The 269143-nt window shown below is 38.5% G+C and overlaps 3 protein-coding genes and 2 long non-coding RNA genes across 20 annotated transcripts; 3 read left to right on the top strand and 2 right to left on the bottom strand.

Moving 5' to 3' along the window:
• The first annotated feature begins 754 nt into the window (after positions 1-754).
• BCLAF1 (BCL2 associated transcription factor 1) lies at positions 755-25681 on the top strand. Of its 13 annotated transcripts, none has more exons than XM_048935171.1 (14): positions 755-890; positions 6190-6328; positions 7357-7430; positions 10002-10128; positions 10989-11894; positions 13186-13857; positions 13971-14140; positions 16700-16805; positions 17873-17957; positions 18633-18808; positions 19933-20113; positions 23125-23271; positions 24872-25081; positions 25231-25681. In XM_048935171.1, the coding sequence occupies exons 4-14, from the start codon at positions 10025-10027 to the stop codon at positions 25234-25236; spliced, it is 2763 nt and encodes a 920-aa protein (XP_048791128.1). In that variant the 5' UTR covers positions 755-890; positions 6190-6328; positions 7357-7430; positions 10002-10024; the 3' UTR covers positions 25237-25681. The 13 variants fall into 13 exon arrangements, 12 of the variants coding, with proteins under 12 accessions (XP_048791128.1, XP_048791131.1, XP_048791132.1 ...); XM_048935175.1 differs by lacking the exon at positions 755-890 and adding an exon at positions 1168-1313 and having other exon boundaries at positions 10005-10128; XM_048935179.1 differs by lacking the exon at positions 755-890 and adding an exon at positions 1168-1313 and having other exon boundaries at positions 13711-13857.
• Positions 25682-27294: 1613 nt separating this feature from the next.
• MTFR2 (mitochondrial fission regulator 2) lies at positions 27295-40987 on the top strand. Its single transcript, XM_048935180.1, has 8 exons — positions 27295-30446; positions 30618-30743; positions 31103-31207; positions 31434-31558; positions 35232-35449; positions 36576-36876; positions 39216-39402; positions 40161-40987. The coding sequence occupies exons 1-8, from the start codon at positions 30003-30005 to the stop codon at positions 40257-40259; spliced, it is 1605 nt and encodes a 534-aa protein (XP_048791137.1). The 5' UTR covers positions 27295-30002; the 3' UTR covers positions 40260-40987.
• Positions 40988-57039: 16052 nt separating this feature from the next.
• PDE7B (phosphodiesterase 7B) lies at positions 57040-223116 on the bottom strand. Of its 2 annotated transcripts, XM_048934714.1 has the most exons (14): positions 222949-223116; positions 222693-222807; positions 171405-171465; positions 91949-92032; positions 79930-80081; positions 79344-79407; positions 77188-77283; positions 75461-75561; positions 73514-73645; positions 70739-70830; positions 69143-69287; positions 67060-67156; positions 63663-63743; positions 57040-61921 (listed from the first exon to the last, which is right to left on the bottom strand). In XM_048934714.1, the coding sequence occupies exons 2-14, from the start codon at positions 222711-222713 to the stop codon at positions 61704-61706; spliced, it is 1344 nt and encodes a 447-aa protein (XP_048790671.1). In that variant the 5' UTR covers positions 222714-222807; positions 222949-223116; the 3' UTR covers positions 57040-61703. The 2 variants fall into 2 exon arrangements, with proteins under 2 accessions (XP_048790671.1, XP_048790670.1); XM_048934713.1 differs by lacking the exons at positions 171405-171465; positions 222693-222807; positions 222949-223116 and adding an exon at positions 139803-140129.
• LOC125688578 (uncharacterized) lies at positions 109219-117140 on the bottom strand. The gene is made up of 3 exons (XR_007374797.1): positions 117120-117140; positions 114176-114367; positions 109219-112805 (listed from the first exon to the last, which is right to left on the bottom strand). It is a non-coding gene; the product is annotated as an uncharacterized LOC125688578 (long non-coding RNA).
• Positions 136917-145048, top strand: LOC125688577 (uncharacterized). 3 transcript variants are annotated; one of them, XR_007374795.1, is made up of 3 exons: positions 136917-139479; positions 141047-141279; positions 141728-145048. It is a non-coding gene; the product is annotated as an uncharacterized LOC125688577 (long non-coding RNA). The 3 variants fall into 3 exon arrangements; XR_007374796.1 differs by lacking the exon at positions 136917-139479 and adding an exon at positions 140384-140637; XR_007374794.1 differs by lacking the exon at positions 136917-139479 and adding an exon at positions 140386-140608.
• Positions 223117-269143: the final 46027 nt, after the last annotated feature.

Below are 269143 nucleotides of genomic sequence, written 5' to 3'. Positions count from 1 at the left end.
GAAACACATAGATGTGGCACTGAAGGATATGGTTAGTGGGCATGGTGGGGATGGGTTGATGGTTGGACTTGGTGATCTTATGAGTCTTTTTCAACCTTAATAATTCTGTGCTTCTACAACTGAAAATATCTACTGTGTTTATGTTTTGGCACAAAGTCATTTGTTAGTGGCTGCCCCCATAGAAGTTTGTATTTGTAGAACTTAGCTGCCAAAAGTAATCATATTCTGGAACATTAAAACAACACTACAGGTTAGATGGACGTAAGAAGTGTGTTACTTAGCACAGGAAACAGCAAATCAATGTTACAAGGTACGTTAGCTTCCCATGTTCCACTCCTCTTTCCACCCAGTTTTGGCTACTGCCCAGTCATCGTGCCTGAATTGAAAAATTCTGCAAAAAAACTGACCACGTGCATGTTCTCTTTACTTATTTCATACATGTATTTATTTATATATTCTGCCTCATGCGTACTTTGCCTTTTAAAAAATGTATCAGACCAGCGAGATTTGAATAGTGTGAACTGTTATTTGAGGACGCACTCAGCTGAAGTTGGATTATGTTATCCTAGAGGTCCCTTCCAGTCCCCACGATTCTGTGATCTCTGTACACCAGCTAACGCTGCTCACTCGCAGCCCTTTACCGGACTTTTCCGCGGCAGAGTAAGCGCTCAGCTAATCTCCCAAACGTTGCGCTGATGCACTGCAACCAAGCGATATGCAAACATCTGCTGCAAAAGCTGCTGCAGTAAAGCGCTGCTGCTAGGCGAGCTCCTTCCTGCTGCACGGAGTATCGCCAATGCCTCCCGATTGTGATCCGCAGGCCAAACCCCGCTTTGCACTCAGCCCCCTTCGCACTGCGCCCGTGGAAGGACGCGCTCCCTCCCCGACAGGTAACCACGCTGGGGCCCTCACGGGAGGACAACAGGCGACGGTGGGAGGAGACAAAGGCTGTCATCGCCTGACACGACGCTCCCTGGGCCGAGGGAAGGGGCTGGAGGGGACACCAGGGCAGAGCCCCCCCATACCGCCCCCGGGCCTCAGCCTCCCCGGCCGCCCGCCTGCCCACCTCGCGACCGCCATCTTGCTTGCGGCCGGCTACCCACAACCAAGATGGCGCCCGGGCGGTTGGCGGTGCCGGCACCGCCCCGCGCCGAGCGGAAGTGACGCGGCCCGCGGCGGCGGTCGTCCCTCCGCTCTCTATGGTGGTTGATTCTTTTTTCCCCGTGGGCCCCGCGTCTCTTCCTTCGGCGAGACGGGAAATGGCCGACGAGCAGCCATAAGGGAGCGGGGCCGCCGGGAGTTCCGCCCGCCAGGTGAGGAAGGGGCGGAGGGCAAGGGGCCGCGGCGAGGCTTGGCGGGACGCTGTCTGCGTGCTGGCGGCCGTACTCTGCCGCGGGGGAGGGGAGGGAGACTGAGACTGAGGGGCGGCCTCTTCTCCCGCGCGCGCGCGCGCGCGGCCGCCGCTCCGTTCTCCCCTCCCCCCTCCTCCTCCGCCGTGCGGTGCCGTCCCGCCCTTCCCCCGCCGCGTGACCTCCGCGCGCCGCAGCCATTATCCGCCGCGCCGCCCCCGCGCCCCAGGCCCTAAGGCGGCGGCGCCAACTGCCCCGGGGAGGAGGGGAGGGGCCGGGCCGCACCGCAGCCGCCGCTTCCTGCGGGAGTCGGGTCCAGCCGGCGGCGCTCTGCCCCGAGCCTGTACGGCGCCTCGGGAGCTAAGGTAGAGGAGAGGAGGGAGGGCGGCGGCCCGGGGCCGCTCCGGGCTCGTTGGGCCGCCCTAAGCCGGCCTTTCGCGGCGGGCCCGCACACCTTCGGCCGGCTCCGCGGCCTTCTCCGCTTTTCCTGGAGGAGATGAGCCCGAGGGGTCGCCGAGCGGCGTTGGTCACTGGGTGGGCGACCGCTCTGCTGCCTTCGCGGGGTTTAAAGGGTACTGGAGTGAGGTGATGCTGCCCTGCGTGCTGTTGGCGTTGGGCCTGCGGCAGGAACTTCCCCTCGGGCCTGAAAGCTGTTCGGGCCCTTGTGTCTTAATGCTGTGCTGCTGCTGCTCCCTTGCTGGGCCTTCACTGGCCTGCTTAGAAATCTCCCTCCGACCCCTCGCTGCTGGTGTTTGTGCCCCTCCCTAATCGAGGCTGTTATATTCCCAGCCCTATCGCACCGTGGTGTACAACTGCTCCAGGCCTTTATTTATTGTTTGCTTCAGAACCCTTAGTTTTCATAAGGAAATCAGCTTTTTGTTTTGCATGTGGTGATGATCCTGTAAGGCCTTGCTACCACTTGTCACTTCTTTATCACAAAGATCAAAGTTTTGCTCTAACAGTTAAATTTTCCTACAGGAGGGCCCAGGGGCATGCAAAACAAAGGAGTGCTCCACAATACAAACAGTCACTTATGGAGCTATTTAAGATTGAGTAATGGTTGGTTTGTTGTAGGAATATAAAAAACATCTCTCAGAAAAATTGTTCTCAATTTGGAAGGGGTTGATTTAGACCATGGGGTCTCAGGAAAGTACTGTCCAGCTGTTTTCCTTCTTGTGCTTCGTTTTTGTTGCATTAAACAAAGAGGGGATGAGTAAGAAGGGACAGAGATTCTGGCTTAGATTATACTTCGAACATGTAGCTTCTAGTGGCGACAGGGGAAGAGTTGCTTCCTCCTACTTATCCCTTCTGGTGTTGAGTGACAGCAGCGCTGAGTGGCTGGAAAGAGTTCTAATGTGTTACATGTATCAAGTACTTGAGGGTGGCTGGGTCTCTCCTGAGCTGACGGTGGCTGGAGTAAAGCTTCTGAGAGGCTGGCTCCAGCAGTCCACAGGTGAAGGCTGTGTCTGCCTTCCTTGGGAATGTGGCAGGGCATGCATACAGTGGGGAACATTCTGGTGCGGTGGGGCTGCAGAAAACTTAAGGCAGTTTGGGTCAGCAGCAGGGAGCTGTTGTTTGGTGATGGGTTACGCTTCTTGAGGTAGATTCGACTCAGGCTGGTTGTGAAGCAGCAGTTGTGCTTTATGAGCTTGTGGAATGCCAGAGAGCGTTTGGGATTTGTTTAAGTGTAGTGGAAGTAGGTAAGGGAAACCACTGAAGGATGTGAGACACTATTCAGTCTGTTAGGAGAGTTTTTCCCAAACATATTCAGAAGAGGTGCCTTGTTTTCTTGGCCATTGTGCTGGCATTGGCTCTCACCCAGCTGAGTGGTAAGCTGGATCTGGAAGGTAATGTGACTCTGAAGTCAGCTTTGTCTTTCTCCTGATGTTTTTTATTCTGAATCAGTTCAGCTCACTGCGTACCTCTGCATATCAGTCCTTGGAGCGCGGAGGGGGAGGATGGCCCTTTGTGTCAGCAGACTATTGTAAAGAAATTGTAGAAACCACTCTTGAAGGGAGTATGAAAACATCTGATTAAGCAAACAAACAAAATAAAAAAGCAAGCCAAACAAAATAGCAGCAGTTCTCTTGTTTTGTTTTTTGTTTTGACAAAATTCATAGAAATAATCATTTTGATGTTTTTAGTTAGAAGAGAAATGTGGTTATGTTTGCCGCTAGTTTTACATAACAGAACAGCTATCAATCATACGATTATTCTACAGGGCTGCTCTTGCTTCTGTTTGGAGATTGGTTTTTAAATAATTTTACGTATACTTTCTGTAGTCTTGTACTAAAAATGGATAAATTAGGAATTATATTTTTTTCACAAATCTTTATTTGACTGTTTCAGCTGAATTTTCATGCTGTAATTTTTTTATGAGAGTTTGTTCAGTTTTTGTAATCATTCAAGTATTATGAAGATGATAGGGAAGGTAGGAAATGGTTGATGATAGAAATGGTAGGGAAAAAAAATTGAAATAGGAAGAAAATATGTTCCCCAGCTCTTATTTGTACAGCCTGAGGTAGTTTGGTTAAGTTTGTTACTGTATTTCAGTAGTATTTGTAGAATTCTGGGCAGTGATTATCCAGGAGGTTTACAGTTGCTAATGAATTGTGTTCTATTCTCATTTGTGATGTGCTGCTGTTAAACTTGGGGACATTTAAAACAAGAGGAGGTAGAGAATGGATAGAATGCGTGGTTATTTTATGGCAGATACACAAGTACTGAATAGGTACCTTACATTGCTGTCCTAAATAGACCGACTTCTCTTTAATTTAACATATGTATAATGAAAGACTATTAGGAATTCTGTAGCATTTCTTGAGGACAGGCTTATCCCCTGATTCTTGTTGTATAATCCTTTTTCTTTTGAAGCTTGGATCTCTGAATGAAAATGCATTTTTGACAACAGCTTGTGAATTTCTTTAACAAGATTTTTTTAATTAAATCTTATTGATAGCTTTCAAGTAATGCGTAAACAAGGGTAATAACAGCTATTAAATAAGTATGAGATAGCTAAAATAATAGTGAGCTGAGAGCAGTGTTTTGCTAGTATAGATTTGGATAACTAATCTAAAATACCTATTTAAGCTTTCATACGGTGTAGAATTTCTGAATTAGTGTGTTTAGCAGGTATGTAGTGTCTGCAGTATCTGTCAGAAAGCTTTAACATCAGTGTAGTGAGAAAGGCTCATAAAAATATTCAAAAGGAATCGGAGACAGGTTTTTATCTTTAAGAATTTGGCATGTTTGAAAGAAAAATACAGTGACATCTACTTCCTCATCATAGTGTTGCTGATTGTAGGTCATGTCTTGTTTTTGCTTGGTGGCTGAGGCTGATTTAAGGCACCCATACATACTGCTGTTACATTAAGAAACTTGCTGACTGTTTGATCATTAATGTGACTCAGTATCCATTTCTTGAAAGATATGCAGCTGGTTGTGTCAAGGTTTGGTTGTATGCTTTCTTCAACAGCACTCTGCTTGCAGGTACTGTTAAAAAGCTTAAGATGCGAGTTTGTTGCTGCCTTTCGAAGCTAGTTTCAGGGAAGCCTTAGGATTGCACTGCTGCCAAAGGAAGCAATCTTGAGTGGTGGCTATCGCAGCTTACCCGTCATGGTCCAAATGCAGGGCTGTGTCATGAGCCATACTGAAAAATCACTTGTATTGTAACTAATCACGTGATCCGTATGTTTTCTGGTCTGGTTCACAGTGTGGCTGCTCAAATACTTGTGCTGCATAAGGGAGAAAACCATCAGGAATGTGAGTTACTAGACAGCTGGAAGGATGGTACTGTTTCTTTACACGAGTAGTGCCAGGTTGTTCTAACTTAATGTTGTGGAGCTACAGAGGCTTCCTTTGTAATAGCCAGCTTTCTTCTGACCCCGTGATGAAATGCTTGAGAGTTTAGCATCAATTTTCCCACATTTACTGCAGAAAGCAAGGGTAAAAGAAGCTTGAGTTACCAGAACCTTGCAGATAACAGCATTGGTGTTTTAGATGTAGACTGTGTTTCTTGCAGTTGTGATTCCTTCTTTAAATGCTCAGCAGTAGGCATCTTGCATCGCATTTTTCGTGCACAGCTTTGCAACCTCTAGGTCTCTTGAGACTAGTCAAGAGATAAGCTTCATGCAGCCAAGTAAGAGAGGCAGCTGGTCTTTTGATTTGTGGATTAATGTTACTGCTTAGAAATGTGATATGTACAGCATCTCTTTTTCGTTGTGTTGCCTGACATGATGTTGTGACTTCAGATTGTGACAGTGGGGACAAGAGAGTCCCCAGGAAGAGACTGCTGGTGATGTAACTCTGTATGTACCACTGTTTTTCAAATTCTCTGTAATAGAGATCAATCAGCTATTTTAATTCTTGCACACTGTAAAAATATATACATAGGCAAACCTTTATTTAAAAAAGAAGTCTAAACAGTCTTTCCATTTCTGCTCCCGTGTGTGAAAGTTCTTTGGAAAAAGATTTTTTGCATGTCAAGTGTTTGCCTGTAGCAGTTAAATGGAAGCAAAACTAAAAGTAGTTGAGATTTTCTGTTCAGTGTTTAAGGTTTTCTGTTTAACATTCTTTTGTTTTCAAGTCGTTGGCAAAAAGAGTAGCCATGGTACATCCCGTGGGTGATGCGAAAACTTGTCTGTTAGGATTCTGATTTCAGTTAGCAGCTGCCAAATGGTTTTAAAAGTTGGATGTGGAGAAAACATCGAAATGTAGTAAATATTGATTTTAAAATCTAGCACTGAACTTCAACCACTTAGCTGAAGTTTGTATTAATTTTTCTGTGTAAGAATGCTTTAATTAACCTTTGCTAGCTAATGCCATCTCACCTTTTGTCTAGACAAGATCTGAAATGGTCCGATACACTACTGTGCTCCTTCAGAGACTCATGCTTGCTGATGATGAGAAGTAAAAACTTTAACTTGTTAAAGCATATATTTTGTAAAAATTGGAAATATCTTGGTCACTACTAGTGAATGGTAAGTGGAATTTTGATAGCAGGGTTTATCAAAACAAGTGCTACTTTTTTTTTTGTGTTCAGGTGTTCTCAATTTTTCCTTCATCTACAAGTGTGATTAGTTAACATGTTTGGCTTTAATGAGCGTGTTACTGAAATGCAGAATTTCAAGGAGATCCAGCCTGTCTGTATCAAACTGGGACAAAATTCTGAGTCACTTTCATGGCATTTGAAAATTTTCTTAATGTCAAGTCAGATTACAAGCGTGTATTCGTGAATATATATTTGTATATTCTTAAGGCTTTGCAGTAATTAAGGTTGAGGTCAGTGAAAAACTCTTACTTTGGAGAGTGGGTTTGTTATTTCAGTTATATTTTATTTCTGTTTACCTGTAAAAACTTCAATTTTTTTTGAGGAAGAAAATGCTGGTTATTTAAAGTCATGCAAATGTTTCCTATTTAAATAGGAAACTGTAACAGAGCAGTTCTTGTATAAATGTTGCAGAGAAATCTAAAAATCTGCTGTTTTACTGAGCTCATATCCCATATCTTTTTTGGAAAAAAAAAAAAAAAAAGATCATTCCAGTTAAGTCCAAAGCTGTGTATTAGAGTTCAAACTCTTACATGAATTTGCCACCTCATCCTCTTGACTGCATGCTGTCGTCTTTCTTTTAATCTCGATCTGGCATTTGTTTGGGTCTTTGTTAAGTCAGTTAACTTAACCATACAAAAGTGAACACTGAGCGTCTGTCAGAAACCTTTTAATTGAAGGACCTGAAGGGTTTAAGGGCTAGAGGTTATACAGCCCTGGAAGCAGGACTGAAGGACTGATAATGTATGGAAAGGAAGGAGCATTTGCTCTTGGCAGCAGCTAACGCATAAGCTGCTCCAAATCTCAATGTGTGGTTTTGCTAGGCTAGGACTAAATATGCTGTTTATTGTGTTGCCTTTTTGTGATAAACAGTTTAATCTTTGAACCCATTTAAGCAGGAGTTAATGGTCCTTTCATGAAAGTACTTGTCTCTCATGGTCATTTTTTTCTATTCTGTAGGGATTTGTGTTGCTGAAAGCATAAACGGAGAATTATAAAATAACTGATTGATTGACACAGACCTGTGGCTTGAGGTAAGGTGAATTTAATCCTATTTTCAAGTGCTCTGATGGAACCCAACCATTTCAAAAAAATCAATGTTGCTTTTTTTTTTTTCTTAAAGTTTGTTAGTGGTAAACTGAATTATATAAATCTTTCTGAGTTTAATGTATGTTCTGTAAAAGTCAACTGTTGTCTCATATGTAAATGTCAACTGTTGTACCATATATTCACTTGTTACGCATAAGAATGCAAATGTACAAACGCTATTGTTCTATACAGGGAAAATCCAATATTCCTTTTCCTTTAAAACTGAAATTAGGTTGTGTAGACTTCTTGTATATCTAAAGTGTGGTCTGAAATTTTCCTTTTAATAGTAAAACATTTTTTCTCTTGCTCTAGGAAAATTGGTATACTTCATGTATTGTAGCTGTTTAAAGACTTGTCTATGAACTGGATAACATAAGAGATTGTAATCCATCTTCTGGGCATTTAATTGAGCACAAAGAATTAAAACCAATCTTCTGAGTTTATGTTCATTTACTTTCCTTTAAATGGAAGGATCCTTTTACAGGCAGCTTATAATGTATTCTCTGAGTTAAATAGTTTTAGTCAATTGGAAAGCTAGTTTAGGCTAAAACTATATTATATATAATTTAAAAATATATATAGTATCTTTATTGCAATATATATTTTTCCTAGGTTAGTTTCAGATGAGATTAGTCTCTTTGGGGCCACACAGACTCAATGCAACTGATGGGGGAAAGTTAAATGGGGCAAGAGTGACAGTGCTAGGGAAAGGTTGGTCTGTTTTTTTGTTTGAATTTGCTTACATGTATGTAAAATCTCTGTGATTTTGTTAACTTTGAGCTATAATTCAATTTGTCTTCAGTATTTCTTCTCAGATAATATATCAACTATATGCATAAAGTTCAGTGTAACAACAAGTGCTTGTTGTGTTGGGCTTGTATTTTCATTATGATAATGCGGAGATTTTATGCTTGTTTGCAATACAAAAGCTGAAAGTTGATTCTTTTTTTCCTCTATTTGTTTTAGTGGTTATTAATAATTGTGGTTAGCATATTAAGGGCTGAAAATGTGAATATGATTGTCAGCAGTTTATATTCGGTTGTTTTCCTGTGACCCATTATTTTCTAAATGGGGCAATTTCAAAAGAAAAAGTTAATGAGGCAAAATTGTTATTATTAAATGAAATTGGACAGTTTAAACATTGCTTTTTAAGAATATTTTAGACTTCCACTGAAACTTTGTGAAATCATAGGTTACAGAATCGCTGAATATCCTGAGTTGGAAGAGACCCTTAAGGGTCACTGGGTCCAACTCCTGGCTCCACACAGGACCACCCAAAAATTAGAGCATATGTTTGTGTGTGTTGTGTAGGCTTCTTGAACTCCAGCAAGGTCATTGCCATGACCATTTCTCTGGGGAGGCTGTTCCAGTGTCTGACCACCCTTACCATGAAGAACCTTTTCCTGATATTCATTTCAAGCCTCCTTTGTCGCAGCTTCATGCTGTTCCCTTCGGTTCTGTTGCTGGTCACCAGAGAGAGATCAGTACCTGTTCCTGTGCTTATCCTTTTGAGGAAGCCATAGGCTGTTATGAGATCTCCCCTCTTCTCTCCTTTACTCTGGGCTGAGTAAACCAAGGGTCTTCATCTACTCCTCACACCTCTTCCCGTCTGGACCCTTTGCCATCTTTGTAGTGCTCATCTGGATGCTGTCTAATAGTTTTATGTCCTTTTTGTACCGTAGTGCCCAAAACTGCACACGGTACTTGAGGTGAGACTACACCAGTGCAGTGCAGAGTAGCTAGAAATGCAATGCTTGATGGACCTCAGGATACGCTTGGCCTTCCTGGCTGCCTGGGGACATGTTCAACTTGCTGTTGACTAAGACCCCCAGATTTTTTTCCATTTTGTCCAGAAGGATACTGTGTGAAACAAAATAGAATTGTCTCAGGATAGAAATGAACAAATGCTGAGTCAAATTCAAGTATAGGCTTGAATTGTCATGTTGCTTTGGGTAAAAAAATAAAATAAAATAAAATCTTTCTACACAGTGATTTCAGCCGAAGTAGTAGAAATTTCAAAGGTTTCATTTGAAGGAGGGCTGGGAGTACTTGGCAGTTCTGACCAATATTCTATATTCATAACTATAAACCATATAAATGAACGGAATATTTAAATTTAGTTATAGCTTAGTTTTAGTTTAGATCTGGATCACAAATGTATAATGGTCTAGACTTGCGTTATTTCTTGTCCTAATTTGTAGAAATGTTTTTTTCTGTTGCCTACTTAACTCCTTTTACACAGGATCAGTTTGCAATTAAACCTGAGAAACCTGCTATCTTTTCAGACAAATAGCTTGCACTGTAGATGTGTTAAGTCTTATATTGTTTAAAACGTTGTATGTTGAGATTTAAGTTGCTAATAAATGTATTTTCTTCAAAATTCTTCTGTTTAGGTAGTGCTATACATCTTCCTAATATTCTTGTTTTAAAGTATTACAATCTTATATTATTTACGTGGTCTCTTAAATAGTTCCATCCCTCTTTTTCTCCTCCCTTCAACTGTTTTTCCTTCTCAGAAGAAGTTTATCTACTGGGAAAAATGGGTCGATCTAACTCTCGATCACATTCTTCAAGATCAAAGTCCAGATCTCAGTCCAGCTCTAGGTCAAGATCCAGATCACACTCTAGAAAAAAGAGATACAGGTATATTCATGTCATACTATGTGAAAAATTGTTTTTTGTGTATTGAGTTCTGTCTGGAAGTTTTTTTTCACTTGCATGAGGCTGGGATCTTCACTTTATAGACAATAACTAGTTTCTGCTTTGAATAAAACTTCTGTTTGTTTAAAATTTGATTATTCTGCTCTTTTCCTGTATCTTTCCTGTACCTCGGTATAGTTTCAGAATGCTAATGGTTCTTCCTGATATGTTCTTGTTTTGATTCTTGCACCCTCTTTCACATGAGGTTTTCATTGTCCTGCCTCTTTCCCTGATAGTTTTTTCTGCCTTTCTCATGTAGCTTTTCAGGTTTGGAGTAACTTAAGGCTTCAGCAGATAAACTTTACCTTGTCTTCTCAGTTGTCTCCAGTCTTTTCCTTCACTTTCTTACCATTGGACATAGCCACTTCTTTAATAAGAGGTGGCAGAATTCAGTGTTTACTGTCTTATCAGCTGCAGCTGTCTACAGGCTGGTATATTCAGTTAAATTGGAGGTGATCTAATGTCATGTTCCATGGCTGTGAACAGTGATCGATGGAGAACTGAGTGCCATGCTCCAGAGTGGTGGTGATCTCTTAAAACAAACAAAAACAGCAGAGCAAGCCATTGAGGCTGGTAACATCTTAATGATGTGATGCTGAAGTCTAAGTTTCACAATTCCTTGGAAGATCAATGTTTATTAAAATTCCTTATGAGATAGAGATCATATACTGCAAAATTTACTCGAAGGCTGTTATTCTGCCTTTACCATTCTGACTGTACTAGAGAGATCTGGCATTAAGTCTTGAGGCACTTCTTTTTCTCTCTCCAGTTGTCGAATGTTAACGTTTGTTTTTTAATTCTAGTTCTAGGTCTCGATCAAGGACATACTCACGATCTCGCAGCAGGGATCGTGTTTATTCTAGAGATTATCGCAGAGATTACAGAAATAATAGAGGAATGAGACGTCCCTATGGTTACAGAGGAAGAGGTAGAGGGTATTACCAAGGAGGAGGTGGTAGATACCATCGTGGAGGTTATAGGCCTGTCTGGAACCGAAGACACTCCCGAAGCCCTAGGCGTGGCCGTTCCCGTTCCAGAAGTCCAAAGCGAAGGTCTGTGTCTTCACAGAGGTCCCGGAGCAGATCTCGTCGATCTTACAGATCTTCCAGGTCCCCGAGGTCCTCTTCATCTCGTTCTTCATCCCCATACAGCAAATCACCTGTCTCTTCCAAAAGACGTGGGTCTATGGAAAAGCAGGCAAAGAAAACTGAAGGGGCTCCTTTGCAAGATAGCCCTTTGAAAAATAAATCACAAGACGAACAGAAAGATACGTTTGAACATGACCCATCAGAATCTCTTGACGATTTTAATAAATCATCAGCAGCTTCTGGCGACATTTGGCCTGGCCTTTCAGCGTATGATAACAGTCCAAGGTCACCCCACAGTCCTTCTATTGCCACCCCGCCCAGTCAGAGTTCATCTTGCTCTGATGCCCCTTTGCTTAGTACAGCCCACTCAGCAAAGGACACACCTCAACATTCCCATTCCATTCAGCATAGTCCTGAGAGGTCTGGCTCTGGTTCCGTTGGAAATGGTTCTAGCCGTTACAGTCCTTCTCAGAATAGCCCATTGCATCACGTCCCTTCGAGGAGAAGCCCTGCAAAGACAATCCCATCACAGAGTGCTCCCCGTGAGGAGCCTCGAACACGTTCATTTTATCCCGAGACTGGGGAACAGGAAACTGTAAAAGGTGGAAAGTTTCTGAAAAGGTAGGAATTAAATCGTAACATTAACGTTGCAACTAAAAAAAAAACAAACAAACAAAAAAACAACCTGTAACAGTATTTATTTATTTTTACAAGATCGCCGCTGTGCCTTGGAGAAGGGAATATGAAATACTGATGAATATCTTTAAGAATTTTAGTGTGGTTAGAATTGAGCTTTCTCCTCCTTTAGGATGTTTCAAGTTCTTGTTGGGTGATTAGTGGGGACAGAGACCAGTATCCCTATAGCACTCCTTCGTGTTTTTCGTTTGTGGTACATTTTCCTGTATTCCATTTACTGTTCAGAAAAGTATTAATTAATATTTTAATGAGTGATGGATCAGGCTTGCTTGTTTGACACTGACTTCTGTTCAAGCACTTCAATGTTTTAATGTTTTATGTAATTTGAAATGCAAAGTCTGAAAACGGAGATGTATTACGATTGATTTTGTTAACGTAAACAGCATTCACTGCTAACTGTATGGTGCTATGTGACAACTTTTTCTTGACTTGTGTTACTTAAGAAGTGGGGTAGGTCTTAATATTCTTGGGACATAATTCCACTGATGTGAGGAACAATGGAATGCATGCTTTTCTAAATTTGTTCTCAAAATATTTGATATACCTGATACAGCAGCAACTGAAGAAGGAATTTATCTTACATTATTGATGTTAGACTGTTTCTTTCTAATTTACCTTGCACTTTGGTGGATTTATTAGAAAAATGAGTTATAGACAGATATAGATATAATTTTTAAATGAATTTGCCCTGTCAATGATTTTTAGTATATGAAAATATACTGATAGAAAATGAAAAAAAATATATCAGAAAGTCAGACTTGCTTGAGCTGAGACTTACTGCTTCTGGTGGATGTGTTTTGGACCTATGTGAAGATGTACAAGCTGTAGCTAAAACCAATTTGTGAATGTAGTTAGGACATTCTGTTAATTCAGATTTGAGTTATCAGTTTTTATTATTTTAATGGGGAAAAAGGACTGGTGTAAGTGCATGTGAAGCTGTGTGCCAAATTAGAATGAACAAACTAACCACTAGCTCTCTTTACAAACTCTAGTGGAGAATTTCTACGTGTTCTACAGAAAGGCATTATTTTCTTCAGATGTTTCCACTAGTGCGTAGATGACAGTTAGTACAGTATGAACTGTGTGTGAAATTTACTTGAATGGCTCAGTGGAGTATGTTTTTTCTTTTTGGTGTGGGATTGACGCAAAAGAGGAATGCAAGTGAACTGGAATGAATGCAATCCAGAGTTACCAGTCTCTTCTTTGCTATCCACAGGTACACAGATGAAGAGTCTAGAGTATACCTGCTTGATAGGGGTAATACCAGGGAGAAGGAGGCCCAGAAGGAGAGAGGATCAGAAAAAGGGAGGACAGAGGGAGAAAGGGAATGGGAGGATCAGGAAACTTTAGACTTTTTCGTTGATAAAGAGACTGGGAAAGAGAAGTTTAATGACTCTGAAGGGGAGGACACAGAGGAGACAGAGGATTACAGACAGTTCAGAAAGTCTGTCCTGGCAGATCAGGGTAAAAATTTTCCTACTGCATCTCACCGGAATGCTGAGGAGGAAGGAACCAAATACAAATCTAAAGTAACAATGAAGGGCAATAGAGAGAGCGATGGATTTAGAGATGAGAAAAGTTATAAGCCTAAAGAGACTGGCTATATAGCGGAAAGGCCTAGTACAACAAAAGATAAGCACAAGGACGAAGACAAGAGTTCTGAGAGACTAACGATGAAGAAAGAAACTCAGTCACCTGAGCAGGTAAAGTCTGAAAAGCTCAAAGAACTCTTTGATTACAGTCCCCCTCTACACAAGAATCTGGATGCGAGAGAAAAATCCACCTTCAGAGAGGAGAGCCCACTTAGGATCAAAATGATAGCCAGTGACTCCCATCGTCCTGAAGTTAAACTCAAAATGGCACCAGTACCTCTTGACGATTCCAATAGGTAAATTATTCCTCTTGACAAAGTGGTTCTCCACCTGCTTGCACTGTCACTCATCTTTATTTAAACTAGTGGTTTCTTTTTGTGTGTCTTCTCTGTTGTTGATGCATTTTTAGACCTGCTTCCTTGACTAAAGACAGGCTGCTTGCTAGCACACTTGTCCATTCCATCAAGAAGGAGCAAGAGTTCAGATCCATCTTTGACCACATTAAGCTGCCACAGGCCAGCAAAAGCACGTCAGAGTCATTTATTCAGCATATAGTGTCCTTGGTTCATCATGTCAAAGGTATGTGTTCAATTTACTCATTCAGCAATAGCATTTAAGACTTAGCTAAGACTGTTTGCTGTCTGTAGTACAGGAAGATTTCAGCCTTCTTAATGTTGATTTAGTTGAACTTTTCCTTTGAGGTATACATATAATAATTAGAGAAATAATAGCCACCAAAACAAGTGTCAAAAAAGCAAGCATTGTAGAGCATTAGAGTAGTCATACTATGTTTCTTGTTAAATTTTTAAGCCAAAGTAGCACATACTTTGTTAATTTTTTTTAGTAAAGCTTAAGCATACTAAATTGCTTAATCTTTTTACTTCAGTTCTATTTGAATGTCATTTCACCACTTCATATAGCATTGCATCTCCTTTTGGAGCACTTCAGAACTCATCCAAATGTTTATTGGAAAGCTGGTTGCGATCTCAAACTGATAAAGTGTAAGAAGTGGTTCTCTAAATGATCTTAAAATACACTGCTTCGTTTTATTCTTACTTAACAGTATTGTTGGATGTGAGAACCTGAAACTTCTAGAGATTTAAGTAAATCTCCATTAAATTGTTTATATGCTAATTATTTTCCAATATAACAGTTGTGCCTGTTGCTTACTATAATAAAATTAAAGCACTTCCACACTTTTTGGGGAAAAAAAACTGACAAAGTGGGTGTATTTTATTCAAGTCACATACTGGCAAAGTTCATTCAAGAATACATAATTAAAATCCAGTGAGGATATCTAGAGTGTTTTTAATTTTTTTTCTTCTGTAGCATTGACTTAAATTTTACCAGGCTATTGTCTTATTCTTGCATTTAATATACTATGAAAGAATTTGCTGGTGAATGTTACTTACCGTATCATCATATAAAAGGGGAATGTCAAAATGCTAAATGAGGTGAGAAGTTTGGGTGTGTCTATCTGTGTGCATTGGTTTAAATATACTTTAGCTTTTAAAGTAGGAAAGATTTTGGTGCTACAGGTGTATTTTTTCAAGTCTTATTTTGTTTTTGAAGTAACTCTAGGCAGCTAAAGCCAAATGACTGTTTTGAATTGCTTAGAAAAAAAGCAATAGTGGTAGCAGGTTATGTTAACATAGCAGACTCAAAATATTATTGGGACACTTGCTTAGAGTGTAACAGTCATTGCTAGAAAATAATTTTATTGATAAGAGATCAAAGTCTATATCCAATGAAAGCTTGGCTTAAATGGCACGTGTAAACTGAAGGTGAAATATTATTGAAACTGTTATGTATTGATCACAAAATTAAGACTTTTTCTGTAGACTTGTGTTAAACAGATAACTGGTAAATATGACAGCTTAACAGAGTGTCTGGTCAAGTTTTTAGTATATGTAAAGTTATGACTGTTTTTTGAAAGGAGAACTTCTCTATGCGTTTCAAACTTACTGCGGTCTGTGATCAGATTTAGTAACTATTTTGACGATTTGAAGTTATGTTCATTATTGGTGTGATGCGACCAGTCTGAACAGCTCTTGATTAATGTAGAGCTGAAAATGCCCAGTGATGTTTTCTTTTTCATTATAAATAGGTCCTGGAATGTGTTTTGAAATGGCAAAATCCATGTTACAAAAGTAAAATAGCTGTTGAAAGATACAGATGCCAAACAGGCAAAGTTGAACCTTCTGTCTTCCTGGCAAAAATGGCATAAAAACAGAGTTGCTAGCTCAAATTCCTGTGTTTGATGGAATTATGATTGAGGCACTACCCTTGTAGTGGCCGTTTCAAGTTTTAATGGTTGGTTATGAGACAAATACTGGATGCCGGGCGGTAAGTTGATACAGATGTATGTTGACCTGTTAAGCAGATAGCTTGCTTCATATGTAACATTTCATAGCTCATGACTTTATGTATTTCTATATTACATTTAAACACATTTGTTGAGCTGGTTTGAAACCTTGAGTTTTGCTGTTGCTAATTTAACTGTCTCTGAAAGCAAGAGAAAATCTGTCAGAGAAGTTGTCAGGTTTGCCAAGATGCCAGATGCTTAAATGAATTTATTTATTTGGATGTGTTAATTGTCTTGAATTGCTACTGTTAAAACTTCAAATCAAGAAATGGTATTATTTTAAGAAATGACTTGTTATTAGGTCATCCTTGTAGTTATTGAAAAATACATTACTTAAATGTTTTCACTGAATTAACACTAACTTAAAGTCGAAATGAGTTGTAAAATGTACTTCCTGCAAATATTCACGACTTGAAGTAATCTTATGGTTTTTTTTTCTTATGGACAAAGTAGAAAATCACTTAAATTGTTCCTTTATTTCATTAGAGAAAAATGTCACTGAAAATGAACAAATCTAATCCATGTATGATGCTTGAATTACATTTAATACAGCCATGGTGTAGCCATAAGTAGATTTGCAGTGATTCTGTGCACTGTATCTTTGTTTGGATTACAGAATGTGTAAGAATAGGAAAAGCCCACTCTTGCTTGTTGTTTTGATATTTTTACTGAAAATATTGTTTTTTGCCTGCTACTTGCCTTTCTGTCAGGAGTAAAATACCTGTCAGTTGAATTAAACTAATGAAACAGTGTTTTTCTATTGTAACCAACAGAGCAATACTTCAAGTCAGCTGGAATGACCCTAAATGAGAGGTTCACTGCATATCAAAAAGCAACTGAAGAGCACTGCACTCGGCAAAAGAGCCCAGAAATACATAGGTATATGTTAATTGCTTATGTCTTAGATAATATCTGCTAATATTTCTTGTTCAGGAACTCAAAATATTTATTTCTGTTCTATATGTGATACTTCGTTGATTTCTGTGCAAATACAAACGAAAAAAAAACCAATTTGGAATAGCCAAACCAAAACACCAGCAACAAACCCTGGGGAAAAAAACAAAACAAACAAAACCAAACAAAAACGTTTCTGTAGAAGAAAACTCAAATCAACTCTGGCTTCATCTGTGGCTTTATAGCACGTATCTTTTCTACCTCTGCATCTCATTTGGGTTATATTTACTTTTTTCACATATTCTCTCAAATATTGAGAGAGAAATGTCTTGCATGTACAGGGCTTCTTTTTTATCTTCAGCTTTATTCTTTGGTGTCAGATGTTCCATCTTGTATCGCTTTAGTTTTTGTATCTATTAATTCATAGCAGTTTTTTCTCTTTAAATCAGAGAGCCTGGAAGGTAAGAATCATAGAATCATAGAATCACAAGGTTGGAAACGACCTATAAGATCATCTAGTCCAACCGTTTCCTCATCATCATTGCCACCACAAGATGATAGACATGCAGTTGTAATTTCTGATTGTGTGCTTCTGATTACATGATGCAGTGTATATCGTATTTGTGTTGTGTGTGATGTTATCTCAGCTTTCAACTTTGTAAGATCTCTTAACTGAGATCTTTAACTGTACAATAAGCTGTCATTGTTGATGGTGTGTTTTTTTTGTTTTGTTTTGAAGGTTGGATATCAAACTGGCTATATATATACTGATCTTCTGGAGTAATTGCTATCTTGAAATCTCTCTTGGAAATGTGAAAAATCAAACAGCCATTTTAGTGTATTTGTCTTCTAGTATACTTCAAAGAACAAAACCAATGTTTATAATTTTTGGCTTGCTTCTTGCTTCTTTTATATTCAGATGGTGGGACTTCATATGCAAGAGTTTGTTCTGCTGCTAAAGTGCCTTGTTATTCAGACTTCTGTTGATCTGTGTGAGGCCATAAGCAGTTGCATACGCGTATGGCTAGACACTGCTTTTATTTTACATTTAGGAGGATTGACATCTCTCCAAGTGCCCTGAGGAAGCATACCCGTTTAGCAGGTGAAGAGAGGGTCTTTAAAGAAGAAAGTCAAAAAGTAGGTTCTAAGTAAACGTTAAGTATCTATTTCTAAACTTAATGTGATATTTTTTTTTCCCCTTTGAATATGAACTTCTAACTTCATTTGAGTTTGTGGACCTCAGTCTTTTAGAACAACTTATGTTATGTGGAATATTCGCATTCCAGACCTTTTTTCTGTGAGTCTTGCTAAGAAGCCAGTTTGTGTAGCACAATGTGAATATATTGAATTTTACTGAGGCAAAAAGAAAATTCAAAATGCCTCCTAACTTCCTTTCTTTTGGTTGTTTCTTGGCACATTTTGTGTCCAAGGACAATGAATGGGAGGAGAAAAAAGTGCTGATGTGCACAGTAGCGTGGCTGAATGTATAAAGGTACATGTGCTCTGCTAGCAATAATTAACTGGAAAAAATGGATACCAAGATATCCTACCAGAAAATATGTTATAGTCAGTCTGCATCAGATAGTAGATGTCCTGCTGGCTCAATGGAAACGCTTGTTTAAAATGCAAAATCTTAGCTGTACTCAGATTTAGCCTGTAAAGGGCGTTCACCTTAAGCTCAGTTTATGTGCTAAAGAGTTGTTGTAAATTCTGTCTCCTCTTCTTGAAAATTGAGGCACGGTTCACCCCCACAGATTCTCTTCTGGATGTTTTCTTTCAAAATCTTAGTCAGAAACATATTTGTGCTTACAGGGAGATAAAAAATTAAGATGTGATTCTGCTGATCTTCGGCATGACATTGACCGCCGTAGAAAAGAACGAAGTAAAGAGCGAGGAGACTCAAAGGGCTCCAGGGAATCCAGTGGGTCAAGAAAGCAGGAGAAAACTTCAAAAGATTACAAGGATTACAAATCTTATAAAGATGACAGGTAAATGTTTGAAATCTCTACGTTTTTAGTCTCTAATTAACCTTTTGTAATTGTAAGCTTAATTGCTTTCAATTTTCGATGTTTAATGGAACGTTTAAATTTAAACAAATAAAATTATTTGTTTTACAGCAAATATGTATTATCTGTCTTTTACACGGCTTATGGTGGATGAGGACAAAAACTTTGGAATAGCAAGCTAACACTGAAAAAAAAAATGACAAATTAATCTGTCCTATTATCCAGGCTACATCAGGAGGTTGGACTTCAATGCAGTACATTTCTATAAACAATTTGTGTAAGAACTTTGGTTCGTTATGCTTGATTCCGCACTTTTTCAACTCATAACACCCAGAGTATGAGAATCTTACTGATACTTAGATTTAACATGGGTGAGAAGGGGAATCTTTTTATTTTTTTCTCTCCTAAAGCCAGTGGTCTATTTTCTAAGGAAAAAAAGGTTAGCATATTTCAGTGGATACTTTGTAGCAGTGGTAAGAGTTTCATCAGGTATAACCTTCCTTTGAGTAATGTTGTCTTTTAAGTTGGGTCAAATTAGAACTTTAGGGAATTACCAAAAGTCTGTGGGATTTATTATCCTGCTTTGTACTGGGTATACAATGAATACTTACACTTCCTGTTTCCCATATACTTTGACTCTGGTATCCACATTACCTTCCACTGGCAATGCCCACCTTCGTTGGGCAGCCCATACTGTATGCTCTCAACAGTGTGCAAACTGAATTATGTAAAATTTCTGTAAAGCTTTGCCTTGAGGGTTTTCCTCCCTTTGGCTTCTGTTTTTTTCTTTCTGCCTCAGTGAAAGGCAGATCTTAAAAGTAACAGAACCTCTTAATGGCAACCTAGAAAAATTCTGCAGTTTGCAGACTGCTGTTTTCCAACTCACTAGCAGTAGTGTATGTTTAGTCCATTTAAATGGCTAAGAAGAGGCTGGAAAGTGAAACTGTATCTTGCCTTAGCATCTGAAATGCATTACATGTATGTGTGGTTTTATAACCAGACGGGGGATAGCTTTTTTAAATATAAAGAAACCCCTTTTAGTATAGCATGTTACAGTCTATCTCGTGCTTTTAAAATAGCACACAGTGTATCATTTTATTTTTCAGTAAGCAAAAAAGAGAGCAAGACCGTGCTAGATCTTCTCCATCTTCCTCTCCATCTGCTTCTTCATCCAGTTCTCGAGAAGAAAAGGATTGCAAGAAAGAAAGAGATGAAGAGTTCAAAACTCACCACGAACAGAAAGAATACTCTGGTTTTGCAGGAGTCAGCAGGCCAAGAGGCACCTTTGTAAGTTGCATTTCTCCTGTTCTTCCCCCAGATGATGAGGACTGCAACAATAGCGTAACAGATTAAATGAATTGTTGCAGTACTTAATGTTAGTGTAGACCTTATTCATAGTTGTGATTTCTTTTATTCTTTTACATGATGTACCACTTCTGCAGTGCTTTTCTTTCGGCCTTATCCAATAGAAATCTTATTTGGTGTGTAAATATTCAATAGTGCAGTATTAGAGAGCCTAGTGTTAGGATTAGAAAAATGATTTCTGTTTTATTCCTTCCTTGCTGTTTTGTAATTACACTGTATCCTAACAGGATATTAAAATTGACCTTTCTACAAAGATGAAATCTTGTGATCTATTACGATCTATTACCTGCTACTCTCTGCAGTTTTTCTTTTCTCCATAACTTTCAATTTCATTTTTATCTCCTTTGTGTGTGATGTCTGCAAATTATTTAATAGAGAACGGCGCACAATAAAACATGGGCACTAATGTTGAAAAAGAACTATACTGAGGAGAGGAGATGGTATACTTGCTGCTTTCCAGTGTTTCTGTAGCCTGGACTAGCCACAATAAGCATGCAAGCATATTAATGTAGCTCAGGAATGTGTTTTAGCATTGAGATTTGGAAAATACCATGTTGACCTCATGGTCTTCATAGCATTTTTAAGGGTAAAAATTGCACGTTAACGTAACTTACTGGGAAATGTAGCAGCATTAGAAAAGATTAAGAAGTAATAGAAAAGGCCTTGGAAATAAAAACATTATGCAAAAATTAAAAATGCCTTAAAGGTCTGTTTGCGGGTGGACAAAAGACAAGGGCTAGGAGTAATTGCATGCTTTTCCCAATGGTTCCTTTGTGTAGCCTGTATTTAAGACAAAAGGTAAAGAGGCATTGTTTGATATAAACATACCTTATTTGTAGTAGTGCAGAAGTTTTGAACTGCAGAGAAGAGAGTGTCTAAAATGCATGTGAGATGTGCAGCACTTAAGGTTTGAATTTTCAATCTTGAGAGTTATAACTACTTTTAAAAAAAAAATAATAATCCAAATGCCAAATTTCTAATGCTAAAAATTCAACTTTTTCCTCTTTCTTGTTCTTATATGTAATTAACAAAGAGACAGGTGTGTGGTGTAAATGTATCCACACTTGGATGGTGCAAATACTGTGTATGACTACCGCCCAGTTCCGAGGAGCATAAGCTGGTTGCCCATGGTTAAAAATAGAGCTTAAAATCCTCTTCTCTCACGAAGAGAATACAGTTTTTTAATCTCATAATCAGTGCCAGCTTCACTGCTTTATAAAATCAGATTATATGTGTCTTAAAGAGAGATAGTACTTCATGTGAAATTTAAGTAGCTACGAAGTGGAAATGTATTAGTTACCAATAATATGACTAATGGTGACTGCCAGTTATGACTGCATTAATAACTGATTGATGTCCTGTAATGACGTGCGTGGTCATACATATGCTTATCAACCAAACTGAAGTACTTAAATAGGTCAACCTGTTGATTTTAATATTCTATTTCAGGGTACAGAGTGGGTAGTATTGTAAGATACTACTAGGTGACTAATGTAGAAATGTCGTTGTGATTTAGGCTAAAAGTGTCTTAATTCAAAGTAAGTACTTCTTTGGTTTTGGTGTAAAGAAAATGTTTTTGTTGTAAATACTCCCTAAAATAGGAAGCTGTAACACCATGGGGAGAGTGTGGCTGACTGGGTAGAGGAAGTCCTTCTGTAAGCTAAACTGTCAGTTTGCTGTTAAGTTAGTGTTGACTTTTCACTAATGCTTACTGATAGGCTGAAATGCTGAATTCTGTGCTTGTTATGTGTAGCATAAAGCCATAAATGCTCTGAATACTTTTGAAATAGGAAAATAGAACTAAGGATAAGTAGAATGTTTTTAGTTTCTGAAGTATATTGGAAGGTTTTGTAGCCTTCTACTTTTTCAGACTGATTCAAAGCACTTTTAAAGCTATCCAGCATAAATTCTGCATTAGATGTTGGAGCTTACTGGAATTAGGTGTGCATAGAATTTTTTTTCTTCAAGTTAATTACATCTGTCTGTTTATGGGGCATACTTAGTTTTAATAAATGAAATTAATTTCCAGTCCTAGTTCTGTTAGCTCTGAAGACCCAGTTTTGTAATTAATTAATTAGGTTGTATACAGAAAACATGTTCTGTAGTAAGTTTTTAATAATCTTATCTTTCTAACCTCACTGTTCTTCTCCGAAGTGGGGAATGTGTGGATAAATTCGTGCATAAGTCTTTAGCTTGCAGAAAGTACTGGTTGCTGAAGAAACTGGATGTATTACTGCTCAGTGTACTCTGAGTTAAATATTTTCTGTGTTGCAGTGAAACTTTTTAATCTTGTCATCTTAAAGTTCTGTTAGTTTATGATAAAGAACACTAAAGATACTTCAAGATTGTTGCTCTGCACAGTAGAGAGTTGGTTTTTGGGTTAAGGAGCGTTCACTCATTTGAAATGTAATCTGTCTTAAAATGCATAACTGAATCTCAGTTGAGAATGAGTGGCACAAAGCGTACAGTTACTTGCAGAATGCATTATTTGTATGTATTCTAAAATCATTTTCTCATGACAGATATGATTGTCTCCCTAAGTGACTTCACTTTCCCCCCTGGAAGTTTTTTTTTCCCCCCCCTTAAGTCTAGGTTTTTCTGTTTGTTTTGTCTGCAAACAGCTTCAGAAGCTTATTCTGACCTTTGTTGCAGCAGACTGACTTACCAGCAGTCAAAGGAAATTTCACTTTGGTGAATGTAGGTTAATTTATACCAAGAACTCAGATATACTTGCTTTATCTCTTATGTTAAGTAGAATCATTATTTTGAAGTGAATGCTTGAATGTATTACTTAAGGTAGTATGTGACTTTTTAAAAAATAGTTTTATATTTTTAACTGAGAACAGAATGAGCATTTTCAGTACAGAAAGCTTGAGCATTTTGTTGTGGTTTTATGTAAATGGCTTAAATAAAATAACATTTTGGTTAATCAGTTTCGAATTAGGGGCAGAGGAAGAGCCAGAGGAGTCTTTGCTGGAACAAATACTGGTCCCAGCAACTCAAATACTACTTTTCAAAAGAGACCGAAGGAAGAGGAGTGGGATCCTGAATATACCCCAAAAAGCAAGAAATATTTCTTGGTGGGTGTAGAGAATTCTATCTTATGCATGCTTTTGGTTTTTCCGAGTGCGTTTTTATGTCTGGTGTTAAGGAGATTGACAGCTACAAAAGTTGCATGTTGAGAGAGTAACTGCAGTTACGTAATCAAGAAAATACCCGAGTTCTTGCACTACCTAGTTCAGCTTGTCTTTCTGCAGCAGGCTGAAAATAACTGAAGCTTAAGGTAGAATTCTTCTCCAAAGCATATTTTTCAGTGAGATAGGGAAGAAGGCATACTCTGGCAAAAAAATATGAAAAACAAAAGCAAAAAGACTCGTGCTGTGCCTTCGTGGATTTATCTCAGTTTGGCATTCAAGCTTTGTTTTTACATTCATTTAGAAACACACAAAAATGAAAGATCAGGAAAAGCTAACATATTTGTGGATGGATGTGGACCAACTCTGCTATTAGCCTTTCTATTCTTACCTGAATAGTATGATAGGCATAAGTGATCTTAGTTATGCCTTTTTTTTTCCCCATCTGGATTTAATTAATGGAGGACTGTTGATACAACTAATCAGTGAGTAGCTTAGTGTACTGAATATTTAATCTCTGCTGCAGCTGATTTCCCTAACAATGCCAACTTCTAAGGATATTGTTTCACCATTGAAAAACATTAGTTAGCAAAGATAAGACCTTTTCCTATAGTATTTTTTTCCTCACAAATATATTAACAGGTAATCCAATAAATAACACAACTTCAATTTGCATGTGTATACAAAGTTTTCTCCCTGTTTCCACCTGCATATAGTGACATGTGATCAACTGTTCACAAGGAAGTTCCATGATAGCTAGAAAAAAAAATGACTGACTAGAGCTGTTACTTTTTACATATTCAGGAATGTTTGTTTAAAAAAAAAAAAAAGCCACCTTGTAAATACTTGAATGGTATATAATGGTAAGCTACTTATGTTTAACAGTTTAGATTGCTTTCCAAATCACAAGTTAAAAAAGTAGATATTGGAACAGGTGTTCACCATTCTTCCTAGCGTAAACATTTAATATTAAATGATTTTCTATTGTGTCCACATATGGAATGTTTGTCAGACATGCCCAATTCTGTATTTAGCAGCAAGATAGCAAATGTAATGCTGACTAACCATAACTATTGTTAATATCAGATCTCAGTAGTTTAAAAATGATGTGCAATGCCTTGCACAAGCGAAGCAGGGTTTCTGAAAGCTTTCAGTTATTTTTCCTTAAGTATAAAGATTCTCTCTGCCTTAAAGTAAAAAAAATAAAAAATAAAAAGCACATTCCTACAGTTCCTTCCTTTAGTGTTTTTTCCTTGCTGAAAACTAGTGAGTTCTTTTTTCTGATGACTGAAAAAATAAGTGACAGGTTTGGTTTGTTACTTACAGTGGACATACCCACAGCTAATAATGACTCTTAAATCAGGTTTTTCAAGGTACTTTTAGTTATAGCATTATGAATTGCAGGGATATGTTTTTTCATAATATAATGTACAGATTATCTGAATTGTTTTCAATTTTTTTAATTGTTTTTTTTCTATACGTGTAAATTTGGTTCAGAGTACAGCATTTAAGAGATGTTGTAACCTTATTGTTTGGTATATTATAGCATGATGACAGAGATGATGGTGTGGATTATTGGGCCAAACGAGGAAGGGGCCGTGGTACTTTCCAGCGTGGCAGAGGGCGTTTTAACTTCAAAAAGTCAGGTAGCAGTCCGAAGTGGACACATGACAAATACCAAGGGGATGGGATTGTGGAAGATGAAGAAGAAACGATGGAGAACAACGAAGAAAAGGACAGACGCAAGGAGGAAAAGGTAAGCGGTTAGTGAAGTGCAAAATACATAAATGTTCTTACAGAATCTCAGGTGGTTGTTAGAGGGGAGGTGGAAGATCACTTGGAAAAATGTTTTTAGTGTTTGGTTATTAACAGTTTACAAGAAGACTGTTTTCTTTCTTTCTGCAGGAATAACCCTGGAAGAAAGCTGAAAGAGCAGCTTTTGCACCACCCACACAACATTTTTAATATGTTCTTTTTGTTGTCAAATGAATGTAAGCATTTTACTTAAATTTTACTGTTGGAAGTAGTTTAGAAGGATTGTTTTTCTGTTTTAAGCCTTTAGGAAAAAAAATCTTGATATAGTAAACTATGTTAATGATCGTACAGTTAGAAAGTAAAATATTTGTAACAACTTTTAAGAAATTTTACTGTTTGTTATATGCAGTGTAATTCTGCTTTGTCCAAATACATGGTCAAGTACAACTCTTAAAAGTTTTGATTCTCCCCTATGTCTGTGTTTTATTCTGAAGTAAACTTCCAGCTCTGCACACCTGAAATCTTGGAGGAGCATTTTTTATCAGCTGATTACTACTTCTGTGTTGCTTTTTTTTTTTAATTAAAAGCGTTTTTAACTATAGTTATCCAGTCATAATGTGAATACAAAGTCATGTATGAGGTTGATTATACATTAGTTCACAAGAACCACATTTACAGGAGGTCTTGAAATGATAAATTGATTCTTGATTCTTCTTCTCACATTAGAGAGAGAAACTAAAAGATTGTAACTGTTACTGTCCTATAGTAGCCTGAGGAATACATATGCATGTGAATTCTTCAGTGAGTTTCAAGATTATTTCTCTTTTGGAATGTGAATTTTAGAAACCTATTTCCAAACCACTGTTGCTAGAAACTCTGAACAGGTCTGAAAACTGGAGTGCTGTCTGCCATTTCTACAGTTGGTAGAAAACTATCTACAGCTGTCTTAATTCTGTAACTCATGTCCATAACAGGTTAGTCATGTATTATGGATACCTTGTGATGTCTTCCATCATCTAAAGACACTTCTTTTGTCAAGGGTAACATAGTACTATGTTTAAGGTTTTGTAAACCTGTAGTTTAAACTCACTGCAAGATAAAGATGCTGTCTGTAATTAGGGGTGGCATTTTCAGGGTCAACAAAGATTATATTTTCAGCTTTAAGTCAGTAGCTTAGTCTTCCACATTTTAGTTAAGAAATTGATGGCAGTATCAATGCTGCATTTATGTCGGTCTTGGTTTCAATTTGTTAAATTGCCTCTTTACTTTTTTTTTTTTTTAATGTGGAATCCCCTCTTCAGGTAAGTAATCTGGCAAGAGTAAGTCTTTAAGTTTTCTATCACATCAGCAGCCTTAAGTGAGATCTTGGAGGGAAAACAAACAAACACCAACCCAACACATTCCCCTGAAAATACATAAAGCAAGTTACATTAAAATTTGAATCAGTAAAAATACTTGGAACATACTAAATGATTATATGAAGTATTCTGTTCCCATGCCCTGGAAATACATACTCTTAGTATTCCACTTTATCCAGTGTATAAGTCTGAAGTTGTAACTTGATAAAAGCTGTTAGCAGAGGGTGTGAAAAATGAGTTAGTCTTTTACACTGATTTTTTTCTAAATACTTGTGCCCTTTCAGTATTGTAGTTAAAATGTAGGAGTCAGTCTACAGTATTTAAAAAAAAAAAAAAGTGCTTTGATTAAAATGAAAGTGTTATTTGTCTTAAATACATATGCTCTCCTTCTAGCTTTGTTAGTAGTTAACTAGCTGACCTGTCCATGTTAAATAGTAGAAGGCAAAAAACCAGTGTTCTAACTTTGAAGACAGTGGATTTCAGATTGCACTACTGTGCCAGCATCTGTGTAGGAAGGGAAATAGGATTAATATTTGCCCTTCAGTGGTAGGTACTAAAGGATAATTTCTGCCTTACATTTAAAGAAGTTCAGGCAGACTATACCCTTTTTGCAAAACTTGCTTTTGTATATACAGTACATCTTTTAATAACCATTTGAAATGTGAACTGATTATTTTTCTAAGTAAATCTTGCATGTAACTTACGTATGCTGAATTAGAAGCAAAAAAAAAAAGGAGCAGAACAATAAACTGGTATACTGACAGCGTCAGAGCCTATCTTAATGGGACTACTACATCTGTCTGAAACTAATGAGTAGGACCAAACTTTACTATCATAACCTCAGAGCAGATACAGTCTGCGTGGTCTAGCTCAAGTTGAAGCTGGATTGTTGTGATGACCTGTTATGTTATGTTTTTGTTTGTTTGTTTTTGAAAAGTAGTTCTTGCCTAAGTTTTTGGCTTCATTGAATATGCAGGGTAATCTATTGTGGATTGCTTTGATAATGGCATGTGATTGTTACGTAGCCTTACCTTTAGACATATCTGTAGGTTAGATTACGAAAATCCTTTTTTTTTTATTCCACTTAACTTGAGTGCATTTTTTAATAAACATAATTTCTTAATTACAGCAGTGACAGTGACAGCTGTAAGCTTGAGTGCTTCATTTCAGATAATCCAAGATGCAAGTTGCAGTCCTTCAAGGATCTGGAAGAAGTAGAAACTAAATTGGGCTCAGACTTTTTCTTGACTATAAAATTAAGCATTTACCGTACTATCTAGTCCTTCATATATTGAATAGTGAATTTTCACAATTGTGTTGGAATTAATAAGGAAAACGTGGTTTGAAGTTCTCAGATCTGCTGAAATAGTTGTGTGACTGGTAAACTGGAAGTATTAAGTGCATTCTGTATTTCTCTTGCTGAAGGCTAAAGACTGTCAATTGACAGATCCTGGGTAGGAGAAGAAAGATTCAAGCTTCCTTCCTGTATCAGATGTTCAATTACACTTTGAATTAAGTAATTCATTTTAACTTGTTGCTCTCTGGCAATACAAGAGCTCATGAATCTCCTTCATCTCTTCATGGTGCACAGTTCGGAGGAAATCAATTCATTTCAAATTCAATCAAATTCATTTTTATAGGAAAATTGAACTGTAGCAGCTATGTTGCTGGTCTAGACATTATGCAGTTGTTCATTTTCTCAGTTCAGAAATATTTACTTTCCAGAAACAATCAGTAGCGTAACAGTAAAAACAAACACCTGCATAACAGTGCATTTCCCGCATTAGCTTTGCTGTATTGGCACTTAGTGAGTATGCAGAAGAGTTCTTGCTCTGTAGCTTTCATTTGCCTCCAAAAGCATCAATTTGTAAGCCCCACATCACTCCTCATTTATTAAAGCTATCCTTTCATGAAATCCTTTGGTAAGTAGATGAAGCAGGTCACATCTGTGCTCTTTAGAATTGCATAGAAATAAATGATTCAAGTTAGCAAGTACCACTTTCCTGCTGAAACCTGGGAAACCAAAGCAGTTATTGATGATGATGCAGTTAAGCTAAAACCACCTCCATTGTGCAGTTATATTTGAGATACCTGCCTTTTTCCAGCTCTGTGGACATATTCCCTCCTTTAGTAAGGAGATGACGGAGCAGTGGGTGGATGTATTTTCTGAAGGCAAACACTGTTGTACAGTTTTCTAAATACCAACTTGTAAGTCCTATTTCTGCTGTATTTTGTCTCAAGATCAGTTGTATCAGTATTACGAGTTACGAATAATAGCCACAAGAGTAACTGCATGAGAAGGCTATAGCAGTTGCATTCCACCCAAGTGTTGCAGGATAGGTTTACACTTAGGAGCTGTTACTGAGACATACCTGTAAACATGAATAAAGATGATGCCCCTGTGATTAACAATTTATCTCAACTTTTTGACAACTTTGAAGCTAGTGTTATTGACAACAGTGCAAGCTGCTCTTTGACAGTCAGAATTCTGAACAAATATAACAATAACTACACAGCTGGAGAAAAATATCCATGGTTCTTCTGCTGTTGCTCAAGTTCTGGTTTGAAGTAACGAGACAGTGCTGCTCAAATCTTGGTCAGATTAACAAAAAAAAGCTTTGCATATTGTACTGACTTTTAGCAGTCTAGTTTTGTCTGTTGATGTGATAATATCACGTGTCCTTTCTTGAAACTTCCCTTGTTGTATTTCTTTGAACAAATCAAAAGATCAGCTGCATGCAGACCTAAAATGTAGTTTGTTTCTCTGACTCATTATTTCAGCTGCCCAGTGAGAAAACTGCAGGCTTTTTCAACACAGTTAAAATTAATGGACAAATGTAGTTAATTGGACACTTCTTCAGGGTGGCATAGGTATTACTGTGCTGGAGACTCTTCTCAACTGGAGTGCATTAGTTTCTCCCAGTAGGATGCAGCTGTTATGTATGGATGTGGCATACTCCCTGTCATAGTGCTTACCAGCTGAACAGCTGTCGCCCAGTCAAGTCCTGCTGCTGCGAGGAGTTTATTTTGTTCATGAGTACAGTGTACTGTTATTGCACGCGCTCCACGTTCCTTCACTCATAAAATCCCCTACATTACTTTGCTGTACTGAGTTACTTACTGTGTTTTCGGACTGTTTAGTTGAAAGGACCTCTCATGGAAGCTTAAAAGTTTGAGGACTATTGCTTGATTACCTAAGGAGCTGAATGCTTGATGTTCCAGAGTGAGGACAGTCCTTTTTGTGCTTTTCACTTCCTTTGGGTCCTGGGAGAGAGACTACATTGTTTTATGTGGGCCAAAGACAAAGCAACTTTACCTCAACTATCCTGATAATATTTAATGTTTAACGTAAGGTGACTTTCTGTTGATCTCATCATAGGAAGGCATTAATAGAGACTTATTAAAGTTGTTATTTCCTGTTTCAATTTCACTTGAGCACGCAAGAAGACAAGCATTCACGTTGTTCTCTTATATGTTGGATGCTGCTTGCCTGCCTTCAGGAGCAGGGATTAGAGATGCAAAGCAAGCTGGAGGCTTTGTGCACAGGTGCGATGTCCACGGAGGATGTTAAGACCCTCCTTCAGGCCCCGTCCTCCCAAAGCTAAGGCAGACGCGGCTCGCTGCCCACCAGCCGTACACCCCGGACAGGCTTCTGCCGGCGGAGGCGGTTCCTCCTTGGCCGTCGCGGTGGCCGTTCGAGGCGCAAACGATGGCAGCGGCGGCAGGCTCCAACCGCCGTGTCGGCGGCATTCAAACTGCCCCCTCCCGACGCGCCCCGCGGGAGCGGCCCGCCCCCGGCCCTCCATCGGCTGTGCTGAGCGATGCAATCTCTCTATTGGCGAGACTGCCTTTCTGTCCCGCCCCCGTTCGCTGATAGGTGCCGCCAGCCGGGGCTCGAGGCACGCGGGGTGCCGGTCGGGGCCCCCTGCGCCTCGCTGTGCCGCCATGGTGCTGCTGCTGCACCTCCTGCGGCGCCTGCTGGAGTATCTGGGCTGGCCGCCCGAGCAGGTGAGAGCTGGGCGAGGAGGGGGAGCGATGCCCGGGGGGGAGACGGAGGGCGCGTGCCGGCGGGAGGCACCGCTGCGTGTCCCGGGGGGGTCCGCTCCGTTGGTGCGGAGCTGCCTGGGAGCTTGGGCCGTTCCCTGGTTCTCCTGTCTGCATTCGGTGCTTCGCCGACAGGCCGCCTTCCTGGAAACCCGCGTGCTGGGCGGAAGCCGTGCGGTCGGAGCGCGCCTCTCCTCCGTGGTCCTGTCGGGAGGGAGCGTCCAACAGCTGTGTGCAGCGTTACGGAGGTACCAGGCCAAGGTACGGTACGCTTCTTTACTGGGAGGTTTTCCTGAGAGCCGCGTAGATGCGTCTGGTTGCTCAGAAATGCGCTGTTTTTCATTCAGTAGCTCAGAATCCTGCTAGTGATGCGATGTACCTGCCGCGTTCCTCGATGGCCTTTGTGCTTCCCATACGTGCTGGGTCAGGCTGTCTGCGTGTGGTTTTGGAAGCAGGCTGCTAAACCCTCTAGAACCTTCAGCTTGAGGTGTGGGAAGGTTGCCTTAACCTGACTGCATTGCCCTTAATCGCATAGAGTAGTGCACCTTTTAATATCCTTTAATATAAAAACAATGGGCTTCAATTTTTGTTCCTCTATTATAAGGTGTTCTCGTTTTTAGGTCATATCTGTTTGCCAAAGAAAGGAATATGGATCTACTCGAAGTGTTGTTCGTAGACTTGGGACAGTTCTTTCCTTAGAGCCCTACCCAAGACCTTATTTTCAAGTAAGCAATTTATGGTTATAAATAAGCTTCAACTGCTTACATCTTCTAATTCCTAAAGGCAGTGATAGCTTTCTTGATCTTTTTAGTAAGCTTAGCTGATACTTTGCGTCCCCTAAGCTCACTTTCTCAACATGCTTACTATTTAAAGCTATTTAAAACTTTTTTGCTGAGACAAAATTTTTGGTGTGCACTAAGTCCAGTTTTTCTATGCATATTTTTGTCTTAGTTTGTTCACCACCTGAGTCCATTGGATCATGATGAACAAAGCATGGTTCCAACTCCTGTAGCTCCATCACTTGCTGATGTCCTATGGGTAGCGCATGAGGAAGGACAACCATTTGCTAGATTTAGGTAAGTGGAAGTAAAATATGTGCATAGAAAGGAGTAATAGTGTAAATGTTTGGGTTTTTTTCTTGTCATCTTGTCTCCAAGCTTTCTCAGGGTTCCAGTTAAACCAAGCCTGCAAAATTTTTATCCAGAATTTCTTCCTGTGTAGAATATTTTTATCTGAAAGATTTCTAATGCTTAGTACTGCCTTTCCTTCTAATGGCATATCAGATAAATTAGTGGTGTTTTTAACTCACGTTTTTACTCAAGAAGTATTTTGTAGGGGCAGAAGATTGAGAAAAACATGTTGCAACAAAGCATAAGATGTTTCTTATTGATATCTTAGTTCACAAATATTTTGATAAACATTATAAAGGAGAAAATGCAGAAAAAATATTTAAATGTCTCCTTTGAATCTAATTGCTACAGTGCTGCATGTGTGAAGTTTGTTACTTTAACGGACTGAAGAATGTAGAATTGTTTCAGTTGAGAGGGATCTATAAAAATCACTAACTCCAGCTTTAAGACTACTTCAGGACTGACTAGAAGTTAAAGCATATCATTAAGAGCATTATCCAAATGCCCACTAAACAGGAACAGAAACAGAGCATCAATTGCCTCTCTAGGAAGCCTCTTCCAGTGCAAAACTACTCTCTTGGTAATGAGGACTTCCCTAATGGCTAGTCTGAACCTCCAATGACACTTTTTTTAGCTGTTGCCACGTGTCCCATCACTGGTACCAGGGAGAAAGATTTGGTCATTTCTCTCAGCTTTCTCTCTTTGTAAAGTTGTCTGCAGTCTTAACAAACCCAGTGTCTTCAGCCTCTCCTCACCAGACATATCTTCCTGCCCTCTGTTCAGCTTTGTTGCCTTCCTCTGGATACTTTCAAGGGCCTTAATATACCTTTTCAAATTGTGGAGCCCAGAGCTGCACACAATGTTCCAGGTGAGGCTGCTCTACCACTGAAATATAGAGGGAGAATCACCTCTCTTGACTGGCTGGTTGTGTTGTGTTTAATGCATCCCAAAATGTTGTTTGCCCTCTTGTCTGCTGGCTTGTGTTGAGCCTGCTGTCACCAGCATCCCAGGTCCATTTCTGCTCTGTAGCTCTCCAGCCAGCTCTCCCAGTATATATATATCTGTCTGACATTATCTCAGCTGAGGAATCTGGTATTTGTTCTTTTTAAGTTTTGTGCTACTGATGATTGCTCAGTTTATATAGATACCTCATCCATACTTCTTATCCCTTAAGAAAGTGAACAGCACCTCCTACTTCAGTATCATCCACAAGTTCACTAAAGATGTGTTAAACTCCTGTATCCAGATGACTGAAAAATACATTGAATATAGCTGGCCTTAAGATTGAACTGTGGAGAATGGCAAAAGCAACTGACTGCCAGCTAGATGTATTCCCATTGATTGCAACCCTCTGAGGCCTATAGTTCAGGCAGTTCTTCACCCAGTATATTGTGTACCTGTTCATCTCACTGTTGGATGATTTGTACAGAATACTACTGTGGAGCAATATCAACAGTCTCACTAAGATCTAGGAAAATTAAATCCACTGCCTTCTCCTCTTCTACTTAGGGAGGTGATGTTGTAGAAGGATATCAAATTAGTGAGACGGGACTTTTCCTTTGTGGACCCCTATTGGCTGGGCCAGATTATCACATTATCTTTTAAGTGTCTTTCAGCGGTGCTGGGATAATCTCCAAAATTTCTGCAAGCACTGAAGTTAAACTGACATGTCTGTAATTTCCAAGGTTGTTTTTTGTGCCCTTTTTGTGAATTGGGGTATAGTTATCTTGATGCCTGTCAGTAGAGACATCCCTGTATTCCCAAGGTTGCTGACAGAGGGGCCCAGCTGATACATCTCCTAACTTCCTCAATACTTTTGGCTGAATCCCACCAAACTCGATGGGCTTAAAAGCATTTAACTGATATAACTGGTTCCTTAAAATTCTGTGTCAACAAATGGAAATTTGCAGTCATGGTCTTCCAGCTCATAGGACTGGGCAACACAAGGTCTATCATTAATATTAGCCTTTGCATAATCTCTGTCAAATATCTGGCTTCATTCAGTAGCTGTCCAATATTTTCATTAGTCCTCCTCTTGCCTTTAACGTACTTGAAGAAGTCTTTTTTTGCTGAGACATCACTGAACCGTTTTAACTCTGGATGAGCTTTGGCATTTTTTTTCCTGCAAACACAAACTGCAGCTCCATAATCTTTGTGGTTCTATATTTTAAAAATTTACCTTGAATATCACCTATGCAGTTCTTTAATAACATGCTGAAGGAAATTTTGTACATTGAGAAAATGTAAGTACTGTAAGGTGACAGATTATTCTGAAATGTGCAGACAGATGGTATACAAGTCTTCCCCCCATCCCTTCTCTATCCCTCTAGAGAAAAAAATAGGAAGTTGCCTTATTGTTCCTTATATAGGATATGTTCAAAGCCAGAGGAGAAGTCAGAAGCAAGATTTAAAGGTGGATACTTCTGTATCCATCTCTACATTCTAGAGTGTAAATGAGCTTTATACTGCTTTTTCTGACATCTGTTTTTCTGTTATCTTTGTTTACTGCTTGCTGGTATTGAAATTTCAAGATGCTAATAAATTGAAATGACACTTTATACTACAGAAGTTGTGATTTTTTTTTTTTTTTTTTTGTTTTTCATCTTTGGGTTCTTCATCTGTTGCCGTTGAACTACCAAAGTTGTTTTGAAGCACTTGCAAAGTACTAAAAGAGTAAGAGTATTGTGAAAAGGAACTGTGTGTCCTGTTTTATCTTTGCTTGTGCTGCTCTTTAGCTCTTCTAACTCAGATCCAACACACTTCATTTTTCTGTTGTTTCTGTTCTTCCTCCTTCTCTCCTGGCTCTGTGGGATGTTTTTCAAGGTCAGGTACAATGCATATCTCTTCCTTCTGACCTAGTATGAAAAACAACATTTTCTCAAATAAGAAAACAATGTTGCAGGTGTGGTTTTAAGTAAAAAGATAATGGATGTAAGGAGAATGGTCTGTTGTTGTTTCAGTGAATATTGAATGAATTCAGTTAGTTTGAATGCTGTTAGTTTGAGTTTACGCTCATTCTGTATTTGAAGTTATTTCTGCAGGGCCTGGCTTGAAATAACTTTTAAAGTTGAAACACAAGAGCTGTAGCACAATTCTCTAATGCGTTTGTGTTACGTATACAGCTTATAAAAGATAAGGTTCTTATTTGGCAAGTATTAAAATTTATAATTATCCTCTATTGTACTTTCTGAAAGATTACAGGTTCTTTTCTGCTTACAGTGTTGATCTTGCAGAGTTTGATAAATGACTAAAATGCATGAAGTAATTTTGAAGAGATTATTGCTGACTCTCCCTGCCTTCTGTATCTATTGTTTCATGCAGGGAAAAGGGAGAGGCACCACAGTCATGGATAGTAGCAGCTCAGTCCTGCACTGCAGTCTCGTTTAATTTATCCCCAAGTAAACGATCTATTTTGATTATGACTGTTCAAGGATTTGTATCTTACTTTAATTGATGGAAATTTAAAATACTGTTTAAGTTATTTCAGCTTTTTGTTTTCTTAAATAGTTTGCAAATTTTATGTCTTGCAGAATGGTAATAACTTGCTTGGACAGATGTGTAGTCTTGAGATTTCTTTTGCTGGCTGAACCTTTTAAACTGTCTTTTATTCCTTTTTTAGGACTGAATTATGGAGAAAAGAAAAAAGTACAGCTTATCGTGACTTACATCCATCTATAGATTCCATACCAAGTATTTCAAAAACCAGTACACGAAAAGACAGTCTTGTTGATCAAGCAGCACTCCAGAAAATTTCTGCACTCGAAGAAGAGCTAACTTTTCTTCGTACTCAGATCGCCACAATTGTTGCAGCACAGACACTGGGAAGCATACCATCACGTAAGCCTTTCTGTTTTTTTTTTTCTACCTTAGGAGTCTTCTTCATGGATTGCCATGCCTCTGAGATTGATATAGAACATCTCTAATTTCTTCACCTGAAGTTACTTGCACCAACAACACTTACGAATGTAGTATTTGTTTTGTGATGGTTGTGTTGCTGCTGTGGCTTGTTTGTTTATTTTTAAAAATTTTTCTCCCCCAGCCTCTTCACCCTTTGACTTTTTGTGGCTTGCTTGCCAATTTCAAATGCAGTCAATCCTATGTGATGTCTATATTCATTTTCATGTTTGTGAAGGAATTTTGTAACAGAACTAGTAATAAACCACCGGTTACTGTTTAAAAAATAATAATTTTAACTTTAGAGTTACATACAGCTTCTGACAAGTTATCAAATCATCAAATTGTTAAAAACATTCTGAGGAAGTCAGGTTCAGGATTTAAGATAAACAGGTGCTCCAAGTAGGTATGTAACCACCTTTGGAGCATCAAAGATAGTTCATCTCTGGTCCGAGCTTCAGTCTTCTGATTTTTCCCTTAAATGATTTGAGATCCTGCTTTCCTTGTACACTAACTCCACTGTGGCTGTCAAAGCATTGGGACTGATGTGTTTACATTTGTGTAGTGAGTACTGTGCCAAGTGAACTTAAACACTTCTGAGGCCTCTTATCTTTCAGCTTAGCTCTGCTGACACTTCTCCTTAGTGCTCTGCATACAGTTTTGTAATCTGTTTTATGTGTTTTGTAGTTTTCTTTGCTGGTGCTTCATTTGGTTTATTGTAACCTTCGGACCATTGAGAATGAACTGTATGTAGCTGCAGGGTGCTTTCTGCTTCAGGTTCCTGATTAATCTAGTGCAAAGATCAAAGATATAAATGGAGAAAATTGGAGCAGCCCAAACCACCTCAGTACTGTTATTTCATGTATGCTTAATCTATGTGTTTAAAACCAAAATTGATCTTGTCACTTATTTTTTTCTGTGGTATCATGCATGAGTTGTGTAAGGAAGGGTGGGTCGTCTTATCTGGACTTAAGCAATGTCTAGGATGACTCGGGTTTAATGTTAATTGCTAAGGTACTACTGAGTGTTAAAAATAAAATCCCTCTTTTTCTTTTATGACTGCATTCAGAACCCTTTAGAACATTCAGCATTCCAGATGGATCTTACCCAGTGCCAACCATGACTTCTACGCCATTGTCTGTCTCTCACAATCACTTTGCAATTCCTTCTCCTCCCCCACTTCCTTCTGCTGCACCATCTGGTGTTGATGCTAGTAATTCAGCAATTGAACTTATAAAACGGCGTCGTGCTGCAAGAAACAGTGCTTCAACTACGGGTGATAGTGCTGATCCCCAGAGGATGAAGAACATTCCTAGCATGATGGATGTTTTGAAAGATCTAAACAAAGTTCAGTTGCGTGCTATTGAAAGGTAGGTTGAACTGAATGCGTGCCTGAATTATCCAAGGCTGTGCAGTCATCACAGCAGTTAAAGCAGCAGCAGAGAACACCACAATGAAACATCAATTTAACAAGCAGCTATTACTGACAAACTGGAGTTTATAATGTTTAAGTTCTTGGACTAAAGTGTGAGATACTCATGGTGCGGCTTTTAGATCAATTTAAAAATGCTGAATATCACAATTTTTAAAACTACTGTCCTGAGTTAGAATAGAAATCTCAGGTTGTTTGATTTCTGGTGTGTGTGGGTGTCTTTTGTTTCAAGACTGATTCTATTTGAAAATAACTTACAAAGTTGCATACAGGGTTCTGGAAAGTGCTTTGAAGAGTAAACTTTTTACACTGACTGTGAAAGGACGTCTCTTTTGGGAAACACTGGGAACTAACTTAACCAAAATATTCTCTTTCCTTTGAACTGTTAAATGCATTCTGTGACTTATTGAAGATGCTTCATGAATTTAAATAGTGCAGTTGTGTTATAATACTTTTCATGGTCTACTATTTTGATTTTAAGCTCTGTTGACAGGTTACAAAATTTGTTTACTAAAGCTTGTAACGTGTCTTTGTGTCAGTGTTGGTCTGCTTTGTTAGATGTGATAAAGGTTGTTGGGTGTCTTTTCTGAACTTCTGGAGTTTAAAAATAATGGTATGCAAGAACAATAGGATATCTAATGAATAAGAGAATATTGGCAGTAAAGTTCAAGCTCTATTGCCATACTGCCAGCAATCCCCACTGTAGGCCGGTTGCATAAAATAGGAGGCAATTACGTTCAGGGCAGCCCTTGTTTTCTTCTATATAATTTCACATAGCATGAAGGAAGAAAGTGAGAAGTGAAATGTTTATAATTACAGTTTGAATGATCATCATGTTGAGCAGGGGCATAGAGGAACTGATAGTTGTGTATCTGAAGTGCACCTGGATTTAGGCATCTACTTGAATTCTGGAGATAGAACTTAACAAGAAATTTATACCTGCGGTCCTTCCTCCTACCTTTGGGCTTACGTTGTTGTCCAGCCTGTCAGGCAGCAACCTGGCAGCAATTTAGAGGGAAGAGAAGGCCTTTGTTCTCCAGAACTTGAGGGGTCCCTGCTTCTACCACCTGAGCACCACCTTACACAGTGGGCAAGTGCTCCAACAGCTTGATTGTATATGAAGGGTGAACTTTGTCCTTCCATGTTTCATGTTAAATCATATCGTCTGTAACTGTCAGAGTTTGAGCTCATTGCTGTCAGTGTGCTTTAGGAACAATTCATTTATCTGGAAATAACTGATCTCTAGAGGTCCCTTCCAACCCCTACAATTCTGTGATTCTGTGAAATAGCGCTTCACTAGGCAAAAGTGTGAGTTATAGATTTGTTTCAAATATCTCAGTAGTTAGCATGGCCTCTTATGACTTAATTTATTGAACTAGTCACTAATTTCCGTATTTATGTTGACACTGGGGTGCTAGGTGCTCTTTAGATCTGGTGTCTTTTTGCCATCTTTCAATTTTGGATTTGATGAGAACAACTTGTCTGATTTTTCACTATAAACGTTTCATGTTTGGATGCTTAGGTGCTCGCTTATATGGAAAATCTCTTAGAAGCCTTTGTGCCAAATTTGATAAATTTCCTTAGATAATCATAGAATCACCAAGGCTGGAAATGACCTCTAAGATCATCCAGTCCAACCATCCAGCTGTCACCAATATTTTTCACTAAACCATGTCCCTCAATGCAACATCTAAATGTTTCTTGAGCACCTCCTGGGTCAGTGACTCCACCACCTCCCTGGTGGGAGTGGTAATGCTTGAAGTGAGTTCAAGTGTGGTTTATAAATGGGATATAAATATAAATTCATCTGGATGCATATTTACTTGAAGGAGGTGGTGTTTTTCTTTAAATATGATTGCTCTGAGAAATTGTGTAAGTTCTCTCTTTTTTCTCTGTACTTCTTACTGAGGTTTATATCAAAACATTTCGTAACTTTTTTCAACATACTAGGCATTTTCCACTAATATGCTTAAAAATAGCTCTGAAATGTAGCCTGTTATAAAAACCATACTTTTATTTTTTTCTTTTGATCCATTACCTTACCACTTGATTTACTGCCACTTTTCTTTAAGGAGCAGCATTTTTGAGCTAACAGTCTGGCTGACAAGTTCCTAAGTGTACTGTTAGTAGTCTTATTTGGTGAATTGCTGAAAATAATGTGAGCAGCATTATTTGTGCGACCTAGGATAGGACAGGGAGTATATGAAAGTCGTGTCTTGGGATTTTAGATAGCAAAGCACATAATTATGGGCAGGTAATAATACATTTTCTTTATAGGTCACCTGGAGGTACTCCTGTGTCTAAAGCAAAAAAAAGGAGAAGCTCAGATTGGGATCCAGTTGCTCTACTAACTCATGCACTAAAACAGAAATTTGCACATAAGTATGAAGATGAGGATGATTCACTGGACAAAGAAAACAGATCTTTCGATAGCTCCCCATTTTCCAGTCCAGAAATCCCAGTGGTATGTTTTTATATACGTTTTTCATATCTTGAAAGATGTAGCATGTGGCTTATTGAGGTATGGACATTTGCTTGATGGTAATTAGTAGTTATTCGTGTGTAGAAACTGTGTATTTAGTAAGCCTATTAATTAACTAGTTTTACAAGAGGTCTGCCTAAACTTGCTATGTGTTCAAAGATGAATATGAAGGATTTGGGTTTAGCATTTCTCTTGTGGTTCTCTTGTGGTAGCACCATTTCTACAAACGCTGCGTCTTTATTCTGAGTAAAGATTCTGAATGTTGTTGCAGAGCACGTGAAAAAATACAGACAGCTAGAAACTTGTTTAAACAAAACAGCCAGGCTTATATTGCAGACCACTGCATTGCATGGCTAGCATACCTGATTCTAGATGGGAAGACAGAAGTGAGATCCAGGAAGAGCTTATTTATGGATCACCTGTTGCTCCAGATCTAGCAGCTGAATTTATAAAGCCGTGGAAGAGTGACTGGAGTGCTAGCATGTAGATAAAGAAAGACGGGCTCTTTTGGTTAAAGTAGAGGCTTAACTGCAAGATTAGTATGATGAATATGCTTATTTTAATTGTTCACCCATGAGTGTTCTGAAGAATAAACGCGCTTGAAGTAATTTCACAGGTTTACTATCTTATTTTCCTAGGTTAGGAATACAGAACATCTTTAAACTGTCTTTATTGTAAACGTCTTCTCATTTGGTTGTCTTTGGTACAATTTTACCTAATGCTGCCCCTGTTTTTCCTAGATTGGACGTTGCAGCCTGAAGACAAGTGCAAATTCTAGCCTTGTAAGAACTGACAAAGTTAAGCAAGTATCAGTGTGGAAAGTGAGACCTCATATTTAACTGATGGAGGGAGACTTCTGCTGAAACTTGGTACTGTGTGTAAGTGGCAGTGCTGCTTTGTGAAACTGCTGTAATGTGTTCTAGAATGTCTCTGTCTTACGCTGTTGAAGTTTGGATTGTAGGCATATGAAATTGCCTCTTAGTTTCCCAGCAGCTGAACTTGTGAATCTGATGCTTTATGAGAAGCACACAACCAAAAAAAGTATCTTGTTATTGGGGGACGTTGTGTCTTAAATCTGGGAAATAAAGGAAATAAATGTGTGAAAGGAATGTAATTATTGGTGTGGCAGCTGTGGTGTGTGCTGTCTCTGCACCTGAGTGGAAATAATGAAACAGTGTAAACTGATTGGAGTGTATTACATATAGCTGATTCTGTACAGCTGATGGTAGCTAACACTGTAGTATGGTTTCCTCTGGTTTTCTTTGCAGTTTGGTTAATACAACTCCATATTTCATATGCAAATAATATTTCAGTTTATTTTGCATCTGTGGAGAAACTTTTATTTGTGAAGCTTTGTCTTATTCTAAGTACACTGCAGGCTGCCTGTTAGATGCTTGTAATATGAGGGAGTTGTCTTCACAAAAAAAAAAAGGACTTTTTTAGAGGGATATGCTAACGTGTAGTCTAACTTCTGTGTATAAATAAACCCTGTGTTATTTCTGTCACTGGCTTCTCTGTATGAAGTCTTTGTTCAGAGTGCATACAATAAAATTTCCTTTGTATCGTGTATGTGTGTAGTAGTGACATTTCTATCTTGCAGGCTGTTTTGTCTTCTTGTCTTCTATCTTAAGAGCTGACCATATTAGACAACTTCTTAGGTTGTATCATCTAAAATTACTTTAAAGAGTGCTGACACTTTTCTTGCCAGAATACTGGGAGTTCCTAATTTACAGATTTGTTGTGATCTACTGTTTGAAATAGCTGCCTTTGCTTAATCTTTTGGTTTTATGCATCTGGATTATTAGAAGAACTTTATATCAATTGAACTGTGAGTTGTATGCATTGTATGTCCTTGTGCATCTTCTATTTTCTTACCCAACTGCACAGAGTACAGTGCCATTTGGATTCCCTGTTACTGCCCAGTCTGATCTGCTGAGTAGTTAGAATTTGCTGTTCAAATTCCATACTTTGGTTTTAATTTCAGAAGTTAATATTTTGACTAAAATTAGAGCTTATGGAACTATTTGTTTCTTAAATAATGTTTTCAAGATATTTTTACTGACTGTTGAACTTCATCACACTGTCTCATTTCTTTCACAGTCCGTAGCAGACAGACATTCCCTTTCTTTTTGCTTCTAAAATACGTATTTGCTACATTCTCTACATAACTTGCTATGAAATCCACACAGAACAAGCAGCTTGGCCCTCTGCTTAGTAAACTTTACCTCTGCTATCAAAGTTCTAGTTGTCTTTTGTCTGCTGCTCTGATAAAGTAGGGAGCAACAGTGGAAGAAATCCATGAGTGCCTGCAGAAGAGGACATGAGAACAAGTGGGTCCTGTTATGTGTAAACCTTGTGAAAGAGACATGAAAGAGATCTCTTTTGCTTCACCACTTCACGCTTCGGATACTGAGCAAGTTACCCTTTTTTGTTATGTTAGCATTCATAGATCCAGGGGATCTCTGGATTTATGAATGTTCTGTTGAGACTGACAAATGTGGACGTGGAATTCCTTCAGTGAGAAACTGAGTTAATTGGGAAGCTCTGGCTATAACGGTCTTCTAGTTCTATTGCGTTCTGTGGTCAGCAGTTTTTTCTCTTTTTAGGAAGAAATACTGTTTTGGACTCTGAGCTGCTTCTGTTTTCTTCAGATCTTGTCTGGTCAAGAGCAGTTCCCAGTTGGAAGTTTGGATTTGAAAATGGAATCTCTTTGTTTTAGAAAAGACTTTTCTCCACAATTTCTCTTAAACAGCCATCTAGTTTCAGACTTCAGAAGCATCTACAAATATTAGTGAGCTGTTTGGCTCTCCAGACTACTGGGTACTAGCTGTGATTTTTAGGTCAGTGTACTGTGAATTTTGCTATAATGCTATAATAGTTTTTATAGTTGATTTGCTTACTTGGAGGTGGGAGAAAAGTCATGGGCCCTGTGTTTTGTTTTGTTTTTCTTTCCAGCAATGTAACAATTTCACATGTGAACAGATTTGGTTTCTTGTTCCAGTGAATTAGATAAGGCAAAGAACTGCGATATACCTTGAGAACTCTGGGGGAGGCATCTAATAACTTTTGACAGTTTTCAGTAGTAAGTTGCAAAATGTTGGATGTCACAGTCTAAAATGAAATTGTTTGCCCCAGTTGCAGAGGAGATTTTTTTTCCGTTTCAGAATTAGTGAGATTTAGCTTTGTTGTCTTATTTTCTTTTACTGGAACATCTGTATCAACAGCTTTGAAGCAACTCGATCCTCTGTAAGAAGAATCCATGCCCTCTCGACCTATGAAAAACCTTTATTTGCTCAGTATACAACTCCTATATTCCCAGGAGTAGGTGAGAAGACTCAGGAGAATGTTTCAGCAGGCTTCAGCCACATCTGTATTACCTTCTGGGTTTACCATAGTGATCTATGAATTGTGTGTGTGATTATTTAAAGCATGCTTGCGTGAAATTTGAGTAGTTTGCAGAATTGGTTCTAATACTTAACAGAATGCCATCGCTTCTCTAAACAGCAAATAGGAAAAGCTAAGCCTTACTGAAGTTTTCTGGTGAGCAACATGGGCAATATCCCTGTGGGATGAGAAAAATACACGAAAATTTGACATTCTTATGCTAGGTTAGGGGCATGATTTGATTTAGTAACTTGCAATTAAAGAGATGTTTTAAGATGTAAAACCTTATTTTAAAAACTCTTAGGGAGAAAATACAGCTCTTTTTCTTCTGAACAACATTATTCTTCATATTTATAGTTTATATTTTTTTCTCTAAGGCATGTACATTTATGATACTATACAGTTTGGCATGGAGAGTGTACTATTATGTACAGTCTTATGTATGGTTTAAATGCTATTAATGAAAAAAAGCTTTGTTTTACTTGCTTAAATATTGAGATTTTACAAGAAGCACATTCCTTTTGTAACTGAATTTGTTATTAAAAGAAGCATTGTTCAAAATAGCCTATTAGTAACTTTTCACAAAATCACAATTAGAATAAGCTACCCTTTATACAAGATCAGCTAACTTCAGTGGAACGTCTTGACAACTGTGCTAAGGTTTTTGAAAAGAACGGATGTAAACTGAAATATGTTTAGTACTTCAATACAGCCACGAAGGCTTGCTGGTTCTCTTAAAGTTTTAATGACAAACCTCTAAAATGGAAAGCTGACAAGGCCCAGGACTATAAAACTACGCAGTTTTTCACATGCATGTATTTTTTTTAATCTTGTTTTGTATTTTCTTTTTTCCAGTGTTAGTGCCTACCATCTCCCATTTCTGCTCACATGTCAGCCTACAACTCATCCTTTCCCCTTATTTAGGAAAATTACTGCTAGATACAGAAAATACTTGAAGCTTTTGAAGCGTAAGTCTGGGCATTAATTATATGTTTTCAAAATTCATCTAAGGAGAACTTTCATAATCATCTTCATAGACCCTAAGTGGTAATTAAAAATTTATAAGATTATAAGACAAAGTTGTTGATTTGTGTGATTTTGAGCTTTAAACAAACAAACTCATTCTTGTTTCTGAGGATATGATATGGGACATACTATTTTTTCTTTTTTGTGGCCTATACTTTTGTTTCTTTTTAGTTTTGAAATCTGAAAATCTCAAGTTAATGGGTAAAATTTACTCAAGGCAAGTATGTGCTTTTTAGTTGGTTTTACTTTTGCTGTACTTGCATAAGTTAATGTAACTTAGCAACTTTCAGACCACTGTAGTTTCTTCATAAAGGTACTACATTATTCTGCTTTGTTGCCTACTGCTTGTGTTCAGCATCATTACATGTTGTATAGAATATGCATATTGTAACTACATTCCATTCACACAATTGACCTACCTCCTGTCATCTCAGTATTTCTTCCTACGTTATCACAGTCAGACCATCTCCCCTGGTCACTCTCTCCTTCTGTTTCTGAAGTGTAAGACTTGTTAAAAAAGAATGTTAGTCTTCAAGAGATAAAATACATTATATCAAAAGAAAAAAAGATAGATTAATACTTGCATCTCTTTGTATAAATATTTCTGGTTCTCTTTCTTTCACTTTGATTGACAAATGTGAAAAGCATTGTGTAGAAGCGTCCATGAAAGGCCTTTTCCTCTTTTGGTGTTTGTGCTCCCTAATTCTGTCTTGAACCATTTTGTTTAGGACCTCACTGTCTAACTGCTGTAATTTTTATGTTACATGTAAAGACTGGAGTGGACAACTGTCCTTCCAGTTGGGAAATATTTTGTCCCTTTCAGTATTTTTGCCCAGATTATTTACCACTTCTTGTGCTTCAGAAATATTTTCTCATTCTTTAATACCAGTCACTAACAAAAATAATTTCTATTTCTCATCAATTTGCAATGTAATTTTGGTATCTATTTGAGTTATTTTTATATATTTATGTGTATTTATATATATATCCTTGTATATTTGGCAAGGATTGTTTTGCCCATTCGTCCGTGGGCATGCATCACTAAAACAACTGTCTCCTGTAAAATAACACTAATACCACATCTGTGTTCTTTGATTTATACTAGAACATCTCAAAATCCAGTTACAAATTATTGTAATAATTTGGCCTACGTTTGGCAGAATTAGAAATGACTGAAGATCAGAGGACTCAATCTGTCAAGAATAATTTTTAATAAATCAGATTTAATGACCTCATTTTTGAAACCTAGGCACTTAATTGTGTATATGAATCAATTCATAGAATCACAGAATGGTTTGGGGTGGAAGGACCTTTAAGACCAACTAGTTCCAATCCCCTGCTATAGGCAGGGACACCTCGCTCTAGACCAGGTTGCTCAAAGCTCCATCCAGCCTGGCCTTTAATGTTTTAAAGGAGGGGGCATCCATGGCCTCGCTGGGCAACCTGTTCCAGTGTCTCATCACCCTCACAGTAAAGAATCTCTTCCTGATATCTAATCTAAATCTACCCTCTTCCAGTTAAAAATGATTTCCCATCATCCTGTCACTACATGCCCTTATAAAAAGTCCCTCCCTGGCTTTACTATAGGCCCCTTCCAGGTACTGGAAGGCTGCTATAAGGTCCCTCGGAGCCTTCTCTTCTCCAGTCTGAAGAGCCCCAGCTCTCTCAGCCTTTCCTCATAGGGGAGGTGCTTCGTGCCTCTGATCACCTTTGTAGCCCTCCTCTGGACCTGTTCCAGCAACTGCATATCCTTTTTGTGTTGAGGGCCCCAGAACTGTATGTAATACTCCAGGTGGGGTCTCATGAGAGTAGAGTAGAGGGGCAGAATCACCTCCCTTGACCTGCTGGTCATACTTCTCTTGATGCGATCCAGGATACAGTTGGCCTTCTGGCCTGCAAGCACACATTGCTGGTTCATGTTGAATCTTTCATCAACTGACACCCTCAAATCCTTTTCCTCAGGGCTGCTCTCAAGTCATTCTCTGCCCAACCTTCATCTGTGCTTGGAATTATCCCAACCCAGGTTGCAGGACCTTGCACTTGGCCTAGCTTGGTATGGGCCCACCTTTCAGTACTGTCCAGGTCCCTCTGGACAACATCCCTTTCTGCCAGCATGTCAACTGCACCACACATCTGCAAACTTGCTGAGGGTGCTTTTAATCCCACTGTCCATGTTGTCTACAAAAATATTTAACAACTTTGGTCCCAGCACTGATCTTTCATCACTCATTTCCACTTGGTCACTGAGCCATTGGCTGCAACTCTGAGTGTGACCTTCCAGCCAATTCCTTATCTAGTGAGCAGTCCGTGCATGAAATCCATTTTTCTTCAACTTTGCAACTGGGATGTCATGCGAGACAGCGTCGAATGTTTTGCACAAGCCCAAACAGATGACTTCAGTTGCTCTTCCTTTATCCACTGATACTGTAACTCTATCATAAAAGGTCACCAAGTTTATGAGGCATGATGTGCCCTTGGTGATGCCATGTTTGTTACCATTGTTACCACCAGTCACCTTTCATTATTTTCCACATGCCTTAGTAGGGCCTTCAGGAGGATCTGCTCCATGATCTTGCTAGGCACAGAGGTGAAACTGACTGGCCTGGATCTTTTTTTTTTTTTTTTCTGCTTCTTGAAAATGGAGGTTACGTTTCCCCTTTTCCAATCACCAGATTGCCACGACCTTTCAAATATGATAGATAGTGTCTTGGCAACTTCATCTGCCATTTCTCCCTGAACCCATGGACGGGTCTTGAGAGACCTTGCCAGTGAAGACTGAGGCAAACAAGTCACTGAGCACCTCTGCTTTCTACATATCCTTTGTGACCAGGTCTCCAGTTTCATTCTGGAGCGGGCTCACATCTTCCCCGGCCTTCCTTTTTATCACTGATATGCCTGTAGAACTTCTTGTTTTTGAAGAAGTCCCTGGATATGTCTTTATGTCCCTGGATAGATTTAATTCTATGTGGGATTTAGCTTTACTAAGCTGATCTCTGGCTGCTCAGACAACTTCTTTGTAGTCTTCCCAGGTAACTCATTCCTGCTTCCATTCTGCATAGACTTTCTTTTTGTGCTTAGGTAAGTCCAGGAAGGAGTTCCCCATTGATCCACTGAGGCCTCCTGGCATTCTTGCCTGCTTTCCTTTTCTCTTCTGCTTCTGGGCTTGGATACCTGGTCATTGAATACTGATGAGCTTCCTTGGGCCTCTCTTCCCTCCAGGGCTTTATCCCATGTTGCCCTGCCATGCATTTTCCTGAGAAGTTTGAATTCTGCTCTCTTGAAGTCCAGAGTAGTGAGCTGGCTGTACACCTTCTTTTGACACCCTAAGGATCTTGATCTCCATCATTCTGTGGATACTGCGGCCAAAGCTGCACTCGAGCATCACATTACTCAACAGTGCCTCCTTGCTGGTGAAGACAAGCTCCAGAATAGCACCTTTTTTTGTGGGTTCCTGTACCACTTGGAAGAGGTAGTTATCATCAACACATTCAGAAACCTCTTTGAATTGAACCAGCAATCATTCAAGTCTACATGAAAGCATCTAAAATAGATAATGATTTTGATTTGCAATATCTGAACTTCCTTTTACCTGGCTCTTATCTAGCTGTTCAGCTCAAAGACATTTTTTACTGTCCCACAGTAGTTTCCACAGATTTATTTTTTTAGAGAAGTAGTTCTAGCAACTAATTGTAATACTCAAAAGGCCATTCTTTTGATATTCATTATTTTCCCCAATGATTATGTCAACAGGATCTTTCCTCCTGCAGTGGGAATTTGATTTATTTTGCTTGTTGAAAGAAAAACAGTGTGGTACTTTCGTCCCAGCTATGTTTGTAATCTTTTTATTATTATTATTTTTATTCAGGCTATTTGCCTGAAATGCTGAAGAGTACTGTGCGTGCAGTTTATTTAAGTAGGTTGTTCTGAAAGTAATGCCTCCTATTTATTTCCCTGGCAAATACAACAAAGAGCACAATAACATGATTCGACAGAAGAAATTCTCTGCTACAAAACACTGTTTTTCAACACAGTCACCACTTCTAGCCATGCGTTTTTCCCAGCAATGAACAAAACTGTGCATGTCACACTCCTAAAAGTCGTGGCTATCTAGAATGTGGCTTATCTTTTATGTTGCTGTCACCACTGCAGAAACACACCACTCACAGCCTCACTGTACTCACATCCACTGTTTGGTCTCCCTAAACATTCAGCAAGCATCAGTGAATGTCAGTGAGTGCCATTTTTTAACACGTTTGCTTCATAAACACTTCCACGTTAGATGTCATTCTGTAAAGGAGGCATTACTTTTGGAACAGCCTTTGTATGTGTGTGAGTAGAAGCATTCAGCCTTTCTTTTCAATTGATATTGGAATGGAAGCATTCACACCTCCTGTTTAAGGTGAATTGAGGCATTTAACTTCAGTGGATCAGAGAATCAAAAGTGGAAGCCTAAATTTGCCCCTTTTAGGCAACAGATAGGTGGTGCAGTGTGCAGGGATGGAATTGGTGCTGGCTATGGCAAACCTCTAACCAGGAACAAATATCTTAGAATAAAATGCACTTGGAGTTCTTGAAAATAATTGATGAAAGTGATGTGCTCTGTGGCTGAACTGCATGAGTTTAACCACAAGAGAGCAGTGTTACACCAGATCTGTGTTACAAATCTTAAATTTAAAAGTAGTTTTGCTTTGCGAGAGCTAAGTCTAACAGCAAAGTTATAATTTCTTTATATTTCTATGTCTTTGTGGTACTCATTAACTTGTAGAAGTAAATGCTTCTAACTTTACTAGTGCTATGATGAAGTGTATTTATGAGTAATTTGATTAATGAGAAGTCAGCACCAGGCTAAATCATGGAATCATAGAATCACAAGGTTGGAAAGGACCTACAAGATACCTAGTCCAACCGTCCTCCCGTTGCCAGTGCTACCACTAAACCATATGGTTTATTCACCTATCCACAAAACAAACCTGCTACTTTGTTGTCCTAAATGTTTAACCTGCAGGAGAAGAGGCAGAAGATTTTACATGATGAATTAAGGAGCTTCATCTGGCAGAAGGCCTTTCCTGCATAAATATCATCTCATGTCCCATGCAAAACTGCTGCTGGGAAAAAAAATTCTATCTGTGATGCAGTGCATATATAATCAGCATTGCTATTGAACTGTACAAATTTTGTAAATAACATTCAGATTATACTAGTCAAAATACATTGCTTCTTAGCAATTAAATATCAAAGGGACAACCCGGCACTAAAAAAAATCTCATTTTTATTTCAGATAAAAAGATTATGCTCTGCTGCATATCCTTTGCTCTTCACATGTAAATAGTAACTTGAACAAGCCTCGGTCCACTTTTTTTCTGAATCTGTAGAACATGGAACTCTAGAAACAAAGAACAGCTTTTAGCTTGGCTGCTGCTTTTAAGCAAAAGTGTTCCTGCCTTGTTTTTCAGAATCAGAGCTGCCTACTGTAATGTAGAGGGAGCTACTGAGCAACAGCTGCTTGTTAAACGGAGTAGAAACAAAGTTAAAGTGAGCATAGTTTTAATTTCTTCATATTTTGCTGTTGTCTTGCAGCTGTTTGATGCATTGCGACCTTAGGGCTCACAGGCCATGAGTATTTGTCTTGGTGTTTGTTTGTTTGTTTGTTATTTGTGTGTGTGTCTGTTTTGTTTTCACATAGTGAGAGTTGTAGAAGTCTCAGTTGTAAGTTCCCAGACAACCTTATGGATCATGCAGGTTGGTGCTCTGCGCTCCAGCTGGTGAGTTTTACTTTGTCCTTCAGAATGCTGTTAGTTTGTATGAGTATTCATTGCGTGTTACTTATTTTTTCTGGATGGTATTTTGTTCATCTTTTTTCCATTAATCCATTTCTACTGATCGTATTGCTTGCATTATATATTGTATTTGACTGTCATCTGCTGAGGCAGGTTTGACAAGTCAGGCTGTTGTTGTTATGCTCTTTCCTCACTTGCAAGAAAGTGTTCCTGAATAGAGGTCAAGCTCAGTATTCTCTTGTCATTTTGTTAAGTTAGAAGCTGCCATACCAGCATGTGCAGTGGGAAAGCAATCAGAAAATATTTTGTAATAATAAAAATACCTAGTTTGATTTTTACTTTGATTTGACTCTGGTAAAATGTGGGCTTTATCTGCCCTTTTGACCTTTCACATGTTTATGAACTGGTTGTCTTTGCTCCTTATGTCATTGATTCCTCTTGCATGCAATGTCTGGGTTTGTATGGATTATATTAATATTCTGGTTGCTGTATTTCTACAAGGATCCTTATTTTTTTTTTCCCCTAAAATTTCCAGTAAATCTTCACTACTTCTTTTATTTCCCAGTCGTAGTGTACACTTTTTTAAGATTTGAAGAGCATACCTTGTTTGTGTGTGTTAGAACAATGAGGATGTTAGTGAAACCTTATTGGAGATTATTAAGGGGATTACTCATTATGATTGGGGATTATTAAGGTCTCATTGGGGAGACCTTATTTCTCTTTTCCAATATCTGAAAAGTGCTTACAGCGAGAGTGGGGTTGGTCTCTTCTCACTGGTGGCAGGTGACAAGACGAAGGGAAATGGCCTCAAGTTGTGCCAGGGCAAGTTTAGGTTGGATATCAGGAAAAAATTCTTTACCTTTAAAGGGTTGTTAAGCACAGGGAGGTGATTGCATCACCATCCCTGGATGTGTTTAAAAACCGTTTGGATGTGGTGTTCAGGGACATGATTTAGTGGGGGGCTGTTAGTTAGGGTAGTATGGTTAGGTTGTGGTTGGAATCGATGATCTTTAAGGTGTTTTCCAACCTGAGCAATCCTATGGCTATGAAACTGATCTCTACAAATCTGCTGCTTTGTAACCTAGTTTGTCAGTAGTATCACAGTTCTCTAATGTTGAGTTTCTAATTTTGAAGTCACAAATCAGAGAAGGAAAGATTAATGTGTGGCAAGATAAGCAAACAAAGTGAGGAAGATCCTGCTACGTGCTTTGTGAGCTATTGGAGCTGTTGCTAGGATGTTAACAATACCCTGAGCCAACAGTTGCCTGGGGAAATGGCTAGAACTTGTTCCATTCCATTTCTACACATCTGTACAAACTGTAGGCCCCTTGTCTTCCTCTAACATGATAAGAGCCATAGGGGAAGGAGGTTGCATCTTGATCATCAGACCAAGTCTTTCATCATTCTCCAGCATACCTCCATTACAACTAAGATCCAGTGGTACATGGCCAGACCTTGACTGAACATAAAAATCATGAAGAGTTAATCTGTTGTGAATTGAAGGTCATGAACATCACGTGTGGTAATGATCACTTGTGCTTTAATTTGGAAGTTGCTGTTTATCTTGTTGGTTGCTAAGAATAAGTCTCATGAATTGTGTAGATCTTAGAAAAAGTGGAAAGTATTACTTCAAAAAACCAATCACTCCTTACTTCTGAAGTCATTCTTCTCAGAATAAGATAAACCCTGCTTTCTTTGAAAAAAAAATAAAAAATTACACTTCAAATGGAGGATGATTAAGGAATTTGAATCTGCAGTTTCTAAAGAAGTTGGCTGAAGAAGGCCTCTGGCCTTGTATGTTCATTTTGAATAAATCTTGCAAAACTATTGAGGCATCTAGATCTTCTTTTTAAGAAAAGTTGAGTAAACCAGGCAACTACAGGTCAGTTAGCATGTGTCAATTCTAGGCAAAAAGATTGGATGTGTGTGGTGGGATCCTATTACAGCCTTGGAAATACCTAGGTAACTGGAGTAACCTTGTGTAGCTCTATTAGAAAATAGATCTTTGAAATAATCTTTGACAAAAATAGCTGTAATGTAATAGTGTATTGTTAATTAAAATGTAGCATTCATATTATCCCTAGAATATATGTTAAATGGATGTAAAACTGATTAAGTGTCAGATAATAGTAATCACAGAAAGGGAATGTTTCTACAAGGGTTGTGGGGAATCGTTTTGGGTTAATGCAGTTCCAAAATTTTAGTAATGAAACAATGGGTAAAAATTGTGGATAATCAAAAAAAGAAATTATGTTGTGATCACTCATCAAGATGGGAATGATGACACCAAGCCTGATTACAGTACTGTAGTAAGTTAGGTCTTCAGAAACAGTATGTTCTAGTACAGTCAAGTGTAAAGCTATGAAGGAGTTCTGTTCAAATTGTTCAAATTTATAGCTTGTGGTACTACATTTTTAGAATGCAGTTTCTGTTTGCAGTGAGCTGGTATGGTGGTGAATGCACGTAGAGAAATTCAAAACAAAAAGGTGGCAAAGGCTTCTTTCTTTTGTGACAGAGAGAAACATAATACTAAGCAATAGCAGGAAGTGAAGATTGGAGTAATTTAAGTGAGTATTTAAACATTTAAACAGTGAGTATGACATCCGTAATGGGAAGTGATGACTTCTTGTTACTTGTTCTATTGAGTACCCAAAACCCCAAACTAGTTTTATACTGAACCCAGTACAGAGTGAAAAATAAACAGTGCTTCCTGCCAAAAACAAGGCAATACCAAACTAATAACCCTCTGACTTCTGGGCGATCAACACTTACTACATTTTAAAGCTTAGGTCTCAGACTTATGAATCTGTCAGGCAAAATTTCTAAGAGGCTTTTCTTGGTTGAGTCACTTCTAACAATTATGCCTTTTTCTCGTTCAATTAGGAGTTTCTTACACTACCTTCTGCAGAGAACCTTTGAAGTATGTTTATATTCCAGTGTATTTCTCACATGTTGTCTAATAGTCCAGCTTCTAGAAAAGGTGTTTATGTCATTGGCATTTTGCAAGTATTTTCAGAGGGAGGAGCCTGTGTTGCTTTGGAAGGTGCACCTCTGCTGATTTTTAGAGCTTTAAGAAGAGTCCATTTAAGTTTTAGATGTGCCGTGCCAGGTGAAACATGACATCCGCATTGTTATATAAGATGTCCCTGAGAGCAGCATAACTCCCACCGGCAAAACTGTAAGCTGTCAAGTAACTCAAGAGTGGTGATGCAAGTCCCCCCTTTAAATTAATGATACTGAGATGTTGGAAAGAAAGAAATGTAGTTGGACTGATGATGGCTCTCAGGGAGAGACAGGATTTTGCAAAGAAAGCTGAAGTTCAAGCTCACTTCCCCTACTCCTTCCTAAGCAAACATTATTGCTAATATTTTCAATTACTAACTTGTAAATCTGAGAAACTGACATATATGCAATAATCCCTTTTAAAAAAGTAGGCTTCATACTGTTGTGAAAAGTACTTAATAAATTGTGGCAGGAATTGAAGCTGAACCTCAGGAGAATTTTTCTCTTGAGATCAGAAAGCCAGGTTTTATTAGAATAAAATCATTGTGGTTGTAACTAGGGAGATCTCAGGAATGATGATCAAAGAAGGTAGAAAGGAGTTGGAAGGATCTCTGCTTCTGCCTGTTGTGCCCCTGCATGCGAGTCCTTGGTTCCACTTCATTCAGCATCTTTCTGAGTTACAGTGACCCCTCTCATGTCTACATGACAGCAAAAGCTTCACAAGAATTTTAGTTCTGTTTCGCTCTGTTCCTTACCTGAGCTGTGAGCTTCTTGCTATGGCTCTGACAGGAAATACACCCTGTGCTCTCTGACCTTCCTCTCTTCCAGCCCAGTTTGGAGCATCTCAGAGAAGGAAGATCTCCCTTCCCCATCTGGAGCATGTGGGGGAAAGTCACTCAGCTTTTTAAAAGAACATAGCATAGAATTTGGAACATAATAAATACTGTATTTTCTGAAAGTAAATTATTTGTGTTGCGCTTGTGGCTATTTGGTGTCTTTGAGAAGCTGACTGTCATTAGGTGTATGCGAGGTGCAAGAGAACATAAAAATGGGGGCTTGGTAGTAAGTTTTCAGTCAGATCCAGACTGGGCTGCTGATAGAGGGAGCACAGGGGAATTTGGAGAGTCAAGTGCAAAAGGAGAACCCCTCAGCTTCTTCTTCAGGTCTCTTCACTTCAATCCAGTGATAATACCTTCCAGTGATACAGTTTGTACATGTATTATCTTTGTAGCTACAAGGAGTGTAAATATAGGAAGTGCGTTTGCTATGTTAAAACTTTTGTAGACACCTTTAGGCAGCTGAGGGATGCAGTGTCTGTTTTGACTCTGTATAAGCAATTTTGAGTAGCTGAAGTAAGTACGCATCTGCCATCGTGGCTGATTCATCACAGAGATTTTAAAGAAAGTGTTTTAAAGAAAGTAATTCGACTTGTTTTTTGATCGTTCAGCAGATGATACTGAAATCTTTTTTTTTTCTACCTCATTAAAGATTGTGTTGAAATATCCATTGTAAAACATGAAACATGAAGAGAAGTGATATTAGGAAATTGAATGATCTTCCTTGTCGAACCCGAACCTGAATCAATGGTATGTTGTAGTATTTCCTATTTTCTTTGGATTTTGATTGCCCAAAGTGATTAGCCCTGAGTTTGCCCTCATATGGTGGCAGGTCCTCTTAAAGGAGTGATGTGTAAAAAACAAGTGTAGCTGCATCTCTAGATTTACTTACATTTTTGCAGCTATGTGGTGTTTTTGTTTGTTTGTTTGTTTGTTTGTTTTCATGCAGATTCTTAAGCATGAGCTAAACTCATAGGAATCCTCTGCATATACAAATAAAAGCTTTGGATTTGGAATGTAGCAGTTGCTGACCTGTGTGAACAGGTCATGAAAGCTTCATTCTGAACTAAAGGTTGATATAGATCTCAAGGTACAATTTCTCCAAATGTCATAATTTTAGTAATACTTGTGTTCACTTGTGGATTTTCTTTTTGTTTATATAAATGTTCACCCCTTTTTAACCTTTAACCACATTGCCAAATTTAAATGTTTCCTTGTAGCAGTGACTTCCAAATGTATTGTTTTACTTTGTTTTCCCTTGCTTTTACATTTACATTTGGGAGAACAGAAGCCTTCAGTGTGACTGTTCTGTTTTTATTTTTTATTTTAAAAATAGGTGGTGCTAAGGAAGGGTCTTTTTTGCTTGTTTTATTTTTCTTTTTTCCCTCTCTCCCCTTTCTTGAGGTTTTTCATGACTCAAAGCTTTTTGCCACTCCTTTTTGCACTTCCCACTTTGTACTTGCAGCTTCTGCGGATATTGGTTTGTATGAAAATGATAGCGTAGAATTTATCTCTAGGCAGTAGGATAGCTGGAGGTAACAGTGTATCTCCTTTCTAGCCCTGTTGATATGAACACTAACACTCCATCTTAGTTGCATCTTCTTATGATACCCAAGTCCACTTCTAACCTAGTACAATATATTTTAAACTCTGTAAGGTGCAGTATTTATCACTTTTCTCTGTATTCCCATAAAATCATCTGGCATGAATGTGATCTTGTAATATTGAGTTCCTCGTCTTTAGGTCTGCAAGGCACTGTGTATTGGAACCATGAGGTCACAGCCTGAACCAGTGATTGAGTGCCTGGTGAAGGGGCATTACCAGCCCTGGGAGCACAGGTGGAAGCAATTCTGTACGACCAGAAGGGGGTGGACCTGAGTTCTACCTCTCCCTAATCTCATTTAAGGGCTGGTAGCAGGGAGGGAAGGATCTCTACTCAGAGATTGCCTCCTTTGGAGTGCTCAGTGAGTCCTGGTCTTCAGAGAACGGTAAGCAATTCCTTCTTTATTACTGGATTGTGACTACTACATTTCTTGGGGGTAAAGCAACTATATCTGCTGCTGCCTATCCTTACGGGCTGTCTGGCCACTGAAGGGAGCTTTTAGCAAGTGGCACTGTAGGTAACAAAATGTAGTTTTTGTGGATGGAGCTGTTGTGTGATGTTTAGTAAAACTTCTCCTGAGGCTCAAACCAGCCCAGGATATGGTAAAGTGACTCACTGGCTTTAGTCACACGGCCAATTTAAATCCTTTCCTGTCTATGCAGTGGCTCATTTACTTAGGAACAGTCTGACAGAAGCTGTTTTAGACTTACTGCATGCTAGACTGCTGAAAGATCAAGAGGTGTATGAGCAGGAACAGCATATGCCTTTCTTGTTGTTAAAACCTGTGTATTTTAGAACTACGCCTATGTTAATCTAGAGAAGATTGGATTGCATTAGACACTGGAGGGACAATGTCTTCCGGCCCTCTGGGGAGGAGTATCTGTCACCTAAGTAATAATTTGTCATATAGTGTTGTAGTGCTCCTTTTCTTAATTAATATTTTTATTTCTCAGATTCTACATCTGAGCTTTAAATTGCAGTTAGTGCTTTGGCCAGGCCAAGAGGGAAGAAGCCCTATTATAATTTTCCTTTTGCTGCCAAGTTCAGGGATTCATTCATGCTATATTATTTGTACTGAACCATTAAACATCAGCGTCTGTACAGAGTGCTTATGCAGAATAGGAGACTGAATAGACTTAGCTGTTATTGAAAAAAAAACAGTACTAATATCTATTGTGATAGTACTGACAGTGTAAAACTTCTGGGCAAGCAATCAGTCCTGGCAGTGGCAAATGTCTATCTGCAGTGACAGATATTTTTCACTTAAAACCATTTACCACTGCAGAACATCACTACCAATACTTTCAATTAAACTTCACAAGCCTCTGTCTTGTTGATTATAAAATACATAACGTGGTCCACAAATGGGAAATGAGTCTAAAATTAACCAATGATCTTAAAACATAGTAGTTACTGGAACTGAATCAAAGAATCAAGAAATGATTGAGGTTGGAAGAGACCTGTGGGTACATCTGGTCCCAAGCCTTGCACAAGCAGGGACTCCCAGAGCAGGGTGCCCAGCACCATGGTGGCTTCTGAAGATTTCTAAGGAGGAGATTCCATAGCCTCTCTGGGCAACCTGTGCCAGTGCTCCATTGCCTGTACAGCACAGAAATGCTTCCTAATATTCAGAGGGAGCCCCCTGTGTTTCAGTTGGTGTTCGTTGTTCTTGTCTTGTCACTGGGCATCACTGGCCAGTCCATCTCTGTCTTCTCTGCATCCCCCCCTTCAGGTATTTATACACATTGATCAGGTCTCCCCCAAGCCTCGTTTTCTCCAGGCTGAACAGTCCTAGCTTTCTCATCCTCTTGTTGTAGGAGAAATGCTTTATTTCCTTTATCATCTCCATAAGCTCTCCGTTAGACTCTTTCCAGTACACCCATGTCTTTCATGTCATGGGGGCCCTGAACTGGGCACAGGATGCCAGGTGTGGCCTCGCACCTCCCTCTACCAATGAATTTTGGACACTTTTTTTTTTTTTTTTTTTTAAATTTTTATTTTATTAGTTGTCATTCTTTGACATGATGAATACTTACAGCAGTATGTTAAAAAAGATACAATTAAGTCTCTTGGCATCACTGCATAGCAGTCACAGCATTTTCACACAATCTAGTGCTTCCTTTTAGAATGACGCATATGGCAAATATACGCACATATGTGGGCTGATTCTTGGTCCCGGTGAAGTTGGTGGGACCAGTGTTTGGCCCATAGAGTTGTACAAGATATGTGAATATGTATATATAAAATGCTTTACAATAAACATGACATATACAATCTTGATTTCAGAGATAAGCAGAATATATTTTTACATCCAAGTCAAACTTATGCTCTGCACAGAAAGTTTATGTACCTAAAATATTGGATGACTTATAGAAACAATAGAGTAATAGTTTGCACCAATCAAAGTAATTTGGACACGTGTTCATGGCATGAAGCTTGCCTTGTGTTTTTCTTCTGTTTCGTTTAGGTTTTGGCATGGATTTTTTTCTTCGTTTTAGATTTGCGGCATCTTAATTTAAATTTTATTATTGAGTCTGTGGGTGATGGTGTCAGGAGGAGAGCGGGAGAATCTTAAGGAAAGCTTATCTGAGTTCATTAGAATAGAAGGCTATAGATGATGTCTGGTATCTGATACCTGAAAATAAAAGGAGTGTTTCTCCTTTCCAAGAAGAGTCCATATGAAAGGGCTCATAGGAGTCCACCTCTGTTTTGATGGAAACTTCTAATAGAAAGTTCAACCAGAGTTGAGAAAAGCTGTTAAGACAGCTGTGCAGTTTGAGATGTAGATCATTCCATTTGCTGTGGTAGCAACCTTCTCGTTGATCGTTCTGGGAGGGTTTGATTTTCTTACTGAAAACCAATAGTCCACATGAAAAGAATAGATTTATGATTTAGAGATCGTCTGGAGGCGCTACTTAATGTCAGCTACTCATCTGTCTGCTTCTATTTTTCAGAAGTATACATTTGTTATAGTTCTTGTTTTCCCATTTTGGTTGGTTTCCGGAATGTCAGCCCTTAGAAACCCAAAGGCAGGTCAAACCTTTACTTAGTGAAAGTGCATATGTACATATTGTTCTAACCAATGTAAAAATGCCACTTATTACCATTCTTCAGACTTTGCCTCTTTGAAGAAATGATTTAAAGAAACTGGTTTTAATCAATTAAGTGAACTGTATTTGTGTGGCATTGTTAGAGTGTGTTATGCTTGTTCTTAGCAATTATCTGCTTCCTTCATTACATATACGAAAAACCCAACTCAGTTTTAAAACTGGAGAGTCTTTTAACTGTAGTGGCCCAGTAGCAAAGAAAAATGATCTACTAAGTCTTTCTGTAAAGTGGCTAATAGGGCTGCCAGGGTAACGATCCATAGACTTTGTATTGTCTGCACATTTTTTCCATTCTGTTCATACACTGTCCTGTTGGCATCCTTGGGGAGAAATCCCAGCCCCAAAATGTTCTCTAAACTACTAGATAATACCAAGCACTTACAACACCAAGCACTGGTGTTTCTGATTTCGCTGTAGCAGGTACAGTTTGGCTTGTTTTGTGGAGAATCGTATAAGATAGCATTAAAGTCGGAAAAGACCTCTGAGCTCACCTAGTCCAACCACAGATCCCAGTGAATCTAGTTGCCAGACATCTGTTGCCAGAGCCTGATTTTTCAGCTCACTTTTGTCTAGAGCACCTGAGGCAAACTGGTCTAGGCCCAAACTTGTGTAATGGGTTTGCCTTCCAACTACAGATGCATTTCTGGAGCCACCTATTTTGAGCACTGTTTCATTAGATAGGGTGACTGAAATCCAGCAAGAACATTAAGTGCACCCAACCTAAAGCCCGAACAAAACAAACAGCAACAGCAAAAAACCCTGTTTGTTTTAAGAGCAGCTTTTCAAAGTTTATTAGGAAGATTTAACTTGGTAAGAGCAGTCTTGTAATAGGCCCCTTAGGCTCTAATTACAGAAAAAACCTTGGATGCACTGTAGCTGTAACAGAACTTGACATGCACTAAGCTCTCCTGTTGGACCTATTTTCTGGATGCTCCTCAGCAGCACATTTCTGTCAAGAGCTTTTTTTGCTGCTAGGCACCAGGTTTATTTAACTAAACCTCAGAATGCTTTAAAAAAATTCTTTGAACTAGATGGAAAATGGCTTCAATTTCTTAGTATAAAAGACAAAACAAGGGAAATGATATTTTTTTGTATGTACTTAAGTGCTTGTAGGCAGCCCATTATACTGCTTGTATAATGTCCTAATAATTATCCTAGATTTGTCATGAAGAAATATCTATAAAACGCTGTAAAGTGGTAATGCTGCCACCTCCACCATCATGTGGTTAAAAAGGCATTTATGTCCTATAGTTAGAAATAATTTTATTCTACCACAACTCCTTGACTTTGGCTGTTACGGTGCATCTAATATATGAGTTTTGTTTAGAAGAGAGAAGAAGGAGACTAGTGATTTCCACCTTCCTATTTCACTGAGTTTCAGTCCTTTTCTCTGAAGATACATGTCCAATGACTTAGTAGAATAAAGCATCCTTTACTAAACCTTGTGCTTTTCGTTTTCCTTTAAACGTTAGTCACCTTATGATCGTGAAGACTTTGTCTAACAAAGTCAGTGTTCCCTGTAACTAAAAACAAATTCTACTGCATCTACCCTTGCAACTCTCCAAGCAAGCATTATTCCTCTCAGACACCAACTTTAAATAGTGCTTTGTTGGTCTGTCCAAAGACACTTCCTCTGAACGTGGTTATGTGGCCATATCTGCTAGTTCTTTTGGAAAACAGCTGTGCTGATTTGATGTGCTGAGGGTTTACAACAACGCTGCACTTTGCTCAAACACGATTAGCTCCTCTGGGGAGAGAGGGCAATCGCTTTGGTGCAATGCAGTAGTGCTCAAGAATGCAATCTCAGTGAAATCATGGAAGCTTAAGGGAAGCTTCGTATAGAATGAACTGAGGCTGTTTATGACACAAATAGGGCCATGTATCTTTCAGAAAAATGAACACAGCATTCATAGAATTCCTCAACTACTACGACAGTTACAAGGATTTTCCTTACAGGCTGACTTTGAAAGCATTTTTTCCTTCAATGAGTGAGACAGATCTAGCAGTCGGTTGGAGGTTTTTCTTTCTTTCTTTCTTTCTTTCTTTCTTTCTTTTTTTTTTTTTTTTTAATGAAAAGAAAAATACATATGCATTTATATCCTGGCTATCTAAGTAGGAGAATACAGGGGGGATCTCCACTACAAGATCACTTAAGAAAACAGCTGGACACCAGAATTAGTAGGATGTCGTGCTTTTTAGTTCACTATGCTATTTAATAAAAATTCACTCTTGAATAAGTGTTAATTTGATTGAATTGTTGAACTGTGGTTGTAGCTGTGCGCTTCTGGCTTTGCTTGTTTGTTTTGAACTGAAACTTCAGGCTCTGTGAAGCCTTTGCCTATACTGAATGTGCAGGGTGCTATGGTTTTAACAGCACGGATCCATATGGAATGTGTTTGAAGTTTTCAAGAAGTTGTCCTGCCAGGCTTCATTCCTTAATGACCTGTGATATACCTTTGATAGTGGAAAGGCAGTACAGAATTGTATCTTGTAATCATATGATTTTGGCAGCTATCAGAAGATGAAGGATGCTAAAAGTTAAGGCTTTTATCCACAAACAATGGTGAATATTAATAAACTCTATACCATATTTACAAATGGTTTCTCTTGTATTAAAACTAACAGTATTCTGTTCACAGTGCCAATGTTTTTTACAGGTAGCAATCCCACAATACTCCAGTATTTTGGCATGGGAATCAGTAGCGTCTCATATTTACAGAAAATGTACACACATGAATATAAACACATTACTTGAAACAGTACTCAAAAGGTAGATCTGTTCGTGTTTCAAAGGGTTAGACTGTACAACACCTTCCCTTTCATTTGCCAGGGAATACCGTTCCTTGCAATGAGAAGATGCCCGTCTTTCTTTTACCCAAAGTGGCATAAAAATGATTACCAAAATGAGCCTTGTTACACTGGAGTTGTGTACACGGAGTTGTGTAACTTCAGTCCAAAGTTCATACATCTGTTTAGTGCACAGAATACAAAAGTTAAAAAGGCTTTTATTTTAATTACTAAAATAACCGGATTCTCTCTGCCCTCTGTGAGCGCTGTCTCATTCAACCAGTGTCCTCTGGGTTCTGAAGATGCTGGTGGTTTCATGCGCAGCCCAGCTGCCGGACTGGAAAGCGTATGGTGCTCTGGGCCTTTGTACAGATGTCACAGTATGACTCATGGTAAATGAATACATAACCAAGAGTGCCTCTATCCTCCCCGTTCTCTCAGTAATCCTCCCTGCTTCATGGCAGCAGTAACTGGCTCGGCTTCAGCTCTGCTGGCTCGACCTGCATTCAAGCAGTTCATGATCTGAAGTGACGGATGGCATCAGGCATGTGCAGAATGAAGAGAGGGGAGAGAAAGATGGAGATCCAGAAAGGAACCAGCAGAACCATGGGCTTGTTCATAAGGACCCTTAGAGCATCTGCTTTGCTGTTTCCTCCCTTTCCATGGTCTTGACAAGAGGCTCCTAGCTCCTCAGGATTTTGCTTGCTGCTGTGATCAAGACGAAGATAGCAGTGCTATAAGGAAAAGTGCAAAGCTGCCACTAAGGAGTTTCTTCTTCATTTAAAGTCTGTTCCTGGCTGTCAGTTACTTGACCTGAGTGGTCATTGCTCCTACTACTGCTGTGTTGCTTATGGAGCAAACTCCTCCACTTTGCCTTGTTCCTCCTGAGATGGTTTAACATGTTTTCAGATAAGGGCGTATCTCCTGTAAACTGGGCCCACCTCTCAAAGAGTGGCTCTACAATGTACGTCATGAACCCTAGGGAAAGAGAGTACAAGCAGGTGAGGAGCAAATTCATTGCCTGAGTGCATTATCCCCTGTAGCACCTCAGCAGAGTACAGTGCTACAAGTTGTGAAAACTTTGAGGAGAAATGACAATAAACCTTCAAGCAACCATCAGTTCCTCTTGAAACAGGCAGCTTTTGACCAGCACACATCACCAAGATTAGGATCTATCTGTCTGGGGTAAGCTTGGGGAAAAGAAAAAACTGACACTGGTTTTTAGTGTCAAATTTTAGTTATTCTAGAAAAAGGGGAACAGGTTCCCAGCTGCAGCTGTGCATGAGATATGAGAGGAGTTGTAGTGGCATCCAAGCCCCTTAAAGTGCTTGAAGTTATTGCTGCAATAGCAGTAAGTGCTGCTGTGGCTATTCTATTCCAGAACTTTCCAGGCTGCAGTAGCTTGTGGGCTTCTGAATACTGTCCTATATGTCATAAATACCTTTTGTACTGCAGAGTGCAGACAAGGACAGCAGTTGAGATGTCTGTGCTGGCCTTTAATATCACATGGGAAAACTATGCAACAGCTTCTCTAAGTTAGAAATAAGTCTGTTCTGACTGCTGAGGAGTGACCTTAGCATGGGGTTGTACTTATGAATAGGAAAAGCTTGTATTTAAGTTATTGTACTTCTGGCAAAATCGCTGATAGATGAAAGCAAATGGAAATAAAACTTCTAAGTCATAAACTGGAGTTTGATTCCCACAAAATCGAGTTCAGAGAAAAGGATACTTCAAAACCCATTTTAGTGTATGATTGCATCCTTGCTTTTATATGGGGACAGACAAATGGTAGCAGGTTTATCTGCATATGGTATCTGCAGTGTGCTGCAACAATACAGTTGGGTTAAGAGACACATTAAATTACTTTCTGGAAGAGGAAGATAAACACTTCAGAAGCAATCATTCTGGTGTGAGACAGGTAGTATTTAATGGTTATACAGCTGTCTGCTTAACATCCCATGCATATGGTGTGAAACTGCAAATGCATTTATGGAAATGCAAACTACAAAGTAACCACTGGGCTGCTGAGTGTCATCTGCAAACACTGTCATGGAAACTTGCTCACTGCTTGAAATCAATCTGCTGTCCAGCAAGGGGAGGCTGTGGGGATAGCAGTGTGTAGCACAGAGGAGAGAACTGCTCAGTTCTTTGCAGGTAGTGTTAGGCTTTACAGAGGACAGCTCAAATGTTTTTAAAAAGAAGGGAAGATGAAGAATCTGGAGTTGCTGCCCTGACTGGATGCCCTCAGATAATCAGAGAACTACTAAGGCAACAATGCATATGGTCTGAAGGCTCTTAATGAATCTTTCCATGTTCTGGATTCTGCAGGAGCATCATACTGTGGAGTGTTTATGAAGAATCTGTAGGAAACTGGACAGGAAAATAATGTTGTTGCTACTTTAAATGAGAGGTTTTGCAGTGCGCCCAGCAGTTGTGGGGATGCTTTTCCCTCATCATCCCAAACAGCCAAAGTATTCCACAGAAATAAGCTTGCAACTGGCTGATGACGCATTTGAAACAATGTCGTGTGTCAACTGATGAAGACAGCAAGAAGTCAATCCTAGATCAGGTGTTCAGTATTCACAAAGCTGACCTTTGCTGCTGATTCACTGGGTTTATGTTCCAGATGGATTTTATCACGTATCGTGTTTCAGTTTCTGTTTGAGCTTGTGCCACACTGAGATAAACACAGAGGAGACAGAATGAAGCTAATACTTACCAATCTGAATGCTTGGTATTGTATCCTTCTGTTGATTACAAAGTGGGCTTATTTCCAGTTCAAATTTTTGTTCCAGGTCACCTACAACATTAAAAAAAAAATAAGAATTTCTGCTACTTTTGTCTCCATACCTGCGTCAGACTCATACAATGACTGCAGCTGTATGGTTTTGAGCAGCTGGAACCTGGCACCAGTGAGAACCACGTTAAATGTCCAAATATACCTTTTTTTTTTTAATCTTTTTTTTTCTTTTTTCTTCAAGGTATCAAAGCGAGTAAGCATGCAAAGAAGAAAAATCTCTCTAAGGAAAGGTGGCTTTTGAATGAACATTAAATGTAAGCACTTAAGTATTTGAGAATCTTCCTTTTTAAGATAGCTGCTGTGTTGCAGTGTCGGTTGCTACTGTGTGCTTGTGAAAAAAGCTGTTGAAGGATGATGGTGCCTGGCAGCCCACAGCTGTGTCTGCACTAGTAAACTACTACAAACCAGAGTAACAATTCATGTGTTAAAAATCATAGGATTGAGATTATAAACGTGAGAAAAGGATGTAATTCAAGTTTGTCTTACATTTGTGTCACATGTGGTTGGGTATGGGATCTATGTTTATGCTGAACTTGCATCATTAATTCCCTTGGTAGTCCAGAAAATCCTCACACAATCTTCTGCACACAATGGACTTGAAACAAAGTGGTTGACTGACCTCCTTGCCCCTTTCACAACACAGTATGGGATCAAGTGAAGGATGAGTTCCTGGATGTGAACCTGGAACTGTCCTGAAGACTTCTGCAGTGACTAGCCCACACTCTGCTTTAAACTGCTGATGAACAGCTGGGTGAAGGATCTGCTCACCCTTGCTGCCACCCCAACTGCAGCAAAATCGATTAAATTGGGCAATGAGACAATGCTTAAAAACAGTCAGTAGAAACTGCTCCTGCAGGTGCAGAAAGGATCATACAGGACACTCCCATACATAGCTGCATTCCAGCCTGGTCTAGTGGTTGGTGACCCTGCACACAGCAGGAGCGTTGAAACTAGATGATCATTGTACTCCTTTTCAACCCTGGCCATTCCATGATAGCTAAGAACGTTAAAACATTTCTTTTACACCTAAAGGCAATGGATAGCAGTGATCACACAGATGCTGCAGTGGCAGGAGAGGACCACAGGTCAGCTGCATACAGGAGCTCAGCAGCAAAGCAGCTCTGATTGCTCCAGCTGAAGATGCTGTTGCCATGCAGACAGCAACCACCTGTCTTAGAGGGGAGATTTGGTTTCCACATTCAAGCATTAGCCCATTAAATGATTGCAGCAAATCAGTATTTTTTTAAACACTGTGAGTGGAACACTCATCTTTTGTGATTGTTTACACTCTCAGAGACACTACCAGGCTGCAAGTCTTTGGGGTACAGACTCTTGCCCACCTACGGAACAGCTGTGTACAAGCTGTGCTGTTCTGCTTGTCTATTTTATTTACTAATAAGGATACTGCAAGTGCTGTTTAGAAGAAACGTATCCATAAATAACATTATGCTAGAGCAGACAAAACATCATACTCAACCTAAAAGAAACATTCTGCTTCATATCCACTGTTTCTGTTTAAAAACACTTTTATTTTATACCCACTAGCGGACAGTTTTGACTTGAATTTTTTACTGCTGCTCAGCCTCTATAGTCCTGTACATACTATGTGCATTCCTAAGCCTTACCTTTCTCTCTATTACACACACAATTGAGTTTTAAATGTGAGGAGACTGTTTTCATTTTAACTAGGTAGTTAGGAAATACCAGGGAAACATTTTGAGCTTCACAAACAACCAAATGCTATTAAAATGGCATTAAAAATATTTTGTAAAAAAAAAAAAAAAAAAAAAAAAAAAAACGAAAAAAAAACCCCCACACAACCAAAAACAAAAGAGCTCAAACTTCTGTATGCACAACAGAAGGAAAATTAAACAGTGCACTAATTCTAGTATTACCTGCCTCATCTGTAGTTAAAATCAGACCAGAGGAGCAATGGTTTTCAAATGTCACAAAAAATACCTTCTAGACCCAGCATTGTTTTTAAGGAGGTTGAAAGTCCTAAAATAATATATATTATTTTAAGTAATAATGATGTCTTACTGTATGGTATACATTTTTTTTGTTTTGTGCACACTTACCAGGATTACATAGCCACTACTGACAGTCAGACTGGGATTTTTGTACATTCTCCCACATATACTGCTCTTATTTTCCTTGCACAGCTCTAACTGGTCTATGTATAGTGCATATAACTGGTCTCAGAGGTGTATTTTAGAAATTCTGCTGGCATGTTTGGTTTGGAGTCTTGGGGAAAAAGCAAAAGTTTGCAAGAGCTGGGGCTGCTGCCTTTCTTAGCGTGGTCCCTCAAGGCCCTAAAGATGTGGTATGGGACAAGTGGGGCACTGCCCTCATGTCTTGGCTATACATCTGATAACACAAACCCACATCCTGCAAGTTGCTTCTGTTACTGCAAAAGCATTGAAGTCGAAGACATTTCACTGGCTTTAACTGACATTGGCCAAAAATTAACTTGTCCTATTTGTCCTTGCTTGTTAGTGCTAGGACTAGCTGTACCAGGTACCAGCCTAAATGTTGCTTAATAATTTCATACAGCAGAATTTTAACTGAATTGAGTACTTCATTGTGTGCTCTTCCAGAATTTGTACTGCTTGCCTGAGGCTCTCAGGATGCTGCAAACAAAGAATTTAGCAGTGATTAAACTCTGTTGTACCCCGTCCGTGTTGTAGCACAGCATGACCTTGCCTATGCAGATAGAGCCAAATGGTGCAATTACTGTGTTTAAAAAAAGCCCTGCATGACTGAGCTCTCTGCAGGGGTCTGAAGCATTTGCAATAGGTTCTAGCAGAGTACTGGCTTGCCTACTTTGTTCCTGTAAGCCATGTGAGGGGGGGCTTGCCATGCTGGGGAACTGCTTTTGAACTCTCTACATTTGTACGCAGAAGAGTGTGTCATGTTTGGGAAACTCAGAGGGTGAGACTGCTGTAAGAGCTGCAGTGAGAGTCTGAACGTGAGATAAAACACAGCGGCTGGTGGGACGATTCAAGGCCAGGCTGGATGGGGCCCTGGACAGCTTTATCTAGTGCCTGATTTAGAGGATGGCAACCCTGCCTGTGGTGGAACTAGATGATCCCTTCCAAACTAAGCCAGTCTGCGATTTTAGCGTACTGTAGCCCTGACATGGTTTCAGCTTGGAAATGCTAAGTCTGGCTTGAGGGTTCTCAGTGAGGAGGCAAGCTGCGGGTTCCTCTGTGAAATTGAAGAGCTGAAATGCAGCACACTGTGAGAGGATTTGAGGCCTGAGGCAGGCTGCCGCCATGTAGCAGCTCTGTGTCCTGAGCACAGGGCAGGGGCTGACCTTGGCGGTAGAACTCCTCGCAGACCCTCTCGCTCCACTGCTTGCTCAGCTCCCACAGCCGGCAGGGGTTGCAGATGTCAGCACACTTGAGTGCAATCTGAAAGCAAAGGAGAAAAGTGGCAGTGAGAAAACAGATTGTTATCCAGGAGTGCTTCAGTGGTACATCTGCAGTCGTGAAACTCCCAGGCCTCACTAGCAGGAAGGGTTAAGATCACCTGTTGGGTGTTGAGTCTCACCTAAATACTCCTTTTGAGGAAAGAACATTTACTTCAGCTGCTAACAAACCTTTCATTCAGCCCTACGGTTTACTGCAGTGAGAACAAGAGGAGGGCCAAATTCCAAGATGGCAAAATCTTCTGGATATTCCCTGCTAGGAGCAAGCCAAGACAAGCTGCAGGCTGGCTCCTGCTGATTGCCTGGCTCAGCTCCACGTGGGATGCTGAGGGAAGGATGAGCCAAGCCTGTGTGAGACCATTCGGGCGTCTCTTCCCTGTGGTCTGAGCGACCTCTCATCTCACTTTAGTTACACTTCATTTTAATGTCTGTGTGTTTTCCTTTACAACACTCAGCACAGGGCCCTCTGCATTGCCTCTGTCTGGCATTCACTTAGCTAACTAGTGCTATTACGTGCTTTGCAGAGGAATGAGTACAGCATGGCAAGAGATTTTTACAATCAAGTAACTGCTTTGGAAAAGTGAGCTATGTAATGGTCTGTCTATCTTACTGCTTGGAACAAGGTCCTGTGAGCCTCTCATCTTCCCAGATAACCTGAACACAGTTAGTCAGCAGGACAGAGGGCAGAATTCATCTGGCACTCAGAGAGGAAAACAGAAGTGTTTCCTGTATAAATTTGTATCTATTAACCAGAGGAGGGAGGTCTCCAAGCCTCTTCTCTTTCTGGATTAAATTGAATAGGCTTAACATTACTGTATATTACTGTGTATTAAAACAAGATTCTTTCACAGATGAGGATAGGTTAAAACTTCTTGTTTTCTTTTTTTTTTTTTTTTTTTTTTTTTCTTTCTTCCACAAATAATCCTCCAACTAAACAAATATCGCCAGGCCTCTGTCCTAGTTTCTATCTATCTTCAAGGAAGTGCTACAGTTTTTTGCTACAGTGGAGAACTGTAAGCCCTGTGCATTTGCCTAACTGTCTTGCCTAATCTATCCAGAAATATGATAAGCCCATCATCCTGCCCTGCGCGGACTGTGCAGGAACCTGACAGAAAACCATGTTTCATGGAGAACACACTAGCAGATCTCTGCATTTCTCACGCTTCTGGAAGGGGAAGAAGCAACAGATCAGCACTTCCTTGCAGCTGTCACCTTTCCCATAACCTCGACTGAGTGCAAATGTGAAAATGTTTGTTTTGTAAATGACAGTGATTACACTCTTTTATGTATTTAAAAAGAAATTGTCATTTCTGCACAGAATCATGTATATACAGCTACTTTAATCACAATGATGCATTAATAGGTAGAGGTTAATTTTGAAGAGCCTGTTAATGACTGAAGCTTAGCTGAAAGAATCAGTTTGAATCAGTTTGATTTTTAAATAAAACATGGTTTCTTCATTAGCTGGAAAGATCCAGTAGAGAAACACCTGCTGCCATGGCAACAGCTGTTTCCACAGAGACAGCTTATGAACATCAGTCGCAGGAACAGAACTTGAACACCTGATGTCAGGTTGGGGAAGAACACCGAGAAGGGGGCACTCCTGCTCATCACTAGAAAATAACACCAGCAAAGCGATATTTGCCACAAGGAGAACAAAATAGAGGCATTGTCTGAAAGAGATGTGGTGGCCTAGAAATAATTAGTAGCTTATCATCATTTCTAAACATGTGACACTCATGTTTCTGCTGCATTCTCAGCTTTTTAACTCAAGGAGATCACATAAGGTAATAGTAGAGGCATCTTAAGCTTTCCTGACATGCCAGGTGGAGGTAACAGACGAGGTAGTGGTAGGTGAGGTGATACGGTTGGTCAGACATGCTGTCCTACACTATTCTAATGTGTACTAGGAAATACCATTACTTGAGAAATAAGAAAACAATAGTGGTAACAAATTTTTAGAACTTACCTGAAGCATAAAATGTCTGTCTCGTGCATCCTCCAGTCTCAAATCCTGATTGTCAAGGTGAGATTTCAGATGAATCAAAAACTCATTTTGTCTGTTGATGTCTGTTGCCAAGATCAGGGAGCCTAACTGCTGTTCGATGTCTTGTCTGCAATTAAGGAAAATAAGCCCCATCAGTCATGGAACCATTGGACTCTAATAGCTCAAAACAATCTGCTATAAACCACAGCTAGCATAAAGCTCCCACGATCTTTATGGATCCAAACTGATCAGATTGGTCATTTTCTGCTGGGTTGATAGGATACAACTGCTCTAGCTGCCTAAATGGCTTTGGCAGGAAGGGATAATGGGGAAGAAAAACACTTGTTTGTGTAGGTGGATGTGAAAGCTTCCAGAAAGGACTAGGAAAGGCAAAAACAAATAACATGGTGCATCTAGAAAAACACATCTTACTCCAGCTGCTCTGAGCTGGGTGCTGAATAATGCAGCTTTAAAGTAGTACTGAACAGAAGTTGTCAGTTTGATGTGAAGGATTTCTAGAGGGGAACACAGCTTACTGCTTCCAGGTAACTTGTTCATATTCCTGGCAAGGTCACCTGCAATTAAATCTTAGTATTGCAGGGTATTCATTGTCTTGATCTCCATTTCTTGGTGAGAGCAGCAGGACATTCAGCCTACTCCAGACACATCCAACCTGCAGCCCACAGGACGCTTTTCATGAGAAAGTCTCTGATAAACACCTTGAGAGCTCACTGAGAATTGCAGCCACTGCCATCAAACCAAACTGATGCGTTAGTTTCACAGAAAGAAGGCCACATATCCCACTAGCTTTACTACAGTTTACTACAGTTACAGATACAGTTGCTTCTGTATATGTTTTAATAAAAACATTAAAAATTAAAATAAGTTTAGTTACTTTATATACATTCATTATATTTTTTAAGAGGGTTGCTGTGAAAGTTATGTCTCCTGTTTTATTATGCTGCCCCATGGCATCCAGAAGCAGATGGTGGTGGTAGGCAGTAGGGGTTGAACCTTCCCAACAGTTGTGCGACAGATGGCAGCAGAGGGACAGTGACAGAATGGCATGAAGCAGTGCATGTCACGGAGCTCCTCCATAAGGAGACAATGGCACCCACTGGCATTTATTGATACTTGCTGAATATTGATGGTGATCGAGGAGTGAATGTGAGCACAGTGAGGCGGTGGGTGGGTGGTGCATTTCATCAGTAGCAATAGTGATGGTGGGTCACCACTGCTAGTGCAGATTTTTTTATAAGCACAACATGCAGGATCTTATTTACCGCTGGTGAAAAAGCACAGCTAATGGTGGTTACTGTGCTGTAGTTAAGAATTTGCTCCATTAAACATTGTTGTGCTCTTTCTATTCATTCTAGTTTCCATGGAAATAATTAGGAGGCATTACTTTTGGAGCAATCTTTGTAGATGTGGCTCTAGACGACTCAGTGTAGCCCAGGCAAGCCAAAAAGTTGGACAGCCTACTCTGAAGTCTGACCTCTCTGCCCATGCCCCTTTAAAGGAGAGCGATGGAAGCCAAGGATTAGTTTAAGAGATGCATTTTCTCTAGCTGACACTTACGTCACCTCCTTGGGCAGGTGAGCGAGGAGCCGTGATTCTCGAAGCATGCCTATTGTAGACCTCCAGTGATGATTTTCTAACACGGAAACATTCTGGTAGGAACAAAAGGGATACATGCAAGGATTAGGCAGGTACATACGGCACAGTTACATATCTGTCACATCTCGTGATGCCTAGAATTGGTTGAAAATTGTTTGCTGTAACAAAACAAAACTGATCTGAAAATCTGTACTTTAGACGGATTTGAAGAATCTATCTGGATTTCTAGAGTTAAGTTCACTGTGCTTGTAGGTATTCTAGCTAAGATCAACCCTAGTTACTGGGGAGAAACAACAACAAAACAACAACTTTCCAACCATAAGAACTCAAAACAAGCTATGAAGCTAAGAACAAGTCTGATGACTTTTGACAGTAATTCTGTTCATCAGCCAACTTAAATATCCTTCTTCTCTTCTTGCCTAAATACATCAGGATGGGCTTCTGCACCCCTGTAGTCTGACCAAGGAAAAAATAAGGGATGCCCCTGCATGCCTGCTGCAGCTGTTTTGAGCTAAGCTATTGCTACTGGGTTGTCTGCATTTCTCTTCTGTCATACTATCAACATAAACATGGAAAGATTGCTGGGTCAAGAATGCAGAGCAAGCATATCTGTGAAAAGATTACGCTGGGCTTGCTGAATTAAAATATGGCATAAAGTTAATTTCAAATCAAAACACTGTAGATGCACGTGTGAAATACCCATCTTTTCTTGTGTTTATAGGGAGATTTCTCCCTTCTGTTCTCCTGTCTGCTCTCAGCTACAAGCAGAACTCCAACAGAAGTGTTTTGCATTTTGTTTTTGTCTCTGCACCTCTTGGCAGTGGCTGCTCTCAGCCACCTGCACAGAGCAGAGCACACTGGGGGGCCCTCTGCCCACCTTGTCAGACCTCAGTTCTCCCTCTAAAGCACGGCTCATCAAATGCTTTACCTGCATGGAGAGAGGCGCTTGTTTCCTTTTCTCTCTGGCTGGCTCACAGCTGAGTTTGAGAGACTGTCAGCCTCTGCTCTGCCTCTACTTTTACTGTGCTGGCATGGAGCACTCCTGAGCTCTATATGGAAACCTGCTTGCCTGACATTTGGTCACATTGAAGGAGAGCCAAAGCACGACTTAGCATGTAAGGCATCCAAGCACATCCTTGCATCGAACTAATAGTTACCCAAAGGAAAAAAAAAGTCAGGGATTCAATCCAGATTTCCATTTCTGTAAATTCCCGCTCTTTGCCTGCTGCTATTTGAGAACTTAAAGCCAGTACAGCATCCAGTATCCCATATTTAAAGTACATGGAGCAGGGAAAAGGAAAGGTCAAGTTAACAAGTGACAAGTGAGCATGAAGTCATATGACACCCCTGTTAAATGCAGGCAGCCAGAATCCCTGAAGCTGTTGCCAACAATTAGGAGTCAGCTATTCCACCTAGGAACACTCTACTGCCTTATTAAGCCTAATTGCCATTAGTTATCTGATCACTTAGGCTGGAGGGGAGATAATCCAAGCAGGAAGAAAACCCATGTGATGGCTTGCAGGCTGGTGTTTTTAGCTCCGATCTCTATAGGTTACTTTCCCACACTTTTTTTAAAATTATTTTTTGAGGAATTATCAGTAGCAGAGATTTATTTTAGAAGCGGAATGTTAGGAAGTCTCTGTCACAAATACTGCCCAAAAACTAGAGGACTGCCCTAACAAAAACTTCAGGACTATGGCAAAATCTCCAGTCTGTGACAGGGCCAGTCATAAAGGTTGGAGTCTTTCAGCATCAACGTGTTCTAGCTGGGAATCCCAGGGCCCAGCTTCTTTCTGTGTCTCACACAGGACAATTGAACATACCACCAATTTCTTACGTTAAACTCAAATGTTGCTTGGGTAGGGCAAAACAACAGATAACCTCTTGACGTATACAAAGCAAGTCACAGCAAACTCTTGATTTCTATTTTCACAGAAACACAGCTATTAATGAGTCTTCCTCAGTTAGATTAATTTTTAACTTAGAATATTCTATTTCTGATACCTTCTTACAAAGGCTGAAGTCGACTCTTCTGAAGGATAGAAATCCCTACATCCCTACAATCACCATTTAATTACTATGAATTACATTTAGTGAAACCAAAATGATTTATGGCATCGCTCAAGTCTATAAATACAGAGATATACATATACCATACACATGCAAGCAAAGATAGCCTGATCATACATAAATGACAACTGTAGATAAAATGCAGTAACTGACATGGGCCAAAGGTTTAAATATGTTCAGAAAAGACCACAGAAAACAGTGGAGGATGGGTTCATTGATGGTCATTGACCCATCAGTGAGCTGTACTTTCATTTCAGGGAGCCTTCCACTACTGCTTGTTGGAGTAGAGAGGATAACTACCAGGTGAGAGACAACACTGTATTTATCCCAGGCATCTGTTTCTCTCTGGTATCTTTTAGTGGTTGCTCTCAGAAACAGGATACTGGTCTAGACAGTCTGTGGCATGACCTATGGTGGCTGCTTTAAAGTCCTTTCCTTATATCTCTGGGATGTTTGTGTAAATATCTACAACTCTTCCTTTGTTTTTTTTATCTTGTTAAGTTGCTGCATTCATTAGTTGTTCCATTTTCCTAGAGTCATGTGAAGCAAAAGTTCCCTTTAACATGCCAATTTAAGACATCCTTGCTGTTTATGTGCTTGCTCAAGAAAAAAAGAAATACAAACTGACACCATTGTACATATTATCGACCTGGTAAGTATTTTTACCTGGTACAGACTGGCAAGGTGGTGTTTCGTTTTGATCAGAAATGGCTGGTTGACCCCTGGATGATCCACATCGTGAGCTGCAGCAGCCAGCAGTCCAAGCATGATGTCCGATGGGGTGAGGAAGCTGGCAAGCTGAATCACATATTAATCACAACAAGAAAGCAAACAGTAAACACTTCCCCTGGCCTCATCCCTCCCTTTTGGCAGACAAACAAACCAGCTGACTACATGGAACTGCTCAGTTTTGTACACAGACATCAAAAACAAAATAAACTAATAAACTGAGAACAACCTTTTCGAGGTGACTATTGAACAAATATCTACAAAGAATCAGACTATGTTAACGTTACTACAATCTGTATTTCTCATCTTTTTGTTGTTTATAGCAATATATGGATTGTTATACAGGTTTTTGAGAGGTTTTAAACTAAAAGATTCAGTTTAAAATAGTAAGTACACCAGCAGGCCAGTGTGTGTTAGTATCCTTGCTCGTTATTTAACAACACCAACAACACATCATGCTTCACTTTTCTGGAACAGCATTATGCTTAGAATGCAGTGCTTACAAATTTTTGAAATTTCAGAATGGGCCACTAGATTATGTCAGACCAGATGCTGGTATTTTATAGGAGAGTATTATTTAATTTTCCAACTTCAGACATACAAATCTGAAAAAACCACCCAGACTTTTTCTACTGTGTAGTTTATTATTCAGAAGCAAATTGTGTTGTCACTGGGAGAAAAAAAAAAAAAAAAAAAAAAAAAAGAAAACCAAAAGACTTAGTATCTAATGTTTCTGAGAGTGAGTTAGTTATTACTAGCGTGACGAGTGTGTACAGTCTATGATATGAAAGAAGCATGCTGGGATGAGGAATTAACAAGTTTTGTACAGAGATGGATGCTGGCCGCCCTCTGCACTTTTTGTCAGAAGAGACTTGCAGATCTTGCAGGAGATGGAAGTGAAGGAAAACTGAGGCTTCCTCCTGTCCTCACAATTTTTATATTCTGGTCAAAACATTTGCTAATTCTAGCATAATTTTGTTTTGTTTAAGTCAGGTCAGGAAAGATTAGTTATGCTTTTATACTGTGGCTCAGCATTATTTAGGAGGCCTACAGGAAAGCTGGGGATGAACTTTTTATAAGGGCGTGTAGTGACAGGAAAAGGGGAAATCATTTTTAACTGGAAGAGGTTTTTAGACCAGATATTAGGAAGAAATTCTTTACTGTGAGGGTGGTGAGACACTGGAACAGGTTGCCCAGAAAAGTTGTGGATGCCTCTCTCTGGAAGCAATCAATGCCAGGCTGGATGGGGCTGTGAGCAACCTGGTCTAAAGAGAGGTGTCTCTGCCTATAGCCTATGGTCTAGGGGACTAGATGATCTTAAGGGTTCCTTCCAACCTAAACCATTCTATGATTCTATGATTACAGTATTAAAGTGCCTTCCAATAATGCATTAAACAACATCATAATTGTCTAACTCTCATTTTGTGAGGGCTTACTGCAACATTTAAGAAGCTGCTGCTGGCTCATGCAGAGGACACCCTTTCAACAAGACCAGTCAAAGGGACTGTATGCCCATTTTTGGTGTTCCACTGCCAAATTTAGTGTGTTGAAATACTGACATGAGGGCTGATGCCCTGAAGTGACCGAGGCATGGGCGGGCACTGCCTTCTACTGGCACTGCTGGGAGGACTGCCACATCAGGTGGATGGTTGGTGACACTGTCACAGCAAAACTTGCCAGAGCTCATACAACAGCACCTAGACACATAATTCACAGGATGGGAGGTGACTTGAGTAGTTTGTCTGAAATGGTAAGCTGACTTCAAGTTTGCAATAATTCTCTGCTATCTAAAAAATAGTACTTAAGTGTTTGGTTTTTTTAATCCTGGAAAAGCAACTTTGAGCATTATCTGAAAGCAACGTCAATGTGAAAGGCTGTCCTTACCTTAGGCTCCCTTAGATAGCAGTGCATAGCCTGCGTGACGTCAGCAGCGTGGACAGCATTGTGGTAAGGGTTCTGGCTGTGGTAATCTTCTTGAACCATAACTGGAAAACAAAACAGAACACAAAGATCCTTTTGTCTCTGAATTCCATGACCACAACCGGGAACTGGGTTTAAAATACAATTTGAAGTTTTGCCTTCAGCTGCCTAAGGAGTTTCTTCAAATACCTGTAACTTAGACTGGTGCTCTTATTGCGATACCTTCAGAAAAAAAAAAATATGCATGAAAGGATTTGTGAGGCCCATGGGGATACACTCGGTCTAGTTCATAAATCAACTCTTTCTTGCCTTAGTGAAGGCTCTCATTCAGGAGTAAAATAAATAAGGAAGAAAGGCAAACTTATCCACAACGGAGTGTAATTATTTAGGCTGCTGTCACGGGGGAGTAATATGTCATTACGGCAGTACAGTCTGATTTACAGCAGCAGGAGGAGAGGCCCTCACATCCTGGCACTATTTGCTGTTTGAGGACTACAGTCCAAGGCATTCCTACAGAGAATTAAAAGATACTGCATTTGCGTATTTGAAGAAAGATCTCCTGTGACAGCCACATCTGCGCTTCCATTTTAAAATACTAGTCTCTCCTCCTGTTTCAGTTTGTGGAACTGGAAGAGTTCCATCTGAATGCATCCCTGTTAACTCTCATTTGCACTAGCACAGAAGACCACTGAAGTTTGTACTTCATGTTCACCTGCTCTTTGCAGCAATGCCTGCATCATTTTGGGGCAATACAACTCAAATGGTAAAAGTTGCATGCGCCCTCACCCAAAATGCTCTTCTTCACACCATCAAATTGATCAAACAGATAAAATTACCACAGTGCTTGTCTCCAGCCTGGGCTACACCAAAGCAAATCCCAGCCTACACGTTGTTTTCAGTTAATCTGAAGTTATAGTGAGTAACCCTTTATACCCTCCGTGCTTCAGCTCTCATTAACTGAATATTCACCTCATGTCAGGCTACAGCAGCTAGAATAGCCAGGGAGATCTGTCTCCACATCAGAGGAAAGACTTCCAGAAGTAACAGTGGTGCATTTTTTTTTTTTTTTAAGAGATCCTGCCTTTGAAACTCTGACACTCAGAAAAAACAGCATTCAGCTGCATTCAAAACATAATGCAGAAAGCAATTGATTTTGGCCAATTCCTTCCTTTGGTTCGCAAACAGCATGGGGCTAATATTTCTGTTGGCAGTAACAGCAGCAGGGGCTTTCATCAACACTGTTCAGTGTAGACAGCTTGATATAATTTGTTAAATTTTGCACTTAAGCTTTTAACTGCCCTGGGTCTCAGTGGTCTATTAGTGAAATAATGCTGCTGTACCACAATTGTATTGTGCATGGGTAGGTCTTGCAATGCACATCTGTCTGTGTGGGCCTCCTCTGCCTGCCACATCTCTGCATGACATTTTTCTAAATCATCAGTGCAACTGTGGTATTGAGATGCTTAAGTCCAATACAGAGTCTTTTAAGACACTCAACTGACCTAACAAGTATTGAATTGAGACCCCCTACTGCCTGTTAATTGTACCCTAGTAAATATCACAGAAATATTTGAAGTAATTAAAACAACATTCTGATTTTGCACAGATATGCAGAACAAGCGAATGCCTTTTTTGAGGCTCTATTTAAGCTGTAACCTGCATTTAATGATGATTTAAAGGTGAGCACTTACCTAAAAACCTATGCAATGTAACCATATCTAGCTGGAAATGGTGAATAAGTCCATGCACGTTGAAGAGGTGACAAAGCAGTGTTACGAGACTGTTTCCTAAAAGCAGAGAGGAACAGCTTAGATTGCTTTAAACGTGTAGTTATCAACCAAGACTAAAAAAGTTGGTAGTTTCCTTTTACTTGGTTCCTATCACCTTAGTTCCCAACACATTAGCTTAGATGATACTCATATACTCAATACTAGCTTATATATATTACTCTCTTGCACAAACAAGACTTGACAGTTTGTCTGTGTCAGTGAAATGCTATTCTGGTGTCCCACAGCATCTGCTATTTCAGTTAGACACAGAAGGCCAATCGATCCACTGGAAATCTTCTGACAGGATTGTTTGTAAACCACACCATCTTCATAATCCAAGTTCCCTCCAGAAATGACAGGAAAGAGCAAATGGCTTTTTTGCCATTTTGGCTTGCCATACTGTACAAATCGGTTACTTAATGAGAATTCTGTAGCTTGCAAATTGAAGCTTTTGATTTTATACACGACTGTGAAACATGTACATAATGCACATAGCTAGCTCAGCTGCAAGTGCATCTCACAATGATGCGGACATGAAAATGAGTTACTGATTTATGATCTCAAGTCCCACTTGGTAATGTTGGTCTGACTGTGAATTTCATAGCAGGAACACTGACAAAACTGAGCCTAACTATATATCAAACTATATTATATGATCAATTATACGTACACACAGTGTTTAGAAAAGCTTGCGCTGTGTAATTCAATGCCAGCATTTCCAGAACAGTTAGAAAAAAACACCTAACAAACCAACCCATACAAAATAAAAACAATGTCTGAAGGGAGTCATTTCTCATTTAACGTAACTCAGGAAAGAAAACAAACATATGGACATGGAGGCTTACTTGGCCTTGACTACTGAACAGAGGCACAGAAAGGTGATTTGGAAGAAATGTTTTTATTTCCCTTGCCATTTGCAGTTCTTTCCACTCTTCCCTGACAGTTGCTCAGCCAAATTACCCTCTAAACCAGCTTTCCTATGTTTTCTGCCACTGCCAAACTACTTAGACTGAGAGCAAGGACTGGGGGATCTCATTCCTAAAAGCAATACAGAAAGGCCAAAGGTGTGATTGTGACCTCTTCAGCAGCTGCCCGACCCACATTCACTGCACAGATATTACTTGGCACATGCTAGTATAGGCACATATTTAAAATCATACAATCATTAAGGTTGGAAAAGATCTCCAAGATCATCCAGTCCAACTGTCCACCTACCATCAACATTGTCTACTGAACCATGTCCTTTAGTACCACATCTCCTAGATTCTTGAACACCTCCAGAAATGGTGACTCCATCTCCTCTGTAGGCAGCCTGTTTCAGAGCCTGACCACTCTTTCGGAGAAGTTTTTCCTAATATCCAGCCTTTATCTCCCCTGGTGCAAGTTGAGGCCATTCTCTCTAGTGCTATCACTAGTTACATGGGAGAAGAGGCCAACCTCCACCTTGTTACAATGTCCTTTTGGGCCCTTGTAGTAGAGTGCAATAAGATTTCCCCTAAGCCTTCCCTTCTCTAAGACCGAACACCCCCAGTTCCCTCAGCTGCTCCTCACAAGACTTGTGTTCCAGACTCCTCACCAGCTTTGCTGCCCTTCTCTGGACATGCTCCAGTTTCACTGAGTTTTAACGCCTTACATACTTTTCCTATTTTAGTCTATCCAGATTGTTGACCCAAAGTAAAGGTATTTTTGGTTAAAGGCATTATCAACTGATCTACTCATGTATCTAATTGGCCTGTTTTAAAGTTGCTTTGGAGTTTCCTAAATAAAGGAAACTGAAACACTTCCTTGAAACTAATAAATAATTCATAATAAGCAAAACGTGACTATAATAAATATAACAGATTACATTAACACACAAAAAAAACCAACCCACACTTTATATGTTTTCCAGTAGTTATGAACATTCTGGTAAAAGCTTGAAAAGATCAAGGATATGATTTTAAGAGGAGCTAATTGTGTCCAAGTCTCTTCAGTAATCTAAACTGGAAAATTTAGTAAAATATTAGTTGGATGTTTTTAAGATAGCCATATATAACATACCCTAACTAGACACATATTTTTCTTTTTTAAGTACTTACCATTTGTCAAGCGGTCAAACAAGAAAATGTCAAAATCCCATGTTCCCACTTTGGATAGCATATGCTAGAAAAACAAATACAAAAAGAAGAAGTTGGTATGTCAAACTGCAAAGCAGATTGAAATCATTATTCCATATTGAAGTTGCAGGAACCAACTACCCAAATAAAGCTTTGCTCAGGAAAGCTATAGAGATGTATTTTGAAATACCAAAGTTTAAGAACCAAATTTAGCTGTATTATGAGGACTGCTTAGAATGATTCAGACAGAGTCAACAAGGCTGGAAAAGATCTCCAATATTATCCAGTCCAACTGTCCACCTATCACCAACATTTCCCACTGAACCATGTCCCTTAGTACATCTCGTAGTTTCTTCAACACCTCCAGGGATGGTGATTCCACCACCTCGGTGGGCAGCCCGTTCCAGTGCCTGACCACTCCTCTGGAGAAGATTTTTCTAATATCCAATCTGAATCTTCCTTGGTGCAACTTGAGGCCATTCCCACGTTTTCTTATCTGAACAACGAAACAAAACTTACACTCCTTGGAATATTTTAAGATGTGTAGAGATCTGGAGACCCATCTTACCCGTGCTTGCCCAAGGTAGTCCTCATCCAGCAGGTACAGAGAAGCCTGTGGTATGATTCCACGGAGTAACCGGGATGCATGGAAATACCTCTGAAAACTTAACAGTCTTTTCACCTTTTTCTTGGTGCCAATTTCCCCTGAGAGTGTTGTATCTACAAAAAGCAATCAGTACAGAAACCATGAAGACCAAGATCAAGGACAATGTTCTCAATTATTTATTAGAGAGACACAGCAAAAAATTTGCTATAATGATTCGGAAGTGGTAACATTCATGCTTCTTGCCAGCCCTCATGAAGGGGAAACATTCAAATTCCTATACCTCAGCGTAATACATTTGTTTAGTTCAGAAAAGAAATACATCCCAGTAAACAGAGTAGTAATATAGGAGTTGGAAGGTCTGAGTTCAAGACACTGCCACAGGCTTTAACGTGATCCAAGCTAAATCACCATGGGAGGAATATATCATGTAACTGTGGAGGGGTTAATAGGTAGGCAAATGAGACAGGACTGGCACAGCAGCATGATTGGTCTCTTGCAAACAAACAGAAGTAATGTTTCGTGATCCATAGTAAAATGGAAAGCTTCTTGCAGGCAAACAGACAGGGAACTTCTCTCTACAACTGGAGCTCATAAGAAGTTAACAGCAATTCTTTATACTGGGCAGACTCCAAGCAGACACCGGTGGCCTTATGCACAGCATTTGCAATACAGCAACTACTCTCATTGTCAATTTGCAACAAAAGCGTGACACCAAGAGAGAATTCAAAATATGGCCTGAGAGCACAAATGCATGACTCAGTTTTGGAAAAGGGCAGAAAAAAGAAGAAGCAAGAGTAGGTTAACAGCCCCACTGCATTACACTTTCCATATACCACAGCAAACTATAAATGAAGGAAATGTCCTTTTCCCACTTGGGATGTAAACACAGGTAATTCCTTCCCTTTTTAGTTGTACAAAAGAATACGTTCCTCCAAGTCAGCATCCAGATAATTTTAGGAAATGTGTGGCTAAGTATGCCACACACCAAAAAAAAGAAAAAAGAAAAAAGAAAAAAAAGGGTAGCTCTTGTACAGTGATTAAATCTGTCATTAGTGTAATTAAATTACTTTACTGCTAAGAAGAGAGCACCATGCAGGCCTCCTAAAGCTGGCAGTGACCTAAGCCATTCCATCTGAATTTTTAACAGAACCTCATGCACAACTGGAATGTTTGCATTTTGCAGTCAGGTCTAAGTTTTGGAAAAAGAGGCAGTTGTTAGAAGGTAGTAAGAAAGATATGACAGCTTTGTTGATGGGAGGAACCTTGCAAGAAATTGATAGTTAAGCACTCCTTTTAGAAAACAGTAATGCTGGCTCATGTTAAGCTTTTCACCTATCAAGACCCCCAGATCCTTCTCCACAGGACTGCTCATTTGTTCTGTTGCGAAATTAAAATATTATTTGGATATTGCTTTTATGTGTTTTATCATTCCAATAGTTTTTTTTCTGATAAGTTCTGATTAGTTTTTTTTTTTTCCTTTCTTTTTTTTTTTTTTTTTTTAACCTTAGATGGTTCAATATTTGGATTTCTCCAGGAGCAGATGTGAGCACTTACTGTAGCAAATTTCTTCTTTATATAATCCAACAGTTCTCAAACAACATAGTTATGGAATGACAGAAAGTCAGTAATCACCAAATACTTAAAATAACTTAGGAGGTATTTTCTTAGACTTGTAAGTCACAGATTTGTGCCAAACACTCCACTGAGTTTTAATAACAAAAAACCCCACACAAAATAGCTTTATTACAACTTGGAAAAAGCAGGAATGCTAACAGTAACAATGTCACTGCTACCAGCCTGGAGTTAGATTTTCAGGTATGATGTGCCAGTGCCTTCCTGAGCTGTTACACGTTTTAAATGCTGAAACATCATGGCCTACTGAAAGGGTAATTAACATATATACATTGCAGTAGTTACCCAGTCACAACTATATGTCTGGCAGGCTCCTGTCTTTGCATTTTGTTTCACTTACTGCTTCTAAGAAGTTGCTGGCATTGAGTTTATTTCCTAGATAGTAAAACACTCTTAAAATCTTTTTTTTTTTTTTTAATCTGTGTCAGCTGTTTTTTGACTTCCAAATTTCCCTAAGTCTATCTTTGCTGCACACCTGTCACTGTTTAAAATTCAGATGCAGAATTCCTACAGATGGATGATCTTAGAGCTGATGGTCTGGGCAGTCCCAACAAGCAGAAATACACTTGAAGAACTTTGTGTTCTATCCGCTGGATTACCTGGCTGTTTCAGCAGCACAGACAACACTACCGAAACACTCACACATCAGGTAGAAATATAACATTTCTTATTGTGAAAAATTCTCCAGATTGAACCATCAAATTTGTTGCTGATGCTATGTCATACTGTTTCACAGATGTATCATGAGTCTCAACTGAAACACAAGCCACGGAGACAGCCGACAGCACCTCTGAAACAGAACCTGCTTCAGATAAACATTATGTTACAAATACACTAAATTGCAAAATACTATGCAAATAAAGGTCACCTACAACAATCTGTTGCCCTGCACATCTACTCTTATGAGAAAAAATTCACAGAACTCAAATGTATTTTCAAACTGGGCTCTTGACAGAAGTGCCCAAATGCTGCATCGCAGTCTATCAACATGCAGACTTTGGATGCTGTCTTAAAGTATTTAGCATTAAAAGCATGTCTTTTAGGTCATTCCAATAACAACTGATTTGTCTATGAGTCATGGGACTTGTCAAATGATTACTATAGGCTTTACTGGGTTACTGTATCATCCTGAGCAACATGCCTCATTACGATGCAACACTCAACTATTACCATCTCATCAACATTCACTCTTTCTCCTCCTCTCATCAGTGTTAAAAACATAACCACGTGAGGAAAAAAAAAAAAAAAAAGATCAAAAAGAGTCAAAAGCAAAGCAGCTCAGAGCAAACGCTGAGATTTTGCCTTCAGCTCAAAACCAAGCCAGAATCTCCCAACAGCATAGAGCCATTCCTGGCGCATGGGATCCACCACCTGATGCAAAAATCAAGACACAGTTTTAAGATGAAGTGAATGATGTGAATAACAGAGCTGCACATTGAGCATACCATCTCCTAATTGGCAATAGTACATTTCAATTTAAGTTCTAAGCACAAACTTTTGATGATCACACCTGATGTAAGTCATACAATGACTTGAAAAGATAAAAAGTTACTGGCAGATATTTCTAGTTAGATTAAAATGAATTATACATAAATTAATCAAAAATACCTTTCTAGATATCAAAATGACAATTGTAGAATTCAGGGTACTAAAATGCATGCTATAATATCTGTCTAAAGAGAACAAGCTGTAAGGCTCATGTGGGAAGAATTTAGTAATTACATGCAATTTTGAAATTAACATGAAAGGCGAGCAAGAATATCTTTTGTTTATACCCATAAAACTTCCCTCGAGAATTGCGTTTAATCACTGTGGCAACTTCTGAATGTTTTGTTTACATAAAACAGCACAACATGTCTCACTCAGAGATGTGCATTCTCTTCTCCTGTGGAGTTACTGCCTAGCACAGAGACTGGAGAATCCCATTTTTGTATATTGAACAAAATTACTTCAGGGACTGTATTAACATAACTCCACACTTTGAGGACCATCCATGCTTTCCTCACAAATCTTAATGTTTACATTCAAAACCACAGTTCATCTGAGCTCACAGTGCATCTCCTGATGTGTTTTAGCAGGCAGCAAGTTAAGATAAACTCTTCATGAGGTCACTTGACATCCCTATCTTGCGTGCATAATATCAGATCATAGACAATGTCCGGTTGCTACACGTAGCCTTCAAGAGGTTAATAAGCCATAGTGGTTGCCTTTCTGCTAACAGAGCTCCTCCAGTTACACAGATCTGGTCACCTTAACACGACCTATTGGCACACTACAGCCCGACTGCTGTTATTTCAGGGAAAGAGGTTTCCTGCACTAGGAGCTGCTACAAGTTTTCTTCCAGATTTCTTTGCTGAGCAGGAGCGTGCCCGCAGGCAGTGCGAACATAAAAATTACAGAGGTTATGTTAACAATGGTTGAGTTAACATCCAGGAACGATCACATAAATCAAATTTGGACAAGGATGTACTTAACACTACACCAGACATTCATTACACTGTTATTGTTCTTTTCAAGTAAACAAACTTGGTTATGCATTCAAATAATGTCTGTGAGTTCTCCTTCACAGCATCTCCTTTTTTATTTTATTGCAGCTCAGTGCACAATAAAAGCAGGTCACTCAGCAGTATGAATGGGTAACAACAGGCTTATTAATTTTCAAAAGCCCGCTGATTCAGAAGCAGAAAATGTTTTTTCCTTTTCTTTCCTTTTCTAAAGGGATGGAAAACAAAAACAGCATACACAAATCACATTTAAACATCCGCTTTTGACTCATACAATTTACAGTACCCTGTCCCTGTTCTGAGGATGTAAAGACACCGGGTACCTATCCATTGCTCATCAAGCATATGCCTCAAGAATCAGGCAGGATTGATGGAGAAGTGCTGAAATATTCAAAGGATAAAGTGAGAGGATCAGAATTTATTGCCTAGATCATTTGAAAACAGAGAGGACCCTGGGAAGCAATTAGCTTCTGTAATACCAGAGACAATTTCCTGCTTTGACAGCTGACTAGAATGTTTTTATTAAGAGCTCAAGATGCATTCATTTAATTGACTTAATTGACTTAAGAGGAACAGTTGGTATTTATCCACTGTTTATTTTGGTTGTTTTTTGGTCAAATCATGCCAGGCATTTAGGTTACATTTACTGAAATCTTGTTTGGCAAACAGTGCATGACATGGTTACTAATCTTCTCTTACAAAGATGAATACATAGCACTGATGATAAAAAAAACAAAACAAAAAAAAAAAAAAGCTGTGTCTCCTCACTTACATTAAGGATTTTTTACATCAATCAAAAGACAGGAGCAGCATAGGTAAGGACAGTGAACTTACAAAGATAAAGTAAAAATTCATTCCAAAATTCATATTTCAAACTTGAACTTTGGAGAAGGCATTGGTAAATTAGAAGTAGTACAGGTAACCTCTATTCTCTACGCTGTCCGAGCTTTCCCATTACCATGAACAATACAGTCCAAAAACCCTCCACAAAAGAAGCTACAGTTTTGAAGATAGGACTGAGAAAACATACAAAGCACAATAAACCTACAGAAAACTGTCAATTGGCAGCTTTCAACCTAATGTAGAAGGACCAAGATGCCCACGTAAATGTCTCAGCTGCACTTCTGAATCTCAGTTGGTCACCACAACTAAGAAAACGGAGATGAACAACCTACACTAGATACTGTCTACAGATTGCAAAGGGTTGTACTAAAATCTTGCAAATTTAGAAAGTCTCATGAGACTTCTTCAACCTAGAGAGGAATCCAAAAAGTTCTTATGCACATTTTGTTTCCACTTGCTGCTCTAATGTATTTAAAATGACACTGAGGCTAAGTAACAATGGGGTTTTAGGGGCAGGATCATTGTTTGTAATACTTTAAGCCCAAGGTTTTTGGTTTTTTTTTTTTTTTACTATTGCATTTTACTTGCTAATTATACTAAAATCCAAAATTAGGTATTTTGAAATGTGTAACAATCAAGTAAAAATGCTTTATTTCATTCACTGTCTTTTTTATCCTTGTAAGAAATGACTACATAAAATATGATTCCAAAACATTAATAAGTATGAGCAAACTGTGTTCTTTGCTCCTTGACTTTTGATAAAACTCAGTTTTGGAGACCAAGTGCTTTATTTTGTTAGCTGCCACTGTTACAACTGTATTATTTCTCTTTGAATGGGTTAAAAACAGTCTTCCAATGAGGAAGAGGCTATGAGAAAGAAAGTGGGAGTCCAAACACATCAGAGAAAAACCAAATATCAGTAGGAACAAAACTTTTAAAAATGTGAGTTAAGATTAAATCCTTCACCTTACTGCATAACTGCATGAAATCAATGTAGTGCCCTGTTTACAGAAGAGGTGTTTGTATGCTTCTTTGTCTAATATAGTTAATGAAATGTGAGAGGTTCCAGAACACCAATTTTTTAAGTCATGTTGCTATGGGGTTTCCTACTCTTGAAATATTATGCTTCAGGTGATGGTGCTTGTAACAGATCGCTTTCTGAATTACAAAGTTCCTGCACAATTGCTGGCAACTCGAAGAACACCTGTCCTACAACTTTCCAACCACCCCAAAACATATTACTTCTAAGACTGAAAGAACTGGGGTTGCAGATGCCAAAGAAGTAACAGAATATTAGCCTTAACAACAGGAGCAGGAATAGATTATATACAAATCTCAGATGAATTCAGATTTGATTGTCTTCACATTTTACAGCCTTTATTCGGGTCATCCATCATCGTTATGAAAACAAACATCTTGGTAACAATTATTAAGTCTCCTACAAACCCTCGGGAAACAGTATGGTGTGTTGTTTTACCACAAAGCCATTATCATTTCAATATGAGCTTTTGTTCTGCCACATCAGTCTTGGTACAGGAGCACATTCAGAACCCTTCCTCCTCCCCACTAGAACTGCAAATGTTTTATAACCAATTATAGTTTCTCTAACAGGAAACCGAACATCCCCTACCCCCCCCCCCCCATCCCCATCCCCCTTGAAAGAAAAGCAACATAACCTGTAGCAACAGTAAACCCAGCTTTCATTTATCATCTTAATGATCCTTTCTCCTTGTTCTCTCTTTTCCTCTGGTCATTTGGAAAGCATCCCCAGTGTTATCTTCAGTACACCCTTTCCCTTTTCTAATCAGAGAAAAGAAGGTGGGGTAGCAGACTGGGTCACGCAAAATTTGGACGCTTTTAAAGGGACATTCTCAGTTGAATTGAATCCTAAATCTGTATTAAAAATGGCACAAACCTGCATAATCACACCAATGTTCACTAAAACTGTGTGTTTGCAGCACAGCTATTTTTTTTCTGAAGCTACTGTAACCCCAATTACTGCATTTTGCTAGCATACGAAAACACATCAGCAAGTTTTACATTTTGGCTTTCATTTTCTACAAAAGAAAAGCAAAAGCTAAACAAAGAGTAAGAGCAGCAGGAAGTAGAACATAATTTCTACTCTACCTTGGTATTAAATTTTGCAGAAGTTAAGAACTTCCAAAAACAAACATTCAGAACAAACACAAAAATCCACCTCAAACAAACAAAGAAAACTTTCTGTTGTTTGATTGAAGGAGGAGTGCAGGAAGACAAGGATAGACCAGGATAACTTCCAGTGACAAGAGAAATTTTTGAGTGCAGTGTGAAGTGTCCCCAGAAAACAGAACAATCTCTGTGCTGCAACACTATTAAGAGAAACTCGATTCCTCTTTCTTGAAGAGGAAAACTGAAAGCAAGGCCATAAGCTGACTTCAGCGCTGGAAATATTCTTGTCATTCAAACAAGATGCAAGCTAACCTGATTAAGAAGTCTGTGGTGCCTCTACAGTTGATGAGTATCTTTTGGACGTGTTTATCCATGAGGACTAAGGGAGGTATTATGTAGAAATGATGCAGACCTCATGAGATCTCTCCCTTTCTAATTTAATAACCATCTGGAACTTTGGCCTCATCTCCACAGGCTGGGTTGGGATCCGAGTAATCCAATCAGTCCTTTAAACTTCCTCACAAGACTTCTAGTGTCCTAATTTAACCCAGGTCAGAAATATTTAAAAAGGCATCTCTCACTCCCACTTCCTTTTCTAGCCAAAGGCAACAAAACAAGACAGTTAACCAAATTTTTTTTTAACCTCATTCATTTGGATTCAGGATACTTGATGTTTCAGTTTTGGGTTGGTGGCTGTGGTTAAGTTTTATTTTCCCTGGAGAAGGGCCCTACCTGAAAACCTTGGAGTTGTTCAAAATCCAAAACCAAAAATGAATGTAAATTTTGCAAATGGATCTTTCTGTAGACAGGCAGAAACCACAGATTCAAACATCCACAGACTTTGGTTCTTTGAGATAGAGACTTTTTCATGAATTCATATCTTCCTTTACTAACTCTGACAATACTTTTTATTTCTGTGTTACATAATTCATTGCATGCTGGCAAAGCATCACCTTATGCACAAACTGAAAAACGGGACTTTGCTTGACTCCATTCAGACTGCAAATCAGGGAAAGAGACTGAGTAGTAACTATTATCACTATTTATCACCATCTGTTGCTAAAAACATATAATATATACTAATTTATTTGCTAAGCAAAGCTTAAAGTAGTTACTTTTTTTTTATTCAGCTTCTGCCTTAATGCCAGCAAGATCCTAGGCAACATACAGATACAGCCTTGGAATATCAGCAAACATGTTTTGACCTTTTAGATACTCTCAAACCCCACTGTAAGTTTTCGCTGTGCAATGTGTAAGAAAAAAGAAATATTTTAACACCATTTGGGAACAGTGACTCCATCCTTTCAATACCAATTATACAGATGAAAATTCTCAGATACTGGGGTACTGGGATACACAAGATAAGGGAAGCAAAGGGATGATTGATTCTGGGTCAAAAGCCAAGCGTTCCTAATGCAGAATTTCTCAATAAAAAGTAAAAAATGAAAGCAGAAACCATTTTAATAATATTCATCTATTCAGTACAGAGGAAGAACTTAGTGTAAGGAAGATGGAAACTAGAGAATCACTATGCCTCACTTTCTGACAGACTGACAAGCAAATTTGTAAATAAAAAGTTATTAATCACCCATGTATCTTAATGGCAATAAAACAAAGCATCTAATCCAACCATAATATGGTGATGTCTTTTTGGTTGTTGCTGCTTGCCCACCTACAACACTAGATTTATCGCAGGGAATTCCCTGAAACTTTTAATTAATGCAATGAAATGATGTACTACCACAGTTGCATCTCATCAAGGGATAATGAAATATCTCTTAATCAAGGCGTACTAGTCACTGGAGGGATACAGTCCAGTGATTCAGTGAGCAACTTTGTCACCGGAGAACTAAATTACAGGTACCTTAACTCAGGCATGCCTGGCCCATGTGCTGCATGCAACCCAGCATAGCTTGCACTGCAGCTATCCCCTGCCATCATGGCAGGGGCTCTGCCCTAGCACCCACTGGCATTCATCAATACCTGTTGAATGTTGATGGAGACTGAGCAGTGGATGTGAGCACACTGAGGTGTACAGTTCTGAATTCTAGAATTATCTCAGAGTCCCAAAAGCCATAGGTGCAACTACATCTCAAGGAAGGCTTGCAAGTAGGTCCAGAAAAGACAGGAAGATGCTATAAAAACCTTTCATCTCCTCCAATAGGATCTTTCAATATCCTTATGTTCCTGACAGCGTAGCACTGACAAGGTGAAATAATGCTCACTGAGTTTCTGTATATTACAAAAAGCCATTGGAGGAATGTTTAGATGGCATCACAAATGTTAGCTCAAATAGCTGTGCTCCCCCTACTTTAAAACAAGGGTGGTACTCAGAACAATATTTCAGATGATACCAGAAAGTAGCTCTAGTTAAAATTCCATTTGTCTGAATTAGTAAAAAGCTGGAGGAATGTTTATGATACAATTCCCTGCAAGTTGTGAGGATGTTTACCATAATATTTTCTCTGCCTAGTCCCACTTCTCATTACTGCAGCAGCTTTTGTTAGCTGCCTATTGGTTAATGCCCTGCTCTCTTCACCTCCTCAATATAACATGTTGCAAAAAATGTAACCTAAAGATTTAGATACTGTTAAAAAAAAAAAAAAAAGCAGCATTGGCATTTACATGCCTACTGACACTAGGACATGTAGCACCATGCTTTTTGATGCTTACACAGCATGCACCGAAGAAATTCACTGGAAGAAGAAATTGATGGATATAAACAAATAAAATAGAAGTCTGTTTACTTCCTGGCAAAACACATCTGTATGCATCAGTACCGAGCATCTTCCTGTGTCATAAATGTCACTTCAGTCCACTCTTTGGACTGAAAAACTATGCTACACCACTCCCCATGCAGAAAAAAAGTATAGGTAGAACTGAACACAACGAGAAACCCCAGATCAGGATCACTGCTTTTCCTTGCAGAGTCATGATCAGTCTTACTGCCTAATTTCAGATAAAGGAAAAGCAGCAAAAAAAGCAAAAAAGCAAAAAACCAAAACCAGCAAAAAAAAAAAAAAAAAAAAAATTAAAAAAAAACACACAAAAAAAAAAACAACACCAAACCATAAGAGAGCATAAAACCCAGCTGCCCTCCCACGTAGGAGCAGAGGTGCCTGAAGAGAGACAGATCACTTTTAAGCTCAGCAGTAGAGCAGAAAGGTTACAGAGCACCCTGCTCCACACGCAAGTAAAGGCTGTGGCTCTCAGCCTCCCTCCTCACAGCCCTCTCCCCTGACAACCCCTGGGCAGCGCCTGCCCATCCCAGATCTGGAAAGATCTGTCTATAAGGAATAAAAACAAAAGTCCTATTGTCAGTTTCTTTGATTTCTTTAACTGGGGAAGATATACAGTGAGAATTTTAAATAACATGCTTGTATTCAGAATAAAAAGCAAATAAGGAATTCACTTAGTCACACTCAAATGTGAGTGTATATTCTCTTCTAAAACAATTCTCATTCATTAAGTATTTTCTTTTAGTCCTTATGAGGGCATCAACATTTCCAGCTAGCCATATAGAAGTTTTTTCTTCACATTCATCATTGACAATTGGCAGTATGAAATTATCCTGAGCTCTGCACAATCAGTATATGTTATTCCCTGCTTGTCCTGGCAAAATGTCTGGATCTGTACTATCCCTTACACCTTTCTACCGCAGCCACAGCAAGCATTTGGATGGAGTTAAGACCTAGAAAACACCTTCTATGAGCAAAGCTGAGAGCAAGCACTTTGCTAAACTGCAGTACTTCTGCCAGCTCGTGCAAATGCAGCGGATCAGAGCCCAAGTCCTCCCTGCCTATTGGTCTCTTTCCTCCTGACTCCCAGCCAGACCTCTCCCTTTGCAGCTGGTCTTCTCCTTCCTGCCACCTACCTCTCCCCTTCCCAGTTTTTCTGGAAAGCACTTACAAAAAGAAGATTTTAAAGTTTGCTCTGATAATTGCTTTTTAATGAAAACCATAATGGCTGGAAGATTATAAAGCGTAATCGCTAAACAAACGGTTGGAGTTTTGGTCTGTTTTGATGAAGACAGTAAATAACTTTTGTTTCACAGGCTAACTGGAGCAATCTGTGCAGTACACAGGGATGTATCTAATCTGTCTGTGTCCGAACACTGCATTAGCACAACATCGAGACAATCCTACAGGGCTCAAGATGAAGAGCTCTCTGATTTGTATTTTTATTATTTACGTACTGGCTAATTGGCTGTGATCAGTATATAGAATTCACCAGGTGAAAAAAAGCCCAACTTGGTATTTTCTTCTTTTTCCCCCCCTTTTAAATTTACCCTCCTTTATTTACAACAGTGGCAAAATAACTTCAATCAAAATGAGGTTAAGATTATTTTTAACAGATGTTCACTGCTGGCCTGACCCGAAATCTATTGACGTCAATGAGAAGACTCCATGGGGCTTTGGATTGGGTTCTAATTGTTGGAAAAATTAATGTTATTGTAAACCACTGGTCAGTGCTGTCACATGCTCTCTGTCTGTGCCAATTCTATATGACCGGATAACAGACTCACATAAATCTGTTCCAACTGTTGCTAAGAGGCTAAAGGACATCGGGGTTTATCTTTTTAATTCTGAAGCAACCCCAGCTCTTCCCAGCACACCCCATGGCACTACTGTACTTACTTTACATGCTCTGCATTATGGACACTACTCATATATAACCACAACATTTTACAGTCAAATACTACGTGGAAATAATAGGATTATTAATGCTGACTGCGTGAAGATAGCTGGACTACAGATATGTATACGATGAGATACATTGGCTCATTTACTTTCTATGCAGATTAAAAAAAAAAACAAAAACAAATTCAGACCCAAAGGAAGGGTTGCACTTACTGTTAAGAAGACGGAAGTCTATGAACGGGTAGGAGCCACGGCGCTCGGAGAGAACCCCTGTCTGACCTCTCACCCGTGCATCTCCTGCAAAACACAAAATCCCCCGAGACATTAGAAGGGGCAGCTGTCTTTCTCTGCTGTTTAGGACCAGATCTATTTTCTGTTCAATGTGACGTTACACTCCTCCAGAGGGAAAACTAAGGTCCAAAAAAATCATCTCCATGACATCCCTAGGTAACTGGGTAAAGCACTACAGCTGATCCTCTTATCAGAAAAAGGCACAAGAAAAAATGTGTTCTTCCCATTGAGCAGCTTCCTGCTCAGTAAGAACACTCTCAGGAGTATGGTGGAGGTCTTGTTTCTTTTGTCCAAATAAGTGAGTTGAATTCTCACTGTCACAGCATCACACATGAAGGGCTCGGCCTTGGACTGGGCTCACTGTCCAGCAGACCTCCAAAGCTGTGGGACTGGCCTCAAAACCATGAGAGGATGAAAAAAGCCCAAAACCAAAATACGAGGGTTGTTTTTTTGTTTGTCTTGTTTCTCTCACTGCTGCTCTTGACCATTCTGGAAAACGTCAGCTGCCTTCACTTCCTAACACAGAAGCTGCTTTATTTAACTGAAACCTGACATTCTCAAATCAGATTATTCCACAGCTTTAGAATGTATATTTATTTCCACAGCTTTAGGATGCATTACCAAGTGACAATACAATGGTATCCCTATATAACTCACATTGATTTGTACCTGACTTGCTATGCAACATCGATGAAATGGGCAAAACTCATTTGAGATGAAAGATGCTACTCAGCATGTGCAGGGGATACAAAACCTCTTTCAAAGTAGACAGAAAGTAGGTAGCTTTTTTAAATATGGAAATGTAAAAATCATATATTGTACTGTAACTTTCCCAGTTCCACATGGGACAAATCCCAAGAACAAGATCTTAAATATTCTTAAAGAATAAGTTTTGAGAATTTAGAAGCTCAGGTCAGGGTATTCCAGCTCTCTGCAACACCAATTCCTCCTCTGCAGGAGCACAGGCCATCATGCTGAAAACATACTCACTGTACTTGCAGAGACAGCTTGCTAAAGGCCTCTCAGAGTTCACAGTACAATTATGAATTATTAGTTATTTTGAATTGTGCTTCCTCTGGGGACCTGAACACAGCATCTGACTAATCTAAACAAAAGTTGTTGAAGAATTTGGCTGCTAGTTCTAGCTTCTACTGCTTATGTTTAAAAACAAGAAAACATCTTCCAGCATGAAAGAAGGACCTAGTTAGATGCTGTTATTTTTTCTATCTAAAGTTCTCTTAAAATGTGCTTGCAATTGTGTTTAAGGGAAGAAAGCCAAACAGAATGGTTAAGTTGACTATTTGAAGGGGGAAAAAATCTTCTATGTCCTCTAGGGGTCCTTAGGGGCATGAAAGACACAGGAGCATGCACTCAAATTAAGAATATTTCAAACACAGTCACTTCAGATTATAAACACAAATCTTTACTTTCATCTGGCTGTTTTGTTTCCAGCGACAGAACATGTGTTCCCTGTGCCCAGCTGCCAACCCACAGCTCCCTCGCTGGCTCCAAGGATCCAGCCTCAAGCTACCCGAGCTGCCCTTAACCCCACGCACCCTTTTGCATGGCAGAAGAGGTAAACCTCTGCCTGCCCCTCAACTGTGGCAGCTCAGAGGTGTGCAGTTTCAAGCCACGTGCAACTGCAATAACTCAGGCATACAAACCTATTCCCTTCTCTCTGGGTGGAGCGAATAGTTTGTAAAACAGTAAAGCAGGATTCATTGGCATCCATGAGTCAGAGCTCCCCTGTCAGCACCCTCACATAAAAGCACTGCTCACCACCACAGGTGGACCCACTGTGTTGGCTGACTCATGCAGAAAGGTAACAATGGCGAGCACAGGGCACAAGGTACATTAAAAAAAAAAAAAAAAACCCACAACAAAAAAGGCAGGCTTAAGCCTGCCACCCATCAGCTATCAGCAAATAAAGAATGGGTTTAGACTCAAAGCATGCCTTAATTGAGGCCTCTGTTTTTCTGTATGCATCAATGAATTAAAAGGAAACCGCAAATAACCCCCTGCATTAACAGACTGGGAAACATAACTCCTGACTGACTCAACAAATTATTTGAAAGAGACAAAATTCAAACCCCAAAAGTCTAAAAAAACCACCCCAAACCTTAAGATACGCAGTAGTGTAAGAAAGAATGATTTTTCTCTTTGAACTTGATAGAACAGACTTATCAGATCAAGAGGTACACCATAGTACTGGAAAATAACAAAATCATACAGGGTTACAAATGGAAACTCTCATCTTAACACTGTGATCCCAAATTTTGATGGAGAGACTGCTGTAGGTAGGGAGACAACTCAAATACAGAAGAAAGCAGAACATGAGCTCTCCAAAGACAGACCAAAACCAGACAAAGCCTGTCACTGAATTACCTCAAATAAAATAGCTCTTAGGTAGGAAAATAACATTACAGTATATTTCGACCATATGGACTTCATCAAATGTATGAGAGAAGGCAAGAGATGAGTACAAAAATTTTAAATTGGAAAAAGACTAAAGGCAAGAAGATAACAAGATGCGCTGAAAGGAAACTTCTGCTTGTGAGCAATTACTACATGGTCTTTAAAAAATTCATACTGGGAACAGGTGTTTTTTTTTCTTCCTTTCTTTTCTTTTTTAACTAATGACCCTGGCTTAGAAGCAAAGCTAGTGAGATCTAACAATAACGCAAAGCTGGGAATATACAGGTATATACAGCTACAATTATTTTAAATAAACTTCACTGCTACTGTGATCTTTGCCTCTACGGCCCAGATGCCTGCAGCTTCCACTTCCATTTTACTAGCAGCACAACTTCCTCTCACAGTGCTGTCGATATCTCCTATGGAACTAAAGCCTTGCTAACCCAAAAATATATACACAGTTCAGGAAAGCTAATTCCAACAGAGTCAGAGGTGAGGGAGGTGTTGATGCCATCAGACAACACTTAATGGAAGCTCATGTAAAAAAAGAGTGCCTGAGAAAGCTCAGTTCCTCCTGGAAAAAGGACAGAGAGGGACATCTAGAATGGTGATCAGGACACCAGAGAATCATTTCATTTAAGAAAGATCATCCTGCAATAATCTCTGTTGCTGATAAGCAGCAGAATAAAAAAAAATAACCATCTTGGTCATCAGAGGAATTTTTATACTGAAGAAAGAGATAATGCAAGCAACTGGTGGTAAAGTCTTAATGCTGAAACTTTACCTGAAATTGGTAAGGAATATGCATGGTAATGAATAAATTTCAAGTTAAGAACACGTGAATGAATTTTAACAAGCAAACCTGAGGACCTGAAGTCGTAAGAAATTACTGACATGATCAATATCAACTATTTGTATCATTTTACATTTTTACAGACTACAGAAGCTTGGACTATGTCAAGCACTACAGAAATCTATACGCAGAATAAATCTGCATTCCCACTGACAATAAAAACCACTAAAACCCTTACATTCCAGGATTATTAACTCTGCCCTCAGGAAAGGCAAGTTTCTGATGAGTCAAAGATGTTATCCAGTAGCTCTACCTCATCAATCTGTTATTTCAGAATACTTTACCAGGTGCCACCTAGTCTCTCTCTGAGAAGGATTAGTTAGGAAGTGGCGGTGGGCTAAATCAACCACACCTGATTTCCTCCACTCTTGCTTGGTGAACTGATTAGGAAAACTTTTATATTCTTCTCTATTACTTTTAATTACATATAAGTACATTGAACAGAGAATCCCTAAGAATTGGGATTGTGCCAGATTTGCACCATACCACATGATTTTTAATTTCCGTAAGTCAAGGGCCTTTAATGGCAACACATCAGTCTCCTTCCCTTTGACTTGATTTGGCTTTGATGGGACTTTCATCAGCCCCAGAAGATCTTTACATGTCTTTGCTCTCCACCTTAAAATCAAGCTAAACAATTGTTCTGACAATTTATACAATTAGCAGCTTAAGATAAATAATCCTTTTTGGAGCAAAAGGAAGGATTCTGTGGAAGCAGGGCAGGAAATTTTGACAGCTCATTGTGTTCCCAAGTGAAACAAACAGGGTGAAGGGAAACAGCAAGGGTACAGGTCCTCCCTGGCTCCTTCGGGCTGAAGTTGTGTGGCTGGAATGTTCACAGTCAGGCTGAAGTTGCTGCACTCTTGCTTCAGCCAAATCACCACGACAGCTTCCAGCGAAGACCTCTCCTGGTAGTCACTGCACACTTTAATTTTACTTCATCCTCGTTACAACAAGCAGATAAAAAGACAAAGCAAAGAGGTCAAAGAAAGCTGTATTAGGTAACAGGCGCCTGTATGGACATGAGGCAGCTGACAACACATGACTGACAGGCACAGCAGCTTACAGTCATGGAAAAACGTCGAGCATGGCAAGAGCCAATGTGCTATGACAGCAGACAGGGACAGCACAGGTTCAGGGCAGAAGGGTTAAGAGAAGAACGAAGCGCCCTGGGCTGCCTCATATATTTGGAGCAAACAGCCATCTGCACTGAAGAAAACAGCTTCTCCAAGACTTGCCTGAAGTGATGTGGGATTCAATTTCACTGAGTAAACACAACAAATTAGGAGAGAAAACAGGTCTATAGCTGGGACAAAACAACCAAGCAGCCTCATGCAGCAGGAGTCAGGGCGAGCCATCTAATTTTTGATTTTATTTAGTATACAGCTCCATGTGGTAAGTCAGTATACCACAGAGAATCCACAGGACGTTACAAGTATTTATTCTGGTTAGATTTTTCTACAATTTTCATTTAACTTCAAGCGTTAGGACACATCCTGCAGTCTCTGAGTGCTTTCCGTGGAAAACAGAGGGGCACTAACAAGGCCACCTGTACATGGAATTCAGTAATATAAAGGCTTGAGATTTCCTCAGGTGGGGGAAGATGAGTTGATGATGTTTAAAACACCATTATTTTGGGTGAAAGGCAAGCTCAGACTGAAAGATTAAGAACAAGTACAGGATTCCAGGAATTATTTTTGATTTGAAATCAGCTAATGCTTGTTCAGAAAGATTTGTATTTGTACTTGTTTTGATTATTTTCCTCCAGTTCTCCTAGTGTTACAAGGATCACAGCTGTAAATTCCTGCCTGCAGAAAGCACTTCATGCTTATTCCCTCACGTGCGCAAGATCTGAAGTGAACAAGGCTTCCTTTGAGCAGACAAAGATATTGACAATAAGCCTTAGGGAGATGGGATAACTCCTTTCTAGTGGGAGAAACACTCTGGGAGCCACCTCACTTCATCCACTTATGAGCACCAAAGTTTTAAGTACCTGAATGCTCCCAAACATTGTTTTCTGCATCATATGATGGTTCCATCATTTCTGTTAACAGTCCTAACGAGCTCTTAAATAGTGTTTAAACCCAACACATTTGGCAGTTTTGTTTCAGAAGGCTCTGCAGAGGAAGACAACTGTCGGCAGTCCCTTTTAAAAAAGGATAAAATGATAGTGTAGAATCTTAGAGAAGATCACTCAATTCCTCTTGCAGTGTTCTACCCCATGAACATACAACCTTAAGAGAGTAATAATAAAGTAAATAAATGAACAGAATAATTCTTATACCAGTACTGCAGGTAAAGGCTTGAATTACAAGTTTTGCCAGTTTCCTTTTCACAAAGGAGAAATTTAAACTTCTGATCTGAGGAACCAGGAATTCCCTGTGGAGATCTGAATTTTTTGGAAAAAGTTTCTTTCAGTGAGATAACATATTTTGAGCTACAGTTATTTATTTTTACTATTTACTTGAGTTTCAGCTTTCAAAAGTCCATCTCCAAACCAGCAACTCTTGAAGACAAGACATCCCTCACCCCCAGCTTTCTTACGGAACCATATTCAGAGCAAATTGTGGTTGCCAGCTCAACATAAACTACTGGCATTGCCTGACTGTAGAAGGCAAGCATAACTTCTGCTTTCCTTTACTGAACAAAGTCTGTTTAACTGCTGTATCTTAATCTCTTAATATTAGCTCTACTTGTGCCAGTCTGGATACATGATAGATCAGAAGCTGTCAATCTGCTCGTAAAAGCCTCCTCAATACTGATAGTCTCCTGATATAATCACCCGTGTCCTGATGCACAGCTAGGGGAAGACACTAGGATCTGCAGACATGCCTTGAACACTTGTCCACTCTGGCAAATGGACATCTGGAGTAAATGTAACTAAACATTAATTTTACATACACTCTTGTAATCCTTCCTTAAAGCATATTACATCACACCTGGTAACCTGGGAGAAAAGGGTTTGAACTGAAAGATCTTGAGGCAAAACTGTCACAGCATGCAGAATTTGAACTGAAATTCAAGGAGATAAAAGTTGCCACAGAGAGCCAGGTAAGAGCAGTCATTGCCCATACCCATGTCCTCTTCCCACACCTGTTTGTACTTGCACGAGCAAACACAGAACACGCAGAAACAAACAGCTGCATCCAACCAGAACAACAGTCAGAGCTGACTACAACAAATAATCAATCCTACATGTTCTAATGAAGGTAGCTTTTCAAAATGCCAGTCTCTTATATTGCACTGGAAGTGCATTCAGTGGTTTCTGAGCTTCGTAATGCACTGTGAGTTATTGCCTTACGGCCAGATGTATTTCATGTATCCTCAGGTGTAAGCAAGGGGAGAAGAATAGATACCTCCACCCAGTGACTAACACTTAACAGACTGGTTGCCTAACACTGCTGCACGTTTTTGGTTTTTACTGCAGTGAGTCTAAGTCATGCTGCTCCTAAATTAAGCGCCATGGCTACAAACACAGCACGATGTGGGGAAAATCCCAGGCCTTGTTCATGAGGATTGCTTTCAGGCAGTTGGGACCACACCAAACTTATCTGTAAGTACATTTTAAACCTGCAATTAGCCCTGTGACTGATACTACTTAGTTTGTAATAAATACCAATAGACACACGCAACTTCAGCTCCTACCAATGCGTGAGGGCACACCTTCAAGTACGTACGGTGTAGTCTCATCTCTGTAGCATTATCCCACAGCTCCATTAAAGCAAAACACTTGCTATGCAATAGTAATTGCACTACAGTTTCCTATGAAAAGAAACAATTAAATTCTAATTAATAATTACTTAATTCTAGCCCCATATGAAGAAGCTCAGATTCAGAAGTTCACACAAAGTAGCATAGAACACAAAGACAGAAAGGGAGCATAAGAAAATGGGTAAATTACACAGGCTGCTTACTCATATGCAAACTTTTTACTTTCGGAGACATTAAAAACCGAGACATTAGAGTTTGCCAGCAGGAATTTTATAAACTTGCTAATGGACTCTGTATGCAAAGGAATGACAGAGACTGGCAACTGGTAGCAAGAGACAGGGTCACAGAACTAAAAGCAAGAGGTAGGCCTTGGAAAAAAGAATGCAGCAAGAAGGCACAGAGACTTGCATAATTATCGTGTTATAAATGCAGAAGGCATAAAACATCCATCTCCACCCGAAGGAGACAGCATAGACAAACATGGTAAACATTTTGTTTCTGCCATGTAGCATACCTACCTAGAGGGCTAAATGCACTATTGAAAGCTGAAAATAAAAGAGGGAGCTAGGAAGATATATATATATATATATTATATATATATATATATATATATATATATATATATATATATATATATATATATAATAAATATATATACTTTTTTCCCCCCCGAGTGATCCTCTTATAATTCCCATTCTCGCCTGCAGTTCGCAGCACTCACAAGCAGAAACACAGCACTGGAAGCATCTTAAGTCTCAGTGCTGCCATGGTCCCAAATTACAGCAGCACTCTGAGCAGTAGCAGAGGTCCCAGAGCACTTTGCTGGATCAAGAAATTGGACTAGCAGTGGACATGCTCCTTCTAGTGAGCCGAATGCTTCATTTTTAGCTCTAGTGCTAAGTACCACCTGTCTCTGTTTTGAAGTTTTGATACTGTATTATTACTGGGGCTTCAGCACTTCAGCCTTTTTTGCATCCAAACACCAATCACTAACTTCCAAGGGAAAGAGAATATTAGTAGACACAGCACTGAGCTATCTAGATAATTCTCGCCTTTCTGAATAACAATTCAGGCTTGCAAATTACTCCATGGTAAAGGACCTACATTAACAGAATCAAGTACTTCTATTGGTATAATTGCTTCTGCACCAGAGTAGGTCTCTGCTGGAAAGTGACAAAACTTACTGGCCTTCTCACATACAAAATTAAATCTAAAATAACATCTTAAAATCTAAAGGGTACATTCTGAAATGTTAAGAGCTGTAATAAAGGTAATAATGATAGCTACAGCATGTTCTTAGCAACAGGTAGGCTGCACTACCATGGCAACATCAAAGATAATATCTAACTGTCATGGTTCTCTCATCCCTTTCCCAAATAAATTGCAGCAAAAAGAAAAATATTATTAATTGTTTAAATTGTACTTCTTGGACTGCCATCTTCTGCCAAACTCCAAACTACTAAAATAAACATGCAATTAATAACAAACTTCTAAGGCTTGTATACTTTCAATCCTCTGTACACAATTTTAGCACAATAGGTTAAGAAGTATAAATATAATGACTTTCATTCTGTGTAAAGGAAAAATCACAAGGAACTTGTATTTTGTCTAAGAACAATGCCAAAACCAAATCCAGAATTCAAATCTATACCTGAAGTGCCCTAGGTCAAGGTACTTTATTTCCAGTGCCCAACACATATAATTCCCTTCACTCAAAAGTTATACCCAGAGTCTAAGCCATCCAAACTATAAATCATTTTCTTACCTGTAATAATGTTTTAGAGATGGTTGTACTTTCAGAGACCCCTTTGCACTTACCTATGTACCGTAACTTGAAACTCAACTTCCAAGAATCTATCTTCATCTGATTTTACTATATGGATTTCTGATTTGAGTATTATCAATGCTTTAAACTGGAGTCTTTAAATCCACCAAAAATAGTTTTACAATCGAAGAACAGATTTTTTTTTTTCTGCTGAAAATTAAGGTAATTGTCAATCATATGTTCCACCAAGTTTGCTTTATTGGTCTTAATTCTCAGTGTTCACCTATGTATAACATTGATTAAATGATTTTTAATGTGCATTGTTAATGTAATACTTTTTTATTCTACAAGTTCCTCAAGTACAACAGTTTGCAAGTTCCTGCATTTTATGGCTTGCGTTGATGGGTTACTTGAGCTCCAAGGCATTATACTCATTTTCTGTCTGAATGCTATTGGGAAGACAAGCAGAAACTGTTTGGTGCTATAACCCATATGTATCTCTCAAAGCCAACGCTTAAAAATTGATAATTTGATTACTTATATAAAATAATAATAGATATAATGACAAAAATTAATAGGAAAATGCTGATAATACCAAAGCGGAATAGACCACGTAGAACTTGCTTTTGGAAAACATTAAATAATTTCAGATTTCTGAGACAGAAAGAAAGGGGACACTCCTGAACTTTAAACACAGGATGACAATCATAAGCCCTCAGCTTACTTCTTGGTTTCCTTTCCACACCTGAGTTTTCCACTTCTGTGTTCTATTTGTTCTGTGTGCACAACAAGCAGTCCTATGCAGGACATCAGTGGTTCAATAGCATCTTGTACCTGCAGTCCTGATTGTTGTTTTTACATCAGCGTTCTTCAAACACTTTGCTTTCCAAACTAACTGCAGTTCAACGGCATTCAAAGAAAATGAATGCAAAGGTTTTCGTTCACATCATAACAATGAAATTTACATTCAGCTCCAAGAGGACATTTAAGAAAATTTCCCTCTCTTTCCACAGTTTGCGCAACAGATTTCTACACTTTCCCTCTCCAACAAAGCTACAAAATATATGTGCTCAAAACTGTGTGTAGTAATGCAATGACCACCTCTGCAACAACATATTGCCTACTCCTGTAATGCTTAATATCTTATCAACCAAATCTCAACAGCTGTTAACAGTTTTTACACAACACAGCTCTGCCCTTGGAAGAGGTGAGCAGGGATTTGGGATTTACCCCCTTTTCATTCTGTGCTAGCACTGCTTGGCTGACAATCCACTGCACATCAGAGGAAACCCAGTCTATACTGATCTCTCTGTATAGAGCACCTCTCTCTGAAGATCAGATGGAGCTTGCACAACATTTTAAGTCAACTTCAGACATAATCAAGTGAGACACATTGAAGGAAATGTCTCAATCATATGTATTAACCTAACTCATGACTAATAGATTAAATTAGTCACAGCACATTCTTCACGTCCTCTTTCCCATCTCATAAAATGGTTTGAGTTGGAAGGGACCTTTAAGATCATCTAGTTCCAACCCCCTGCTATAGGCAGGGACACCTCTCTGTACACCAGGTTGCTCAAAGCCCCATCCAGCCTGGCCTTGAATGCTTCCGAGGAGGGGGCATTCACAATCTCCTCTCTGCACTATACGTAAATACACTAATTGGTGTATGCATGATGCATTGTCTTCCTCCCTTCCACTGTGACTCGGTGTTATCCCAGCCTCCCCTTACTTGCTGCCTTCTCCTCAGGCTGCAATGCTGTGTGGTTTCACACCAGGATGCCCATCCCCTAAAGCCACACTCAGCCTTGCCCATGAGACTACCCCAGGAGCCTCCAAAGCTGGAAACCAGGAATGGGGAAAGTGGGGCACAATACTGCCTTGAATTGGCAGCACAAGAAGATGCCTGTAAAATCTCACATGAGAAAACCGCTCACAGCCTGAAGCTTTGCTGTGATTTGGAGTCTTTCCCTACACATGAGACTGTAGGAACAAATGTTTGAGATGAATGAAGGTCTTTTGTTTGTCCATCATAATTTGAAATGAATTCTTTTTTGTATTCAAAACCAGTATCTGTGGCCAACAGCTGCAAACCTTCTTTCATTTTGGTTTGAATCTGGTTTAGTTTCTCTGTGGAACATACAAGTAACTCAATAACTCCATGAATTATTGAACAATAAAGGCAAGAGAACTTTGTCCAAAATAAGCACAGGTACCCCTGTATTATTTGCTTATTCAAGATGAGTATTTCCTGAGCTAGACCACATTTTATTATATAATATTCCTTCATCCAAAAATATTATGTTGGTTAAAAAACCCCAGCCTTTTCTTATAAGAATTTTTTTTTCCTGTTTAGAAAACAAATAAAATTGACATATGTAGATAATATAAATATTTGGAGTGGAATATTTTTCATTTTGATGCTTGACACGGGAATAAAGCTGCATAAAGTGAAAGGAGAGCTTGACTGTTCTACAGCTTGGAAAAAGCTTCTGTCTTCCTGCTTTTTTACACTGTATTTTTTAAACATTTTTTAAACCTTGTTTATTATTGACCTGATCTTCAAACCAAAACCAAACCACCAGAACCCTAGCCTGCCTGGAATTTAGCAAATATACTCTCTTGCAAGCATTTCCATTCCTTACATGGATAATCTTGGAATTATCTGCTAAGAGAAAGTTCAGATCGATTACCACAAGCTGCTTTTAACACCCTCTGTTAATAAGATTAGTTTTCCAGATGTTTCTTTTTAAGTAGGAGAAACTAAAACTAATGCTTTCACTCTATTGTTCTGAGTATTCCAGTCCAAAATGAAGCAGAGTACATAAAAATGTATATATAAACCTGTACGTATCCACATTAGCCTGTCTATATGCGAACGTGAAGTACATTTAGAACCGTGTTATCTTATACAAGAAAAAAATTGCCATGCTATTAATCCTATAAGAATGCAAATTTAAATGCCAAACCAATCTTTATACATTTATTGAAAATGACATTTTTAGTAAAAAAAAAAAAAGCAAAAAAAAGCCAATAACTATTTTAATAAACATTGAGATTAAGGTTTTTAAAATTTAAAAAGAAAAGGATTTAGAGGGCCATCTTTCAATAATAATAGCAGTCATTGCAGCTATTCAGACATTTTCAATACTGAACTATTCCATAGCTTGGGGAACACGAGGAAAAGTTTGTATGGCCAGGATATTCCAAGGAAGCCCCCTTTTGCATTTCTCACAGCCTTGTTCCTTTGAGGTAGCTTGCATTAATCAGGGCTGGAAATTGACTGCTGGCCTTAAAGGCGTCACTACTGTGGCCTGTTTATGGTCAGCCCTATGTATAGGAGCATCCAAGTTTAAAACCTTAGAAAAGCTTGCTGGGTGGCAAAAAAAAAAAAAAACAAACAAAAAAACACAACTCTGGATTAGTCTCAAGTTACTTCAGTATCAGCCTACTCTATGTATTCCCTTCACTGTTAAAGTTCAGTTGCATTATTAACTATCTAAAATAAAACTAAATGGCACCATGGCTTAGCTGAGCCAACTCCTTCATCCCGTAACTATACACACCTGATTTAGACTTCAGCTTAACACACTGAAGCAATGAATGGTAGTGTCACATCAGCAACCTGCACCAACTTTTGGGAGGGAAGACCAGGCATCCTGGATGAAGGACAACCTGTTCTGCCCTAGGCACTACACATCAGAAATGCCCGATCCTTCTGCTGGCAGCCACAGAACAGCACCGCCTTTCTCCACGACCACGACTGAGAACAGAAGCTCACACTTTCATCTCCTATGGATTAACATGTTCTTAGGGAATGCAAGTAATTGCTAATGTCTTCCAGAAAGAGGAGGAAAGTGTAATCTGAAACTTATACAACAAACAGGCTTTTTTGAGTGGAGGCAAAAAATACAGGGATGTTTTTATAAACCTTAAAGGAACAATAAACTGCACAAAATATAATTCAATTCTGTTTTGTCTTAGAATTTACCTTGAAATTATGGTTTAACAACCCCAGGGCTCTGTTTTAGATATTCATTGAGCAGATCCCTTTCTGAGCAATCCAACTCCCCATGCTCCTCCTCATCCAGTATTTTAAAGGAAAAAGAAAGAACAAGAGTGTTTCAATATTTGCTTTTCACAAACCTCTGCAAATTCCAATAGAGAATAACTCTGGCAAAGACTTTTTTGGCATATATGTGTGAAGGCATATAAAAAGTATTTCTTGACTCTTCATACTCTTACGCAATTCATACTAAGCAGAGATTTTTTTTTAACATTATTATTCTGGGAATTGCAAGACACAACACAGAAAAAGAAGATTACTGTCTTTTTCTTCAAAACAGATCAGGCTGAATAAACACAGAATATGTCTTAGAGTGACATCCAAAAAACACTTCTGCTTTTTCTAGACTCTACCTTGTTATATTGAATAGCTAACAGTTACCAAAGAAAATTCAAGAACTGCACAAAAAATAACGTCAATTGGTGAGAATCCACTTACAACATATAATGCAAAGGCCCTGCAAATTATATATTGAATTTATTACAGAGGAACAACTCCGTGCTTGCGAGGTTTCTAGCAAAAAGTTTCTTTCTCCCAGGTGTTTGCCTAGGTTTCACCAAACCTGAAACACTGACCTAAGCACTTAAGCATTTCAAAAAAGTTAGATTTTAATTTGGTTTCACACTGACAAGAAAGTCCATAATGATAGGTAAGAATCAGCTCATTATCATCATGTTAGTGAACAGCATAGAATTTTGTCTGTAGCTGTAAAACTTGCAACAGGTTCTAATGGAAGATGGCCATATTCTCTTAGTCCCACACAGCTGTTGCAGTGCACTCAATACATTCATAGATTCTATGTCAATTACACACAGTAAAGTATCGATCAGAAATCTGCCAAGAGGAAGGAAGAAGTGGGTCTGAAATCCTGATGAAGGATGTATATTTTAGTTCACCTTAAACTAAGCTTCCTAAAACCCCATGAATGAGCAAGTCTCTCTCTAGAATTGAACAGGATCTATCACAACACAAAGGGATTGTTACAGGAAACTGAATCACTATTTTTTTTAGCAGCAAGTTATTTTGTATGGAAGAAGACTGCAGCTGTGAGCTTACACTTCAGGTCTGTTGTTTCACTAAAAGATGTTATTATTCTGTTTTAATAAAATAGAACTTAGTAAACTTTTTTTTTTTCCCCCCTTCTTTCTCCCTAGAGCTCAGATACCAAGTATGGGTGCAGAACGAATCAGTCCCTGCACCGGCTCCTACGGTCAGCCCTTCTCCAAGTGCCCCAGCAACTGGCTGCTGGCACAAGGGCCAATTGAAGTACACGTGGTTACTCCCCTCCAGGGAAGTGAACAAACTGTCCAGCTTTTCACCCAAAAAGACACATCTCACGTTCCCAAAGCAATTTTCCATTTGGATATATAAGGGGAAGATATCTTCAACCTCTAGGGCAAGGGGAACGGAGGTCTAGAGGCGACCAAGATCTTGATCTTCTCTGTGACTGTGATTTCCTATCTCAGAAAGTGACATTACTGCTGTGGTCTCTGAAGATGTGAATGTGTTGGTTTGAGGTGGCCTAGGAGCAACAGGAAGGGACAGGTTGTCACGAGCTTTGCACTTAAGGATAAACCCAGCCAGTGATTCCCTATACCCTGGAGAAGTAGCAGCCCTCTCTGTTGCCAAACTTTCTCTTTTGTCTGAAACAGAGTGGTTACATCTGCATTTAGATGTTGTGAAGTCTGACCAATCATCAGTCAGTGAAGGAAAAGAAACAAGTTGGTGGTGGGAGAGAGGGGGAAACCTCAGGCAAAGAGAATCTTATCATAGTTATAAAAACACAGTATTCTGTTTGGATGTTATTGAGGAGTGTTGACTTCAGATCAGAAACTGAGCTGGAAATTACAACTCAAGACTTTGTTTCACCTTGCATTGCCAGGGCAGTCACATCAGGTTGCAAGGACAACTCAGCAGTGACTAAACACTTTCTAACAAATTAGACAAAACAAATATTTGTGGGGTTTTTTTTTTTTGTTTTTTTGTTTTCCCCTTTTTTCTTCCCTTTATCTCCAGTTAGGTAAAGATCTGCAGTGCAACAGGCAGAAATTTCAAGAAATTAAGGTTAATATTATCTTTATGTAATAAAATATACATAACACTAAGAAGTAAGGCTTTTATCCATCAGTATGTTAACATATTCAACAGAAAAAAATATATCATAAAACATCATCTACTGGAATTCAAAAGATTTCGTCTACAGAAAAGTTTATCCCTCAGATATTCAGATAAGTGAAAAATGGATCCCACCCCTTTCTTTTTATTATCAGCCTTACCTGATGAGACCATATGACAAAGAAAGTGAACTATGCTTTATCAAATCACAGGTTTGGTAGGACATGAGATAACTGCTTTGGACAATACCTTGTTTAGCTGTAGCTAGGTAGGATATCAGAAAACCTCTCTAACACAGGTTTCTCAGAGAAAAGCATAGGTAGCTAAAGCAGAATACTGCAAGACAGGAGCTGTTTTTCTAGTTTCTTCCACAACTACTAGGCACCGAAAACAGAATTGCCGTTCTCAGCAACCTCTGCAGCATCATCCACAAACACACATCATCACAAAGGAAACAGTAACAACAGGATACAAATTTTTCTTTACAGTACATCTAGAATGGGACCAAGGGAGAGGAGGCACAAAGGGCAACTATTCTACATCTTTCCTCACTGTTCAGTTTAAACTTCTTTCATTGTTTTGTTTTCTTTGCAATTTTATTTGCTTTTGCCAAGTCTTTGCATATTTTCTGTTAAGATCAAATAATTTTAGCTTTCTTGCAATCATACATCATTTATTCAACAGTGGAGCATGTTGCATTATGAGAACGTTTTATAAATATTAGCATTACATACAGTAACAATAACATAGTAGAAAAAAAGCCCTATTCCACAGGATACCTTCAAATATTTTGAGATTTCATATTCTACTCCTTGCAGGACAATATATTTATTGTAAGCGTAAAACAGGTTCACACATTAGATACAGCCTTAATACTCTGATTTTAACAGAAGTAATAAATAGCCCAGGAGATAGAAGTATATTCATTTTAATAAAAACTATTCTGCACACCCAAGAGGGCACCATCTCTGCCCATTCTTCAAAGGCTTTTATTATTTTATACAGTAAAATACACTTTTAAAAAGACCTTTTTTTTTTTTTTCTGGTATGAATTCTTACACTACTCAATTAATTTGAGGGATTTCCCCACCCAACATAATATTTTCAAAATAGCAGACACTTAGTATCACAGATTTATCATAATTAATTCTATGCCCAAAGACTGCCAAGGGTATGTGTTTACTATTCAATTGATTTTAAGAGGAAAAGTGGGTTTGTATAAACAGCCCTACATCATTCGCCTGGCAAACTACCCACTCTAACTGCAAGTGGCCCTTTAGTTGAGAATCTCCTGCCTAATTGCTGCAGACAGATGTTCCCCTGCTGTAGCTGTAGACACCACAGGCTCCTGCCACGGTAATTAGCAGCTTAAAGACATTCCATCCTCTAATTCAAAAGCATAAAAAGCCTTATATACAGCAGAAACAGGAGCTAGCAACTTAATTCCAAAGCCACGACTTCCTACAAATAGGAACACAAATACAAATACAAAATGTCAATATCCACGCTATCTGCTCAATGGTACTTTCTCTGTCAAGAGACCACCATGTATCTTCAAATGTACTATAGCAAGGAAGATCCAGTCAGTTCCCTCCTTTATTGCCCATTTGGTCATATACTTTAACTTAGGTGTTTATCCTCTTTTTTTTTTTCCGCAATATGTGAAAATCCGCCCTAGCTTGGTGACAGCTAGATGTTTAAACCTTCCCCACCCAAGCTCTTCAGGAGGTTTTGAACAACTTATCTGGGAGACTACCATCTGGATAGGCTTAAAATGTGGCCCACAAGAACCTAATGAAGTTTAACAAGGCAGAGTGCGAAGTGTTACACTTGGGTTGGGGCAATCCTAAATATGAATACAGACTGGGAAACGAACTCCTTGAGAGTACCCCTGCCAAGAAGGACTTAAGGGTCCTGATGGACTAGAAGCTGAACATCAGTCAGCAGCGTGCACTTGCAGCCCAGAAGACCAATTGTATCCTGGGCTGAATCAAAAAAGTGATGGCAAGCAAGGAGAGGGAGGTGATTGCCTCCCTCTACTCTGCCCTCATGAGGCCCCATCTGGAATATGTTATGCTTTGAAATGTGTTTGGTTTTTTTTTTTTTTTTTTTTTTTTTTGCAATCCAATATTACTCTTTTGTCCTTACTATACTACTGTATGACAGATCTGTTGCTTTAAATAAGACAATAAGCTTTTTCATGCTATTCTGGTTTTTTTTTTTTTTTTTGTTTTGTTCAAGCTATTTCTCGCTAGTTGCCTGGAACACTACTTGAAACACTCTGATGCCTTCCTGTTTAAGTTGGAAGACTTCAGCTTTCTTGAATTGATGACACACTGAGGCTGTGCTGTCTCAATCAGAGAAGTCTCAATGAGAAGTTTCTAAGACCATACTAGGTAAAGCCCTGAGTGAACCAGTGTGAGCTGCTGTGAGCAGTTGGTTGGAGTGCAGACCTTTGGAAGGCCCTTCCACCTGCACAGTTCTTGGGTTTTTAACTCAGTGCCATGATTCTGGACTCATCTGAGAGTAGAGCTTGGCAGAGCTGCAGACAGCTTTGTGCAACATCTTACGAATAGAGCTATTCCTCCCGGAAAGGAGAAGGCATCTTGTTCAACAAGCTCTCCCTCTCCACTGTAGGGTAATTTATTGTTTTCCCTCATGGATCTGCATGTTCCCCACATTCTTTGAAATTTCTGCTCCTAACGCAGGAGGCTTATCCTTATTCTCCAGGCCACTGACCCTAGTAAATCATTCATACTGTTCCCACCAAATCTCATTTCCACTGAAGACTTTGAGAGTTCATTTTTTGAGACTAACCAATCAAGTCTATCTCTGGTAGTAAAGCCAATTCATTTTTTTTTCTTTGCTTTGGCAGGAAGTAGAACAAGATCTTGAACTCCACAGACCTCACATGCTGTTCTCCCTCTGAATTTTCTTCAGGGAAACTGCTTTCCAAACGCTCCTCCCTCCTCGCTGTAAAGACATGTCTACAAGCTGCAAATAGTAAAGGCACAGCTAGGTACCATCTAACCCATTTTTCTCTGCATCAAAAAAGTCAATACAACACTTTCTGCCCCATTCATTTTTTTCTTCATTTATATATCCTGTAGCTTCAAATAGTACAGAAAAATGCCCAGAGAGGTTGTGGATGCCCCGTTCCTGGAAGCGTTCAAGGCCAGATTGGATGGGGCCCTGGGCAGCCTGGTATAGCATTAAATGGGAGGTTGGTGGCCCTGCACATGGCAGGGGGGTTGGAGATTCATGATCCTTGAGGTCCCTTCCAACCCTGGCCATTCTGTGATTCTGTAAAATGCCACTGAAATATCAATACAGCTGCATTAGGAATGAAATAGCCAAAATTCTCTAAGAAATGTTATTTAAAGTGCTAACCTCTGTTCAGAGTTGTTAAACTGTTAGGCTGCCAAATTCCTGACAAAAATATGGTTGTTATTAAAACCCTATCTTCTCATGTACAAGACCTCACTTGAAGTTCTGTAATTGCTAGTTTTGGGGACAGACTTTACACCACAGTTTAGCCACGTTTTCAGAGTCAATGAACACTTCTTTCCAGCTTCACAATGTGTTAGGCCTTCAGCAAAGAGCAGGTGGGTGGGTGCTGACATTCCAAATCTAAGCCCCTGTTGCACACTAACTGCTTGGATTTTACTTATATTTTGATTTTGTAATAGCTTTTGCACAGCCTCTTGCCTACACTCTATTAAACCGTTGAGTCAGATGCAAACTCCTGCTATATAAGTTGTTTAAATCTTATTTCCCAGATACTTCTTACCTTAAGGTATCTACACAGCAACTAGTCACCGTAGAACATAGTTTTGGTAAACAGTTTCCCTAATAGACACAATTAATGAAATCTATTACATAAGCTTGCAAAAAATAATTCAAATGTTGTGGGAGAAGTTCCCTGTCTCAACTGCAGGACACTAAAGCAATACTTCATAACTGAAGCTATTCAGTCTTATACTAAGACTTCGAAAAATAAAATTCCCAGCTTCTCTTTGGGCATTTGGCATCTTTCAGATAACACACCATCATAAGACATCACACCATGCTTTGATCTATGAAGTCTCCCATTCATTGTTTTTTGGAACATAATTGCTTTGGAGTGCACATGATCACTTCCCTACCTCCTCAGTTAAAAATACACACTGTAAAACCCTAAAATAGAAAATACATGTGAGCTACTCCAATAGCAAAACCAGTAAAGACAATCATACTTTCATACCACCATAGGTCAACATAATTCAAGGCAGCATCTGGAGACAAAAGTACTGAACGAACAAATATGTTACTCAGCTTGTTTAGGTCATCTCCATGCCTCTTTGTATTATCTGAAAGTTACTGTCCTTGACAATGCTTTCCATATTTCACTGCTGCAAATGTGTGTGTGGCAGCCATGATGAAAACTGACTATTTGAGAAGAAATAAAAGCAGTCCAGTACAAATTCTGTTTTCTCAGCCACATCAGTTCCCCAGTTATTTATTACTTAGTATCAGCACAGCAATGGGAACCAATTACGTGAACACTGCCTGTTAGGAACACTTACTTGGAACTTCTACCCAGGAGCAAAAATCAAGTGCTTTTTTCTCTTTTATTTATTTTTCTAACCACAGAATAGGTCACGCACATTGATTATCCTTATGACTAAATATTAATACACAGCAACAAACCAGGACTCGTCTCAAGGCTATAATACTGGCAGTGAAACAAGTGGCTTAAACTGGCCATGAATTAAGTCAGGCTGCTGTAGCATTAGAGCAGCCAGGTACCGGAGCAACCTTCCAATGAGAATAAAAGCAAAATACAAAGAAAAATGAAATATAAATATATACACACACACTTAAAAGATTTTTAAGATGTGTTGCCTCCCAAAGCAGTGAATTGAGCTCATCAAGACTGTTTCAATGTATGTTCTTTATCAAGGAAAACAAATTCAAACCACAAATATTTCAGGAAAATTTATCTTTTCCAAAATGTTTACGCAGTTATTCTGAGATGAATAACTTTAACAAAGAGACTGGAATCTGGAAAACAAGCCATCCTCTCACTGTCCTGTTTACACTTTTATTCACTGGGAAAACAGACATCTGGGGATAAACTGAAAGACAACACAAAAGCCCTGACCCTGCTGCATCTCCAATAAACACTGAAGATATCTTATGTGACTAGTGAATAAGATTACAAAATATGCAAGACTACAAAGCTTTGTTTAGCTATTATTGTCAAGCCTTCCACAAATGGTCAGATGGATTCTTTCCAGTCCAAAGTAAGAAGGAAGAAACATCCACCTCTTCTAGTCAGTCCAAGCATGGCATGAGTGTAATCTGGGCTCAGTACATATTCCCATAGCTGTTAAATATAAAATGCATTTTATCCACAAATGGAAAACTGATCCTGGAAATTGAAATAGACTTCCGAGAATCTAAAATAGGGAGATAAATGAAAAGATGCTCAAAGCAGACAAAAAAGGGAAAACCATCAAGTTCCTCCAAAGTGATTTGTTCTAAGTAAATTAATGTTAAAATCAAAGTTACTCCTGTATTTATATTTAGGTAACTAAATGATGCTGCAAAATACATTAAATGACACTGTCACATACTGAGCAAGATGCAGGGCTGGACCCAGGTTTTGGGATTCCCCTAATGCAGCTCAAAGATGGAGTGGCTTCTGACTCAGGGCTCCAGGCCACAAACCAACAAGAGTGCATACTGTGTCCTTTTTATCCACTTCCATTTTCCACTTGGATGGCGTAGGCGAGTCTGATTGCAGGTGCAATTGAAGCCTTCTATCTGTCATGTCAGTGCATGCTGCCCTACAGTAATTCTTCATAATCTGCAGGAAGCAAATGGCATTAACCAAAAGACACTCATAACTAAGGGAAGTGCTGATACAGAGTCCTGAAAAATCAGATGAAAATTAACAGAATAGCCAGAAGCAAGCAGCATTATGTCCTTGAAGCAAAAGAACATTCAAATAACATCTATTCCATCTTCATAAGATATGGATGATTATGTCTCACTAAAAGTTTTAACCTCAAATTAATAAATTTCATGAAAACTTCTCAGAACTTAAAATGAATTTCACTGTAAGAACAGGAAGGCTTTAGAGGGGAATACTGGTAACAAGGAGGTCATGTTGCCAAGCAGAACAGGAATCACTCTGAAAAGAACTCACACACTGGTTGAAGCAGGAGAACAGATCCTAAGTGGCTACCGTGGACCCAAGAACAGGCTACCAAACAACTGCACAGAGTTAAAATGGTAACGCAGACACATGCCCAAAATGTGCAGCAGGTATGCAAATGCTGCAGTACAAATGGCTGCTCTGAAAGATGTAAATACAAACAAAACACCTCACTGCCTAGAACATGATGTTCTTCAGTGTGTCATGGCTAGTGTGACACCTTAAAAATATCTCATTCCTTAGGTACAAAAGTGATATGTAATTACTTCTTCACAGTTCTACAGCAGGTCCAACATCCTTCCTCCTTTGTGTGAAAAATCTATTACAATAGTCTCTGAGCACTTCATAATTGCTCTCCATTAGTAATGATTTGCATGATATTATAACTGTCACTGAATATCAAGGCAATTTCCCTGTTTTCTTTTTCTTTGAATTGTTTTAGAAACTCTAGTTTAGAAGCAGAGCTGCTGTAAACATGTTCTAACAGAGGAGACTGCTGAACAGCAAAAACATCTAAAGGACACGAGACAGTAATTTCAAAATATCTTGTCATTACAGAATTGACGTTAATCAGTTCTAGCTATGAAGACTTTTTCCTTCTTTTCATACCCAAGGAGACATCATCAGGAGTGAAGGATTCAGTTTTAAGTTTCTGACAATATCACCAGGACAGGGCAGAACAATCTGCTGCTCTTCTTAGAAAGTCACTAACGTAATGTCTTTAATTCATGAAGTTGCAGTCTCTCTCAAAAAAACCCAACCGACCAACCAAAAATTTCAGAAAATGCTGTTCTGAGGATTATCTATCAGAACTGGCTTTAAGTTCCCCAGGCCTGAAAAAAATGCCAGAATGAATAGGCCATGAGTTGCCTCAAATTTCCAGCTGCATGTCTAGAGAAGAAGCAGATGCTAGACCTGAAATATCCTTGTTGTACGAACCCCTGTTAGGCACTGGACCAAAACGTATGCAGAATAAGCATCCTGTTATTAAATGAGCTTTTCTAGATTACATGACATACCTCTGAGGTGGGTTGAACCCAGACTGCTGAGACAGCCTCAATGGGCACAACTGACGCAGTCTAATTATGGTGATGTCTGCAACCAGATGTACGAGTCTTGTCACCAAGAAATGCAGAGCCTAGGTTGTATCTCTTGAGTTGGACAAGTGTAGTCAAAAATAGTAGTGACTTCTGATCAGAAAGATTAAGATTCTGAAGGGAACATACAGGACACAATGGAATACAGTCATTTATGTTGCCATTCAGATATGAAAACAGAACACTTTGGAAAATAAGTCAAGAAAAACATTGGTTGACAATGAAAATATTGAAAAATATTGGTTGACACGACAGAACTACTGGTCCTAACACTGTTTTCAAAGCAAATTCAGATTGTGGCCTTTTTTTTTTTTTTAAACATTTTAGTATGGGCAGATCTTTAGTTTGCACTTACTGAAGATTATTCAAGTACTACTTAAGAAAACATGAGTCAACTTATAAAGCAGAAAGATCCGTAAGAAAGTTTCATTTTGAATAATCCATCCTGCCTTCAAACCTAAGTCCTATTGATTATTACTATGGAAGAAATGTGGTTTTGTTTTGGAAGTAATTAAAAATAAGTAGGTTTGCATTCATGTCTCTCTAGCCGAGTCTCCATGTCATGAAACACTTGTTGCCATCTATGCTTCCAGGTGAAGTTGTCAAAGAGATTAGCAGGGAGTTTTGAGGGTTCTGCAGACCCAGAGAATGAACCTCTCTGTTATTTCCAAGGATCCCACTGCAGATCAGGACAGAGCCATGCAGAGGGAGCTAAAAAGGATCAGCTGTATTAACCATTAGTCACGTTATGACCAAACAGAGCAATTCACTCTTGATGGCTCCATGCTGTCTGTAACAGCCCATCAAGGACAGAACATCCTACTTGAAAGAAAAAAATATCATGAGGTAGTAATTTTTCAAATAAAGAAAAAGTTCTTGGAGGCCTCAGACTACATGAAACATTATGTCCCTAACAGCCAAAGTAGGTGGAAAAAATAGTGATACTATTTTCTCGCTAAGAAGGGAAACCATGAGAAAGGCAGAAGACCACAACTTTTTAAGGCTATAACTCATTACAGTAACACAGTAGATGTCCTTAACACGAGGAGCACAGAAGGAGAATAACATATGTCTAGAATTCGGAAACCATCAAGAACTGTGGTCTACATTTATACATGTTACGTATTTAGGAAAGACATGAAAAGCATGCTTTAATTGCTAACCCTTACTTCATAAGAAGTTAAGTGACAGGCACCACTCAGGTGAAAGGAAGCTTCTGTGGTTTTTTTCTTTTGTTGTTGTTACTTTCTCCTATTCTGACAGTTTAGCATTACAGCAAAGCAAGAATAGTTGCATAAATGAAGAGCCAAGAGCATTGGCTAAGTAGCAAATCTCAAAATACTGTGAACACAGGCTGAAGGCCAGGCATCTGTGTGTAGGTGAGTGTTTTTCAGGTGCTCCTATTCTGACTGCAAAGGAAAAGGAGAGTGCCTTGGGAAGCAGACAGACTTATGGGCTAAGATGTAAATTCCTCTTGTATATCTGACTCATGCCTTGTAATGCCACCAAAGGGAGAGATACCAGGCAATCACCCCAGCCTTCCAAAAAAATCTCTGAAGAGGGTCGTTAACAGTGACAGAGAAACTCTCATTCACAAACCCTACTTCCCACTGAGCTCCCTCTGCCCATTTTTCCACGTATTCACCAGCTTCTCTTGTACCTTCCATCCCTTTCTATGGCCTGTCAACTTCAACTAGGCTTTCTCAACTTTGTCCCGAATTTCTTTTATCAGTATTACGCTACTGCCATCCAAGGCAAGGACAACATATGAATTCAATTGCCTTTGTTCTTGATGCAAAATCCAGTTCTGCCTTTGACAAACCTTGATATGATATGGCTTTATAGAAAGAAATTAACTATGTTAAATCTCAGCAGTAATTTACAGAACAGTGAAGTTGTTAGACTCAGCTTATAGCTTGAGATGAAATATTTTCAAATGTTACCTGACACAAAACTAACCTGATTTAAAGAGTATCAATAATCCCAGAGGAGGAAAAAAAAAAAAAAAAAAAAAAAAAAAGAAAAAAGAAAGGACATTTAAATAGATTTTTGGTAGAAACCTTTCTTTTTGTTACCCAAGAACATTTCAGCTTGTACTGTGCTATCTTATTATAAGTTACTTTCCCAGCCCTAACTCAGAAAAGCTGTCAGATAAGTTGTTTTTCATAATAAATTATGCTTAAACTTGACTAATTAACCTAAACCATAGCAACCAAATATTGAAAATAAAACAACTATGCTTTTTGAAGTCAAAACTAAGAAACTGGTCATGACCACAACAACTGTGATTGTGGTCAAATTCACTGAACTACATAGTATGACACTCTTATCTGAATATTTATTAACTTAGAGCTTACTGCAATTCATTAACTACACTCTCATACATTCTTGAACAGCAGTTTGCGAGATGCTTTCAGGCTATACAAACTCATTACCAAACAGGAAACTATCCTTTGTCAGCTAGCCTAAATCTATTAATCATTGCTGTCTGAAATGAATGAAAGCTACTAATATAAAGGTTCTTGTTGTCTTTCCCAATTTATTTCCGCAATGTTAATGCTAAAATCAACACTCTCGTGAGTTTTGTAATACTCCTTCTTCACAGCACTTGCACAGAAGCCTTATGCAACATGAAAAGCTGAGAACTTTCAACAATAGGGGAACAAAAAGAATCTTTAAAACATAGTCAGGGATAGAAAAGGAGTGATTTGAGTCAGCATAACAAAGCTAACTGAACAATGTTATGATGGTATAATGCAACGGAAAGTGCAGAAATAATAACTGAGTGGCACAATCCTAGACTATAGCAAATAAAAACAATCTCAAATACAACAGCTGTGGAAAAAAAGGAAGAAAAACTACTTACCTTTGAAAAGCTTCTGGTAGGCAGGGATCTCCAAAGAAGTACCCTTGCCAAAGCCAATCCTTATGAGGTCTGGAAAGGGGTGGATCCTGGCTCCACCTCTACTGGTCGTTCAGGAGCATTGCATACACCTGAGCTCCTCTGGGTTAGCCCTGCCATCCCACCAGGTGCTCAATCACTGTCTCAGATCATGACTTAGCACTTCCCCTACAGATGGCTGGGTGGTGTTCAATGTGTTTTCATTTACAAATATGAAGTTCTGCTTGTATAACTGAATCAGTGTTAGAATGAGTAGTGTCATTTTATAGATTTGGGTGTGCTTTAATTTCTCGCTTTTTGGTTCTTTAATGGAAAGGCAACATTTTTGTTCTTGGTAGAGTCACAAAGAAAAATAAATCACAAGCGGGCAAATACTGAGAGAGTACTCTATCTCACAGCATTTTTGTTCAGCTTCCACTGCTTTTTAGGTAAAGAACTTTAATGGCCTGATAAATTATACATGCTTACAATCTTTAGCACAGCAGTATAATCACTTTAATACATTTCTTTACAAGCACACAAATTAACATCTATGTCTGTGATTATTCCAGATATAACTGGATAACTAAGGCAGACTACTTTTTTTTCATCTGAGTCTAGCCAGGAACCAGGACCACACAAACAGGCCCTGTATTCTCAACAGCCTTCAGAGGACTTCTTTTGTGTTAGCATGCATTGTGGATCAAACCCAGAAACTATAGAGAAAATAAGTCATGGAATCACAAGGTTGCAAACGACCTGCAAGATCATTTAGTCCAACCGTCCTCCCATTACCATTACTACCACAAGCCTCTAAACCATATCTTGTAGCTCCTCATCCAGATGCCTGTTGAACACTGCCAGGGATGGTGACTCAACCACCTCCCCGGGCAGCCATTCCAGTGCCTGACCACTCTCTGAGAGAAAAAGTTCTTCTTATGTCTAACCTAAATCTCCTCTGGCACAACCTCGGCACATTTCCTCGGGTCCTGTTTGTTGCCCGGGAGAAGAGGCCAAACCCCTCCTCATCACAACCTGCTTCAGGAAGTTGTAGAGTGCCATGAGGTCTCCCCTGAGCCTCCTCTTCTCCAGACTGAACAATCCCAGCTCCCTCAGCTGCCCTTCATAAGACCTGTGCTCCAGACCCCTCACCAGTTTCTTTGCCCTTCTCTGGACACACTCCAGGACCTCAATGTCTTTTTTGTAGTGAGGGGCCCAAAACTGAACACAGTGCTCAAGGTGCAGCCTCACCAGTGCTGAGCACAGAGGGATGATCACCTCCCTGCTCCAGCTGGCCACACTATTTCTAATGCAGGCCAGGATGCTGTTGGCCCTCTTGGCCACCTGGGCACACTGTCAGCTCATGTTCAACCGAGCATCAACCAACACCCCAGGTCCCTTTCCTCTTCACAGTCATCCAGGCACTCATCCCCAAGCCTATAATGCTGAATGGGGTTGTTGTGGCCAAAGTGCAGGACTTGGCTCTTGGCCTTGTTGAACTTCATCCCATTCACCTTAGCCCAGTGATCCAGCTTATCAAGATCCCTCTGAAGGGCCTCCCTTCCCTCAGGCAGATTGACACCACCTCCCAGCTTGGTGTCATCTGCAAACTTACTGAAGGTGCACTCAATCCCTCCATCTAGGCTGTCAATAAAGATATTAAACAAAATGGGCCCCAGTACCGAGCCCTGGGGGACACCACTTGCAACGGGTCACCATTGGGCACAGCCCTCTAGTCAGTTCCTTATCAAAGAAGAGTATACCTGTCCAGGCCATGGGCAGCCAGTTTCCCGAGAAGAATACTGTGAGAGACCGTGTCAAAAGCTTTGCTGAAGTCTAGGTAGACTACATCAACAGCCTTTCCTTCGTCTACCAGGCTGGTCACCCAGTTGTAGAAGGAGATGAGGTTGGTCAATCACGACCTGCCTTTCATGACCCATGCTGGCTGGGCCTGATCCCCTGGATGCCATGCATATGCATGTGATCTTACCAAAGATGATTTGCTCCATAACTTTTCCTGGTACTGAGGTCAGGCTGAAAGGCCTGTAGTTCCCCGGATCCTCCTTATGGCCCTTCTTGTATCTGCAAGCCTCCAATCTTCTGGGATCTCTCCAGATAACCAGGAGCACTGGTAGATGGCCAAGAGTGGCTCGGCAATCACCCTGCCAGCTCCCTCAGCACCCTAGGATGAAGTCTGTCTGGTCCCATGGACTTGTGACAGTCCAGATGGAGGAGGAGCTCTCTAACTGTCTCCAACTGAATCACTGGGGGTGTATTCTGCACAGCATTCCAGGCTTCCAGGCGTAAAGTGCCCTGAGGATAACTGATCTGCCTATTAAAGGCAGATGTAAAGGCTGTGTTGAGGACCTCAGCCTTCTCCTTATCCTCAGTGGTCACATTCCCTGCTGCATCAAGTAAAGGATAGAAATTCTCCCTGGTTCTTCTTTTACCACTGATATATTTATAAAAGGCTTATTCTCTTTTACTGCAGTGGCCAATCTGAGTTCAAGTTGGGCTTTTGCCCTCCTAACTTCCTCCCTGCATACCTTAGCAACTTCCTTGTAATCTCCCCAAGTAGCTTGTCCCTTCTTCCAGAGGACATAGACTTTCTTTTTCTTCCAGAGTCTCAACAGTAGTTCCCGGCTCATCCACACATCTTCTTCCCCTACGACTCACCTTATGGCATTCAGGGACAGCCTGTTCTTGACCTTTACAATTTCCATCTTGAGGAGCATCCAGGCTTCCTGGACCTCTTTACCCTTAAGAAGCAACTCCCAAGGAACCCATGCTACAAGAGTCCTGAACAGGTCAAAGTCTGCCCTCTTGAAGTTCTAGATAGCAGTTTTGCTAGTCACCCTTCTAACATTTCCAAGAATAGAGAATTCTGCAGTTTCATGGTTGCTCTGCCCAAGACAGTTCCCAACCTTCACATCTCCCACCAGTCCTCCTCTGTTAGTGAAGAGCATGTCTAGCAGAGCATCACCCCTGGTAGGCTCTCCTACCAGCTGCATAAGGAAGCTATCTTCCACACACTCTAGAAACCTCTTAGACTGCTTCCTCTGCACTGTATTATGTTTCCAACATATATATCAGGGAAATTGAAGTTTTCCACAAGAACAAGTGCTGGTGATTGCACGACTTCTGTAAGCTGCTCATAGAACGCCTCATCCATTTCTTCATCCTGATTAGGTGGTCTATAACAGACCCTAACCAAGATGTCGCCCCTACAGACCTTCCCCCTGATCCTCACCCACAGACACTCAACTTTATCATTCCCAACCCCATGCTCTTTAACATCAGTCTTTAATATAAAGGTCTACACTACCACCTTTCCTTCCTCATCTATCCCTTCTGATGGCTTGCAGCCATCCACCACAGCACTCCAGTCATGGGAATGGTCCCACCATGTTTCAGTAATAGCAACTAGGTCAACTCACTTCAGCCAAGTCATCTGCCTCAACCCCAGCTCAAGAACCATTCCCCTGGGCTTATCTCACGTGAGGTCTGTTTTGTCCCATTCTCCTGTCGTAGCTAGTTTAAAGCTCTTTCGATAAGCCCTGCTAGCTCCTGCACTACAATTCGTCGCCCCCTTTGAGATAGGTGAGTAAACCACTAGCAAACCACTAGCAAAAAAAGCCACAAAAAAAGACCTTCTTCCATGCTTCAGAAGACACTATTCTCAATGTGGTTTATCTGCTTGGTGGGGTCCCTCCTGCAATTTCTAAGAACTGAATCTGAAATAAGAAACACAAGATCACAGTATTTCTGAACCATGGGTGCATCTGCAACAGGAAACTGCATTGTAATAAAAATGTTGCAAATACAGATAACAAACAATTATGTTGGCTCTGCTTTTCCAGATTTTTTTCTGGCATTCTAAGATGAATCAATAGAAGTAGTAGTTTCAAAAAACGTGATGATATACTTGGCATTATACTTGCACAATCTCTAGTTAATTGCAATCGTTATCATCTGCGCTATCTGTAATTCTGCACAGATACATTTCTATGGAAAGAATAAGTGAATGAATAAAAAGTACATTATATCCTAAATATTTTTATTACATATTTAATTCTTAATACTGTCATACCAGGATGACAGAAAATAAGACATAACTGTAAGAAAGAAAAGCTTAAGTTCTTATATGAATATTTTCTGTGATTTCCATCTTAACTTACAAGAACTCAACCTCTCTACGGAGAGGATCATTAGTTTTTCATCTGCTGCAGGGATAGGTGTGTGCTGTGCTTTTCTGGGGAGATGTTTTTTACTATTCTTATTTTTAACCTAAAGTAAATGCTATGCTTTGTAGATATCTGTGAACCCTCTCTTCTTTTTTTTAAAGAAGTTCAGTAGCTCAGTGAGAAAACCTCACAATAAGAGGAATTTTTCCTCTCAACCACTTCTGGCCTTCTGCATTTCCTTTGTCCACCTGTCTCCCTTATCAAGCGAGGTGTACAAGGTTAAGAAAGCACAGCATTGGACACTCTTGTACCTGCTTTGTGCTGCCTGCCTTCTTTGTGCGTGAGCCCCACAGCACAGCAGCAGTGATAAAGTGCAATCTCAGGTCTCCTGCGAGAGGGCATGGGAGGCTTGGATATTCAGCATATTTATCATCTGCATTCTCCATTCAGGCTAAATGAAACATACATTTACTGCGCAGGTGAAAAATTTTCAAAATCATAGACAATTAAAATCTCTGCAATCCTGGAATGTATCTCCATTTAAGCGGAAGGAAAATGGTAGGTAAACAAAACAACAACAACAAAAAATCATGCTTATCATTTAGCAACAGATTCTCTCACTGATTTCAGTTTTTGTAATCTTCCTGTCAAAAACTGTTTATTTCATACACAGGCACTGCTGAACAAAACTCTGCTAATCTGTCCTTGTCGCCTCCTTCTGCGCTTCAGATATAACAAAAGGTAATTTTCTCTCCTTATTTTGGTGTGTAATTGATTAACTTGAAGGATGTGTACCTTTCATTTAAAGCCTTCTTTACAAAAAACCTGAAATACCAAGGCTTCACAAGAAGCATCAGGTATTTATTAGATATAAAGCAAAGTACTGTCAATCCTGACAATCAAAGCAAAAAATTATTTCCCCTACACCTCTCTGTTCTCCAAGCTTGAACATTACTTGCTGTTCCACACTTCTCACCATAAGAGATTGTTCTTCTTGGTAAATGCAACTCATATTTCCAATTCTGTTAGAGTCTGCTTGCCTACAAACTTCCCTTTCTTTATTTAACACAAAATCGCACAGTCAAGTGAAGCAGATTTGGAAATAAATACTGGGGCTTTCAGGCTGAGTACATCACCAAAGCATCATAAGATGCTACAAACACATTTTCAGAATTTCAGGAAAGCAAGTTCATTGGATAGGACTCACTCTCTCGGTGATGAGTGGATGGTTGGACTGGGTGATCCCGTGGCTATTTTCCAACCTTGGTGATTCTATGATACTATGGTTCTCTCATGTAGCCAGCAAGTGACATCACTGATATGGCTTGCAAAAAAAACAAAGGAGACACAGGAGGCTCTGAACAGACCAAGTTCAAAGCAGGATGGTGAAGATGAGAGGAAACAAAAGGAACTAGACTACTGCAAAGACCCCACCTGGATTGCTTGGTGGGCTAAAAACGGAGTTTAAAGGCTGCGAGCGGCTTTTTGGGTGGAACTTTAGTAGAGAGCATTATTTGAGTTCATTTCTTTCTCTCCAGCAATGTTTTAATGCTAGCTTTTTCCTACCTAAGAATCACTACTGCTGTCCTGTCACACCAAGTTACTTGACACTTAGGAAACAACAAAACCAGCTTGCTTGGGCTTACATTTTGAAAATTTGGGGCCATTAAAAGGATTCACAGCTGAGAGTGATCAATGGTTAGAAGGGACAGAAGGAAAAAATGGAATCTAATGCTTTTCTGTGCCAGCCATGTTTCTAACCATTTCTACCCTAAATGACCTGCAGGCCCAAACCCAGAACAGCCTTAAATCAGCCAGGGGGACGCACCTTAGATACACATAAACTCACCAGGTGAACAGCAGACTAAGGTCTGAATTTTGACCAAGCAAGCGCATTGCTCTAATTTCAAAATAAATAAATAATAAGTTCATCCTGCTCCAGTCCCTATAGGGTAAGTCAGATTTACAACAGAGTGTTACAACTTGGAATCTAGACCCTGAGCTATTAGATTTCATAACTTTTTAATTTGCACATCTGTGCATAAGTATCACTCACGCCTGCTCTCAGCAACTTACTGTTATGTTCAGTGACAAAATACATAACCTTGAAAAGCCTCACCAACTCTGCATTTCAAAAGCATTTCATAATTGTTTACCTCTTGGCCTGAACAGTAGTACTGTATGTACAAGGCCCCCTTGAACTTGTGTAACTCAACATTGCTTAGAAAGTTTTCCTCAAATGATTCTAATTTCTTCAGGAAACAAAAACAAACAATTATTATGACATATTCGAACAAAGGATTTTTGTTTGGGCTTTTTGTTAAAAATAAAAAATTCCTTTTTCTCCTATCCCAGAAAAGCAGTTTTCATTCCTATTTATTTCAAAGGAATGTCTGCAATTTTGCGGTATTATGTAAACCCCAATTAACAGTCCACAAGGTGTTTTGAAAAACAGTGCCTAATGTGTTACAGACACACATAGTGGCCAACTTCCAATAGCTTGAAAAAATGCCTTTTTTGAAAGAAAGTTTGGGAATTAAGTCATTTTAATTTTACTGCGAAATTTTGAAAGAAATAATTTTTCCAGCAGTTAATAAAACTTTCTTCTTATTATTAATAGTTGTTGATTTATGTTCTTGTACAGGAACAGAGCAGGATATTTGTGGCAGTCCAGCAATTTGGTTTCCTTCAGTCTTTCTTTAAAATCTAGTTCTACAACTACTTGCTGCTGAGAAGGGCAGTTACTGTTACAAATCATGGCAGTTATTTGAAAACAGTCCGAAACACATCCATTGATTACATCTGTTTATTTAGATTTTCTTCTCAGTTTTCTGGAACCTAAAACTTCTTTATTTTTTATTATTTTTATTTTTTAAATTTCCACCTGCGCAGTGGCTGGCACAGTAGGGCATGGGTATATGACTTGTGCAACAAAACAATATCCACAATTAGGTTTTACAGCAATATGAACTGTATGGGATGAGGAGCACTATTTACTCTAGATATTATCCTTAGCTATAAGATTATCATTGATTCAGATTTTCTGCCTGACACAGTTTATCAACATTTCAGGAACAAGACCCCACTGATTTAAAATACCCAAAAAAACGCTGACACAGAAGTCACAGTGAAGTTCTTGCCTGCCCTAAGTGCTGAGGTTTTCCTTCCTTCTTCACCACACTTGTGGACAAGTTTTATGAGCTCACAAGTCAGAAAGAAGGTAAAAGGTACAGAAGAGGACATTATACATATGTGCATTTCAAATGCTTGTGTCTGTATTATAATGCCTATTTCATATTTCTTTACATCCCTTCCCTACAGAGGAAAAAAAACCCTCATTGTTTTGTTTGTAATCTTTTATAACTAATCTTGCCAAAGCCACCTCCAATAAGAAGTTATATTGCTCAATTAGTTCCTCTTTCTATCGTGCCTAAGAACAGAAGCTAGATGTTCAAAAGTTTAAACCTTTCTTTTTGTTCTGCATACAGTTTCTAAAACTCTCATCTCTTTTCCCTGACACATAAAAGTTCCCAGTCTCTCCTTTTTCCACTTTCTAATCATGCCTTGTTTCCTCATGAAACTCCAAGAGGCCCCAGCAGGCTCTGCTCCTCTCTGTGCCTCATTTGCAAGCACAAGTGGAGCAGAGTGGGCCTTCCTGGATGGAGTGCTAAAAAGGAGAAAGCTTTCAAAGATTTTAATTATCATCAGGATAAACAGAAAGGGAACAATTATCTTAAACTCTGATCATTTTTTTCTGAACTTGTCTTCTAGAATAACGAGCATCTCTAGTAACATCACTGATTCCAGAACAGCAGGCTAGAGGTAATTTAAGTATTCTGTTAATTGAATAAGACATACATATAAATTTGTGCCTATCATTAATTCCTTCACTAACAAGTCAAAGCTGATTTTTGCACTGTATTATCTGAGAACTCAACTTCTGGTCAACTGTCATTTTACTCTTCCTTGTTTTAAAAGTTTGAAAAGGAAAATTAAAAATAAATAAATGAAAGCTATTTGCTTTACTGCTATAAATCAGTAAATTAAGTCTTTAAAAGGAAGGATCAGAGCTTCAGCTGAGTGATTCTTAACCACAAGTTTGGCTTTACTTTAAGATTTACTGGGCCTCAAGCAGCCAAAATGGGGTCAGATATGGTGAAAAACGTTCCCTTCTGTTCGACTTGCCAATCTGGGAAACTGAGGTTTCTGGGTTGAGGCAGCTACAAAATACGAGGCCCAACCTGTTCTGTGACTACAGTCATGCCTGTAGCAGTCTTTCTAACAGGCCATTGCTTTCAATAGCAAGAAGGCAGTCACCAAACTGGGAGTACAAAGCTGTCTTCTGAGGGCAGAAGAAGACGAGGTGATTGCACTCAAAGTGCTTACTACTTTATGACATACCTGCTGTTCTATAGAAGGCCTCATCCCTACAGCTCTGGTACGTTAGGGGAATGTCTCCCTCAACACAAAACAAAACAAACATTTTAGCCAGGCTAATGAACTTGTGGGGCAGTAACTTGAAACAAAGATGGTGGTTTCCAAAGTCATTGTGCATCTGTACCCACATTCCCTGGGATGGTTATAGAAGGGAACTTCATAGGATATGATGGGCCAAACTGTTTTTGCCTCACTAGTAGACTCAGGGAGCACACTGATGGCAGTTGAGAATGAAGGGAGATAGCCTCCATCTTTTCATGAGGATGAAGTCTCTCTAAGTTTCAAAGCTGGAAACTTGGAGACAAGATTATAAGCTTTTTCCTGTTGAATTATAGCACTAAGAACAGCTGCCACCCTGAGCCCAAATAAAGTGCATTTAAGGCTTGGGCCCTAGTTCAAGTTCTTATTAGCTCCTGGCGAGCTGCCACAGCTCAAAATCTCTCCTTCCTGAAGTTGCTTAACTCAGTTGTACAAAGAAATCTGCATTGCCATGGAGAGAAGACTGATCCTTTTGATTCCCTGTTTGCAGCCCTGATCAGCCCTATGCAACCTATCCTAGATGCGCTGTGCAGCTCGAGCCAGAGCTGCAGGTCTGCTTTCAATCTTTCTGTCTTCCTGCAGCCCAGGAGACATAAGCCCTTGCCACATAGCAAAAAAGCTCCACCAGACCACCGATGCACTGATCACCTGTGACATGTCAACACTCCTAGCCCTGAGCAGCTCTTGAGTGCCTCATCCATAATTCATGCTTCCTTAAAGTGGTTTGTGTGTATTTGACGGCAGACGCTCCAAGCATTTCTGATCTGTTGCACACTGGCATCTAAGAGCTGTAAATGCTAGCTGACTTCCCCAGCAAGGCATTAAGTTACACACAGAGTCTTTGTTCTCCACCCCCCAAAAAACCTAGCACCTTTCCTGTAAACCAGTTCATGCCTTCAGCAGCTGAAAAGGAAGTAGAAGTTTCCTCCCCCACTCTGCATCTTATAGCAGAGTAGCAAAGAAAACTGCAGTGGTCACCCACCTACCTCCCTCTTCTCCCAGCCATCTTTTCAAGCACCAGAGGTTGCCTTTTGAAAAAGAGCTCTCTTGATAACAGTTCGTAGGTTGCATTTTCAGGGCCTGTCACTGGTGATTCAGAATAATCGCACTCTGTGGCTCAGCCAGCTTGACTCCTTTCTTCTTGCCTCATGCAGCTGGCCATGCTATCATGTATAGCTTTTCACCCAAAGTAGGTAGGAAGATAAACCTCTCCAGTCTCTGGAACAGAAGCTAGTGGGCAGCTCTTTTTTTTTTTTTTTTTTTTTTTTTTTTTCCCCTTTTTTTCCCCCCTGATTTCCCTGTGTATCTTCATTTGTGAAAACATCCTGTAAACAGAGACAGCAAAATTAAATATTTGCCCAGCAATTCCCTGTTTCCATTGTAACTTCTGTGTTTGCAGATTTTACATTTGATAACAGGAGAGAACCAACAGTAGAAACAGTTTTAATTTTTTTCACCCCCAATTAAAAAGACAGTACTGCTGTCCCCAAAGGACAAAATGTCACCTCTTTTTGCAATGTTGTCTCCAGTACACTGACCATATTCCACCAACCCCCATTTATATCATAAATTTGTCCAAAACAAATTCAGAATATACTGCTCTCCTCCCCCTTCAAAAATCCACAGACCTATTCAACTGTATCAAGCCTTAAACTTCTCTTATGTCATCCTCAAGGATGAGAGCTTAGAGTGGAGGTATACAGCCTTGTTTCCAAAGAATTTTTTTATTTATACAGCACTCAAGTAAAATGGGCTATGTAGATTTGTGATGCCCTTTAGCACCACATAGGTAATACATAAGAAGCCATTCTTTCTTCATCCCAGTGCTGCTTATTTTTGTTTTCTCATCTACCCAGTCTGGTAGCACTGCTGATTTCCCCCTTTAAAAGACTTTAAAACAGCCATCCAACTGTTCTGATTTCCTATGGATCAGCTGCACTCCCCCCAAAAAACATCTGTCTGGCATTTATGTTTTTACACGCTTTTCTCTTTCCTATCATGCTGCTTCATATCATTCAATCTCTGCTCCTTCCACTTCTGCCTCTGCGTGTAGCTGAAACAGCTCTGTGTTACACTATCAGCCTCAAAATGAAAGATCAACACAGGACAGATATAAAGTCTTGCTGTTGTTTCCTACTTGTGCTTGCTCACAAGAGGCTGAGGCTCTTCTCGTGATAAAAAATATGTTTCTGGGAATAGGAGCAGAACTTTTGATCAACAATAAATGAGTTGAAAAAGCTTCTACTGGCAGCACCTCAACAGTTCACTGGGAAAGCTGCTGATTCCTACAGGCCATGTGGTTTTGATGGCTGCAATGTTCAGGATGCATAATATAACACGTTTTTCACAGAAAATTAAGTTTAGGTACCTACTTTCTCCTTTGGGACAAAGGTGAAAGAGGAGCTCCAGGGCAGAAACACACTCCTCCTGGCAGAGACACATAATTGAAACAGTTGCTGGTTGGTAGCATGATTGACTCTGCTTGGTAACAATCATTTCAATAACTTAGTCTGCCCTAACTAGGAGAAGGTGTTGGGTGATACCTGGACAAAAATATGAGTCGTATAGACTTGAGCTAGTGACCAGATATTTCTGGGGCAATTCACAAGCAGCCATTGACATGAAGACAATGAAAGCTGTGTTTGTGAGGGAGATTAGCTGCCTGCAGACTCCAACAGGACAGTCTTCAGCACCATGTGCCACCTTCAGTAAAGGAAAGGAGGAGTAAATAAAATTCTGTCCGTAACAAAGAGGTGGGTGGTAGTGGTGTAAAGGATGTCAGTTCTCTGTTGAAAGGATGATCAGTGAAAATCTTCTGTGCAGAGATAGAAACTGCAGGAGGGGATTTAAGAGGATATCTAAAACAGAAGAGGCAAATAAGACTGTGAGTGTGGGAATCAGTTAAGTTGGAGACAGAGGTGTGCACAGCAACAGAAGAGAACTAATTTGTGGTGAAGTAGTTAGCCTGGTCACAGTAATTTGGAAAGATGCTCAAAGGCACGGCAGCTGAGGAATATGTCAGGGCAGACTTTGCAGTAGGAAAGGAGAACAAATAACTGCAATCCAAAAAGCAGGACTTGACAGTGACAGTGAAAAAGAAATCCTGTAACAAACTGGTGCTGTGCCTTTCCAACATGGAAGAGAACTGGATCATGAAACTGCATTGAGCTGTCTTACATTTTCTCACCCTCATGTTTCCATCTGATTTAGAGTCAGCATGAAATTTGAAATCACTAAGCCAAAATGAGAGTACAGAGAAAAAAAACAAAAATGTAAGCAGATGACCAGGAAAAACAGATTCTCAACAACAATCTAAGTAGCTTCAGTATCCCTGCCTCTACTTTGTAGTGGTGCTCTTAACTCATGCTCTTAACAAGGTCATATGCAAAACACTTTTCTGTCTGTGTGACAAGACAGCTAAGTATAGTGTACTTTCCCCTTATGGTCATTTGATCCTATTCAAAACATATAATCTCCCAGGTCTCCAGTCTGTGCAAAGCCAGACATCAGCACATTTTTGGCTACAGGGCACCTACAAAGAAGATTAGTGACAGTCTTGTGAGGCTTGTGTTGAAGATTTTGTCAAGGGGCCAACATTTAAATAAGGTACCTTGCATTTTCATTATGAGAATTCCAGCTCATTATTAGCGAAGTTAGTTTAACTTTCAGTCTGTTTTGCCAGCTACTAAGTACATGTTTAATGATGTACATTGCTGGCAAAGGAGGAAGGAAAGATCTATTCTAATGCTATTCCACTGGGAAATTAAATGAGTTTGCAGAGTTAAAAGTTATAACTTGGTTCTGAATTACACATTTTTAATATAATTATGATTTAATAGCTACACACCTTCATTATATGATGATATTTTACAGATATCTTCTTACAAATCAGAAAACCAGAACGCTGGATTCTGCAAGTGGCTAAAACATTTGTTTGACATTAATTGGGTGGCTTCTCAGACACTTACAGTCAGACTTGTATCTTAATGAACCAGTACTTCAGACCTAATCATCAGTGAACAACCAAGCAGCCAGGTCCTATCAAAGATCTGTGAAATCTTGTTAAAGGCCACATCTTTCTCCTGAGTACAGCAAGCGGGTAAGCCAGGCAGAAGCACACACAGGGAACCTGCTGCTCAACACATCTCATTCTACTTAAGACAGAAATATCCCTTCCTCCTGATTCTCTTATTTTATCCACAGACAAAAGAGGGTCTTAATGCACACTTCTGTTTTAAGCTACATATATTAAGCTACATATATTATTTATTGCACTTCACCTTGCACACAGTACGTCATCTGCCAGTTAAGTCCTACCATCCCCTTCACTTCTACCATGGTAAGTTAGCTAGCACTGAGGAAGAAACAAGCTATCATACTGAAACTTTCTAATTACTCAGGAAGCTAGGCTACTGTAGTCCTGTAACTCCTCTGCCCACACTAAGCTGTACTGTTTGCAACTTGTCTTCCACATGAGCTCCCACACTTGAGTTGCTATCCTTGCTATTTTCTGTCACTTTGGCTGAGATGCATGAGGCTAGGAAAAGCAGATAATTCACAACTCACAATATGCGCCTTAAAAAAAAATCTCTGAGAGCCAATGCACAACTGCGTCAAGACCAGCTTATCTGTGTCACCATGCCCTTGATCCACAGCTGCTGTTACGGTTTCCCATAAGAGGGCAGGACCACTTGACAGAAAGAGAGTGGGGATAAAATTGTACCAGCACTGATATATAGCAGTGAATACTGCCTTATTCCAAACTGACAAGAAGGAAACTTGGACTGAAACTACAGTGTGACGTCCTACGTACATTGTACAGCACTAAAGAAATACCTCTTTTCTCCTTTCAACTCCTACCCTTTGCGAGTCTTCTGGAAGTGCCCTCTGTTCCTCACTGTTCTGCTTTCTTTAGATCTGTAAGTTTACTGGTTATAAGCAGGATGTTCAAGCTGACCTCACTCAGAAGAGTATGCTGACACTGCCTCACCTAAAAGCCTCCCTCCTCTGCCATTTTAGGACTGCAGTCCTCCCCTGTGCAGTAAATTCTTCTCTGCTTAGTCTCTTTTCCAGTGGTTACAGAAAGCAACACACCTCTTTTACACAGATTGAATTGGAGTTCAAGAAAGGCCCTGAGCTACTGCCAGGATTAATTTATTCAGTTAGCTTTAGTTCCCAAAAGAGAGCATGATATGTATGCTCACTAGAGCTTCCAGGAAGAAGAGAAAGCAAGTGTAAGAGACTAGTTGTGCAGTACATATAAAGTTCATCATCTCTCACAAGCAATTTTCTCAGTTTTTTGCTGTTAATGCATTTGAACATCATCTGAATAGTTAAAGCAATCTGCAAACAATACCTACAGAATTCCCTCTTTCCTCTCTCCTCTTAATGACACAAACCTGCAATGCAAAACCCAAGCTGGATCAAATCACTCTTTTTGGCATTTCACAGAAGCCCAGTCTCTCCTACCCCTTTATTTTCTCAGTTCCATTCGGAATTAGAAATGCAATTGCCAAATTACTGTGAAAGCAGCTGTTCCTGCAGCATATCCACCCAAGTTGGAAGCAGGAAATAAGAAATCTCCCATGAAAGCCTATCATTACGAGATTTCCAGTTTAAGTTTTGCACACAGTAAGTATTTGGAAGAGGTCTGGATAAGCAAAGTTTGAGACTCACAGCTATTTGGATAACCACCTGGGTGCTTCGCTGAAACTTTATTATCTCCTGGTAATAAAGACACAGGCAGACATAACCTCCCAAAACCAACTGCTGCTAACCTTAACTAAAGGAAAGCTTGTCAGAGAAGCACCTCCTATAAGAACTTAGCCAGCAGCTATTATAAACAGACTAGTGATCTGTGTACTTAAGGTGTTTTCTGCACCTGTCAAAGTTTGGATGATTTACAAAATGTTCTCTGCTTTCATTTTCCAATTACTCTGCTTGTTCTCAGTTGAATATTTACCTGGCACATTGTGTAGTGCACTAATTTTCGATGATTTTGGTTAATAGCTCCATCAAGCTTAAAACCAATTCCTCCTACTTAGAGTAACCTGCTTTACAATCTAATGTTCAAGAGCAATGTTCAAACACTACTGTGCTGTACCTAGTTTAGTGTTACTCTGACTGACTCGTAATTCCAGCAGAAGAAAATAAAACATTCCATCTCAAGACAGTGCTTAAGAAACTGGGAATGAAACACTACCTTCCTCAGCACAACGTGTTCTCAAAACCTTCTAGGACGCTGCTTCACCTTTAACTGCACCTGCACAGAGAATCTTTTAAATAAGCCTTAAAGATAATATTTTGCCCTTAACTCAGGTCAGGGGTAGAAGGAGAACACTGAGATAACAATATTTGAAGGGTATTCCCTCCGTACAAGCCAGAGCTGGCTATGGAAACAGGAAAGGATTTTCATACTCTCCTGAGAGAAGCAGAACTTTACGCGCTTCCCCTTCAGGAAGGATCAAAGTTGGGGAAGTTTACAGCAGTTTCTCCAGCCTCCTGTCCTTACAGAGACACTTAAGAAAACACTTTCCACAGTTTCACCTTGATGTGCCAATGACGATCTTGGTACACAAAACAGGACAAAATCATGGGCTTCCATGGAAAGGCCCTCTCTGGTGTCTGTAAAATATGAACCATGTCCTCTGTGCCCTGGGTGGAGAAATACTAACAGCCCCTGCTAACTAATTTCAAAGATTTCATAAGCTAAGAGAACTTTGGAGGATACCTGAATTTCAGGATATTCTTTTGAAAGAACAGTGAAAGGGTTTAGTCCCTTGATTGCTACTGAAAAAATGTACAGAAGTGGCAGCAATAATGTTATCATGAACCTGCTATGCCCTTGTCACATTTGACCTTCCTTCAGGTCATCCTTCAGGTGTATGACAAACATACACCTGAGGCCAACTATGTTTGGCTTCGCAGCATCAGGAATTTTGCAGCATAGCATCTTCTCCTAGCAGATGGCAGGTCAAGACAGAGAACTTATACAATCTTACAGAGATTTAAGGAGGGGAGGGGGAAAAACATAGCTAGCTGCCCATGGAAGAGCAGAAAGAATGCTTTATCCAGGAGGTTAATAAAAAGGATTTAGTCCCTCTGTCATGCAGACTTTGTTTGTAGCTGTAGCAATGAAGAAGAAAGTATATGTTGCAAGCTGAGGTAAAAATGAAGAGATGAGACATTTTTGTCTTGCGTTTGCAAGTTTACACCAAGAAACAGAAAAAGTACTTCAGAAATTACTGTAATGTATCCGATCACTAACCAGGCTTAAAAGTCATTTTTCAAAAAAGGTTAGGAGGACTTGAAGTTTTTTTTAAAAATGCCACGGTGTGTTTCAAGCTGGAAGTCTCAAGAGGGTGTCTTTTAAATATTTGTACTTTCCAGCCCAGACAAAGAGAAGACAAAAGGACCAGCATATTTTACAGCATGCACCCAGAACGCGATGCGTAACTGCTGTGAAGAAACAGCCTGAGGTCAGGAGAGCTTTTTTCAGTCAACCTAAAGCTTACAGTGGGGAGCCTCCTACAATACAACTCCGATTCAACCAAGCTTGCCTATTCATGAAGACACCCCTCAGAAAAGTGATAGCAGTTAAATATCAGTTAGCGATCACAAATAACATGGCTTAGGATATTCTGAGGGCTGAGCTCTGGGAAGTGAGTTGGGACAGACAGCAGTAGAGAAAACACTGAAACAGGCACCTGTTTCCTTGGTTTGCAGGGAGAGCCAAACTTGTACTTCATAGAGCAGGGCTACAGGAAGTTGTTGGGTGCATGTCTCCAAGAAACAGTTTTAAGAACTATGATGGTCCACAAGGCATGAAGGAGCGCGGAAATAACAAATGTTGCATAAAATGCTTTGCTCCCAGAAGCAGTACCAAGCCTCTCACAATGCATTTTACATCTTTCTCTCATAACATGTAAGCAATAAGAAAAATTATCCCCACTAGCCAGGCATGGCTAATATCACTACTGCTTTCTATTGGCAGCCATTTGTCAGTTTAATTCTTCACATAATATCAAGCACTTGAGAGTTAATTTAGCAAAGATAAAAGAGAATCATCAGCTTTAACTCTAATGAAACAAACAAGCATGCAAAATTAAAAAACCCAACTGCATGTTTATATTATAGCTCAGTAGCTTTTCCTTTTGAAACACTGTTTTTATATATAAAGCCACATCTTTGGCTCCTGATACTTAGAACAGCTTCGCTGGGAGCAACAGATCTCTCCACCATTTTACAACTGTCTGGAATTTGCTTTATTTGTGTTTACAGTTTCCAGCAGGCTGCTTCTTTTTTTCCAGTTGACATATCAATAAAACCTCTGTCACTTCGCTAGCACTCCAGCAGCACTACCTTGGGCACACTGGCCAACATCCAACTTGAGCAGTTACATTTTATCTGCTAACTTTATCCCGAAGCCTTAACTATGTATTGTAATCTTTCTGTTGTGGCTGTACTTAGCTGAACAGCTGCTCCAAGAGCTTCTCCAAGTATTTCTGCAAGCAAAATTTGTTTTTGCAACATTCACAACAAAGCAAACAGAAATTGTGCCAACAAGGCCAAACCAAAAAACTACTCAGAAATTGTTGACAATTTTGGATTATTTCTTTTCTACTGTTTATCTCAGGTCAAGCACTTAATTCCAAATATTCCCAAATGCTGCCAAATCCACAACAGAAAATTTACATAAGAATTAAGTAGCAAAGAGACCTCAAAGAGGCTCTAAGAGGTATAGTTCAGTGAAAATTTTCACCACCTAAATAAATCCATAGCTTGGTGGACAAACATCAACTACTTTTGACGTATTACATTGCTATTAAAATGAAAGACTTTTAATATCAGTTCAGCATTTCATTCTAAATGGCAATTTAAGACAATTCTAAATAAAGAGCTCCTTAAATTAGACTAGAATTTAAACAATGACCATGACTTAATGTCTCCAAAAGGTTTTTGTCTTGTTTTGTTTTTGACCTTTGAAGAAAATTCTCCAGCTACCAAAGCATTTTGAAAAAACATAACTCCAAATTACAAATGTTACTAACCTGTGTTCAGTCACTAAACTGCAAAGTTAAGTTGGACAAGGACTACCTATGGATGTGCTCCAACTTCTAAGTATTTTATCACACGGTCTACATACACACAGTGTGACAGCAATACTGCATACAAACTCATTTCACTGTTCTTACTGAGATCACCATGCACAGTTCCACTGATTTAAGCAGCTCTTCATAAGAATACAAAAAAGCATATTTCCTCTTCTAAGGCACTGGAGTTTCAACATAACAGTCAGAGAGCAATCGAGGTTGCCACAGGTAGCCTTGATTCTATCAAAGTCACATTCTTTGTCTCTACTAAGGGTAATGGATTACTCAATGTAAGCCTTTAAAAAGAAAAAGAAGAAAAAAAAAAGAAAAGAAAAAAGAAAACCTAACTTCAGAAAGACATCAGCAAGAAACCTTTCTGCCTGCTGTGCACCTCTCAGCTGGACACAAAGCAAGTTGTTTTCAACCTAAGGAATAACAGAATAAACTGGTCAGATGCCGAGACAATGCCATTTGATAGCTTTTGTGCTTCATTTATTGCTGGGATCTACATCTGTAGCACCTACAAGCTCAACAGCAACCACACAGAATGATGAGATTTCTAAGCAGTTAGCTAGCCCCCATTTGGCATTAAATGATTCAGATCTTAATAATTTTATGCTTATTAATTATTGCAACGGTACTATAAAAACATGCACGAGTTTCAGGACGTCACAATTAAATATGATTCAGCAAGTAATGACGGGAAGGGGAAGCATGAAGTTTATTTTAACAAGCAGAGCATGATTAAGAGCTGTTCACTGCAAAAGAAAAAGGAGTTGGAAGCGCATTTCCTCGGTTATCATGGAAGAACTGAGTCTTAAGAGGTCCTATGAATAACTTTTGGGAAGTGCTTTGAGCAATCACTGAAGACGCACACAGATGATTTAACTCTGACCTCTCCAACGTCTGTCACAGAACTGCTCAGTATACAGCTGTAAGGTCTGAAGGAGCAAGGCCTGGTGTGCAGCACAGCTCAGACAATGTCGAGACGTTTTAATAAACTCTCAAGTAGGAAAGGAGACAGTTGATTGAAGAGGGGAAGTAAGTGGACACACCAATAATTGGAGATTTTTCCAGAAGCAAACTGTAATAGGAGTGATGTTTCGTACTGCTTGTTTTTCCTCCTCAAGGCAAAGGGACTCATCAGTTAAGGATGAGTGTGATGCACGCATGAATCAGAACCTGCATTTCTGAGAAAATATCTACAGACTGAGATAGGTGGAAAAATACATTCAGAGCTATTTCAAAAACCCACAGAGATCGGTGTCGCAGAGGACCTCAAGAATTCTAAGTACCACTGTGCTTTCTCTGAAAGCCTTGGCTGCCTGCACATGTGCAAGACTCAAACAGTACAGAATGCCTCTCTGGAATTATCTGGGATGATAGCTGTAAATCTAAGAGGTTGCAAATGCTCATAAGGAAGAGTCTTGGAGGCAGATGTGTACCTGTTCCCTGATCCGGTCTGTTTAATCTGCTGAACTGTATGAGAAAGTGATAAAGTTAAGGCCAGAAGCAAAACGCACTTCCCTACAAAGCATCAACGTGGTTTCCATACAGAATTACTGCAATAATTCAATTCTAGTAATATCAACACATGCTGTTACTTTATTCAAGCAGATAGCATTGCAATTAATCTTTGAAACACTGTAAAGAGCGACAGTGAATCATAACCCATTTCCCACCCAATGCTCTTCAAACTAATTATGTTCCATTACTGCACTTTCTTACTATCGCATGTCCAGTCTGAATGTGTTAAATGGCTTTTGGCAGAGCTGAAGAGAGTTCTCACCAAACCATGGTTTTGTACTGATTTGGTTGGGGATTGAAACAAGAAAATAAAAGAGTTACTAAGCAACAGCAGGCCAGGAGCAGGAGAAAGGTCTGCAGTCTTAATTGACATCAACTTTAAAAAGCAGTAAGAGAGGGCTCAAGATGTGAATGTTACTGCTTTGGAAAAAAAAAAGAAGAAAAAAAAAAAAGAGAGAGAGAGAAATCCAAGGTAGTCAGTATCTATGAGATCTGGGTTCCAACCGTAAGCTGCATCATGTACGGTAAACACTTTTCTGCAGGGAGATTCAGTGTCTTAATCTAAGTTTTGAACAAGATGAAGGATCCAGATACAGTTCTTTAATTTGAGAGCCCAGAACACAGACAGCTTTGCTCTGTAAAAGCTACCTCAGGAAATAGGAATGCGGTATGATTTACAGTTATATGGGTCACCAGGACATTACCATCCACAGAACTGATATCACACCCAGATATAGCTTTCCTTCCCCTTCACTACCTACAGTTAAGAAGGTTATTCCTTTCTAGAAAGCCAGCCCAAAGGTGGGTGCCATCACTCAGGCTAGGACAAGGGAATTTGCTTTGCTAAGATTGAAAACTCTCTGATAACATGATCAAGCAAGACAGAAATCCTGAGAGTTTCCTTCCAGAATCCATATCTATTTCCTCGTCTTCTACCGTAAGCAAAATAGTTTCATGAGCATGTGATAACTGAACATGAGTTATCACATGAACACTTACAAATTTAAATAAAAAAACCCTTGATGTGGAGAGTGCTCTGAACTCCACTGCTGAACAATCAACCTTTATTTGCCTAACCAGCAATACCTTGGGCAGAAGTTATTTGCTTTAGCTTCACCTGAAAAAAAACCTGATCTCCTACTGAAGTAGTGCCTTTTTATAAGATGCAAGTTACATGTGTGTTTCATTCACACCCACAACATGAACATCAAACCAAGCATCCCACACTACCAATTCCTCCAAATGATTCTCCTTTTCCCCCATTTCTACATTCTTTGCTTTTGCACTTACTTAAGCACACTGGATTTCAGCATTTACTGGTTTTCCCATGTACTCCAGAGTACTTCAAGTGACTAAATTGAAACCACAAGAGGTAAAACTACTAGCATGACTGTTGCTGAGGAGGAAAAACCAGCAACCCAGGTCTGGTTCACTCAAACTCTCTGATGATTCGTATTTAAAACGTTGAGGGCTACAGTCATCATCTGCTCTGATGTATGCTGCTGCAAGTCAACTGAGGTTATGAAATGGGATCTGGCACCACGGAGAGAACTGTCCCTTCACAGGATACGAGTAATAGTCACTTGAGTAAATGCAAGTTATTCATATCCTGCTAGTGGAATAATCTCTCTTTGTACATTCATACACATTTTTAGTTGCCTCCAGGAATCCGAAGGCGAATCTCATTTGTTACCTAATGAAATTAATTCCACCAGATCTAACACAAGCATACTGGAAAACCACTATTACTCATACATGAGGTGTAACCAATGCAGCATTTCTCAAATTCTGTTTGATTAGGGTCCATCTCTGAACCCTCACCATTTACCACACAAACCTCAACCACTCCGGTTGGCTACGGTACATTCCCAGCTGATCTGCTCCAAGTCTTAAAGAGCAATTTGAACATTTGACCTCCCCTTGCTTTATCCACAACAATCTTACTATTCTTTTAAATTGAAGCGATTCTCAAATGGTAGGTTGGCCGGTTGTACAGTTTCCCTGGACTCTGAGTCTTTGAGAACGTATCTTCCCTTTTTCTAAATAGAAGGGAAACATGCATTTCTTAGTTGATCTGCAAATGTGCTAAATAATGCTCATAAAATGATCAACTGGGCCGCACTGGTGGGCATCCAAAAGTGATGCACAGACACGTGTGCTATTCAGGTACAGTTACACACATATACACAAGCACTTTTGAAAGCAGCAAGGTCACGTTGCATGAGAAATTAAATTATTCTGGTAGGAAATGCTGCAAGATAAAGGACTCACTGAAAGGTGCAGGAAAAGGTTAGGATATAATCTTTGAAGACTGAAGGCACCAAAGAGTTCAGTGACTAGGCTGCAGAAATAACAACCCAGGATTCTGAAGAAACACGCTGCAGACTTTCAGTGGTCTGTTGAGTCAAGGTGGTACGGTGACAGGAGAATCAAAAGCCTCATCACAGGGCATTGAGACAAGTGTAGGCAGATGAGTTCAACTTCAGTAGAAGGCTTTGAACTAAGATGTAGCAGGGCATGAGGCAAAACTGAGATCGGCTAATTGGAAGTAAGTGCCATGCTAACATAGCAACTGATTTCTACGTAACAAAAAGGCAAGAAGTCTAATCTGGACTTCAATAATGCATTTGATACGGTGCCATACGACCCCATAACCGAGTTAGGAAAAAATTTGACATACAAGATTTACAGAGTTAGAGAAGAGCACGTGCTCTTCAGCCGGTAACATACCACGCTCCAAGACAGCAGCGGATCGGGGCAGGGTTACTGCAAGATTTAAGGCACGTAAGTCATAAGGGTGTCACGGCGCGCTGCAGATGGCCGCGCTGGAAGCACGGGCAGATCATGTGGAACGCGCCGCGCACACTCAAAGTTCGGGGCGAAGTTTGGCGGCGCGGGAGGCGAGGCCACACGCTCCGCCGGTCGCAGCAAAAGCAGCGGGGAAACCCCGGGCTCGGGGCCGGCTGCAGCACCTCCGGGCCGGCCCGGCGTCCCGCGGAACTCTCGGACAGTCTGCGGGCCGACAGGCTGAGCCGAGCCGGCACCGAGCCCGGCCGCCCGGCGGAGGTCAGCCTCAAAGCCACCGAGCCGCTCGCTCTGTTTTGCCGCCGAGCTTTTCTCACGCCGCTCGTAAAAGCAGGCAACAGATTGCAGGAGAGAGGACCTGGTTCCCAAGCGGGCTCAAACTCTACGTGTGCGCCTTTTCGAGCGGGGAGAGCCGACAGCTGCCAAAAGCACATTTTCAAACCCGGACGCCCTTCGGGCAGCGCTCCCCGGCCCGCGCCTCTCCAGCCCGCCCCTCTCCGGCGGCTCAGCTCCGCCACGGGCCGGGCCGGGCCGACTCCCCGCAGCCCCGGCCCCGCGCGGCGCGCCGATGGAAGCCTACCTACCTGCCGAGCCGCCCAGGGCATCCTCGCTCTCCAGAACCCCTCTGTGCTTCGCCCCGCGAAGCTCGCCCTTGGATTTCCAAACGAGCTTTACCATCTTGATCATCTCGGGCAAGTCCCAGGCCAGGGTCCCCTGCTGATAACCGGGCAGGCTGCCCATGGGAAAGGGCATCGGCTCTTCCCCCGTCCTCCTCCGCCTGCCCGGTTCTGCCGCGGGGAAGAAGCGCTCGAGCACCGGCATCCTGCCCCGCGCCCCCCGCCGGGAAGCCGCAGCCACCCCCCGGCCCGAGCAGCCGCGATCGGCATCCAGAGCGAGGCGGGGGCGCCCGGCCGCCCACCGCCGCCGCCCCGCGCAGGGGGCGCGCCCCGCCGCCGCCCGGTCCCGGCTCCCGCCGCGCTGCTGCGGCCGCCGCTCTCGCCCGCCCTCTGCGCGCTCTCAGCCCGCCGCCAGGCGCCGGCAGCCGGGGCGAAGCGGCAGGCGGGCAGGCGCGGAGCCGCGGCTCATGCCGGCGCCGCGCAGCGCCGAGCCCCTGGGCGGAGGCGGGGGCTCCGGCCGCGGCTGCCGGCAGTAGGGGTGGGGGGGAGAGCCCGGGGCTGGGCGGGCAGTGTCCCTGGCGTGCTCGGGGGCTGGTGCTGCCGAGAGGTTTCCCCCTCGCGCCACCTCCCCCCGGCAGGACTCGCTGCGGTGCTATAGGGGTGTGGGGGCTCGGCCACTGAGCTGAGCCCAGCGGTAGCTCCGGTGGAGGGGCGCGGGTTCGCGAGGCTCCGGCCCGGGGGAAAAAAACGAAAGGAACTCGGCGGGCCAGAGGGTAACGTGCTGCTGAAAGTGGGGTTTTGGGTAAGGGGGATTTGCCCCGTTATTTTGGCTGCAAGCTCCACCTGAATGGGTTCACGTTAGGACACTACCAGGTGGCAGTGATCACTCAAGCTCCAGTGAGAAAATTATTCATCCCATAGCCAAGGCACAGGTGCCTCGGCAAGTGCTCGTCCAGGAGCCGAAGGTGCTTCACTCTGCCCAGAACTTTTGTTTCACTTTTAAACAGGCTGTTGCTGATGGCCTTGAGCCATTAGTTTATAGACCAGTCCTACAGCACGGGACCCGAGGGTGGTCTTCTGTACCAGCACTTAGGCTTCAGTAAGATCACAGAAAACATACTTAATAGGATCTTAGTTGGCATTATAATACTTCCTACCATGCATATATTTGTTTTCTCTGGGTTACAGTTGATGTTCTTTCTTTTCTCCAGGTGGAACAACAAACTTGCGAACAGAGAAGAAAAGAGTCCCAGAAAATGGGTTTAAAATGACCGAATACCCTTCATATAGCAAATTATGCACTTCCTCTTCATGGCAATGGCAGCAAAATCAGCACAGTGTTTCCTCTGTCCTGGGACCCTGCACCACGCTTGTCTGAATGCTCCCACCTCAAACTGGCTGCCCCAGCATTTTACGGAAGCTATCCTCATTCTGACTGCAGTCTGTAAGTCCCCACTACGCTCTCAGGTGGCTCTGTCTTGAAAATGATGAAGTGCTTCCAAAGAATTATAGCATTGTTGTTGTACTGTTATTTTGAAGTGTCCTCAGTGTCAGGATATCCTGACTCGGAACAAAGGGGTTAAGAACAAAGAAAACAAATAGTAATACACAGTACAGTAGCACAACATTAACACGTTCATACAGTGATGTATGGTGTCAAAATTGATTTTTTTTTTCCTCATTTATATAGTTTCTTGTGGGATTTTAGGTTTTTCATATTGGCAGATGTTGTGCAATTGCTTTTTAAAGCAATATAGTTTCTGCTAGAGAGGGATAAACTGAAATACAAATGTAGAAGGTGACAGCATACTACTGAGTGAATTACACCTTAAGCCAAAACTGCTCTATTTTGGCTTTGATGTACAAGAAGTTCCATTAACTTTATTTTTCAGCTACAGTTTTTCATCTTTGCTCACATCTGCACTTCCTGCTCCCAGCTGCAACAGAGATCAGAAGTGATAGAACACCATGAAAGAAAGGCCATCCTGGTAGCATTTCCAGCTTGACTGCATACAACAAATACCAGGAATCTTGGAAGAGAATGTATTTGCAGATGCCCAGCCCCGTGTTCAGATGGATATCTGAACACTTAGGTGCTTAACAACCAGAACTCCTGATAGTAGCAGTAAGCAATCTTCTGAGTTTTCTAAATCGATAACGTTGTTTTATATCATTAAAGCTGTGAAAATTTAATGCCAACAGTAGTTGCGTCACTTGGGTAGGTACCTGCCTTGTGGATACATTCAGGCAGTGAGAAGTGAAGCATTTGTACAGTTGTACTTTATGGTTTACAGTTCTACAGGTGCAAAGCAAGAAGCCAGTCAGAAACCAAAGGGACAATATAGACTTGTTGCATAGTTTTGTCCTTTCAAGAAACCATGTAATAAATAGGTTGCCCAGAGAGCTGGTGGACACCCCATCCCTGGAAACACTCAAGTTCAGGCTGGAGGGGCTCTGAGCATCCTGATCTATCAGTAGCTGTCACTGTTCATTGCAGGGGGGTTGGACCAGATGGCTTTTAAGGGTCCCTTCCAACTCAATCAAATCTATGATTCTGTGATTTTAAATGTAACCAGAAGTATATATATTTTTCCTGTGAATGTCAAATAATTTCAAATAAAATAAATTGCTCTAGATTACTTGCAGTTTCTTCCTGCTTTCTGGTCTGTTTAAGGATCTTTGATCTGTGGGTAAAAGAAATGAATTGTGTAAAAAATGTTTCTGGCATTAATGGTCTAACTGTAAGTTAATACATCTGATTCTTACTGAACTTGTTCTTTGAAATTGTACTAGGTCGAGTGATTACTTATCTTTAACTCATCTGAGGTTTTTGCTGTGATTGATTGACTTTCCTTTTCTCTCTTTTGTCATAATGGAACCAGATAAGCACTGCTCACAAGAAAGCCTGGGAGGTTGGGACACGGTTTAATGATGTGGTGATGATGGTTTGATGGTTGGACTAGTTGATGTTAGAAGTCTTTTCCAATCTAAATGATTCTATGATTCTATAGTCTATATTATGAAGTTTTCCGCCTCAAAAATCAACTGTAGCATCATCTTAAAGACTTTCCAGAGATAAAATCTTCGTCTTTTTTAAGTTCTGGACTTTTCTGACTTGAGTTGTGCAGTGATGGTTCACACAACTTGAAGATGTGACCTCAATATAACACTTCTCATCACATTTGAGGAAAACTATCAGTAATAAAACGTAACATACTCCTACACAGAAATGCACCCAGCCCTTTGTGACAGTTTTTGAAGTAGGTCTTGAGCAAACTCACTTCATCTAAAACTTCTCTTTGGCCTTCTCGACTCCAACCACATTGGAAGGGAATCTTTGCATAGAGATAGAATCTTTGCATGAGACTCCAAATCACAGAAGCACAAGTGATGACAACAGAAATATGAATGTACTGGCTCTGGCCCTCGTCCATACCAAGCAGCAGTGTCAGGGACAGGAAAGTGGAGTTGGAGTTGGGTCTGGAAACCTAACAAGGCAGTATGTATCACAGGTAGACATGAGAACTGGAAAAGACTTGCAGAAAGGAATATTGTGGCTGGAGAAAAGAGAAGGGAGTAAGATGACAGATTAATAGCTAGTGTTGCATAATTGGTGTGTCTTAAAAAGTTTTACTTGTTTGCTTATTCACTCCAAAGTTATGTACCAAGAGCAGCAGCAGCAGAGTTGCAGGCCAGATGGTAGAGGAAGTGTATCTTTCCAGCCCGCTGAAGCCTGCAGGGCCATCATTAACCCAGTGCTCTGGTTTTCATTGCAAATCCCTTTCTTCCCTTTTCTTTTCCTTTCTTCAAAGAAAAAGAAGGGAGGGGAAAAGAGGAAGAAAAAAAAAGAAGAAACGAAAAGCCATGGTTTAAACTGGCAATAACACCATCCTTTTGGCTTTGAGCTATCCCACCCTGTGCCAAATACAGTCTCCAACAGCTCTCCCACAACAAATCAGGCCAAATACACAAAAGCTGTAGAAAAAGAATGGTGAAGAAAGATCCTTGATTCTCTCCCTAGCCCCCCAGCCTTTTCCTTTTGCTTCTCTCCCCAAGCTTCATTCCCCAGCAGCGACATCCTCCTGTCTGCCAGTGCTGTAAATGATGCTGGAACCTCCAGTCTGCAGCTTTGTTGACAGCTGCCTTAGAGTGCAGGCATCTGTGCCTTTATGTATTGAGGGAGCAATGTAAAGGAAAAGTTACATTCCATTATTCCTGGCACTTCTGAGAGCCAATGTTTCAAAAAATGGCACAAATTGTTAGCATAGCAAATTAATCACAAGTAGAAATTGTCTATTCCATCAGTTAACCCATACCACTGCACTGTGTCACAACTTACAGTTAGGCTTTTCCAAGAAGATACCTGAAAAAAATAGTGATATTATCTGTTTATACAGTACATTATTTAAAATTTTTCAAAACTGATTAGCAAACATTAAGTAAGTGGTCCAAATATTAGGCACCAGTTTCAAAGACCGTAAGATAATGATTTTTAGAAAGTACAAAAAATGAGTGTTTAGATGGCACTCATTAGCAGAATCATCTTAAATTAATAATCACTTATGAAAAGTACGTCTTTGCCTCTGTCCTTGGGGTTGTAGATTCATAGACAGACAATAGGAGAGGCATTTGCCTAGGGTCAGAACCGAGTGGTGATAACATCAATGGCATAAACTTATAGAAGGCTGGATGCTGCTGTTATACATCAAGAAGAAAATGTGCTGCATAGTTGTAGGGCAGCATAGAAGGAGCACTGGAGAACACAATAATGTGAACAACTAATGTTTAGAAAGGACAAGGAACTGCTGGAGAGACATGGAGAGTACGACAGAAGAAACATAAGCAGGCAGAGGTGTGCAGAGCTTACAACCTCCTGCTTTAAAGATGACCTGTTCCTGTTCCTCCACTGCTTTAACAATCTTAGTATAATTTTCTTATTCATTACCGCACATTTGTCTTATTTCAGATATCTATTTTAATTTTTTTCTTATTAATAAGAACAGTGACTCTTAGCTAGCAACTGTCTCATTAAATAATTTTGTATTTCTCTGGGGACAATTACTATGTCTTAGCTCTAGACTGCACATACTAAATTCTTTAAGCTCTGCATCATAATTTTTCCCCCAACCCTGACATTGTTTTTAATTTAATATTTTTATTACCAATTCTTAATTTATTTTTATCATTCTTTTAATGTGTACTCAAGGTACACACTAGGAGATTTTTTTTACCTGCTACCATCCTGTGGTACCATGCCAGTATTAAGAGTAGAGAGATGAATTTCTAAAGGAAAGGTAGGATGCACTATTTGTTACTACCTGAGCTGCACACAGCATCACTCCTTGAGAATTTCACCTACTGGGAAATGTTAAAGACAGATAATAGGTTTACAGTAATGCTCTGGTTATTGCGGATACTTCAAAAAACTCCTTTGAAAAAGGTTCTGGAAATGGAAATACGTGGATTGCTTGATTTCTGTAGGGCAAGGAGTGAGTTCTTTTTTTATTCTTAGCACATACGAGATAACACATTTTTATGATTAACAATTTGTACTACTAACTAAGCAAAAATGTTTGTGGTAAAGGAATAAACAGAAGTCCATAACTAATTGGAAACAGTGAGATTGTGTAATTTTTCCATTGCCTGCTTTGGAGAATTAAAAGTTCAGTTTCAAATCTCCCACATCCTATGGGGCTTTATGGGAAATGACAGACATAAGAGATATTAAAGACAGCTCACCTTAATAAACAATGATAACAAAACAATAAAAATAAGATGCTGATCTCTCATTTTTTGCTGAAGGAGGACTAGGGAAGTTGCCACCACTATGATGTCTAACTTTACTGACTGATGTATCTGACTGATTCCTTTATTTTATGTCCTCCCTGAATTCTTACATTTAAGCCTGAGTCAAGGTCAAGCCAAGAGATTTCCTCAAGGAAAGCTCTTGCTCAGTGATCACTGCAACTGTTTTGTGTTGGATGTTTAATAATCAGTGATGGTATTGGAGTGGGAGGTTAACAATGCTACAGCTAATTGAAAATGTAGGCAGAGAATAATAACATATTACATAGGATAATGGAAAGGCTAGTTGTCTTTCTAATAACCTTGTGACAGTAACAACTGCATCATCCGTCAGCATTATTTTTTGGTGAATACGTAAAGAAGACTCAGTAGAGAAAGAAAATAATCAGATGAAATATGCGTATCTGACGTACATTACTCATATTACGTAATTGAGCGTTCTCAATGAATTCCAAAGGGTTACTGCATCTTTAAAGCTGAGGATGTGCGTACATGTTTTCTCAACTGGGACATAAGTACCTAGAAATTATGGCAACAATTTGAAAGAATGCTTTTAGCACATCTTTTCCTTTCAGCTTTTCCATGCTTGCATCTTGCATGACAGTGGTGTGTGCAGTTTGCTGAAGGGATGGACAAGAGATACAGGGAAAGGTCTAACCGATGCACAAACGTACTACTGAATAAACAAGCTCCCTCTGACCTAGATCCTCACAACTGCAAAATCAGGCCATATTTACTAGTAACCAAGCTCATAGAGTTTCCTACGAATGCATCTCTGTAAATGTAGCTCCAGTGGAATTAGCAACAGTGGACTTCTGGTGTCACCCCTGTTCTTGCACTTTATGACTGTGCTGTCAAACAGCATTGATAGTCACAAAAACATGTTGGTTCTTTTCCTGCATTAGAGATTCTACTCCAAATGTAATCTTGATGCTACAGAAAGAAAAGTCTGAGTAGGTAGTCTAGGAGAAAATTCTATCTATAACTCGTTAAAGGCATCCAATGGGTTGCCGATGGAAGGGACATTTTCTGGAAAAACTGAATTATTGGTTATAATATATGCTGCTCTCAATAATGTAGTTCCAGCTGCGGTGCATCTTCCAAGATATCCTGACCATATGTAAACCCATGTGTTTCCTAAGATACCTGTTAGGATTTTTTATTTTTCATTTTAACTAGCCGTTCAATACTTCCAAGCCTTATTTTTCTAAGGCCTGCAATATCATACGTGAAGTCAATTACAAGGCATACCAGTTACTACATCTCCCAGTTTTAAGACATTTTGGTTGTTCAGTCTAGCTTTTCTTCTACTGACAGAGAGCCCATAGCAACAACAACAACAACAAACTTTTCAGTCACCTCTGGGAGAAGAGAGGGCTAAACATGAGAGTGATTGCTCCCACACTCATTTTCAGCCACTTGCTGTTGTGCTCTGAAGATGCTTAATTCAGAAACCAAGATCAGATTCTTAGAATGATAGGTGATATTTTGTCTCTATAAGTACAGACTTGGCAAAATGTCACCTTTTTTGAAGCCTGCAAGGTACTGACCGTACTCAGAGCAATTGACTAAAAGATTGCTGTGTGCCTCTTTTAGCTAAGGAAAGTGCTCGAGGGAGCCAGGGACAACTCTGCTCTCCAGTTCTGTATTCACTTTCTGTGTAGCTCTATTCAGAAACCTCAGCATTTTGAAAAGTGGAGATGTTACAGTCTTTGTTCCTGTGTCCTAAGGTTAGAGCAAAAAAAGTCTAAATGATGGTGTAGTTCATCTTCTTGCTAATATTGGCTTTTTCTTAATGGAATACTCGACATAGATCAAACAAGTGAAACGGTTTCTGTTATTTTTATCAGGATCTTCTTATGCACTTCAATGAAACCCATTACATAGATTTGCTGTTATTTTAAAGTATAATAACAATGTTCAAGTAATACCAGATGAAACTGGTTTCAACCACCATTAACTTTGGCTTTTCAGAAAGGGAAAGAAATCCTCTGGTATTTCCAGCCTCCGTTGGAACGCTGGCACAGGAAAGAATTTACTGGGGCTAGCATGCAAGGAAGTGATGTAACTTTTACCAGATTGTGTGACTATGTGGAAAAAAAATCAAACATCAGTTGGCCTATTACTCTATTAAACCACCAATTTCCTATGCCAGCAAACTGGAAAATGAACTGCATCTCCTTCGTTGACATTTGCCATCTGCATCAGCTGCTTTCTTAAAAGCTAATTCCAACTATGCCATCACATGTGCTTGTACAACTCCAAGAGGAAATACTTATTTAAGTCTCATTTTTTGCATGAACATATACTTCCTTTTCTAGTCACAGAGCAAACAGAAGTGCATGCTCATCTAAGGCTGCTGGTTCCTTAACATTTTCTTTTTACAAAGTTCCGTAGTGCAGAATATAATTGCTAGCATAATAAAAACAGCGTTAGCAGTAGCAATCTGGAAAACAGAATTTGTTTTATGAAAATGCCAGACTTTGGTTTTATTTTTAAGAAATTAGAAGTTAAAACCAAATGTCCATCAAGCAGAATTTTAAAAATTGCAATACATTACTTTGGAGAAGGTTTATTTATTTTTTTTCTTTTGACATAGCTAGTATTCTGTAGAGATAACTTTAAAACATTGCATTAGATCCTATAACCTGATATTTGAGTAACATTTAACCTGGTATTTGAATAACATTTGAAAAAACATTTTAGAATATTAAGGACTAAATAAATTAACAAAACAATAGTGAAGTAAAATTACCAGAAAAGGTCAGAATGTGGTGCTGGTTGTTTTAACAAAATGAGAAGCAACTTCCCCTCACTGAAAGAAACGTTAATAGAAATACATTTTTCGTAAGTAAAAAAAAAAAAAAAGAACAGTCTTTTGTGTTGCTAAATTATTCCACTGAAAAGTTTTCTGCTAACTTTAGCAATCTATTAAACATTTCTATCTGAAAGTACATGCAAGTAAGGGTGAGCACTGGACAATGTGAATGCAGGGATGAGCATGTATGTGGGCACAAAGATCGGTGGTGTGTAGGAATGTTGTACATAGCACAGAAGAGACAGGATGATCTGATAAACATCTATGTAGTGCTTTGAAATACTTTTGAAGCAACAGTAGCAAAAAAACCCCAAACCAAACAGCCTTAACAGGTTCATATTTAATGTCCTTTTCTGCAGATTCGGGATCAATGGATTGGGACGTACCACAGTACGAGGAACTGGTAGATGTTTCTCTGTTGACCCAAATGTAAACTATGGAGAGAGAAATGGTTCAGGATGAAATGTAAGAGAACCAAATACCTGCAAATTTCAGCAATTTGCAGGTATCTACTACAGTTATTCTTATTTCATGAAAAAGACAAAGGAGCAGAAATTAATTAAGTAGGTGATAGTAGGTCCAAATAAGATTAAAAAAAAAATGCTAACTTACTAAATTATGTATTTAAGGCTTAAAGGCAAGTATAAGGTTGTTTTTTTTTTTTTTTTTTTTTTCCCCAGATATACAATAGTTTCAGGTTATTTTTATAATTTCCCAAAATTTAACTATCCTAATTACTTTTTTTTTTTTCCTTTATTACTGAAAGACAATATACCTTGGTATGTACGTGACAGTGCAAATCAGTTTGGATTAGAACAGTTTGGTAATAGATGGCTGTGTGGCCAGAGCCTTCTTTTACTAGATGTTTTAAAAACATGTCCTAAATCTTATTCAGTGCTTAGTGTAAGAAACAGGGAAATTTTTCCAACACTAAACTTAGATACCCAGCTTGGCCAATGACTTAAATTGAAAATGAGATGGTCATCAAGGGCACAATGCAAAATACCAAATTATTCTTCCCCTCTGAATCACTGTATCTCAGAGCCTATATCTTCCCTTTGGCCCTAATAGGACCCATAGGAAAACAGCTGGATAATCAAACCAGACAAGTCTTGTGCTGGTATTTGGGTAGGCTGCTTGCACCCTAAATTACAGTGATGCATATTGGACTAGCACCTGGGGCAAAGTAAATGCACTAAATTATAACACTTGCTCTTCAACAATTGTTTAGTAGATTTTCTCACATCTTTGGCAGAAATTCAAACAACAGAACTTTTATTCTTTTTTTGTTTTGAGGTTTTTGTTTTTTGTTTTGAGGTTCAAAGTGTTTCATTGCTCTCTAAATAAATAAATATTTTTATCAGCTGAGCTTCTCAACTTTTGCAGAAGTGGAAGGATGAGAATAGTCCTGAAAGTGCTACCCTTCAGTAGTTTCCAAGGAAGAGAATCTCATGAGAAAATCCTGATGTTAGGTTTTCCGTCTCACTTCAAAATCCTAAGATAAACTGCCAAAACTGTTCAGAATTTTAAATACTTATTTGAATAAAATGGACTCACCAGACCTTAAACATGTCAGCAAAATTGCTTGAAAAGTATAAATTCTACATATTCAGACTTTAAAGATCTGGAAAACAGCAGTGATAATGTCTGTATGAATATTCATAAGTTAAGAGAATGAAAGACTCTTGTTTTCAGCAGTTGTCACAATATCTACTTTTATTTATGGTGTTTCATTTTATTAATGGCATTCACTCCCTTTCTCCCTCCTTTGGACAGTCTCCATGGGGAAGTAAAGGACAACGAACTGTGCTTTTGTAATGGTCTTACATCTCTACAGATGTCAGAACAAGAGCATCCAAAATATCTGCCGTGCATTACAGACACCCCTAGTAAGCAGTTTGCTTCTTTTCTGAGCAGACATGAATTTAACTCCCTACTCTATCACACGTTACTTTGTGTGATCATAAGAAATTCCTTTATCTGTATCTAAGCTACCTAAACTCAGGAGATCCTCCTGGCTCCGTGGCTGGCCATGTGAGACAACTCAGTGCTGCAATGAGATCTGAAGCCTACTTCTTCTCGCTTGTCCCTGATTTCTCTGGGATGAAGGCCAGAGATGTAAGCTGCAAAATAACCATGCTACACTGGATAATATTGGTTGATTAGGAAACCAGAACTAGTGGCTTTTAGCCTCCTATAATTGCCACATTGGAAAATGATACCTTTTTTCTTATGGCCTGTATGGACTGATATGTTACTTTACCTTATAGGAAGAAAGCAAATATAAATATGCTAGGAATAACAAACCTTTACATAGTATAGTAACAGATGCATTTTTAAGGATCTGGCCTCAAACAGTTTTTCTGGACTATGAAGATTTATAGCAATCTTCTCACCCTTAGAGTTCAAGTGTAACTGGCAAGGAAGGTTGTAAATACAACAAATGCCTGTTGAAATGTAGCAATGCTAGCCAGCTTCATAAATGATGGTGTTTTTTTCAGGGAATTGAGTAGGAGTTTGTCACCTTGCCGTGCCTGTGAGTCATGCCATGTAGCAGTGGCAGCTCTGCATGACCTATGGATGTTCTGTATCCCCAGCTGACCTCCTTGCCTGTCATTTTGCAGGACATGTGCGCAGGCTTCTTCTGGGCCAGGTAAGCACAAAAATTGGACACTTGCAACCACCACCAAAGCCCACAGCAGCAAGCACAATGTTCAAGAGCTGTTAGGGATGCCCAGGTATCTCAGTCCCCTTGCTACTGACAAGTCTCCAGCATCTATAGTTGCTCTTATTCTGAAGAAGTATTTTAAAGACTTTTTTTCCTTCTGCACTTGAACATGTTTTTTTCTTTTATGATTTTGTGTAGTCTTGCCAACAGCATCTGGCCTAGTAGGTGAGGGAACTGTTACACATTAAGGTAATAGCTACAAACTCTGGTGTCCATGCATGGCTGAGGAGTGACCGCTACTAAAAAGGGATGGATACAGAGGCTAGATTTATCCATGTAACTGGACTGTATTATGAGGGAAATTTTAAAATAACACAGTGGCAAAAGAATATTTTGTTCAGAAGAGTAGGCTAAAGACCAATTCTAAGAATCATCTTTAATAGTCACAAGCAATGAAGGTGCAGTGTACTATTTGGGACATGGCTCATCTACTTCATCTTTTATTTCAGCCCCTAATGCAACTGATAGATCAACTGAAGAGTTAGGGATAGCAGCCACAGCCTACACCTGCAGCTCAGCTCGTGTCAGACAAAGACAGGTCCGTCTGGAGGCTGAGATGCTCTGGCAGCCAGACCTGCTCAAATTGCTCACGCTGTCAGAAATTGCCCCACATAGCCTATCACCAGCACTGCGTGCTACAGCACTGAAGTCACCTGCAATAGATCTTTTCCTTTCCAGCTTACTACTAAAAAAATGCTGCTGACGCTGAGGCAAGCCCATTTGCTCTGTGTGCTGAGTGGAGGGGGTGAGGATCTCTAAGAGAAGGTAATGCTTGAACTCTTTTCAACATGGACTAATCAGTATGAAGATCTGCAGAATAACAAGGTAGGGAGACAGAAATACCTGTGTGTGACCATTCTGCTCCAGCTGCATTTGTCCTTGGGTAGGAAGAAGACCTTCCAAACCCATCTAAAAGTAATGATGGGTATTGCCCTGGGCAATACTAATATCTGAAAAATTGTCATCCTTAATACCAAATTTCCACCTTACAGAATATATTTGTTTCATTTTCTTGTTAAATTTTGCTCAGAGTTTACACGGAACTCCTCCAGCTGTGCTACATTAAAAAGCATTTAAATGTATTAAATCCCTTTTCGTTACGAATCAAGAGATTTTAAAATGTAGAAGCATTGAGTTTCCAAGAACACTGACAATTTGGGTGTCCTGATTCCAGGCAATCTAGTTTGAAGCAATCAAAATTAACTGATTTTCAGGAATTAATGAGTAAGTGTTGTTTGACTAAAAAGTATATCTTCTCAAGACTTTGCACATTGGTATCATAAAATCATAGCCCGAGGTTTTAAGTTATCCTGGAAGTGGCATGATATCTAAGTAAAATGCATCATCATTCCTTACAGAGCCAAATTTCATTAAATGTGTAGTATCATGTTTCTTGGCGGGATTAATTCCTCCCACATAATGCAATATTATCAGCATTCAAATAACATTTCTAATTTAATGATTTTTCTTTATCAAACTGTGCAAAATGTCTTTTACATGCAGATAGTATCTTCCATTCACTCAGTACTTCCCTATGAAAACTGCATGTTTTCCAGGAAACATCCAGCCCTACTGTTGCTCATGTATGTACAGTGTGTATATGTACACTAGTAGAAAGACAAGGCAAACACACTCACTCCCATATGTACAGATGTAGGACATGGAGAATTAAGTGAAGCAACAGAAAACCTCCTTTACTGCTCTGGCTGAACTACTTGAGCTCATTTTTAAAAGCTAAGGTTGGAACCAGTTGCAATCAAGTATTTTAAAATTCCTTTTCCCCCTAAGAATAGAACCTGCTGTTCTTAAACATGGCTACTCAGTGGAACGGCATCAGAATATTTAGAAAGGACAAGTAAGAAGTATCTTGGATGTCTGATTCTTCATACACTAGTCCTCTCGAATTCTTAATGCCCTCTTCATTATTCTCATTCCTATTCCTCCTCATAGAAGATGAAACTCTTGAGTTAGTTGTACTTTGCTCCAACAGAACAAACATAAATGGTTCACTGATGCATATGAGGAATTTATGTTGCTATGATATGAACTGAAAAGAGCTCTCAGAATGCTCATGTCCTTCTGTTGGCTGACAGAAGATCTTGGCTACAAGCTTTCTTACAGTGGACATATCAAGGAACAAAAGAAATAAGGAGAGAGCACACTGCTCCCTTCAGGATGCTGTGTCATCAGTAAACACAATTTACCACTGTCACCTTGTGCAATATATTCTTTGCTTAGAGCTGAGACCCCTCATTTGTATTTTTTACTTCACAAATATATTCTGACACCTTTTTATTACTTATTTCCTGCTGCTTTAAAAATCCTTTTGCCTTATTTCCTTCTCCTGGATAAAATTCCTTCTTATGCAATAATATGCTTGAGAGAATGCAATCAACAGCTTCGCAAGTAGGAGATTTTTATCACTAATTTTAATAATTTCTTTCTAAATGTATTTAATATGTTGATCTATGCACAGAAAAAAAAAAACCCAAAACATGAAAATATGCTGGATCTTATGTAATCTTATGTATAAAACATTACTAAACAACCCTAGAACCATACCAGTGTTGATACTAAATGAGTCCTGATATCATATGAGTCTTGAGGCAAAGCTCAATATCAGTATCATAAAAACTTTTTTCCAGCTTCACTCACCAAAAACAATCAAGAACTTCCTGTAGTTATGTGTTTCCGTATGCAGTCAACCAAAAAAGAGCTTAGAAACCTTAACAGCTATTCCATAATGACAGGCCAACAAAATATCTCCAAAGAATTCTGGTTGATTTTTTTCTATACGAGCCTAAGAAATTACACTGAATCTCATTTATATGTCCCCAGTTTCGAGGGACAACTGATGACAGAAACAGTAGTTACAGGAAAGGCTACCTCAAAGAGCCTGAGTTCCACATCAGTAACGAACTGTTACTGATGGACCAAGAAGATAAGGCTACCTTTACGGAAAAACGGGAAAGGGTCTAAAAACAGATATTCCTTTCAACAATGGGAAAATATCTGGAGAAAAGCCAAAGCCTCATTTATTTGTGTAGCCATTAAGGAAGAACATATTATACGCTAAGCATTTGAACAAGAAAATGAACAACCAAGCTGTTCAAACAATATTCTAGCTTTAAAGGTAGTATATAGCATTTACGTTAAGATTTTGTAATGCTTACATGGATGGTTTGCGGATGTTTATAATGAGAAACACAAAAGTGTGTGTTAGCGTATGACAGAGCAAGCACAGCAGGGAATTAGACTTCCTATCACATGATTCAGCAAAGAATTGAATGAGAAGATGTATCAATTTTCTGGTGCCAAGAGGTGTGAGGGAGAAGGGTGTTGGGATTTGCAGCTGGCTCGAGTCTGAGGAATTACTTTGTTTGGTGTAACTTAGTGAGCTTTCATCTGTTTGTTCCCTAGGGGCAGGAGCTAGAACCTGTTGTGATCTGATAGTCCTTTGCTTCCTGGAAGCAGAAGATAGTCCTTCTGACGACCAATTGCCTCAACACGCTGGGCTGGCTGAGCCAGCTATGTCCTAAAATCTCCTGGGTCAGCCAATGCATGGAGTGATTAAAACTTCCATTACAGTCCCTAGGGGCAGATGAGGACTACCGGGAATCAGCTCTAATACAGTATCAGCATAGGGACAGCAATGCAGCTGGACAGCACAAACAGGAGTGAGAGGGAGGTGAGGACAGGAGAGGCAGATTCCCTGAGTCTTGTGAGGTTTCCAGCATTTGGGCAGCCCAGGGCCTGCTGAAGTTGGCAAATTAAGGCACAGTTATCAATTGGCCTCACTTGAATGTCAGCCAGAGTTGTTATTATACTTGTAGGATGAAGTAGGCAGATGTGTAGGCAGAACTTGATGGCCCACACATCAAGTATTTACTAGAGCTACTCTACCTCTGCATCTGCTGGAGGAAGTACATGTTCCTCACTTCTGTCACTTAATAACTTCCCAGACTTCTGTATTAGGAGAGTGTAAGTTTTACTTTGCCATAGCAATGAAATTCCAGGAATACCAAGTCTGTAATATAACAATAATCACCAAGCCAGGAAATCACAGCTTTGTTTAAGCAAGATCTGGTTAGGTCACACCTCATAAAGGTAAATGAATAGGAAAGATGAAAGTGGATTCAGCAGAGAGTGATTATCTTTGACCACATATAATCACCAGATGGCCTTGTGCATTTAAATCTGGGTTAATTATGGTTTTCTCCAACAATATCCAATTACATGACGAATAACCTTGGCGTCTAAGGCAGGAACCTCTGATATGTGTCATTTCTTACCTCAAGAAGATTGTTTATCTGAGTTATCAGAGCCAGCTACTGAAAAGCCAGCCTACTATTGTTGCATTCTCATTCAGAGCACACTGTCTTCCAAAACATCTGAGCAGACCTGACAGTCTGACGGCTGGGAGTACTTTGACATACTCTACCAGAGGGAACTCCTGGGGGGAATAAGCTGACTGCATTCACTGCACTTCTTCCTTTATAGCATATGATAAAGTAGCTGTGGAATGCAGGGTCAAGTTCTCCTCTGAGAGACAAAGCAGAAGATACATATAGGAAGTCTCAGTGCATATTTCTGATTTGCACTGATTTAATTCCAAGTTCTTCCTAATACTATTTGCAAAGTAGTGAAGGCTGAAATGTCTTGCACTGGGATAAAAAAAGTCTTCTATATGCTGGGTTCAGTCACTCTCAAATACAGTGAAATGTTACATTTCTGATTAGTCCTAGATCTCATCAGTAATAAAGACTGAAAATTGTTATTAAAACAGCAGATGTTATCATTAAAATGTTTGAGAAGAATGGACTAGAAGATAACATGAATGAAGTCTGTCCAGTAACATTTTGTACTGTGATAGAGCAGTTTTTATAGTGGAAGAACAAGGCATGAATTTCATGAAAGAAATTTTCAGGATATTCTTCAACAGAAAGAGTAATTCACTGTACTATGCATTTAATTATCTAGCTATATAATGTGCAAATTATAATGGGACTTGCATTTAATATGGTTTAAATTTTGGGTTATTGCATTAAAAACATCTACAACTAGAAATAAAAGTGATCTTTCCATCCATTTAAGTAATGATTAATAACACTTTTACTAATAATTAAAGACTGTTGATGATCTGAAGCAGTCTACAGCTGCTATGCATGCTTATTGCAAATGAGACTTATCTGTTTCTTACTGAATGTAAGAACATGACAGAGGCCATCAAAACATTAAGGACTAGATCAGAAAAATGCTCCTAAAAAGAGATTTAGGAATTCCTGATAGGATTTTGTGCTTAAATCCAAGGGTAAGACCCCGAAAACTCTGACTTAGCTTTGATTTGACATTGAGAATGCTTCAGCATTGTGCCTGCTACAAATTGCTTGTTTGCTTGCACACTTTTAGTCAGAAAATCCAGTAGATGTCTGAAAAATAGGAACATGAGCAGATCTCAGAAACTACTGCTGCTCTTGTATTTGCATCCTACTTGCATCAGACAGGAAACATTCATTCACCTGCTGGAGTCTCCTTATGTTCAGTCCAGTCTGGCTGGTGTATGCCAGGTACAAGGTGCAGCTCATCACTGACTCCAGTGTTGACCAGGAAAAATACAACCAGAAAAAAAGAGGCGCCTTGTCTTCATAAAAATAAGTGCCTTTTCTTAATAAAATAATAAAACTGCATGGAATTTGCAAAGCAGTGCGGCATTTTCATTAGTTATCCATGAAACAAGGGGGGACCAGATTCAATTTTATTGTCTGTCTGAGGGAGTACTCCTATTCCACAACTTGTACTTCCCAGCAGAGTGCCTTACCTGCAGCAGTAGGTGAGTTGAGCAGGAAATCCCTGTCTGCTCCCTGCTGATGTTTTTGCTGACTTTGTGGCATTGAGCAAAAAGGAATTCATAGTTTGTGGCAAATGTGCATGCAAGAGCACAATGGCTTTTTAGCATCATGGTTATTATGCAGGAAAGCAGGGATTTTGTGCAGGCTTCACAGACTGCTCTTGCTTTTGTTACACAACGTTATGGATACTCCTGGTTTGGATACCACAGTGTAGAAATGCTTCTTCAGTAACGTGGGATTTTAATTGAGACAGATTTTGCTGTAATTTTTAAACTTACTTTATTTTTGTCTTTTAAACTAGCTCTTAAAATTTTATTTAGAATGGCCTGGGTTGAAAAGGACCACAGTGATCATCTGGTTTCAACCTCCCTGCTATGTGCACTGGACTAGGCTGCCCAGAGCCACATCCAGCCTGGATGTGACTCATTGCAACTGCTATGCGTGTTAAATAACACCTACAGTAAAATAACCCGTGGGTTACTTTTGTCCAGTGAACTAACTCAGCGGTGTACAAAAACAACCATGAATTTATCAATGCCACCAGAGGAAAAAAAAAAAGTAATTCAAAAAACTGTTTCTGCAAAGTTCATGATTGCTTCAATTAGATATTTAAAATTTAGATTTCTGAAAGTGTTTTGATTTTTCTTTCCCTACCTCTTACACGATGCCTCTCCAAATTTGAAATCAGTAATTTGGCTTCAAATATTTTGTTTACTTGTTTTACTGGGCTGCATTTTTAAAATACTTACTTGAAACCAACCGACCAATTCTGAAAGTTACCATTTATTATTTATTTTTTAAAATTTAAACTAGATTTACAGTGATGCAGGAGTGAACAGGGACTGTTTGTCATTAGTTTGTTCATATGCTTTCCCTAATTGGCTGATCAGCTATATCCTCATGCTTTCCAAGCCCTTCCGGGAGTAGAGTGACGGTTTCAATGCTTAATAACTATAGAAGACAGTGAAGAAGAACCTGCCAATTCCTTATTCCAATGTTTCTAGTTTATGTAATAGGTACATATTTGGGTTCACCCTCTGAATTAACTTCTCCTTTTTCAGACTCAGAGACAAATTTATGTGATATTTACCTTAGGAGAAATTATGAATATATTGCCACAAAGTCTTGCATCGCACATCTGCCAACATTTGAGTGTAGCTTTATGAAGATGGGAGAAAATGGAGACAGATGCAGTGATTTTGATGGCCTGGCTTTGGCAAAGCTTTTGAAAAGCAAACACATTTTTAATTATAATTAAAAGGTAACTGGCAAGTACTTGGGCAGCAGCACTCTCACAGGAATGTGGGAGAAGGTGCCTCATTGACCAATCTGCAAAGGTAGGAAGGACGACTAAAGCCCTCCTTCATTCTTGCCTTTTACCCAATTGAATCTGATTTAGATTGATGTCGCTACGCATTGCACCAACAACTGAAGAGAATAAAAGACCAAGTTACTTATTTTACAATTGAAGTAGTCCTCTTTAAGGATACCATAGTAGTTTATCTCACAAAATGTATGCCACAGCATCATCAGTGAGCACAGGATGTTAAGAGCACAGTTTCATATATTGTCTAGCAACCAGCTCCTGTGCCAGCAGGACACTCACAAGCTACACGATAGCACAGATCTAGCACTGATGTGGGCACTTTGTACACCAACTTCATAATTACTATTACAACATCCCTGCATGTATTAACCCAACTCCATCTTACTTAATGTCAGGGAAGTTATTGCCACAAAGCTAGGTCACTGCACTTATGTGCAAATGACTTATCAAGAAAGAAACATGGTAGAAAACCGAGGTTTGGGCTACAAAATAATTTTGTCAGTTTTTTTTTTTTGTTTTTGTTTTTGTTTTTTTTTTTTTAAATTCTGCAGGGATTATTTCTATTTGTTAGAGCAAATTAGTGATCACTTTTTTCCCAAAACAAAATTGCAGTTTTCACCTTGTAAAAATGTGACTCAGAGATGCCAGAGGAATTCCTCAGGTGAGCTTTAGTGCATCTATCTCATTATCCTGTTTTGCTATGTGACTGACATGATTCAGCCGAACTGTGCCTGCTGTGAGGTGGCACCAAGGACTTCTGTCATGTGCTAGAGTAATTTACATAAAGACAGATGCACACAGACTTCCAGTGACCACATCTGAAAAATGCCCGGGCACTTTTCTGAGTCTAAACCTTGTTACTGGCCAAAGGTTTTCCACTAGACGTTAGTGTGTGTATGAACCAAATTTTCTTTTTCTTTTTTTTTTTTTACTGAAAAGCGAATACACAATTAAATTTCAACAAGACAACTTTTGTCATCTGTTTCTGAAGATACACTTCCTCCAGCCAGCTGGGACATGTTATCTAGAGCAGGCGAGCTTTTGAGTAGAAGAGAAGCGGGCACGGGGGCAGAAGAAATAATGACAGGAACTGAATCATTGTCCCTGCCTATGTGGACCTGTAATTCTTGTGGTGCTCGACTGAGGAAGCAGAATGTGCCCATGATATGAGATCCACAACACATCTCATTACTCTTCAGACAGCTTCAGCAAGAATATAAAAAACAGATGGGCGAAGGTGCAAGCAGTTTTGTAATTCCTACAGATGATCTTTCCATGTTGAGGGAGAAGCTTTCTGGCAGGACAGCATTAGAGGGATTTATGCTGTTCCCTCTTCAGAGTCTGTTTTGCAGAGGGAGAGCTCAAGTCTGCACAGCTGCCAACCTAAAACCTTCCTAGATTTACTACTGGAAATTCACTTAAAATTTGACATCAGCAATGCCTTCTCCAACACAGATTAAGAACAAAAAATGCCAAGTAGAAAGAGAGAATTGCGGTGCTTCTGATTAAAAACAAAATCAAACTCTCCCCCATCCTGTCCTAGGATTTCCAAAAGCTTTCCAGCACACATCTGCCTTTAGTTTCCTCTTTGTTTATTCAGTCATCAATTATCAAGAGACTTTTTGTTTTGTCTCAATGAGCTGCACAATTTGAAGCAACTGCTGTATCTAAGATGGTTCTGCTGAAACCAAACACAGATTCCTTCATGACACAGAGAAATTGGATTAGATTAAAATAAAAATATGCAAAAAGAACAGATTTTTTTTACCAAATTGTTCTGAGAGTTATTATAATGTCATTTCCCCGATGAAACAAATAATACATAGACTTCAAAAGCTCTGAGTGTTATTCTCAAACAACAAAAAATAAATGAGATTAGACATAATGATTTATGACGCTTCCATTCGTTCTTCTTAAGAAAAGAAAAATATGTTAATAATAAAAGTCATATGAACTCAAGATCTTTTGGCTTCTAAAATATTGTGACATGCACTTGCCTAAAAAGCCTTTTAGGACAAATGTACAATGACAGTAATTCCACTTGTGCCTTGGAAGTTGTATCTCCCTGGACATAGTATTACCTCTGATTAAACCAGTGGATTAATGCCTGTGTTACTCTCTCTGGTGATAGAAAGAAGTTACAATGGAGCATCTGCCCATTCATCTTCCTTTCTAGCTGAGGTCTACCAGTAGCTGTGATTGATGCTGCGTCGTATAGTTACTAACCGAGAACTCAAATAATTCATACTACTCCTTAGTTTTGCATCCTCCCAGTTCCTTCCATAGGAGCAGTCACATGACAGTTTTCACTGAACATTTACAGAATGGCTGAGTGTATTGCCCAGCCTTGATAAATACATATCCCAATGATCTAATTGCCAGCACATTCTGGGATTTGATGAAGAGCCCAGCCAGGTACTTTAACTACAAATAGATCTTCCTACTTCCATCAAAACACAAACTGCAGTTCATGGAGTGAAAATGCAGCAGATTACTTTAAAGATGATGTTAATAATTTCAAATAGTATCTAATAAGAACAACAAGAAAAAAAATACTTAAATCTGCAGGACTTGTCTTTAGATACCTTTATACAACCAGCTGAAAGACATCAAAAATAAATCTCTCTTCCTCTGTCCTTCTGGTAGTATATTTCTTGTTATGTTAATGCTGTACGAATTTGATGTTTGTATACTACTCACTTTACTCTTGGTTGGAGAAGTGAATTCAAAGACCATTTATCCTTGCCAACTAGGAAATTTCTACTAATTAAGTGTGTGATGCCAGTATTTCTGAGTTTCTTTCATTAGCACTGCCTGTAATAAACTAAAAAGATACTACAATGTTAATTTACATCTTGTACATGCATGAATAAAATGTGAGAATTTCATCATTTCATGTCAAAACAAAGATCTGGAATATTATTAATTCATCTGAATTAAGTGTTAAATTAAATTTTCTCTGTATTCATCTACAAACTTTGTGTGAAGTCCTGACCTAGAGTTAAAAGACACTTCACCTAAAGTTTCAATAACGATACTATTTCATACAATATTAAATCCCGTTTACCATTCTCTATAAACTTGTCTCCATTTCAGATGAGATGAACACCTGATTAGGTTTCAGATTGCACGAACCCGTTGATGGCATGCATGCTGGAAGCAAGCAAACAATATCTGGGAAAAGAGGTGTTTACCATCTACTTAAATCACAATTTATCTTCTACATTCTCTGGGTTGTCAGTTAAACCTTAACTGATTGGCATGAGTAGTCCTGAAGGCACCATGTGGGTATGTGGAAATTACTATACTGGACCAGCTGATGGGTTGAAGTCACAACTGTTTTTGTTCTCTGGCAAGGTTCGCAGAAGCAAGCAGAACAAACAAGATCAGGCCTGTGGAGTCCAACAGCTGGTGTGAGGACACAGCATTTGCATTGTGTATGCTTTGGAGGATTTAATTTGGACTATTTCTAACATATTCCCATGGACTAAATGTCTAGTAGCAACTAGAATGCACCAGATGCACTTGTAGAGTACGTGGTTTGTACTGATTCACATGAAATGAAACAAATTTGTGTATGCAGAAACTGCTCTGTGATGCAAACCAAAGGCTGCAGTGAACCGGAAAACCATCTAAAACACTAAAGTAGACACACTCTCTACAATGAGAGTCTATGAAGCACTATCCTTAAAAATGTTACCATGCAATAACATTTGTATTTAAAACAGCATGAAAGTTAAAAAAAAAAAAAAAAATTGTAATAATGATCAAATTTAATCTCCAAATCCAAATATTTCATAAACACTACACTAGAAACAACAAAGTTTGTACTTCAGGAGTAAGATTAATTTTCCCTAACTTCATGCATCCAGCTTCATGCAGTTCAGCTTCCTTTGAAGACAGCGGGGATAACCATGCACTTTCTCCAAAGGTTTAACTGAACAAGTTTTAGACATTTGCTTTGCAGTGAGCTGAGTGTTAAGGTACTGAATGAAAGCACAGAAAAGTACCTTTTACTCATTCTTCCTGACAATAGAATTTTAAAGGATTTTAATAGATTTGTCAGATTGCAACTATCTTCAATATCTTTTCATGCGCATTGAGAGGAAAGCCCTATAAGGGAAATACAGTAAGAACCCTCTCTGAATTTTGCTGCAAGAAAGAGAATCATCTCTTGACATAGGCATTTGAGGTTCAGAAATTCCATTTCTTGTTGTTAAATGAAATTTTCATAATATCCAGAGTCACATTCCATGATTTCATGAGCCCAGAGCCTTAAGTGTTTGAATCAGATTGGTGCTAGACACTGTGACCTATCCTGGCACAGGAACATTTTTCAGCCTTTGCATATTTTGGCTTCAGTTAGAGTAAGTAAATATGTGCTTAAGTAGTTTGATAATCAAGGGATTATCTAAGAGATCAACTTAATGCTTTGAGAAATACAACATGCATAAGATGTAGATTAGAAATCATTATTTTTTAAAACAGACAAAGAAAGTTTAATCCATCAAAGAAGGCTAGCTACCTAGACAGCAAGGTCAAAGAACATTAGGTGTTTGATTTTGTAGCTTCTTCTTTATCATATTAAAGGTGAGAGAAAAAGGCTAGTTCTCAGCAAAAAAAATGGTGAAATTATTAACATTTCAGAATTACTTTTTTTAATTCCAAAAGATCATGAGACATCTTGTGCAATATGGAGCAGAGAAGAACAGAGGAAAATGTATCTTAGGCTGATAAGTTTAGAAACATTTACAGCCAGGAACTGACAGTTTACAAGCACAGAAACTTCATGGCTTTCTCAGACACAAATCACAGCTATATAGCAATCTATAGAAAATTGCACAGACTGTGAAATTACAATGTATTACGAAGTAATAATTAAATAAATGAAGATTAATTGCTAGAGATGAGGTCAAACCACAAAATATAAATTTGAACAATTTAAATCAATGTCTGGAAATTCTAGATCTGGGTACATTATCATACTTCTTCAATTGCAATAGCGTGGCTGGCTGCAAAACTGAGGGCGAGTCTGGTCTCAGTAAAATCTTTACTGTTCCTTGCCCCATTCCCATTTTGTGAGACAGCATTAGCACAGCAATATTAGTCACGGCACTTTTCTGGACATCAAGTTCTTTGGGTTGAAAAGATGGGAAAATACATGAATGCAGCCCATGTTTAGGGATGTGATTAGGCATAAGAAAAATTGAACTGTGAGGCAGCAGACTGAATACGCACTTGAAATCTTTTTTCCAACAGGGGATCAGCAATAACTCACGTGACAAATACCATGAAATATGATATGAGATCATCTTCAGTAAATTAGTCAAGCAACTGTTCCTCCACTTTCTCTAAGTAATGCTTAGTTAATATGAAAAAAAGGGAAGGTCTCAGAAACAGAACTTATGATTTCTCTTGCGTTACACACATGTACTTCTCTAGGCAGAATGCAGGTCATAGGCCTATTACCTATCCTCCTGGAGCTATACTCATCATTTTTCCCTGAATTGATTCAGTAAGTGGAACAGACAGTGCTTAACCCAGCCTTTAAGCTGGGTTTAGCTGCCTTTAGCTTGGTGGGTAAGATAGAAAATGGTTTTAGCCACTTAAAGGTGATGAAAGTCCAGAATTCAAAGCTTACATTTCATTGCACTGTTACACAAGCAGGAAGCAGCATGCAATCCCTCTGTCTGCAGCATGCTTTGGATGAAAAGCGATGTATGGCTTGGCTTTATACTGCTCTAAATTTGCTAATGTTTGCTTGAACCAGACTTACAAACCCATGTGTTTACCAACGTGATAGCTGGTGAGATTCTCAGCCAAGTGATTCTCAGTTTTCTTGACAGAAAGAGAAGTGGAAGGGTCAGAAATTTTGAGTGTTTTTAGTTGGAGGGGAGTAAGGTTTTGTAACCATCTCTTGTACTTTAGCATCTCAACTGAATCCTATGGCCCCAGAGAATGGATTCTTTCGATACTATCCATTCTGCAGATGGCCATAATGATATGTTTATATAGTATAATCAGTGTCAATCCTAATACATGATTTCCTTATAATTGTGTTCCCATCAGGTCCCCTGTCACCCCTCAAGCTCAGACATAGAATAAAAGTATTTATAGCTCCAGATAGAATTTGAGTGATAGGAAAAAAAAAATATATTAAACATAGAAAAGAGTTTTCTATGCCTACACAAAATACTAGTGCCAGTTTTTGTCTCCTTCAGTACCCTTGTGAAAACTGTAATACTGTCAGGACAAGTGATTTAAGCCTGATCTGATTTACAGGACAGAATAGGATAAACAGGTGGTCACTGTCACTCAGCAACAAGGCTGCAGAATTACCTAGCATAGAAATTAAGTCAAAATTACTGAAATAATAAGTTGGTACTAGAAAACTTTTTAAAAGTATGTTAAGGATATCTGGATTTTCAGCTTATTTTATTTATGATATTTTTTAATAGGCATGATATTTATGTTCTTTGTGGTTTAGGGAATAAATCTCACAATAACAAAGAGTTGCTACTTGTTTAGCATGAAACCACAACACAGTGATGAAGCAGCACAATGATGGCATGTGTACACTGTCAACTCCTTGACAAAGGAGTCTCTGTTGCAGCCTTGTGCCCACCCATTTGCCACTTTATGTCTCCAAGCTACAAATGTAGGCAGCCTGGCATCTCGACTGGGGCCTTCCAGAGAAAGCATGGGCTGATGCATGGGGCCTCTGGCCTCCTGCGTACCATTATGCTGAACAAATACTGAGTGCTCTTGAAGAGAGCAGGTGAGATATAAGCATGCGCTGCACTTCTGGAATGGACAGTTAACCAAAGGAGAGTATCTTAAGTGGCATGAGGGAGCAACCAGCCTCCATTTTGATAGTCACAAGGTCACAGAGGTATCCCTTTCTGAATGCATATGCTTTACAAGCATAACTGCAAGATCATTAGCTGTTTTATTTGTAAAATGTGTCCATATATTGTAACAATATTTGAAAATTTCTACCTTTTGTCTACTCAACTGAAGAAGAACTGCTGTTCCAGAGACTGCTGGTAGAGAGACTATGTCAGTTACTTTATAAAATACGAGTGAAAAGCTCTTAGCATGGTCTTTTGTGCTTAGATTTGAATTTCTTTTCATTAACAAGACATCAAAAATAGACACTTGTGTTGCAAGCTGCTTATGGAATTGAAACCTTTGGAGCAGAGCGCTTATGTTTCCATACTCCACTGTAAAGTTCTGAATAATCGCTATAGGCAGTACAGCAACAAGTAAAGATTTCTTGTTAACTGCTGAAGATTTAGGCCCTTTCCTGATAACACAGCGAAATTTTACAAAGATAACTTTATGTGCTTATTTTCATTTGCATAGATCACATATGTAGTCTGCATAAGGTCAAGTGCATGTGTAAGTCTTTGAATGACTGGGTTATAAATAGTTGGTACATTTGGCTATTTAGAACACCATTGCTCATGCAGAAGTTTTGTGCATACAAGAGATATAGGGTCACATTTCACACCATGTCAGTAAGAGCTGAAGAGCTTTCAAAGCTGTAGGCTTTCACCACTGCAGAACTATTCCATTAGCTGCCTTGTTTCTCTTCCTCCTTCCTTTTCAGTGAAAACTGACACTAATATTCTTTAATTTTCATTTTTCCCCACTCATTATATGGTTATTTACCTGATTAAGTTTCTCAAGGCAAATTTGAATAGATCTGATTATTTTTCAGCAAAGTTGAGCTCAGTGGTTATGTAATCCAGAGGCCAACCTGCCAGAGCCTTGCCAGTACCCCTCAGTTCTAGCTTTCAACACTGTTGTTATTCCAGTAATGTCTCTCTCTTAAGCTGTAGCTGCCAATTCTGTTCAAGTGTGTGGCAGTTTTCTGCTACGGGCGAAGTGCTGCCACCACTGAAGCTGGATCCATCAAACTCATCTCATGGCCAAATTTTGATTTCTTCACATACCACAGCGATTATTTGTTGGAGGTGAGTTAGGCACCTCTCTGGAATACAAAATTATTTGTGGTACCAAAGAAACTAAGCTATGTTTCAGTAGTCTGGAGAGTAAAAAAGCGTGAAAAGAAAATACCTCAATGTACGCCATGATAAGTTGCGAGGTCTGTTAGGCTTATGTTTTCATCTTAATACCTAGCTCCTTAGGAGAGAAATTCACATTTCCCCTAGAAAAACTGCTGCAGATGGGAGAGTTAACTGATACACAACCTCTTCAAAATCTACCCAGTAAGGAGTAAAGACCAAATCTGACAGTGAGAGTAAGATCTAGTGAGAGACTGCTAACTAGAATAACATACTCATTATGCTTTTATCCTCCTTCCTCTTTTCTCCATTATTATGAGGAAGGCTGAATGGATTAAAACTGATGAGATGATAAAATTTTTGCATGTGTTATGAGTGCACCTATTTACTTTCTATACTGCAAATATAGGGGTAATTGTATCTATGTGATATAAGCTGCTATTTGCTTATACACTCAAGTTTCTCTTCTATTCAGCAGACATTTATGCAAAATGCAAATATGAGTAATAAAAGAAATTACTTACTAAGTCAAGGTAATGCCATATATCAATAACAAATTGACATGAGTGAGGTGACCGCTATGCTTTAGGAGAGCCATGTGGTCAACATTTTTATTTCTTTACCATAATAGATGGATGGAGAAAAAAACCTTCATGCTTTGCAGGAAAATATATTAGCTGACCACTTCTGCAGACTATGAATCCCAAGGTTAGAAAGCCAGGCAACTTAACAGTAACACCTATCTCTCAGATGTTGAATTTCCCTTTTAAGATAATCTTTCCCAAAGATCCTTTCTGGAGTACATGCTGTGTTTCCTATGTTTTCAGACCATATTAAAATAAGTAAGCATTAGAGCAATGCTTAAATGATAGTGTACAATAAGACTCAGAGCAAAACACAAAATTACTATGAGCACTGTAAGTTTCACATAGGCACAGCAATTTAAGTTTTACCATTCTAAATATTTCAGAACTAGCAGTTACCTTCTGTACCAATCCTAGAGAGTGATATAAGAATGTTATTCCTTCCAGGATGAATTCATAAAATTGGATGCTCTGTCATGCAGAGGTTACTGATTTAACTTCAGATGAACTAGTTAAGATGCAAGAACTGGTTAAATTGCCTTAACTTTAGATTCTTCCAAGCTAGGATGAAATTTTTCTCTGCAGAGTTAATTAGCTTAGGCATCAAACCAGCAATTTTCACAAACTGACCCAATTATCTCTGCATGATACAACATTGGATCGTGTCTGAGCCCAGAGTATGTTTGTCTACATAATGGAAAAATTACCCTTAGGTTGTGCCATTGAAAATATCATTGGGCCCTCCAGGATGAGGAATAGTTCTTTTTCTGCTCACCAGAGAATCACAGAATCATTATTGAACTGTTTAGGTTAGAAGGGACCTTTAAAAGTTGTCCAGTCCAACTCCCCTGCAATGTACAGGGACACCTACAGCTAAATCAGGTTGCTCAGAGTCCCCTCCAGCCAGACATTGAATGTTTCCAAGGATGAGGCATCCACCACCTCCCTGGGCAACTGTTCCAGTGCCTCACCACTCTTATTGTAAAGAACTTCTTCCTTATATCCAGTCTAAATTTCCCCTCTTTTAGTTTGAAACCATTTCCCCTTGACTTATCACAACAGATCCCATTGAAGAGTTTGTCCCCTTCTATCTTCTTTCATATTCATAGATAATAAGAACATGGAGAGTACCCTGCTATCCTGCTATTTTCTCACTTTTTTTTTTTAACTACCTCTTTCTTATTTTTATTTTTCTAAATCAGTATCATTATAAGTAAAGGGCATGGAGAGGCCAGGGTTCTCATTTCCAGAATGCAACATAATGCCAAATATTTTTCACATCCAGTTCATTATCTCTCAATTTTGTCATAGTTGAATGCCCTCACTAACTTTGATAACAGCTCCAATTCTGGCAGAATACAGTAGATTTTCTACACTGCATTAGAAATGCCAGTGAGCTACCAGTGACTTCAGATAGATTTGGAGCTTCAAGAAAAATTTCTGATAGCACAGTTGTACTGACAGTGCAATATTCTTATGAACTGGATTACAACAGTACCTCAGCTTCTCACTGTATTCATAAATTTCACAGTATCACAGAATATCCTAAGTTGGAAGGAACCCATCAGAATCATTAAGTCCAAATCCCAGCTACATACAGAACCACCCACAATTTCAAACCCTATGCCTGAGAGCACTGTCCAAATGCTTTTCAAACTCTGCCAGGTTTGATGCTGTGACCATTGCCCTGGGGAACCTATTCTAGTGCCCAACCACCCTCCCACAACTGAAAGATGCACTTCTCTCTTTTTCAAAGGACAGTGAACATATGACAACATTTAAAGATTTAGCCAACGTTACAAGCAAGAAATCTATGTAATCTGTGACAGATTTAGGGTTAGAATATTGGTCTTCAAAAGACTAATGTGGGCCACTGATCAACTTCTGCAACAGTTACAGAAGTTCTATTACTTTAAATAGTGCAACATACAAAATGAAAATAAACAAATGAAATATAAAATGTAAGGTGGAATGCATCATATTCTGTAAAAACTGGAGTACATGAAATTACACTGATAATGAGAATATCCTGGGCAGAAATATAGTCGTTACCTACTATACCCTCAGGAAGCACATTAAAGTAACAAATTTATTTGTTCAAATAATTTTTTACACATGGATAAGAAGTAAAAGAGGAGACAAAGTGATAAGAATCAATAGATCTTAATCTCGGGTGAAGCAATATCAAGTCTGTTCATTGTAAAATCACCTACTTTCACTGTAGCCATTGCAAACATTTCAACATTTCTTTATTGTTTCCTGTTTTGCAGTGGGGAAGATAGGAATAGAATAAGATTTTCACTGCAAACCTCTTTTTCTCAAGCTTTAAGTAAAGAGAACCTCATCCTCATAATCCATGTCAATCCATAATTTCAAGGAATTTGGAATCATAGTAGCCGAGTACATAGTAGCCTAGTGTTGTTCCAAAAATCTTCAAATTTAAAGCAAACCCAGAGCCAGTAGCATAACCCAGATACAGATCTTTTCTGAAAAATTAGCTAGTATCATTCTAGCATGCTGCTTGATACCACGGAGATGCAAGTATGGAGTGGTCTTATGGCTCTGTGGCCCTACCAGAAACACAAGCGTTTCATGGATAAATCAAGACAGTGAAGTTAGTCTCTAGTAGCTGCCCTCAGAGCAAACACGCAATGAAAGTTCTGTTTCCCATACCACTTATAAAGCCAGTTGTACAGTATACTACTGCACTTAGAATAACCCCAGCACTGTACATGATTTGAGATACCCTGGGATGAAACATAAGTATCCTATATAATATAGGGTATAAATCCTTAACTTTTTAGAGACACTGATGCACACTAATGACCGGAGAGATCCTTTAAAACAGAAGAGATACCATCTTTGGAAAAGTCCCTGGACAAGTCACACCTTTGACAAGACACCGTAGAATCATTTTTACATCCCTAGCAGTTTCTTTACAGCAAAGAATAAATTCTTGCATGTGCACATACTAGTCAACATAGATATGAATATAGCTAATGGAAACAACATCTTCTGTTTGCTGCTCCTAAAGAATCATTTGCACTAAGGATGATGCCTAACTACAATATGTGTTGTTATAAAAATGCCAAAACAAATGACAAGAAACTCATGCAGAAAACTTTCACCTTTAGGTAATACAGCTTCTTAATTTCCTCTTTTTTTTCCTTCTTTTTTTTTTTCCTTCTAATGATTAATAACATTTGCATGGATATAACCTCCTTAGAATGTAACCTCCTAGAAACTATTCTGCACTCCACAGTATTTAAGCTGTATATTATAATTGGCACGATAAGGGATCACAAAAGTATCTTTTCTGTCAGCTTGTGCCATTAAGAACCTCTAACCACAGATCATTGTTGTAACAGGTCATTATGGTCCACTGTGTCAGTTCATCTATTGGGATCTGTGCACTATAAGCATGACAGATTTCCTCTGCAGCAATTACAGCCTATTGTGACAATAGGATTTAATGAATATAAGCAACAAACCACATAATCTGTTATTACAGAACACAGCCATGCACCCAGATGGGAATTACATTCCTAGACATTACCAGTTGCAGTTTTTATAATTATGACTATTTCAGTCATTGTGTTTTTAGATGCAATGCTTTAATGTACCACATACATTTATCTCAGCCCTGGCTGGTGAGAGGTCTTCAGAATTTAAAGCCTAATCTTGCAAATATTCCATGATTCTTTTTTTTTTTTTTTTTTCTTAGCAAAAAATATAATAGATTTTTAGACACTTACTGTTGATTTTTGCTGTGATACTGCTGGCTAGCATTGTAGATGAAACAAGCAAATACAATAAAATTAGTCATGGAGATTAATGAAGCATAGCAGAACATTTCTGCATTGTTTTCAAAGAATAGACACTTCTGCTCTGCCCAATACTATCTTTCCCTCCCCCCCCAAATGATGGGCAAAGTGCTACACCAGTGCAAATCCGTAGAATCACAATGATGAGAATTTTGCTTAAGGTCTGTCCCCTGTCTTAGGGGCTTCAGATAAATATTTGTGAAATTAATACTCTTTTTCAAAGCATAAACCTGTCCTTCATATTAAAGATATGCAGTCTACAAAAGTTCACATTTTCCCTAGGGTGATTTCAAAAATCTGGCTCAATTACAGAGATTTTTAGGTTTTTAATTATGAGTTCTGGAATTGAGTACATCAAAGGTTACAATTACAGTGTTGGTACAGCTGTATTTTAATCTCCATAGTTGGGCACTACTGGAATATATGTACTTTAAGTAATGGAAAATTCGCTGTAAAGAATAAATTAATGAGGACCACATACGGATGAGCTGTATAAATGCCAGTGTGAATCACCACAGTACTTATCATGTACCTTTGAGAAGGAATCTCCAATTAAACTTACTTCCACAGAATCCTTATTACCAAAAAGAGAAAAGACTCTTACCTAGCATGCGAACACATTTGGCATTCTGGTCAGGACTATCAAATGAGATTTCTCCGCACCTCTGGAAAAAAAATTCAATCAAAAATTAGTTAATATGTATTTACATTTAATTAAATCCTCTTTGATACTATCCCTGTCTTCATCCTCTTACAGGGGATCTCTGATCCCCTCGTTCTATGTTTAAGTTTGGCACAAGAAATGTTCAGATGAGTGTTGATAAAATGTCAAAATCAGAAGAATTGCAAGTAGCCAAAGCTCAAGGAAAAATAGACGTTATAAGGGTAGGTCAACAACATATTCAGGGCATTCACCATGCCCTATTTATTACCATACCTATGGCTTAAACAACTACCTCATCCATGTTCCTATTTGTTAGTACTGAACCAAGAATACAGGAGGCCTCATTTACTGCCTCATTTATAGTGGCTGATGTTCAGTCACTATACTAATCCAGTGAAAGAACATCAATAGACTTAAGATTCGGATACATAGTGTTTGGTTATTTTCAAGGATGAGGCATCATTTGAGTCGTTTATGCAGACAGTCATATCAGTTTAGCTGCCAGTAGGAACATAATTGGTGTGGCTCAAGGGTCTGATCTAGCTCTGATTAAAGCCAGTGTAGAGATCCCACTCACTACAGGAGTGGTTGCTTCAGGCACTACAAAAAAGATTCATTTTTAATTACTACACTCAAAGCCCTCAGTAAGGAGGCCCTTCTTAAGGATAGCCTCATATTTAATAAGTAAAAATGGTCCATGCTTCATAATCTACGTTTTGTTGTTGTTGTTTCTGTCTATGATCAAGTGGGAATAAAAGCATCATCATGCAAGGCTGGGAAAATCACTGAGAGCTATTAATTTATCCTCCTCTTTCTTCCTCTCCTCTAATTTTTATACAGTTTCTCTTTTTCTTCACCTACATCTTTCTCTTTTACATTAATATCCAAAATGGTTACTCCTGTCATTTTTTTTTTTTTTTTTTTTTTAAAAGAGAAAAAGAAAAAGCAAAACTTAAAGCAAACATTTCAAAACTGCAAATAATCAGGCAAGTAAAAACCTTGGAGCTTCAAAGAAAATAAAACACTGCAACAGTTTTATAAACGAATAACACATTTGGAGCTCACTATTTTTTAAGTTTACCTCCTTCATACTGAAAGGAATACAAACAAATAAACAAAAGCCATCACCCACACACAGTCTCTTCATATATCAGTATCTCTAAAAAGAGTAAACAGATGCCGGTATTAACCTTCCCAGGTGGGAGCACATACTTGTGAAAGACTGTAAAAGGAGAAACAGCATCCAGTATTTTGAAGTTGGTTTACAATTGCTCTTACATAATTTCTCTCTGAGGAAAAAAAAAAAAAAATTGTTTTTTATTCTTCAAGGGAGAATATTAAATCATGGGCTTCTTTTCACACAAATCTCCCACTGTCATCTTCACGACCATCAGTATTTTAGACAAATACAGATTTAAGAAATCACTTTAAAATTCACTGCCCCACTCAGCCCTGAATTTAAGCTGCTCTTTGTAAACTCCTGGTTAGTTTTGATTTAGTTCCTCAGACATATTGAATACATCTGAAACATACACATAAATATCACATTTCAGGCAGGCAAATGGTGTGTTACAATATCTAACAATAGTTATTAGCCCTAGCATTATGAAACTGGGAAAGCAGCTAATGTTTTACAGAGTCCACTATCATCTGACAGGATTCATTATGATAATGGATGAACTGTGAAAATTTTGCAAGTTAAGATTCAGATAACTATACATAAGTTCACAGGCTTATCTGGATTTCCCTAAAATCCCTGAAATCCACAGAACTGTCTGAAGAACAGCCACCCTAGGAGATTTTTCATGTTCACAACAGCTCTATCTGAGCTTTTTCTTCTGCAGCAATTTTACAGAGGTTTTTCTGAAGGTAATGCCTCCTATTTATTTCCATGGAAACTGCAACATACAAAAAAAGCACAATAACACTGCTTGACTGAGCACATTCCCAGCTACAAAGCTTTATTTTTCAACATAGACACCACCATTAAGTATGTATTTTCACCAGTGATGAGCAAGAGCATGCATGCTCATATACGTTTCCATGTCAGATGCCATTCTGTCACACTGTCCCCCTACTGCCATCTGTCACACAGCAACAACATGTAATCGGACATTAGTGGGAAAGTCCAATCTCTACTGCCATACCATCAACATCTGCCTCTGATGTTATCAACCAACATAATCACATTGGAGGCATTACTTTTGGATCAAATGTGTTATTTCTGATGTCAGGGATTGCACAGAAATACATAAACAGGATGAAAAATAGGCTATTTCTGAACTGCTTAGAAGATATGAAAAAGATTTGGTTGGATTCTGGATGTGTAAAGTAGCACAGAATCGCAGTAGGGGCTCATTTTTGGTCTTTCAAATAATAGTTGTTTGGACATTTTTGTTGCTAGCTAATGTTTTCCATGAACAAGAGGTAAGGAATGACTTCAGGATTTAATTTTCAGAATTAAACTGAGACTGTGTTACCACTACTATGAATTCCTGCCAGGGCTGGTTAAGATTCTTCCTGGCCAAGTTCACTTCCCTTTCTGGCTTGGGTTTGTTCCACCTGCTTGGGTTCTGGGGGTTGTACCAAGAGACAATGAGGCAAGAGTTTCTCAGCTCTGTACCCATTTCCAAACTAGGACCTAAGTAGCTGCTCATTCTCTCCTGCAAGTTTCTGAATTTTCTACAGAATCAGTAATGGATACATTTGAGGGTAGGAGCAGGACTTTAACCTCAGCTGCTAGTTATTCTGCTTTTGATTTCCACTGAGACATAAAGGAAGAATCACTCTGGATTTATCTGCTGTACACAGCAGACTTACTGCATGTGTGTAGATCATCTGTATATCTGTTAGGGGAAGCAGAGAGAAACATGATATCCCTTCTAAAGATTGGCTAGTTTTCTGTACCCAATTTGAAGAGGCAAGGTTATCAACGGTGAGATGTTAACAACAAATATGCTACCCACTTGGGAAGAGAAATAACCTCGAACAGGAGAGCAGCCTCTGAAGTTCATTTCTTGAAATCTCTGATGGGGATGGATTCATAGTCCTGACCGTATTTGAACCTTACTTGAATTATAAGATTTCACTCTTTAAAATAGGATTTAAACTTTTAAGCCACAGACAACCAAGTTTGAAAAGCCAGCTTGGTTAGTTAAAAGGTTATCCAAGCAGGAACAAGGTTTATAGGCTTTTTTACTCCACTCTGTTCTTCGTGTCTTGAGTACAGTGTTCAGTATGTCTCTCTTCCTATATTACAATATAATAAAATGAACTATTTAATATACATCATCAGCTGAACATGACAGTAATAGGGGGGTAATCTTTTTGCAAATGATAGGGATTATTATATCTGTAAATAGCAGAGATATTAATCAGACATTGATTTCAAGCTCAATATCTTTCAAGAATCCCTTTGATTTCTTTGTTTTTAAAGTAACCTTAAGTTAATGTGGTTTGTTCTTACAAAGAGTAGAAGTAATAGTCTACAAAACAACATTACTTAGTAAAATAACTTTTCCTTCCTTTTCTGAATACCTTGTATAATTCCTTATTTCTTTAGAAATCAGAATTAAAATGCACAAACACGACTGATTAACAAAAATAAGACAGGGCAAACAGCTTCTATGTTTCTATGAAAAGCTGGATTATCTCAAAGAAAAGAAGAAGAAAGCTACTTCTATATAAATTTGTTTTCTATTGAATTCCTTTCCCCTACACCTTTAAAAAGTACTTGAATAAATTCCTCTAGTATGCAAAAGAATCGTTCTTACTACCCAATGATGTAGAGATGGAACATCTATTAGCGTGGAAAGCCACAGCACTTCTTAAATCTTTGTAATCTTTTATAATAACAACTGTTTGCTGAAATCTAAGGGCAATATGTCATCAGGAGTCAGGCCACACGCTCTTCAGCTTCAGGCTGCCTGGGAGATCTACATTGGATTCATTTTGAGTGCTGATGCACTGTAGGAACTGAAAGAATTCCAATGTCTTATTAAACTTGCAGTATTTTCAGTTCAGTGTCCCCTCTCTGACAGAGGCAAGAGAAAGTATAGAATATACCACAGTAGGCTAACATCTATCCTGCTTGTAGCCTTTCCACAGTTACCTCTCCACAGAATAAAGCCTTGTGATGCTATCTGGTAGAGATTAAAACAATGTTTAAGTATAACAAGGAAATTCCATACCAGTACTCCGCACTTTCCTGACGTGTACTTGAATACTTCTGAATTTTGCTGTATCCTTAAACATTATCTTTTTTGGCCTAAGTCAAAAAGTGAAGTCATGGTTTTTTCTTGTTTAGAAACAAAAAAATAGTTTTCTGTACATCATACCTTTATTAAAATTTACAGGCCTACATTTTATCAATTTTCTCACTATTGGATGATTGCACAAATACACCTTGTTCACACGATCTTGAATTTTCATCTCTGAATTTTTTCAATTAAAATGTGTAAAATGAATACAACTAGAGAATTGCATGGATAGACATTAATATTGGCAGCAAATAACACTAGAACATTTTAGCCGACTAAATTGACCACAATTGATAAAAACGACTATAATTGTTTACATATTACCTCTTTGGGGCTTATTAACAGTTCCCATAATAATTACAGGTGAAATTTTGAATTTACCTGGAAATGTAGACCTGAATTTAGCAAGTCTTACATTAGACTGTGAAAAGAACATTTATAAGTGTGATATAATCACAACATACTGACAATAGCCAGTATGATCTGATTCAAATCAGATCAACAGCCAGAATAGCACATTTGCTGCCCTATGGATTCATCATATTGCTATGTTATTCTTATTAACATACCGTATTTCATGGGTAAAGTTCTAGCTCCCCTACTTTGTATTAGAATTGAGGCACAGCTAAACTGAAAACTCTGGATGTTTTAACACGTGGATGAATTTCTACAGAGTAAAACGGCCATATCAGAGCAAACCTGTTTAGAGAGTTCTTCCCTTTCTATGCTTTCCCAGCCAAAGAGGTTTCACTCACTTTCCTCCAGGAAGTAAAACGGATTGCTTAAATAACCTTTCAGTACTTTCAGTGTCAATCTCCAGCAGCACCTTGGTGATGTATTTTGTTCTGGAGTTTGCCATGATGTAGACCCTCAAGTAGTGCAAAGAGGACAGAGCAAAATAAGTAACTACAATCAAATTGAGCAGTAATTCCCAACCACCCATTGTTGCCAATAGTCAGCAACTTGTTTGTCAGCTAAATAGCCTGAGGTGAGCCCTTAGGCAGTTCATTTTCTCACAAACCTGTGATTTACTATGGTTAGGAGTGGTTTGAAATGGATTAATGGTGCTGGAAAACGGACTAGCAGTTTAACTGCTTTGTTTTCTTTTTTGGTTCAGGGAAAAAGTGTTTAACAGTGTGTGACTTCATTATAGAGGCGCCAGTAGCCCTGACCCTCCTGAGAATCTGTCAGTGTTTCAATATGCCATCCATGTTTCTAAATGTTTATAACACGGGCAATGTGAGCCAAATCCAGAATTATTAACAAATAACAATGCTGGGTTTTAATGAGTAAGACACAGCTGAGTGTGCATTAGCAGGCAAGGCAGAACTTGTGGGCCTCTTGAGGGGGGGGTGCCAACATCCAAGAAACATTAAAGAACAGACTAATTTTTTGCCCTCGTGAGATGATGTTCTATTATTGTTCATTTTTAAGTTTACATTTTAAAGAATGTAGAACATCTGTAGATTATATAATGGATTCTCCCACCACAAAAACCATTTTAAGTGTGTGGGAAGATGAGGTGGAAAATACCAATACTAGGCAAAAGGCGAGTTCGTTGTCTGTATTTATTGTTGCTCTGATGTGAAACATCAAAGTTCTCTATTTCTAAACATTTTCTGGACCACATAATTACCTTTCCTTCTCCTACGAGTTGCAGAGCCAGGCTTGTCTTCTACCTGCTTTTTATGGTCACTGCCCCTTCAGTTTTCAATTTCTACTGAACTATTTAATGGGAAGAAAATATGGAATTAGATTTCTCCAACTCAACCACATGTATTTCTTATATTTTTCCCACTGATTTACTGGAGGAAAGGAAGGGTCAAAGACTCAGAAATACTAACTAAACACTCTTTCCAAGAAGCAATTCAAATGTCTGTGAGAGAATGAGCTGCTCAAAGTTTCTCCTCAGGTTATTCACAGCAACACGGAATAAACTTTACATCTGCTTATTTGCATATGCCCACTGCATGCTATATTCTTTGCACATAAAAGCACAGTCTCAGAAACGGCAACCCAACGTGGGTATCATGTTCCTCCCACCTAACACCTAAATAAGACTGTCTTCCTGAATGCTTGTGAATGGTGCTATGTTTCTCAAGAGCTGTGCCGTCTTGGTTCCCCAGAACCAATGGAATGTGGAAAGTCTACTGGAAGTCTAATTGGAGGAGTTAAAAGGAGTACTTCAAGACAGATAACAATAAAGTATTTCTCCTGGTACCTCACTTGTGTTACTGCACACTGCTTTGGCCTGAAGTAGTACAGTCCATGTGTATCTATGCAAAATTTGTTGTACTTCTGCTATTACTGCACAAAGTGTCTCTTTTCTCTCATCTCTCAAAAAAATTTGGTTATAATAGCTTTCAGACAGGACTGCAGCTGTATCAATTTTTGAGATGGCAAAAGAAAATGACAAAGCTCCTGAAAGGAAGAATCTTCTTTTACTTCTGGTAAGCTCATCATTTGAAGCCTATAATACGATATGCATCTTGATTTCACACACAAAAATTGTAAAGGTATTTCATTCTAAAATAACTTGTTTCAGACTGCAGAAACAACTGTAAAAAACAAACAAACAACAACAAATGACTCCAAAGAAAGAAAATGTTCCCTAGGTCTACTCTAACAGATTTTGTTGAGTTTGGAGAAAATAAAGCCAACATAATTTGTAATTATCTGTGGCTGACATAATTGTGTTTTGTGAAAAAGTATTCAAACAAATCATAGAATCATAATGGCCTGGGTTGAAAAGGACCACAATGATCATCTAGTTTCAACCCACCTGCTACGTGCAGGGTTGCTAACCACTGGACCGGGCTGCCCAGAGCCACATCCAGCCCAGCCTTGAATGCCTCCAGGGATGGGGCATCCACAACCTCCTTGGGCAACTGTTCCAGTGTCACCACCTTCTGATTGAGAAACTTCCTCCTAAAAAAATCTGTAATGGTATTAGGTAGTTTCATTCATGGTATAATCAAGATAAAGTCCTGAGCGTATCGGAGGACAAAATACATCTTGTGTCACCCTACTGCAAACACTTCATCTGCCACACTTTTTTTTTTTTTCTTTTTCTTAAGTTTCCATCACTAAATAACATGAAAATATTTTAGAGTTGATTAGGAAGAACTGTATTTTTACAAAAGATCACATGCCTCACACTTTGAATAATACAATATACAGTAAGGGACACTGTATAAGAAAGACAGTAATTAATGAAAAACAGAGTAGAAGTTAACTTCATAGAATGCCTCTTTGTAATGGTAACAAGGAAAGGGAAACAGTTAGCCTTCTTTCATACACTAAGAGACAACGCCTATTACTTACAGAAGCTAAAGGAGTGTTAGCAAAGGGTTTGACTGAATGCAGTTGTTTCCTTTCATGTGGATTTATCTCCTGAAGATAAATCCCCACAGAGAAATAAGTCATTCTGTTGTATGCTGCAAAAAACATGTATTTTACAGAAGTGGGATGGCTCTATTGCCCATTACTCCTTATTCAAGTAGATTCTGCTTTTCTAGGGGATAACTGAGAAAAGTATTTTGTCTACAGAAGGAAAAAAAAATGGTAACCTGATAATTGCTTGTTGTCATGGGAATAATCTTATGCTTTGGCCTTATTTTGCTCAAACTGTTCACTTTTAGTAGCCAAGGCTGACATAGTGAACAATACTGCTGCAGTTTCTATCATAACATCCCTGTCTGTACAAAACCAGGCAATGCATTTGATTTTTGGTGTTAGCCAATTTTTTTCTGATTACAAGCATGGTATCATTTCTATTTGGTGTCTTATACCAACCTTATCACCCATATGTCTGAATTTGTTGCTGTAGGTGTAATAAGTAATGTGACTAATATCTGCCATATTTGATTTGTTCTCTACCTGGTCCCACCCAGGAGAAAACTCAGAGTGCAATGTAGTTTTCTTATCAAAGGATTTTATTTTTGGATGTGTTTGCTTTTGCCTTTTGCTTTTTAAGTGTGACTGTTATTATGTATTTATGATAAAAGAAGGTGGGCTTGAATAGCAACTCCTCTGAGCTATTTTTTTTTTTTTTTTCCCAAGTTTTTCTGAATTACCAATTTTTACATGATAGCCTTCAAGAAAAAAAAATTCCTCCCCATGTATTTTCAGACAATTGCTAAGATACTGAATGTCTTGTAATGTTATTTCTCTAAATTAACTCTGATTTGGTGGAATGTGCATTCTATAAAACTCCAAAATAATACCTGTATTGTATTTAAAACTATGGTAGACTTCAAGTCTTACGTGAGAGAATTCACCTATGATTTTTAACTTCAGAAAATAAGAGATTGATTCATCCCACTTCATGCCTAGATGCCTAACTTTTAATCAAGTAAAGGCAGAAGGGTGTAGTTGATTTTGTAGACTTTAACATTTGGTACATTTAGACACTAAAATTCATGTTAAGCCTGAATATTAGTAGCTGGATTTGCATAACAGATGAAGCGTTCTCCCAGCTGCTACAAGACAGCAACAGGACTGGCAAATAAGAAGGAAAGATGCAGAGAACTTCAAATGCTCTCACCGTGGGATAGCCAGATAGTTGGGTCATAGAGGGGCTTGTCATGGCGCATGAGGCCAGTCAGGTTTTTTTTTTTTTTTTTTTTTTTTTTTTTTTTTTAAAACTGCTCTAGATTTAGAGAATTTTTGTGAAGGAATGAAAAATATGTTTTCGATACAGCTTTGGTCATAGCTATGATGACTATTTGAGCAGTCGGGAAGAGTACAATGTAAATTGCATGGCGTGACTCTTAAACTCACAAAGAACACAAGCACAGCATGCCAGATTCTCCAACATAAACAGAATACCTTTTTCCTGAAGCTAAACCCTGTTATTTCCTCACAGCTTTAAAGAAATGATAAAGCAGTAGGGAAAATAACGTTTCCACTTTCCATGCGTTACTTTGCTATGCACTTTTGCATATAACTTTAATGAAGTAAAAAATGACAGTTATAATCTGTAGGGGGTAAAGACTGCCAAGTGAGCTCTACTTCATGGAGAACAGTAGTACCTATAAAAACTGTGAAGTGCAGTGATGAGACAAAGGAGCAGAAGCACTTTCAATGCCTGAATCTGAATGCACTGCTCAGTGAGAGTTCTCTTTTAAAAACACCAATACATTATTATTATGTCTGTCACATTTACATAAGACATTTGTCATCCTTCACAAATGAGTCATGGTTTCCAATATACTGCAATATAACTAAGCCACACTCATCTAATAAGAATGCATATATTGCAAATGGTACATTCTTCTCATTTTAGAAAAGAAAGCGTGCACAATGAATTTTTTAGAGTAGAAATTAGACACTTTGTTTAAATGACTTTCCTAGCAATTTCCAAAGTTTCTTTTGCAAGAGATTTTGCATAATGCATAAATAACAAGGTTGTATCTCATTATCATGGCTGACTTTATTTTACTAAAATGTACTACTCACTTTATACCACACAATGCTAATTAATAGCCTAGGTGAAAATGATATTCTGTGGAAGCAAGGTTTTCAGTAGAAATGTGCAGGGTTCCAATTAAAAAGCATTTTAAAGTACCTCCTGTTTATATGAAAACACAAGGTAATTTGCATTTGGATCTAAACTTTTGCAGTTTAAAACATTTGTACTGTGCCTGCAATGCATTTCTATTTTTTGGTCATACAGTGCTAACCTGCTGGCAGAACTTCACAGAATCATAGAATCACCAAGGTTGGAAAAGACCTCAAAGACCATCCAGTCCAACTGTCCACTTATCACAAATATCTCATCCTCAGACAAACAATGAGGTTTAATAGTTTTCTGCAAATGGCACATTTTTTTGTGTCTGTGAATTTTATTTTTATTTTTCACTTCATTTTTAATGTTAATTAATTTTTACTACATTAATTAGCAATCCTTGTGAGGCAGGCTAAGTTTTACAGTTAGATAATCTGCAGGTGGGAAGTGGAGGAAAGGACCGATTACACAAACTTGTTAAAGGTCACCAATTCAAAGAGATTAACATTCCCACTGCCTCTAATTCTGTATACTATTCTTTACATTATGACTACACTTATCTTGTTGAGTAATGGATGAGTAAATACAGGAACTAATCATGTCATGCAATCTGATGAGCACTCTCACCTGAGTCAACTCAGTGTTGAATAATCAGCTCTGAAGAGAGATATTTTAAAAACATTTCACATTAGATGAGGAAAACCATACAGTTTTTATTTCTAAAAGATACCTCATTGACTTAACACTACAATTACTAAATCAGCTCTGTGCTTGTTGGTCATCAAGTTTTCCCTTTTGAACCTGTATGTAAGTCAATTCAGCACGTACATGAAGTGTATTGATGAGTGTCTAAGAGTCTGTTTGTTTCCATCATAGGGAGGATGTAAAAACCCTTGTTGGTGCAAAAGTGGTTCTTCAGCTAAAGCTGGATCACTTCCTCATTACTCCCCATTTCTCCCTTCCCATCTGGAAGCCATTGGATAAATTCCTGGAGTACCAACAAGCACCACATGTTGACAACAACAGGAGCTGTAAGGACACCTGTAAATACACGTGGCTCCGGGCAGCCTCGTCTAGCAGTTGGAAACCCTGCCCACAGCAGAGGGGTTGAAACTAGATGATCTTTAAGGCCCTTCTCAACCCAGGCCATTCCATGATTCTATGAAGAGGGTGTGTATTGCATATCAAGTGGTCAGTTCTGTTTTTGATACAGATACATTCATGTTAAGTGATGCTATCTGGATTTGTAGGAAAGAATGAAAGTGTATGGAAATGAAGTTGCTTTCTCAGTAATTCCATTCAAGGGGAAACAAGGAACTGTTTCACCATACTAAAATGTCAGTTTCTAAATAATCAGAACTTTTTTTTTTTTAAATAAACAACCCAAAGGTTTCTAATATTAAAAATAATCACCAAATTAAAATCTCTTAAGTTAAAAAAAATCTCAATGATTAAGTTATCCAAGAAAAGGATAACAAAGCTATTGTGTGGATTTTTTGGTGTTTTTCTTGTGTGCAGTGTGGAATTTCCCAACTGAGGGCCTCCTTTCTCAGTCCATTGGGAAACACCCATTGCAATATTAGATTTTGTAAATGAAAAAAAAAAAAAAATCTAACTCAAGTAACAAAACAAATCAGCTCTTTGAGTAGCTCAATTTCCAGGCATTGTAAAATTGATCTGCAGATGACAGACAGCCTTCTTTGGCTACTGGGAATGGTACTGCACGTGAACTAGGATGCCCACTGACAGTGAGCTAATGTTGCTTAGAAGCTCTAGCTTCTGTGGTCAGCAATTGCCAAAAGAATTAATACAGACAACACTCAGCATTGCTCAAATGCAGATAGGTCATAGCCATCAGCATAGATCTTAAGTTAGGCCCAACTCTGGCTTCCTAAAGAGAAGAACAGTGATTTTCCTCTCTACTCTTAAATCATCATCATTAAATGAAACTGTCTTTTATTGTTTTAAACACAAACAAGTTAAATAACCAGTAAAACATCATCAATAAACATCCTCTAAAATAAATAAATAAACAAACATTCTCACACTTCAGTGGCATTCAACATAACTATGACAGCCTTTCTTTTAAAGCTGTTCACCTCTACTAGGCATTAGTTGCTTAGCTATTACTTAAGTGCTCTGGCAGTATTCACTGACAGCATTGTCTTTAAATAAGATACCAACCTGCCTGGTTGGTATGACACATATTGTTTTTCCTAATGAGGAAAAAGTTCTACCTTTAGTCTCCTTCCTTCTCAACATGTTGATCCTGCTTGACTATATGTTTATTTTTATCTGTTGACTATATAGAAGGGATTAAAAAAAGCCTACTGTAATAACACAGAAGCTTGGAAAAAGATTAAAAAATGTATTTTTCCCATGGAAAGGATGTTAATCCAGTATCAAGAAGTGTTTAGGCTGTGATATCTTTGGAAGACCACGGATGTCACCTTATAATGGTGTTGGAACTATGAGGGGTCTGACTTGAATCAAAGCTTAAATTCAATGTCATCCTACTTTTCCCTCACACGTTATATCATACTAAAGCAGGGAATTTCAAAACAGTAAATTGCTGTAATCCCAATGGGAAATCAAGGATGAAGAATTTCCTGTCCTTTGATATTTAAAATCAGAAATGCTGATGTTTTCTTTCAACTTGCTTTTATTGGTTTTGCATAATAGTTGAAACAATACATAAAATAAATGTTTTATAATTTTGTTCCTGAACATTTCCATGAAACAAACAAAAAGGTACCACAACCTTGTCTGCTCTGTTGACCTTCACCACAAGCGTCCAGGACATGGGTGCCTCCACCCACCAGAAAGATACATAAAAGATTAACATACCATTTTTAAAAATAAAAAATCAGTAGTGAGCAAGCCACAGCACAGCAGTCTCAAAAGTATCTCCCTCAAGACTTTTATACCTAGGAAAGTTTTGTCCAATGTTTTGAATCCTGGCAACCTACATCTTATATTTGACACCTGGGGCTCTTGAGAACAAAGATCTATCACTTGGCAGAAAGAAATGAACTATCTTAATTCACCTCCTGCAGAGGAAACTAACAAGGAACGCTGATAAGCCTTGTACCAAAACACCAATATTTTAAGGCTGCCAGAAAAACAGTCTTACTCCCAGAGAAAAGAGAGTCAGTAAGTCTTAGAAATATTTCCCATTGACCATTTCATATCAACCAGCTATGGTTCCAGTGCTCTTAAATAATCAGGCATATAGGCCTTCATCCAAATTAGGAAGTGCTAACTTATTTGGGTGAGGTTTGAAAATACACGTAATTTAAACTGAAATTAAAATGTTTTACCCAGTACACAAGAGAACTGCAAACATACATGTGAATATCTGATCAAACTATAGCCTCCATTATTCAGTTCATAACGTTTAAACATCCTTTTGAAGAGTAAATCAAGGAATTGATGGCACCAGCTCTGCCATACAGAAGTGGAGAACAGCCAATTAGACTCAGTCCTCAGAGAGGATTTAGAGTAAACCTAAAAGACCTAAAACAGGAATTTACATTCATGCTTTTGTAGGAAGTACATTCAAACTTCTAATATTCACAAACAATAAATCCTTCCGCATACTGTCATTACACTGGGCTCTAGGAGCTGATTAGTGCTTTCATCTGAGACAAAGTATTAAGAAAATAGCTCTATGCACAAACTATAGTAAAATACCACTATTTTCTAATCTTTCCAGTTCATAGAGAAAAGCTTTTTCTATGCTAGCAAATTAAAGGTATCAGGGAGTGTATGAATTCTTTGGAAAAGGGTTGGCTAGCCCTGGCCAAATTGCAACCAGTCATTGTTAAAGACATAAGAACATAGATGACAAATCCCAGTGATTTTTCCTGGGGCTATTCCATTTATTGGTATGGACACAACCAAAGAGCAGGACTTCTGTGACTAAACCATAGGTGTCAGCGGCTGAGTGGTTACTGCAGCCTGCCTTTATCACAGCTGATGGTAGTTTCATGTGTAGTGCGTGCCTCAGGATCCCATTTAGGGACAAAACTGACCACCCTGAGAGTGTCAGTTAAAAAAAAAAAAAATACTCTCGACAGTTAAAAGCAGATCACAGTGATAAACAGAGTGAGACCAAGCCCACCTAAAGGTTTATTACTGTGAATAAAATCAAGCCCTCACTTCTGCTAAATGAAAAAACAGCCATAAAACAGTGCCTGGAACTGTCTAAAATACTGGATGACTGCTTCTATCTACAAGCCTAGCAAGAAAGCTAACTTCCCCATTTGCAACGTGAGGCTTGTGTGTTTAATTACCTCACAGAGATGTTGTGAGGCCCACCTACAAAATGTTTGCTAAGTACTGTTTGCAGAGCACTGCATGGCACATGAAAAGCAGGAAGGGAGCCAGGCACAGACATGGAGACCAAACAGGCAGTCAAGCTTTTGGGTTCCTGCCCTGTTGTTCACTCCTCTGGCAGTATTTGCACTATGACTGCAGACATTTAGAGAACTCAGCCTTGCAATTAATTAATTTCACAGTATAAACTGTGCTGAGTTCCCTTGTGTAAAACTACTGTTTACAGATAGCTTATGAGTTACTGCTGTTTCTGTTCCATGCTGTGTCCTGGTGTAGACACTATGTTTGTACACAAAGACAGTGCTGTGAATTTTCAGCCCAGTGCCACCTTTGGACAGTTTTAGTTCCCAAGGAGACTGCTTAAGAAATATATGTGAAAACAGTGCTGTTAAAAAAAATAATGCCTGAGTTGTCAAAATCCTTACTGGTGATTTTTAAGTGATACTTCTGCATGTGTGCAGAGGAATTCACCATGAGCTCACAACAGTAGGGGAGAGCCAGGGCATCTAACATGAATGGTAGCTGTTTACCAGGGCACAATATTGCTACTGTTACAGACATTTGGGAGGAAGTCTTAGAGGGACATTATGGTCCACTGACTGCACACTTCTGTCTGACAGCTTTGAAAGAAGCCAGCAAGAGAAATCTGTGCCTTTTAAGATGCAGCAAGTCCTGGAGAACAGTAAGAGCTGGGAGAAAAATAAATAAATAAATAAGATACCTTAAAAATTCCCTCCAGAAAATAATACCATACACTTGAAAACTCCATTTTAACTTCTTTACATAGGCTAAACTGTATTAAAATAGCTGGAAGTGCGGAAAGCTGATCTCTGGCTTTTGAATCCTGAGAGTATAAGTAGGCACATAGTTTTAATCTCTGCATATTTCACACTTAGGCCATTAGACTCTACCAGTCTTTGAATAAGCTAGCCTGTTGCCAGCATTTAACTATTTACAAAATGCTATTAGCTCTGTATCATTTATATTCCAGAGTGGTGCAAGCCACGGTGGTTTTAGCTGGTCGAAAAGTGGTATCCCCAAGCCATCCTTTAAGGTGGAAGACAACATAGAGTTACACTGAGGGTTACAGTAAGGGTAAATGGAGAGAAGCCAAGTCCCACAAAACAATGATTTATAACTCCTCTGACAGTTTAGGATGGTGCTAGCTGTAAATGGCAGCTAACATGGGGGGGGGGGGGGGGGGAAGGCTGAATTCACATCACTTAAGCAAGAGAATTACACAAGTATTATTTCAGTTTGATCCTGTGTATACTGTCCATAAAACCTGCTGTGAACTCCAGCTCCCTTTCTCCTTAGTGTTAATTATCTCACCTGCCACATACACTCCACTTATACACTAAAAAAGAAAAAATAACTGTCATTTGAATACTTATTTTTACTAACTACAGATACTGTTTTTAAAAGTTAAGATGAAAGACTCTTCCTGAAAGCTTTTCTGCAATTAATCAATATTTGTAGTTTGCTCACAACAAAGAAAAGATATAACTGCATGTTACAGAAATAGTATATCGTGACAGTAGTCTGCTGTTAATAAAAATACAGTAACAAAGAAAGTGACCTGCCCATAACTGCTCCCCTTTGAGGTATGTCCTCTATAAGCACATCACATAACTACTGCTTATAAATACAAATAATTCAAAATATGCATAGAGAAAACTACAGTTGATTTGCAGATAATGCAGTGCACCAGCCTTCAACCCTGCCCCTTGCTTCCTTTGAATGCTAACTGTCCCAGAAGAATATGGATTGGTGGGGAAATGAAATAAATAATGGATTGCAAACGTGCACATTGACAAAAACATGAGTAAGTTCCTTTTCTGAGTTCTTACTTTATACATTCAGTTTTCACTGTTGGAGAATGCAGGCAATGTCCTCCATGAATCACCATTTAGGGGAAGGAAGCGTGTGGCATCTCAGGCTGAATAGAGACCACAGTTTCGCTGTTCAAAGGCAGTGTGGTATATGCAGAGCTCAGCAGTGGCATGAAATCTAGTGAAGGTGTGACTGAGGCTCCAGGCACAACTTAGAGTTGAGGATGTTGCTCACTGAATGTCACTGTTTAAGCTCTGGCATTTCACCAGAGTAGTTTAAGAACAGGCTTCACTCAGATTGAACCAAGATGACACTTTCCATTAATACCTTACAGCTTCCAGTTGGAGGCAAACCTAAGAGGTTTCTTTGAATGATTTACCTTTTAAAAAGGAAAAAACATTTACAATTTGAGGAAGCTGCAGCACATCACAAAAGCAAAGAAGTTCCAAGGCAGAACAGTTGACAGGCATTAGAATGCACTATCATCAAAACCCCTGCCTAACTTTTTTTTTTTTTTTTTTGACAGCAACTTTTCCTCTCTACTTAAAAAAGCACTTCTGGGGAAATTTACCTTAGTAAGCCAAGTGCTACCTGCTTCCAAGGGTGCGCTAACAAATGCACTTCAACCTGACATGACCTTGGATCTTCCTCAAAGGAGAGGAGTTTTCTAGGTCTTAACACGGAAAGGAAGGAGGAATTATCTAATGAGCCAGTTTTAAAGATGGAAGTTGCAATGAAGAATGAAATACTGAAAGTAAATTTTTAGAGCTTGCTCACAAGCTAGCTGTGACTTTAGCTGAAGGTCTTACTAGACAAGATGGAATCACCTCCAGAAAAGCTCTGCCTATTTCATCTCATACTTAATATCCTTTCCAGTTCAAGTGACATTCCCTCACATGCTCTGAAAGGCCCATCCATACTTCAGACAGACAATGGTCTGTTGACTGCGAAGGTAAAAGGCATCAGCCTGCTACATGCTGAACCACTGCTCTTAGTGGGAGGCACTTAGTGCATCAGATACCATTGTTCACAATTAAAAAGCAATGTTCTTATGTCTTTCACTGTTTCTACAGAAACACTGCTATTCTGTTTCTCAACAGAGATAGATTCAACTAACAAAGGGATCACGTTGTGACCCTTGGACAGAGGTGAGTAGATACATTAGTCTATGAGAAGGGTGGCACAACATTTTTTTAATATTACATATCCTACTTGCTAACTGGAAGTGCCACATCTCAGTTTATGTAAGTTTAGAAAAAACTGTGTGAAGAGACTCAATTGTTATTGCTAGCATATGGAAATAAGTTCAAATACTTTTCTGCTAATAAGAATACTCTAAGAATACATACTCTGGGAAGATTCAGATGCAGAGTTATTATTTAAGGTAAAGAGAAGGTAGAAGAAGTTATTAGATCTATGAACAGCAGAGACTTATTAGCAACTAGCAACTTTTAAGCTGCCAGGAATTGGTTTAAGGAAGAGTTTGCTGGGACAGATGCATAGTTTAGAGGGAAACAAAAAAAAAAAAAAAAAAGAGGTCACTAGAATATAAAAACCCTGAGTGTTTGCTTATTAATCACGAGAAAGAACTGTTGCACAATAGATGGGTACTCAGTTCCTATAAGCAACACAACATTTATGAAAGCCATTTTGTAAAGAATTACTGTAGGTTAATGATGAATGCTGATATTCAGCAGCTGATTCTATTGGTCAATTCAACTCAGTCTCTGAAAAGATCCTGTAAGGAATTCTCTTTGATAAAACTAAGATGTTATTGCTAAATACTGTTTTGCTTGTGTTTCCCCATACTGTGTATGTGTTTCTTGGTAAAGCATGTGAGGAAGTGTTTGAATGGCAGATGCTCCACAAAATAAAGATGTACTGTATTTTGTTAGCTGCCAACAGCATCTTGGAAGTTTGGAGATATGCCAATAAACATAAGGGACTTATGTTGTTGGGATAAACCACAAACTCTTTGCAAGCTGCTACCACTTTTTTTTTTTTTTTTTGGCAGTTGTAGTTAACAATTTCATTTTCATTGTAATAATTTCTTATTCTCACCATAACAGTTGACCTGATTTATTGGTCAAGAGAAATGAACATAAGTAAGTTAAGTAGAAGATGCTGAGTTCTAAGCAAGTTGCAACTGGTCACCAGTGAAGTTTTACCAAAAATCAAAACTGGCTAAGATCAGTGCTTCTACCCCAACACTTGTTAGCCACTGAAGCTGTAAAAATATTTCTCATGTGGAAGAAACTTTTGCCATGCTCTTTTCATCTGCTCTTAAGCATCAAAGCCTAGAAAAGGAATAGCAGTTTCATGACCTAATTATGTTAACAGCTTTTAGAAAAGACTCTAATCCCGTGACAACTGGCACCACAATTTGTTGATTGGAACATGAAAGTTCTCAGAAATCCCACAGTGATATCATCTCACCAGACTTGCGCTGATGAAGTTTCTTCCCATAACTTTTTATGATACTTCCAAAAACAGGGAAAGAGGTGTTAATCTCAAGGACACATCGTATTTTTTTGAACATGTAGATTTTTCTCCTTATTTAGTGGAAGAGCTTTTCCTTTCCCAAAGGGGAAATCCCACATGCTCAGGTGTAATCTGTTCATACAGCTATCCCACAAAGAGATTATCCAGGTGAAATGAACATATTGAAGAGAACAAGGGAAGAAGCCACATGATTTGTTTCACAATAAAGGGATAAGACAAACAGAGGGAAGACAAAGGTGATAGTTTTCTTTTATATAGACAGTAAAAAAAAAAAAAGTAGGTCAAGAAATGAGAGTCAATCTTGGAAGGCTGAGAACACATAACTTTGAAGCACTGACTTTAAATCTATCCCTAAAATGGATGCAAAATAGCTGTAAAATCTTTGACAAAATATTTCATAAATCTATAACTTTTTTTTTTTGCGTAAATGACCTTAAATTCTCTAGGGCTACCAGTAATCCCATTAAATGACAGCACTTGGTACAGGTTTCAGCCCTGCAGGCAGATGTTACAGATTTTAATTTTGGTTTGAATTTTTGTTTCTTTTATAATAGCTGAAAAAGATGAAGTACATAATAAATTTTGCTAAAAAAAATATCAGAAACTATGTAATGCCATGAAAGCCTGCTTACTAAAATTCTGTGATGGAGTGGCATTAAGGTAAACTTCAACCTTGTTATTTTTTAAGGGAAAATGTCGTTGCTTTCAGGCTTGTCAAGTTTGTCATCGACATCAAGTTTGAATCTTTGCCTTTACAACTTAAATGCCTCTTAACATAGTAAAGAAATAATCTCATGACACATAGGGCAGTTTAAAATCGCAGTAGCAGTATGCACGTCAAAAATACATGTAGAAATACAGATGTCTGTTTTAATTCTAGACTCTGCTGATGGCAATGTTAATTGGAGCTGCAGTACTGCAACTTCTTCTATGTGATCAGAACAGAACGCTGAAATCTGGGAACAAGATTTAAAGAAAATTCTCTTAACTATATTAAGATGTGCAGTTATACCTAACAACTTGATTTTCAGAACATCTTTGTAAGTGGCCAACAAGATCAATGGCATCCTGGCTTGCATCAGAAATAGTGCTGCCAGAAGGAGCAGGGAAGTTATTGTTCCCTGAGTTATTGTACTCAGATTTGGTAGGGATGCACTTTAAGTACCGTGTTCAGTTTTGGGCCCTTCACTACAAGAAAGACATTGATGCCCTGGAGCATATTCAGAGACAGGCAACAAAACTGGTGAGGGGTGTGGAGCACAAGTCTTTAGATATCATACTGAGGGACATGGTTTAGTGGGAAATACTGTAGTAGGTGGATGGTTGGACTGGATAGTTTTAGAGATCTTTTCCAACCTTTGTGATTCTATGAACATTCAATATGTAAACCCAGCATTCCTGTACTGATTCACTGACTTTGCTTTAATCAAAACAACTCGCATCACATACACATAGGGATCTTCAGATCCATATTTTAAGATATCTTAACAGGTAAGTCACCAAAGTTTCTAGAGTCCAATACAGTATAAAACATAGGGCAAACTTTTAATGGGAATATCATGTCTACCAATATCAAGTAATCCTTTTACTTGTTAAGGTTTCATTTATCATGAAATAACTTTTGTCTTTGCACTTTTTCATCCTGACTTTTAAAAATCTTCAGTATTTTACTTTATGAATACCTTCAATAACTAAATTATGATGGAGGAGAAACACAATCTAGAGTAGCAAGTTTTTACCTGAATGCACACAAAAGAATTTTGCTAGGAAGTTATTTCCAACAGCCTAACAAAAAACACATTTTCTAGTCTTGTCCTACAAGTACTGCTCCCACATACAGTCAACGTTCACATTTTCTAATTCTAGTGCTTTCTTATTTCCAAAGGAACACTTTTGGTTTGTCGTAAATTGATCAATGCTGCTCTTTAATTCTCAGTTCTAAAAAACTTCTACACTAAGTATTCACAGAAGAAAGCCTCGCAGAGAACTTCTCCAACATATTCACTCACGAACTAAACATATTAGAACTTGTACATATCCATCTAGTTTCAAATAGAACCAATCACAGCATATAATTCCCAGTTGCTTTTTTTTTTTTTTTTTTTTTTTTTTTTTTTTTTAATACTATGGACTTCAAAATATAATATTTTCTCTTTTTAACAGCAGAAAAGAGACAGAAAGTAGTGCTTTCACAGTAAAAAGGGTACGTGGCAGAGACACACATCTGATGGATGTATGCTAGTACTTCACATACAGAACAGACTGGAAAGTGCAACCTTAACTGAAAAATAAAGCATCGATACAAGATATTTTATACTAATTAAATCAAAGCTTGTAAAATTTCAATTCAATACAAAGTGGAAAAAACAATACAGCCAAGAGCTTCTCAAGCCTCTAAACACAGAAAACTAATGTTACGATCTCATTTACACACCACATTCAGATACACCTTTGTCAACAACTATATTAAACACAGACACTCTTTTCTTATACATACATGCAGCAATTGGACAAATCACTATGATGGGAAAGGCATACAACAAACGTGTGATGACAGAAGAATCAGCACGATAGAAAGGTGCAATAAAGGAAAATTGCTCACCTGTATCAGAAGATTCTAGGTTTGCAGGAGTAAGCTTCACCAAGGAGGAATCTCCAGAAAGAGATCCTTCCCAAGTGGCAGTCAGCCTTAAATGAGGTCTAAGAAAGGTGCAGCCAGGCTCCACCCCTTCCGGTCACACAGCTGAATTGCCTTCACCTGTGCTCCCAGGGCTGACCAGCTCTTTTTCCCCAGGTGATCAATCAGTGGTTCAGACCATGACTCAACAGTTCCCACATACACAACATCTCATTGTGTGTTTTGAATATGACAGTATATTGCGAATGCGCAAAGTAGAACAAAACATGTACAGACTTCTAAAAAATAATACATTTAATATAAAAAAAAATCTGCACTGCTTTTTGTTTCAATATGTAAATTAAGTTCTTTACAGAGAGAGTGGTGAGGCGCTGGAACAGGCTGCCCAGAGAAGTTGTGGATGCCCCGTCCCTGGAGGTGTTCAAGTCCAGGTTGGATGGGGCCCTGGGCAGCCTGGTCTGGTATTAAATGGGGAGGTTGGTGGCCCTGCACGTGGCAGGGGGGCTGGAGATTCATGATCCTTGAGGTCCCTTCCAACCTGAGCTACTCTGTGATTCCTGTAACAAACACTGAATCACAGAGTCATAGGGATTGGAAAGGACTTCTGGAGATCACCCAGCCCAACCCCCCTGCTAAAACAGGTTTCCTTTGGTAGGTTACACAGGAAAGCATTCAGACCTCCAGCCTGGATTTTGATATCCTGGAAATTTTATCAGAAAACACAATGAAATTTGGTAGTTAAATGAGTATTATAAACCAGTATGAGTTTCAATTCTGGATCTCTGACTATCTGGTTCTTCTCCAGTAGCACAAAATGTTACATTTAGTTTCAACACTGTACAAATGTTCTGAATTGTTAAAAACCAAAGTGATTTAAAAAGATATGATATTTCAAAGTTGAAAAAGAAGAAACTGTGTGTTAACAACCTAACATCCTGTCATGGTTTTATGATTTTTGGTCATCAGTATTCCACACCATAACATCATGTAATGCACTGGGGGTGGGGTTTGATATCTGCCGAATGTTCGTCCGTCGGAGAAGAACTACTTTTCCCCAGGAGACTTTGCGGTCAGCAAGGGGATATAACTCCAAGCAAGGTCACCTGATCCTTCTTCTTCGCCTGCTCTTCGCTGTCTGCGCTTCGCTATCTGCGCTTCGCCGCCTGCGCTTCGCCGTCTGTACTTCAGTCACTCAACTGGACTGCACTTCTCACCCCAGCATTGTGGTGAGGTCTATACAATTCAAACAGACTCTCTCTCTCTCTCTCTCTCTCATTGTATTTTACTAATACTATATTTAGTAAAATCATTTGTTTCACCTCAGATCAGTGCTGTTGTTTTCAAGTATTTTGGGGTCCCCTGCTTCCCCTTTCCCAGAGGCGCGGATCCGCAGATCCCTCCGCCCTGCTGGTCACGGAACTGGGCCGGACCAGCCCATAAACCGTTGACACATCCAGAGCTTGTCAAACTATTAAAATCCTTCAATCTATTTCCCCAAGCAAGTTATGAATGAAGATGATCATATGTTAGAATTATTTCAATATCTCCAATGAAACAAAGCTTTTGAAATAACTCATTTCCTGGGAGAAAATAATTTAGTATAATTTAGTATCAAAATATGTTTTGTGGTTTTGGATCTATCACCTGTCCTTTTTGGCTGCTAGATTTAAGTGCTTTCTCAATAAAAATAAAAATAGAAGGATTTTAAGCAGTGTCATTGGTATTTTCTTCACAGATTAAAACAAAGAGGCAAAATTTTTTTTCCTAGTTTCTTCCAGACAGAACAATGCAAAAGAAAAGTGTTTCATGCATTTTTCTTGTTTTAATTACATTTTGCTTTTTTCTCCTGTCTCTTTTAAATTAAAACAGGAAAAGGAGAGAGATTAGAAAAAAAAAAATAAAATAAAGCCTTCAAAATGTAAAAACATGAGTTTAGGAAGTATTCTTTAAAAAAAAATCTTTTTCTAAAATAAATGTTATTAAAAAAGCACTTCAAAATTACAATTTATGAGAGAATTTTGAAAGAAATATTGAAAACATCAGCCATTCTTCATAACATCCCTTACAGCTTTTCTCACTGGAAGAAAAAGAAGAAGGCTATATACTATTTTGTACCTTTTTTTTTTTTTTTTTTTTTTTTTTAGCTATTTCCTTCACGTTAAGTCCAGCAATCAAACAGTTAATCCAGGTTTGGAAGGCATGCCCATAGGCTGTGCTGGAGAGCACTGACCTACTCAAAATCACTGCAAGCAGCTGCAGCTCCATAGAGTTCCAAGGAATTGCAAGCACTTATGCCAGATCTAAATATATCTGCATCTGAGGAATATTAGTTAAATAATCAGGCTTCAGACAAAGGTGCAAGTTGGACATGGATTCTGTATTACTTGATTACACCACTCTTCTGAGCTTTATCCAAAAATAGTCCCAGCCTGTGGTAGAAAACAGCTTTCTGATGAATAAAAATACGGTCTAAGAAAATAGACTCCAATAAAGTTTTTCACTGGAAGAAAACACTGAGCAGTGGTACTGTGTAAAAGTCATATTTCTATTGAAAACTCCTTCAAACTCCTTCAAAAACTTTCGCATTAAGATACAGCTTCACATTTAGCTACAGAAATAACCAACATGAACATTTAGTGATAATCTATAGCACGTCCTGCAATCTAGCCAGTGGTCACTGAGGTTATTTAACTTCTAGACTGAACAGTGAGTACGTTGTTGAGTGGATGGGCCACAGCTGGCATCCCTTGTCTTTTGCTACTTCTTTCCATCTTCATGTAGACTACACAAAGAATAATAAAAGAACAGTTTTAAAGAGTTTGCCTTTTGGTAAAATCCAAAAATGGAAAATTCTTGAGATAGTTTCATGTTTGTTACATGTCAATCCAAACATGTAAATAATCATACAATATTATCACATTCTTTTGGGCTGCCTCTATTAAAAAAAAAAAAAAAAAGTGAAAAAGGCCATAGGAAAGGAAAGTAACTGTTGTTCCTGATATGCTCCCACAGATGCTGGATTCAGCTAAGGCAGAACAGAACTGTATCAGGGCTGCTCTGGACAGAGTACCACTAAGATTTCCTAGGACAGATGTGGTTGGGTATTGCTGGTGTTTGTTGTTGTTCTATAGGGCAGTTCAACCCTGCCTGCCCCTGCTTCTGAAGGTACCAAGGTATCCGAAACAGATTCTGTTCAAAATTAAAAAGAATAAAACCAAGCAGAATCCCATTAGAGATCCTTCTGCTCCAGAAACCATTTTTAGCAGTGACCAGCAGTAGATATTTAGGTAAAAATGATAAGAACCAAAAAACAGACAAAATGATCACTCATGTAAGTAAATGTCCTATTTCAAAAATTTCTGAAATTCAACAGTACTGGGATTTACTGAGCATGTTTCAGTTGGGCCATCTTGTTTAGCAGCATTTAATACGATCTATTCCACACAAATTTGCTTTTAACCTTTTTTGAACTCATTTGTACCTTTGGCCTCCTCAACATGCTGTGGAATTGAGTTTCACAATTTAATTATGCGTTGTGTGATAAAGTACTTCCCTTTTGTTTCTCATTTTGTGTTCCTTAATTCCTGCGTTACAAAAAATGGTGAATTTCCATGCCTAATGAAACTTCTGAATCTCTGCTGAATCCTTCTCTTTTACCTCCCCTTCTCCCACTGTTTTTTTTTCCAAACTGGAATAAAAATCTGTTCACACACTCATGGTCAACAATCCCCACTATAACCAAAGAGGGTTAAAATGATGAACTGGATGCCTGACTGTGTCATGACAATAAGTAATGTGGTTAAAATACATATATTATTTAATATTTTTTCTATGATATATAAGAATGCCAACGCACATTCACCACTTCTCTCAACAAATGAGGATGTGAGGGTGGAGCACACTTTGGTCCTTGAAAATGACTTCACATTTATTTTTACACTACAATAGATAGGAGAAGTCAAGAGTAATATTTCCCTCCCTTTCATTATCATGTTACTAAAATCAAATACAAAGGGGGCAGTCTCTTAAAAAAAAAAAAAAAGTCAAATTTCATTATCTGTTGTACTTTAATAATATCTCTCAATGTGCATGATTCTACAAACTCCTAATCTATTCCTTATTTGGTGTCTGAGGGAAGGAGAGTCTCTTCCCTTTTAATCTAGGGAATAAGTCTTCCTGGTAAATCACAGCTTTAGTTTTGACTCTTAGGAATTACCATGTCATTTCATTCATATAGGCCTGAATTGATCTTCTGTAAGCAATATTAGCCTCTGGATTTACATGACATTTCCGACATCAGCTACACAAGTGCACCATAAAAATAGTTTATTTAGAGAACTTTCACCCCCCATGTCAACACACTCCTGAAACAGAATGGAAGGCAGAGAAAATAGGGACTATTTGTGAGTCTCTTGAGAGAAGTGTATTAATCACAAAGCTAGCCCAATATGAAAAGGTTCAACTAACTTTGTAAGTATGTTCTCTGCTCCAGTCTATGCTTCATTTATATTACTGATATTTCTGAAACACATGTTCTCAGAAAAGAGGGTGAAATTGTCAACAAATACAAATCTCGAAGCCATTTCTTTTTGGTTACACAAAAACTGGTCTGAATTATTATCAACTGTCTCTCTCATCAACTTAAAAGAAACTAACACTGAAGTGCGCATGGATGTGGAAACTGAATATTTTCCTGGAAGAAATCCTAGCACTTCCAAGTGTTGAGGGATGGGCTACCATAACCCTATTTTAAAGAACTTTCAGCTGTGATACCAAAAGTGGCAAAACCTGCAAGAGTTGCAGACAATGAATAAAAGCCCCACACTTGGCTTCAAACATACAGCATTGTTCATGTGTTTTGCAGTGTAATAAGACAATATCATCTTACTGATGCAAAGTACAGAATGTAGAACACAGAAAATGATGAAGAAGAAAATACTGAGGATACTGTTATAACAAAAGAACTGATGCAGGCACAAAAACACATGCTGACTAACAAAGCAGAGAAGGTTGGTATTTGACACAGAAAAAGGGGAAACAAGAATGTGCACAAGTTTGAGGCTGCTGCAGCCTTATCATAAATTCTAAATGAATTTAGAATGAAAAGAAGCAAAAGAACAGCTAGTTGTTAGTAGAGAATTGGAATTAAGAACTCTCTGCATTTCTCAGAAAATTTGAATGGCTGAATCCTAAATCACATTGTGCTTCCTTAAGAATCTGTAAGAGTTAAAGCTAAGGCCAGGATTTTCACGGTTTGTACTCTAGTTAAAATCCATTAGCTAATAATCATAGATCACATGATATGAGACCCTTTCTGCTTGACTAACTTTTTTTCTCTTTATGAAAAGAATTAGTGAATACATACAGCTACCTGCTTTATCCTGCTAGCTGTTTTGTAATTTTTAATCTCTCTTTTTAATCTAGTACAACTGGACTTATTGTTTTGTTATCATTTTCCTCCTTATCAAGCAAAAATTAAATGAACATAAACATTTTGTTTTCACTGTATATACAAAACCTAGTAAGCAATATCTCTAGATGTCCTGAAGAGATAATTAGTTGTGTTAAACAAATTAAATTGAATATTGATTCATAATTCTATGTATTTCTAACAAAAAGTAAGTTTTCCATCAGAAAACAAGAGCCTCAAAATCTCCAAATTTAAATTTCTGTCACAAATTCTGTCACAAATCTGTCACATCTGAAGCAACCTTCAGTAGAAATATTTGTCTCACTGTATGCTGAATCTCACAGTAACTGAGCTACTTCATTTTAGCAGTCTGCCTTTTTGGGAACAAGAGTGTTGGAGTCTCTTACAAAGCCATAAAGAAACAGAAGCAGTTCTCAAGAAACAGCACCACAAAACTGGTCAATATTCAAGACAGAATTTAGTAGCAGAATCCAAATAAAAATCAGAATAGACTGGGGTGCCAGGTCAGCCGCAAAATCTTCTCCCATGGTCGCTGCTAGGACAATTCATTAAGTATTTAAATTGCAATTAGAGTGCAGCACTGATGTGAAAAAATATCAGTCGTAGGGATTAGATGAATGTATTGAGAGAGGCAGTTATAAATACCTTGTCTTTCACAGATGACAAAAGATTACTTTCAATCCATTTCAGTAAGCAAGGACTCAATTCCTCTGATTTATGGACATATTAGTAACAAATGTGCTGCCTGAGTCAGAAAATGTTAGCTTCATCTTATGAGCTGATTCTCTTCTCCATATCCCATACCAACATCACTTCAATCTCAATGAGCCGTGCTTCAGTCAACAAGTTTTCATGAGGACCTTAAGCACCATGCTAAATAGTCAAGATATAAATTGGATAAATACAGTGCTGAATATTGCTCACACATCACATTTTAGACCGCATTTCCACTACATTTTCAAACAGTCCCCTTCATGACCTCAGTATATACTGAACAGAAAATATGACAAGGTGGACATTAAATAACTTTACATTTACTCTTCCTCACAGAAGAAATTATTGTATGAATCTAAAGGTATTTTGGAAAGACGAAGCTTCTTCTCCAATATAGAAAGTGGTCATTATCAAACATATTTAGAACTTCTGTCAAAACAGTTAGGAAAGACTCATTTTTCATCCTCACTAGAAAATTATCTTCTAAATCAATCAGTGCTATTTCAGTTCCAAATATGAGTGCAAAACTCCTGTATGCTATAAGAAGTCAATATTTTAGCCACCAACTCACTTGCATTGTGAAATCTTTGCTGTCTTACTCAATCACAGATTATTTCTAAATGAGAGATGTAAAATTATGTTGAATATGCTCTTTAAGACCCTCATGCCAACAAATTTCCCACCATGTCATTTCAGTTATAAAGTAGGCAAAGATTATTCTATATTATAATTTTTTCTATATTGAAACAACTGAGTGGCATGTAGGACATGATTTCAGTTTGACTAGAGCTTGATTGTTCTCCTGAAACAGTGCATTAGGACCTCAGTGGCTAAATTGAGATGAACAGAGCAGTTAAATAAACAGACTGATTGTGAAAAAGAGAATTACATTTCTGACATGATACTGTGATACTCCAAGCATTTAGAGAAAAAATGTTGAGTATCTACTAATGGCAAAGGCAACAGAGGTTACACTCTAGGGTGGTGTAGATGCTATGTCACTGTGTAGTGACAACATAGTTAATGGCAATCAACTCCAGCATGGCTAAGGTGACAGAACTGTAGCAAGTGTTATATTGCAAGATATTGAGAAACAAAAATCTGATCTCACTAGTGACCAGTAACTGGACTCAAGTGAACAGCACAGAGCTCAGGTGAGGGTGAAGTGGGTCTTAAGAAGAGGTTCTTCACAGAGGGCAGTGAGCATGGAACAGGCTCCCCAGAGCAACGGACACAACCCCAAGCTGACGAAGTTCAAGGAGTGATTGGTCAGCACTCTCAGACTCTCAGATCAGATTTGGATTTTGGGTGGTTGTGGACCCAGGGGTGTGATGTGGTTATTCTTGGGGAGCTCTTCAAACTCAGGGTATTTTACAATTCTGTGATGAAACATTCTGCAGCACCTCTTCCAGTTACATTTGCCTTCTGACTAAGAATATGGTGGAATGTGATTCAGGTCCTTTGTAGAGAAATTTGTTCCCAATTGTCTGGTTGATTTCTAAAGGAAAAGATGTTTTTGTCTCCAGCAGAACAATGAATAATGCATGTGTTCCCAGATTAGGCCACCTTGTTCTGTTTTACTCCTTTCTCCTAAAAGAGCAGAAACTTTTTTTAAGCTAAGTGTATCTCATTACTCAGATTCTTTCTGTCACTTAGAGATGTGCTTTAAAGTGCAGTACCTGACTTTTCATTCCTGTGTCCTAAGTACTGTCTTTTCAGTCTGACACACATGATGAAAGTGACATTTCCTTCAACAGATAAGAGTAAAGTACCTTTAATGTATATTTAAGGTTTCCAGTCACATTGATTGACATAGTGGACTGCCAGAAGAATTAATTTCTACCTTTTAAAAGGTGTACATTTCATTCTGTTTGTTCAACCTACAGCTGCATGAATATCACTGAACATGAATCATTTATGCTTGCCAGGGTCCTGCAAATCAATAGCAACCTTCTCTGATCTGCTGCTTTGAACTGGTTGAGTTCATAAAGCTGCACTCATCCTAAATCCACAATGGACATTGTTTCGAGGCTACTTAAAACAGCTGTACAGTACTAATAAAATCAAGAAGGAAATGTTTTTACTGCCATCTGAAGAAGCACTGCCTGCCTGTTTTCAAAGGGTTTCTTTATTTCTTCAGAAATGTCATACTGAAAGATCTTTAGGGAGAATCCTGCTAGCACTGAAGCTATTTTCATAAAATATTATTAACAAAGTTCATTCAATAGGCACTGCAGATTGTGTATACTCTGTCACATAGCTACAAAAAAAAAAAAAAAAAAAAAAGAAAAGTGATCAGAGTTAAGGAAAATAACACTTTCTTCAATTGAAATAAAAATATTGTAGCCTGTGAGAAGAGATTCTATGCTAGATTTCTAGCTCCACTACAGTACTGAGTACTACAGCTAGAAAGAGTGAAAAATCCAAAGCCTTCTAGAGTCACTGCATGCTTAGATAGCAAGAGTGAGCTTATTCAGTAAAGCTGAATTAGACTGTAGCCATTCTTGGAATAACATTTCACTAATAACTTTGATGAGAGAAATGTCAACATGCATTTTTAAAGTGTTTCCAGATTACAAAGTCAGGTACTATTAGAAAATCCCATTCCTTTGAGAAATCCCTAGACCAACTCTTCAGACTGCAAAGACAGCAAACAATATCCCATACTTTTGAGTTCACAACAAAACTCAGTTCTAAGTATTTTCAGATTTTGTTTTTCTTAGTGTAAAATTTGTTCATGATACTATACAAAAATTTGTACTCATTGTGTCCAACACGATTATGCAGTCTCTTTTCTAATTAATTGATACCACTAGGCAACACATGAAAATAATCTTATGAAGAGAATCATGTAGACCCCATGATTTCATCAAACTCTACCTGGATTTGCTGGAATGGTTCTTTTTGCAGGAGTCCATCTTCCATTTGCAACTTGCATGATCAAATTACAGGAGCTGTATTATCTTTACCCCTTTAAGCTAAGCAGACACTTTCTCTACAGTAAAATCCTAGATTCTAATTTATTCCCACACATTAAAGGGAAAAAAAATAAGTATTGTGTGCAAACACAGTGTGTGTATGTATGTGTGGGAGGTATTTTGCAATGTAGATGCAGCTGTTGCTTTGTGAGCTACAGCTCGTAAAACTAGAATTATGAGCTGAAGGTGTCCACTTTCAGATTCCCCTCGTGGAATTCCTTTTTTGATCCTGCTAGGAACATATTTATATTCCAGTCCCTTGGAAAATGACTTCTGCTTCCTGGAGTGATGTCTCTCAGATTCATTTCCATAGCAGATGGGAAATTTTAATATTAATTTAATATTAAGTTTGTTTCTTTAAAAATTGTGCTGACCCATCTTTCTTTCTCTGATAAGAGTATGATATTGAGCATTTAAGTGAAAGAATCCACACTCTCCTATGAATAATTACTTTGAGAAAAATCTAACCTCACAATTGCATGTCTATTTTTCCTTCTGAGTTATCACACAAACCAGCATATAAATTCAGGATTCTGTGTAACACATGAATTCTATTGGGGACAGAGTAAAATAGAGACAGATTTTTACTTGGTTCATAACAAATACGCATCAACAGGGATTTCAAAATGAGATACACATTAGCTTTACAAGTGCCTTAAGCACAGTTTTAGAAGTTGATTACAGAGTTTTGTTCACTGCTTTCTCAGGGACCAAATTCAAATGATGGGCTCTCATTTAAGAAATCTAAATATTTTCTTCCAGAGTAGAAATCAAAGGAAATTGGCTTTTTAACATATAAAGATCTACACAAAACAAATAATTTGAAAATTTAAGTCCCAAGACCTTAATAGAGTATACTTGAATTTAAGGAACGTGTTGTTTCTCAGCTCTGAAGACTGTGCTGCTTGAATATTGGAAGGATTCAGCTTTGATTCATATTTTACAAGTGATGTTACATGACTGATTACCTGATCTGCTTACTCTGGATTTGCTCTATGTTAAATGAACAAGAACTGAATACATATGTACCTACGAAATGGGAGAGGAAGTAGGAGAAGAGCAGTTTCAAAATGAAAACCAGGAAGACAAATGAATTTTGCTTGCTCTGCAAACACTATGTTAACGTAACAATACAGGAAAGAAAAAAACAACAACAACAACAACAAAGAAACGCAACAAGATTTAAGCATCACTGAGAATCTGGTGAATACTTCCATGAAATCTGAAAAGAGGCGAAGTTATTAAATGTTATAGCTAGTAAAAATACATGAAATCAGAGTCTTAGGCAGCCAACATGCTCTAATTGACACATAGAAATAGTTGTTATACACAAGAAACTACAGTACTTACAGCAGAGTCTAGGCATATATACACACACACACACACATATATATATGTATATATATAAAAATACATATATTAATGCCTCATTGGCATGAATCAGCTGGTAAGTATATGAAGTATGTATATTACTAAAGAACTCCAAAGCACAGAGAAACAGAAATAAGAGAGACTGAAATACCTAGCTGTGGTAACCGAGAGACCATAAACCCCTAACAGATGAAGTTCTTGTTCCTACTTAAGGCAGAGCATACGAACATGCACACAGAGTTTCGGACACTACCAAATACTTAGGATAGAGCAATAGAGATCCTTTCTTCTGCCCTCTACAAGTCTTACTTCAAATACACAATGATAGTGGATGTGACAGAAGTCAGAATGTAAAACAAAACCAGAAAGACCTTAAGGGCTCAAACAATAGGTAGATGGACAGTTCTTTCTTGCATTCTTTACTCTTCTTACACGAAAATATAAAATGTTACGTGGCAGCAGTCAGTGTAAGCATAGTCACATGTGGCAAATGAAATAGGTGGGCCCAACATAAAATGCTATTGCTAGCTTGTGCAAATAAAGTAAATGACAATATTTACATGACATTTACAAATGACAATTATTAGTAATAAGTAAAATAAACAACGAGCAGGCACTGTTTTGCTATCAGGAACCTGTGATAAATGCTCAGCAGAAAGAGGATTAATTCAAAGTTTACTGACATTGAAGGGAGGCTTCCCTTGTATTTTCCAATGTAATTTGTATTTTCAATCTGCTCTTAAATCACATATAACATCTCAGCTGAGGATTAGAAATTCACCCTAAAGACATAAGAATGTTTCATAGTATAATGCACTACAAATACTTAATGTGAAAAACTATAAAATAAGTGTTGTTCTTATACCATGATTTTGTTTATTTTATGGCTTTACAGCATTCTTCTACCTCTGCTAGACAAGGGGAAAGATAACTACACTGTATATTCAAGACAACAAATTTCTGTAGGTCAGTGAAATAACCAAAAGTCACATCGGAGTTTACAAGTACACTATAATTAAAGATCCTTCAATATGATAAAAACAGCTATTTGTCCATAAAGCATGACACACTGAACTTAAATCTTTTTATGACTATATTATTGAAGCTTGGCTCATTAAGAACTAACAGATCTATGATCATCAGCATCAAGACTGATATTATATATTCATCGAGTTCTCTTTTCTGACTTACCCAAGTATTTCTACAGGTCTGCTGATACAGCATTATTATAATAATAACTGTTTACAGCAGAAAAATTAAAGAAGCTTGTCATGCACACGTACTGAGAGAGAACTGACCAACACATTTATATTATTATGGGTTTGTCAAACTGAAACTAACAAAAGCTGCAATTAACTATATCAGAAAAGACTATTTACACTGAACCTTGTACTGACAATAGAGCCCTATGATTTACAAATTATTTTCTAACTAGAATATATAGTTACAGTTGGAAGGTACAAATATTCTATTGCTACAAGCACAGTATAAGAATTTAGACAGAAAACCATAAGCAAGCCATGTAATAAGATTTAGGTTGTAACTGATGTTAATATAGCAAGTTTCCAAAGCATGTCTGTGTGAAACTAAAATTTCAGTAGATGTTATACAAAAAGACAGCATATAAATCAAAACATGCTCATTTACAGTAAACTGAGCACTGAACCAATTTTGATTGCTAAGCAGAAAAAAGAACATGCTTACAGCTTCTTATTGGCTGCATCCCCTAACAGTGTTACAGACAAATGTGTTCCTTAAAATCAGCACGAAATCAAAGTTAATTATTGCCAGCAGGTGGCCAAGGATTGACAAATGCAATTAATCTACATCTTATAATGAAGTTATTAAGAAGTAAGTTGCCAGTTTATCACCTAGGTGGGTTATTTCTCTCAGATGCTTTGTGTAGGTTTATTTTCAGTTTATAGTTACCAAAAATGACTTTGCTACAATGGGGAAGTAACAGAATACTTCATTTTGACCGCTTCTACAGGGCTATTTATAATGCTGTACTCAGATCCTTAACTTCTTACATTGGTAGAAAGTTTCTTGGCTGATTATTCCCCCTAAAGCCAAATGAAGAGATTCCTAACTGTAGTAAAGGCACAGTAAGAGAATCAACTTAGAAAGGAGAAACAAAGTAAAAAAATGAATTTATCTTCTAAGTACAAGTCCCACTCAAATACACTGTGATAATAGAGACAGAGATTCTCTTTAGCGGAATGTAAAATAAACTTCTCCAGAGATTCCCTTACCTTGTCTTCATCAAGACAATCGTGTTAATCTAGGACTTTAACTGTTAGAAGATTTCATTAATTTGGGGAATTCCTATTCCCTATTATTGTGTTAGTTCATCATGGGTTACTGTCAAATTCTGGCTCTGTCATTCAGAGGAGATTTATTACTTTATATACTATATATATACTATTATATATACTTATTTATTCATTACATTAATTTGGTACACTTCAATTAAAATATTAATTAAAGATAACAGTAACAAGGGACCTGGAATGAGATGTATGAGGTCAGTTTTACAGAATGACATGTTGCTTATCATTTTTAAATGTATAATTTCACTATCTCAGAAAATAAAGCTTTCTTCTTTAGCCATACTGAATGAGTCAACATACTGTGTTTTCCAGCATTGTTACTAAACTGAAAATTATTTAGGATTTTTGATTCACTTGTAGGAAATTGTTTTTCAAAAGTTCTAGAAATCTGCAGGTATGCCATTTCTGAATTATAAGTTATAATTCCTTATTAGTTATAAACATTTGCAGCAGTGGTCTATTGAAGCAGAGCACATGTAGCTGATGCTTCTCTCTCCCTCTTCTATGCAGCTTTCTAATATAAGCTACTAATCAGCAGGCTCAGAAATATTATCCATTTTGAATAAATCTAGCAAATATATGCAGCAGACAAAATAGAAGTTGTAATTTCATTACAAAATGCAACAAAATAGAAGTTGTAAAAATAAATAATGTGAAATTACAATGGGACTTCCCTTTGGATTTCACTGTTTTTGGAAGAAACACAAGTAGTAATGTCTGGGCATGTACACACATACATACGTAAACAAAACCAGGCCCTCAGAATAACTATAGCAGAAATGATTTAGGACATAATAAGGAGTGGAATTTCTGTTTATCTTCTGAAAGCATAAATACTGAATGAAAGCATATGTTAGATCTGAAACATTTACTATATATTCCTTTTGAACACTAATAATATACTAATGGATGTGCCAGAAAAATATCAAAGTACAGACAACCTTGGATACCCACTCACAAAAGGGTACCTTAGTGAATTTGAATTAGTAGATAAAATACTCTGGAACAGAAAGAATATGATCCAACTAATAAAAGCAGCAACAACCACGGCAGGATATCTTCAAAATATTCTGAAGCATACTGAAAGCAATGTTTAAATTATCTGCTTTGCTAAAGAACAAGGGTGGGTTTAAAGATGACATAGCTAGGCTTTTTTCAGTGGTGCCCAGAAAAAGAACAAGAAATAACAGGCAAAAAGTGGAACACAAGGCACTCCACCAGAGCGCAATGAAATGCTTTACTAAGTGAGGATGACCAATGGCTGGAATAGATTGCCCAGAAATGTTGTGACGTCTCCTCCTTGGGGACATTCAAAAGCTGCCTGGACATGGACCTGGGCAACTTGCTCTAGGTAGCCCTGCCTAAGCTGGGGAGTTGGACCAGACTGTTTCTCTTCCAATCTCAGCCATTCTGTGATTCTTTGATTCTTTGGATTTCTATTATTTCTTGGAGTAATTTGCTAGCTTGACGCTCCCTGTCACAGAAAACCTGTTAATAGGGGGATGTTTCTTCTGTCCTCTTCCTAAATGATATTATTGCCATTTATACGTTCATAGCTAATATGTGCTGGTAGTCCTATCTCATCTGTGGGGGTTTGTAGTCAGCTGATCTTCTGAGTGCCTTGTCCACTGCTGAGAGTCACAGCATGGCTGAGGTTGGGACAAACCTTTGGAGATCACCAAGTTCAGCCCTTCTCTGTCTTCCAAACACACCCCCTTCATCTGTTTATAAACAGTGATAAAATTTCCACTTAACCTTCTGTTTTCCAACATAAGCAGCAATCTCATCTCTTTCAGACTCTCCCCATATGACACATCTTCACAATCCTTAATCACTCTTGCAGCTCTTCGCTAGTCTTACTTCAGTGACTTCATGCCTTTCTTATGCTTGGAAGCCCAGAACTAAATGCATTGCAGATACGGCCTCATACCACAGATTGTTAAATAAACCATTAACCTCCAGAGATGTCAGTAAAGTTGTTAGGACCTGTCAGGTAAGAACACCTACAAAGTTTTTGTTAAATTGAATCAAGTTTGATTTCTGATTCAAAGATGTGCTCACAACTTCATCTAAGTAAGCAAGCACGCACAAAAACCAGTAACTTCTAACGAATGTAAAGTAATTCAAAAAGACAGGTAATTTCACTAATATTTTTCCTTTGAATAAGCATAAAGGTTAAATTCTTTATCAATGATAAATTTGTGACATCTCATTAAGTGTGAGTTCATCATCTCATTTTAACATATAAAAATGATGTCAACTCAGTATCAACTCATGCAGCAGTTAATCATTGCAAATATATAATCTTATTTTTGTATGCTCACATTATTTCTCCTGTTTAGTTTGATTCACTCAGTGTAAAATGACCCAACTGTGACTTTCTCTGTTTGCATGGCACCTTATCACACAGCATGTAGCACACTGGAGGTGGCAGAGGGAAACCCTCACACGTAACTGTGATGCAAGTAAATATATAAGGAGTAAAATCATAGGACAAAAGGTTCAATAAAAAGAAAGATTCCTTTGTCATTCATGCAGGTCTGTGCTTAGTTTTGTATTTTAAAGGAGAGCCAGACTGTATTATGATATCCTGAAAAGAAAATTAATTCTTTGAAAAAATAGTATAAAAAATTGAAAATATATTTTGTCACAGTATTGAGGCTCACTGATTACTTACGTGTAAATAAGATTATTTCTGTTATTTGATTTTCACTGATGAACATAGAAGTAGAATTAATTTATCTGGCAAATATTTCTCTATATTACAATTAAGCTATCAAATAAAGAACTTTTTATTGAGAAAAGCTGTATCAGATATCAAAAACATCAGATAACTGTTTTTCCAGAAATGGCTGGTTTGGACTTATTTAGATAATGATATAAAGCATCTGAAATATCTATTTATAGCTTGATCACATACTTGCTGGTTTTTTTGAGGAAGGAAAATTTATTTCTGATCTTATGGAACATGTACTTTCAAATGTGCATTTACTATCCTTACCTTTTCAAATATTGCAAATATATTAGAGCTTCCTTCTAACTCATTTAGAGTAGCAAATTTGCTTTCAGGTGATAATTACTTGGAATTTATATGGTTTCCCTCTAGTTCTCAAGTCCATCCTTTACTTGAAGTTAAAAAGAAAACAATCTCTGTTCACAGAAAGATGAACTACCTAACCTTAAAGATAATGAAGCAAGTGAAGTGAGACAAAAAAATGTTCACTGTAGAACCCAGATGCTACACGGAAGCATTCTAGCCTTGAAATAGATGGCTCCTGCAGACTGTTCTTGCAGTAAGCTGCTAGAAACTATGATCAGCCATCTGACATTTGTTTTTGTTTTAACAGAAGCAGGCTTCCTGAATAGGTATGGAAAATGCTAATTCGACATGATTATGCTGTATACAGAAGACCAGAGGTAATAAGATATTCAGAATGCCTTGGTAAGTTTTTCTTACTCTGTGCTTGAAAATCAGCACTTTAGGCTTCCTAAATGTTTTATTAGAAAAGAATGTTATGGATCAGTGTTTTTTTTTTTTTTTTTTTTTTTTTTTTTTTCTTGTAGCATTAAACCTCTGCCCAGAAATAGTTTTTACAAAAGTTCTGCTCAGTTCATTCATGTAAAATTTCCCATTGGTTTTCTAAATTACCTTTCTGCTGTGAGTTACAGATCCATCCATAAAGATTTACGTACTGATGTGAATATATATATATATATTTAAATTATGGCATTAAAATTTCCTTGCTCTAAATATTTACTTCTTACAGATAACTTAATACAAATTTTAAAAAAACAATTCATTTCCAGACACTGTTGTGAAATTAGAGCAACATATATTTTTCTTCTCATTTAAAATGCAAGAAGGGAAGATTGCGATCCCTGATTTTCTGCATTGAAGTATCAAATAAAAGGACTGAGTACTAATTAAAGCCTATTGAGCATGTACAAAAATGATCTGTAAGTAGTGTCTGAATTGATGTTACCACTAGTTCCTGCAGAACTAACTGGCCAGCAGTGGTTAGAAAAAACAACACTGATAGCACCAGGTGTGCTTGGGGGCTTGTTCCATACACCTTGTGGCATAGCTAGGGAGACTTTTCATGCAGTAGTGGTATAACGGCAGACAAATCAGAGAGCACACTTGATTCACAAACAGCCTTCAGATTTTGTAGAAGACTGCAGGTTTGTAGACTAAATTTCAAGTGGGCAGACATATAATAACAACTTAATTATGAATACGAAATCGTGGAAACTAAGTTGCTTTCTTTTTTTAGCAACGTATGTACACATATATGTATATTCTGTATATTTGTTGCTTCTTGAAAAGGATACTTCTATTTATGAGGAATGACAAGTTTTGCTGAAAGAGAGAGGAGAGGAGAGGAGAGGAGAGGAGAGGAGAGGAGAGGAGAGGAGAGGAGAGGAGAGGAGAGGAGAGGAGAGGAGAGGAGAGGAGAGGAGAGGAGAGGAGAGGAGGGGCGGGAAGGGGAGGGGAGGGGAGGGGAGGGGTAGGAAGGGGAGGGGAGGGGAGGGGAGGGGAGGGGAGGCTGTTTCTGTTTTTGGAACTTTTGGAACAGATAGTGACAATGACTTCCAGTCTGAAAATGAGTCTCTTAAGATTTCAGAATAGGAAGGGCTACAAAAGTCTGAAAGCCCAAATACACAAATATTTTTGAGTGTCTGGCTTGCTTGCTAGCATTGAAATTATTTTATGTTAAAATGTCTTTTTATCAAGATTTCCTGTAACATAGGCTGATATTGCAAGAATATTGCATAGGTAAATTTTCCATGTGGTTTGTATGAATGGTGGTACAAGTACAGAGAAAATAAGGAATAGACAGTGAAGCCTAGAGGCTTAATGCCGGTAGTCAAACATTAGCTGTTTAGTTTGATGTTTCTGAGAACGATGTAAAACATGGGGTGACCTTTGTTTATTCCTTACTCTAGAATTCCCATGTACCAAATGCCACCAAGGCAGACCAGTTTCCCAGGGAATTTATTTTAAATTGTACTGATATCCTCAGGATCATTAAGAAGCTGGAATCTAAATAGAGGCGTAGCCTGATTTGCTGATGTGCTAACAGGAAGGTAATTTTGCTGTACTCATTTATTTGTGATCAAACATGTTGGGAGATACGGTGAAGCCTACAAAACCACAGCGTTAACCTTGCTGTATCAGAATGCAAGATATACCAGGGGAAGAAATTCAGAAGAAATTAAGAAAGAGTAGATCCCAGAAAGTCTTCAGCTGTTAGATAAAATAAAACACATAGACATTAGTCACCAGAGTATTAATGCACAAATTACAGAAAATATACAAAGTAGAAAGGCCAGGTTCATAGAATGAAAAAGTCAGATTTTTCTTCTTGATTCTTGTTACAAAGTCAGATATAAACTGAATAGAAATACTAGAAATCATACTACTTTCTTCATGGAACATACACAACCCTCTTTCATATATTAGCACAAATATAAGATAATTCAGCTTGTATTTACTATGTATCCTGCATTATGCATTTTTTTTTCATGACGCTTGACTGAAAGAACATCCACTCATAGTTCTCAGCAGGCTGCCCACGGAAGTTGTGGATTCTCCTTCTCTGGAGATGTTCAAGATCCGCCTGTACGCCTACCTGTGCAGCCTGCTGTAGGGGGCCTGCTTTGTGGGGGGGCTGAACTTGATGATCTCTAGAGGTCCCTTCCAGCCCCCACAATTCTGTGATTCTGTAATTCTGATCTTCCCTGATCTTCTTTCATTTTGTGACTTTCTTTTAGATCCTCTGATTTTCCCTTAAAACAGTATTTAATAAAATAACTTATAAATGATTCACAATCATATATTTTGTACTATAACAAAATTTTTTAAAAGCAATACAAATATTTCAAATCCACAAATATTTTGTCTCAGCTTTCCAAAACAAGCACAGAATAAATATTTTATGGAATTTCTAAAACTGTTAAAATAATTGAGCAATACAATAACTGACTGCTAGTGCTGTAAGCTGGCATTGTAAAGACCTACAAAGACAATGGAACTTCTTCAGTATTCAAACACTCCTGTATGTAAAATCAGTCGCATGATTAAATACATTGTTAATGAAGTAAATAATCCAAACCATTTTAAATCGCCATTTTCCACTGAAAAAAAAACCCACACTTGATCACAACATATTATTGTTGTGAAACACACTGTTTGCAGGTACTGCCATTATGGTTGTTTTTTTGTTGTTGTTGTTGCTTTTTTTTTTTCTCATATATTGAAGAAAACTGAAGTAATAAATTCTCAAGGTATGTGCTAATGGTCCTAATATCTGTACATAATGAGACATCACAGGGTGAATAAGTGAGGTTAATAAATGACCAAGAGGGGATAAATAATAATCCTCATCACTGCCAGTTCTAAAAGAAAAATCATTACGTTTCCTACAGCCTTCTCAGATTTATTTTTTCTCTTTTACACTTGGGTCTCAAGAACGAAAATTCTTCAGTATCGCAGAAGGTAGGACTATAGCTCATGACTTGCTCTCTCACTTATTCTTCTTTAAAAATGTGATGATTTGCTTGAAAAATTGAAAGATGTATATCTTGCATTTGGAAAGGGGATTGTAGAGGGATATGATAATCCTGTTTCTCATCATCTCACTTTGAGGTTTCACACAGATGTCTTCTATACAAACAATCCTTATCCTGACAGTGGAGACAGACTCTACGCCAAGAGAGTGGCGAAGTCAAGCATTGTGAAGAAATCCTACTAAGAACCTGGACCCAAACTTCTAATAACCATGATGTTGAATGGACTAGTTATTTCTCATGGAGCCAGTGTATAACTGTTGGAGATCAAAAAAATAAGGCTTAATAGAAATGAGGAGAAATAGAGATGAAGTATAATCAGCATCAGCAATTTACTATGCAGTATTAGGCAGAGGAAGGTACATTATTACAGACATTAAAGATAACAAGCCATAGTGCAATTTTTCCCCATTCTTTCTCTGTATCTACCCTTTCCCTATTCTTCCTCCTCCACCCTTTCACTCACTATTTGCACACACCCTGCCACTGCCATGTTAAGGGGCTTTTGGGTGCAGAGATGACAAATTTTCCAGAGCAATTCTTGTTGGAGTAACATGGACCCATGCAGCCTTGCTGGGTCAAGTGACTCTGAAGAAAGCTGCATTACTATGCATTACTATCAGAGCTATCAGATCTTACTAATATATTACATGCAATATTTTTGAACTACATTGACACTGCCACACAGCTTTGCATCATAGAGCAATAGCCTTAAATAATCTCTTAGCTCAATACAATTTTTTCCAAGGTTAGCATTTCATCTGGTATGAGTCTGAACATTGTATCATGTTGCTATTTGGGATCTTAAGTCTCTGAGATCAGCTGTACTTGCCTTTCTCCCTTTCACTGTGTTACCAATCTTAATCAGAAATGTTTCTGAAATTTCATGGTAACCTAGGAAATACCTTTCCATTATGCCTGCCCTATAGTCTGCCTTATGATGATACATCATCTTCCTGTAACAATCTGCTTAGAGTTCAAAGGGACAGTGTAGATGTAACAGTCCAGAATCAGAAGACAGAAAAATTTTATTTTCTTTTACATTTCCATTTTGAAAAAATAGGTAGAAAGAAAATTCTTTAGTTTAAAATGTAGAAATTATTAAGAAATGAGATAAGCCAATTTTGCTGGAGTTTGGTTTTGTACTCTCTGAAAAAAAGCAGTGAAATAAATAAATAAAAAAACTTGGAAGTTTACATTGACTGAATTTCTCATCTGTCTTATCTAAGACTAAAGCCAATCCCTTTTACATGTCTGACTTTACAAAGAGTTTCTATTCCAGTCACGAGGGACTGCAAGAGGAGTGCGTAAGATTCGTAGGAAAGATGCGAAGAAACAGGACTATATCACCCTGTGATATGCAGGTACTTGACTCTGAAATGCAATGAGGGCAATTTAAGTGACAAGCAGATAAGTACACCACCACTGTTGATTTTGGCAGAAATTTCTAGTGGTGGACTCTTCATCGATTCTTTTCCTGATATACTGGTTGCTAAAATCTACATTTATCCTATACCTCAGAATGACCCTATTGCTCTCTACAGTGTAGATTATTTGTTGATACTACAGAAAGATCTGGAGTATGTCAAATCTGAAAGCAAACTGATAAATCTCATCTCCCAGTAGGAAACAGTAGAGCAAATATATCTACAGGCTTATTCATACTTAACTATTTATTATAAATTAGCTAAAACAAAGATTTCCCTCTGCTGCACTCAAGTGGTACTTCTCTGTTGAATTCAATGGTAAGAGAAGTCAGATTCCAGTCTGCCAGAGGTTGAATTACAGTAGTGTTGTCATAAATTATTTATGATTATTTGCAACATGGACAATAACACCATGGCTTGTTCAAAGGCATTAGATTTGCTTGTGTTGAACTTAACAAAGTGTAAAACAGCTTAGGTAATGGAGAAAATGTTAACATCAGATTGTGACTAATTTTCTGTCTGCTATGAGGAGAAACAGCATTAGTTCCTGTGCCAAAACCTATAAATCAGCATGTTGAAAAGGTAAGTTTTAGACAAGTGTTCTTACAGAAAATGTGGATAAGAGATTCAAAAATGAAAAAATTCTCCTTTAATGTTATCTCCCAGAAAATATCTCTAGAAATTGAGTAGCTCAGAGGCTTTTGAAGCCCTCCTAAAACTGCAGTCAGAAGGTCAGCTGTCAAGATACTGTCAGCAGCTGACAATTAAAGGGTGGCTACAAAGCACTGAGAGCTCTCTGCCAGTTGCTTTCTACATTTTAAACATCTGGATCTTAAGAGATCTTTCTAGAGAAAGAATCATTTATTTGCAAACTAGTTTTCATCAGCTATCATAAAAATTTACAATGGCAAACGTAGATTGGCATTAACTGCTTTTTACTTTATTATTTTATGAAATACGAAATAGTTTCTACTAATATTTGGAAAACAATAGAACTCAGCTCAGGCTTTTTCACATTAGTAGTAAACATGATTGAAAGGGAAAAAAAAAAAGGATTAATCAAGTGATGTTATGCGTATCTTTACACTAAACCATGAATACTAATTTAAAAATTCGAATGCAGTAGAACTGAGTTGCAGTTGCATGATAAGTGGATGAGATGAATGTGAGGCTCACCCTCAAGACCATCTGACATGTTTAAATATTATAATCCTCCCTCTCGTTCATGATTGGATTAAAAAATTAATTAAAAAATGCTTGCTAGCTACAGTGTTTAAGCAAAAAATTAAAAATAAACAAAATCCCACACTCCTTTACTCTGCTGCAGAGGCCCTGAAGTGCTGCATGCAGGGGGAGGATGAGAAGAAAAGGAATACTTCTGTGGTGCATGCTCAAGCTTCTTTTTAAAGCAAGTTTTTTCTAAAGGTGAAAAGTGTTAATCGCTACAAGGATATCTTAACATGAAGAAATAAGCTTCCCAGTTATTAAATAAATAAAGCATGAAGTGCTGCTAATTTTTCAATTATTTTCAAAATAAAAAATAAGTACTACTAGGCATACTGGGAGGAAGGTGAGAAAAGGATTTCTGAAGGATAAGGAAATTAAAGGCTTCGGTGAACATTACAGCTTTTAATGCACACTCAATAACTTGACTTTTGCAAAAGATCAAATGATTGGAACAAGGTTTTTGACCACCTTTTCTCAATAAGCATAGAATCACAGAATGACCTGAGTTGGAAGGGACTTCAATGATCATGGATCTCCAACCCCCTTGCCACAGGCAGGGCCACCAATCTCCACATTTAATACTGGCTGCCCATGGCCCAACCTGGCTTTGAACATCTCCAGGGATGGGGCAAGTAACTGGGTTATAAAAGCCCCCATGTCCCTCGGTCATCACATGCAAGGTCAGAGTTCTTCAGCAGAGGTGAGATGTTTTTCCTCAAATTACACTCACGCTTTTCTCCAATAATCAACAGCTTACTGTAATGAAAGCCAGTGGAAAAGTGCCTGGACAAACACCAATTAGAATGTTTTCTGGTTCAGGACAGGATTTTTCTGTCACTTCAGCTATTGCAATCCAGAGGCCTCAATTTCAAGCTGTGTCTCTGCATGGAGCAGTGGGTTCCAGCTCACGCCTGCCAGGACCCCCCAGTGCCCAGGAACACTGCTGTGGCCATCTGGGGAACCATGCACTGGGGAACCAGCACAAGCAGAAAGGGAGCTTGGATGTTTCTCTCCTCTATCCTCTTAGCAGCACAAAGAACAAGTCACTGTCTACTTTTTTTCTGAGGAAGAAGGCAAAAAATGCTTTCCAGACAAGCTCTTGTGCAAAGCAGCTTTTTAGACGTGGCTATTTCATTTAAAACATGAAGTGGGTTCAGGCTTTGATGATTATATATATCATGAACTTCAGTCAAGATATTCACGTTGTGCTGTTTTTTGTTATCATACTGTTACAGAAGATATATTTTGGTGGTGAATATTATTACAACAGCCATAGTTTCATGGTTCAAACAGGGAGGATGTTACAACCTTGCTGCATGAAAAATACCTTGTGAAACAGTGCCATGCATTTTGGTCCTTAAGCAAAATTATCTTTTTCCCACTGTTTACCAGTTTTTTAAATCATTACTTACATAGCTGTACCACTGCAGCAGATCACGATCCATACTGAATACAGTGAGATCTACCTTGTCTGTATGACAAATTTATATGCTTTTGCAGGTGATTGTACAGAAGCTAAAAATTAACTTGAGATTGTCACTTCAGATAAAATCTGGTAAACATTTTTATTTTATTTTATTTTATTTTATTTTTTTCATGAGAAATGAGAGAAAGGAGGTGATGGAAGGAAGAAAAAGAGTGCATCGCAGTTTCTCTAGACCACTGAAAGCAGCTTGACTGTACCTCAACTATGGGGGAGCGGTGGAAAACACTGGTGTGAAATAGGTTCTGCTAAAGGCTAAAGAGCCTAATATTTGATCTAGCTAGTAAAGGGGAGTGCTTATAAGTCCCGAATGCTCAGTGGGTCTGATCTTTCACAGGTATAAATTGATGGAAACCTATTAATCTCGGTAGAACCATGCCATTTTACACTCTCACACTCCGATCCAATTTGAGTCTTCTTTTTCTCTTTCAGTGGCTCTGTTTTTCAAAGCAGCCCTACAAAAACAAAGCAACTGTGCACCTGAGGAATTCGCTTGGTAAAGAAATGCATTCCTGTTTTATCTTTCCACCTGGGTCCTCTAGTTCATTGGAAAAACTGTAGACCATTCTTTTGTTAAAACAAACACAACCACCAAACAAGAGAATAATAGAATTTGGAAAATACACTACTTTCAGTATAATAATTCTCCTTCTACAGTATATTATATTCTATGTCATCTAGTTTTGTAAGGGCATTTTCAGTGTACAGAGAGCTCATTAATAATTGTGTCCTTTCTTTTACAGCAAAAATGAACTCACTATACTCCTTGAAGAAAACCTCCCTCCTCTCCTTTGCTGATGTATGCAAGTTCTTCTTTCTTAATCATGACTAATAATAGTTTTCCAGGCTGTCTTACTGTCTTCTAATGCTAATATTGTCTAAAATGGAGATACAACAGACCAATTAAATTTATGATGGCTGCTTTGATGTCACTTGAACATTGCTATTAATAGACAGATATTGTGGCAGTGTGTGAAACAGAAATGCCTATTAATAAGTCAATTAGACCCAGGTCATATCCCAGCATTTGAAACAAATCATAGCATTAGCTTTTTCAGCATGGCTATCAGTTAGCCCAAAGTCAGAAGTATGCCAGGCCCTGTCTCCACAAAGACATCCTGCATCCACATTCATCTCTCCCTGGGTCTCTCTGTGAACAATTCTCATCCAACCCAGCGGCCTGATATGCAGGAGGTCCTCCTTCTGCTTAACCTTCTCACAAGGTTAAGGCCAAGCATAAGTGCCAAACTGAGTAAGAGGTGAAACCAAAAGTCAGATGCTGCCCATATTTAGTATATTTCTGTATGCAGGTGCATACATAGGTAAGGTTCACAGCACTGCTACACCTTCAGTTTCTGATGGAAAGTGACGCTTTCACAGAAATATTAAGCAGATGCTGCCCTCTGAGACTCTTTAAGCAGCTCTCCCAAGTCTATAATAGGCTCACAACATGCAAAGTGGAAAATATCTACACCCCTTGGCTGACAGCTGAGTGCCTGGGAAAGTACGAAGGCATTTCATGTCAATAGATGTTCATTTCTAAAGCACAGCAACCACCTAGGAATTGTCAGCTCTTTCTAAGGGATGAGCCCTTGCACTAAGGTGTGGCAGCGCTGGCACTCCACATTAGTGAGTGTAAAATGGTCAAACCGCAGAGCTCAGCCAGACTTCACAAGCATTGCAAAAACTGAGCTGTCGGAGAAAGGCTGAGTATTGTGGAGGAAGGGAAGAAGAGCATGAGAGCTTAGACTGTTCCTTTCAGAACAAATAATGTGTGCTTTTCAGCAATTACATAGTAGAAGTAGCTCAATATAATCTTCTAGAATTTTTCTAGTTAAAGTTGAGGTTTCTTGATTTCAGCCTTAAAGATGTGCGTTCCTCAGAGCCATCTCTGTACATCTCTGTATAGTTGCTGTACATTCAGTAAAAAACATGCTTACCTCCCACTTTATTCTTGGAAGGTAATGTTCTCTTCCAAAACCTCTTTGCTACATCCAAATGGGTTAGAGTCATCGACTGCTCTGAATGACCACATAGGGAACGGTACACAGGTCCTGGCAGCAATTACTCCACAAGTGTGTTTTTAATGCCTCCAAGACAATTAGCTAAATTTAATTTGATGGGAAATTCTGTGCTGTGCTTTTAAAAAATCTTACACTGCTAACATTAACACATGCTGTAGTGAAAGATTAGTTGGTGTGTTTTCTCATACCAGGAATTTTTGTGGGTAACTAGTATAAACCTACCAGCTACAGAAAGAAATCTCTGCAGATAACTTCTGCTAAATATTTGTTTCTTATTTTTAATATAATCTACTCAAAGAAAAATAAATCTTGCTTTTTGTGTTTGCATGCAATTCTCCTTTAGATAAACTTGTCTCTCTCTCTTTAGATAAATTTGTCTCTCTCTGTGACTGGGAGAATCCTAACTGCTCACCCCCACTTAAGAGGGAGAGATCATCAGCTATGTTTATCTATCCAGGCAACCTGGATATCTTATTTGGCTGGATAGCAAGCTAGTATCATATGCCACCATGAGACTATGTGGCTTAAATAAGTAGCTAAGCTATCTATCCTCACAGCACCCACTGGGAGGAAGAAAGGAGTAAGAAAATCAAACTCAGTAGGGCCCTTTCATTAGTTTAATTTTTATAGTTCAACATTGTTTACATAATAAAATGACAGCTAATTTTTCACTAAGAACAAGTGAAAAATATACCTCAGAATTACAGCATCATTGGATGGCAGATGCCACACTATTAAATGTGTGTAAGAGAAGTGCTTAAATCATTTAATTGGTGCCTTCTGAGAACTGTCCCTGCACCAAAATTTTTGCTTACAAATTTGCTAACTGAAGTCTGGCTTCTGAGTTTCTCTCTCTTCTATCTGACCTGGCTCTGATTTTCTATTTGAAAACAGGAGGCCTTAAAACAGAAGACCAGTTTTGACCACTGTGAACCTTAGCAGTACACATCTGACTCTGACAAAGTCTGACACAGAAAAACAGAAATGATAACTTCAGAAGATCAAATACTGTTTTTCTAATGCTATTTCCTTGGGATGCTGCTGCAGTAAGAGTAGTAGTAAAAATAGACTTAATAAGGGTTCTAAACAATTTTCTGGAAGACAGAAGAATTCTTTTGTTAAATAGTCTTTCAGAAGTGGATGTTGCATTTTAAATTTCAGTAAATTAAATGAATTTGCTTAAAAAGAACAAATACAACCTATCACCCTAGAATGTACTCAAAGACAGCTCTTCAGACTTGACGAATACCTACTGCTATCAGAAGACATGTCCTTTGCTTTTCCACTTACTGTGAAAAGCTTACTAGTCTCTCTTGCATAACTGCATATATAGGCCTTTGTGGTGCCTGGCTTTACAGCTGTCATTGCCACATGGATGCACCTCAGATTGGCCAGAGAAATAAAAAAGCATTCGAACTTTTGAACTGCTCTAGGATATGAAGACCAAAAGTCTGAGTGTCCCAGTGACCTCAGGGCATAAACTCTAAATAACATCAGTTCCACATCCCAAAGCTTGTGGCTGAAAAGTGTCATTTTCACACTACACGTAAAGCCACTGTTTGACTAATAGTATAAAAACTGATGTCCCTGCGGGAATATGCTTATTTTCTGGCTGAAGAACAAGAAAAATGAATGCTATAATTCTAGCATACAGAGACCCATCTTCCACCCAATATGGATGTGGGAGGAAGAATACTGAGCCATCATTTCATTACAAAACACGTAATTTTGTTCTGGCAGCTGGTAAGACCCCAGCTGTCCCTTTCACTTTCACCCTGTGACAAACACATGGTGAGCTGTAAGAATTTCAAGCACTAAAATGGAAAAAAAAGATGAACAGTGAGTTGTTGAGAATGCTCATTTGAATGGGATGTCTTCCTAGCTGCCCCAAATGACTTGCTTTTCTGTTAGCCCCATTGCATCTACAGCTTTTGGCCATATATTTACAAGATCAAATGACAGATTAGGTATTAAACATTTCTTATGATTAAATGAAGAGGCATCAGCCTTTTGTCTTTTGACAAGTAACATCTTGGTGAGTAGCTGACATTTCTGCTTCATACCACTCAAATAAAGGAAATCACCAGTACAGGAGAAGGTTTTCTTTCCCGATGAGACTAAAAAAGTACAAGAAAACCATGTATGCATCATAAAATATCAACTTTTTAGGCTATTTGTCCTTAAAAGATGCTTCACTATTGATAGAAGGACCACTGGGTGAGTGAAAAGGAATTGTGTATGACTGAATGTCTCAATTATAATTCATCACTGCAATGAAGACGATGGAAAATAAGTCCACTTTGATGACCTACCAAGGGATCTAGTAAGGGCAAGTCAAGAGCTGGGCTTCAGGAGGGAAAAGCACTTAAATGGAAAGGAAGGGGAGGAAACAGTTGCTCTTATATGCTATATTTGTATACTACAGTATGGAATTAAAGATTTCACAATTTAAAAGTGATCTGCAGTACAATGAATCAAGTTCAGTAGAGTGTGCATTACTCTGTTGGAATCACTTCACAGGTGACAGCGCGTGTCCCCCCTACTGAAATAATCTCAGAAGGAGCAGCCATTATATTATAGGAAGCTTCTGCAGTACACTCTTTTTGACACAGTGTGCCTCCAAATGCTAGGAAGCTTCTTATCCTCTGCAGAGGCCAACCTTAAATTGTATTTTGTTCTTGATGCTGAATGAAGAATGTTCAGAGAAAGCACTGCAGAGAAACTTTCATTAGTAAAGTAGAAAAACAGTGTCATTTCCTCAACTGAGGTACACTTAGCATATTTACTATTCATACCATCAGAAGCAGCTGCTACAAAACACAGACCTTAAGAACCAACCTTCTATCAAAAGATTTTGTTTATCTAAAAAGTCAGTAATTTAACTCTACAAAGCAAGTATGAACCAATGTCTTCCAGACTGCCATTTGAAATCATGGTTATTTCTCTGTAGCTATAAGGTTGGTTCTTGCAGAACAGACTGTGTAGCCCCTCTAGATTGATGCTTCCCTTGGTCACTAATGGATCATTGAACAAATACTGCATTAATCTTTGTAAGCTTAGGCCTAAAGAAGTAACGCTTTAGTTTTTAAAACAGCTGGCAGCTCCCATAAGATTTTGGGGAGGGCTGTGGAGGACAGAATGGTACAGGGATTACAGAATAATAGCTCAACCATCACAGCTTGACTTGAGGTTGTTGCATGACATGAAAAAAATTGTCCTCAAGTACCTCAGAACAGATGTGGCACTAAAGAGTCTATCTGTGACAAGCCTCTTTGTTTCTGCAGCCATCAGTAAAGACAGCAGAGGAAATGGAGGAGCTGCAGTTATGCATTTGCAATACACAAAGTCCTTGTTTTCCCACTAGGCACTGCAGAATAGCAATTGTCCATTCACAGCACATATCACATCCTCTGCATTTCAGAGCTAATATTTTCGCAGTCCTTAAGCAGGCATGTTTGAGCCTAGTATGGTTAATTTTTGTAACCCTTTCAGGTGCATTGCATGAGGTAGGTGTGCTCATGTTCTCTTCCTTGTCATGTAGGTAGTTTCAGCAGGTATAAATTTTAAAGTTAAACTAAAAGATTTTCGAATTCTAGGGGGTTTACATCTCAAAGAGAGCTGTCTTCTTTCACAGATTGGGAAAATGATTGCTAGTCGCTAAGCATAACTGCATTTTAATCCAATTAACAAAGGACATTGGCTGTGTTGCCTGAAATTATTTTTAAGACCACATACACACAAGCTCTTACAAGTGGCTCCTCCCCTTGTATGTTAGAATCACGCTCCTGAAAACAATGTTAGTTTTATGCTAGCAGTTGCGTTCGCTTCCTGCAGCACACACCAGCCACTGTGCTGCTGCAATACTCATTCAAGGCAGATCACTGGCTCAAATATGAATTGAGCCTATATGCTCTTAAACTGGCATCAGGCTGCATTACTTCAACTTCCAATTAATTTCCACTTTTCTCAGGATGAGTAGCAAAAGCTATCTGAAAACTGGCGTTAATATAAGATTATGAGCTTGCACCCTTTACACCATGGATCTGCTCATCAGTCAAAACACAAGCTTCCTAATTTCAAACTTATGAACTCAAACAAAGTTTTAAAAATAAAAAAAGGTAGATATAGTCCTAAAAATTGAAGCTGATAATCTCTTCTGTTCGATCTGTTTATTTCCAGCTTCTTTCTCTGCCCTAACTCTTAAATGAACTCACAACCCCCCGAGGATACAAATGAGTTTGTTTTCTTTTCCCTTCATCTAAGCCAACAGAGTGCCAGGTATCCTCTCCTGTCATAGAGCAGTCAGAAAATACACACAGAAAGCAATCACACTTCCCTTTGCAGATCAGAAAGGACTACAATAACAGATTATTTCTGAAATCTCCTTCTGCCATCACAGAGTTAAACCAACATAAGTTAGAATTCTCACCCAGTTTGAATAAAAAGGGAGGAAATTCAAAATCTTGTTGCTGTAGTAACTGTCATCAGCAAAAAATCTCCCAATAAATAATGGTATTATCTCCCTCTCCCCCTCGCAGTTTTAGTTCCCCTTCAGAAATCATCATGCTGGCTCTTTTAGATTTGCTGTACATACCTCAACCATTAAACAAGACATTTAACCATAGTGGCAGTTCTGTGACCTTTGAATGCTGTGAAATCTGTAAGCGGTGCAGCTTGTTCATGAAGACTTGTACTGCAGAATCCAGTAACTGCATCCAGGATTAGGAATACAAGTAAATAACAGCAGCAGCAGCTACAACAACAACAACCAAAAAAAAAAAAAAAAAAAAAAGGAAAAAGAAAAGGAAAAGAAAACCTCCCCAAGACCCCCAACCCAGCCAATAAACCACCTTAAGAAGCAAAAAAAATCGGAAAGAGAGTGCACTTTTCTGCCAGTGTACGGACTGGGGTAGAGCTGAGCTTGCTGCAGTCAGCCTGTCTGTGTTAGCAAGCAGAAGGCCGTGCACGGCTGGGAGGTGCTGTCAACCGCCACAGGCAAGAGAAAGCAGACCAATCCGCTTCGGCACTGTCAGCTCGCTGGAGTGAAGCCTTTTCTGTTTATGTTTCCTCATTTCGGGAGTGACGTCAAAGGGTTTAGTCTTTCCTCTGCATGTGCTATTAATTTTTAGCGACTACTATGGGAAGAATGTGACAGTGATTTAAGCAGGCTACCTTACTAAAAGAAGCCAGAGGCATAATTTGTCTGTCCTGAATTTAGCTTAGAAATACTTTATAATGAGAGGTACTAGAACGATCCAAAATATTCACACTATATATGTGCTATAAATATGCACACAATACGGAGACAGCTATAAATATGCACATATATAGAGTAGAATTCTTAAATATTCCTAAGATATTTCCCAGATACAGTTGTTATCTGTTTGGGTTGTGGTGCAAAATCAGACCTGATTCTGGCCTTTCCCAGAAGGAAATCAGGAACTGCTTCTCTGAATTCAGTGCTGCTACACCAGTGTAAACCTGGCAAAAGAGATAAGACCAAGCTACTGTACACATCCCTTTATCAGTGAACGCAAGCTATATTGGAAATTAGCAAACTCCTTTCATTATTACATTATGGTCTGCTTAAGATCTGCTGCTCTGGGCAAACAACCATTCCATCAGCCAGTCGCAGCCCAGCTGTGTTCTCCTTAAAACTCTGCCGTGGACTGCCACGAGGGTTTTATTTCATACCAAAGTCTGTGTCAGAAGGCAAGAGGCTGACTTCTTGTGTTGCTGCATCATTGGCAGAAGGGATGCTATGCAGCTGAAGCAGAAGAAAAAAACAAGTAGCATATGTCAAGGTCAGTTAGCACAGGCAAGAGAGGCCACACCAGCACAATATAGCTGATAGGAGGTCAGCTGGTAACAACAACTGTTTAACTGTCTTCATCATTTTAATTTTATTGATTTGCTCTTCCAGGGGTTCCTTGCAAAGAGATTGGTATACTATGCATGGCTTTCTCCAAACAACTCCAAACAGTCTAACAATTAATTTTAAAATTCATATAAATGCTTTTGGAAGGGGATAGATTGACAAATTTCAGTGATCCACAGAACAGGTGAAAAAAAATGTTTAGTGGGAGCTTCTCCAGGAGAATACACCCATGACAATCAATTGATGCTATCACAAATTGTTCTGTAAAGGCCAAAATATTAATGATTATTTTTTTTTTTAATCACATAAAATTCTGCCTGTGGTGTCGCTGCTAACATAACCATCTTCAGCAAGAAATACAAAGGGTTGTGGTGTTGTAAGTGCTGGAATAACATGTTAAAAATATATTAAGTAAGTTAGCGATTTACAAAATCAATTAGAGCTCATTATCTTCATCTGACTGTGCTTAGAAAACTGTATGAAGCAATCTGGAACATATAAATAGCCGTATTATCTCTAATACAAAGAAAATTATCACATTCATCTTCACTCAGCATTAGTAAGGGCTCAGCCAAGTACTGCACTTTGGGAATTCCTCTTCAGGGACCAGTTTAGGGAACATCAGCTGAAAGCAATATAGTTCTCCAATGAGAATGATCACATCTGAATGATCTCATATTGTTTAGTTCTATCCTGGTTTCAGCTGGTGTGTTATCAACGTTTTTCTCCAAAACACAGAATCATACCAACTGATATGATGGAAAATCAACTCTACCTCAACTGAAAAAAGTGGTGTTGTTAACTGTTAATAACTGTTTAAAGTGTACATTTATTCAAAATAAAAAATGAGAGAGCAAAACTTCAGACATAAGCACTACTAGAGTTAATTCTTTGTACTGGACACATTATTTGGCCTCTAAAATCTTTTAGAGGCTTCATAGCAACATTTATATAACTGACTTGTCTCAAACTCTGCTGGGAGTTTCTTAGGAGAGCCCCCTGCAATCTATGAGGACCCACATTAGGAATGTGATATTATAGGCAATCGGGGTCCTCTGTCCAGACATGTTATGGCTCTGTACAGAAGTAGGTAACTGGCAATGAGGAGAGGAATATATTTTTTCCATATTCACTGTGGTTAGAACAAATAAATTGCAGCAAAGGTAAGTTATCAGACGTGAGAGAAACTAAAGGTAGGAGAGTGAAATACTGAAATAGCTTGGCAGTGATAGTCCAGAGTGTCCTATTACTAGCTATTTTTAAAAGTAGGGTTAGGCAAACATCACTCACGAGCGGTTATAATATAGGTGCTACTTTGCAATATAGGCACTAGGGGATTTATGAATGTCTATTTAATCCCATTTTTTTCTTCCATTTTCTATACTTTAGTATTGATCTTATTAATATTGCACTGTGTTTTACGAGTGAGGGTGCTGGTATGTTTTAGGTCAGTGCAAAGTCTTAGATACTATCTCTGAGGCCACCTCAGTCTCTGGAAATCACATAGCCTTCTGAGAAGAAATGGCCTTTGTGGTTTTTGTGATGGAGATACTTCCTGGGTTAAATGATGGAGTTGCCTGGAAGCACATAATGTTGCAGTTTCTACTTAGAGAAAGACAAGATCAAATGAGTACATGTATGCAAAGATGGGAAACAGGAGCCTAGAAAAAAAGTCTGGAAAGATGAAAAGTTAATGACTATTTATGAAGGGTTGTAGAAGAAAGAAGAAGAAAGCAAACCAACATATGCACAAATGTAAAATGTATTCATGTGAAGAGAAGGAGCTGGAAACTTTAATGCAAGATTAAAATTACAGCTTAATTGACATAACAGAAACTTGATAGGGTACAGTCATGTGAATATGTGACTAGAATACTAATACCAAAGAGCACATCTTGTTCAGGAACAACAGGAGGGAAAAGGGTGAAGGAGTTTATGCCATGTAATTTCTCATATGCACAGAATGCGTCAGGAAACACGTACTGAAAGTATGACGGATAATACAAAAAAGAATATAGGCATTGTTAGATGATCTGCTCCAGATCTAGGAATCTCAAGTGGATAACTCTTTCATAGCAATTAACAGGGTTGTTTGAAGCACATGATTTGGCCATAAAGGGAGATTTTGATCATTCAGCTCTTGGAAAAGAGCTGAACTAAGCACAGACACATTGGTTAATTCTTTCCAGAATAAGTGTTCAGGGAATCCCCCAAATTTATGAGCCTATCTTTCTAAGCAATCCTGCTCAATTAAGTAATTTCTTCCTTTTCTAGCCACAGCTTAGCACTGGTGGCACTCTGACGAGTCTTCATTGATTCTCTCTTCTCAGCATTGGTGGTACACCAAGACATGCTGTCTTCTACCATGGGATGGCATTTCTCTTCCTAAGCCCCCAACAGTCTATCTCTTCTATTCACTGTAGTCTTTGGAAAGGAACTTGGAGACTGCTAAATCTCTCTCAAACAGAACATGCTCTTTATGCCCATTCTGTATGAAACCAAGAGAAACATATTCAAGTCCCAATAAAAAATTGATTTGTGCATTATATAATGACAGGTCAAGGACCAAGGCATCTTCTTCCTAAAATACTTTCCACTTAGATTTAATCATAGAATTGCTCAGGTTGGAAAAGACCTTAAAGATCATCAAGTCCAACCATGACCTAACCATACTACCCTAACTAACTACCCTCTGCCAAATCATATCCCTGAGCACCACATGTGTAAAAAACACCTGAATGTTTTAAAATGCATTCAGGGATGCTGACTCAACTATCTCCCTGGGGAGCCTAGTCCAGTGCATAACAACCCTTTCTGTAAAGAAGCGTTTCCTGACATCGTTCCTAAATTTACCCTTAGGCACAACTGAAGGCCATTTCCCCTCATCCTGTCACCAGTGAGAAGAGACCAACCCCGCTCTCACTGTAAGCACCTTTCTGATATTGGAAGAGAGCAATAAGGTCTCCCCTCAGCCTCCTTTTCCCCAGACTGAACAGCCCCAGTTCCTTCAGTCTCTCTTCATAGGGCATATTCTCCAAGCCCTTCACCAGCCTTGTTGCCCTTCTTTGGCCCTGCTCCAGCACCTCAATGTCCTTTCTGTACTGAGGTGCAAAACTGAACACAGTACTCAAGGTGAGACCTCACCAATGCCGAGTACAGGGGCAGGATGACTTCCCTAGTCCTGTTCACTGCACTATTCTTGATACAAGCCAGGATGCCACTGGACACACTGCTGGCTCATGTTCAGCCCACTGTCAGTCAGTACACCAAGATCCCTTTCCATCAGGCAGCTTTCCAGCCACTTCTCCCCAAGCCTGTAGGGTTGCCTGAGTTTTTTGAGACCAAAACGCAGGACTGGACAGTTGGCCCTATTGAAACTCACACAGTTAACCTCAGCCCATCGATCCAGTCTATCCAGGTCCCTCTGTAGTGCCTTTCTCTCCTCAGGCAGATCAATACTCCCTCCTAACTTGGAGTTGTTACTTACTGAGGGTACACTCAATCTCGTCTTTCTTCCCCCTGACTTTCTTTCCTTCTTAAATTCTACCTTGGCCATCTTTAGGAAGGGCTCAAGCATGGGACAACATGTTATGCTTTTTACAGCTATCAATAACATATGAAGGAATAAAACATTTTTAGAATGTGGGAATAAGGAGAAGAAGAAGATGCATCCCTAATAACCTGCTGCCATGGCTGAGAGAGTTCATACCTCACATTTCTTTCACATGCCTTACCTTCCCCAGAAATTTCTCTGAATTGCAAGGTGGGAGATGATATGCTAACTCCTGAATGTATTTGTTCTTTTCCTTAAGGTCTTAACAAGTAAGCCTGAGCATGCTGAAGAACTCTATGATCAAACATGTCCTTAGTTAACTTTGTAGCAGCTTTCTTCGTTGGGCCACAATAATGATCAAAAACTGGAAGACACACAGTCTGTATAGTCATGAAAATAGAAGAAGAAGATGGACAACTTCAGTGAAAGCGTAGTATAGAATAGATTTTTATATACCCCACCCCAGAAAAACATTCCACTTGCAGGTTAGTTTCTAAGTTATACTGAGTATATAACCATTAGGAAAATTTAAAGACAGACTTCTCCATCACATGGAATGGCTGGATAGTGACTGGAAGCAGACATCCAGTGGTTGCCTACATACAAATCAGTGCCCTCAGCTAGGTTTTTAGTCTTGTTACAGATGCAGAGAATGGTTGTGAACATCCCTCGTGCACCACCTGTGGATCAGATTCCTATACAATTCCCCTCTTCACTTGGATCTGTACAATATTTTCAGTGAATCTGCAGCCTGCCTTTGTGAAAGATCTGAAGATGATGTAGGCTGAAGTTTAGGGGTGTCTGTAACAACAGCAGGATGCAGAGGGCAATATGTCTCAGAGAAGCGTGGAGATAAATGGGAGCATGATGCCCTGAGCAAGGCCATCCCAATACAAGGACACAAATTGCTGATACAACTGTAGGATTCATTTATCTGACTCAAAAAGGTAGCATGTTGTTGCACAGCTTATACTGCTGGGGCGTGACTTAACCTGACTGAGTGCTGTTGTAACTAGGATGACACTGCTCCTGCATTTCAGGAGCAAGGGAATGGTCTGCAGCTTCCACAGACTTAACTAGACATTATTCTGTCTGACTTTCTAGCCTTGATCTGACAATAAGTTGGTAGGATATCTTTCCCAACATTAGAAATTCAACTGTTCCTGACAAATAACTTCCCTCTAACTACCCCCTATGCCCTTTCCAGAGCTCCCAATCCCCTTTTCATTACTTTTCTGCTCTAATCCAATTAGATGAGTTAAAAAAGAGAAAATCTATTTTTTCTGTTTTTTTGTTAGCTTCTTTGTTTCTGTTAGCTTCTTATTTGCTGGAAAATGCAAAGCCGTTTGCGAGGGGGAAAGGTTCTTCTCTTAAAACATTTGTTGCAGCTCAAGTACAGTTTTAAAAATTCAGTTTGGTAGCAGTTGAAAAAAAAAAAAAAAAACAACAGTTGTGATCTGAGCTCAGTTATTGTAGTGGATTCCAAGGCAGTTTGGGCTGACCTCAGACATTTCCCTGGAAGGGAGAACATAAGGGCATTTGGGCAGAGGGTCAGCACTATGGATTTGCTAATAGCCTGCTGTTTCAAAGGGGAGACCAGTACAAATAGGCACGTACAGATCCTTACATGTCCATGCATTGTTATCTTCAGGATTTAGGTTAGGGGTATACTGAAGAAAGAAGGAAATGTACACAGCATGTGAGGTGGGGAATGCTTTCTGATACAGTGACATGATGGTACTAAACAGTAGGTAAATTAGGTATGACTAACTGTGTATGACTGGTTGTATTTTTATTTATTTTTTTTTTAAATCAGGGATGAATAAAAGGCTACTTGTGTGGGTCTGTGAATTTTCAGATCGCATTCTTCTCTATAAAATATTGGCCAGTATATTAAAACCTGCAGAAAAGGAGTGAAGTTCCAGAACTTTAATTTCTCTTGGTTTAACCCAAGAACATTTGGAGCTACCCTGTGTAGCTAAGTTTTTAGAAAACCTCTCCACTTATTTCAAAATACTTATCCATAGATTCTACTGATGGGAAAGATCCCTGATAAAAAGGAATTTTATACTATTGCAAAATTATAGAAATTTCATTATGGATTAGATAGTACACAAACAGCATTGAATAAGCTCAACAAGTACCATACATGCAGGATGAAATCATCAGGAAGAGAGTTTCAAATTTCCATTAACTTGTACTGATCAACAATGTACCATTAACCTGGATTTTCAGCAGACTTGACTTCTAAGTTACAGTAAAAAATAACAGCATACATGAGAATTATGAGAAAAATTAGGGCTTAGTCATTGTCTGGTTTCTGTTTTGCAACATTTACATTAATCTTAAAAGGTGTCAATTGGATTACCAGCTGCCACTAACTTGCTCTTCTTCCTGTAGCAGTAGGCTTCCTGACCAGTAATATGCACAGCAGTGGTAAATCCCCTGAAGTCTGAGCACAGACACATTGTCAGAACTGTGGTTTGTACTGTTGCTGTGGCTGCTTTATTTAGGTATGAAGAGCATCACTGTCTAAAACTAAAAAGTTGATCTGGAATTCCCAGGCATCAAAAAAGAAGGTTGAGAAATCAAATTTCCAAATGACTTATTTTTTATGACCAGATTGTAAGCAAAGCATTAGTCTTCTTCCTAATAAACTACTTGATTTCAAATCCAGGAAATTTTAAAACAGAAGGGCTACAGAAGGCTGAAAGGTTTGCTGCACTTCCTTACCTGAAAGGTAACTTTCTTTTATTTTCACCAACGGTGACTACTTTAGTTTTCATTGCGCTCACCTATAGGTGAGTGGCACTAATTCCCTTTCAAATCTGAACATGCAGAAAAAAATCTTAGTCTTAAAATTGGTACAATCAACGTATCCATAAATCTAACTTTCAGAACACTGCTGTTGCTGATATGCTCCCAAATTTACTCACCCCTGATATTTGCAAGCTTTTTTTTTAAAAAAAAAAAAAACAAAAAACAAAAAAACAAAAACTTATCTCCTCCTTTTTTGCAAGTGAATTCCTTAAGGTGGTTCCTGCTGTTGAGGCCAGTTAAAAAGAGAGAAACCAAAGTCAATTTTCTACACCATAAAGGAGGTTGAAGCAACAGAAAACAAATTGGATGCAATTCTGCACTTAACCTGCAAGGTTAAAAGCTGAGTCAGAAAAGTAAAAGTACCTGTGAAACTGCAGAAATTAAAATATTGCAAGAAAAATTTAATCCTTGTTTGTTCTGTTGAGTACCTTACATGCCAGCAAGTAAGGAGGACCAGAAAAAACATATTGTCTTCCTTGTCAAGCTTCCCTCCCCCACCCCCCCAGTATTTTAAACATAGTTTTACCAAGATAAACACAAACGTTTTCCTTAGCAATTTCTTCAAAAAAGTTCTTTTTCTTTTCATTAACTGAAATTGTAGTGAGTTTCATTAACCCCAGTGTAGTGGAAAAAGTTGTACTGACAGCTGGAAGAATAAAACACTCCCAAGTCAAGAAACAGGGACAAATTCTCTCTTAGAAACACAACAAAGTGCCACGAATTCTCAACAAATCTAAGATCTCAATGTTAATGTCTTTTGGTCTGCAAATCTCAGCGGTGTTCTGCCCAAAGTGCAAGCCAAAACAATTGCTTTTCACAGAAGAGGAAGGGCATTGTTGGGGTCACAAAATTCCATTTCCTTAGCATCTTAGACAAAAACATCCCTAATTACTCTTCCATCACATACTTGTAAAACAATCTGCAAAGTTAAAGCAGATATAGCAATACAGAATCAATAACAACATTTCTGCAGTAAGAGGTTGGTAAAAGAAAAGTAGTGATTTGTATCAGTTTTTCTCTTTACAAACTATTAGAAACTGTAAAGACAGCATAATTATAACTTTTTAAAAGACGTAGTTGAAATTGCTGTAAGTTGTTCAAATGTTAAAGATATTAATGATGTGTCAGGCAGGGAAGAGTGTTGAAAACAGTCAAAAGGTACTGCAGATATGTAATGGGCAAAGTCTTTGTTAAACTGAGGTCAATGGGAGCTCACTATAAAATACAATCTGTGTTAACAGTGTAGAGATGCTTCAATCATTCCTAACGTCTGGATTTTTGTTGTAAATTTACAATCTTCATGAACAGACAAAGATGTTAAGTGACACATAAAACAGGGACATATTCTGTTCTTCCTGTGAAGGCAGACCCAGGATAAGAATAGGTTGCTTCAATGTTGTGCCAAGCATCTGTAATTTTGAAAATTACATTAACATTTGGGGGAACTTGCTTTGGTCTATCCACTGACAGGAGACAAACTATTATCTTTACTTCAGGTGGCTTCTTCCTTCTTCAATTCTAATTCCAAACAACTCTTACCCATGTCTTCACAGACTGTAGCCAAGACCAAAGCTTCCTCTAAGCATTATAGGTAGCAGCAGAAGTGAAACGATGGAAGTAATAAGTCCCTTAGCTCCTCATCCTACCCAATGCCTGGAGGACGCCTCCTTTGTGCTGCAGAACTTTTTATAGCTTCTTCATGCATAATTCAGCTGCTCTTGATGCAACAACAGTGTCCTCCAGGTACACCCTCACACTAATAATTTTGAATAATTTTCACCTATTCTGGGCATCAAAACACTATGTTAACTTAAAACTCAAACCTAGGTTACTGGAAACTGGAGAGAAGATGCTCCAGTTGGAGAAGATGGAAGAAGAGAGACCTCTTTTACCACCCTTCCTCAAATCATGTTTCATCAGCTATTGCATTACAAAAAGCTAACTTGGGAGCCTACTAAAGGAATTGTCATCACCCACCTTTTCTTAGAGGCATCTTTTTGTCTGATTATTGCAGTGCAGCACCTTTACTGACACCTACATCCTGCACCCTGGAATCCTGTATTACTTGGAAAAATAATGTTTTCAATAACAGTTGAACTTTCCTTTTTGAGAAGTATTTTGCTTTTCTCTCTTCTAATAATACAGTGTTATCTGATGCTATGAGCTCTTGGCCCACAGATAAGTTCATAGATCTGTGTAAACTAATATTCAACAAAGAAACACAGCCGAGCTGACTTTTCTCCGTCCCATAACTTTCATAAGATGAATACACAGACTCCTCAGATTGCCACCTCTGATGTAATATGTCCCAAATAGGAGTGTCTTACAGTAGGAAAAAAAAAGTAAGAAATGTGGTATGTATGAGAAAACTAATAGGAGGAGTGCAATATGCTGTACAGCCTATCACAGATTGTACGTGAATAGGTTAATAAAAAAGGTTTCTCACAACCTTGAAACATTTGAATATAGTTAAGATGAAATTTATGACGCTGTTATAAACAAATCAGCAATAAATATTTTCAAACTTAAGGAGTTCACTGAGCACTGCAGGTGATATTCCATAGGTCTGTACAATCAATAAGTGTACAGATGTGTAAAATCAATTGACATACAGAGTTTTAGACTAAGTAAAATCATCATAATAGAAAGATAATAAGTGGAAAATGCTTACCAATGTTGTAGGCTTGCAATATTTTCCACAAGGAGCAATTTCCAGGAAGAGATTCTTACTCAGTGGCAGTCAACACTTAAATGGGATCTAGGAGAGGTGGAGCCATGCTCTACTCCTGGTAGCACAGGTGAATTACCTTCACCTGTGCTCCTGTGGCTGACTCACTGCTTGCCTCAGGTAGTCAGTTAGAGGTTCAGGCTGTGATTCAGCAATTCCCATACAGTCACTCTAAAAGTAATGCCTACTACTTATTTCCATGGAAAATAAAATGGATACGTGGAGTAAAATAACACTATTTCATATAGCAAGTTCTAAGCTACAAAACACTATTTTTCATCACACTAACCACCATTCAGTGTGCATTTCCACCAGTAATTAACTGCATTGTGTGCCTGCATGCCACACTCATAATGATCTGCACCAGTGGACATGACATATTGTCACTGTTGCCACTGCTGAAATGCACTGTTCTACATCCACTGTTTGGGCTCCATCAACAAGCACTGGTGAAAATAGGTGCTATTTTTTTTTTTTGCATGTGAAGGAATTCAATTGCTCGTACCTTGATTGTAATCACACCTTTGTTTCATGTGCACTTCCACAGTATTTGTCAGACTGCTCCTCTGCTGACATCTGTTGCGTGGCAACAAAATATAATGAAATATTAGTGGGAGGATTCAACCTCTACTGCCATACCACCAACATCCACCTCTGACATCACAGACCAAGAGAACAAAATAGGAGGCATTACTTTTGGAACAGCCATTGTAGAAGTACTAGTCTCGGTGTCACTGTTTTTTTTTTTTTTTTTGTAGGAACTAATTAACTAATGCTTTTTATTTACATTTAATGCTATCTGGTCTATACATATATTCCAGTCTTGAAAGCACAAATGTAAATGACAATTTGAGAAGTTGGTTCCTTTCTTGTAGATGTCCCTAAAACTTAGGAGTCCGCTTTTCCATTTTTTCCTACAGAAATGTTAACACTGGATAAATTTAGTATGAAGTTTGAAAAGTAAACTCCAATAATTTAAAGGCAGTATATAGCATTAGATGTAAGAAAGAGTTTAATTTAGTATACCTTCTTCGGAATTATATGCAGTATATTATGCTTTCACTGCAAAACTCTAGTGAAACAAATATGGTCCCAAACAGGATAGAAAAACTACTGCTACACTAACACATCGGATCCGACAGTATTTCTGTTAATTAGCATCAGAGGTATTGCTTAGCACAGCAATAATTATGAAGTTGCTATGGTACCAGTCACTGAACTACAATAAAAATAGGACATAACTACTAAGGCCTTCTTGAGTCTGATGGAAAAAGTTCTACTTTACAATGATTTAGGTGGAATTCGGATAGGACCTCAATCAATACTTGTTGTTACTTCTTCTGATCTACCCTCCTCCTGCACAAATGTTTTTGCTTTGTGAGCTGAATGCTTTCCCTGTGACCTCCTCAGATTCAGCCACAAAAGAGATGCTTGGTATCCTTACTTTACACTTTAATATGCAGTACCCTTCCCAGATCCTTATAAAACCAAGGTATGTATAGAGTAACTTTCTTTGATTTGTCTTTCAGTGTACTGTCAGAATTTTATCTTCAAAGTCTGCCAAACACATGGAAATACATTATTTTGATTATAACTGAGGAATAACCTACAAGGAATCAAGTTGAAATCAAACTAGGGAATTGAATCCACCCCCAAAGATTAAAAAATACAAAGTGAAAGTGAAGCTAAATTAAGATTATTTAAAGCACTTTCAGTTCTATGCAATAATGAGGTATTGCTACATATCTTCTTCTTTACAATTTAATACAAGTTATTGTGCAGGTAAATAAAAATGTGGAATTAAAATAGGGATTGGAACTGCAATGCTTAAAGAATATAGGCCAGGAGAACTTGGTGCAGCTGCCCTTCATCTAAGATTTTTTTCTGAGTGAGATTTTTTTCTGTTATGACTAAGACCAGTAAGCATAGTGAAACAAAAGAATCTTAAATAAGGAAAAAACCTAACTAAAAAGCAAAACTGAGTGGCAAAATGAGCCAGTGTTAGAAAGGACAAGCATTAAGAGTTGTTTTTGCATAGACATAAATTTTCCCAGTCTGCCTATTAATCCTAAAGGAAAAATATCTCACACGCGAGATTTGTAAACAGGCTAAATGTGACCCAGATTAAGGGCAAAAGCAAGCACATGGCCTGCACTGCCACACGGAATGAACTGAGTTCAAAAATGCTGCTCAGAGATTAACTCAGCTGCATCAGAGGGAAAAGAGAGATTGAGTTGATATGAAAAATAGGAATTCAAACTCAAGGCCTTATGTTTTAGTCACAATGTGAAGCAACAGTAAACTCATATTTATTATTTGTTAGGACTGAAAAGTCATGAGAAAGATTTTCCACTGTGACTGGAGGCAGAAGCACTAGAAAATTCCTGAGAAAGCTTCTTGTGCCCAAACATGAAAAGCCAAGAGACTTGCCTTGCTGAATGAGCATTATAAATAATGAGTTTGTATCAAAGAAACAGTGATGAATTCTGAGATTTGCTGCTTGTCATTCATCTCAACCCCATTAACGAGCTATAGGAGCAGAAGAACCTGTTTAGGGTTTGCCACCATTCCTATATCAGATGTTACATTCACACTCTATATTTGAAGTTTTTATTTGCATTATGTACAAAGATTATCTAATATAGACACTGTTCTAAAAGCATTATTGCTTATGGTAGTAAACAGATAAATAAGAAGAGCAAGAAGAACATTAAGCAAGCAGAGGGGAAATCTGGATCATGTACTAGATTCAGCCTAGAATTTGTCAATGGCTATAGGAAGATTTCATCCTGTCTGCTCTCTATGCTTTCACCTCACTAATCTCTTCCCCTATTCCCACCAGAAGTATTAGTTTCTAGGTGCTCTTTCTTCGGAGGCCGTGATTCTTTTCCAGGTTTACCACACATTGTAAAACAACTGAAGGGACATCTCCCCAGTGGCTTATCATAGAATGACTTGGGTTGGAACGGGCCTTTAAGATCATCTGGTTCCAACCCCCCTGCTATAGGCAGGGACACCTTCCTCTAAGCCACATCCAGCCTGGCTTTGAATGCTTCTAGGGAGGAGTTATCCACCACCTCACTAGGGAATCTGTTTCAGTCTCACACCACCCTCATAGTAAAGAATTCCGTTGTAATACCTAGTCTAAACCTACCCACTTTCAGTTTAAAACTGTTTCCCCTTGTCCTTTGGCTATATGCTCTTATGAAGTGTCCCTCACCAGCTTTCCTGTAGGCCCCCTTCAGGTACTGAAAAGCAGCTATGAAGTCCCTTGAAGCATTTTCCAGGCTGAAGAACTCCAGCTTTCCCAGCCAGTCCTCATAGGGAAGGTGCTCCAGCCCTCTGATCATCTCTGTGGCCTTCCTCTGGACCTACTCCAAGCAGCTCCATGTCCTTCTTACACAGGGGGGCCTCAGAACTGGATATGGTACTCAGGAGGGGTCTCATGAGAGCAGAGTATAGAGGGGCAGAATCATCAGTGTCAATCACACTTATCCTTACCACATTGTAAGTGCCTTTTCACCATTGGATCCAGAGTTCTATAGGGAATCAATTTTAGTAGTGTTGTGATTTAACCCAGCAGATAGCATAAGCACCACACAAGGCTTTTGCTCACTTCCCACCCAAGAGGGTGGGAGGAGAGAATTAGAAAATATAGAACTCATGGGTTGAGATGAAATTATTTACTAAGACAGGGGATATGCAATACGCTCACTCCTATTGACCAACACCCCATCAGCACCAGTCTGGGTCCAGGTATACTCCCATTACTCAGCAACAACCAAATGTTGGTGTGCTCTTAACATTGCTTCAACTGAAAACAGGAAAGGTAGAAATGACTTACAGGACAGAAAACAAAGGATGATAGGAAGCAGTGGATGCTCAGGACTCCTATTTCTTGTACACACATGGATTCTGATTATACTATTTTACAGACAACTCCTGGAAGGTTCTCAAAAACCAAAGGTAAGACTTCCAAACCATCTGTTTGCCAACTACAATGCCTGTTGTTTCCATTTCCCAACAGAGAAATAATGTTGTCTGATTCTCCCTGACTCACAATCTGTAGTAATGTGGAATTTACAAATCCCCACAGTCTAGGGAGGGGATGCTGCAATGTGTATTATGTCATGTCAGCACAGACAGATTTGGGCTGCCAAGGCTGTTTTTAGCCCATGTTCTGTTCTGCTGCTGAATGAGCCTAGATGTGAGGAATGCATCCAGGTAGACAAAAATCTAGCTACAAAGCTGCAAGTGGGACTATGACTTACTGTGCTCTGATCTTTGAATCCGCTCAGATCTTTGAAGAGTTCTACGTAACTGCTTATGGAATGAGTGACTTTTTAATAAATGATAACATTAGCTGCAGCTCAGCAGGAGTTGCAGTCTTCCACAGAAGCAAGGTTCAGCTAAGAGCTGGTCTTGGGAATCAGGAACTCCTTTGAAGCTCTTGTAGACAATGCGTCCACATTGCTTTAGGCAACAGCTTTCCAGAAAGAACTGTTGGACACAGCAGTAACTATATTCGGTGTGTACTCATAATGGCCAAAGACTGGGGTGAATAATTTCTCATTTAAAATGTGTTAAAAATCTGAAAAACTTTTCTAAAAGTAAAACATATCCCATCATCACTACCAACAACTTGAGACTGTTTGCTGTCTCAGAAAGGGTGTCACATATTTCACTGCTCAGCAGCTATCACAGCGAGATCCTGCTGCATGACTCACAAAGGATCAGCAGGACAAGCAGACATTTCTTCTTGCACTTGTCTACTTCATTCTCTTATTGCATAATGAACCTTCTGATGCAATGAGGATTTCATCAATAATTACTAGTTAGAAAGCATTTGCAAGCATAGTATGCATGCACACTAAGCAATTGTTTAATTCTTATGTTTTAGAACATTTTAGTGAAAATACTTAAGAAGAGTGCTCATGAAATTAAATGTCTGTAAGGTATAGAGAAAATCCTTATAGATCATCCCCATACATTTTTCTGAACCACTTTGATAATAAGATGCATTGCATTATTTGGCTGATGGGTTCAGTTCAGCTGAGTCATTTCCATCAGATCAACTTTAAGTTCATTCAAGACCATTGTAGAAGGCTATTGATTTATTAGGTAATATGTACAAGCATCACCCCAGAAAAGAGGAAGAATTTAAGTAACTGTAAGTATAACATGTTTTATAAACATGAAACTCACTAAAGCAGGTATTGCTCTGGAAAAATAGAACAGGCTGATGATAATTACTAACAACACACGTTACAGTAAAAGTGGTTGAATGCAAATGAATATCATGCAGAGAACAGGATATGCTACACTGACTTCTCTGTACTGAGAACAGGGATACGGGAAAGAGGAGAAAATGTTAAAGGGAAGCACAAAGGAAGGAAATGTGAGAGAGTGAAAAGGCGGCGTGTCCATACCCCATTTACGTCAAACTGTCTTAAATAAGAGCAGCCAAGACAACATTTCAATTCTTTTCTCTTTTGATGTCACTGCAATATTTGCGTGTGAGTTTTCTAAGAATTTTGGAATTGTTTTGTTTTAGAGTAAACTACAGATGTTTGAGATTAAATACACAGGATTTGATTGTGAATAAGATGACAGAATGGGAAACTGATAGGAATAAAATGAACTGAACAACTTGAGAACAGTATTCACTACATTCATAGGTAACTAAGGTTTGCTGCTGGCGTATTTACTAAACACACTCTTGAAGTTTTTGTCATAGCGTTCTGCCTCATTATGCCAGATGCAAGTGCAAAATCAGAGGTCTGTGGCCAATGCCATGATTTAAGAAAATTTCTCAAACATGAAGTCAAAAGCATGATTTTTATTTTCCTTACTCAATTCTGTTATGTCACAGGAAAATAGAAAACCACAGACTTTTTGAGTCTTCCAGTTTGGTTATTGTTAAAAGGCATTTCTCCAGGCTGATTTTTTTTTTTTTTTTTAATCTTAAATGAGGCTTAAAGAACAGTTATTTTCTTTAATGTGACTCTGTGAAGATTTGATTGATTGATCTAGTCCTCCTCTTAGCAAAATAAGAAGTGAAGGAAATCAGCAGCATCCTTTATAAAGAGCCAAAGGCTGTCACTACTAACCATGATTCTGTTAGATGGAAAGCTAAGGCCATTGAAATTACATGCAGAAGTTAGACAAAGAGTGTGAGTAGGAGTTGTCATGATATCCTGGTAAAATCCTAGTGCAAAAAGACTCCTTAGTGAAGTACTGGCTCAGAAGTAGAGAATATGCATCTATACAGGGATCACTATGTATATTCTTTTGTCTCCAGTGGAAGAACTGACATCTCAAACAGAGTTTATGTTCTTTGCTATTAGTTCTCTTGTCTTTATGTCAATTCCTTGTCTGTGTGCACTCTGCAAATTAGCTGTAGGTTATCTCTGCCATCCTGCATGCTAATGCACTGCTTGTCACGTGTTCCTTTTTCTTTGCAACTTATTGAAAGACTACCCTTGAAGAAGATTTTATGAAAAAAATCGTCTAAGTTCTGATTTGAATGTAAGTGATCTGTGGTGTATACTCTAAAGATTGAAAATTTCACCTGAATTTATGTACACATACACAGTAAAAATAAACCAACAAGAAAACATCCACAGAAATTAATGTTCTAATGCTCTGCTTCAACTGAGCCTCAACATACACTATTTCATTAAAAAAAACAAGAGTTAGTGATTTGTTACTACTGTTTTCCACAACAGAAAACATCTGATTTGCTGTAATTAGGTGAGGCAAAGATACATGTCATCACTTATCAAGCTGAACAGCAATTGACTTTCACAACCATTTGCCAATCTTCAGGCATAAAAAGGAACCCAACATAATTTCTTTTGACGTAATTTCTGTACAGTAAATAGAGTATTTGTGCAAATTTGACGGGCTTCATTAAATCTTACAAGAGCAAGAGAAAAAGAAAAGATTGTGCAGTGTAATGGAGTGTAGCCCTGGGACATTGCATCCTGTGATATAGAGTTGCCAGGGGTAACTGCAGGATGTAGATTCCAAACATGTTTTGTAAGGGAAGAAAAACTGATGTAGAAATGGTGCCTTTTCTCTCTTTTTTTTTTCCTGTGTGAATGCAGTATCTTCACAGAGCTTGCAGTGATCTTGTTGTTCCTTATATATTATCTTCAGAGATTTTCAAATTTTAGATTGAGTGCTACATAAACAGTCAGCAGAAGTTTACTAGTACCAGGCTAGTGCATAATTTACCTATCAGCAGCTCAGTTTTCAAGTGCAATGTACCAAACTTCATGGGTGCAGTGACTCACACTTGGCAGTCTCCAGACAGAGCAAGAAAAGTGGTACAGTCAACCAGTGTTGCTTCTTGTTACTTTTTTTGACAGCATTTGATGAGATCAACTCTTTTTCACCAAGAAATGCAATCAAATTTCTGAGATGGACTTGCTAATTGGTATGCTAGCTTGACTCCATTTTTTTACTACACATTTCAGTAAAAGTTGAATTGTCAATCTAAATAGAAACAGATTGAATTTCACCATACTTATAGCCAAATCAGACACTTTTATTAAGAAAAGTGCAGGTCACCTATCAGGAATGCAACTTAAAACTCTAAGTAGATCAGTCAATGCAGTCAATTAATAACCATAGCTTCTCCCCTTTTATGACCTGACTAGATAGTTTGACAGTTGTAATAACTGCACATCTGCAAACCAAATTTCTCCCTTGCACATGCAACAAAGCAGACAGCACAGAGCAGTCTTCTCATTCTTCCTGTAAATTCCATGTCTGGATCAGCCATCACAGCACTTAGGGACACCATCTAAACATGAAACCTGCTTTCTGCGAGTATCCTCCGTAGTCATTTTCAAGACAGCATTAAGGAAGTGGGAGGACCATAGCTGAGAATTTAAATCACATTTTTTTTCAAGCAGGAAGAAAGCTTGCTGCCTTTGTGTATAGTACTGTCTCTGAACATAATACCATGCATATCCTACACTGGACAGAGTAAGCTAGCATTGCTTAAGTTCTGGCCAATATTTAATAACTATACTTAAGCCAAGCATTCAGTAAAACCTCTGAAAAAAAAAAAAAAAATGATGAAAAGTGATCCTGCCCACTCCCCTCCAGGCAAAGTAAACAACTCCTTCCACTTCTGTATACTGTACTGGCTGCCCTGACACACAGCAACCACCCTTAGATTTCCAAAACCAAGTCCAGAGCTTTTATACAAGTGGTTTTAATTTAGAGTTGCATTTATGAATATCTCCACAGCACCAGAAGAATCCTTCCTTGTAATTAGCAACTCTGAGCACAACTTGTGGAATAAAGCTGCAAACTGTGTGTTTTTATCCTGTCCCCGAGGAAAATCAAGAGGGAAATTCTTCTTTCCTTTATCTCATAGCCCAAGACATCTAGACAGCCTGAAATTCAACTGGTTAAGGTTGCTGATGCTGAGACATGCACTTATGCATAAATTAGATTTAACAGATGCTAAACTGAGCTGATCTTCAGAATGAGAAATAATTAGTTAATCCATTGTCATTATATCAGCAAAGCTCCCAGGGAAAAACAACTAACATTAGAGAAATAATTACAATAAGAATGGATTCTTAATGTAAGAAGTGCCAATTTCAAATTCAGTACAGAAAGAGAACAAGTTTAATTAGGAATTCATGGATGTTTATAGATCATCCCTAAATCCGAGGAATGCTGTGGTGTTTTGACTACCATAGTCCTGTTTTAAATCCATGTTTTTAAATACTTCTGTGTTTTATGTTTTGGGAAAGAAGCACAGTGGTACAGCAGTTTATCCAAAATAGTGAGCATGGTAAGACATGCAGATGGTTATTCTGTCCAAGAAGTTACATTATTTGCAATATATAGATATCAAATGATGCCACATTTACATCATTACAAAGAAATACTAAAACCAGAAATCAATCTATGAAATAGTGATACAAAACCAAAATGCAGTTATTAAGAAAACATACCAGTACATGAAAATGAACAAATAAAGAAACAGAATACCTCAGTACAAGGCCTACCCTTAAGCATTGCATAAATGCTTTGCTAAATTGGTATCCGTGGGGAGACAAAAGAAAAATTCATTCAAATAAAGTCCAACTTCAACTATTTCACCAGCAGATGAATAGAAATACAAATTATTTGTAGTGATTTGAGTAGCATATATCATCCAAACCACTCTGGTTTACACCGATCTTCTGGCAAGACATTTACTCCCTTGAATTTTCTTATTGTGCATTATACAAAAGCTTTCAGCCTTTAACTGAAATTAAGGCTCAGTGGTTGAAAAGAATTCTAAGGAGTTCTATAAGCGTTCTTCCAGGTGTGAAAATCATGGCTCAAAAGCCCAGCTTTTCCCTGAATAAATTAATAACGTTAAGGCAATTTATTCTCAAATGGTAAGTGTAACACAACAGAAAGCACAGCAATAGCAGCAGAGCAACAAGATCCTAAGTTGCAGCAAGGATTTACTCCCATACAACAGCTATGAGCACAGAAATAAAGGAAAGCAACTACTTACCTTCTGAAGACCTCAGGCATACAGGGATCCCTAACAAAATACTCTTACCTCTATTGCTAACCCTTAACTGATGTCTAGGAAGGGGTGGATTCTGGTTCCACCCCTTCTGGTCACTCAGGGGCATTGCATACAGCTGATACAGCTGAGTTCCCGTGGTTTGGCCTTGCTTTCCTACCAGGTGCTCAGTCACTGGTTGAGGCCGTAATTTGGCATTTCTGTGACATAATTAACTTCACAGGATAGAGATTTCTGAAGGTAAATGCCTGAAATGCTACAGAGAATATTAAATTTAATGATTATTCAGACTCAGCTTCCAATCCAGTTGTGGAATCAATGCATTTGGATATTTAAAAGGTTCTCTATCATCTGAGCTCTTCAGATATGTACTAAATGGGTTTCTCAAAGAAGTACCATTGTTTAGGCAGAAGAAGTGTGTTTCTTAAACTTCTGTTGCCCTACTTTGCAGCAGTTTTTAATGGAACATGGACGTGGCTCTAAAGTGTCTCTCTGTTATGGAGGAAGCATCTTTAAATTCATTACTTGCATGATCAGTTATTGATTTGAGATTAAGACCCCTAGGCTACTAATATGCTTGTAGAATCAACAAGGCCATGACCCATTAGCTGGTACAGACATCAAGCACATCTTGCTGTAGTAGTTGTACGTTCTGTAACAGCACAAGTAATAGTATGAACTGGTAAAATATAAATTAAATTAAATCTTCTCTTGTGGCTGATGGGATCAAACTGTGATGATTTTATTGTCGGTTTAATAGCAAGATTTAGAATAGTCTACATCATTCTGTGTATCATGCTAATCTTTGAGTGTTTCTCTTATCATTCTACCAGATTCATCTGGAAAGAACTTATAGCTGTCAAAATGATGTTTGATATTGGCCTTTATAGGACACAACCAAAATGTAATTTCAGGAAGAAATTTCACTGTTTAAAGTTAAACATGTAATATGTTTCCAGTAGCTTGTTTTTCCAAATGGGTAGAGCCACTGAATGAGTCTATCTTTGGACAAAAGACAAAACGGAAGAGTAAGGCTGTAGGTTTCTGTATATTTTTAAATGAATAGAAGATTGGTATTTAATTCTTATTGCAGAGTTAATTATTATCCTGGCAATCTTTTACGTTTCTTTAGGTGTATTTTTGTTTGTTTACTTGTTTGTTTGTTTCATTTTCTTTTTCCATCTGTCTGAAGGAACATCAGTGTTGCTCCTTCTGCAACTTTCCATTGCATGCAAAAGTGGAATATTAATGGAAGTAGTGGAATTCACTGGGCCATACCAAGGACCTTAAAAGGAGATGGCCCATTCTGGTTCAGCAAAAAAGCAGTAACAGAGAAGTTCCAAGGGAGAGGAACTGCCTAGGCTTTGTTCTAAATAAATAAATAAATAAATAAATAAATAAATAAATAAATAAGGAGAGAAATAAGAAAGAGAAGTCTCTCTTTCTGTTGGCTTTTTTGTTTGCGGTACTTGTTAGTGGCTCACAGCCATGGTATGACACAGGGTCTGACAATAAGCATTCTGGCTAGTCACTGATTAGTAGGAGTTGGAAAGCTCATAAGTGTTCTAATGTTTTAGCTTGGAACTTAATGTTATTTTCATCTGAGTATCATTTGCTTGAAGAGACAAAACATGAAGAGCTATGGTAATCATTCTGTCTAGCATCAGGAATCAGTGGATTGAGTTCTTAAGTTTTTCCAATTTTTTCACATTAACAGATGACCCGAAACACTTTTTTCTCTTGTGCATGATGTATATGTAAAAGAAACACATACAAGATATTAATGTATGATTTTTAAGCAGTGGTTTTAAAAGTATCCAAGTATCTTCAGATCACTATGCTATCTCTTGAAAAGACCACGTATCAGTATTATGGTGAAGTGTGAGAAGATTAAGCCAAAAAGCAGTTTGAAATACAGCTTGGAAAAGTTACACAGTTAATAAAAAGTACATACAGTTAATAAAAAGTACATTTTTAAAGCTTCTTAAAGTACTCACAGATAAAGAAGCCATAACAAAAACCCTTGTTAATTAAATTTCTGCTTCTGAGTTCCCTGTAGAGGAGCTTAAGAAAATTCCTACTTTGTGAAGTCTCTTTAGGGCAAATACATCAGATTATCTGACAGGTTGAAAACTCAGTAAATGAATGAACTATTAATGTTTATTTTGTCAAATCACAAGGCCCAAGTGGTCCTGCTTGAGTTTTAAAGAAACTCAAGAAACAGCTGCATCTGGACAAAACGTGTGGAAGCGCTCAAATGATACTCAACTTTTCTGTCTCTTAACATGTACAGACTCACTGCCTAATTTAATTACTGTTTCTGCTGCATCAGTCATCATGCTCCTCTTTGCTATATTCCAGAATATTGTTTTGATGGATGGCCCTTTGTTTTAACCCAGAGCAGCTGTTTTTAGTAAAAAAAAAATTCATTATGTGTGTTATTTGCATTCAAAATGTGACAAAATGCATAAAACTAAACAAGATTAAAAAAAAAAAAATGTGTATATTTTTCCCCCAATTTCTATTAGCTTGAAATTTATTTTTACTAAATATTTCAGAATAATTCTGTTTAATTTCAAACACCTTTGCTCTAATTCACAGTACAGGCAGAACTGTAGTTTCAATTCTGCTTTCAATCTGAGCATCCTGACATCCTCTGAACATCGGTTAACTAAATGGAACATGAATAGATTACTTAATGCAGTATCTGAGAATATCCTGTTATTCTGAGGGCTATTAGGAGTGTAAAACTGTTTATAGCAAAGAACATACAGGGGAATTGGTAGACTGCTTAAAACGTATGCTTAGTTTGTCTTTAAATTAAACTAATCTGCTAGTTTGACATAATTTTTAAAAGAAATTTTCTGTAGGCTGATTTTTGTTACACTTTGTTACACTTTTGTAAAGTTATAAACTTGCCATTATCTTGCTTAATTCTTTGTTTTGAACATTTCTTTGTTTTGGCTATTCAGATATTAACATTCCAGACATGCGGTCTTATAGAAGAAATAATAAGGCTACTTTTTGAGTACATAATACTATTTAAGTCCTTTACTCTCATTATATCATAATGCTAGAAACTTATTTACCAGAAGAAAGTCAAGTTCTACAGTCACTGCTTAATAACTGTAAATCTCCAAGATAACCAGAAGAGTTATGCCAGTTTTGATTTTAACATTTTTGCTTTAAATCTGGCAACTATGTTATAAGTATCAACAATTGTGTTGTTCAGTATTTCTGATATTTTCTGAATTGGAAATTAACCTTGGTTAGTTCAAAGCAGAAAGAACCATACTAAGGCAAACTTGTGATTTCAGCAAATGTCTTTGATTACGTTTGAACATTCCTCTGTTACTTGTCTACTGGTTAAAATCTTTATATACATAACTTATCTGAGCATCAGACCTTCTTATTTCTTCTTGGAGTAAGAATTTACTGGGGTTTTTTTGTTTATACTTGGCAGGTATGATTGCTCTTGCCCTGAACTGTAGCTGCAACTGATGAATTTTGGAATTAGTAGCTAAGTGTAATAGATAGAAATCTAATGCATAATATGGCTGGTTAACAATTTGCAGATGAACTCCAGGCATTTATGAAGATATTTCTGTGTCAGCAAAATGTATAGTTTTAATTTGTTTCATTTCTTTTTTTTTCTTTTTTTTTTTTCTTTTTTTTTTTTTTTTTTTTTTTTATATTTTCAGACTTTTATCAAATCATGGTATCTTCCCAATACATCATGTAAGGGGCAAGGAAGGCAGGAAGGCTGTTGGGTGAAGAAGAGAATGATTATATATATAAACCTCTTCATTATTTTCTATTGTCTCAGCTTTTACTAAAGAAGAATAAGTTTTAGCTCTCAAGTTTTCAAATTAAATACTTATAGTGAGATCCAAGTGTATTTAACATAACTAATTTCTTGAATATTCAGAGACTAAAAAAACCAAAAAACTACAAACCATGCTCTGAGGCATGAGCAGTGTGAACAGCCCCATTCATTGCAAGACTGTTACCTCATGTAAATACTATTTTAAAATATCACTACTGTTAACTATTCTGTTACAGAAAAGCATGTAAGAACAGATAGAAAGTGCAGACTTACCCAATGTACTGTGAGAACTGCTAGCTTGGAACAGGCTCTCTACAACACGCAATAAAAGTGAAGGAACTGTGCTTTCAGTAGTAGTGATGTTTTAATTTTTCGAAACGAATAAGACCCAGCTTTCGAAATGTGCTAAATGTTGCTGTTGTCATGCCTGCCTATATTCTTCAAGAGAAAAAGTTGAAGGTGTGTGAACTCTCTCAGCCACCCAGCTGCAAGACTGAGCAGCCAGAGTGGCAGTAGCTGCAAGGTCTGCTCCTGGCCTTGAAAGTGGATCTCCATGGGCTGATGGACAAGATGGGAGTACTGCACCGCTTCCCATCCACTTGTGCCAGGGCCGCAACAGGCTGACAGTTGCAAAATCTCCACACGAAGTCTGGTTTGAATAACATGTGGGGCTGCTCAGCAGTCAGGTGTGGATCTGGCTCATGTAGACCAAAAGAAAAGCTGTCACAGTCTTAGCAGCTTAATTCTCCACAGTTAATTCCTTCTCCTGCCCAATCTTTCGCAGACAAAACAAGTCTGGGTAGAAGAGCGGAGAATAACTATAACCTCTCTATCTTAAGAAAAATGGTAGGTGGCATGTCAGTATATTCAGTGGCTCTAGGCGTGCCCTGAAGGTTAACTTATTCAACTTTTCAATTTTTCAACTTAAGCAATCCAGAATAGCATAATGTATTTGTATCTGAACTTGTCTACTTTTCATAAATTTGGGCTTTTCTGGCTAGGGAGCTGCATTTGGAAGTCCTTGTCTGATAATTCTTGAAGTAAGAGCTGTCAGTCTGTAGCATATGTTATATTATTGTTCAGAATATATCAGCAATATAATCATTGTTACCCAGAGATGTGGTGGATGACCCATCCTTAGAAACATGCAAGAGGCTCTGAGCAACTTGATGGAGCTGTAGGTGTCCCTGGACTACATGGCCTTTAAGAGTCCTTTCGAACTCAAACAGTTCTGATTCTATGAATATGCACATTAAGGTTGTTACTGATTTTTAGTATTTATAATTTGATGCATCTTAAAGTCTCTAGTGTGATTTCTACTTCATAGGTTGGTTTAATCTGTATCACTTCAAGAGGTCTCATTTTCATAAGGGCAAGCAACTGCATTGATTAGAATATATTTCAGGAAAGCATTCACTGCTCACTGTGGAGGGTAACTATTTCCCTCTGCAATTTGTGTCAGTGTTAATGACCCTTCCATATACCTAAGCAGGACTTCATTTTCTGTTAAAAAGGCCAACCTTTCTCAAGTTGATCTGTAGTTTCATTTATACACAAATGAAAACTACTCTTTTTGATAAATATTGGTGCATGCATGTTCACTCCTACATAATCCTTGTTGGTCAACCAAGTCCATGGCACAACAGACCCACAGTCAGTTCTGGTCTCCTCATCTGAATATGTGTAAATATGCATTTTTGCAGAGACTTTCATTCTTGCTTATTTCATTTGGTAAGTAGTAGGAACACAGCTACTTTTGCTGCTGGTTCAGGCTTCACAACTCATTCATGGATAAGAAATGTACCGTAACCTCATTAGTAAGCATACCTTATTGTAAAGATAGACTGAATAAGGCTCTCAAGAAAAAGATTTCCTAGAAGAACTCAGGTGGTCTTCATTCTGTCTCTGGTATCCCTTATTTCATTGATGTTGCAGTATCACTGTGGCTTGGGTGCTTTCTTCTACATTTGTCTTAGCAGCAGGTATGAGCCATTAGTTTAGAAGTCACTATTCTGTGATGTATTGTAAGACAGCTACATGAGTGCTGTGAAGATCTCTGTAGGCAAAATAGAGTGAACTAAAGCAAGGATCTGAATTGGCTGAGCTGTAAGGTATGAAAAAGAGCAAACCCAATCCAATGGAAGCAACTTCATTCACATGAAAAGTAAAACACATAGTAATGTGATACACAGAGTTATTGTAATTGCCATGTATTGATGCTTGAATAGTCTTATTGCTTCACAAACACAGATGATGCAAAGCCAGGTGCTTGGCTGAAGTCTGGCATGAATAAGCTTTGGTTTCACCATCACTGGCTGAACATCAGTATTTGCTGCATTCTGTGCTGAGTGATGTGTAAACCTTTTTGAATACTGTGGAAAACACAGTCAAGTCATTCTTATTACAGAATACAGAAACAACTGTACTTAAGTGCATTTTCTGCTATCTATCGTGAGCTTTGTTACTGCTAAAAGCCAGTTGCAGCCTTTTGTTTCATTGAAAAGAAATTATTTGCAAACTTTCCAAGACCAAATATGCTCTTGCCTACCTCGGAGTTCTAGGAATTTCCCTCTGGAGGTTTTCCTTTTTTGTGCTGTGATCTCGGGAAAAAATATTTCAGTAAGTTGAACCCACTGACAGTAGAGAACCGTTTTGAGGATAATTTTCTGCCTCACACCTGTCTCTAACTTATTTAATTGTATCTCCTTGTTACAGTATTGCATGTTCATCAGTCTTTGGTAGTATTGCAGAGAAGCTCATGAGGACTAAGGGAAAAGGCCATTCTCAGATATTTTCAGTATATGTATATAGCTACCACCTTCTCTGAAGCAGAAAAACCCAAGGATGAGCAAAATTAGGACTGGCCCACACTATTTTGCAGCATTCCTTGTGTGTATTAGCTAAAACATGGTTCTTTCTTTTTTTATCTCCTGTACAAAGCAGTATGGGTTTAAATGTATGTTTTGGACATATCTGACATACATCTGACTGGAAGAGTGCCTGATGTACTGTTATAGACATATAATCAAAAGCAGAAACTCCAGTCTACATGTCTGTGCTGACAAACAAAGTCCTTCGGCTTTACTAATTCACACATGCTTTTTGAATCATATATGATTTTATATCTAGTATATAAAAAAGATTTTACAACTCCACCTAACATGCACCTATTGCTCGGTTTTAATGCATTCAGAGATAAGACATGAATTTTGTGTCATCTTTACTTTTAGATAAAAATGCAATGCTACATCAGGACTAATGCTTCACAGAAACCTAAGTACATAACATAATCAGCAACATTACTGTTATGAACTAAATTTAAGAGCTCGGTGAAAATAAATAATTTGTTCATTCTCTTGTCCAGATACTCCTTTTGACTGACACTCACTTATATAAGCTTCTTTTGAGTTTCATATCATTTTTCCATTGTTTTGCCCAGGGCTGATGTTGATATGCCAGACGACCTATTGTTTCCTGAATTAGTCTTTCCATTCCTTTAATCACTGGGTAAATTCTTCTTCCTGCCTTGCTGAGGTTCTGTAGTACTCCAAGACAAGTTCTAGATCCTCTTTGCTGATTTTTGGACAGGTGTTTTGTAAAGGTGTCAATGAAAAGGTGTTTTGTAAAGTTGTATGTGACCAGCCTTTTTTGATTACTCTCTTTTCTTTTGGGATACTGTTAGAGACAGCTGGAAATTGCCATCAATAATAGTAATAAAAGAGTAGAACATTTCCATTCCATGAGCACTGTGATGTGATGTACAAGGTTCAGGCTCCCTTCCCTGCAGATGAAAATAGCACTTTTTTCTCTTTTTTACTCTGTTGCCTTCAATATCAGCTCCCATAAGCACAAAAATGAGCCACTGACCCTGCTTCTATCTCTTCATTCTAACAGTGAAAACAGAAGTTGCTCTGGATTTTCTAGGGACTGTATATTGGTCTGCACATCCAAACATTTGGTAAACACTTCTGGGAAGGAGACATAGGAATGGCTGTTCTTGGAAGTCAGAAGGTACAATGAGAGTAATATTTTTATGTGTAACATGCTAACATTTTTTTTCTTTTTTTTTTTTTTTTTTCCTCTGAGATAAAACTAGACAGAAAGTAAATGCATGTCCTGGTTAACCTTTCTATTTATTGTCTCTCTTCAGAGTCTCTTACTCTCAATGTCATTAGTAATCACAGTACTTTAAAGACAAAAATTAAGAGATTATTGTAATGCTCCAGTCATATAAACTGTTTGTCTTGAGTACACCTGTGAGCTTTATCAACCAAATTGCCCCTTTGGGAAGGGGCTCATATGTGAGAATCTCCTACAATTTCTGAAGGCTGTACGAATATCTATGTGAACCAAGTGCAATGAGAAGGTGCTTAAAAACAATTAATAATAAAAAAACAAATAAGAACAATAAAAAAAATTTAAAGTAGAAATCAATTAAAAAAAAAAGTTGGAAAATGAAACAGTAATTTTGGTTGAAGTAGTTGCTTACTTTGGACTTGATGATCCTTGTGGGTCTCTTCCAACTTGGGATATTCGATGATTCTAAAAGGATATGGGACATTAAAATAAGATCAACATAAAAATAAGTAAAAATTGATTTTGGTAACAGAGCATATAAAGTAAAATTCCTTACAATGGAAATCCAATTGAGAGATTCTTTGATTATTACAAGGACAAAAAACAACATAAGGGGCACCATAATTAGAAATACATGAATTCAAAGAAGAAAACACAATCCAATTTTGAGAAGAAAAAGCAATTTCCTACATAGAACAGAAGGAGCAAAATGAAACGTAGTAACTGTTGAGAATGGTAACAAACAGCACATACAAAATTAATGCAGAGATGAACGTGAACAAGGACAATATGACTTTCAATTATAGTGCTGCTATGAATCATAAGTGAACAGACAATGCAGAGTTGTGGACGGAATCTGTTAAACTGACCTTCTTAGAAATTTCTGTCTTCACATGTTGAGCAGTGTGTTCAGCTATATTGCAAAGTTAGTGAATCCAGTGCTATGGAAGGTAAGTATGTCAAATTTCCATTACAATAAATATGGAGAATAGACAATTTCCCTTAAAATAATCATGCATGCAAAGCCAAACAATCTAGCATGTTGGTCCGCATGAGCACTGCTGTAAGTGCATTCAAAGTTGGTAATATTTCACCCATTAATTTTTTGTGTTGTTCTGGATACTTCAATAAACAGAACACTGAGCATTAATGAGAGGATATGAGCAACAGTGATTATTTATAAACTTGAAAGTTATAATGAAAGACTGAATGAACTAGATTCAGATCCAAGATCTGTTCCCAGTTATACTGCCATAAATCTAGAACAATTCTATTGATTTCACTGAGCTTCGGGGTGAAAAAAACAGAAAAGCATGTGTTTCAGTACAATACTCTAAAAGAAGCCTTAGGTTAGCACAGGATAAAACTGGACAAAGTCACTGAATGTTTTTGCTATTAAAAAATGAACACTTTTCTCTTCTTACAAGTTTGTTCAATTACAAAAACGGTAGTCAAATTGCTTATCCAGCCAGCAAAATTCCAAGCAAGAATATGTGTGCATTTGCCTGGAGCGCATCTTCTCTCTTCAGAAAAAAAAAAAAAAAAATCATATACCTTTTAGAAGCAAAGAATGAAAGTAGATATAGATAATGAGACTGAATGACAATTCTTTGTTAAGTATTAATTAATAAAATCAATAGAGTGGCATAGACACCATCCATAGAAGGAGTTGTTCAGAGATAAAAGGATAGCATTAAGCTTACATTTAAAGAAAGATGGCATGATAACACCAATTTTATTTTATTCTGTACTGTTCTTTATATTCAAGTCATAGCACATCACCATACACTGAAGAAAAGTAGACCAGACAAAGCACTGGTAAACATGAATATCAAGAGAATTCTGCAGTGAAAATGGGAATAAACTAAGTTACCTAATAAATCACCAGAACTTTAAGTGATGTGAGTTCACAGTTTATATCAAATAATATTTATTTCATTTTATCAATCACACTACCTGTGTTCACCTTCTTTGTGTTCCATCTGTTTATTAGTAATATAAGTGGAGTAGATCACAGCCCTCAAATGTGGTGGCATTCTTTCAAATTTACTCATTAAAATGATGTCTTGCCAGATATTTTCTGAGATTAAATGTATTTGTATTATCTCTATTACTGACAATTCAGACAAATGAAAAAGTCTTTCCTAAGTTGCAGGATAGTGTGAGCTTCAGGTTTTTTCAGGTGCCTGGAGCAACATATAGGCAGTAACACTAAGAGCTGGTTATGCCTGACTCACAGCTCACGCAGCCAAACTTGTGCCCAGGCAGGATGCTTCACTCTGAATGTCACAATGGCTCTGGAGGCACTTCTGTCTTGAAATGGTTAGGGAGCATTTTCAAGCTCTGAGTGTTATTTCTGCACCACAGACTTGGCAGGAGCCAGGCTTTCTGCAGACTTGCCTGCAGAGCTGAAGAGAAGACTAGTGTTGCCCTCGTTTTGGTCTACGCTGATCTGGTAGATTTGCCTTAAGTTAACTTCAGAAGATTTTTATTTCACATACTTGTCAGTCTGTTTTTCTCAAACTGATTTTTAGACAGTAAATAAGCTTTGCTGCGGTATTGTTCTCCCACAGAAGAGGTTTTGCAGAGGAAATCTGGTTTGCAGCTATACCTTCTGTTCCTAACAGGTGATTTTAAGTAATTATTTTAACATTTAATTTGCATATTTTAATAAGAACTGATTAAATTGTAACATCAATTAAGTCTTGAGAAATGTATTCAACCTTTTCCAAACTCTTTTCAAGAGTATTCCCGAACTGAGTATAACTTCCTTGTTTATCTGCTACTTTATTACATTAATGATGAGTTAACGTCTTCCTCATTTGATTGTAATCAATGGGCTGTGCTGAAGCCAAACTGCCTAAGGGCTTTTTCAGTTCTTTTCTCCAAAGCTTCTTACAGAAGTTATGTCTTGTTGAGCTGTTTTCAAGCTAACATGTTAAATATATTGTGATCATAGATGTGAGAATCCACTGCTGTAATATCAAAATAGACAACAGAGCCAGATCCAGGAGTGAAGTGAGAAGCTAAAATACCATTTTACTCATCTGAAGTCAGATGAGCAATTTTCAAAAAATACTGTAGGTACTAAGAATTTAAAATAAAAATCTTTGGTAAATCAAAAGCCAAGAACCTGTCTACCCAAGTGTCCTGAGAATTCAGTTTGCTGAATATGCTCAGAAGATGGCTTAGGCTGAATTCAGCTGACAACATGTGATGGCTGTGACAGTCCTTCATGTTGTACAGAAGGGATCAGAATTCCAAGCCTTTTCCTTCCTGACTGAGTGCTCGGCCTGTGAGGCTGGATTAGGGCTTCAACATCAGCTGCTGCCCTCTCAGACACAAATTTTCTCAATCTGACTGCATAACAGTGCAATTCTAAAGGAATGACAAGCTACCCCAGAGCCTAGGAGTGAAAGCATTCCCCTGGAGATTGCCCTCTGTGGGTAAAGATTTCAAAGACCAGCATCCAGATGTCTTACACCTTTAACTGTGGCTTAGTACACAGAAATTGGGCTGCTTCTGTTTGCACTAGGAATCAGAGGGCTGATCCAACAGAAATGTTACAGTCCTTCAATACACGTTTAAGTGGATAAAAGAGAATTCATTTCTTCATTTCCAGGGTTGGCTTCCCAGTGCTTAGGAGGCTGGCTGCTCCAAGTGTCGGACTAGGTGCCTAATTCACCTACAACTACTGCAAAGACTTTCTCACACCTGAGTTGTGTAAGTTTATTTTATCAATGAAGAGACTCTACCAGCCACTTTAACTAAAACCGGCAGCATAATTTTACTAGAACCGCGACCCTACAGCAAATGAATTAAAGTAGTTGTTATACAACCCACCATTTTAATTAATATAATTGAAACCTAGCACTCAGAACATAAAGCTTCTACAGATAGATTATATCCAGATATTTTTTCCATAATTTAAAAAAGGCAAGTATATGAACCTTATTTACTACCGACAAAAAAATTCGCTGTATTCTGTGGTTCTCTAAGCTTGATTAGTTTCAGCTCCTGCAAACTTACAAAGCATAAAGCTATTTCTTATATTCACCTGAGAGAGACCACTGGATTTAAACATTCAGAAATGTACCTGTTACTTCAGAAACATCTTCTACTATGCGTAAACCTTTTGTTTTGCAGACAGGTGTGCAGAATACATCTTGAATGAAATATTGTGGAATCACAGAATATCCTGAGTTGGAAGGAACTCACAGGGATCATTGAGTCCAACCCAAATTCAAACACTATGTCTGAGAGAAGTGTCTGGATGCAGCTTGAACTCCAGCAGCATGGGGCCATAATCACTGCCTTGGGGAGCCTGTTCCTTGGGTGGCATCACCAAAGTTGACTACTTCAAGGTCACTATGGCCAAGATGGCCATCAGTCACCACTTCACCTACAAGACCTTCTCTGTTTGAGTATCTCATACTCCTGAGTATCTGTTTAAACTCCTGATTCTTTAGACATTCTCTTGACAGAGCACTGAGAAGTAAAGGGGATTATGCTTCATCAAGTAGCCGCCTCTTCTACATTTTCACCTAGAAATCTGTGGTGATGCAGTTACCAGTGACTCTTTCTGACTTCACTAACTATATGGAAACAGGATATTCAAAGTCAAAGCTGCTAGGGAGCAAGGACACATTGACTCCTGTCTTTTTATGAAATGTTTTTCTCTGCAAAGGGATTGATGTCAAATCTCTGCATCTCCAAACTGCACGATGGAAAAGAGCAGAGCTGTCAGCATCTACAGTATGGAAGAGAACTTGAATCCCTATTGAATAAGGGCCACCTTTCCATCTTGGCCTTACCTTAGTAGGATAAAATCCCTGGCATTTTGATTTAGCTTGAGTGTTAGTTACAGCCTAACCCTTTGGTAATTTCTTTCACATTTCTACACTGTGAACTGTACACATTTCTACTGTCTATGGCTCGTGATTCTACAGCTCAAATGAGAACATTTTAAAATGTCAAAAGAAGAGAGATTCTCTAGATCTGATAACTGATGTTTAGCAGTGTCAGTCCTACATACATCTGCCAGAATATATAACAAAAGAGCTGAGCAAGACTTGAAGGCTTTATTGAGTGTTCAAAAACAATCTCAGGTTAGACCTTTCTTTACCTTGAGATCTTGTCATTATTGTTAATCAAAGATCTTTAAGTAAGCAAACAGACATAGAAAAAAACAGCTCCATATTACCTTTTAGAGAATTCAGTCCTATTTATTATTACAGCTGATTTTTTTTTTGTAAATAAAAATACTCAGGATGCTCTTAATTTTAATTGAAATTTTAAAAAGTACAGCTAATGTCTTTGTACCATACCATCAAACACAAAAATACAGCAAATCACCAAGTTGTCAAATTCCTAGTGAAATGTTCATAAATAACACTAAAAACCTTACCTCAGTGAAATCATTGAGAGTTTTACCTTTGATAGTGGCAAGGTTTTACTGAAACAGAACATTTTGGTATTATTTATTAATTATTTGTTTTCATTTATAGTTTAGTTCTATTCTGAGGCTTGGTAGTTTATTCATAGAAGAGTGGTGAGTCTCAAAATTAATTCAGAAGTTTACACAAATAAGCTCTGGTTGCGTTTTGTCTTATTATCCATCATTTATTAACTCTTTCTTGTAGCAATGTGGTAATGACTCAGAGGACAAAAACAATAATGTGACTCAGTGAGTGATTCTGTACTTCAAGAAAGTGAATAGAAAAAGCTATCTAAAAGCTAAAATTTGTATAAATTCTTTGGTGGATAATTATGACTAGCAAGGACATTGAAACAAAATCTGGATTATTGCAGAAGAGACTGGAAGACAGCAAAGAAAAAAGCAGCCAAGAACAATAAGTTCTTCCATGCAAAACATTGCAGTGCCTCAGCTGAGCTACCGCTGGTGTTCAGCTACCTCAAGTCAGCTAGCTTGGATACCTCTCCAAGCTGCTGCCATCTTGTCTCAATTTAGAACTGCAACCGGTTCTGAATCTCAAAACACATCAGATAGATAGAGACTCCAGCAGTTTCCAAAGTTCCATCACTCCTAACTATGTACTTTGAAATTAATAACAATAAGCTTAATGATAACATAGAGACAATGTTTTAGAAATGTCTGAAAACACACAAAGAACAAATAAAGAAGATTGAGATATTTTTTCCTCACAACAACAGCTGTAGGAATTGAAAGCTTTTGCTGGGTGCTACAGAGAGCAATTCTATCCTTAAATTTCTGCTGGTGGCTATTACCAGCTGTTTAACAGGAAGAAAAACAGGCAGAGAATGTAGATCTTTATATTAATATCCGGAACCACACTAAAATACTAAATTCTGTAGACTCTGTTTCCTTAAACAGAAGATGAAGACAACCTTTTTCTCTTGCATTACTTAACTTTTCCTTTTGTGGAACATAAATATAACACAGCCTTAGGTCAGGATAAAAATCTTAAAGACTATGTCTTGTATTGGGTGTCTGCTTCCAGTTTAGAAGACCTCTTTGCCAATGCTGACAATTTGATATGCCCTGGGGTCCACTCAAGATTCTGCTTACCTAGCTTTTGCTCTGAATTGTAACATTATAGACTACCAACTTATACTACAGAACTGGTGATTCATGTCTGAAAGGTTTTTATCTTGTTTTGGTTCATTAATTTTTTGTTTTATTACAAAAAGTCACAGTAACTCTTGCCAAGTAAGGTTTTGAATGAAAATGTTTTATGTATGCCTCCAAAACAACAGAGCCTTTTCTTTAAATAATCCTAAAAGGTGTAATGATTGATCCACTCCGTTTGGGATATAGCTGAAGCTGGGTCAAATTCCTGATCTACTTCAAAATGTCTTGCAAAACCTCAGCAAATGCCATGTCTACAGAGCTTCTTTTCCATTACAATGAGATTATAAAATTATTATTATACTTCACAGAAGTCTTGTAAAATTCCACACATCAAGGAGTGAGGGTACTATAAATTGCAGTAGAGAGATGAGAAATAGCTATTTGGGCAAAAAGTAGTAGAGTAAGTAAATATTTCTGTGATAGCACTAAAGGGACTTGATGAATTATATTCAGAAGTAGTACTTCATTTCCTTGTTTTAAAAGCCTTACTCAAGATTTCAAAAGCTTGTTGTGGTTCTTGTTGTCAATAGTTTCAAGTGGCCTCACCACCAAAACTGCAGGAATGTTTTGTTTAAACATCTTTTTTATTTTCACAGTTTAAAATATAGTTTATACCATCATACACATATTATTTTTAAAGGACAGAAAGGTTCAATCATACTTCAGAATTGTAGTTACTTCAGACTTCATACTTCAGAATTGTAGAAGTTTTGTAAAAGCAGCTTTTGAAAAAATTCAGATCATCAGAAAATTTTCCTGAGATTGTTTTGTTTGTTCAAATACCAGTGAGAATTTGTGTATGCTATAGAAATGTAATGCTATAGTCTACATTATATTATCTACATTATATATTTATATAATATTTAGAATATTTATACAAACTAATAAAATGGGAACAAAGACACAAATTGGGATGCAGTGAAAATTACATTTTTCTGTGGCAAGATTGTTCAACTTTTGTCAGTAAGGTCAGAATTTGATGTTTTTTTAGATGGAGATGGTTTATCTTATGAAAAGGTTTTGTTTTTTATTTTAAAGGGCATAGTTCAACTTTGGTTTGGCTTTTACTGTAAAATCATTTTCCTACAAACAAAGTGTTCTGATTTATTGCCCTCAATAAGATCCCGAGGCTTGCTTAAATTGTTCAGAGTGTTAGAGGTGTAATTTTTGCCAAAAACTATACTAGAATAAATATTGCATATATTATCAATTTGTGGTAAACGTAATGCTAAGCAATTCTGGTTATTAAGCACATTGCAAGCTGGCTCTGTGCAGACCTCCCACACACATTGCTACCAAAGCACTTCAGTCCTGGCAGTTAACACCATATGATATTCCACTCTTGGGTTACCTTCTGAGTAGCAACTGCCAACTTGGTCTGCAAGATTTGGAATGTTTGAACCTATAGACCTGACAACATAGTGGGTTTTTTGATTTGTTTTATTTAGCACTGTGCTTTTTTCACACGAAAATGCTATGGATATCTGTTCTCTGTGAAGGATTTCTACGGCATCCTTAACTTTGATCGCCTCCTAGAAAGTCAATTTTCTTCAGCTTTTATTTACAGTTACAGGCCACTTTCTTCCTAGATTAAGCCATTGGCTTTTCAATGCAGCTTCTATTAGCATAACAACCACGTGCTTATTGAGAATGGAAATACATATGTTCTTCAGTCTTTTTCTGACATTTCTTAGAGCATAAGAAAATGGTTAACTGTCTGTACAAATTGACATTTGATTATTAGAAAAAATACACTCATTTCTTTGAAATGAGAATAGCCCAAAATCTGTCTATGAAGTACAAAAAATATTCCTCCTCCACAGTACTGGAAAGGAAAAGCAGCAGGTTGTGAGTAGAGAAAGGACAGTACAGCTGGTTTTATGCATTAACTTAAATTTATATTGGCTTGTTCTGTATTACACACTAGACATTTTCCAGTGTTGTTCCATAGTAATCAGATGAAGAAATCTCAAACATGGAGAAAACGGGCAAAGTGAGGAGAGGCTGCTTTGGAAAGCGAATGGAGACCAGTAAACACATTCTTCGCTTTATTCTACCTTGCCCTCTCTCATCAGTGCCATGAAAGCTCAGTGCTATGAAAGCTCAGTGTCACATGTAGCTCTGGATCATTTGCCATAGCAACCAAATAAATTTGTGCATGCCTAACAAGGTAAAGTATTGTCCAGTCATACTTCCTTCACAATCTTGCTGTCAAAAAAAGATTTGTAATAAGGACAGCTCTCATTACAGTCAGAGAAATTCAGAGCTCCAGACATTCTGAGAGAAAACTAAAAAAAAAAAGAACACTGTTACTGCATACACGTGGAAATACTTTACTTGTTTTGGAAATATAATTAACTGTAGAATTAGAGAAAAATACTGAATTAATGCTACTGAAAAGACTACCTGCCACCTACGCACCCATAAAATCAAAAATAAAGAAAAACACATCCAGCTGAAGCAGCACAGAGAATCCTAATTTCATTCGACAGAGTATTTAATGTGATCCTGTGACACTTTATGTTGAACTCACAGTCCAGTCAAACAGTAGAAAGTAAAAATGTTTTCAGAAACAAATCCTTCCACAAGGCATGCTGGTTTTTGGATTCAAATAAAATTGAGGTACATTATTCTTTTTAAAATGTGGCAGCCGTAGAACTCATCCTTTTAGTTCAAATGCCATAGGGTTTGCTTTTCCTCATTCCTTTGGCTGGTTGCGCTAAAAGAAGCTCTCTGATGTTGAGGCTTATGATTTTTTCTGGGACTGGGATGGTGCAGTTCTCATACAGCTCTACATGGGACCACAGTACCTGTCCACTTGCTGTGCCTGCTATGTTCCTCTCTTTTCACATACAGCTCATTTCTAAAATTAAAATCAATGTACTTACAGGAGAAACAATAAACCAGTAGAGTGCTGATATAGGTTTATCTCTAAACACCCTGCTTGGTAGGAACTGGTTTATTTACTGGATTTATCTGAGCAGTTTGTCAGTAAGGGATTAATATTTATCTAGTTCTGGTTCATTCTCTAGTTCTGTCTCTGTCCAAACCAGTTCATCAGGCTGATCAGGACACTGAGCCCAACCTTCTTAGCCCCCCAGTTATATCATTAACAGCACTCATATGCCTGCCGAGGTGCGACTAATCTTGAAGTCTTCCTTCCTTGTTTTTAAATTTAATAAAAAGAGCTAATTTGCAAGATAAACAGTCCATTAACCTAGTTAAATGTTCTGCTTTTGTCCTCTTTGCTTCTGTGCTGCCCTCCATTCTTAATACTTATTCCTCTCCATCTTTTCATCCCTTTGCTAACTGATGGCTTTCCTGTCCAAATTGAACATATTTTAGTGTAAGTAATTCCTACACATGGGTGCACTGGGATTAGTAGTTGCCCACTTGCATCATTCACCTCTGTACATCCTCATAGTAGCAACAAAAATGAATTTAAATGGAAAAGATTCTTCTTCCTTTCTTGAACATTCCTTTACTTCTCACTGGTTTCTGAAATTTCATATTTATCCTGTCTCCTTATCTTTTCTTCAATAGCAAATACAGGCAGGACAACCAGAAAACTTGTGCCATTTAGTGATAGGACAAGGAGGAATAGTTTTAAATTAAAAAAAGAGGAGAGTCAGATTAGATGTCAGAGGTAAATCATTTATTCAGTGGGCAGTGAGGCACCAGCACAGGCTGCCCAAAGAAACTGTTGGTGCCCCATCCCTGGAGGCACTCAAGGCCAGGTTGGATGGGGCCCCAGGCAGCCTGAGCAGGGGTTGGGTGGATTTCAAGGTCTCTTCCAACCTAAGTCATTCTGTGGTTCTAAGATGCTGTAATTCTACATTAAGATAAGAGTTCAATTATCCAGAGAAAATCATTTTGTGCACCTTGTTCCAAGAAAAGCAGAATCATAGCTCAGCAGGTAGTGCTGGATTAAATGGCCATTAGAAAATGAGGAGAGTACTGGGAAAATATTGATTATGTGGCCATTTTGGGGGAAGGAGGACTGATGCCCTGTTTGTGTTGACACAGTTCAGCAACCTTTTCTACACATGACAACCATGCTAATCCTGTGTTGGAGTCTGACAGGTTTATACACCACAGTTAGACTTTCCACATAGTCATGCACATTTCTTATCTCCAATGAAGTAATGCTTTGTTGCAAAGTAAACATACACTGGTATCTTCGGGTGTACATGACCTTATGTCAGACCTAGCCATCCTTATAAAAGAGTGTAAGATAACATCCAAATACAATATCTTGTCAAAGGAAATAGAAGAAAGTATTCCTGTGGCAATTCCCATGTTAAACTATCAAGATACAGCGTGTCATATGTGCAGGAACAAAATTGAAAGTGCTGTTTAAGTGTAAGAAATTGTTCCATTCACCTCTCAGGGAAGAGAGCTTTCACACAGAAAATAAAAGCTGCTTTTCTGTGTTGATCTTATTATCTGTGGCAAGGGAACCCAACCTGTTCTTGCAATTGAATGAAAAAAAAAAGCAATGAAAATCAGTAGCACAAGAAACAAACATGAGAAAAGGTGCTGAAAAAGCATGATGCAGTACAGCAATCTTTTTTTGTAATTCCTTTACTCATTACTAAAACATTTTGATTCAGAAGAATGAAACAATTTTGCTGCAACAAGATTCATTATGTAAACTCCTCAGGGCAAAGATCCAGTGTTTGTTATTGTTATTTTTTGCATTCACACAGATCCCGGACTCAACTGAAGCTTCTGGATGCTAGTATAATACAAATATGACTGCTGCTAACACTAATAACTCTGGTAGCAAGTGTTACAAAAACATTTGTAACAAACAAAACTGATAAAATTCTCCCCCCAAGAAAAACAAGAATTTAAAATCATTTTTAGGGTAAACTGCATTCTCAGGACACACTTCCCTACCCAAAGCATAAGGTTCTTCCTTGTCCCTTTATCTTCTCTTTAAATTCTAACAGCTTCTTTCTCACATGTGACATTGTACCTTATTGCAGACTTCTCTCCTCCTTCTGGACAAGTTCCACCCTTCAACCATCCACCCCCAGGCTCTATTTTCCCTCTCCCATGATGCATGTGGCACTTATCTCAATCCCCATGCAACCCTGGAAATGGGATAAGGTACTGTCCAGTGTACACCATTCTAACCTTTTTGCTGGATTAACAATATCTCAGTTTTCCCCTCCTTCAGTCTCATATTTATTTTCCTTTTCTTACCCCATGGACAACTTAGCTAATTGAAGATCCTGAAACTACTATGCTGACATGAAACGAGCAAGTCAGCATAATGTGCTGCTATCTTGTAGAGGATAAAAGAAACTACACCTACTATTTAAGAATTTAAACATATTTTATTCTGTTTCTAAACTGTTTTTCCTTTCCATCTTCTAGTTTTCATTGCTAGATTGTTTTTTGTTTGTTTGGTGTCTCCCCCCCCCCCCCCCCCAATCTTCCTAGTGCATAGCATTCCTCCCTTCTCTGCTGAAAGACTGTGTGTGTTTTTTTGGATGCAGAAAGCTGTAATGTTCCACCCACTGCATTGCAGTTGCGATGAGGAAGCACTCTGTAAAATACAGGACTCCCAGAAGATCTGAAACATGATTATATATAATTCGTAAACTGTTAATATGTTATAATATTAATTTAGGCATCATAGATGAAATTAAATAGTGGCATTGTTCCCCCTACAAGGACTATACTTTCTTCATTTATTTGAAGAGTTTGGCTTTTTTCTACTTCATTCCATTATCCTTATTTCTTAGCGTCCACTCTCTTGCTGCAGAAGTTACATGAGTTTATCCTTTATGGCTGAGAGGCAGAGCTTGCCTTCTGTCTGAGTCCAAGTGAAGACTTAGAGTGGGCTTCCTCTTTCCTGTCTAGCCCAGCCCATGAGCCATCACTGCTGGAAGTGTAGCAAAGCTAACTAAAGAAGTCTTGACAACTGCTACTCCCCTAGACAATTTTCACAAGGCCTGATGAGTAAAGTTCAGACCATAAAAGTAGGTCCACTGTAATAAATATAATGCCGTGCTCTCAGATTCTCTTCAAAATGAGTTACAATCAGAGGAGCCACCAGAGGAACAACCTAACTTCTAACAACCTAACTGTGTGGTCAACAGATGAGATTTTCACATTCAACACCTTGTGTATTCTAGGAATATTTTTCTAGCAATATGAATATTATTCTAACAATAATTGAGCTATTTTATGTTATTTTAATATAGATTTTCCTTCTTGATTTGCTGTAGTTAAGAGCAATGAAGCTGCAATGCATATAGGAAGAATATCAGAAAGGAAACTTGCTGGAAAGGTAAGGAGGGAAGAAAGTAGGAAAGGGAAGAGAAAGAGACGAAATACAGAGAGAAAGGGAAGGAGAAAGTGAATAAAAATCCAAATTTCTATTTCTATCCACTCCCCTGAAGGAACAAGTGATGCAATACTTGCTTTCTTTTTGGTTGATTTGTTTTAATTATTTCTTTTAAGACAAACAATAGATTTTTCGTCCCAAACCATGTACACACAGCATATAGAGAGTAGTGTTAGAATAACAACAGAATTCATGATACGCTTGTTTCTACATTATCTATTTGAAAAATTAGTTTAGTAAGTGAAGTACGTACTTTATCTCTTGGCTACATGCAGTTCATTGTTTTCCTATAGGTGATGACAGATCTCTTTCTTGTCAACTTGAGATCTGGCAAACAGTTATTTGGTGCTGTTTAAGGCAAGTGAAAAAAGTATAAACCTGATTCAGAAAATACTGGAAGGTGAAAGGCAGAAAGATATATGTTTACATTTTAGCAGGAAAGAAAAGATGAAGATTAAGAAAAAGTTTCAGCCTACAACTGTTTCCTACTTCTAATGGATGTGTTTAATGAAAGGATTTCTAAATGCAAAGCATAAGTTTCAGCTTTCATCTTATGAGACTTCTAGTCTGGGCCTGTGACAAGACAATAATTACAGCCACATCCATTATAGCTGTATTTTATCTTTAATTGGTATGGCATGCTTACGTTAATTTGATATTTATTTATTTGTTCATCTGTGTAAAGGCCTCTGGAGGACAGTAAGTATTATACCTCATGCTCTGTGTTTCACACTCTTTCGTACTGCATTCTTTCTCATTAAAACATGAGCAGTTCCTAATTTTTTAGGAACTTCTTGACCAAAATAATAATAATAATAATAATAATAATCTGGAAACCATTAAACTATTACTGCAGGACTGTGTTAATTCAGTTGCAATTACAGTTGAGAAAGACTTAATTTTCTAGTTTTGTCCAGAACAGAGAACTATCCACAAGGTAGGTAAGTAAAAATGAGTATTTGGTATGCAAAAAGATTTGGTTTGAGTTGTGTTATTAAAACTCACCTTAAGTGAAGTGCCAGGGTGTTTTGTAATTAACAGATAAAGAAGAATGCTATGGCTTCCTACCTTTGGTGCAAAAGTTGATAAATGATTCACAGACAAATTGGCAACGACTTGCAGAAGGCACAGCCAACATTCTTCTTCAGGAGTAAGTAATCTATTCATTGAACCCAGTAGCTTCCTCCTAGAAAGAAAGGCAGTGGTGAGACCACCTTGATAGGTGCTGACAAACCTGCCTTTAACACCTGTTCTCATTCTGGAAAATTACAGAGAAGTTGGAGTTACACTGCTGTTACTACAATGGGCTTCCCTTACTCTGTATTCAGACAGTAAAGCTAACAGTCAACACTGACTTGAAACAATTTCCCAGAGCACTTGGGAATCTTGCCAGATACTTATCATCTTGATCACACCCAGTACAGTAAATCATGTAGAAGATTCATTTGATCTTTTGATTATTTTCCTCTGAAAAAGGATTCTGGTATGGGCACCTTGACACCCCTTTTCTGACAGGAACCCATTTGGGTATATTCTTCAGTTGCTGCTACTTAAAAACACAGCAAACAGATAAAACCAAACCAAAACACATGTGAGCTGAGAAAGCCAAGAGTGCAATCTTAGTTATGTAAGAAAACAAATAAAGCAGATATATCTACTGTTTTCTAGAAAAGATTTGCTCTTATAAATTCATAAATTCACGTGTAGGGGAAAAAAAGCAGTTCATACTATCTGCTACACACACCTGGAGTTGAAATTCTTATGGGAGAAGATGCTGCTTGAGAAAAGAAAACAATATACTTACTCTGATACTTCACAAGGATTCTAGCATAAAAGTAAAATGACTGTGCCCTTCCCCCATTATTTTCCTCTTTCTTGAGCATAGAAATTCTGTGTAAGCAGAAGATGATAGCTACAGCCAAACAAAGATACAGTTCAACTCTTTCTTTCGCTCCCAAATAAAAACAAGGAGATTGATTGATTTATTTTTTTTTTCTAGGATTGATGTTTTAAGCAACATTTACACATCCAAAACTTGAGAAGAAAACAAGTTTAAATACTTGTTCTTAGCTATCTTTTGAGCTTACCATTATGAAATTATTATTCCAATCTAGAATCAGGAAAAAACCCACCAACCCTTCAGTAATACTGTAATGCAATGGAAAGCACAGCAACAAGAGCAGCGTGGCAAAGACTTTTGCTGCAGCAAACAAGAAAGAGACTAAGTGCAACAGCCATGTTTACAGAAAGAAAGGAGAGAGAGAGAAACAAAACAAAACAAAACAAAACAAAACAAAACAAAACAAAACAAAACAAAACAAAACAAAACAAAACAAAACAAAACAACTGCTTACCTTTAGTTGACCTCAGGTATACAGGGATCTTCAGAGAGAATTCTTGCCCTCTGGTGCTAACCCTTAAATGAGGTCTGGGAAGCGGTAGATCCTGGCCCAACCCTTTCGGTCACTGAGGTGCATTGCATTCACCTGAGCTCCCCTGAATTGGCTTGCCTTCCCACCAGATGTTCAATCAGTGGTTCAGGCCATGACTTACTATTTCTGCTACACCTTACCTTATAATTCTGATTTACAACTCTAAAGCGTATCCCTAAGTGGAATTCAAATTCTCCTTTCTTATCTTATATCCACTGTGCTTTTATTTCAGCCTCTTACATCTTAAGTTTATAATATAATATAAATTATGGTTTTTGAATAATTTCTTCAACATGTTCTCCCTAGTTTTAACCTTTTGATCTCAAATTTCCCCTGCTGAGTACCAACCCAACACCAACTGTGTTGAGTTTCTAGTTAAAATACTATGTAAGAACCTAAAAGGTCTATTTCCCACATATTAAAATTCTTACAGCAGTTTCGCGCAGAACAATTTCGGCCTCCACACTTTGAAATTCAAATGATAAATGAATTCTCTGTGTTTTTACACCTCAAAAAAGGCAACTTCAGCTCAACAAGTTGAAAACATCTGAAAAAAACTGCAGTCCATGTGTGCTTGAGATAGAGCCTTCGGAGGTCTTCAGCTAAATTTTCCAAAAAGTCTGACTGCAGCGTACATACACAAAGCAATACAGACTTTTTCTGAATTTCTGTAATCTGTTGTAAGATAGTGTGCTAGACTATATGGTGAGATCAAAGAAAATAATTGCCATCTTAGCCTCCTAATATTCTACATTCCAATACTAATACTGCCCTTGCAGAGGTTGAGGCAGGTGGCCCCTCATTCTTTGGAGATGGAAAAAAAAACAGGAATCATGTGATCATATAATTGAAGAATGTAAATCATATACAAAAGTGAGTCAAATTACAGGAAACTGCTGGTTTTGTTCCTTATTTCAACTATCTTTTATCAAAATTTACTTTCTTTTGACTTTATTTTTTAAATATATGTTATATGAACAATTTTGTCTTCATTCTCCAGTCATCCAGCTTTATGGGGAAAGGCCCTCTTTTGTTGATCAGTCATGATCCATACATGCGTGCAATGCATAAAATGTATAGGTCCGTATCAGCTCAAACCATTGATAGTTTTCTTTTCAACACAAAAAGCTGGACTACTTATGGCCTCTTTTCTGTGGCAGTCTATACCTGTAGGCAATGGATGATGGTCAGTTGCTTGGTCAAGAATTAGAATATTAATACTGATTTGTTTGACTCTTTATTTTCCCAGCATAAACCCAGCACTAGTCTCCGTGTTCACCTTTGTTTTTCCCTACTAAAAGGGAATATAAATTAATGTTCTCCTTTTATCCAAAATTATGTGATTACACAACTCTGTCAGCTGTAATCAGCCCTCAAAACACTTGAAGTTTTCACTGTACTTATTTTATTAATATGAAACAAATCTGACATCCCACATAAAAACAATTATTAAGCTGAACTTTTGTTGCCATCCAGAGCCACAAATCCATTTAAATATCTAATGGGTCATTTTTTTTTAAACCAACCACTTCAATTTCAACAACAAAATCCTAATGTGACCACCTAAGGCACTGACAACAAGCAACAGTTCCTCAGCACTTTCTAAAACCTCAGCTCCCCACATACATATGTAAAAGCTGTAGATACCCTTTTTTTTCATTACAAATATAGGCAGCAAAGTTCGCCAAATATAATTTCAAATAAGTTTTAATGCAAAATAAGTGGTCAAAGAGTGGCTTTCCAATTGCTGTCCCTTTAGGAACATCAACTGCACCCATGCTTCCCTCTCACAAATACTGCATTAAAATAAAATCTGCTCCGAGCTTAAAAAGACCTTCAACAAAATACATCTGCAGTTCAGTTATCAACATCTGGTGACAAAATACGTAACAACAGCACATCAGAAAAGCACTGAATACAGTCAGAATTGAGTTAAATATTTATCCTGATTAATTATAAAATTCTCAGTGTCTTCTGTGTTATTTTTAGAACTTTGATTTAATACAGACAAAGGCAGTGAGAGGAAGGATTTGGTGCAGGATAAAAGATGGTTTTTATGCTCAGTGCAGCATTTAATGCTAAGAAACGTGCTATATCAATTCTGCAACAAAATGTAGCATGTAATGCTTTCCTGTGCAGAAAGCAGCAGAGCAGCTTTCCACGGCGGTCACTCTTTGCCCTTCACACACACCTCATCCACCAACTGGATCTATCTTGGAGGAGAGACCTTAAATTCCTGCTAGCGGCTGTAAGGCACATGCAGTAGCAGCAGTGTACTGACATTTGCTAAGCACCAGTGTCCCTCAAGTGACTGGGAGCGAAGCCATTGACGTCACTGAACAATAGGCAAAATATTTCCTCCTCCTCCATAGTCCTGAACTGTAAACACCCAGCTTGCACACAGCAGGCTGAACATTTGGGGAGAGGCGGAGAAGGAGAATGTGAAAAACTCTCAAGTGATGCTGCTGAAAACAAGCAGCTGTTCCTGCATAACCAGCCTCTTCTTGTCCCTTCCATTTTGCTTGTGAAGGTGTCTCCTTAGTGCAAGTCACATGGTGGAGAAGATAAAGCTGAAATATGCTATTAATAAAACTGTGTCTCCTGAACTCACAAGGATTTTTTGAAAGTAAAATGCCTGACATAAATTAAAAAAGAAAAAAAAAGAGAAGGAAAAAAAAAAGAAAAAAACATTCTCTCCTTCTTTCTTTCTCCTTTGTGCATTATTATGGTACTTCAACAGTCATCCACATATTTGGGGCAGGATGAGGTGGGCTGCATATAGTGAATTTCAGTCTTGGTCGTAATGCTCACTGTCACGCGTCATTGCAAACCAAAGGAAAAGGAAGGGTAACATTTTTGTCTTCAGAATTACAATTACAAAGTCACACAAATGAGTATATGTTCTGGATTCACTGTAAATTCTGTTTTAAGCCCTTACCCTGTTATGCTTACAGCATAAGCAGAAAATGAAAAGGCAGAGTTAATCCTGAAAAGTGAAACCTAAGTGCAGCTTCTTGTAGCTATGTATTAGAAATAATGATGCAGAGATTTGTTAGGACTTGTCAGTAGTTGAAAAGAACTGGCAAAATGTGAATACAGCAAATCTTATTTGCTTTTTATAAAAAAATTATTTAATTTTTTTTTTTTAGCAGTCTTTCAGTACGAGCTGCAGTCCTACAGGTGGTAAAACTTCCCTATTTTCAGAGC

This window comes from Lagopus muta, chromosome 2 (assembly GCF_023343835.1).
Source record: "Lagopus muta isolate bLagMut1 chromosome 2, bLagMut1 primary, whole genome shotgun sequence".
Lineage (NCBI taxonomy): Eukaryota > Metazoa > Chordata > Aves > Galliformes > Phasianidae > Lagopus > Lagopus muta.
Note: the sequence above shows the minus strand (reverse complement) of the source record. Positions and strands in the feature narration are given on the sequence as shown.

What these genes read in the sequence shown, in the direction of transcription:
- MTFR2 (XM_048935180.1), top strand. Translation starts at nt 30,003, where the DNA reads ATGTTAAGACCCTCCTTCAGGCCCCGTCCTCCCAAAGCTAAGGCAGAC. An exon ending in CAACCATTTGCTAGATTTAG is followed by an intron (nt 31,559 to 35,231) that starts GTAAGTGGAAGT and finishes TTCCTTTTTTAG; the next exon opens with GACTGAATTATGGAGAAAAG. An exon ending in CAGTTGCGTGCTATTGAAAG is followed by an intron (nt 36,877 to 39,215) that starts GTAGGTTGAACT and finishes TTTTCTTTATAG; the next exon opens with GTCACCTGGAGGTACTCCTG.
- PDE7B (XM_048934713.1), bottom strand. Translation starts at nt 140,040, where the DNA reads ATGCCGGTGCTCGAGCGCTTCTTCCCCGCGGCAGAACCGGGCAGGCGG. An exon ending in GCTATCTAAGGGAGCCTAAG is followed by an intron (nt 73,646 to 75,460) that starts GTAAGGACAGCC and finishes TATGTGATTCAG; the next exon opens with CTTGCCAGCTTCCTCACCCC. An exon ending in ACAGACATTTTATGCTTCAG is followed by an intron (nt 67,157 to 69,142) that starts GTAAGTTCTAAA and finishes CTTTGCTTTCAG; the next exon opens with ATTGCACTCAAGTGTGCTGA.
- BCLAF1 (XM_048935174.1), top strand. Translation starts at nt 10,025, where the DNA reads ATGGGTCGATCTAACTCTCGATCACATTCTTCAAGATCAAAGTCCAGA. An exon ending in TTAAAGAAGAAAGTCAAAAA is followed by an intron (nt 17,958 to 18,632) that starts GTAGGTTCTAAG and finishes TTGTGCTTACAG; the next exon opens with GGAGATAAAAAATTAAGATG. An exon ending in GCAGGCCAAGAGGCACCTTT is followed by an intron (nt 20,114 to 23,124) that starts GTAAGTTGCATT and finishes TTGGTTAATCAG; the next exon opens with TTTCGAATTAGGGGCAGAGG.